This window comes from Macrotis lagotis, chromosome 5 (assembly GCF_037893015.1).
Source record: "Macrotis lagotis isolate mMagLag1 chromosome 5, bilby.v1.9.chrom.fasta, whole genome shotgun sequence".
Taxonomy (NCBI): Eukaryota; Metazoa; Chordata; class Mammalia; order Peramelemorphia; family Peramelidae; genus Macrotis; species Macrotis lagotis.
The window spans coordinates 267,763,039-268,051,396 of NC_133662.1; the positions used below are offsets into that span (position 1 = coordinate 267,763,039).

Sequence of the window (288,358 nt, forward strand, 5' to 3'; positions counted from 1 at the left end):
CTGATAAGTCTGCTGGGAGATTCTTGACCTTTGGATATGGTTTCATCTCCCTTATCAGGAAGGTACCTCTGTGCTCCTACACCAATAGGAAAAAGCACCAGGCTGTGATATAGCAAGGAAGGGGTACAGTTAAGAGTCCAACTCAGGATCTCTGACTTCAATGTGGCTGGTTTGCATGGAAGCCTTTCATTATATTTCCCTACAACCTTCAATGTAACAACTAATACAATTTTCTGGGTAACTTATTCCAAGACTTGGGAGAGGAACATTTAAAACGGGACAACAGGACTGTTCAACCTGAATTTCAAGGTATCTAAGATCAAAAGAATGTCAATAATAACATGAAAGGTCTGCTATAGGTCACTGATGTGTGACATCAAACAAGAGTCAAATGACTGGATTTGTAGAAATGGGGCAGTTTATGATGGGCATCAAGGACAAGACCATCACACTAAATGTTTAAATGGAATTTCCTTAAGGAGACCAGACTTAATAAATGATGTATATTATCAAATGGTTGAAATTGTGCAACAGATTCCTAAAGACCACACCCACCTAGACCCTTCCAAATCCCTAGGAAAACAAAATCTAGTGGTTAGAATTATACATCAGAAATTGGTGATTTTTGTGGAATATTAGTGGATAAATCCCCACACTATAAAGATTCCAAATGTCTGGGGACCTCCACTAGCAATTTGAAGTAGAACCAAGTCACCATTGCAGACCCAAATGTTACCCATAATCACTCAGAGAGAACACTGACTCTTTAAAAAAAAAAGAACATTTTCAATGGCTATTTCCCATCCCCAATGCTCAGCAACCTTATAGAATAAAAAATCTGAAAAACGCACTTACCTGATGAGATCAAAATGAGGTGGATGAAAGGTAAGGCTCAAGCTTCTCCACTGAAATGTCTTCACCTTGAGTCTCAAAGTTATTTTCAATAATTGGACAAAAGATAAGCTGTCATCCCAAAGCACTTTATTAATTGTCAAAAGTTGTCTCCTTATCCACCTGTGTGTGCCACTGTATAAGGAAAATGGAAAAAGAAAGGAATAATAGCAGTTTAATGAATTGTCCTAGGACTGTTTCTCTTTGAACTCCATTGGGAAAAAATGAGCAGAAAAAGATAATTGACACTGCAATAATAATGATCAACAATTATAGCTCACATTTCTAAAGCTCTTGCTACGTGACAGGCACTCTGCTGAGAACCTTCCGATTATTATCTCGTTTAACCCTCACAACAACCCTGAGAAGTTGGTGGTAGTCTCCATTTAACAGACAAGGAAATTGAGGCTCAAGAAGGTTGGATGATTTACCCTAGTTTCCACAGTATCTGAAAGCAAGAGTCCAAAACTCTCCAAAGATGACTTGTCATCTTTGTCGCCTTAGGTCTTAGAACTAGGAATTGAATCCTTCAGTAAATCTTATTGAGTTGAATTGAACTGAACCCAGGTCTTCCCAACTCCAAGTCTGGCATCACTCTAAAAGATGAGTTCTTCAAATCATACAATAATACAATAATACAAAAACTAACAACTTTGAAAGACTTCAGTATTCTGATCAATACAATGGAAGCCACCATAGGTCCATTAACGTCATGATGAACTATGAGACTCACCAGGAGATAGAGAGATGAAGGAGTTAGAACATGGGTTGGGGCAGATATATTTGTATTACATATATCCAATATTCTTCTGTACATGTATGTAATTTTATATGCCATGGATATACATGTATGGAAAACACAGCTATACACATATATACATGGCTGATGTAGGGATTTGTTTTACTTGCCTATGCCGACAAGGAACAGCATATGTTTTTCTTAATTCTCAATCTGTGGGGGAGGGGAAGAAAAGGAAGAATATTCAGAACTTAAAATAAAATTGAGTTAAAAAAATTAAAGTTTAATTCCTGAGACTTTTTTTAAGTCATTTATAGTTTAGCAAAAGTCCTTCTGTACTTTCTCCCATTTTTCCAGAGCATAAATCTAACAAAATGGTTTGCATCATTCTGAAGATAGTAAATATCACTTTTTGGTGATTCTGTGAACATACCCAAGCACAGATAAAAATCCTATTACAGAGAAGTCATCCCAGGGAAGGTTATGTCTAAGGAACCTAATTCTCTCTCCTGGCAGGTGGCAAAAGTCCAACACTGGATATGCAGGGGACAAAAATTGCAGCCTCTTCCCACCTCAAATGACCTATCTAAAAGGGGCATTGCACCCCATGGAGTGGAGTTTTCTGTCCTTGGGTATATAGACCTTAAGAAGTTCAAAATGGGTTCCCACCCGCACCCTCCCCTCCTCATGTCCTACCCTAGAATCTAACCTCTCCCTCCTGACTCTGATTCCAGTGGCCATTATTTTATTCATCTGGTAACAGAAAATGTTTGGCTAGGAATCAACCTGGATTTTAGTAATGTTGGGGCCTCGTCTGGGTGGTTGTCCCACTCTGCCACTAAAGCTCTGATTGACTTGCCAGCTGAGAAGGGGAAGAAGCTGGGACTTCTCTCATTCTAAGTTTCTTGTTACCCCAAATAGCAGAAACCCAATGGGAGCAACTGAGCAAGCGTGTCCCTTGCACTGTGTTAGACATTGGGGGGACGAAGATAAAAATTAGAACAGTTCCGTCCTCGGGGAGGGATTGGGCAGAGTCCCTACAATTCTTTCTTGTCTATGATTCTGAGTCTAAGAAAGAGAAAAGTTGGACAGAAAAAGCTGAGAGAGAGAACATAACCTTAAAAATTTAATCACACGTCTGGAATACAATCCAGGTCTTCCAGGCAGAACATAAGAGGGCTGCATTTTTTAAAGTCCTCTGCAGAAGGATATAAACACATCCTGGGGGGCTTGAGGCAAAGATGTTTGTTCTCAGCTGGGACAGCAAATACTTCCTGAATCCATTCCCTGTAACTAAACTGTGGTAAATATTTTCCACAGATTTTTTATTGTAACTTAAATGTCCAAACTGTGACTGGAATATGAAAAATATGAAGCAGTCACCATCAGAAAGTAAACCTCATCTAGACCTCTAGCAGGGGTCCCAAACCTTTCTGGAGAGACTGGGTTTCAACTTCTCTGCATGTGTGAGGCCAAGCAGGGCCCAGATTGCCTCTTTCAAATCCCTTTCTAAAGAGGGTTCATATGGTCCAATGGATTGGAGTCATCAACTGTGGAACCTTTATTCACCAGGTCTCCTGAACTCTAGGGAGAAAGGTATGTGGGCATTTTACATCTCTCTGAGAAACTAATCATAAGTCAGATTTGGGCAGTGAATCATCTCACCTCCAGCAAACTGGCCCCATTTCCTGGTGCAGTCTGGGGTCTGACCCAGTACCCAAGCCCCAGATGCCTTTCAAGGCTCCAGTGCCTAGTCCCAAGATAGGAGGTACCCCCCCCACACCACCACACACACAGAGACATGAACTCTTCTTTTAAAGCTAGTACTGGAATATACATCCTCCTGCCCAACTAGGAGAAAACTAGGTTGCCAAGCCTTTGGTTCCAAAAAGGTCCTGACAATGTACAGACAATGATCTGTGGATTGTAGGCAGTGGTGGGTGCCCAAAAGACAGAGGAGAAATGGGTGACTGGTGACAAAAATCATCAGTAAGATTATGAAAGGCCAGAAAAGATGATGGACCAGCTCAGGTGGCTTCATGATGAAATGAAAGCTCCCTGTATTTGGAAGGAAAGTTTGAGTTATCTCTCTACCACATAATAACCATACTACCTTGGTCAAGGAGCTTCTCTGCATCTCTATTTCCTCTGTGCAACAAGGAGTTGGACCTGTGATTCTTTAATCATATATATCAATCCTTCTAATTTTGACTAATAGAGTCAGTCCACTTGGGTCCCATCAATTCTCCTTCCATGCCTCAAGCCAGGGGCCAAAAGAGTTGTGAAAGTTGGCTTATGAGGGTCTGCAGTTTGTCCCCTCTTTCTCTGGTCTTTCTGTTCAGTGCCACATTTGCCCTTTTTAATTGTTAATGCTTTACTCATTGATATGTGGGACAGTTAAGCAGCAAGTGGATAGAGCACCAAGGCTGGAGTTAGGAAGACTCTTCTTCCTAAGTTCAAATCTGGGCTCAGATACTTTCTAGCTCCTGCCTGCACCCTGTTTGCTTCAGTTGCCTCATCTGTCAAATGAACTGGAGAAGGAAATGGCAGACCACCCCAATATCTAGAATCAGACATAATTCAAGCAACTGAACAACAAGACATACAATGGAAACCCCTTCAGCCCCGAGAAGGACCATGAATTGCATTTTGGTTTTGTACCCCAAGAATCTAGTACAGCACTGGATGTATAAAAGGGTCCTTAATAAATTATTTGGAATGCAAAGGAACTCAGTACTTGGATGGGAGCCCTTGGAATTCAGCATGCCTATTTCACCTCATGGGATCAGTGGAAGACTTTAGTGGGTTTACATGGTCATTGAACCCAAGAAAATGTTGCACTGAACAGGAAGGCCAAAGAAAGAGAGGACAAACAAACCAAAAGCCCCTCATAAGCCAACTTTCACAGCTATGTTGACCCCCTGACTTAAGGCTAGGAAGGAGAATTGATGAGACCCAAGTGGACTGACTCTATTAAGTCAGCTCTACCAAATTCAGGCTGCTTCCTGCTAGCCTTTCTTGTAGAACCCCCAGGGTTTCCATGTCCATGTGTTGAGGTTGCCTAATAGGTTTATTTTATCCCAAAGCCATACAGATGCATCTGTTTATTCCCCTTGGCCAGATCAAAAATCTTTAGAGCAAATGAGGAGGAGGGCCCAAAGAGTTCAGGTGGTTTTACCAGGAGCACCTGCCAAGGAGAGGAGGAGAGTGGGGGGGAGAGCTCCTGGTACCCTGCCTCTCTTCCTTCCTCTTTATCTCTCCTCCTCCTCCTCCTCCTCCTCCTCCTCTCTCTCTCTCTCTCTCTCTCTCTCTCTCTCTCTCTCTCTCTCTCTCTCTCTCCCTGCTCCCCTCAACCACTAATGGCTCTTTGTGGTAATGCTCACAGATGATCTTTTCAGAATTATTCCTTCCCGGCAGCTTCTCCCCTCCGATTTGGCAAGAGTCATGTGCTGCCGGACTTTTAATAACAGAATTACAGGATGTTGGCCAGGCCAAAGCAGTGGGGTGGGGGAAGCAGCCAGTGGACTGGATCACTGCAGGGACTCTGGGCCTTTCTTAGCAATGGATTGATGTCAACTGCTGCCAACTTCCGGCCACTTAAAGAGGAAGGAGATTGGTTAGAAGAAAAACATTTCCACCATGACTGACCTGCTGGGCTTTTTATATTATTTTTTAATGCTTCCTGCGAATAGCTAATAGTTCACCTTAGGTCATAAGTAGTGTTCTCTCTTTCTCATTAGGCCTGTCTTAGGTATTATATTGTAGATGGGATATTACAGAAATTTAATTTTATCTTAATATGTGAAAAATATTCAGTCTGGAGGCCTTATATCTTCAGACAAATTGAGGCCCTCAGCAGAACTGCAAACTGGAGGCATTCTCTAAAGGAGGAACAAAATTATCAATATGAGCTCCTGAAAGGCCTGTGGGGACTGAGATTGTTTGAGATTCAGATTTCTAAGACAGTGAGGAGATTTTGACAACTTTCTGGGCTTTGCCTCACTTAAATCCAGTTCACTTGCAAGTTGTCACCCTGGTGTTGAGAATGAAGAATAACAAAATTTTTCACAATGTGGGTCTAAGTTAACTTTTGTGGATTATCACATGTTACTTACTTCCCATCATTCTATGGTCTAGTCAAATGAGTTTTTTAGACCAAAATAGTAGTTTATTATTTTAGCATTCAGCAACCTCAACCATCAAAACTAAAACCCTATTATAGAAGGATGGAAGGAAGACTTCTCTATAGCATGGTTAGGTGGGCTGCATCCAGAGTCCCCATCCCCCAGGGCATCATAGCAGGAAAAGATAGTTCATTCAATCATTCATTTATTCAATAAATTAGGAAACACAAAATTCAGGGGGACAACTGCTCATTTCTGGATTGGCATAAGGTCATTGATGGAAGAGCACCTCCATCTCAGTGAGCCTCTTCACACCATCTGCCATCATCTGCAGCAGCACCACCTCTGAGAACCCAATTGGTCAGCACTGGACATGGAGGCATCTCACCCACAGCTTCTGCAACCTCAGCTTCTTCCACAACTCATGCTTGTCCAGGTGGGGAACCTGTGCCCAGGTTGCAGGGGCAGGTCAGGATGTAACCCAGGTGGGGGTTCCACATGAACTTGTAGTTCTTGGTCTTAAAAAGGATTTCATTCTGGATGTGCCTGGTGCAGAAGCATGTGAATATCTCCTTCATGTAAGCCCCTTCTACTTGGAGTAGACCCTCAGGTGATCATCTTCATTGATCCCCACCAGAAAGGTCTTGTCATTGTGCCAAATTCTCCTGCCATCAAGGCAGTCTTGGGCCATGACAGAAGTCAAGGGGAGTAGAATGAAAGGCTTGTTGAAGATGAAATGGTCATTAATAGTTGCTGCTGATCCTTTTTGGTCATGTTCCTCCCATTCAGGTCACCTTCTGCAGAGAGCTTCTCTATGGCACAGCACTGCCCCAGCTAAAATGTGGGGGCAGGCAGAATCCTCAGAACCTGAGGCCACTATAAGCACAAGAATTAAGATCTTAATTGGGAGCCAGGTCATCTCCACCCTGAAGATTTTCAGGCTTAAGATCAGTCTTAGGTTCAACTGAAGGTTTGTAGCCTCCATATTGATCCTTAATGAGTAGATCAAACATCACCTTGAACACATTATAGCTCTCTTCATCTTCAGGAACATAATCCACAGTCATGAAGACTGTCAACATCGGTCTGGTTGACACCACCCATGGTGAAGCTACTTGATGTAGCCTTATCCTGGAGTTTTTCATAGAGATCTGGCATCAGCACCTTAGCCATGCGGTTGTGGAGTGAGGAGAGGTCAGCTATTCCTCCTCAGTGAGGTATCTTGTGCCTATTGGAGAATGGTATGGTGGCAGGAGGCAAGGGGACTTCGGGAGTCTCAGAAGGCTAAAGATTGGGAAGATGTTGCTGCTGTTCCACTAAGATCCCAGACCACCCTAGCTCAAGTTCAGTTAAATGGAGTTTCTTGCTGCTACTCTCATATGAAGTTTTAGCTCCCTACTGCCAGTCTTTGTCCATGCTGGGCTCCATGTCTGGAATGCCTTCTTCTCTCCCCACATTCTCTTTCCCTTTCAAGGAGGTTCGGCTCAAGGACCACCTCTTACCCAAGACTTTTCATGATCCCCTAGCTTTGAGGGAGTCATCAAAAAATGACCTATAGGGGAAGCTAGGTAGTGCAGTAAATAGAGCACCAGCACTGGAATCAAGAGGACCTGAGTTCAAATCCAGACTCAGACACTTAACCCATTGCCTTCAAAAACCTGAGAGAAAGAGAGAAAGAGAGAGAGAGAGAGAGAGAAGCAACTTTCTATTTTGTATGTAATTGTCTGAGTACATGTTTTCTCCTCAGAGAAAAGATAAGTTCCCTAGGGGCAGGGAAGTTCAATTTTATCTTTTAGTTCTCAGCACCTAGCACACTGCCTAGGACATAGATGATGGTCCATAAATACTTGTTAATGAACTGAGTGATTGATTCTTGTGTCTAAGCCCAGGATTCTGTTCATTACACCAGGCTACCTCTTCAAATGTTATTTCTTGGAGGTGTGTGTGTGTGTGTGTGTGTGTGTGTGTGCGTGTTTGTGTATGTGTGTATGTCTGTGTGTGTGTGTGTGTTTGTGTTGTGGAGGGGGGATTCTGAAACTCATCCTCACTTCTTGAACAGATCAACAAGCTCATCTGAGAGGTAAGTCCAAATGAGAGACCACAGGTAGGCAACGTCCTTGATAATTCCTGACTCTCCACAAACCCCATGGTTGGCAACAAGGAAATGTAGATGGGGTAAAGGTAGGATTACAGAGGTCCTGCTGTCTCCTATTCATGGGATAGAGAGAAAGAACATATGGACCACAGTTCCTAATTACCCTGACTGCTTCCTCTTGTTGGTGATGCCAAGGGACTGTACTCCAGTCTCTCGGCCAAAAATTCCAGTAGCTTGGCCCACATGACTCACCTGCTTGGCCAAATCCTTTTCCAGACCCTTGGATCCACACCAGAAGTCATGTCTGTGGAGTCTGAGAGGCATAAACCATATCTAATGGGTCCATAATACATGAAAACTACTTTGATCCTGGTTTTCTTTTTTTATGCGTCATTTGAATGTGATATTATAACTCTACAGAGCGAATGGGACTTCTTAGATACAATCCTGCTCTCCTAAGGTCATTGACCTTAGTAAGAATAGCTCCCTGGTCATCTTCAGCTTACTTGCTTTGAGATTCTCTGGGATGATGCCCTAACTCTGGAATAGAGACCTCCATGGCCCTTGAACAGTCCTTGGATTTGTAGCATCATGGTGGACCACTTTATTTCATTACAATTGGTTTCTTTGTGATTCTTTGTATTTTTTGTATATATTTGGTTATTCACAGAAAGGATCTATCAGCTTCACTGGTCTACCCAAGGGGTCCACAAAGGATTCTAAGAAGGCTAAGAAGCCCTACTCTAGCTAGATAATGATTGGGTTGTAAGAAATGGAAAATAGAAATGCTGGGGGCTCTCCCCCATCTCCAAACTGCCTGATGTTATTAGAAATTGGTCCAAATCACAGAATCTCTGAGTTCAGCACCTGAACAAGGGACTGCTCTCTACACTGCCAATAAGTCATCATCCAGTTTTTGACTGAAGACCTCCAAAGATACAGGGCTACCCATTCCCATTTTCCTTTCCAATAACTGATCATTGGGATAATTTTACTTTACACAGTTCACCTCAATTACTTGTGTTTGGCTGCCATTCACTACCCGTAGTTCTGGCCTCTGGAGTATAACAGAACAAGACTAATTACTTCTATAATCAGACTATGGCATGTTCCCCTCCCCCCTTACCCACTCTGAGCTTTCTGTTTTCCAGGCCAAACAGTCCAGTTACTTTGGTTGATCCTCATATGATATGCATTCAAGGACCTTCCTTTTATCAAAATTATTTCTCAAATGTGATCCCCAGAACAGGATTGTGGCCCATCAGCTGGCTCTGTGTGGGTCAGAGTACAGGAGCACTATTCCCTACTTATTCCTGGATATGTGTCCCCTAATGGAGCCTAAGATCAGATTAGTTCTCTTGGCTCCATGCCCTACTGCCCACATGGTTTAGAAGTACTCACCCTCTAGACTTCATGCTCTCCAGGGTCCCAATAATAGTTTCTATCAAAACCTTCTCTTCTTTTGTGGAATGAGAGAATCACATGAACCTCAGGAGTCCTTTTTCCAGAAAAGTTTCTCTGACCTTGGAATCACCCACATTGCAGATTAATCCTGGGAATAGTCTAGCTCCCAACAATGGGAGGGATTCATTGCAACCCTTTCCCTTGAGTTATGTGGACAATCATTGCCACAAACCTTGAGTAGAGCTCACATCTCTGCGTTCCCTTAAAAGAGTCACTTCCATAAAAGGCATTCAATATACAAACAAGTTATCCATTATAGGAGAACTATTTATTTCCTTTGCACAAGAGAAATAGTTAAAACTCAAAAGACTTAGCCAGTATTAACAAATAATGAAAATATAAAACAATAATCTTTTGGATATATTGCAGTTTTCTGAGAGATGGACAGTGCACATTTAATTTTGGTCTTTACTGTGTGGAAAAACTCAGTGTTTTGGGATTTTTTGGCTAGCCAGGCATGACTCTTCTGCTCTTTCAAGATAATCATAGAGGCATCTAGGTGGTGCAATGGATAGAGCACTGGTCCTGGAGTCAGGAGGACCTGAGTTCAAATCTGGCCTTTAGACAATAATTGCCCATCTGTGTGACCTTGGGCAAGTTGCTTAATCCCATCGCCTTAAATAAATAAAATTAAAAAAAGAGATAACCCAAATGTAGCCATACTTGCCTTGGAAAAAATATTTTATTAGCAAGAGGTAACTCCTGTTGGGCAGCTGACTGCATTAAAAAAGAAGTATGAGATATTCCTTGGTAACCGAAGAAAAGGTAATGAGATAGTGGTTAGAGGGTTTTTCTTGGATTTAAGAACAGACCCAAGCCCTCCCTGTGACATAATGACTGTCACTTAATCTCTCAGTGTCCCCAGGTAATTCTCTAACACTAAACTCAAAGAGCAGGTGCAGATTTGAATTGGTGGATGGAATTTCAACACTAATCAAAATGCATAAAATCACAGGTCCACCTTTCTTCCACTCTCATCCCCACTTATTGGAATATAAGTTATTTAAGGGAAATGTTTTTCATCTTGGTCTATATTGGTTCATTTGTAACAGTAGGTGCTTTATAAATGTTTATTAGTTTGGATTGCTAGGTTGGCTTCCAGCCTCAGGAATGTGGTACTTGAGAGGAAGGGAGGGAAAATCAATAAGGCTGCATCATCAAGCCCTGAGCACAGGGCTAGGATCAGTCCAGATGTTGTGTGATGTGGAGAAGTGTGAGTCAAGAATTCCAGAACATAGCAAACCAATGAAATACCTCAGCTATGTAAGCAGTCCTCAGCTTCAGAGTGCTGGAGTCTCCTGGTCTGCCTTTGTCACATGCCATTTGGAGTATTGAGTTCAGTTTTGAGCACTGTGGCTTGGGAAAGAATCAGAGAAGAACTGACTGAGGGACATCTGGAATCAGATGGTAGCCAAGGCTGCCCATCCCACATTGGGTTGGTTCTAATGGTGAGAAAATTCTTGGCCTTGAGATCAAATCCACCTCCCTATAATTTCCAAACTAGAATTTTTGTGAGTAATGCAGATTGAGAAGGGCCCTTACCACCTGAGAATCAATTGAAGGAACTGGGGATGGAGAATCCTAAGGAAGACCATTTTTAGGAGAATGTGATAGCTCTCTTCAATCTTTTGAAGGTAAGGCAATAGACATTTATTAAATGCTGACCAAGTCTTCAAGGAGTCTACCTTTTAATGATAGAAGACAATACACAAAAGGGAGTTCAAAGGGAAAGAGATACTCATGCAGGAAAGTCCAATGGTCAGAACCTAGGCCAGAAGGGGAATGAATGCTATTCAGTCTGAGCTCCTCCTCAAAATGAAGGAACTCCCCAGTGGGATGCTCTGAACAGCTAGCGGACAGATATTCCGAGTGAGGAGGCTTTGGAGTGGACTGTAAGCTCCTAGAAGCAGGTACCAGAAGCTCCTTGTGTCCCCAGTGCAAGCACACAGTGTCTGCCATAGAATACCTTCTTAACAAATAAAGGCATGGCAACTGATTCTTTGCTGCCCCTTTAACAGATGATGGGCCATTCAATACATAACACACTCCACCAGTGGCATTGCTTGAATGCTTGACTACATGGGAGACAAGCCTCAAGCTGTGTTTTCCCAGAAGCATTTAAACAACAGTGAGAGAAGACAAAGAAGAGAACCAACTTGCTTAGCCTGGCTTAGTTTTTGCAGGATAAAGCAACTTGGCCCCGCCCAGACAAAAGGCATCAGGAAGACCTGGGACTGGAAATGATCATTAGACAGTCACAATAATAATTTTCATGTGTAGGTCACTGTGGTTTAGAGAGCAATTTCTTCACACGGCCTAAGCCATGGGTGGTAGCATTCCACTTGGCAGATGAGGAAATAGAGGCTCAGAGAACCGCAGTGACTTTTTTCAGGTCATTCAACTACTTAAGTGTCAGAGCAGGAATTTGAACTCAGGCCTCAGTCTCCACCCTTGTGGCCTCTGTTGCCTGAATGATTGTGATAACCTTGCTCTATACCTCCAGCCTCTCCCCTCTCTGTACCAGTCTCTAGAATGCTGCCAATAGAATCTTTTCCAAACCCAGGTCACTAAGGAACTCCTAACCCCCTGCCTCAGACTGCATTCCCTCCCGTGGTTCACATCAATCCTTTCCACTACTCTGTGGTCAGCCTAGGTTACTTATTACATCATGGGGCAGTTTCTCTCTGACCTCCACATGTTTGTAGGGCTGAAGGGCCTCCCCCACCTCGCCTCTGCCTCATAGAAGTCTTTATCTTCAGGGCTATCAGGAGCCATCCCAGATTTCCTTGAGAGTTAATGTTTCTCCCAACAAGGTTGTATATGGACATAAATGGAAGCCAAGGCACTGACAGAGTGTAAGATTTGGAATCAACAAGGGCAAGGTTTGAATTCCAGGGTGACCGCTTGGGAGTTGTGCAGTCTTGGCCAAGCCATTGTCTGTCGGAAGTTTAGGTTTCTCATCCAGTAGATGGGGAAACCGACAGAACCACTTTTGCAGGTGGGATAAGTCAAATGAGGTAAAGCAGAATCTTCCTTGTCCACTCTTCTGAGTATGCTGTTCTTGCTACAGTTCAATTCTTTCTACGAGAATGCATGCCCCTTGAAGGCAGGGACTGCTTTGCATTCTTTTGGCTTCATATTGCAGTGCCCAGTCCATAGACTTGGAGGTAGTAGGTACCCAATGAGACTTTCCAAAGACCCACTGATTTATTGCAGCTAGATTTTCCAGCTCTAGATCTGGCTCCTCCTTACTCAGAATTCATTCATTCTGCTGCCCCTTCTATGACTAGAAACTAGAAACTAGAGCCACAGGAAACAGCTAATTGAGCATTCCCTGACTGAGGACACTGCAGGAGGGTACTTCCTACTGGTCTTCCTTTGCCCCCCTATGTGTATCCATCTGGAAAACTTCCAGGTGGGTGCCGGTCAGCAGGTCTAGAGAGGGCCTTTCTTTGGACTGGACTGGCCACTTCTCCTCCCGCTGTGGCCTAAGGTCATCCCATTCAACACTTGAAATCCTCTGTTACAGACTAAGCCACAGAAGGATCTAGACAGAGTCATAGAAGGATCTTGGCTCTTCCAGGGATCCAATCTTGTCTCTCTGGGGATCATATTCCAGATATATCCTGACCCTCCCTCCCTTTCCCCCTACCCACTTCCACCACCATGATGGTATTTGTCTCAATTCAGCCACATGCTTTCTCTTGTCTGAGGGTGAATATCCACCTGCACTAAAGGTCCATCAATTTTAGCATTGTCAATCAAATCGGCTAGTTCTTATTAAGCCCCTACTGTGTGTTAGGGGCTGGGAATAAAAAGAAAGGCAAAAGACAGTCCCTGCCCTCAAGGAACCCTCCGTCCAGTGAAGGGGTGGGGCGACAACTTGCAGGCAAACATATACAAAGCAAACTACATGGAAACAAGGTATAGCTGGGTAGAGGATAAGGTAGCGAATAAATTAGGCATCATCTCAGAGCAAAGAATAACACAAATGGGCACTTGACCGTTCTGTCTATGGGATCCTTGACCTTAGATGCTGTCTAGCCCAGATTCCTCATTTTACTATGGAGCAAACTGAGGCATGTAGCAGTAAAGTGACTTTCCCATCATGCACAGAGAATCCTGGATGTGCAACTATTAGGGACCTTAGAGACCATCCAATTCAGTTCTTCATTTTAGAAATGAAGAAACAGAAAAATGAAAAGAAGCAGATGCAGAGTGGGAAAGTGACTTGCCTGTGTCACAGGAGGAGGCAGCAGCCTGGGATTTGGGTTGTATTCATCTGACCTAGATCAAGGAAAGACCTTCCCAACAGACCTACCATGGCCAAATTTGCTCAGCGCTTCTGGGGATGGATGGAATTGGACTGAATTCTGACTCCTAGACCAGTGGTCTCTCCACCTATCCAAGTTAGCCAAGGCCTTCTCGGGTCCTCATCTCCCTCCTTTTCTGACATGACTTCATCCACCTCCCAGTTCATGCCTTCCTAGCAGGGAGCGCTTGCATTAAGCTATGATGCTTGATTATTTTTGGAGATGGAAGAAGAAAGATCACATCTCAAACAGGAGCCGACAGATCTCTCTCCCCCCAAGGGCCACCCATTCGTTGGAGCCTGGTTCCCCTCCATCAAGCCTCTGACGACATTCCTATCAGCAGGCCTCTCAGGCGAGGTTAGCCATCTGTTTGACTATTTTCATACACATCCTAATGCGAGGGAAACAGAATAAAGTACAAGATGAATTCACATAGAAACAGTGAGAACCAGTGTTTATGAGGTGACCTGAGACATTTAAGGACTGGAAGTAACATGAGCCATTACCAAATGCTTTGGAGTGCCATGGCTTCTTGGTGCAATGATTTCCTATTTCTACAGGATTAGAGTGGCCAGAGTAACTCAGCATTGACCCCGTTGTCTTTGGCTGAGCAGCAGCTAAAGTTTTCCCATGAAAAAAAGAGCAGAACCTGGGCCCAAGTGACTGGTCCTGAACTTCTGATCACCTAAAATTGAACGGGCTACAAAATGGAATGCTTGAACTAGAGGCCAGTAAGGTGTAATGGAAAAGGCAATGTCTTTGGAGTCACAGGACTTGTGTTCAAATTCTAGCTGTGCTAACTTGGGGAAGAACCTCTCCAGTGGCGATCTGACCAGGATAGGAACAGACTCAGAAAATTAAGACTTTTAAGGGCACTGAGTTTCAAATAAATGGATCTTTTTGTGTCCCCCCTAAACAAGACACTGAGATTCTCTGAGCCTTGGTTTCCTTAGCTGTAAAATGAGAAGGTTGAACTTGATGACCTCTGATCTTGGATGATGGTTGAGGTACAATCAGACTCTAACATTTGATCAACCAAGCAGCACATAGTCACTAAGCATCTGCTCCCAGCCACTAGTACGCTGGGAATACAAATATGAAGAAGGAAGCAATTGTCACTCGGGAGAAGGCAACATTCTAAAAAGAGGAGATACATAGCAAACACAGACATGAAAGGAATGTGAAGAATCACAGAACATTTAAATGCAAGGTAGTTTTGAGTCTGTAAATAGTCTCAGTCATAGGTTTTGAGCTGGAAAGAACCTCATGTTACCTAATACAATACCCCTCATTTTGTAGACGCTAATGCTCAGAGACATTAAGCAACTTGCCTAAGCTCACAAAGCACACAATTTTCAGAGGAGGGATTTGACTTCGGGTCCTTGAATCCAATATTCTTAAAAGTCATTATGCTGGAAATCAAGTAAATGTCCATCAATTGGGGAATGGCTGAACAAACTGTGGTCTATGTATGTCATGGAACACTATTGTTCTATTAGAAACCAGGAGAGATGGGAATTCAGGGAAGCCTGGAGGGATTGGCATGAACTGATGCTGAGTGAGATGAGCAGAACCAGAAGAACACTGTACACCCTAACAGCAACATGGGGGGCGATGATCAACCCTGATGGACTTGCTTATTCCAGCAGTGCAACAATCAGAGACAATTTGGGGCTGTCTGTGATGGAGAATACCATCCGTATCCAGAGAAAGAACTGTGGAGTTTGAACAAAGACCAAAGACCATTACCTTCAATTTTTTTAAAAAAAAAAGTGTTTTGTGTATTACATAATTTTGCTATCTCTAATATTTTATTTTCTCCTTAAGGATATGATTTTTCTCTCGACACATTCAATTTCAATCAATGTATAGCACGGAAAACAATGTAAAGATTACCATACTGCCTTCTATGGGGGGGTGGAGATGGAGGGAGGGAAGGTTGGGTAAGGGGAAAAGTATAAAATTCAAAACCTTACCAAAGAATGATAGGTAGAAACTATTGTATATATAATTGGAAAACAAATCAAATATTTTTAAAAAGTCATTATTCTTGGGGGTCTATCCTCACTGCTGGTCAGATTGCCTCTGGAGTGTTGTGTTTGCTGCTGGGCCCCCCATTTTAAGATTTTTCTGGACAAATGGGAGTGTATCCAGAGGAAGCTGATAGCACAGTGACAGTTTAGAGAGAACAAAAGGAAAGAGGACCATTGGAAGAGGGAGGGACATGTGACACTCATCTCCTTCATCATGCCTATGATTCTCTCCCTTCTTTTGCTCCCTTCTTGTCTTTCTCAAGGCTCAAGGAAGTGTTACCTTCTCCTCAGGAGGGCTTTCACACTTTGGGAAGTATTCCTTTAATCAAAGACTCAACCAGTCAACACCTACGTACTTTTCATCAGTAGCAACCTCAAGGGAGATCTCAGGTCCAACCCTCTCTTTTTTACAGTTGAAGAAACTGAAGCCAGAGGTGACTCTCTGCCCCAAATCCAGGACTTTGCCCACTCTATCACACTGATATGTTCTCTATAGAATCCCAGGATCTTATCCATTCCGACCCACACCCAAGTCAGATTCTGCTTCACTCAATCCCCACTAAGTGATCCCACAGTATTTGCTGGAAGACCTCTCCCATCAGGAATGGCTCTCAGTAGGGGACCACTAATCTGGAGCAGCTTCAAGTGCACCATGCTTTTTTTTTTTTTTGCAATTGCCTAAAACCACCCCCAAAGCTCCACCTCCTGGGTGGATATGCTGGCCAGGAAGGATACAATGGGTTTGGGGTCTGAGGTTCTCAGGGTCACTTGCTGACCCATTAGACACCTTGAGAACAGGAACTGGCTTTATTTTTTGTTGGCATCTTAGTATTTACTCTGTATCTCCAGTCTTTACTCCTGGGCCTGGCATACAGAAGGTGAGAAATCAATGCTGATTGACTACCTGAGTGATCTGCTACACCCCATCCATATGACCTTGAGGAAAGTGGCTCATTCTCTAGGCACCAGTTTCCTCTTCTCTAATGGAAAATGGCATCAAAGGTGCAATCCAAGTCTGGGATCCCCATCTTAAGGCACTTTGCTTCTCTCTATCTCAGTTTCTTCATCTGGGTTGAACTTTGGAACATTATTTGAGGTTGGACTTTGGAACATTATTTGAGATCTTTGCCCTTCTACCAACACCGACTTTTCCAGGTGCTGTTTTCTGGCTCTAGGTCTTATCCCCAATTACTGAATCATTCCTTGTCCTTCCAGTCTCTTCCTGCTTAGTCTCATGATTCACCACAGAAATGAGATGCTCAGGGTGTAGTCACAGATGGAGAGTAACAAATGAGCCAAAAGGTTGCATTGGGGAGTCTGATCTGATTTTAGGCTATTCCATATCCATTTGACCACCACTGGTGCCATTCACCATCTGCCCCTATAGCCTGCCAACCATCTCTGAGTCCATGGACTCTGGGACCTTGGGAAATAGTTAATATACAAACAAGGATCAACAATCTGCAACCTTTGAGAAGTGATTGAGAAAGGAAAGGCTGGCATTTGCAGAGATAGAAACAAATAAAACGTGAATTTAAAATATTTAATAAGCTGACCTAAAAATGAAATTCAAATTGGGGGGTGATCTAAATGGTCCATTCTGGAGGTCTCTTCTAGCTCCAAGTCTTTAATCCTCTAAGCATCTCTAGCAAGGGGCTCAGCAAGGATGGGAAACATTCTCTTGGGAACTCTAGACCTGGCATCTTCTCTGGGGGCCTTCACAGCCCTGCCTGTGCTACCTAGCTTGGGCACTGGCATGGGCTCACTTGCTCCTTCTCCCTGCCCCCTGAGTGGCCACATGTGGCAAAGAAGAAAAGGTAGCAGGTTTTTCCATGATGCTGGCTGCTGCAGCACCATCACTCTCTGCATCCTGGTAAACAGACTGGTCCTACCCCTCCCTCCATAGGAGTCTGTGGCCAGAGCCTTCCTGCAGCGACACCAAGTGGCCATGGGGGGCTGAGCAGTGGCAAGATAAAGAGTTCTCTATTCTTGGTGAAAGATAGTGCTAGGAGGGGTCCAGATGGTCCAGAAAGGGAGACAGTAAAAAGGGGCCTTAGAGGTCATCAAGCCCAGTCCCCTCCTTTTAGATTTGATGAAATTGAGACCCAGAGTGGGGCAGTAACATCAAAAGATAAAGGGAAATTAATCATTTGAAGCTATTTTGCCCAACTATAAGCCAACAAGTCTGACAATAGAAATGAAATGGATAAGTATTTTTTTTTAGGTTTTTGCAAGGCAAATGGGGTTAAGTGGCTTGCCCAAGGCCACACAGCTAGGTAATTACTAAGTGTCTGAGACCAGATTTGAACCCAGGTGCTCCTGACTCCAAGGCCGGTGCTTTATCCACTACACCACCTAGCCGCCCCAATAAGTATTTTAAAAATTTAAACTGCCCATATTAACAGAAGAGAAAATAAAATACTTAATAATCTCATTTCAGAAATTAAAATTGAACAAGCCATCAATAAACTCCAAAGTCAGATGAATTCCTAAGTGAATTCTACCAAATATTTAAAGAACAATTAATTCCAATTTTATGTAAACGTTGAAAAAAATAAGCGGAGTTCTGAAAAATACCTTTTATGACACCAGTATGGTTCTAACACCTAAACCAGGAAGAGCCAAATAGACAAAGAAAATTATAGACCAATTTTCCTAATGAATATTGAGTCAAAAATTTTAAATAAAATTTTAGTAAAGAGATTACAGCAAGTTCTCACTAGGATAATATACCATGACCCGGTAGGATTTATACCAGGTAGGCAGGGATGGTTCAATATTAGGAAAACAATCAACATAACTGATCATATCAATAACCAAATTAACATAAATCAATAATCCTGGAAAAGTCTTTGACAAAATGCAGCAACTGTTCCTATTGAAAAAACTAGAGAGCATAAGAACTGAAATTTTTACAAATGATAAGTAGCATCTATCAAACCATCAGCAAGCATTATATGAAATGGGGGATAAATTAGAAGCATTCTCAGTAAGATTAGAGTGAAAAAGGATGCTCATCTCACACTATTATCCAATATTGTATTAGAAATGTTAGGTTAACAATAAGAAAAAAAAATGGAAGCAATTAGACTAGGTAAGAGGAAACTAAACCCTCATTCTTTGCAGACAATATGATGGCATACTTAGGGAACCCTAGAAAATTAAGTAAAAACCTAATTGAAACAACAAGCAACTTTAGCAAAGTAGCAGGACATAAAATAAATGCACACAAATCTATAAATTATCAAGAAAGTCCAACAGTAGAAGATAGAGTTACATTCAAAATAACTGAAAACAACATAAAATACTCAAGACTTTACCTCCCAAACTAAACCCAGAAACTATATGAGCAAATTATAAAACACTTTTCACACAAATCAAGTCAGATCTAAATAATTGGGAAAATGTCAAATGTTCACGGTTAGCTGAGCTGGTATAATAACAATGACCATTCTCCCTAAATTCAATTACCTATTCAGTGCCATATCAATCAAACTACAAAAAACATTTTTACAGAGCTAGAAAAAAATTACAAAATTAATCTGGTATAACAAAAGGTCAAGAATACCAAGGGAACAGATGAAAACAATGCCAAGAAAGGTAGTCTAGATCCACAGCAGATAAAGCAGCAGTCATCAAAACTTCCTGGTCTGGTTAAGAAACAGAGTAATGGACCAGTGGATTAGTGTAGGTACAAAAGAAATAAGAGCAAACGACTCTTGTAATCTACTATTTGACAAACCCAAAGATATTAGCCTCTGGGATAAGAACTCAGTACTTGACAAAGGGGGCAGCTAGGTGGTGCAGTGGATAGAACATCAACCCCGGAGTCAGGAAGACCTGAGTTCAAATCTGACCTGGCACTTAATAATTGCCTAGCTGTGTGACCTTGGGCAAGTCACTTAACCCCATTGCCCTAAATAAATCATTTTTTAAAAAATTTTTAAAAGGGGCAGCTAGGTATCTCAGTGGATAGAGCACCGACCCTGGATTCAGGAGGACCTGAGTTCAAATCCAGCCTCAGACACTTTCTGATTAACTAGCTGTGTGACCTTGGGAAAGTCACTTAATCCCATTACCTTGCAAAAAAAAACCAAGAAAAAAAATTTAAAAACTACTGGGACGGGGTGGCTGTGTGGCACAGTGGATAGAGCATTGGCCCTGGAGTCAGGAGTCCCTGAGTTCAAATCCGGCCTCAGACACTTAATAATGACCTAGCTGTGTGGCCTTGGGCAAGTCACTTAACCCCGTTGCCTTGCAAAAAAAAAACTGCTGGGAAAACTGGAAAATAATATGGCAAAAACTAGGCAGAGAGCCACACATACTATATCAAAATAGGTAAAGGATTTGGACATAAAGGGTGATATCATAGACCAATTGGAAGAACAAGAAATACTCTGTCAGATCTGTGGAAAGGGGAGAAATTTCTACCAAACAAGAAATAGAGTATATGGATGATTTTTGACAATATCAAATTTTTAAAAGTTGCACTGATGAAACTGATGCACTTAAGATTAGAAGGAAAATAGAAAGCTATGAAATAAATTTTTCACAGCTAGTGTTTCTAATAAAGGACTCATTTCTAAAATTATTTAGAGAACTGAATGAAATTTATATGATAAAAGTCATTCCCCAACTGATAAATCATCAGAGGATATGAACAGGCAGTTTTCAGATTAAAAAAAATACCATAAATCATTAGTGATTAGAGAAATGTGAATTAAAACAACTCTGAGGTACCACCACACATGTATCAGATTGCCTAAAATGACAAAAAAGAAAAATGATCAATGTTGAAGAGGATGTGGGAAAATTGGGAAAATAATGAAGTGTTGCTGGAGTTGTGAACTGATCTAGCCATTCTGGAGAGCAATCTGAAACTATGCCCAAAGAATAATAAAAATGATCATATTCTTTGATCCAGCAATACCTTTATCCAAAAGAAATCATAAAAACCCAGGAAAAATCCACATGTTAAAAAATGTTTCTAGCAGTTTCTTTTAGGGTGGCAAAGACATGGAAATGGAGGAGATTCCCCTCAATTGGGGAATGACTAAACAAGTTATGGTATATGAATGCTATGGAGCACTATTGTTCTATAAGAAATCATGAATAGTCAAGTTTTAGAAAAGCATGGAAAGAATTACATGAACTCATATTGAGTGAAAGGAGTAGAACCAAGAGAACATTGCACACATTTAACAACAGTGTGAGATGATCAGCTATGATGGATACCATTCCTCTCGGCAGTTCAGTAATCAAAAATTAATCTTGAAAGATCTGTTAAGAAAATATTCAGAGGGGGAAAGAACTATGGAGTCTGAATGCAGAACAAAGAATATTTAGTTCACCTTTTTAAACTTCTGTCATGCTTTTTCTTTCTTTCTCATGGTATTTCCTCCCTTATTTCTAATTCCTCTTTCACAACAAGACTAATATGGAAATATGTTAAACACAATTGTACAACCCATATCAGATCATTTGCTGCCATGGGGCAGGAGAGGGGAGGGAGGGTGGTAGAAAAACATGGAACTCAAAAGCTTGCAAAAGGATGAATACTGAAAACTGTCATTGTATGTAATTGGAAAAATTATATAAAATAAAATTTTTGAAAGTTTAAAAATAAAGAAAGATACAGAGTGACTCTATCACCTCTATGATCAGACACAAAGTTCTTTGGTCTTCAAAGCTTTTCACAACCTGCTCCCTCACCCCACTTTCTCTGCCTCTTCTCTCCCCACCCCAACATCTCTTTGATCCAGTGACATTGGTGTCCTGCTCTTTCATCAAACAAGAAGTGCCATCTCCCAACTCGTCTTTTCTCTGGATCCCCCAACGGTCACCATCACCCATGCCTGCAATGTTTCCCTCCCTCTTCCCCTCCTGGCTTCCTTCAAATCCCAGCTAAAATCCCATCTTCTACAGGAACGTAGAATTTTCCCCAATCCATCTTAATAATAGTGCCTTCTGTTTGATGATTTTTTATAATTTATTTTGTCTTGATCTTATTTGTGCATAATTATTTATGTGTTGTGTCTTCCATTAGATTGTAATATTCTTGGGGGCTGGGGCTGTTTCACCTCTGCATTTACCAGCTTTGTGACCTTGGGAAAATAATTTATTTGCCTCAGTTTGGGCAAAAAATGGGGGGGTTCCGGTTTCCTACTTTGTAAAATGTTGGGAATTGAAGAGAGGATCTTTGAAGTCTTTCTAGTTCTAGCTCAAGGATTCTATATGGCGTCTCTTCAAGAATCTCGAAATGGCAACCGCAGGCAGAGCCATACTTACTCTATAACTATGGTCTTTAGAGGGCAGCTATGTGGTGCAATGTATAGAGAGGTGAACCTAGAGTCAAAATGACAACGTCATGCGCTCAAACCTGACTGTGTAACCCTGAGCAAATCACTTAACACCATTTGCCTCAGTTTCCTCCTCTGTAAAATGCAAATGGCAAACATCTTCAGTATCTTTGCCAAGAAAACCTTACATGGGGTCGTGAAGAGTTAGACAGCACTCCACAGCACCAAGGTCTCTAGAACACAGAGCAGAACCTCCCGTGTTGCACAGTGATGGTCTCAAGAAGACTTACCTGAACATCGGGTCCGCCTCTGAGAAGCTGTAGCTCATCACTGAGAGGGAAAGAACATAGAGTAAGGGTATTCCGCATCGGTTGAGTTAACTAACACTTGCCTAGCAGGGAAACATTTCCTTGTAGCAAGCCCTATCGGCAGTCTTATTTTTGTGTTCCATTTTCTCCCAGAGAAGAGAAAACTGCTCAACTTCTATTATTGCAATTAATAAAAATAGTAATCTTTTGCATTTGGAAACTTCAAATGAACAAGTTATCTGAGGTGATTCCTAAGGATCATGGACTCACAGAAAAGTAGGGGAAATGTTAGCGGCTCTCTAGTCCAATTTCAGTCTTTTCAGTCATGTCTGTCTCTCTTGGATTCCATCCGGGATTTTGCTGACAAAGATGCTGTCATTTCCTTCTCTTATTTTACAGAGGAGGAAACTGAGGCAGACAGGGTTTTAGGACATGCCCAGGGTCACAGAGTAGTAAGTATCTGAGGATGGATTTGAACTCAAGAAGAAGAGTCTTTCTGACTCCGAGACTAGCTCTATCCACTGCTCTATAAAACTTCCTCCTATATGAAGAAACTGAGCCCTGAATGGGATGGGGGAATGATTTGCCCAATGTCCTAGACATAGAAGTAACAGAGCCCTGGTTTCCAAACCCGGTCCTCTTCCTCCAGCCCCTGAGAGTTTCCCTCTGCACCAGGGTTCTTTCCCAATATGCTGCTTTTGCATTTGCAGTTGGCCCAGAAGGATTCTCCAGCTCTTTTACTAGTGGTTTAAAATAAAGTTTATTTTGGGATACTCCCATTTTAAATGCTGGTAATGAGGAATGCACACTTCAGTGCATCATTTCATTTAGAGTCTTACAAAGTCTGTTCTTTCTTGTGCTGCAGCATTTCTCTCCTGGTCCTCAGTCTAGAATTTTCCCAGGAGTCCGGGAGGCAATAAGCCCTCAGACTATCTTTGAAATAGCAGACCTGGATCTCTCGCCCCTGGTGTTCCACAGCTTCTGAAACGCACAGTGAAAGGGCATTTGTGAGAATCTTGGACCCCTCAGTCTGGTGGGAAGAGTGCTACAGGGATGGACATTTTTCCAGAGTGTCTTTCTTGCCAAGCTCCCAGGAGTGCTCTGGTAACATCAAATGGGCCAGAGACTTGGCCTGGGAACAAGGGAGGTCTCTCATCAGTTTTGAAAGTGGCCCACTTCCTCTGGGGCTGAAAGGACTCAGTTGAGTCACACACTGGAGCAGTCCTGCGGGACAGTACAAGGGGGAAAGATGGGAAGAAAGTTTAGTTTGAATGTCCTAATGAAAGGAAGTTTGAGCCTTCCTCTGAGGTTCCAACCATGATCTCATCAGTTCCCACTGTTCCCAAGGGAATTAGGAAATTGAAGAAACACGAGTCCAATGCAGAAAGAGAACCGAAAATAGGAGGAAGACGAGGAACTGATCAGTGCTTAGCCATACAGGAAAACAAGTTTTTGAGCCAGGAGGGGATAATGGAGCTTCTCACAAATATTCCCAGGCTCATCCATCTGGAGCAGTTAGTCAGAAAGTCAGTCAACAATCATCTCAAGCTAAAGTTTTCCTTTTTATCTTTTAAATTCTCATCTTCAAAATGGAGGAGGAAGTATGCAGACGCATGGAGAGGAATGCTGAAAACTTTCTTAACTTGTTATTGGAAAAATTAAATATCAACTGGAAAGGTTTTTTAAAAAAATAACAAAACAAAGGAGAAAAGTAGGGAGCTATATGGGTTCGGTACCTGGTGCTCCTGGCTTCCTGGGAGGGCTCCAATTCTGTAGCAATTGCTGGACACAGAGACAGATGATGACATCCCAGGGCACCTCCATCCCAGAAGGTTCCTCCTGTTCTCCAAAGCCCCTGGTCTGCCAGCAGTGGTAAGTTTGGCTCAACAGCTGCTCTATCTGACAGTGGAGCAGTGGGTAGTTGGCATGAGATCCAAAAAGGTCATAGATGTACTGGAGGACAGAGGAGCATATACATTGCCAACCTGCAACAAAAGGAGAGCTTGGCCAAGAGCAGCTCGATGTCTGGGTCTCCATAAGCTAGGAAGGGCTGCTAAGTGGACCATCCCATAGAAGAGGTGAGGAGTCAGGCTGTGGGAACAGAACTAAAGAGAATGGAATACAGTCCTGTGTTTGCTGAGAAGCAGATGGCAGGGACTATCTAACTTCTGTTTGTTGTAGCCCAGGACCCAGCTCAGTGTTTAGTATACCAAGGATCCTTGTTAGATGCTTAAGGACTGACTGTGTGATGGAATCCTTCAGTTACTTAGTGCAGTGGGTAAAAACATTAACCTTGGAATCAGGGAGACCAGATTTCAAGTCTAGTCTTAGGTAATTTTAACTGTGTGACCGACCAATTCACTTAACCATTGTCTGCCTCAGTTTCCCATATGTAGAATGGGCATAACAATAGTACCTGGCTCCTATAGTTGTGAAGATAAAATGAGATTCTTTTTGGAAAGTGCTTTGAAAAACCTTAAAATACTCTATAAATGCCAACTAGGAATGTCAGAGGCTCTTTAGTGTGACGCAGCCAAGAAACTCCACTTTAACACACTCCATAATAATGGTAGTTATAATGATGACAATAGCCATAATACCCAGCAATTACAAAGCACCCAAAGGTTTCAAAGCCTTTTATATCTTTCCAACAATACCATGAAGTAGGTGCTATTATTATCCCCAGGATGAGGAAATCCAAGCTAACAAAAGTGAAATGACTTACCAATGGTCAGCTATGACATTCTATCCACCGAACCACCTCAAGGATACCCGTGGGACCCCAGTGACTCCCAAACCACACTTTGACAACTAGTGACCTAGATGATGATTCAATTAGATCAATTCAAAACTTGTTGAATTGCAGAACTCTAAGAATAATCAGTTATGGATCCCTGTCAGCAAGGCCAATCACAAATGGATTGTCCCTGGAATCTGTGCTTGGGCCTTTGCCGGTCAGTACTTTGATCAGTGATTTGGATAAAGACCTAGATGGCACGCTCATCCAACAAGCTTTTGCCTTATACAGAGTCAAAAATCCAAGAAGATACTGACAACTTCACTTATTGTTCTGGATTAAATTAGATAAAATATAACAGGAACAAATGCAAAGTCCTTCACTTTGTTCAAAAAGCCAAATTCAAAACTATAACATGGGGGAGGACCTATTTCCACAGCTCTCGAATAACATCTTGGTGTGTTGATGGTTGTAGTTTTCATATGCCTCAACAATGGCAGTCAAAACCAAAGAAACAAGCCAAGAAAACTATTGAGATTATGGGCTACATTTGGCAAAGAGGAGTTTTCCAAATGAAGGACCATATCTGAGGTATTGGGTACAATTTTTCATAATCTACTTTAGGAAGGATGTTGCTAAATTGGAGTGCTCATAAGAAAGAGACCAGTAGAATGATGATCTTGCCATATGGATATCAATGGAAGGAACTGGGGTCATGAGGGAAGAAGGTACACAATAACAGCAGTTTTATCATGTGAACGAAATTCAAATTAAGAACAAGAGGTAATGGGTAAAAATAGCAGAAGCATATTTTGTCTAATTAAGGAAAAAATCATCTCAACAATAAGATTTGTCCAAAAGCGGAATGGGCAATAAGAAATAATGATTTCTCTCTCATTGGGCTCTTCAAGCTAAGGCTAATTGGTCATATGCCAAGTATGTAGTGGACAGGTGAGAGAAGGGCTCTTCTTCAATTATTGGATGGATAAAATGGTTCCTGTTATTTCTTTCCTCTTTAGAAAGTCTATAATTCCATGATTGTGTAGTTCTTAAGGCAACCAATCCCATTGGGCTTTTGATCACCATATCTCACTATTGAGTCCTCTCTAAGTCCCTTGAAAGTCACAAATGTTATGGGGTTGATGATCAACCTTGATGGACTCGCTCATTCTATCAGTACAATAACCAGGGACAATTTTGGACTGTTTGCAATGGAGAATACCATCTGTATCCAGAGAAAGAATGGAGAAGATTGAACAAAGACCAAAGACCTTCAATTTAGAAAAAAATTATCTTATTATATAATTTTGCTATCTTTTATAGTTTATTTTTCTTCCTTAAGGATATGATTTCCCTCTCATCACATTCAACTGAGATCAGTTGTATAGCATGGAAACAATGTAAAGACTAACAGACTGCCTTCTGTGGGGTGGGGGGAGGGAAGCAAGAATGGGGGAAATTATAAATCTCAAAATAAATAAAATCTTTCTAAAAAAATAAAAAAGAAAATCACAAATGTTGAGCAGCTAGGTGGTATAGTGAATAGAACACTGGAGTCAGGAGGAGCTGAGAGCAAAGCTGACCTCAGACAATAATTGCCTAGCTGACCTTGGGAAAGTCACTTAATCCCATTGCCTTGCAAAAACAAAACAAAGAAAATCACAAATGTTTTTCCCTATGAAATCATTTCTACTTATGACTAGTCTCCAATTCTAATCTTCAAAAGGAACAATCAGAAACCATAATTTTTATCCCAATAGAGTCTAGATTTTGGTTCCAGAAGGTCCTTCTTTAGTCCTAAGTCTATTGCATATTTTGATGGAACCAAACTAGAAGGGTTTCAAAACTGTGGTGACTAAGTAAAAAGTCAATAAATCGGATCGAATATTATTATGTAAATTAATTATATTCTTCTGAGCTTAAAAAAAAGGAAATTGTAGTTGGTAAACAAAGGACTTTCCAGTAAATCACCAAGTTCCTACTGACTGTCTAAGCTAGATCTGGTTTTAGACTAGTTGTCCAAGGACGATGTTTCTGTCAAGTTCGAGGGGATATAGCCCATTCCCTGGGGAAGGGGAAGATTCATGGACATTAGCAATAGATCAAGGGTGCTGCATCATGGGGAGGAAGACAGGGAAAAGGAGAAAAAGGGAGGAACTCTCCTCAGCCATGGGGAGGAGATAGCATGGGAGACTAAGAAGAGCCCAGAAAATGTGGTCAGAGAATCTCTTGGCTCTGCTACATAAGTTATTTCATCATTCCAGACCTCAGGCTTTCAAACTATAAAATAAAGGAGTTAGATTAGTTGGTCACTTAAAACTCTAGATGTATGATCCTATAATGGCCTCCAATTTTAGCATATTATCCTGTCTAGTTAGTTGATGAGTTCTGCTTTTCTTGAACTTTCTAAGTTCTAAAAATGTAGTTATCACCCTCTAAATCCAGCACCCTAAGGCCAATGTCTGGTTATGCCAGCCTAGTTATTTCTGTTTCTTCAGACTCATTGTCAGTAGTTCCAGGTATTTTAGAATCGCAACAACCTAATATCTCACTAGTGACTACTAAGAAATGTGGGAAAACCCACTAAAAAGAAAAGGCAGGAAAAACAACTATCGATTAGCAGCCAATTTTCTCTTCCCAACATGGAAGTCTTTTAAATTTTGGTTCTAATTATAAATATGCTTGAAACTCAGGAATGACTTACTGGTCTTCTGGGGCAAGACAATTGGGGGGAGTTGGAGGGATAACGTGATGCTCCTGAGCCACTCCAAGTATTCGAAAATGCTCCCTTGGGGTTGAAGGCATCTTTGGTTATTTAGCCGGAAAAACTCTGGGGCCATGCCTGATGGACCACAGAGCTGTTTGGCAGACACGACCTCTGCCAGGAACTGAATCACACTGTTGTACAATTCCAAGATTACCCCGGCCTCCTGGGAGGGTAAACCAGAGAGCTGCCTGTCTTTGTAGTCCCTGGAAAGGCGCTCCCCAAATTCATAATTGATGCCCTTCTCCATGAAATGGGTGAAGCTTTCCCAGCAGAGCTCAGCAGTTGGAGGTGAATAGCAAATCAGCCATCTGACCGCCTCCTGTACCTAGGGAGGCAAACATCGAGTGAGGGTGAAAGGGTCTAGTTAGTCTGGAGACAGATGCAGTAGGAAGCTCCAAACCTGCCTCATATACTCAATCCCACTCCCTCTAAGGCAGCCCATTTTACTGTAGAACAGCTATCATTTTAGCAATTCCTGATACTCAGGCAACTGGATGGGGCAGTGGACAGAGAACTGGGTCTGGAGACAGTAGGCCCTGAGTTCAAATTCAGTCTCAGACAATATCTTGTTGTTCACTTCACCTGAGTTTGCTTTAGGTTTCTCTGTAAAATGAGGATAATGGGAGGACTGACCTTCCAAAGGCGTTAATATGATGATCAAATGAAACCATAATTATAAAGAACCTAGCAAAGTGCCTGTTCCAGAGGAGGAGGAGGAAAGAAAGAGGAAGAGGAGGAGGATGAGGAGAAGAAGGAGAGGGTTAAGGTGAAGAAGGAAGAGGGAGAAAAAGAAGAAGAAGAGGAGAAGGAGGATGAGGAGGATAATAGTGTTTGGGTTCTTAAAGCAACGCTACCTCTCTGCAACCCTCCTCCATAGCACCTAATTCTTTAGTCTGGAACTATGCAGAATCTAATCCCTCTTTCATATAGTAGTCTTTCAAATACTGGAAAACTTCATATCTTCCCCCTCCTTCTCTTGCTTATGAGGCTTCTCCCTCCACAGAATGGGGATTGTCATCTATATATATATATATATATATAGATAGATAGATAGATATAGATATAGATATAGATATAGATGATATAGATGATATAGATATAGATATAGATATAGATATAGATATAGATATAGATATAGATATAGATATAGGTATAGGTATAGGTATAGATATAGATATAGATATAGATATAGATATAGATATAGATATAGATATAGATATAGATATAGATATAGATATAGATATAGATATAGATATAGATATGGATATGGATATAGATATAGATATGGCTAGTCTCAAGACTCTTGGGTTGGGGTTATGAGAGATTTAAAAAATAGGAAAAGGTTCCCCAGGCTCCACATAATTTGCAAGGGTCGGATTTTTTTTGTTGTTGTTTCTTGTTTTCTTAGTGACCGTGAAGCAGACTCAGGTTTTCTAATTTTACCTGTTTGGACCCTTCCAAGTCTTGAATGTAGCATGGGATCTTGAGGATGGTAAAGTAGGGAATGAGATGGCTGGTAATCAAGTCTCTCAACCTCAGACCTTCAAGAGAAACATGCCAAGAGAAGCAGGCATTAGTGCCCCCGCTGCTCCTCACAGAGCCTCAACCAGAGGCTCAAGTTTACCAAAGTTCATGATGGCAGCGCCTCAAGGATCCATGATGGCATTGGTCAGGGATTTGCTTCCACCCAAAGTTGAAGACCACGACCCTCCCACTCCTTCATCCATAGTCTACAGTTCTGCAGAGCAGCATGGGGCTTGGAAGGGAAAGAGGAAGGGAAAGGACAGGAAAACGTTCTGCTTCATTTACTTAGCCCCACCTGCCTTGGCTTCTTCCTCTCCAAGGGCTTCACTGTCCGTAGGGACAAGGATCACCAGAGGTGCCAAGGGCTGGGGTGGTTTTGCCCGCAGCAGCTGAGACAATTGCAGGCGGGCCAGATGCCAATAACTTTCCTGGCAGACTCCTCTTCTCCTTGTTGGCAAGAGGAGGATGAGACCATTGAGGACAGAGAGACTGTCCTGAGTCTGAGTCTTGTGAAGCTGTTCCTTGGTACAGATTCCATGCAAACCCTGGAAAGAGCAAGGGATGCAAGGGAAGGTGAGATCTATTTTAAAGGCTGCAAGACTTTGCAGGTTAACAGGAAGCCACAGTAGGGTTGGTGTGGGCACCCCTTTCACCAGAGGAGAACAGGATCATCCACTTACCTATTTAATTTATCAAACATTTATTAGGTGCTCACTCTGAGCCTGCCCGCCCACAGACAACCTGGTGATTGGTTCTCAGAAGAGCCAGACACAGGCCATTACTGGGTTCCCACTCAAAGTTTCTCCAGCTAGTTAAAGATTATCAGAGCCTACACCCCACTGGCAGCAGCACAGAGAGCCCTGGAGCCCTGGTTCTGTAACACCAGAACCTTGGCTGGGTCACACAGTAACCACCCAGCCTAGCCCTGGTCTTGTCTACAACTCTAAGCTCAAAGGCTCCAAGCAATGCAGTCGAGGCTATTCCTCCTGGAGGACACTTGTCCATGGGGGTGAGGGAGGACTAGGTGAAGAGAGGGCACAAAGGGGTACTGGGAAAACTGCTATTGCTACACTAAAGGGTAGGATCTGTAGCACAAATCATTTCTCTGGAAGTATGTACATTTATACATACCTAAGTACATAGATAAACATATAAATATGTGTGTATGCATGTGCACACATGTATATTAACATAGAAACTACAAAAAAAGCCAAAGCAAATATAGATGCATGCTTTAATTGACTTTATAAGGTTATATTCTAATGACAATTTAAAAAAATCAAGCTTTTTAGGGACTTGAAAGTATTACTTGCTCTATATGGATCTCTGTCTCTCTGAGTCTTTGGTTCTCTGTCTCTCTCATTTTATGAAACTTGTTCTCTTTGTGTCCCTCTGTATGTCTTTTTTATCTCTTTGTCTCCATCTCTCTCTGTCCCTGTCTTTGTCTGTCTGTCTGTCTGTCTCTCTCTCTCTGTCTCTCTTAGTTATATGAAACCTGATCTCTCTGTGTCTCTGTGTCTTTATCTCTGTCTCCCTACCCCTCTATGTGTGTCTCTTTCTCAGTCTTTCTTTCTGTGTGTCTTGGTCTCTATGTTTTTGTTTCTATTTCTCTGTCTCTGTCTTTGTGTGTGTGTGTGTGTGTGTGTGTGTGTGTGTGTGTGAGTGTGTATCTTTCTCTGTTTCTCTGTCTCGACGTTTTTATTTCTGTCTGTCTCAGTTTGATGAAGCCTATTTCTGTCTCTCTTTTAGTTTTATGAAACCTGGTCTCTTGGGACCTCTTCAGTCTCTGATCCCCAGCGCTGGGAGACACTAACAAAATCAAAGAATGCTTTGGTATTTTCCCCAAGCTCTTTTAGTCTCCCTCCATTAATTTGAGAGCCAGAGTCTGTAACGTTGGCCTCGAGATCAGGAAGAGGAGCATTCAAGTCCTGCTTTGGACCCATTGGTGTCATATGGGTTGAGCATTAACCTCTCAACACCTGAGGCTGCTCTCTAAGATGGCAGAGAAGGTGCCTACCTGCCTTTGGCAGAGGGAGTTTCCTCACCTGGGAGTTATCTACAGAAATTAAATCAAATTTCCACTCAATATGCTCTATCCTTCTCTACTATCATCATGACATGGAGAGAATCTTAGGCTGGAGAAGGTCTCATTAGTGGAGCATAGGTCCTGACAGGTCCCAAGCCTGACAGAATTTGCACCCAGACCTGTGAGGGACAGTTCATTGTATAAGGACAGACTACTCCCCAGGTAGACCATGAAATGAAGACCTTTTTTTGGCTGACTCATCTAAATTGTAGTATGATTTACATGGAAGGCTACCAAAAGCAATGCTGATTTTTTTAGTCTCTTGATCCTTTCCCTTCATTAATGATCCTTCTCTTGAGCTAAATATTCCAGAGAAGAATCTCCAGTCTCAGAGCAGTAGTGCTAACTTCAGGGACTGACAAAACTGGCCAAGTCAAAAAATAGGTGCAGATCATAGTCCTTGACTGATCTCATTGAGAGTCTCAGACACATAGAATGTTGAAACTGAAAGAGACTTTAGAGATGAAAAGGTCCAAAGCATTCATTTTTTTGACTGGGTAGACTGAGGAACAAATGGGGAAAATACAGTGTTCAATTGAGAGTTTTAAGGTCCTTGAAGAAATCATCTCAACAAACTCTCATTTCACAAATGAGGAAACCAGGTGTTTGGTTTTCGCCCAAGTTATTCAGGAGCATATGGTAGTGATGGGTTTTGAAGCCAAGGCCAAGACTTTAGATACAGACCTCTCAAAATCACATGCCAAGTTGGGGGCAAGGGGGTGCTAGGCTATACACAATGTGGAGCAATGGCCACAGATTCAGATCACCTGATTTTAGTCACTCCAACTCTTATTCCCTGGGGAGCCTAGGACAGCTCTTCCTCCATGTTGGGTCTCAGGTTCTTCTCAAATGATGAGACTAGACCAGTGAACATTAAGATCTTTCTCAGTTCCTTCTGACTTTGGCATCTGAGTGCTTCAGATCATGCCACATTACTTCCTGGATCACCTGTTCCCTCAGTTGTGTTTTCACAGCTCTTTGGCCCCCAGCAAGGGGGGTAACTTACCTACCTTGATGCAGATGCTAATATCCACAGTCAGATTCCTTTTCTGCCTTTGAGATTTCAGAGTGCATAAGGTTTCTATTCTTTCATTAGACCAGCTTGTTCTATTCTGTGGTGAGACTTTGGTTCCCATGAATTTGGTTCTTAACCAGTCCATTAACACTCTATGGGGAAAAAATAACAGAAGGCATTAGTTTATTGGCAAAGGTCTTTGGTCAACTTTTAGAATTCTGCCCTTAGAATTACCAAAGGAAGTTCCTAGAAATATTGGACTGGAAACTTTGAATCTGAAAAGGAGAGATCAAGCCTTGAGTTTGGATTAGCCTCTGGTCACTTCTAGCCCTTACTATTCTGTGAATCTGGGGAACAGGCTTAGAGTTCCATATAGACCCAAAGAGGAACAGGGGTGCTATGTTAATTGAAGCACTGACCACTGACTAAATTCACATGATGAAAGTTACACTCTTTCCAAAGTTCCTAAAGACCTGCCCAGTCCCTTCCCTACAGCAACCCTGAGAAGTGACCAGAAAAAAGTAATTTCTCCAAGGTGATACAACTATAGAAAGTGTCAGAGTCAGGGTTAGAACCCAAGTCTCTCACTCAACAAGTGTTTCGATGAAGGGCTTACTACTGAAATCCAGGGCAAACTGAGGATAACAATATATCAGACAGGGCCTGCCCTCAAGGAGCTTCCATTCTATCACTTGTACTCCCAAGTCTGACACTGTTTGTACTACACCCACTGCCCATAAAACTGTACATACATGAAGGAAGGTAGCCTAGACCCTTGACTCCAGGCCTCCACTGGGGGTTTCTCTAAAGGGAAAGCTGCAAACAGTATTAAAGCTATTGGAATTCAGAAAATTTATGCTCCAGACCACAGTCAAATCTGGATTATCCTTGAGAGGTGAGCTCCAGTCCAACTCACCTCGTTGGACTACAAGCAAAGCAGGTATCGTAACCTGGCAGGATCAGTAGCACCTTCCAGAAGAGCTCCCGTCTGGGTACTAGGCTGTATTCAACCACCAAGGAGGGTAGATCCAAGGGGGCCCAAGCAGCCATACTGGTAAAAGACAAAACACAAGATATAGGGGAAGGTGAAATCCTTGTTTTTGAATTCCACTTCAATTATCACAACTTTTCCAACAACTTTCTAAGAAGCAGAACAATATTCCTCTTTCTAGAAAAATTTCCCAGGGTTGATGGGAAGCTAATGTTGGATTTATCATGTATTTTAAAAGGAAAAGAAAACTGGACATAATTGACATCTGCCACCTCATGTTCAATCTTCTTTTACTGTCACACGGTGTATATGCAAATGACTGTTTTGTATAGTGTTTAAATAAAGGTTTTAGAAAGAATAAAATCCCAGAATCATAGAAAGAACCTTAGACATTATTGATTCCATCTCCCTCGTTTTATAGAAGAGGGAACTGAGGTACAGAGAATCAGATGACTTACCTATGGTCACCCAGTCTGCAAGTATCTGGAACTGGATTTGAACCTACCTCTGAGCTCAGAACTCTACCCTCAATGCCACCTCAGGCATCCTTAGACAAATCTCTATTTACCTTATTGATTCTTGGAGTTCCCATGGCAGATTTTCTTTCCTTGACCTTGATAATCTGAAATACAGAAGAATTACTGAAGTATCAATTGTGCAGTGGCATCCCCTCCCTCCATGATGTTTGAATACTCCTTGCCTCCAGATTTTTGTAAAAGATACAAATTTCTGATACTGAGTATCATCGGATCAGATTTAGGACTGGAAGCAAGCATTACGGTCACTGAGTCAGGCTCCCAGACTTGTCTAAGGTCACTCTGGTATGCAAATAGAAAAGTAAAGATTTCATCCCAGATCTTTGAAATTCATTCCCACTGTGTTTTTCTGCCTCCTGTTAATTTCTTTAAAAGCAAAGTTTTTAAGAGTCATAGGCAATAATTCATTGACTATCTGGTGACTTACCTCATCCATCGTTGGTTTGCTTCCTTTTGGGCACCTTTATTGTTCAGAACATTCTCTGGACCTGCCGCAACTACAGGGGGTGGTTTCTCTGTTATTTTTGCCAGTTCACTGTAAGGCAGAGTCAATCACTGAATAACCCACCCACAGAAGGATATTATCATGGCATCAAGAATATACATCTCAATCAACCTTAATGGACTCACTCATTCCATCAGGGCAACCATCAGAGACAATTTTGGGACATCTAAAATTATGGACCCTGAATAAGGACCAAGGACAATTACCTTAAAATTAGAAAGACCCATTATCTTATTATGTAATTTTACTATCTCAAACTTTATTTTTCTTCCTTAAGGATATGATTTCTCTCTCATCACATTCAACTGAGATCAATGTATACCATGGAAACAATGGAAAGAGTAACAGACTGCCTTCTGTGGGGGGAGGGAAGAAAGAATGGGGGAAAATTGTAAAACTCAAACTAAAGCAAATCTTTCTAAAAAATTTTTCAGGAAAGAAAATGCTTAAATAAACTTGTGTGGGGGATAAAAGAATACACATCTCCAGGTGTGACTTTTTCACAATTCAGCAAAATAAAAAGACCCAATTAAAATGCCTCTTGAATTAGCTCAACACTACTTCCCCTACCCAATCCCACTCGATGAATGCTAGGTGGCATAGTAGGGAGAGCTCTGGACCTAGAGTCAAGAAAACTTTAATTTAAATCCTTTTTGAGACAAGCTAAGGGTCCGTGACCTGGAAAAAAATCATTTAATCTTGGTCATCCTTAGACTTTTCATCTGTAAAATGGGGTTAATGATCACCCCCATATCACAGACTTGCTATGCAAACCTCAAAGTGCTACATATGCACACATCTATTTAAGGTTTTGTACATGTAGACGTCAAAAGAGAGAAGGCCAAAGTCAAGGGAAGTTGAAAGATGATGTGAGGTTGACTCGAAGCTCCCAGCTCTACTCTCTGATACAAGGGGAGAATATATTATGAGGGATATTTTGACCAGTTTTTCCAATTCCCAGATTATTTCTTCTTGACCAGCATGGACTTCTAGTTTCTTCCTATTGTCATTCTTTTGATAATCTTCTTCCAATTTTCTATGTATTTTTTCTTTTCTTTCCCTCCATCTCTCATTTCCTGTTTGTTCTCGGTTATATTTCACAGTCAATAAACTTGCCCCTTGCTTCTCTATAGTGCTTTCTACTCTAAGCCTCCTCTTCCTTTCGTTTCTTCTGTCTCCTAGGTGTTTTAGGCTTTCTTTAAACCTTCTTCTCCAGACTTCTATTCCTAGTTTTCTTTTTCTCTCTCTTTGCATAGCAATTGTGGGGGGGGGGGGTTAAGTGACTTACCCAAGGTCACACAAATAGGTAATTATTAAGTGTCTGAGGTTGAATTTGAACTCAGGTCCTCCTGACTCCAGGGTCAGTGCTCTATCCACTGCACCACCTAGCAGCCCCTAGTTCTTTTCTGAATAAATAAGAGAGTTAAGACTGTTCAGTGCTCCAAGACTAGAATCTTCTTTTCTGTCTCTCTTTTCAACAATTTAATAACTAAAGACATTTGCCTCCTGGGAAATGATCATTGTTGTATTTATTTTTGCTTTGGGACACACCATTAACACCCTCAGCTAAAACAGCAAAAATATTCTCAGAAGGAAGATAGATATTAACTTTCATTTTTATCACTATCAACTATGGGCATGGGGATCTTGTGTCTGTTTTTACCATAAATGTGAAGCTGAAAGGAAATCTTCCTTGTTCTCACTTCCCCGGGCAGCAGGCTCCTTATTGCTTGGACTGTTACCCTCTTTTAGATCGTCTCCATTTCTGATTAATAGTTCCCAGGGATGCCTGGTGAGTCTTTCCTGCCCACCTTCTCTTTTCTGGGCTTCCTCATTCAATCCTTTCTGTCTTACTGTGTCCTCTTGTGTTTTTCCTCTTTGTCTTTTACTGATGTCTCCTGGCCATTTCTCTCCTTCCCAGGCTTGTGCTGCCATGCTTTTCCTCTTGTCTTGTTCTTGTGCTTGGGCAGTTCCATCTTCATTGACCCAATACTCTTGTTCTTCTCCAGAACTTTCCTGACTTTTTTGACTTCCCATTTGCCCTTGGATTTCATTTCTCCAGGTTACTCCTTCTTGATCAGCACTGACTTCTACAGTCTCCCCACGGCCATTCTTTTGATAATCTTTCAATTTCCTATATATTTCTTCTTTTCTTTCCCTCCATCTCTCATTTCCTATTGCTTCTTCTTTGCTGTATTTTATATTCAGTAAGCCTCCCCCCTGCTTCTCTATAGTGCCTCCCTGTTCTAAACCCCCTCCTCTCCTTTTCATTTGTTCTCTATATTCCTCTAGGTATTTTAGGCTTTCTTCAAACGCTCTTATGTAGACTTTTACGTCTAGCTCTTTTCTGTATAATTTTTTTCCTACTGGTTCTTCATTTGCACATGTCCTTTCATTCCTTTTTCTCCATTCTGTTTCCCAAACAAATTCTGTTGCATTTCTTGTGTCACTCATTCCCTTATCCACTTCTTCCATCTCAACCTGTTCTAAGTAGCCTTCTTTTGGGTTTATGGAATTTTCTCTTGCCTCACACCTTCCAAATTTCATTCTTTGATGCTCTCCCTTGCATTGTTCTTCCTGTCTTCCTTCACACTGCTTGCTCCCAGTTTCTCTTTTAACTTCTCCATTTTTTGCTTCCCATTTTGTTCTATTACATTCTCTGTTTCCTTTTCCTTGATTTCTTAGGTCCTGTTCAATTAGCTCTTGGTCATTTTGAGATGTTTCTCCAAAGGTTGTTTTCCATTGTCCTCCTGAGATTCCATTGATTCCCCTTCCCTGCTCTTTTTCTTTGAGCTCCAAAGAATTTTGCACTTCTTGAATCTGACTTTCCTCTTCTCTGGCACTTTCTAGGGATTTCCTTCTCCATCCTTTGTCACTAGACACATCATCTCTATTTCTTTGCACACCATGTGCATTCTCCCAGTCTTCCTCACTTATTGTATATCCATGATCCCTTCTCTGGTCATTTTTAAGTATCACTCCCCAGTTTTCTTTGTCCAATTTTTCTTGATCTCGAGTTCCCCACATCTCCCCATGTTTTCCTTTCCCTGCTCCTTTATGCTTTCCTTTATCTCTCTCTTGTTTTGGTTTTTGCTTATTTTTCCCCTGATCCACTGTAGCATTCTCTCTGCCTTCTGTTCTCTGAGATGTTCCCTTGCTTACTTCCTGGACACTTTTCACATCTTTTTTCATTGCTGATGCCTTGCCTTCATCATATTTCTCTTCCTCGTGGTGCTCTCTTCTGGCTTTCCTCATTGCCCTTTGTCCTTCCAATCTTCCTCTGCCTTCAGCTTTCACCTCTTCTTGATTTTCTCTCTGCCTTATATCTAAATATTTTAGTGGAATTCTTTTCAGTTCCAGGGGCTCTTTTGTCACACATTCACCTTCTTTCTCTGTTCCTGCCCAATCTTGTTTCTTTACTTTTTCTCTGTTACTTCTGTTGTAGTCTACTTTTATGTCTCTTCGGTATTTTCTTTCCCATTCATCTGGTATTAGTTTTCCTTCGCTCTCTGGATATTTCTTTCTGAATTTTTCTCCATCAAGATCCTCAACACGATATGATTTTTCATTTAATTCTTGATCACTTTTTCTTTCCTGTTTATTATAGTTTATTTCTCTGAGTGACTCGTCCCATTTTCTTATTTTATTGTCCTTGTCTTTCAGATATTCTCTTTCACATAATTTTTCATTGAAATCACTGCTCTGTCTTTCATCATGGTTTATATCCATGCTATCAGCCTCTAGTTCTCCATCTTCAGGGTCGCATTCTTTTCCATGGTTGCTTTCCCACACTTCTCTTTTCAGCCTTTTTGATTCTCTTTTCCCTTGTTCACGACTTCTCACGTATTTTACTTTTCTGTTTTTCCTTTCTGAAACCCACTTGTCTTCATCCAGTATTTTTGATTTTTCTTTTTCTAAAGTTGCTTCTTTTAATCGTTGAATATTCTCTTGTCTTTGCTGATAATATTGCTCCTGAGTTTTTCTTGGGAGATTTTGTCTCTCCCATTTTACCCTTTCTTCATTAAAATATCTCTTTTCTCTCCCTGAAATGTTCAGGTATTTATAGTTTTCTCTTTCCATTTTTATTTCTTCCTTTTCACATTCATTTTTGCCTTTTCTATTCCAGTACTTCTCCTGATTATCTTCTCTGTATTCTCCTGTAGAGTATCTCCCTTCCTTTTTTTCTCTAAAATTTAGTTTCCAGGTTTTTCTTTCTCTCTTTTCTCTACTTTTTTCTCCTTCACATTGCCTCTCCTCTCTCCCATCTTTTCTTTCTTGTTTTTCTCTATAGTCTCTTCCCCAGTTTTCATTTTTCTTCCCTTCTTCGTGTTTCTTTGTCATACACTGAATGTTCAAGCCTTCTTTTTTGTGACTATGCCCTTTCTCCTTCCCTTCTTTTCTTGTTTTGCTGCTTCCATGTCCTCTTTCCCAATTGACTTCTTTTTCTCCATACCTTTCTTTATATTTGTGCTCCCTTTCCCTGACACTTTTTCTTTTCTGGTCTAGTCTTTCCACTCTTTCTTTCTCCTCTTCTAAGTTCTTTTGTTTTCTTTTTCCTTTTTGCAGTTCTCTAGAATTCCATGGCCATTTTTCTACCTCTTCCTCGGCTGTCACTTTTCTTTCCCATATGCCGTCTCTAGATCCTCCTTCTTGCATTGCTCTATGTGTTCTGCCCTGTTCTCTTTGAGACTGTCTCTCACAACTATTTTCTTTTTCCTTTTCTTGTTTCAGTTGCTCATATTCTTGAGGGGTTTGTCTCCTTTCTTGATGTCTTAGAGTTTTCCTTCCCTGGTTTTGTGCTATAGTTTTTCTCTTATAAGCTACTTCCAATTCATCCTCATAGCTTCGTCCTCTCTTTCGTTCTCCTTTCATCTCCCTTATATGTCTTTTCAGGCATATTCTGTTTTCTGATGTGCAACATGGCATTTCCCATATTTTTTCATATTTGAATTCTCTGTTCCAAGTTCTTCCTTCTTTTTCCTTTCCTTGTTCTTGTTTCCTGTTTTCTTGGACATGGCCACTCCCATATTTCATTCTTCCACCTTGTTTATTATACTCATCTCTGTCTTCCTTTCTTTGATCTTTTCTTACTTCTCCATTTTGTCCTTCCTGGCTTTCACTATCTTCTCCTTCCCATTGTTGCATTTCAAGCCATCCTACATCATCATCTTCCTTCCTACTTTCAGCTTCTCCTGTCCAACCAAATTCCTTTTGACCTTGGTGTTCTGTTTTCCAATTCTCTTCATTTCTTAGAATTTTTTCCTTCATTTTTTCATTTTGTCCCTGTAATGAGTATTTGAGAGAAATGAGTGAGAATAAGGACTTAACATTAATTTAAGCAAAAATGTCCATCATGAAAAAGGTTTCATTTCAAATCAATCCCATACCATAGTCTTAGAATTGAATAGTGATGAGGAAAGGATTTATTTCATTGTGTAGTTATCATTTATGTACAAAGGGCAGCAGTTTAGGGAAACTATTGTGCTATAAAAATTGACAAGGAGATGGGATTTGCAAAAACCTGGGGAGATTTATATGAGTTTACATGCAATTTATGCATTGAACTTGGAGTGAGATTGAGATCAAATATAAATTCCCTTGCTAGCTTTACAAGTCCTTTATAACTTGTCCCCTTCTTATCTTAGGATTGTCATTAAACAATACTCCCCTCTGCATACCCTATGGTTTGGCCCAACTGGTCTTTACTCTTTGTCTCATACATATTTTTTCTCCATGCCTTTACATACTTGGACAAAATTCCTCTTTGCTAGTATTTCAAAAAAAATTCCTTTTCCTTTAAAATGTAGCTCCAGGGAATGGCTTATCAAACTGTGATATATATATATATATATATGTGTGTGTGTGTGTGTGTGTGTGTGTGTGATGGAATATTATTGTTCTCTTAGAGACCAGGAGGGATGGGAATTCAGAAAAGCCTGGAAGGATTTGCATGAACTGATGCTGAGTGAGATGAGCAGAACCAGGAACATATTGTACGCCCTAACAGCAACATGGGGACGATGATCCACCTTAATGGACTTGCTCATTCCATCAGTGTAACAATCAGGGACAATTTGGGGCTGTCTGCAATGGAGAATGCCATCTGTATCCAGAGAAAGAATTGTGGAGTTTGAACAAAGACCAAAGACTATCACCTTTAATTATTTTTTAAAAAAAAAACCCATTACCCTATTATGCAATTTTGCTATCTCTTATACTTTATGTTTCTTCCTTAAGGATATAATTTCTATCTCACTGCATTCAACTTAGATCCATGTCTACCATGGAAACAATGTCAAGACTAACAGACTGCCTTCAGGGGGTGGGGGAAGGGAAGCAAGATTAGGGGAAAATTGTAAAATTCAAAATAAAATCTTTCTTTAAAAAAATGTAGCTCAAGTCTCTCCTTCTACAGAAAACCAATCCTGATTCTCTTTAACTACCAGAGTCTTTCATAACTATCATTTTTTTATTTTGTTTTGATTTTGTGAGTATGTGTTCTGTATACAAACATGTCTGATTGAATGTAGTTCCACAAGAGTAGAAACTATTTCATTCTTCATATTTACTTTCTAGTCCCTATCATAGTACCCGTCATGGAAACATCTCTTAATAAATTCTAAGTGGTTTCTTGATCAGAGATTTCAAGCTATAAGGAACCTTCAGATCACAAATTTCATAATTTAACTCCTAATTTTCCCATTTGAAGTGCCTTTTAGCTTCCTTAAGTCAAGTAAGGGGAACATTTTTCCATACCCTACCACCTAGGGCTGCTATTTAAACCTTATCATGCCACAGAAAGATGTACCCCTCCCTGTTTTCTGTAAAAGAGCATGAAGATATAGTTTTTTCTAAATTAATGAACTACCTTTTAAAAAGGATTATTTTATTTTATCCCCAATTACATTTAATGGCCATTTTAAGATTCATTTTTTTAAATTCGGAGTTCCAAATTTTCTCCTCGTCCCTTCCTGAGACAAAAAGCAGTTTGATAAAGATTATACAATTTCGATCATACAAAATATATTACCACATTAGTCACGTTGTGAAAGACAGACCCAAAAAGAGGAAAAATGGGGGGGGAGGTGAAAATGGTATGCTTTGATGTACACTCAAATTCCATCAGTTCTTTCTGTGGAGGTAAGTAGCATTTTTTGTCATGAGTCTTTCGGAATTATCTTGAGCTACACTGCGGGGGGGCGGGGGGGGAGCTAAGTCATTCACAGTTGATTAGCATACAATATTATTGTTACTTTCTATAATGTTCTTCTGGTTCTGCTCACTTGACTTTGCATAAGTTTGTGTAAGTCTTTCCAAGTTTTCTGAAGCCATCCTGCTCATCATTTCTTATAGAGCAATTGTTTTTCATTATCACCGTATACTGCAACTTGCTCACCCATTCCCCAATCGATAAGCATCCCTTCAATTTCCAATTCTTTGCTACTACAAAAAGAGCTGTTAAAAACATTTTTGCAAAAGTAGGTCCTTCCCCTTCTCCACTTTAATCTCTTATGATACAAACCTAGTTAAGTCACGTATCAAAGAGTATGCACAATTTTATAAGCCTTTGGGTATAGTTCCAAATTGCTCTCCAGAACGATTGAGTCAGTTCATAACTTCATCACCAATGCATTAGTGGCCCAATTTCCACATGTCCCCTCCAACATCTATCAGTTTCCGTTTTTATCATATTAGCCAATCAGACAGATATGAGGTGCATATAAAAGAGCTGCCTTTGGTTGAGGCAAAGAATTAGAAATCAAGGGGATGGATGCCAAACAACTGGGCAATGGCTGCACAAGCTGTAGTATGTGATTGTGATGGCATTCTATTGTGCTGTAAGAAATGTCAAGTCGGAGGGATCTATAAAAGCCAGGAAAGACTTACATGAACTTATGCAAAGTGAAGCCAGCAGACACAAGAAAATATTGTTAACAGTAACAATATTGTAAGGATTATCAAATGGGAAAAATAGCCATTCTGATCAAAACAATAATCCAAGACATTTCCAAAGGACTCTCTTTGTCTCCCATGAGAGAAAGAGAGAAAGAATATATGCACTCTGAATAAAAAGTGAAACACATTTTATAAAATTGTGTTTGTGTTTTACAATAGAGTTAATATCAAAATATGTTTTTCCTGACTTCATATCCACAGTTAATATCAAATTGCTTTCCTTCTCAGGGAGAAGAAACATTAGGAAGGGAGGGTGTTTAAAATGCAAAAATTTTTTAAATGAATGTTAAAAAATTTTTATGTAATTGGAAAATGTATAATGAAAAATTTAGAAAAATTAAATGCCACAGCAAGGTCAATTGGTCGAACTCATAAATCTTGAACCATTGAAAAAACTTTATAAGGAACCTTCAGATCTTCCTGAACTCTGAATCCTTTCCTAAAGAGAGTTCCTCCTATTTGGAGTTAGCAAGGCACTAAAGGGATGACTTATTGAGTAGTCATATTTGGTTTTCCAAATCTGGTTTGAAATGAGAAAGGAGAGATCAGTCTAAGCCTAATCTTGCCTTCCCCTTTAATCCTATGAATCTCTCTCTCTCTCTCTCTCTCTCTCTCTCTCTCTCTCTCTCTCTCTCACACACACACACACACACACACACACACACACTAGGTCCTCAGATAAAGCAGTTAGCTCAAAAAAAATTCTGGAAAAGGGAAATGAGTTACATTCCAGTCTCAGAAATTTCCTTAACTTTATCATCTTAAACAAATTAACTTATCTCTATTGATCTCAAGTTTCTGATCTGTAAAGAGGGAAATAACGACACCCACTTCCCATGGTTATTGTGAAGACCAAATGACAGAGGATTGTGAAGTGCTCATCACACCATCTAGCATCTGATAAGCGCTAGATAAATAGTGCCTAGTATTATTAGTGGGCTACCCATTCCCCCACAAATAAAAAGTGAGAAATTGAAGGGATTAGGAGACCAGGTCATATTGAGAATTGAGTGAACCATGCTGACTCTATCTTGTGACTCAATTCTGGAACTAGCTGTTTCTATTCAATTATGGGCCTAGTCCAGTTTCTGTCTTGGGAGAAAACTATTCCTTTGTGGGATTTGGGAGAAAACTTGGTTGTATTGTTTGAGCCTAGCCCTGTATGACTGGAAAGCTAGACCCCCCCACACACACACTTATTGCTTAGAGATCTTAACTATAAGGCATAGATTATACTGAACCAAAATTTAGTCAGATTCAAAGACTAATGCCAGCATTTTTCTCATGATTGAGGTATGCCTCAAGCAACCCATATGCATTATTTAAAAACCAGCCCCTACTGTATAATTAGCTATTGTTTCCATGTTCCCTTGATTGTTTACAGATACTCAGGGAGGTGGGATATCTCTTTTTTCTAAATTCAGGAAATTGCACCTGTTCACTCTCCCTTTCCTAACTTAGAAAGTCCCTAATCTTTCCTCTAATCAGAAATGAATTAACTAATGGTGTGTAGTGTTTCTTTTTAATTCATTGGTCTTATTTGATTAATTATTTTTAACATATAAAATAGATCTCCCCTGTATTTGGGGTCTAGTCATAAACTAAGGAAGGGATCTAGCCCAATTTGTTAGATAATTGGTATACACTGCTTAATAAAACAATATATTCAGAAGATCGAATATTTGTTTCCTTAGTCATTTCATCTTTTACCCACCACATTATTGGTGTAATGGACAACTGGCCATGAAAAGTAGAAATTGAATTGGAGGGGAAGGATGGAAAATGATTCTCCCTCCCATGCAGAGAATGTGTGGGGTGTTCCTTATAGGACTCAATGGTATTGCATGTGGGTTTATAAGAGAATGTGATAAGCACTTGTACAAAAATATTCATAGCAGCCCTGTTTGTGGTGGCAACAAATTGGAAATCAAGTAAATGTCCTTCAATAGGGAAATGGCTTAGCAAACTGTGGTCTATGTATGTCATGGAACACTATTGTTCTATTAGAAACCAGGAGGGACGGGATTTCAGGGAAGCCTGGAGGGGTTTGCATGAACTGATGCTGAGTGAGATGAGCAGAACCAGAAAAACACTGTACACCCTAACAGTAACATGGGGACAATGATCAACCTTAATGGACTTGCTCATTCCATCAGGGCAACAATCAGGGATAATTTGGGACTGTCTGTGATGGAGAATTCCATCTGTATCCAGAGAAAGAACTGTGGAGTTTGAACAAAGACCAAAGACTATTACCTTTAATTTGAAAAAAAAACTGATATCTTATTGTCTGATCTTGCTATCTCTTATACTTTATGTTTTTCCTTAAGGATATGATTTCTCTCTCATCATATTCAATTTGAATCAATGTATACCATGGTAACAATGTAAAGACTGGCAAATTGCCTTCTGTGGGGGGGGGAGAGGGAAGTAAGATTAGGGGAAAAATTGTAAAACTCAAAATAAATAAAATCTTTAATAAAAAATGTGGCAAACCTCTCAAATAAAGATTAAAGAAATAAAAAGAGAGAATGTGATAAGAAAAGGGAGATCGGAGAAAAAAAGAGAAGGGCAGGAGAGCCATGGAAACTTTAGTTACCTCTGGAGTGAACTTTCTATTTTTGTCTGTTTAGGTGTTAGATGTCTCTTTATATGCATTAAACTCAGGACAAGCTCTACTCCCATTTTCCACCCTGTACTTCCCAAGATAATATATTTAGACATGAAAGAAAACCTAGAGGCCACCAATGTGCCTCTTTTTACAAAGGATGAATTGGGGGTCCAGAGAGCTCAGTCGGTGCCATGGAAAGGATAATGGATTTAAAGTGGGTTCAAATTCCAGTTTTCTAATTATCCCCTGTGTGATCTTAGGAAAATGATTTAACCTCTCCTTGTTTCCTCCTCTTTAAAATAAGGAGATATCATTTTTAGAAGTTGGACTAGGGGCGGCTAGGTGGCATAGTGGAGAAAGCACCAGCCTTGGAGTCAGGAGTACCTGGGTTCAAATCTGGTCTCAGACACTTAATAATGACCTAGCTGTGGGGCCTTGGGCAAGCCACTTAACCCCACTTGCCTTGCAAAAACGTAAAAAGAAGTTGGACTAATAGATGACCCTCATACTCCTTTCAACTCGGTCTCTAGAGGAGTGTCTTAGCCAAGGGCTCAGAGGTGAGCTCCAGATTCAACATGGAAGTCTCCCTAAATGACAGATAATAGACTGAGAAGAAGAATCTAGAAAATGGAGCTAAAGGAATTCTCTCCTCTGTGTTCCCTATGAGAAGCCAAGGTTCTCAAAATGGGGAGATTAATTACAAAGGAGACCAAAGATAATCTTTGAGAGATGCCCTGAATATGAGAAGGGAACTGTGGGTATGGCACATTACAGATCCTGTCAGGTTTGCTGACTATTAGTTAGAGACTTTTCTGCCCTCCTCTCCTTTTTTTAATTCTTTGTTCCAGAGAATATACTTCAGAGGAAGGAGAGAGGGATGGGAAATGGAAATCATCTAAAACCAAAGATCTTATTCCTTAAATTTTGTGAGAGAGAGAGAGAGAAAGAGAGAAAGTAGGGAGAGAGAGAGAAAGAGAGAAAGTAGGGAGAGAGAGAGAGAGAGGGAGACAGGGAGAAAGAGATACTAAAAAATTCCATCACCTTGAAGCTTTTCTGTGAAGTATTTAAAAGGGGAGCTCAGGGATCTTAGGAGGATACCATTAATGAGGCACAAAAATCTGGAAACTTTATTAGCTGAGAGTCTAGGCCAAGGAAGAATCATTTCCTTCTGTTCCCTCTGATTGAAAAGAGAATCAGAGGCTTTGAAATAAGTTGAAGCCATTTTGTCTATCCAGATGCTGGAAAATGAAAAGTGAGCCTGCTGATCCTTGGAGATGTTGGATGAGAAGGCAAGAGGGAGAAAGGGTTGGGGGATAAAGAAAAAAAATCGTCTTCTATTTAGACTCATTTCAAGAGGTTGGTGCCAGTTCTAGGGTGAGTCATTTTTTATTCTGAAAATTATCTTTATACTGAAGGGCCCAGTTGAATGGATTGGGGAATGGAATATGGTAGATTTGAAGGGGGGGAAAGGCAAATTATCCAGATAAATCTATCAGGTCTAATTGTCATTCCTGTTGAACAAACTTCCCGCTACTGAAGATCTTTTTACAAAGACTGGCTAATGCCTTCTCAAGGACGATTGTAGAGGGGATTCTAGCTCTGGTATTGACCATGTCAGGTGGAGCAACATGGAAGGGGCCAAGCAGGACAGTTCAGCTGAGCTAACCACCTTATTACACCTGATTTCTCTCCTTCCTTTGACTCTGCACCGGTGTCCCCCATTTTGGAATGCCTACTTCCTCATTTACATCTTTCAGAAACCCTCTCATGAGAAATCTCTCCAGATCTCTGCTCCAAGGCTACAAGTATCTCCCCCTCCACCATCATTATGAAGCTCTTGTGGTTATACCCATATATTTGTATATTATCTCCCCCAGTTAGACTACAACTTCTATGTGTTTTTGCTTTTGCATTCTCAGTACCTTGCGCCAAGAACAAATTACTTGCATTTACAATATATTTTATAAATATATTATATACATAAATACATGTATATAACTATATATGTGAGTGTATGTGTGTACATGCCCCCATCCTCACACAATCATTTGTGGTAAGAGCTTTCCAATAGGCTGCAGCCATTACAAACCTCTCTCATTATTTTTTTTTGTATGTTAGTATAGTCCAGGGATTCACAATCTCTTTGGGTAACAGCCACCGGAGTAAAAGTCAGTGAGGGACAATGATAAATAGAAAGAAAATGGGGAAATAACAGAAAAGAGAAGGTCAAAGAAGATCAAGAGATAAAGGCACAGAGAACAATAAAGAAAAAAATCAGACAGACAGAGACAGGCAAAGGGATAGGAGAAAAAAGGAGGAAAACTCAGAAGAAAGATGCAATGGAGGATGAATGGTAGGGTATCACCAGTGTCAGCCAAGGTACCAGACAGGGCTCTAGTGTCATGATTCGTTGAGGTCTCTCTTAAGCCTACAGAGCTGACATGCAAACGGCTCATGCTACTGAGGGTGGGACCACAAAGAGTCATGGGCAAATAGGGCCAGTGAAGGACTGCAATTATGTGAAATGCCTCTTCTAAAATGGTGCCCTAATCTGGGTGGGAGCCAGGTGCCCTCCTGCTCTGACCTTCATTGGTTCTGCCAACCCTCCTTCAGCAAGCAAAAAAAAAAAAAACCCAGAAAAAGCCTTTTCCCATTCTAACCATTCACCTTAGTGGAAATGTTTCCTTACCAGGCTTGGGAAAATATGCGTCCGCTTTATGATGGGAAGCTGCAGTTTCATAAAGGGAAGGAAGGAAGAGAAGGCTGCTGACTCAGACTCCTGGGGGTCCAGGAACCTCCTTTTTGTTCTTTGCCCAGATTGTGAAACTAAAAATAGAAGAAAAATTGCTGCCAGGTGGTTTTACCTTTGTGGAAGGGTTGGGAAAAGGTCAGAAGACAGGTTGAACAAGGACTTGAAATGCATCCCTGAATCTTAGAGTTGAGAGGATACTAATTGTAGACCTGGAAGGGATCATTCGGGTCACTCCCCTTATTTTGCAGAGGGGAAAACAGGGCTAAGAAGGAGAAATGATTTGGTCAAAGTCACTGAGGAAGTATTGAAGGCAGTATTTGAACCCAGGTCCTCAGACTCAAGAATCAATGCTCTTTTCATCACAAGGTCATCTGGATTGACCTATCCATGAAAAAAAATATTCCCTATTGCAGCAGCACTGACAGTTGCTCATTTACTTCAATAAAATGTTTTCCCATTTCAAGAATAAGAAAGGGTCTCGGAGATGGTCCAATGCCCTTTGGGGAGTTGTCCCAAAATAAATTAAACTTGCTACAGTTGACTCCTTAGGAAGAACCAAGAGCATTAAGGGAAAGTTTCAGGGAACCAGATTTTATCCCTGTAAGAATAATCTCCCTAGCAAGGAGAGCTATCCCAAATTGGAAGAGGCTGCCATCTCTGAGGTGCTAAGCTCCCTTTGCTGGAAAAATATTGTGCAAAAATAAAGAGCATGGTGACCTAAGGCTTCGGTGGCCATTACCAAGAGGGAGCTGTCCAAATTGTCGATTCATGCCATTACCTGCCATGGTACTTTTCCAGCATCTGGCAATGACCATCTCAGCTCTGTCTCCAATGTACTCCCCTTGAGGGCTGAAGCTGTTCTCAGGGACGTGCTGAGGCATAGCAGGTAGGGGGTCCCCATTCACTACCTGGCCCACTGATGTGGTCAACTTCTTCAAAATGAAGATGGATCTCTTGGGCCTGAAGGGTTGTTTTGGTTCCCTGAGAGCCTTCCGATTCAGTTCAATATAGCTAAGGACAGATGTAGGAAGATGGTTGTAAGTGGAATTCAGGGTCAAGATGCCAATCTAAATTAAGATTAAGATCAAGGATACAATACAATTTCATCATGTAAAATGTAAATAGCCATTTGGACAGATTTGTATTGTTGAAGTTTATTTTGTTTTGGACATTCTGCATCTCCCTCCAGCTCTTAGACCAGTATTAAACAAAAAAAAGGATTTTAATAAGCACAGTTATCTGGTATAGTGATACAACCCTGGGCCTAGAATGAGAAAGATTCTTTTCCAGAGTTCAAATCCAGCTGCAGTTACTTACTAGTTGTGTGACCCTGGGCAAGTCATTTAACCTTGTAGACTTCATTTGCCTCATCTGTAAAATGAACTAGAGAAGAAAAATGGCAAACCACTCTACTATCTGCCCAAAAAACCCCAAACCCAAACCTTAAATGGAGTCTCAACGAGTAAGAAATGACTGAAAAAATGACTAAATAATAAAGGACCCTGATAAGTACTTGCTGAATTAAATTAATATTTCTTGAATACACCGTTTCCTTTATCATTGCTTTATTACAGAAATTTGATTGCCCCCAAATCATAGAATCCACTAGTCGAAATATCCAAAGTGTAAAAACCAAGGGAATTAGAAATATCTATTGTGGGGGCAGCTAGGTGGCGCAGTTGATAAAGCACCAGCCTTGGAGCCAGGAGTACCTGGGTTCAAATCCGGTCTCAGACACTTAATAATTACCTAGCTGTGTGGCCTTGGGCAAGCCACTTAACCTCATTTGCCTTGCAAAAAAACCTTTAAAAAAGAAAAGAAAAGAAATATCTATTGTGTAACCACGAATGGGGAGCCATTTTTCTTCCATTGGCCTTTTGGATGGTTATAACTTCATTCACAGGCTAGACAAAGTTATTGCCTTAAAAATTAGTCTGCTATCTTTGATTAAACATTTAATTAGTTCACCTCTGAAAAGCTCCTAGATTTATTGAATTTTGAGTCCTGCCTGTGGTTGCCATGGCAATGCCAGGTCAAATGATTTCTTGGGCTTTATACAGCTGGTAGACTGGTTTGCCTTGAGGGTAGAAGAAAGGGGGCACAGCTTATTCAGTTAGTCCACCAGGGGATGTTTATTGTCTTTTGTTTTCAAAGAGGATCAACATCACTACCACAGACTGACTATAAACTGGGTTCAGAAGAGGAAAAAAATCAATTGGATCCCATTAATAAATTCCAGTGTTCATGACTTCAAATCTAACCCCAGATTCTTAATAGCTATATGACCCTGGGCAAGTCACTTAACCCTATTTATCTCAGTTTTCTAATCTATAAAATGAGCTGGAAAAAGGAAATGCCAAACTACTACTGTATCTCTGCTAAGAAAAGCCCAAATGGCGACCATGTCATCCTATCCAAGGTCACAGGACCCTGATCTGTAGGAGAAACTTTGGGTCATCTAGTCCAACCCTTCACTATATAGAAAAGGAAGTTTAAGAGCCAGAGAGGTTTAGTGATTTTTTTAAAAGTCAAACACATTGGGGAGGCTAGGTGGCATAGTGGATAGAGCACTGGCCCTGGAGTCAGGAGTACCTGAGTTCAAATCCGGCCTCAGACACTTAATAACCTAGCTGTGTGGCCTTGGGCAAGCCACTTACCATTGCCTTGCAAAAAAAAAAAAACCCTAAAAAAAAAGTCAAACAGAGTGAAAGGGGCAGATTTGCAACTTGAACTCAGATCTCATGATGCCTTAGTCTTCCTTCTGATATCCCAGGCTGCCTCTCTCTGTGAACCACAATCAGATTTTCACTGTCTTCCCCAAAAGGAAATTTAGTGAGATAGTATGAATGGTATCAATGCCTCAGTCCTGGACCTGGGATTCACTGACAGAGGGAGCTCCCAAAGGAAGGAATGACCTTTGCCGGGCTTAATGCCTCAGCAGAGTCAAAAGGCTGTTGGCACATATAAAGGTTGAGTCCTATCACCACAGTATGGCAAAAAGCACTTGGTAAGAAGTCTTCTTTCCTCTAGCTCCACTCTCTATCAATGAGGCACCCTGCTTCTCATTAGGCATTTGCATGCAGATGAAATGACTTACTAGAATATTGAATTTGGAGTTTAAAGACCTGGGTTTGAATCCTAGTTCTAATGCTTAGCATTTGACAGACTGGTCTGAAGTCAACTTGATTCTATTTTTCCTTTTTTTAAAAATTTGCTTTTCTGTGTCTATATCAATTTCTCTAATGATCTTCTTGAGGGCAGTTACCCTTTGGATTTTTCTAAATGTATCTTTATCACTTAACACAATGCTTGGTGAATAGGAGATGTATAATAAATAATTGACAAATGAATAAATATTAGTATTGATGATGATGATGATGATGATGATGGAAAAGCAGACTTGGCCCCAGCAAGATTGCCAGTTCCTAATTCCTCCATTTTCCCTTATACTTCTCTTTTATGAACTAAACCCTTGCCAGCTCTTGCCCTTGGGCTGAGTTGGTCAAGGCTGTGGGAACCCTGCCAATAGTCACTCCACATGGCGGCTAGAAAGGCCCCTTGCAGGGACAAGGTCTCACCTACCCCTCAGAGACCTGCAGGCCATAATGATGGATGAAGTTCACAGCCTCTCTGGAGTCATTGAACAGCAGCCACCCCACCACACGGTCCAAGGGAAAACCTGTTGTCTTCTGGGAACTCACAGTATGGGTGATGGTCACAGTCCTCAGGGCCTTCCCTCGAGCCTGAAGTTAGAGGGAAAAAAAGGAAGGCCAACCTCTGTGAACCACACTTCCATGGTAAGGGGGGAAATATGTCTGATACACGTGCTAAGCTACCAGCCTCACTTTCTCCTCCAGAGTCATCTAGGTCCAATGACTGGAGATGGCGCTGAATGTGAGGCAAAGCTAAGTAACTGGTCCAAGGTCATACATACACTGAGTTTGAGTCTGTTCCTGCTTAGAGAGGTTTACAATGCATTTTTGCATTGTATTATTATCTTTACTGTTAACATTATTACTATTAACATTACTGTTAGTTTGCTCAAATCATGGAAACTATATTTGTTGTAAAATGATGTTCATCAGAGAGCCATAGGTGGAAGCTCATTAGACCTAGAAGTTCTTAAATCCCAACACTGACACTCATCACCTATGAGACAAATCTCAAAAAAATGTCTCTGGGTCTCAGAGTCAGCTGGAAAATGATTTTTTAAAAAAGCACCTGCTATGGGCGGCTAGGTGGCGCAGTGGAAAAAGCACCAGCCCTGGAGTCAGGAGTACCTGGGTTCAAATCCAACCTCAGACACTTAATAATGACCTAGCTGTGTGGCCTTGGGCAAGCCACTTAACCCCATTTGCCTTGCAAAAACCTAAAAAAAAGCACCTGCTAGATAGTTCTTGTGTAGGTCAAAAGTGAAAGCATCTGGGGAGCGCCATTACTGTGAGCAGTGTGGGCTGACTTGGCTTCCCCCGCACCAGATGTTCCCATTGCCTTGGTCCTTACCTGGGCGAAGTAGCCGTGTAACAGGCAGGCGTTCAGGTAGGAAGCTGCATGGACCAGTTTGAAGAATCTCACATAGTTGTTGCTGTTTAAGGCTGTGAAGGCTTGAATGGCAAACTTGACCTCGGGGGACTTGCGGATATGGGGCTGGAGCTGCTGCACTTGTCTGCCAACAGAGCAAGATGACGGTTACACGCTGGCCTCAATTGGCCACCTTTGTTGAGCAGTGGCATGACCTGCTGGTAAGAGCACTGGCCTTGAGGTCAAGACACCCTGGATCCAATCCTGCCTCTGCCACTTACTAGATGAGTGACCCTAGATACACCATTTGCCCTTCTGGGGCCTCCATTTCCCCCACTCCATTAAAAAAAGAAAAAAAAATGTTGGATTAGATGAGCTCCAAAGCCTCTCCCACTCAGGGTCTAGGTCTGTAGAGGTTGGCTTTGGATTCCCAGTTCTAGAACTGGACAGAACCTTAGAGTTAATTTAATCCCTTCCCCTCATTAGATAGAGAAGGCAACTGAGGCATGGAGTTGCTGGGGGAGTGCCTTATCCAAGGTTACCTAGATAGTGAATGGTAAAGATGAGAGTCACATTCACACTCTATGATGGGAGTCACTCATCTTTTTGCTACGCACAAAGCTTAAGAATTAATCCTCAATCATTTGGCTTGAGAGGTTATGAGTAGGAAGGAAAATCAGTTATTTTGAGGACTCTTGTAGCTGGTCCTGGTAAAAACAAATGTGACTTTTAGGATGAAGGGAACTCCTGGTGTGGAATATTTCTTCCCCAAAGCAGCCCAATAGCTTGTCTATGACTGAGAATGGCTGGAGATAGGCTGAGTTCCCTGGGGATCCCTTAATTACAAGCCTCCTGTCAACTATACCATCTGACCTTTAGAAGGCATAATTACTCACATCTCCAAATCATTTTGAGTCATGAAAAGTGTTTTCCTCTCATTGATCCCACAATGTAGGTAGTGCAAGCATTATTATCTCTGTTTGACATGTGAAGAAACTGAAGCTGAGAGGAGTGACGTATCACACCCTGTTCACATAGTGACTGTCTGCCATAGGATTTGAACCCAGGTCCTCCCGTTTCTGCACTTGGCATATTTACTCTACTGCATAAGCTTTAAGCTCCTTATATGAGGACAATGATCTCTAATTAAAACTGGGTCCCTATTTAGTCTTCTCTGGATTTATTCTTTAACTCTGTTGTTAAATTAAAAATTATCTTTTATATTCAACAAATATAAATGAATGTAAGAACATGGGATGAATGCATAGTTCACATTTCTAGGACTTCCTGATCTTGCCAGTAATACCAAGGATAATTAAACCCAACATTCACAGAATGATTTTAATATTTATCATCTTGGGAGGGAGGGAGGAAGTCTAAATATTGGTAACCCCACTCAGAGGCAGAGTCAGGGCTTCTTGCCATGAGCCCCTCTGTCTGATGCAGGAGACCCGAGTTTGAGCCTGACCGATACCATATGTGATACTTTGAGCAAATTATCTCCCCCCTTCCGGGGGCTTCAATGTCTTCTCTACAAAGTGAGGGGGCTGCCTCTCCAAAGGTACTTGAGCTCATAAAAATAATTTTGCAGTACTCTGGTCAGAGAGGAGGCAACTTCACAGATCTGACAGGAAACTAGGTTCGCCTCTAATACATCCTAACCCTGCAGTCCTGGTCATGTCACCTAACCAGCACCCCACCCCAGGCAACATGTTGAGTTGCCCCAAAATTACTGCTCTAGCCTAATGGAAAGGACATTCCAGACTAAGAGTTCCAACAGTCATGAAATCATAAGCCTAGCCTGAAAACCCAAATTGAACCAAAAATGCAAAAAAAAATTTTTTCATCCCATCTGGTAGAATGGAAAGTGCTGTTTCTGAAGAAGACATCTGTGGCTCTGACACTTGTCCATGGGGCAAATCTTCCGAGTCTTGGTTTCTTCATCTGTGGAGTGTAAATAGTAATCTCCAGACTCCCTACCTCAGGTTCTGATTAGGTGGCAAGTGCTTTCACTTATCTTAAAGTTCACCTGAATTGGGAATTATCACTGTCTGTGGAACAGATCTAAAGAATGGCATCTCAAACCAAATTGTTACTCAGAATTCTTAGAAAGTAAATGGCAGGGGTGGCTGGGTGGTGCAGTGGATAGAACAATGGCCCCATAGTCAGGAGTACCTGGGTTCAAATGTGGCCTCAGACACTTCATAATTCCCTAGCTGTGTGGCCTTGGGCAAGTCACTTAACCCCATTGCCTTGCAAAAAAAACAAAAAAGAAGGAGAAAGTAAATGGCAGGGGGCATCTACAGTGGATAGAGAACTAGCCCTGGAGTCAGGAAAACCTGAGTTCAAATCCAGACTCAGACATTTAGCTGTGTGACCTTGGGCAAGTCAATTAACTCCATTGCCTTGCAAAAAAAAGAAGAAAAAAGTAAATAGCAATAGAAAAGTGGCATGACTCTAAGGAGGGACCCACTGGAAGCTAGCCTAAGCCATTTCTGCTTGGAGTTGGGTAGCTATTTTATGACATGATGACTTCACCTGAGAACATCTCCTTGGTTGAGGGCAAGCAAGATGGAGTATGCTTGGAACTCAGCTTCCCTGCTGCATGATGTGCCCTCACTGGCCAGATCCAAATACATCTCCTTCAGAGTAAAAAGGCATTTGGTTATTTGGTCCTTGTTGATGGGGGCATCAAAGGTGGAGATGGGCTTCTCACAGAGGTGATGGGCACAGTGAATATGGAAACGAGCACATTTTTCCATCAGAGATACTGTCTGTGGGTCGTGGAGGTGCTGGTGGATAATGTCCTAGAGAGATGGAAATGAAATGAAATGACATGAAAAAGCAAAGTTTCTTCTTCTTCATAAACAAAATCCCTTACAGTGAATTCCTTGAAGAAGCTATGTGTGATTCCCTTCATGAAATCTAAAAGGAGGAAGGTCTATAGCTACTATCTAGGCCAATCTATTGCCCCAACCCTGAACAATTTTTTGTATTCTATCAGAGACAGGGAGATAACAAGCCAACCTTGCTTTAGGGGACCTCCAAAGAGGGTGAGTCTACCAATGGTTTATCTCTAATCATTGGAAAGTTAGTTTGGGTTTGGCTTTTCCTCAGCATCAAGTCTAAACATTGTTTCTGGTTCTGCCTTCTAGGAAGAAGCAGAATGAGGCTAATCATTCCTCCATAAGAGAACTTTTCACACACTCAAGTGCAACACCACCAACTCGTTCATCCAGGCTTCAGAAGCATGAATTTAGGTCCCTTCTTCCTTGTAGTCCTCCCTGATCCCTCTGCAGATTATCAATGTCCTCCCTAACCTGTGTAGGCCAGAGCTGACCACAATGTTCAGACGAGGTCTGAGCAGGCCCTATACCATCTTTATTCCTAGAAGTAATGCCTCCCTTGATGCTGCCTTGGATTACAAGAAATACACACACACACACACACACACACACACACACACACACATTTTTTTTCTTTTTTGAAACAGTGCATTCAATTTTTGTTGATGTTATTTTGAAAACAGGGACGTTTTTGAATGTTCACAGAAGGATGAATTGGAGATTTCATCTGACTTAATACAAGTCAACAATACGATTTGGCTACTTTGAAAAAGTCAGATAATTTCTCTATGCCTCAGTTTCTTCATCTGTAAAATGAAGTTGGGCTCAATGGATGATTCCTTTTGGTTTTAAAAATAGGATCCTAAGAGAAAATAAAATATGCGTTCAAGACTTCCTAATAAGAGTGGGGAACCACAGGATTACTATTTACACTCCACAGATGACAAAACCCAGTTTCAGAGGAATTTGTCCTATGGACAAGTGTCACCTAATACAGGTAGGAAATTGGATATGGATTCTAATCTGGTTGATGTATTGGTTAGCTTCCCTTTGATTCTTTGTTTCAAGAGATGGCTCCCTAAGGAGAGAAGGGGCAAAGGGAATATCTGGTAATGAAAATGATCTAAAACTCAACAGATAGGAAGAAAAAGATTTTTTTAAAAAAAATTTCTTTCCCATAATAACAATCATAGCCAGAATTTGTGTAGCACAGTAAGGTTTACCAAATACTTTACATTATGCAAAATGTAATTCTACCTGTGAAGCAGAGGTAGAAGTTATTATCGCTCCCATTTTTCAGATGAAGTAATTGAGGCAAACAGAGGTTCAGTGATTATGTAGAGACACAAAGCTAATAAGTAACTGAGTTAGGATTTGAACTCAGATCCTCTTGATGTCAAGCTCAATATTCTATGTACTAAAACCCCACAAGGTGGATACCCCCAAAAAGGCAAAATTAAGGAGAATATACATGTGATGATAGGGTTTGACAAAAACAAAGATGAGGGCCAGTATAGTAGAATGAGATGAGACAAGAAGACAAAAGCAGAGGTGGGTGTTTGATCCCACTTTGCTCTCAGATCATCCCCGATACCAGCGACTGAGCACACCTTCCTTAGCCCGTGGGTCCTATTCCACACAAATCTGTACCAGTCCTGGTAATTCCTCTCTCCTTGGTCCATGATATGGGTGACAATATAATCCATGGTCATACTCAGTACAGCCAAGGGTCTGAGTTCATGGGGCAGAAGTTTGTCCAGGTCAGTGGAGGACCTGCTGTATTCTTTAATTGCTGCTCCATGGTCTACCTGCGGAAAAGAACATGGGTGTGAGCTCAGCTCCTGGCGAAGGGGTGGAGTGGTTCATGAATAGCCAATCGGAACTATGGGGTAGCCATAGAAGAGTGCAATTTGAGAGCTAAGGGGCTCAACATCTTTTGTTCAAAGATGCAAATAGAACCTGTCCACACCAGCCTCTGTGTAACTCTGGTTTATGACTTCCCACCAATCCACCAGGGAGAGTATGTGGTGTGCATGTTCCTAGATACATATAAATGCATACATGTATGTGTGTGTCCATATCTACAACCACAATAACATACATTCACACACATGCATGTGTGCATACACATATCCGGCCTCTGAAATCCAGGATCATATCCTATCATAATAAGGCAACAGGGAAGACTTCAGGGAGCAGACTATGTCCTAAAGGTCAGAAATAAGTCATTGGAGAAGCAAAAATTGTCACCTAAAAAAGAATTTCATAGATGAATTTATCATTTGGTTGAAATTTTCTCCCATGTTCATAAGTACAAGAATTGCCCATTCTATTCTTTGTGCCATAAGCATATGGACAGCAGTGCCCTTCCCCCCCCCATTGGAGGCAGCAGCACCTTGTCAGTTCCTGGAAGCATCTCGAAGGGACTGAGCTGGCTCTGGATCTCCCTCAGGTAGCGCTCCTTCTCGGGACACATATCTGGACACGTACCAGTAAGGGCTTCAGCTTTGTCCAGGGCCACTATCCTTTTTTGATCTAGAAAACCAAACCAACCAGAAGAAGGACTGGATTACTACAAACAAGGAGACTGTGTGTTGGAAGAGAATATCACTGGGACTAGACCAAGAGGATTTATGTTTCCATATTGGCTTGTCAACTTGGGAAAAACCCATCAAAACTTACTGAGCCTTGGTTTCCTTTTATGTATAAATGAAGTGAAGGTTTACTCTTAAGGAATTTTTGCCTTCTGACCCCAGAAAGCATTACAACAAAAATAGAGGAAGCATCTCTCTAACATAACTTTTGGTTAATTTGCTAATTTACTCTTGGGAAGTCTGTATTGGTACCTAGTGATCACTGCTTCCCCTTCTTGGGGCTGACCAACCAACCCTCTGTTGATACTGGATTGAATATAGGAATTGACATGAAACTCAATGCAACTTGCCTCCACTAATCTGAATTTTGCCTTCAGTGACAAACCTAGTTTCTCTTCTATCTAAGAGCTGTTCATATACTGGATAAACTGGAGATAAGCAAGCAAAGGAAAGCCTTAATAATGAGAAGTGGGAAAGGCTTCAGAGGAAATTTTGAAGGAAGCTGGTGAAGCCAGGAGATAAAGAAAAGGAGGGAGAACATTCCAGACAGAGGGCACAACTTGAGGCAATGTCCAGAGTCTGGAGATGGAGTGTCAGATGGAAAAACAGAAGGGAGGTCTGTGACACTGTATCAAAGAATACATTGGAGTTCAAATCCAAACATAAGATTTTATATTTGACCTCTGGGAACTAGGGAGCCCCTGGAGTTTCTTAAATGGAGCAGGGACATGATCAGAGCTACTCTTTAGGAAGAGCTATTGACAACTGACTAGAAGAACAAATGGAAGAGTTGAGAAAGCATTGTGACAGACAGACCCACCATCAAGCTATTTTAATAGTGTGAGTGATGAAGGCTTGGACTGGAATAATGGCAAAAGAGGAAGGAAACAATGGGGCAATATTAAGATCAGGTAACTGGTCAACTGAAATGATTCAATATTGGGGTGAGGAGTGAGGCATCAAGGATGACATCTAAGTTGCAAATCTGAGGAACTCGGAAGGGGGTGCCCTCAAGAATAATAGGAAAATTTGGAGGAGGGCCCATTTGGGAGACAGATGATGGGTTCATTTTTAGACCTGTTAACTTTTAACTTGACTACAGAACATTCAGTTTGAGGTGTCTACTGGGCAGTTAGAGGCATGAAAAATGGCAGTAGAGAGGTTAGAGTTGGATATTAAGATTTGAGAATCATCCACAAAGAGATGATAATTAAATCCATAGAAGCTGATGAGATCACCAAATGAAATAATATCAAGGGGGGAGACAAAAAGCTCAGGACAGAGCCCTGAGGCACAGGTACCTTTTTCAAGCAGGCATGACCAGGATGAAGATCAGCTGAGATTATGTTATGTATTATATCAACGTGAACTTTTGTGGCCACCATCAACAGTCTCCTGATTGTCACCACTTTCACTCAGTAGCATGGGAGGAGTAAGGGAAGAGGACCGTAGAGTTGAACCTGGCCACCCAGAAGGCTGGGCGGGGAGCAGAGAGATGGTCTGGGAAAGAACTGAAGACTTGAGGGATTGAAGGTCATCGTAAAGATGAAGAACAAGGTTGAGGTTATAAGTCAGCGAGCTAGATGGCATGCCAATGGATTGAGATCAGAGTGTATGATCTCAGAAGAGGCGTATTTGTGGGTGATGACGAGGTCCAGGGTAAAACTGTGTTGGGACCATGGAGGAGTGGATCATTGGAAATAAGATGGATCATGGATCAAATGAGATAACATAGTTCAAATGCTTTACAGACCTCAGAGCTCTAAATAAATGTTTGCTGTTGTTATTAGGTTCTTCCTTCTTGTACCAGCTTTCTGCTAAATCTGCCTTGTACCAGTTTTGTGATAAGACAGAAAAGTCCTTGTTTTCTAGTTAGCAGAAGAGAACCCATGATGACTACCACACAGAACCAGTCATGGCCCTTAGTAACAATGAGACCAATTGTTCCTTAAGATTTCTTTTTGCAACAGCCTGGAGATTTCCAATGGCCGAAAGACTGGAGATTCGATTTTGATGATTTCTGGTTCTTATTTCAACTGAAGCACTCCCAGTTCTTGGCTAAAGTTGGAAATTGTGGGGTTTGTGGTTTGTGGGGCAAATTCTTCAATGAAAGTATAAACTGAAAATTAAAGAGGCCACAATGGGGTAGAGTGGATTTGGAGTCTGAAAGGAAATGGTTTTGTCTTGGCTGGGATATTTTCTAGTTGGGTAACATGGGATAGGTCGGTTAACGTCCCTCTTTCCTCTTCTATAAAACAGGGTGAGTCTGTCTATAATCTCCCCCCAAGTTGTGGAGTCTTCGGCCACTTGAATCTCCTCTAAGTGCTACTTTATGCTTTTCCATTCAGTAACACTAACCTCCTTGCTCTTCCTCATACAAGTCTAGATTTCTTGTATTTTCATTGGTTCTATTCATGATTGAAACTCTCTCCTTCATCTCCACCTCTTGGCCTCCCTGGCATCAGTCCTAGCTAAAAACTCACTTTTTTTACAAAGAGACTTTCCTGACTCCCTTCCTATTCATATTTCCTCTCTGAGCATCCCCATCTTGTCCCTATCTTATTTGTACACAATTCATTGCATGTTGTCTTCCCCATTAAACTGTCATCCTTGTAAGCACACCTTCTTTTTTGTCTTTTTCGTGTATGTTCTAGCACAATGCCCGTGGTCCTAAACTCTGAAATTGCCTTCTTGGAGACAGGTGCTTAATCTATTCTAGTTAACATAATACTTCAGTGCAATAATGTGCATAAAGTGTTTTGTTTTAGGTTTTTGCAAGGCAAACAGGGTTAAGTGGCTTGCCCAAGGCCACACAGCTAGGTTAATTATTAAGCGTCTGAGGCTGGATTTGAACTCAGGTCCTCCTGACTCCAGGGCTGGTACTCTATATACTACACCACCTAGCCACCCCAATAAAATGTTTTATAAATTTTAAAGGACTGTAGAAATAGCAGATATTTTTGTTATTGTTATCATTGTTGAGCACTTCAACCAAACTGTGGACTCCAAATGTCAAAGGTTCGGCAGTCTAGGAGGAGTTACTCAACACGGTTCAGAAAGCTCATGGGACTGGGAAAGAGCAGAGGAGACAAGGCCCACCAAGAAGCCAAGTGGCTTGCAAGAACCTGGCTGTCTCCATGTGCTTCAAATATAGGTCAGACAGAGGGGCAGCTAGGTGGCACAGTGAATAGAGCACTGGCCCTGGAGTCAGGAGGACCTGAGTTCAAATCCGGCCTCAGATACTCAATAATAATTACCTAGCTTTGTGCCCTTGGGCAAGTCACGTAACCCCATTGCCTTGCAAAAAGCAAAACAAAAAAACAAAAAAAAAATAGAAATAGGTCAGATGGGCAGCTCACCTTCTCGAAGAAGTCGGTCCCTCTGCTCAAGGATGCAATATTTTTCTTCTGAGCTACCAAAGGAAGAGCTGCAAAGAGATAAGACCATGAGTTTCATCACTATTTCTTCCCTAGGGATGCTAGGCATTTCCATTTCAGCTTCCATGACTCCAGAGACTCAAACTGAAACTCCCCCCAAAAAACCTTCCTTTCCTGAAAGAAGCACTTACAAAAGCAGGGACCCACCCTCATTATAAAACTTTTCCAAGCAGTCTAATGGATCATATTTTATTCTTACAAACTCCCTTTGTGCAGAGCATCTTTGTAGCTTGTAAGACTCGATGTCCCCTTTCCTGACCACCCCTCCCTCTTATACATTGTCTCCATGTTAGAATGCAAGCCCCCTGAGGGCAGGGGGTACCTTTCCATTCTTGTATAAGGAACCCCAAGTTTGGACATGATGACTAACACATAATGAGTAATTTTTGCATAAGGAAATGGAGGTTCAGTGAAGCCTCCTTGGAGTTAGCCGTGTAACTTCCAGAAAGACAAGCTACTAGGAAATGCCAGAGGTGATACTTCTTGCCTCCAAGTGCCCCTAGAATCTGCCATTTTCATGAAGGGATATCCAATGGGTCCTCCCAACATGACTTACTCATTGGATAGCTTAAGGCTACTCCCTTTCATCACCAATGTTTCCTCTTCTCTACAATTTAAGAATGAGATCAACAATGTACAGCATGGAAACAATCTAAAAACTAAGACTGCCTTTTGTGGGGGGGGGGTGGAGAGGGAAGCGAAATTAGGGGAAAAACTGTAAAACTCAAATAAAATCTTTTAAAAAAAGAAAGGAAAAGGAAGGGAAAAAAAGAAAGGAAAAAAGAATGAGATCAATTCTGGGATTCTTAACTTGGAGTCTGAGAACTTGTTTCTGAAAAATATTCTGATAACTGTCTTAATATAATCAATTTCCTCTGTGTTCCAATGGCATTTTATTCACTTAAAAGCAGGAATCCAAGAATCAGGGTGGGAGGTAGGTTCTGGCTTCACCAGAGCATTACTGAGAAACTCTAGGCCTGACCACAAGATCCAGAAGCAACCCTGGACCGGGTGACTGCTCACATCACTTCAAGTTCTCAATCTGATGACCATAGGTAGGACAGAGTGGGACAGTGAAAAGGCTCTGGATTTTGTAGCAGGAAGGCCTGGGTTCAGATCTAGCTTTCATTTAGGGCATGTTTCTCACTTAGCAAGCCTAAGCTCCAGTTTCCCCATAATTGGGGTGATATCTCAGACATCTTTCAGAATTGTTGAGAGGATCTAACAGGATCAAATGTGCAGTATTTTCAAAGATTAAAGGACAATGGAAATGTGGAAATAAGCTTTTTCTCATCCTTTCAATGAGCATTGAAGTAATCATTACAATATCATCTGAAAATAATTGTACAATATCATTTGCTTTCATATAGTGCAAAGGCCAGCTTTGACTGGAGCAGAATTCCCCATAGGAACATCCCCATCCCTCCCTATCCCCAGCCTGAGAATGCTCATAACTGACTTAATTAAACCACACTGTTACTATTATATCCACACAAAACTATTTAATCACAAATATAAGCTATACCCAGACTCTTGATTAGTGAATCAACTTAAGCTCATCTCTCACTGAGATATAGTCCTCTGAAGACAACCCAAAGCAGAGAAATGGAAGGAAAGGATGGAAAAAGAGGAGTGAAAAAGAAAAGGGTGGAGGGGCAGCTAGGTGGCACAGTGGATAGGGCACTGGCCCTGGAGTCAGGAGGATCTGAGTTCAAATCCGACCTCAGACACTCAATAATAATTACCTAGTTGTGTGACCTTGGGCAAGTCACTTAATCCCATTGCCTTGCAAAAACTAAATAAAAAGTGGGGTAGGGAGAATCTGAGAAAGAGAAGAAATATAAACAAGTCACAGAAAAGGCAGGAGTGGATTTAGGAGGGCCAGTGAGAGCCAGTGGAGAGATATTGAATCAGAGTATCACAGAATTAAAGCCAGAAGGGATGTCAGAGGCACCTAGTCTAACAATTTTACAGATTTAGAAACTGAGTTACAGTGAGGTTAAGATTAAATGAGGTGTCCAAGGCCATTGAGGCACTAAGTGACAGCAGTAAGATTTGAATCTAAGTCCCTGATCCTAAATATAACACTCCTTCTACTCCTCTTAGAGGACCTGGATTCAAATCCTAGCTGACATTTCCTACCTGTGTGACCTTTGGCAATGGTCTTAACTTCTCCGAACCTTTTACTTCCTCTTCTAGTTCCCAGTTAGTTTAGTTGTAGGGAAAGGACCACGTCTGGGAAGGGGCTGAACCTCAGCTGGGACCTAGGACCCCTTAAACACAACAAGCCCTTGAAAGAAACTCCCCACCTCCCCTCTGACCAGGTTCTGGTGGCCCAGGCATCTCTCCAATCTTTATGGAAGGTCTCCCTTTAAAAGCACTCCACATCTCTCCCATTCTCCTAGTGGCTCCTACAATGTCTCTGTTGCATTGTAAGGTGCCTCCCACCATAATGACAAAAGAGAAAGATTTCCCAGTTCCTGTCCTTCCCTCTTGTGGTTGGGTCATGGATTGAATGGCCCTATGGCCACCAACAGCTGAGATATTACTGTCCCTCCCCTTTCTGGGATTCTCTTACCTCCTTTGAGATACTCGGGAAGCTGAAGAAAGCAGCTGATCCATGGGAATGAAGGCAGTCAGGATGGTCCTCCTCGGGCTATTGCCCAGGCCAGGACTAAGCAGGGTCTGCCTCCCCAGCATGGAGAACAAAGTCCTGGTTTGAGGCTATTTAAATGTCAGTAATGATGAATATGACAAATGATGGAAATCGCATAGGGTGAAGTCACCAGGATCAACAGTCCCTGAGATTATCTATAGGCAGCAATAATAACAACCATTTCAGATAATAGGAGGAAAGTGATCACGAACCAATGACATTGTTGACTAGCCTATGTTAAAGGATATGTCTTCTTCCCACTAACAGGCTCTCCTTTACTGCCACCGGGTCCCAGGGAAGCCGAGACCTTGCAGCCCTACAGCCTAGGGAGCCTTCAGTTCTAGGGTATTTGACTAGAAAGGGAGGACTGCTAGGTGAGCAGAGCAGAGACCAAGCCCAGGCATCTCCCTGGTCCTCCTGCTCCAGAACGTTGGCATTCAAAGGAAAACACAGGAAGTCGTGGCCCCTGGAATATTCCAACTAAGTCGAGCCCTGGGGGGAGAGCAGGACAGTCTAAGAGAAGGAAGGTCAAATGGACTATGGCCTAGAAGAAGGGAGAGAAAGAGCCTGGAAAAACAGGAAGAATTTTCTTCTGTTTTTTTTTCAGGGAAGAAAAGTCAGCAATTTTTATACAACATAATGCTCTAAGAGGAGGCCAAGTGTTGGGATACAGACCTGATAAAATCACCTCCTTCCCGGTGTATTGTCAACCCCAAGGTGTCAACTGTTCCTTGAGAGCAAATGTTCTAGGGGGCAGTTTGAGGAGCCTGTGGTTTTTAAGGCCTGTATATGTTTGTAGTGGTTGGTACAGTCCAACTCTGGCCTCCAGAACATGGCAGGCCTCCAGCCGGAGGATGGAGGGGGCCGAGGAAATGAATTCTTCCATGATCAATACGCAAGTGAACACTTTCTTTACTCTATTGCAGGGGTGGGGGATATCCAGTCCATGAGCTGTATAAGGTCAGGGAAATCATTTGGTCGTGTGTTGCCAAGGCGACCACAGGTAGGACTCAAAATTCAATAAATCTAGGAGCTTGAGAAGAGTGAATTAATTAAATGCTTGACCAAATATGGCAGGCTAATTTTTAAGTTAATAATTTTGTATTAATATTCACATGGCCCTTAACAGAAGAAAGGTTCCCCATCCCTGCTCTAGTGACTGACCTTTGCAGTAGGAGTAGTAATGAATTTCACAATGAAAACATAGGGTGGGCCCAAAGGAGTTGAGACTCTTGAGCCCTCTCCTTCCTCACTATAGGGCCATTGGCTCTGGACCCAGGTAATAACCCACTGGATTCAGTCCTGAGGGAAACAGATTGCCTCAAAGAAGGGCCAGGAATTTCCCCTCACATTCCTTGGTCCTCTAAACTCCATCTCTAAAGTCTGAGAGAAAAATGAAAGTGTAAGGTATGGGCTAGCTGAAAAGATTCACCTTTTAAGCACTAAGTGCTCATTGTTGAGGATACAGAGAAAGATAAAAACATGGCCTGGCCTCAGAAAGCTCCAAATCTAATGCTGTAGACAATCTACAAACAACTCTGCGCATCCAAGTGTTAAATGGGGATAATCTCAGAGGAAAGGTGCAAGTCATTGGGAAAGATGCATGTAGAAGCCCTAACGTGATGAGGGAGGACATTCTCAACATTGAAGGACAATCAGGGAAAAGACACTGCAGTTTGGAGATGAGCTGAGAAGAGCTGCAAAAAGACTTCTCACCAAAAAAGAAAAAGAGGAGAGGATGCTGGGGACAATGTAAGCCAGGGTTGGAACCTGTCTTTATTTCCTCCTCACAAAAGAAATGATTGACACAATCAAGATCCACAGGCTCAGGAGGACAGAAACCTTCAGTAATAATCAGTAACTTCATATTTCTGTTAGACTGTCCTGGTTGAGACTTCAGCCACAGCAGTCTGCTGGTTAACCAAATGGTGGTTTTTCAACTTATTCTGGGCTATTCAAATGCTCCAGGCTCTGTCCAGTCCAAGGTTTTTTACTAGCTCGGCCATGGCTTCAGCTCACCTTTTCGTTGATCATGTTCTTTTTTTAAGTTTTTGCAAGGCAATGGGGCTAAGTGACTTGCCCAAGGCCACACAGCTAGGTCATTATGAAATGCCTGAGGCTGGATTTGAACTCAGGTCCTCCTGACTCCAGGGCCGGTGCTCTATCCACTGCACCACCTAGCCGCCCCTGTTGATCAGTTTCTTAAAGAAATCCTATAGGGAATGTGTGGCTGTCATCTTCTACAAGAGATCACCCAGGGTTTTCTGTGTCATCCCAAGCACCAGTCCGTTTGATGTTTTATCTATCATCTGCTTATTTGTTTATTTGCATATTTGTTTATTGTAACATCTGTTTACCTCTCCCTCCCACTCTCCTCTCAACTGACAAATAAAAAAATAAAACCCTCATCATATAGATGCATAGACTAGCAAAACAAATTCTCACAATAGTCATGACCACAAATTTGTGGCCCATTCTGTGTTTTAAGTCCATTGCCACTCCAGGAAGAGCAGGTGTGTGGTTTATCTCCGGTCCTCTAGACTCATCAATCCATTGTTTGTGGATTTGGGTGGGTCCCTGGATGGTGCCAGAGAAGCTTAGTACATGCTTAATGGGACAGTGCCATAGGCTCCTTTCCCACACATACTTGAAAAGGTGCCACTTCTAGAGGCTATTGATGCCCAAAAAACTGCTTTTCTCCATCGGCTGGTGGAGCTGCCATTTTCTTTTCTGGGAGAAGGTAGAATGTTCTTCTTCTCAGTCATACAGCATTACTTGAGCAGGATTACTGTTTGGTCCACAGAGATACTTCTGCCCATAATAAATGACGCAAGCAAGGAATTCAGGGAAACACAGGAAGATCTGAGTTCACCTTACACTGGGAAATGAATATAACCTGGAGAATCTTAGCTATAATACAACAGTGAAGATGAAAAAGATTACTGAATGAATGCTAGGCGTGGAATAATTGGAGAATGAAATAGGCTTGCTTCTCCTGCTAGGACAGGATTAATCTCCCTACATACCAATCTGTGAGCATCCAAAGACAAAAATGAAATAGTCCCTGTCCTCATGAAGTTTTTATGCAACAGGAGAGACAAGATGTGCACATATGTATGTGTGCAGCCTTTTATATCTTAGATAAAAAATGAACATAGGGTACTTCTTGTGAGGATGGGTTCCAGTAACTGGAGGGAATGGGGGTAGGAGGCAGAAAAGATTTTCTATAGAAGCTGGTGGTTGATTTGAATCAGGAGCTCCAAGAGGCTGAGGTGAGGAGGGAAAGGATTGCAAGCTCTGAAGGACCAGGGAGAGATAAGAGAATATTAGCTAGCAAGACAAAAATAGAGATATATAGGCCCATATATTTGTTATTAATTATAGATATATCAAATGTAACACCAATCCATAATTGCTTGATATATAATTTATATTATAGACCATACCATATGTTAAATGTATATATATAATTATGTCTATGCACATACATAGAAAGATTTATACATATATACATTGCCAGATCATCACCATATCTGACATTTTTATTAACGGTTTTTCTTTGGAACCATTCTGAGGGGGAGGGGAAAGAAGAAAGGTTCTATTTCCATCAATGACTATGATGTAAAAACCAAAAAGCATCAGTTTTTTTAATGTTCTGCAACACAGTTGAGATGTAATTTGCTTCTTCCTTTTTCCCAATGCTGTCCTCAGCTCAGAATAGATTAAAACATGTTTTAAAGTGTGGAAGGGACCCTAGAATGGACCTCGTGCCTTTACAAAGAAGGAAGCTGAAGCCCATAAGTGAGAAGTTATTTCCCCAAGATTATATAGGTAATCAGTAGCAAAGGCCAAAATCCCAACTCCGCCAGTCAGCTATCCTGTCCATGTGCCCTAAGGGCTAGCAGACCTATCATCTTATTGATTCAGAGCTGGAAGAGACCTTAGAAGCCATCAAATCCATTTATATGATTTTACATATAAGGAAACTGAGACCAAGAGAGAAGAAATGATTTGTCCACTATTATAAATATCTGAGGTACAATTTGAATAGTATTATTTCTGGACTTCAAGTACATTTTTCTACAGTTTATCATTCAATCACCTCTTTTCATCTCAAAATAGGAGGGGCCTAGAGTCTCCTATATGTCGTGTTGTATTCTTGTTTCATTCAATTATGTCTTTATGACACCATGGAGTTTCCTTCGAAAAGATACTAGAGGGGCGGCTAGGTAGCGCAGTGGATAGAGCACCGGCTCTGGAGTCAGGAGGACCTGAGTTCAAATCCAGCCTCAGACACTTAATAATGACCTAGCTGTGTGGCCTTGGGCAAGTCACTTAACCCCATTTACCTTGCAAAAAAAAACTAAAAAAAAAGAGACTGGAGTGGTTTGCCATTTCCTCCTTCAATGGATTAAGGCAAATAGGTTCAATAACTTGCCCAGGGTCACCAGCTAATGCGTGTCTGCAGTTGGATTTGAACTCATGTCTTTTTTTAGGTTTTTGCAAGGCAAATGGGGTTAAGTGGCTTGCCCAAGGCCACACAGCTAGGTCATTATTAAGTGTCTGAGACTGGATTTGAACTCAGGTCCTCCTGCCTCCAGGATGCTTTATCCACTATGCCACCTAGCCACCCCTGAACTCATGTCTTCTTGACTCCGGGGCCATTGCTTTATCCATTGCCCCTATCTCCCTGGGTTAGAGCGTGAACACCCTGAAGAGAGGAACTAGCCTGCTATTTTTGTCCCTAGGATTTGATATATTGTGTTTTTCCATTCTAGTCTTTGTCCCTATTCCAGGAGGAAAAGAAAAGCATAGCGTAAAAGACATGCAAAATACATGGAAAGCAGAGAGGAAGGAGAGTTATTTCAGCACCACAGCCCTTCAGAACAGCGCCCAGATCTTAGAGCTGCCCACCCGTGGCCCCACTGTCCTTTGGCCGGAAAATTGTGATATTTGGCCTTTTGTTCCCGGTAAATGTCTCTGGCTTAGGAGTGGCTGGGAACCAAGCCAATGAATCTCAAAACCATCCAAATTCAGACCTCTCCTTTTTTCCCTTTTTTTTTTTTTTGCCCAGAGAGGACATGGTGATGTCATTCTGTTATCCACCAGGGGGCAGGGCAGGATAAGGGAAAATACTGGCATATGGGAACCAGTCAGAAAACCACATTGGAAAGAGTGAAACAGCCCAGCAGAGTTTAAGTTGGATTTATGCTGTGAGAAGATAAGCTACAAAGAAGGGCCAGCTTCCAGGGAAGAACCTGAGTCATCTAAGAGCCCGGGCTGATAACGCTGTGAAAACCAGCAGAGCCAAGAGGAGGTTAGAAGCATCATGGTGAAGCTGGTGGCCCAAGGACCTTGGGAAGCGTTTTAGATGCCAGTTTGTGTGGAAACTGGAGGTGATGGAGAGTCACGGAAGCTTCTTGCGATGCAGAATGACATGGCCAGACGTGCCCTTCAGTTTGGCACCTGAATAGAGGATAAACTGCAGAAGGCAGAAACCATGGCAGGAAAGCCATTTAGGAGGCTCCTGAGGTAGTCTAGGTGAGAGGTGCTAAAGCAAGACTTTTCTTAAGGTTATTGAAGGGGAGAAGCAACATAGGGCAATAGAGAGTCCACCAAAGGTGCTTCGTAAACCCGAAAAGGTATCGCATCGTTATTAGCTATTATTGCTGAGAGGAAGGTTTGTCCACTGGGCACTGTTAGACATGGAATCAAGAGATAAATGGGCTTAAAATCTATTTTGGATGACTACTAGTTTTGTCATCAGGAGGAAATTACTTCACCTCTTTGCCTCAGTTCTCCCATATTTAAAATGGAGGTAACAGTCTGACATAACCATTTCTCAGGATTATTAATAAGATAATGTAGGTAAAACATCTTGAGGACTTTCAAGTTCTATGTAAATGACAATTATGATTATATGCCTAAGTATCAAAAGATCATAGGCTGCCAGGAGATGACTTAGACCTGTCAAACAGGGAAAGAAATAAGGTCAGGGTGATTCAGTGAGAGAAGAAACCTTCAAAAGCTGTCCTCACACCACTTATAAGAATCTTCTGCTTTCTCCCACTCCTGCCTTCAGATAAAAATCCTCAAAGATATTCTTAGCCTACATAATCAAAGGTTTTAAAAATCCCTCTCTTGGTTAAAGGTTGATTTGGCCTCCTGTCTGAATTAGGGAAATGCCCAGTCAGAGAACACTTCCAAGAAGGGTCTTCTTATAGCTCTTCAACAGGAGGATTCTGTACATTACTCTCTACTCCAGAAAAACTGGTCCATTTACTGTTCTTAGTATATGACCTGTCAGATCCTCAAACCTTGGCCCCTTTAGTCCCCTATGACTGCAACGCAGATCTCTTCACAGCTGGGTTGCACAACCCCTTGATCTCCACTTTCAGGCTGCCCTACTTTGTCCCCATTTCTTGCTACTGCTTCTTCTACCTTTGCCATCCATCTGGTAGCCATGGAGGATGATCATACCTAAATAGCAAAAACCACAGGCCCTGGAGAATACTGTCGGTGACTGCTGTCAGCTGCATCTGGAGCATCATGGCTGCGGGTTTCAGCCACCCCACACCAATGTTGCATTACAGCAGAGAGCATGGGAAGCTTTTCTTCCACACAGTCTTCAAGGCCTTGGGACCTCAGCAATGAACACTTTGTACTCTTCCTAATGATGTTTTTTCCATCATGCTCAAAGATCATGATGTCAGGGAGGTGATGCCATAACAAGCACACGGGCTGGATTTGAGTGAGGGAGATGCTGTGCTAAGCCACCAGCCTCACCTCTGCCAGAGTCATCTGGGTCCAGTGGCCAGATATGAATCAGTATGACTACAGATCACCCTGCATGCAAGGCAATCAGGGTTAAGTGACTTGCCCAAGGTTACAAACCTAGTAAGTGGCAAACATCTGAGGCAGGATTAGAACTCATTCCTCCTGACTCCAAGGTCAGTGTTTTATCAGTTGAAATTAAAGATTAGCTCCATTTTAGACAGCCATTTAATACCAAAATAAACCTCTAGAGACATGGTTGCCTGGGTCAGGGGGATTGGGGCATCTTAAGGGATGGTCTACTAAAAATACTTCAGTGAAGTCGACTACATTTCCATTGCAAGCTGGGTGATAGGGAACCATGCAAAGGTTCTGTGTGGGAGACCACGGCCTTTCAGGAATCCACACGTTGAATAACATGGTTGCCCCTCTGCAGCACCAGGTAGAAGTTTACAGAAACATGTTAAAACCTTCAGATGGGATGCAAATATGGTAGATGGATACAATGCGGAGGAACTCGGAAAGGCCTTTGTCCACTTAAGCATCTGCCTGTGGTTGTCATTGCAAAGGTATTCAAAGGCAGAAGAATCACAGGTACAGATGATAAGGAATCCTAGCATGGGAAGCCTCTTTCCAAAATCATGGGAAGCACAAATCAGCAAGGATACTTCTAGCCAGATCCCAAACAAGAAGAAGATTCTATTAGACATCCCCAGAGGATGATACTGTGGTTATCATCATTATTCACATACTATCTCCCACACATTACAAATCTTGAGATATGGGGGTCATCCACAAAAGCTAAGTCTTGATACTGGCCAAATTGGGGAATACCAGTGACCGTGTGATTACACAGAATGGGGTCACCAAGAATTTGACCTTTTTGGAACTATTTAAGACCCTCAGGACCACTTCACTGAGTATTCCTAGACAGAACAAAACATGATGAACATCACTGTGGGATGCACCATGTAGGACAGGGCCAGAACTTTCCAAAGTCCATTTGCTGCCCTCTATAAAATTTCTTAGAGTAATATCTACCTCTGAAGCTCATATTGTGAAGTGTTCATTGGTAAAGTTGGTCCTTCTCATATGATCCTCAAATATCCCTCTTCATTCTGGAACATTCCCAGAGTGTTTACTTTCACCCAAGTAAAACTGTGGGGTTAGCGGTCAACATGAAGGCATGTGTTTCATAAGGATCAGTCACCAGAGAATAAAGTCATTTATAATAACATCGAAGATTTCCAGGTTGGCCAGGCTAAGGTGGTCTTAAAGGGCAAGGGTATAACAATATGACTGTGATTGGTGCTGGAATGATGCTCCATGAACCCCCTGAAGTCAAAGAGCAGTTGAAGAAAGAAAAGATCAACATCAGGGTGATTGATCCCTTTATGATCAAGCTTTTGGCTAAGAAAATCATCCTCACTAGTGTCTACACAACCAGCGGCTGAATTCTGCCTGTAGAAGAGCATTGCTGTGAGGGTGGTTTAGGAGAGGCTGAGGCTACCATCACAGCAGGTGAACTGAGCATCACCATCACCCTAGGGGGCAGGAAGCCAGAGGAGCTACTGATGATTTTCAGGATCACCAGAATGCCATTGTGCAGACCTGAGCCCTGGCCTAGGTCTGAGATACCTTCCAGCCATGCCAAACCAAAGCAAGGGTAGGGAAGAGAGAGAAATGTACTTTAAATACCCCTTTGCTACTAAGAGGATTGATGAAAAAAATAATGTTTTGAAGAAAAAAGATTACTTCTTCCAAATTCAGCCTAAGTGTGACTCCTTTAAGAAGTTTATTCATGGGGTAGCTAGGTAGTGCAGTGAGTAGAGCACCAGCCCTGGAGTCAGGAGGACCTGAGTTCAAATGCAGTCTCAGACACTTCATAAGTACCTAACTGTGTGACCCTGGGCAAGTCACTTAACCGCATTGCCTTGCCAAAACAAAGAAGCCTGTTCAATTTTCCTCATCTTTTCCTTGCTATTGTCTTTTCCCAAGGACTTATTTTATATATATTAAATTTCTCTACTTGATTTCTCTATATTCCCTCAATAGAACATAAGCTCAGGGAAGCTAGGTGGTGCAGTGGATAAAGCACTGGCCCTGGGATCAGGAGTACCTAAGTTCAAATACAGCCTCAGACACTTCATAATTGCCTAGCTGTGTGACCCTGGGCAAGTCACTTAACCCCACTGCCTTAAATTTAAAAAAATAGAACATAAGCTCCCTGAAAGCAGGCACTCATTATTTTTGTCTGGCAAACAGTTAGCACTTAATAAATGACTGAATAACATGACTCAAAGAAAAGTCATTCAGAACAACATTCAAAGATTAGCGTTTCAGAAATAGCACTAATTTTAAAATGTTTCTTGAATAACATTTGCATAGTGGGTTTATAGGTTTTTTTTTAATGTTTCCAATTCATCCCCTCAATTGCCTTCTCCTAATGTGAAGATGATCCTGGGTTCTCAGAGGTCAGAACTGGCAGAGTTCATGCTCTGGAATTTCCCAACAGCAGGATAGCTTTAGAGAATGAGCCTGGTGGTGGAAATCTCTGTTGCTTAAGGATGAGTTGAGATTAACCCAGAAGAGGAACTTTTCACTAGAACAGCTCTCAAAGAGCTTTCCCAAATGGCAGGATAGAATATAAACTCCCTGATGGCAGGGGCAAATTTCTCGAACAATGCCTGCCTCTGAAGAATATTTGCTATGTCCTAATTAACTGACAAGAGACAAAGAAAACGTTATGAACCTTTTCTATGTCACATCATGGTCTCTATCTGCATAAGCAAGTGAAGGGAAAGGTACCCACAAGGGGACAAGGGAGCTAGTGAGAAGGTGAAGAGGAAGTTCAGAAAGAGACTCATGAAACAGTGAGCCTGGCCAGAGAATTTCTAGGGGCTTCCAGGCAGAGATGACTCCTGAGGAGGTGAAGAAGTAGTCTGGAGAATGGGGGAGGCAAGAATGAAGAGGACTGGGGGGCCTCTCTTGAAATAACCACCTATGTGAAGGCATCATCCTGAGGTGATTGATCGATGGGTCAGGTGGAGGAAACCTACAGATAAAGTCTCAGATCTTTAAAGTATTCAAATAATTTGAGAAATGATTTTGCTGGATTTTAACAGCAAGCAACCAACAGGCATTTCTAAAACTCTTGCATAGAGCATTCTCGCAACGGGGATGTTGTGGTCATTGTTGTTAGTGCTGTTCTAGGTTCTGTGTCGCTGTTCAGCCACGTCTGATGCTCCACGACTCCATTTGGCGTTTTCTTGGCAAAGACAGTGCAGCAGCTTGCCATTTCCTTTTCCAGTTCACTTTCTAAATGAAGAAACGGAGACAAACAAGGTGAAATGACTTACCCAGAGTCAGTCAGCTAGTGTCTGAGGTCAGATTTGAAGGGAGGATGATTTTTGTTTTGACTTCAGAAAAAGCATTTACTGGGGATTCAAAGAAGTAAGAGAAGGAGGAAGAGGAGGGGGAGGAGGGGAAGGAGGAAAGGAAGGAAGGAAGGAAGGAAGGAAGGAAGGAAGGAAGGAAGGAAGGAAGGAAGGAAGGAAAGAAGGAAGGAAGGAAGGAAGGAAGGAAGGAAGGAGGGAGGGAGGGAGGGAGGGAGGGAGGGAGGGAGGGAGGAAGGAAGGAAGGAAGGAAGGAAGGAAGGAAGGAAGGAAGGAAGGAAGGAAGGAAGACACCAATCCTAATCCCTGTCCTTAAGGAACTGATTGCTTGAATGTATTCTTTTTTTTTTTTTAAAGAAACACATTTTATTTATTTGTTTGTTTGTTTGTTTATGCAAAGCATTGGGGTTAAGTGGCTTGCCCAAGGCCACACAGCTAAGTAATTATTAAGTGTCTGAGGTTGGATTTGAACTCAGGTCCTCCTGACTCCAGGGCTGGTGCTCTATCCACTGCAACACCTAGCCATCCCCAGGTGCTTACATTCTAATGGGGAAGATCACATGTAAACATAATCACACGTAAGATAAATACAGAGTAGATGGACGGTGTCCTTAGAGAAGATGACACTGGAAGCCCCAAGAGCAAAGGAAAGGCAAAATGAAGGCAGGAGAAGGTGGCTCCTTGAAGAGCAAAGTGTGCCCATGAACTTATTATGTGATGTTAGCTGTCACCTAACTTTTCTAGACATTCCACTCTGTGGGATTTGAATCAAACACCTTCTATGTTTCCTAAGCAAGAGAGCAAGTTTCCTAACTCTTTTTTTTCAGGTTTTTTTTTTTAAAGGCAAACGGGGTTAAGTGGCTTGCCCAAGGCCACACAGCTAGGTCATTATTAAGTGTCTGAGACTGAATTTGAACCCAGGTACTCCTGACTCCAAGGCCGGTGCTTTATCCACTACGCCACCTAGCCACCCCGAGTTTCCTAACTCTTAAAACCTCTGACTCTCCCAGGACTCTGTGGGTGTTTGATGCAGAGTTCTCTTTCAATACAAGCTGTTCAGAATTGCTTTGCCACACATGTCATGAGACATTCAGCAACTTCCAGAGGACACAAAAATATCCTTAGTTTTCTATTCATCCCCATCAAATCCTGAGTACCCAGGCTGACTTGGAACCCTTGGAACTGCCTTCTACTAAAGAACGAGGAAAATGACCCAAATTAGTGAGATTGACTGGATAGTAAATTCCAGAGCATTTAACTAGTTACCTCCTTTGCAAGAAAAATGTCAGCTGTGAAGGAACCAAACTATCATTTAACAATGTAATGTTTCTATTGAGTTTGAAAATCCTCACCAATGGAAGTGACATCAGAAAATCATAGACCGAGAATGACATGCCTTTGTGGTTGCAAGGAGCCTTTGGGTGTTGTTTCAACCATCTTCTGTATTTTCGGGGGGGGGCATAAAAAGAAATAAAATAGAAAGACATAGATAGATAGATAGATCAGTAGATCGATCAGTAGAAAAGTAGGTAGATAGGTAGGAAGATAGATGAGAGAGAGAGAGAGAGATAGATAGAGAGAGAGAGAGAGAGAGAGAGAGAGAGAGAGAGAGAAGAGAGGGAAGAGAATGAGTGAGTTCTTTAGGGATATTTACTTTACAGATATACCAAGAAAAAAGTACAAATAAATTTCCCAGCATCTGGAGAGAGTGGATTTAGACTCAACACCATTACTTTGCAAAACCAGTCTTTGATCCCAAGGAGCTCACACTCTAATGGGCTGAGGGAGATAGCATGTTGAGCATGATTAACATGTAAATAACTGTGCACATGAAAGAAATCCCTGGTATACATGGTCTGTGAGGGAGGGGAGGACTGTGAGTAGTGGGACTGGGGTGGGAAGTGGCATTCTAGAGGAAAGGCTTCCTGTGGAAGGTAGGAAACAACCAGGGAAAGCACATTTTGTTGGGCATTGGAGGAGTCTGCGCAATGAATAGAGAGAAAGTTTGTGAATATTATTGATTCATAGATTACCCAGAGGGGAGGGATTTAGCGAGCAGCTGAGAGAAGGCCGAGCTGCTCAATTAATTTTGCTTGTGGCCGTTGCTACACATGCTGGTGGCACGTCCTTCTATCACTTACAGAAAGGCTGGTTGTCCTTTCATGCCTTATTTCACTGAAGTAGAGGGTGTAGTCTACATTTCGGTCACCAGAGGGAGAGAGGCTCAAGCCACCATCCAATGGTTTCCTCAGAGATGAGCTTCTTTAGGAGTAGTGCTTATCCAGATGACTTAGTTATCTCCACTGGTCACCAGTGAGTGCTCATGGGTATTTTTTTCCCATGGCCAAAATAAATTCAAAGTAATTTAGAGGAAGCACACTGATTGGTGTAATCAGAAAAGTCCACTTGTAGAAGAAAGCATTTGAACTAAAGGTCCAAAGGGTGTTAGGTGAGAAAGGAAAGCATCCCAAGGTGGGGTGACAGAATAGATAAAGATATGGCTGAGGAAGACAGAAATTAGAGCATGACAAATATCAAACAGGATGGAAAGAAAAGTCCTGAGGAGGAAAAAATCTGTCTGGCCAGGGAGACCAGAGCCAAACTGAGACGAGCTTTCCCTAAATGCCAAAGCAAAAAGCAGATGCTTTGGTCTGGAAGTCATAGCAAGCACCTGAATCTGGGTCACCTGGGACCATTCAGTTGGATAACTTCTTTCCTTTTTCCCTCAAACCATGTGCTCCATGTGGGTGAAAGTCATTGTGGGATTTTATCCTCTTCAATGACCAGTGACTTCTTCTTCAAGAGAATAGTTTTGGGGCAGCTAGGTGGAACAACAGATACAACACCAGCCCTGGAGTCAGGAGAACCCGAGTAAAAATCTGATCTCAGACACATAATAATTGCCTAGCTGTGTGACCTTGGGCAAGTCACTTAACTCAATTGCCTTAAATAATTTTTTTTTAAAAAGAGAATAACTTTCTTCTGAGGACTGACTTGGAAGCATCATTCCAGAAAGTGACTTTCAACATGTACAACATTAAAGAAAGTCTTCTCTTGGTTGATTGCTTTTTTCCCTTCATTATTAACCAAGATCAAAATGACATTACTTTGTTAGAGATAAATTACAAGTGTGTCCTAATGTGGTTGATCAGACCAATAGGAGCTCAGAATGCTCTACCACAACTTGGGCACAGATAGTCCATGTGAACACCTGAGGTGGGCACTCTAAATTTATGGACATCATGTTTCCTTTGAATTGCTTCAACTTATGGAGTACAGCCCACTCAGTGATGAGGGCACGCCATGCTGGGCGGGCCTCAGTCATTGTCTCTCATGCTGTACAATCGATTCTAAAACTCTTCAGTGAGACCTTCAGGGTGTCTCGGTGTCACTTCTTCTAACCCCCTTGTGAGTGCTTGCCCTGGGTGAGTTCTCCATAAAATAGGTTTTTTGGTAAGCATATGTCTGGCATTCTAACAACATGTCCAGCCCATCATAGTTATTCTCTCTGTAGTAATGCTGGAATGCTAGGCAATTTAGCTCAAAAAAGGCCCTCAGTGTCTGGTATCTTCTCCCACCAGGTGATCTTCAGAATCTTCCTAAGACAATTTAAATGGAAGTGATTCCATTCCCTACCATGGCACTGGTAGACTGTCCAGATTTCACAAGCATACAGCAATGAGGTCAGCAGGACAGCTCTGTGGACCTTCAGTTTGGTGGTCAGTCTAATACCTCTTCTCACCTGTACTTTCTGAGTTTCCCAAATACTGAGCTAGCTCTGGCAATGCAAGTGTCAACCCCATTGTCAGTGTGAACCTCCTTGGAAAGGACCCTGCCAAGGGGAGTGAGCTTGCCCACAGTCCTCCAAACCTCTCCATTTGCTGTAATTAATAGTTCCATAAATGGATGCTGTGGTTCTGACTGATGGAGCACCTGGGTTTTCTTGGTGTTCATTGTTAGATCAAAATGAGCCTAAGCAGCATCTCAATTTCAAAGGTTGCATTGAGTGGACTATCATCTGCAAACAGAAGATCCTGCACCAATACTCCTTCCACTTTAGTCTTGGCTTGTAGTCTTTTCAAGTTGAAAATTTTGCCATCAGTGCAATACATGACCTAGAGGTCATGTTCATCCTCAGTGAAGGCATTTGATAACATGGCTGAAAATGACCTGCTAAAAAGTATGGGAGCCAGGACACAACCTTCATTTACTCCATTGGTGACTGGAAAATCTCAAGAGCATTATCCACTCTCCAGAACCTGAGCATGCTTACCGTCATAAATCTGACGTGCAATACTGATGAACTTCTCCAGGCAACCAAATTTTGACATAATTTTCTATAAATCCTCATGACTGATGGTATCAAAGGCCTTGGTCAGATCTACAAATGTTATATAAAGAACTCTGTTCTGTCCTGGCATTTTTCCTGAAGTGGTCAGACAGAAAACACCATATTGACTGTTCCTCTACCCTCTCTGGCGCCACACTGGTTCTGAGAGAGACCATCTTCTAGGTGAATGATCAGCCTATTGAGAAAGACTCTGGCAAAAATCTTACCAGCAATGACTAAAAGAGAAATACCCCCGTTCTGTTAACACTACTCTATAGATGTTAAGTTTTCATCATATAGATTGGAGAAGGCCAGAGAAAGATTCTGGAAGGGGACATTTCTAAAGGGGACAGACAGGAGGTTCTCTATTTAATTTGTAGAAGATTGGACAAAAGTCACCCAGGGTGGGGCAGCATGGATAGATTGCAATCTATATTATTGGATGGAATAGTAGAGTTGATAAATCAAAGAACCAGAGGAGCTTTAGAATAATTCAACATCTTTGATAACATTTTCTTTAGACCACAGAGCTCTCTTTGGCAAAATTAGAGAAGAGAGATTTCCTTTCAACTTTCTGAACTTCTCTCAGTTTTCTTGTCTATTAAATTTTAAAAAGAAAAAAATTGAAACTCCTTATTAACAATTTTGTGCAACATCTCACAATGGGACATATTGCACAGAGAGACAGATCTCAGAGACAGAAAGCCCCTGGGTTCAAGACCCACCTTTGGCACCATCTGTCTGTGGGACTCAACACAAGTCATTTTACTAATTAGGGCTCTAGGAAACTCTCTAAGGCTACATAAGGCTAAAGCTCTAAGTTGCAGAAAAGATGGAAGCTAACATGTTTCCTCATTCTGAGCTTAACTCTTTCCAGGAATTCACAAATTCAATCCCTATCTTTTTTCTAAGGTTTAATTTCTTGACAAACAATAGGGATATTTACCAAATTTCTTGAGCAAATTAAGGCAAAGTCCCAGAACTCTATTGAGTAAGTAGAGAAAATTTGAGATATTTGTTAAGAGATATTGTGTATTTCAATTATGTTGGTGGCCCTGTGGCAGTATGAACGCATATTGGACTTGAGGTCCACTAAAAACCCTAGCTCTTCTTCACTGGAGCAGCTGTCTAGGCATATCTCTAACAATCCTGCACTTGGGCAGTTGATTTTTAAGACTCAAGAAATCAGAGGAGAGATAATAGAGAAATCTCCATAAAATTCCTTTAAATAGTCTTGCCTCATTCCTGAGGCAAAAAGTAAATCAATCAATCAATCAAAGTTTATTCTAAGTGCCCTTTGGGGGTGGCTAGGTGGTGCAGTGGATAGAGCACTGGCCCTGGAGTCAGGAGTGCCTGAGTTCAAATCTGACCTCAGACACTTAATAATTACCTAGCTGTGTGGCCTTGGGCAAGTCACTTAACCCCATCGCCTTGCAAAAACTAAAAAACAAACAACAACAACAAAAAACAAACAAAAAATATGACCTTTGGTTTAGGAAATTGAAATCTAGAAAGGAAATGTTGTCCAGGGGGAAAGGTGGTTGCTTGGGAGTCAGAAGATCGAAGCTCAAATCTCATTTTAACAGTCAGGTTGAGTCATTTGACTTTTTCTAGGTGAGTCATTTAACTTTTTCATTTATAAAAATGAAAGCTTTGGGGGCAGCTGGGTGGCGCAATGGATAGAACACGGACCCTGGAGTCAGATTCGGTCTCAAACACTTAATAATTGCCTAGCTGTGTAACCTTGGGCAAGTCACTTAACTCCACTGCCCCTTAAATAAAAATTCTAAAAAAAAGAAAAAAAGAAAGCTTTTGAGGTCATTTCTGGATCTACATAAGTGTGCCTGTGTGGGTGGGGAAGGGTCTGTTTGGTTTTTGTTTGGTTTTTGGTTCTTGGAGTAGAGTTGAGAAGTAGCTAATGAATCTTAAAGAAAGATGAAATAAAGCTAACACTCCAGCAGATGGTGCTGTATCCCCAAATGAAGGATCGATGCTTCATTATTTATTTGGGCAAAATACATCTCCCAGAAATGCTCATAAGTCATATGAACCTGAGAAAATATTCATAGTAGCGTAAGTGAGCTAGGAGGGTGGACAATAATCCTATGATTATTACCTGGAGAAGGAAAAGGACAGGGTTCAAAACCTAACTTTGCTAACTATGTGACTTTGGATAAGTTACTGGGACCCTCTAGGCCTCAGTTTCTACATCTGTTATAAGAAAGATTTCTTTCTGTTCTAAATAACTTGGGATGCCAACAGTGATAATGATCATGAAGATGTGAATAATGACCCAATATGATGAGATCCATAGTAATGAGCCTTTTACGGGAAAAGAGAATCTTGGCAGAGGAGTGGGGGAACGAAGGGAGAGAGATCTTGTCTAAGTGAAAGTCAATACCAGCATCCTCAAGTGGAGAATATGACCTGGAACAAGTCATCGAAACTTTCAGTACCTCCGGGACTTTGTCTAAAATGGCAAAAGCCATAACTCGTTCCTGGAATGCTTTGGATGGGATCCAGTCATCAGTTGATATGATCTGTCAAGGTCACTCCTACCGCCAAGGTCTATGATTCCAAGTTACTCATAAACCATTCCCTTGCTTTAGTCATCGCTCTCACATTCCTTTTAGTGGTAGTAAAACATAAAGGGAAAGGTAGGTTACTCTAGGGAGTTAGACTCAAAGGCAAAAAGACTTGGATTCAAGTGCTCTGGCTGTGTGATCCTGGACAAGTCACTGGACTTCTCAGTGGCCTAGGCAAGTAAGCCTAGGACTTGCAGAGAAGGTGCCTGTCTGAATTGGCACCATTAAAACCACAGTTCAGTCTTTATCCTCTAAGGAACCCAGTGAAGGGATTCCTCCCCAATAGCAGGCAGATCTGCATTGTAAAGTCTAAGGAGTCAGCCACCCACAGACCAACCTGTGACCTGTGCTAAGGAGCCATTCCCTAGACAGAAGTCACACACCTTTATCAGATCACAAAATTCACAATTTAAGGTCTTTCTTTTTAGGTTTGTTTGTTTGTTTGTTTGTTTTAAGATTTTTGCAAGGCAATGGGGCTAAGTGACTTGCCCAAGGCCACACGGCTAGGTAATTATTAAGTGTCTGAGGCCGGATTTGAACTCAGGTCCTCCTGACTCCAGGGCTGGTGCTCTATCTACTGCACCACCTAACCACCCCAATTTAATGTTTTTCTTAAAAAAAGATGGAGACAGAACAATATGGTGGCAAGTTCTTTCACTTAGACTATAATCTGTTGAGTTGGAATTCCAGTTTTGTCACTTACTGACTTTCTGTTTAACTGTGGACAAATCACTTTCTCTGGGTCTCAGTTTTCTCGTCTGGAAAATGGAGATAATAACCTTAGCTCTGAGGGTTACTTTCAGGATCCGGTGAAGTTAGGTATATAAAGCATTTTGTAGAACCTAAAACGTTATATACGAGCTTCTTATTTCATAAATTTCAGCTTACCACCTTTCTGGACCTCAGTTTCCTCCTGTGTAAAAGGCAACAGGTTGGGCTACATGACCTTTAAAATCCTTTCCAGCTCTAAATTGTATGCTCCTAGGATTTCAGTCTCTTTAAAATCATGCCCTATTTGGGATAAAACCTGTGATTGGCAGAAACAGGTTAATTGGCCAATAATTACACCTGGCTGTTTGCCAGGACCTGGCAGATATCATCCCAGCAACCCTGGAGAGAGAGATCCCTAGGGCAGCTGTTCCCTCTTATCCTAAAGGTTCTTCAGCCTCGAATCCTGATTTTTCCAACAAGGAGTGGGTAGGACCCTTTTCATCCAAACTCCTTGCCTTAAATAGTCTGACTTATCAGCTAAGGGGGATGATGGGTGTCTGTTGGTTGCCTTCCTACATTGTCATCTATGACTAAGGTCCCAGCAGCAGATGACTTGGTCATCCTTGTTTGGGGGCTTATTTTTTAAAGGGACTTGAAACTATCTGATTTATGCTCTCGTTTATCAATTCAGTGGCAAGACCTTCACCCCTCACCTCAAATTCTCCCTCACAGGAGGCCACTGTAAACTTTCTTCCCATTGAGATCAAATGGCCAGACCACACATGACCAAATGAAACATTAGGTATTTTTTAAATAAGTTTTTATTGATATCTTTTACTTTTACCAACATAGAGATTTCCTTTTGAATCCTTTCCTCTTTCCTTTCTCAGAGAGCCAAGCAGCAATTAGTTTTTTATATATGGGTATCATGGGATGTGGGTTCTTCAGGAATGAAGGTGCAACCTTAATTTTTCTATTGTTATTGCAGTCATCATTGTTGTTGGGGGTAAGGGGTGGTCTTGAATTCAAATGCCCAAAGACAGAAATCTATTCCTCACAACTCCTTAGTGAACCAACTAGGCCCCCATCCCTGTCCCTGCCTTTTGGAAAATGAGCTCCATCCCTCTGATTTCTCTAGATTTCTTTTGATATCTCTCTCATCCGGGGAGCTGGCAGTTGAGAAAGCTTTCAGACTCCTAGCTAGAAGCAATAGTCTGGAACACCTTCCTCTCCCTTCCTGGAGTGGACTCCAAGACCTGCTAGGATAACAAGCCGAGGCTTGCCTTGGAGAGCAAGAAGGCCCAGGGCTCCAGTCCTTCACCTTTTAACTGTTCCTGGCTTCCACAGCTTGTTTGGTGTCTGCTTTGCTTTTTGTTCTAATTGCTAGCTTGATTTCTGCCAGGGCCTTGTGGTCTAAACTGTGGCTCTTTAGACCAGAAAAACTGGAGGCCAGAAAACTCTAGACTTCTTTTTTTCCCATAATGGTTGGAAAGGTCTTTTGAGTTCTAAGTCCTGTGGCCTGCTCCTGTTATTCTCTGATCTTGGGCTCCGGTGATCTGGTGATCCTGTGATCTGGTTTGGTTGTGGGCAATGGAGAAACGCTGAAAGGGTGAGTTGAATTCAAGGGTGTAGCCAGCATCCTCAGCCCCTGCCTCCAATCCAGACATGGTGAATCCAGTGCTCTCCCCACCACCCCAAGGTAGTCAGAAATTTAGGATTGGAAGGTCCCCTCAGAGGTCCTGGAGTCCCAGGTTTTTCACCTTACTGATATGGAAGCAGTCTGGGTTGTTTCAGCGACTTGTCCAAAGTCACACAGTCAGCACCAAAACGGGGGTCAGAATCTAGGGCTTCTAGTATGACTTGATGATGCTTTGGAAGATGCGAATATTAATACACAAATATTAAACACTGACTAGTAATGTATACTAGAAATACAAAGGCAAAAACAAGGGACCTGCCCTCAAGGACCTTATATTCTAGTGAAGTGGGGTAAATGTGTACAAGATAAATAAATAAAAATGTGATTGGGGCCACCAACAACTGAAGGAGTAAAGGAGAAAGACAGCACTGTGCTGGAGCCAGTTTGGGACAAAGAGTTGATTGTTAAATTTTCAGGGTGAGTATGATGTTGGGGGAAAATGTAGCCAGCTAAATGTTCGGGCAGACCATGAAAGAATTCATGTAAAAGCCCAAAGCTTGCCCAAAAGAAATTTTAGGAACAAAAAGGTTTATTTAAGTATTGCTGAGTGCTGTATAGCAAAAGCTGCTTACCTGGGAGATCACACTCCCCAAGAACAGACTAGCTTCACTGGAGTAGAGGGTCAGCTTTTTAGGAGGTTATAGGTTGGAGGGGTAGTTCAGATAGCAGAGCTAGGATAATAAGAAAGAAACTGGTGAGGGTCTGTAGCTCTGAGACTTTATCTTCACAGGTTAGGGCAGGGACCATTGTTTTGCTGATAGAGGTTTATCTTTGCTTGGGAGGGCAAAGTACTTTACTAAAATTTCATTGACCTTATCTCAAACGTTTGAACAAAGGGATGGGGTAGGCACAGATATAGTCTTCAGCAATGTTAAATATAAGATGCATGATCAATGCAGAGGAAAAATTACAATAATAACATCAAACATATTTCTCTGTCTAATATTTCATCTACTTTAAGCACTTACACCTCAGAAATCAACAAATGCTATAAATCATGGCTCGAGCTATTGTTTTCTTAATTGTCTGGACTTAAAGAAATAATGGGCAGCTAGGTGGCGCAGTCGATAGAACACCAGCCATAGAGTCAGGAGTCCCTGAGTTCAAATCCAGCCTCAGACACTTAATAATGACCTAGCTGTGTGACCTTGGGCAAGCCACTTAACCCCATTGCCTTGCAAAAACAAAACCCTAAAAAAAAAAAAAGAAATAATGGAGAAAATATTCACATTCAGCTTGAAAGTGTGTATTGTATTTTTGGAGAGCTGGTGAATAAACACTTCCCAGCACAGCCCTGGATGCAGAGAACAAGAAGGAGAATGTTATTCCTGACACATGAATGGGTCTGGAATGATTGGTCAGAGATAGACTGGGAAGGTCCTCAATTAAATGGGGAGGTTGGAGTGGTAGTCTGCAGTTCATCATCAAAGGAGGAAGGGAGTGACATCAGCATACTTATGCTTTAAGGCTATCAGTGTGACAGCTAGGTGGAGGATCTATCAAAGACAATGAGGACAATATAAGAAGACCACTTGAGAGGTTCCTGAAAGTCATAGCCTGGTTGAGGTTAAGAAAGAAGGATTTGGAAAATTTTAGAGGAATTTTCTTTAATAATAAATAAAAATGTATAACTATCAGCTGAACATTGAACTAATCACTGAGGATACAAAAAGAAGCCCTGCCATGCCCTCAAGGAGCTTATACTCTAATAAGAAGATATGTGTCAATTATAATAAACAACTTTCAAATAACAGTGACTTTGAAGGGGAAATCCACAAGTGGTAGAACAGATTTATCAAGCCGCTGTCTGACTGTGCCTTCAATAGCCTACAGAAAGTGAGCTTAAATTTCAACACTTTGACTCTATTGCAAAAAAGAAATTATTTTATCCACCTGTATGAGATGAATGTTAAATATCCCAGAATAAAAGAAGACTTGTCCTGGGACCATCTTTATCTGAATTCCTTATGAAAAATAGAAAGAACTGGAATAATAATCACCATAGTCATCAAGCATTTCTTCGGTACCTACTGTGCTAAGGGCTAGGATTGCAAAAGGAGGCAAAAGAAAACCAAGTCAGTAGCTGCCCTCAAGGAACTCATAGTCTAATGTAAGAGACAGGACAACTATGTATAAACAAGGATGATGATAATGATGATACCTAGGTATAGAGTGAATTAAAATTTGCCCATCACTTATAATTGACTTTTCTCAAAGTCATATCATTGCTTGTTTTTTTTTTGTCTCATTGTTAGGATTTTTTGGAGCTTGAACTGAGATTTTCACCCGCCCCCCTGTCTTCCTAGAATCTCTTGTCCCAGGCCTGCACGGTTTTCTAACCTCAGCTGTGACCTTTGTTTCAGCTAGTTGGTAACCAGCATTCCCTTTGGGCTTCACAAAGCTCCCTCCCTCTCTTTGAACCTGGATCTCTGGAATGCTGGGTCCTCACCAGTAATGCCTCATGCCTTTGGAATGCAGCTCTTTTGACAATAGGCCAGATTCCTCAGTTTCTGAAAAACTCACCATTGGGGGAATTCAAAGCCCTTTTCTGGAATCCCTCCCACCCTTACTTGAACTTCTCTGCTCTCTGCTATCAGTAAACTATAAAAAGCTAAGCCCCTCCCCTCTCCTTCTCATTTTTTAACTACTGAATGGGCAAAGGGGGAAACTGAGTTCAGATCAGAAAAGTGTGTGAAAAAGAGATCTTTCTCTGCTCTGGATTTTAAAACTCCTCCTGATTAAAGAAGCCTAACATTTATTTATCCCAGGCGACTCACATCAAGGACAAACTCCCTCACTGGGGATTGAAAAAATAAATCCCAACTGAGGAAGCAGATGGGTGGGTTGATCTCTCTATTTATTTACGGTGTGACCTGGGAGATATTGTTTTTAACTTAGTTTCTGGAAGAGGGGGAAACCCTCAAAGGGATTTTAATATGAGAGTGAAAGGGGAAGGGGAAAAAAAAAATCTGCTTTCCTGTCCCTGGTGGTTTCAAGATTTACTCTCCTGTTTGTGAAGTTGGTCTGGCCGGTCTGCTGAGTTTGCCCTCCCTCTTTCACCACCTCCCACCCCAGCCCAACAAGTTCCTGCTAGCTGACCTTGAACTGATGTCATAGTTCTAAATTTGTCAGAGCTAGCTTCCTAAACAACAGACTGAAGTCATAACTTGGGGCTCCAGCCTGAGCTTGTCCCATCAGCTCAAACAAAGAAAAGAGATGCAACAAGGACCCAGAAGTATTTGCCATTTTTAAAGAAAAAAAAAACAGGGGAAAGAGGGAGAGGATTTTTGCCATAATGATATCTAACAAATGCCTTAGATTCACTGGCCCACTATGTTCAGATAAAGAAAACATTGGGTTGCCAAGATAGTACGCAGCCCTTAAAACCATACCCTTTGGAATACTTTGAGAAAGTCTGATTATCAGAGTGTTGAGGATTGATTTATATTAAAGTAAGAGATTTAGATCTGGGGAAAAGATGAAATATCAGAGCATCATAAGACTCAAGATTCAGAGTTGTACTTGAGAGGACATCTGGAAGCAGTTGGTGGCACACTAAGAGTTTTACACCTGGAGTCAGGAAAACCTGAATTGAAATTCAGCAACACAGCGTATAGCTATGTGACCCTGGACAATCTCTCTCATCTGTAAAATGAGGATAATAATAGTATATACCTCCCCAGGTTGTTGTGAGGATCAGATGATATATGTGTAAATTACTTTGTAAACCTTTTAAGTCCCATATAAAAGTCTGAATGTGCCTTTCTACAACTTCCACTAACACTCCCATTTCTGCCCTACAGGGTCAAGCAGAACCAGTCTTTTCATCCACATGAACACCCTGAAAGAGCTCTTTAGTAACACTGGAAGGTACAGATTATAGTTATCATCATCCCCATTTAACAAATGAGGAATTTGACACTCAAATGGTTTATGATTGCATAGCTACCAATTGTCTGAAACAGGATGAGAACCCAGTTCAAATATCCTTTCTTTACTCTTCCAATTTGTTTCATTTTTAGGGGCAGCTAAGGTGGCACAGTGGATAGAGCACCGGCCCTGGAGTCAGGAGGACCTGAGTTCAAATCCGGTCTCAGACACTTAATAATTACTTAGCTGTGTGGCCTTGGACAAGCCACTTTACCCCACTGCCTTGCAAAAACCTTAAAAAAAAATTCCTATTTCAAATTTGTTTCAATTTTGTCTTTGTGGGACCAGAACCAGAGCCTGGACTGTAGGCATATGATAAATGTTTGTTGATTGATTTGAGATAAATAGAAACAGTCAATTTTATGTGAACTTCCTCACTGAATTATTGAAGTCAGCTCTTTGGAAGAGGTAAGTTATGGTCATGGCGGGCAGCAAGGGAATCACTGAGCCCAGTAAGTGATTTCTCCAAATCTGTCTAGGATATCAGTGCTAGCAGGGTGTCCTCATTCTATTTAGTCCTATACCTTGCTCTTTGATCATTGGGTGCTGCTGTCCAAGGTACCTATTATTGATCAACTCACTCTTCATTGAGGTTTTTTTATGGCAAAGATAATGGAGTATTTTGCCATTTCCTTCTCCAACTCAATTGACAGATGAGGAACTGAGGCAGATAGGATTGAATAACTTGCAGGGTCACAAAGCTAAGTGTCTGAGAACTGATTTAAACTCATGAAGACAGATTTTCTGACTCCAGGCCCAGTACTCTCTACCTTTGCCACCTAGCTACCCTGATAAGCTAATTAGACAGGCTATATATTTCATAGATTGGCAATAGGTACTATTCATCACTTGGGTTTCCTAAGTGGTTGGTTTTGCCTTGCTGAGAATGTCAAGGAAATAATAATATTTGCATTTAAATTCATAAAAGAGAATCTCACTGAATTAAAAAAAAGACATGGATAGAAGCTTTTTATGTCCCTTTTTGGTTTGGGGAAAATCTAACAGAAAGAAACAAAAAGGAAAATATAGAACTGAACGAATTATTGGAGCAACCAGAGCTATAAGAGTCATGACATCTTCTAAATGGAACTGCTAAAGAATATATGCATTTGTCATCACCTCATGGAAATTGTACAGAAACCGACCCATATATTGTGACATAGAGATATTGAAAATAAATATAAAAGGCAGAAATAGTTGCAGAAAAGACTTTTGACAAAATCAATGATCATTTATGTCAAAAATCTACAAAACATGGTTATAGAAAGATTTTTAAACATCATTAAATTATCTAAGAACCTAAAATAAGCTTCATATTCATTAGGGATACATTGGATGCATTCTCAATAAATATGCAAGTGAGGCAAGAATGTCCTCTCTCCCTTAAATTATTTTATATAGTCCTAAAAATGCTAGCAATAGCAATAATACAAAAGGAAGAAATTAAAAGTATAAAGAAAGGCAAGGAGATAAAACTAAATCTATTTGCTGATGACTTGCTTTAAAAAATTCTAAGGAATCAGCAAAGATAGTGATTGAAATAATAGATCCAGAAAAGTTGCAGGTTACAGAACAATGAAAATCAATCCTTTTTTACATATAATAATAATAACATCTAAGAGATTGAAATATTAAGAGAAGTTCCATAAAATATACAAAAATAAATAAAACATTTAGGGACCAATTAAAGCACAAAAATAATTGTATAAATTCAATAACTAAGTAATATTTAAATAAGTAACAATTTAAGTTATTGAAGGACTGCTCCATGACCATGGTTGAGTCATGCCAATATAATAAAAATGACAGTACTAACAAAGTTAAGTAATAGTTTAATATTTACCTGTCAAATTTTTGAAAGGATACTTTATTGAACCCAACAGAACAATAGCTAAATTCATTTGGAGAAAAATGTTCTAGAATATCAAGGGAAATAATGGAAAAAAGTAGATATGAAGAAGGAAACGGCACTTCTAGATTTCAATAAAGTGGTCCACCAAGACTCTGGAACAGGTTTAAAAGCAGATAGATCAATGGAATAGTCAAGACCAGGAAGAATCAGAAATAATAGAACTCAAGGACGCAATGGACGCAATGTTCATTAAACTCAATAACATAAATTACTTAGGAAAAAATTTTATTTTATAAAAGCTGCCAGGAAACTGGCAATGTCTGGCAAGTATTCAATCAGTATCTTACACCATATTCCTCAATAAATTCACAATGGATATGAGAATTTTTTTTTTAGGTTTTTGCAAGGCAATGGGGTTAAGTGACTTGCCCAAGGTCACACAGCTAGGTAATTATTAAGTGTCTGAGGCTGGATTTGAACTCAGGGACTTCTGACTCCAGGGCCCGTGCTCTATACGCTGTGCCACCTAGCCACCCCTGGATACATGATTTTAATATTAAATTTATGATATATTTATCATTCATATTTGTAATATAAATATATATTTATAATATATTAGAAATATATTATAAAGATCAAATCTTTAAAAATTGAAAGGGTTAATCATATATCTTTCTTTTTATGTATTTTTTTGCAGGGCAATGGGGTTAAGTGGCTTGCCCAAGGTCACACAGCTAGGTAAACATATATCGTTCACAACTATATTTTGGAGATATAATCAACCAAAGGTTCCCTGCAATCCTACAAATTAAACAGATAACTTTGCTTACCTAAAACTGAAAAGCTTCTAGTCAGACAAAATCAATGCACCTAGGATAACAAGGGAAAATGATCAAATGGGGGAAGATTATTTTATGAAATTTCTCTGATAAGGACTTCACACCTAAGCTATACAAACATCAATCTATCTTTCTATCTTCACAAGTATGTCCATACACACATACATAAACATGAGTTTATTCTCGTATATATAAAAAAGACCAAGCCATTTTCATTTTCCAATTTAGAATGTCAAAGGCCATGAACAAATATTTCCACTAACAATCCTATGACAGAATGCACCAAATCATTAATAATAAAAGAAATTCTAATCAAATGAAACCTCAAGTATTATCTCACGTCCTGCAAATTGGCAAAAATAACAAAAGATGAGAATAGTCAGTGTTGAAGGGATTGTGGGGACATAGAAATACTATGCATTGTTAAGAGATTATGCCCCAGGGGAATAATCAATAGGAAGGCGCTCTCCATCTATACCAAAATATTTGTCACAGTCATTTTTGTGACAGTAAAAAAAATAAGAGGAAGTGCTCATTGATTGGGGAGCAACTAATCCAATTGTGGTATACAAAGATAATGGAATATCACTGTGCTATAAGAAATATATTTGATTAATACATAAAAGCATGGAAAGATATACAGCATCTGATACAGAATAGAGTCAAGAAAATGGCATATACAGTGAGTTTATTGATAGAAATGGAAAGATCCACCTCTCCCCACCAAAAAGAAAAAGTAGATGTTCCAAAACTAAAAAGAGTAAATATAGCCACCAAGCAAAAGATATGAGAGGGGTGGTTAGGTGGCACAGTGGATAGAGCACCGGCCCTGGAGTCAGGAGGACCTGAGTTCAAATCCAGACTCAGACACTTAATAACTACCTAGCTGTGTAGCCTTGGGCAAGTCACTTAACCCCATTTGACTTGCAAAAAAAAAAGATATGAGAAGACCTCCCCCAAATACATATATATATATATATATATATATACACACAGAGATGTGGAATTCATAAATGTGATATACTGCATGCATTTTCAGATCTTTTTCAATATGTTGAGTAATTTTGCATATTTGACTTTTCTTCCTCTTTTCCATAATTTTTTTTTAATTTTTGCAAGGCAAACGGGGTTAAGTGGCTTGCCCAGGCCACACAGCTAGGTCATTAGTAAGTGTCTGACTCTGGATTTGAACTCAGGTCCTCCTGATTCCAGGGCCGGTGCTCTATCCACTGTACCACCTAGCCACCCCCATAATTCTTTAAAATACAGTTTGTTATATGAGATGACTCCTTTGGAAAGAGAGAGTTAGAGAAACTAAGGAAATTTCTGGTGATGCAAAAAATAAAGATTACAATAAAATTGTATTTTGAAAATTATTTAGAAGATGATTGTTACAAAATTACAAAGAATACACATGCTTTAAAGAAGTGAGAGGGTGTACCCCACTGCACTGCTTGCAGTAGCAGATGGTCCATGGACGTATGAGACACTGAATATATTTTCAAATTTTTTTGATATATTGATAAGGTTTTGCTGATTTTTTAAAATTCTTCCTCTTTTTTTTTAGGTTTTTGCAAGGCAATGGGATTAAGTGGCTTGCCCAAGACCACACAGCTAGGTAATTATTAAGTGTCTGAAGTCAAATTTGAACTCAGGTCCTCCTGACGCCAGGGCTGGTGCTCTATCCACTGCGCCACCTAGCTGCCCCTCTTCCTCTTTTTCTTAAAAAATATTTGTTATAAAGGTTGGTTCACAAAGTGAGAGGAGGAATACTTGAAAAATTCTGGTGATGTGAAAAATAAAACATAGCAATAAAACCTATTTTAAAATGTCTTATTATGGAAAATTAAATCATAGAAAAGGCAGCATATCCCTGTGGATAGAATGCTGGACTAAGTATCAGAAGACCTACATTCAAACCCTACCTTTGCCACTCTCTGTTCCACCTTGGGCAGGTCACTACCCTCCCTGGGTCTCAGTTTCCTTCTTTGTAAAATGAGGGGGCTGCTCTAAATCAAGGATTTTATGATTCTGTAAGCGATTCATCACATTTTCTCATAAATTATAGTCCTCAAGGACTATAGGTGCCTCAAGGGCACCTGCTTTCAATACTCTCTCTCTACCCCAGCAAGATGGTAGCTAAAGATCCTAACATGTTTTGTCGGTTTGCCTAAGGTCATGGCTCAAAACAAGTAACTAAAATCATTGAGGGCATAAGGAACGAGGAAGCTAACAGTTCTGAATCTCACTCTGACGTGGGAAAGAATTAAGGACCTTCTTGCGTCCTGGCTAGTTTTCTCTTTTTTGTGTATGCTGTTGTTTTTATTTTGCAAGCCAATGGGATTAAGTGACTTGCCCAAGGCCACACCGCTAGGTAATTATTAAGTGTCTGAAGCCGGATTTGAACTCAGGTCCTCCTGACGCCAGGACTGGTGCTCTATCCACTACACCACCTAGGGATTATGGGATTACATGACTTACTCAAGGTCACACAGCTAGTAAGTATCAAGTGTTTGAGGTTAGATTTGAACTCAGGACCTCCTGACTCTAGTGCAGGTGTGCTATCCACTTCGCCGCCTAGCTGCCCCTGTATCCTAGCTTGTTAACAAATACTTTATATCTGGTTCTGGCCTCTGATGTCATCAGACTGGGGTGTTTCCCCTCCATTAATGAAGACTGGCAATTCATCTATAATTTGGCATTATAGCATCACAAATTTTAGACCTGAAAAGGGACGTCAGGACTGCCTCAAGCCATTTTACAGATGAGGAAACTGAGGTCCAGAGAGGTTGAGTGACTTCCCCAGTGACCCACAGTTAATATGACTTTCTGATTTTAGTCTTAGAGACTTCCTCCCACCCCCTTATCCAATATAAACAATGATACTAGACATTTAGGCAAGTCAGGAATCCTTTCTTTGATGTCTGTTCCTTGATTTTCATTGGGGCCCATCTGGCTTCCTTCCACTGATGAGCCAACAGGTCGATGCTTATTCCTTCAATGTAATTTAATTCAGTACAATACTGAGAGCATTTAGTAATCTCCTATAGTTTGCTAGACACCATGCTTGGCACTAGAGATGCAAAATGAAAGATTGTCCACCCTCAATCTTTTGGAAAACAGAGTCAATGGACCCAGAAAAATAAATACAAAACACATCAAAATAACTTTTTGAAAGAGGGAGGAAAAAAACCAACTGTCTGAGTCAGGAAAGGTTCAGTCTAGAATTCACATGGATGGAGAACCTGGAGACAAATACAGAGAGACAAAGGCAAAAACAGAGGGCAAGGGTGGGATGGGGGGGGCAAGCATGCAAGGGCAGGTCATGTGCAGGGAACAGCCAACTCTTTGTAGCAGCATCATTATCTGCCTGGGCTTTAACCTTTCTGAAAGCTCTCCTATTTTGGCATGCCATGGTCTGACCAAACTCTTCCTCACAAACATTTTATTTCCTACCTCCATAACTTTGCCCCATCTGCCCCCTTCTTGGAACACCATTGTTCCTCACCTTTCCTTTGTTTCCTTCCAAATTCAGCTTAGCTCCCTTCCTCTTCAGTTTCTGCCTGTTTCCCCAAGTGGGACCACCTTCCCACCCTAACCCCCAATTACTGTGAATGTATTTGTGTGTGTGTGTGTGTGTGTGTGTGTGTGTATCTCCCATAGAATGCAAGCACTTTGAGGGCAGGGATGGCTTGATTTTTATCTTCATATCCCCCTAGCATAGTCCCTGGCAAATGATAAGCACTTTGATGTGTTTTCCTTGAGTGCCAGTAACAAAATTAGGAAGCTTCCTGAAGACATCTTTGGTCACATCTTGACCTCTCAGTCTAAGCTCTCTCCTCAAAGACAGTAGAAAATAAACTCCTTGAGGACAGGGATTATTTTGACTTTGTCTTTTCTATTCCCAGCTATGGGTGTCTAAAACAGAGCAAAGGATTCATAAATGCTTGTGGCTTGACCCCATCATGCATTCCTGATTGTACTCACGGGTTTCCTGTCTTGGTCTTCCTGGGAAAGCTGCCATGTGCCCCATTTTGACCTTTGCTCAAAAAATCAAATACACAGAGTCTATTGGTTCCGTAAACCAGACCCAAGTAACCTGATCCTGGCCCCTCCATCAGACCATGATTTGCTGCCAGGAAGAAAGAGCTTTACAGGTTTTTCAGTAGTTGTGGCATCCTGGGCTAAAGCAGGGAAAGTCCCCTATATTGCAATACCTCCCGATGCCAGATAATTTTGAAGATGAGGGGAAAGGGGGAGGGAAAGATTAGTTGGTTAATTCAGAAAAAAGATTGATGCTGGTTTGAAATGATCCTATTAACCCAATTCTCCTGAGCAAAGGGATCTCACCATGATGGAATATTCTATAATCCCCAACTTATCAAACAGACACTTATAAGGACCTACCATTTGCTGGGCACTTTATCTAAATTCATAACTGAGACAGTCCCTGACCTCACAGAGTTCACATTATAACCAGGGATTCTCCATCAGGAAAGAGGAACCACTTCTGTCCAGCTATTCCAAGGGATGCCCATTTCCCCTCACTTTTCCTGTGTCCTTGAGATGCGATGTAGAATTCTGCAGGGGGAAGAGTGTTAAATCCAGACTCAGATGGCCTGTCTCTGAAGCCTTGTACTGTGGGACCTCTGAGAAGAAAATTTATCATGCCTCCGAACCTCAGTTTCCTCCTCTGTAAAATAAGGGGGGAGGGGAATGAGACAAGATGATTCTATGCTTTCTCTGCAAGTTTCTGGTGGGATCCTATCCATTATGGGCAAGTCACTCCATCTCCCCAAGCTTCAGGGCCCCTCCACTGTAAAATAGCTCAGTAGACATGATTCCATGGCCGCCTCCAGTGCTAAGTCTCTGATCTCATGTGACTTACTATTTTTCTTTCTTGACTGTAAAAGGAGAGTTAGGACTCAATGGTCTCTAAGGTCCCTCCTCCAACTCTACCTCTATCATCCAGTTTGAGGTTTGTTTTTAGTCTATCATCCAATTTTACTATGGGCTTTGCTCTTTGACAACTATGTGGCACAGTAGAAAGAATTCAGGGCCTGGAGAAAGGAGATCCTGAATTCAAATCTAGCCTTAGACACCTACTAGCTGTGTGACCCTGGGCAAGTCACTTTACCCTGTTTCCCTCAATGACTTCAGCTGTAAAATAAGCTGGAGAAGGAAATGGCAAACCATTATAGTATCTGGTCAAGAAAACCCCAAATGGGCTCATAGAGAGTCAGACACGATTGAAAAATGACTGAATGACAACAAAAATGTCTCTTTACCTTTCTGACACCTCAGTTTCTTCATCTGAGAAATGGGGATGCAATTCTCTTCAACCAGCATTTATTCCAAGCCTACCTATAATATCTATCTCCTCCCAGGGTGTTGGGAAGCTCAAATGAGATCATGTATTTAAAAGAAGCTGCAAAGACTCGAGGGCCCTGGAAATGTCTGTTCTCATTATTTTGCTGCAATTCTGAGATAAAGCTGCCTGACCCCAAAGATAATAGATACTGAAAGGCCTCAGCCAATTTTCCCTCCTCCCTTCATCCCCTTAAGAAAAACTAATGCAAAGATGCCAGAGGGGGAAAAATGACGTCTTTTGAAAGCAATAATAAAAACCAATAAGAACAAAATAAGCCTTCCTTTTGAAAAGTTTGATCCAAATTAAAATAGTGGCCGGATATTAAAATGCAAGAAATAGCTCTCACTAATAGAAAGATGCTTCCAAAAGGGGACACTGACATCTCTGATCAAAGGACCTGAAAGGATATCAGGCCTTTGTGAATCATCCTTGGAAGATGTTAATCACCAGATAGCTAGAGAATAGGGCCGGACTCACAGAATCATAAATTGATAGGGAAAGATGAGTCAGGATGCAGGGATCGGCTATAAGACATAACTCAAAGATAAGCTTCCTTTAAGAAAAGCAAATAAATAAACAAATGTTAAAGGGACAGAAAATCATCTCCTCTCACAGCTAATGGGAAAGGGGAGTAGTGGGGAGAGAGCATTCATATAGCATTACCCCATCAGAGAAATGTAGAAATAAGCAATTTGATTCTGGTCATTTCGATGGAACCAACTGGGCCTGGCAGGGAAACAGGAGAGGTATGATTGATGAGAGGCAGGGACCTGGATGAGGGACTGCTCTATAGTGTGAGTTAGGGAAAGAGGGTGCCATTTTTCAAATCCTCTCCTTTCCCTTACATACACTGAGCTAATTTGTCATCTCCCTCTTCTCTGGGGAACAAGGCCACAGTCTGATTGATGAACATTTACAAACACTCATGCCAGTCTCTGACAGCTCCAATAGAGATGGGGAGGAGAGGGAACCCACAGCAATGTTGCTAAATCTTTCATATCCTCAAATGTGATGCAGGAAATTGAGGGCATTTTGGATGTTTTGCTAAAAACTCCTCTTGACTAGAAAGTGAGTGACTCAGCAGTCAGGTGCTTGGGGTTGTTTGTTTGTTTTTTGAAAGGTCTGTGAACATTTCAGAATCATTAAGAAAACTGACTTTACGGGGACCAGATTGGAATTATCACGGTGGACTGCCAATGGAACCACATATTCTGGTTAATTTGAAATCCACTTTTTTTCCTCATTTAAAGGTAAGAAGAATAAAATTGGAGAGTACTGTGAATTCAGATATTCCCTGCTCATGTTAGTAGCCAGGCTGAAATTCAGTATTTCCCTGGAAACCATGGACAAGATGACAAAACACCTCCAGTTCCAACCAGTCCCTGCTGTTGCTCTCTTGTGATGTTATCCTGGGTTACTGAGGAAACATGCAGCCCCCATTCTGGCCAGGAGTTGGGGGAGGAGTGTAGGGGGGGAAACTGGTGGGGAATGGACAATGCTAGACTTGTCTGGAAAGAGCAGAAGATGGGAGATGACATTCCCCATGTGAGAATTCCTCTGAGATCTTGGGCTAGTGAACACAAGTTGCTTTGATTTTATCAGTTGGACCAAAGTGTGGGTTGCCATCCTGCTGAAGAATTTTGGAGCATCCTAGAGATAAAATGCCTGGTCCTGGATCACACAGCTATTGTCTTTATACCTCCCAGTGTCATCAAGTCATCCACACACTGTGTTGCCTCTCCATGAATATTTTAGACATGTAGAAAATCTAACTCAGGAAGGACTCATTGAAGTCAGCTCCTACTGCTATCGAAGCAGCCAGAATTTGAGAAGTATTGACATTTTTACTGTAATTTCTCAATCTAACCATGAAAAAAAGCAAACTGGGGTCAGAGGAAAGGAGCTGACCCAGAAGAATGAGAGATCTGGGTTCAAGTCTTACCTCACACAACCATTCTTAGGGCTCCTTCTGGTATCCCAAAAGTCATTCTCTAGATTTTTGTTTTCTGTTATTGATCCAGTAAAACTCTAACTACTCTACCTCATTTTAAAAAATGGGGGTGTTGGAGAGTTAAGCTTTAGACTGACAATTAAACCTATTAAGGTGAGATTTAATGAGGATAAATGCTAAGTTTTGCATGTGGTCCCAAAAGATCAGTATAGATTAGAGAGTCTCAGAATTGAGAGCAGTTCACTTGCAAAAATACCTTAGTATTTCAACTATTTGCCAAGTGAGTTACCATGTGATGCACCAATCTGTTTGACCAAGAAACACCAGGAGAAGCTGAGTGATCAGAATGATGAAGGTGACAGTCCTACTGTGCTGTTCTCTTTCCTCGTTAGGAAGAATCTAAAATATAGAGTGTGAGAATGGATGTCACAAGTAAGGAAAGACAATGTCCAAAACATGAATGCATCCAAAGGGGGACAACCAGAAAGGTACAAGGACTTCTAGTCTATGCACTTGAGAACTCCTTGAAGGAAGGAGGGGCAGATTTTTAGACTGAAGAAGAGAAGGCTTGGGGTTGGGGAAAAGGCAGGATCTGCCTTCTGCTATCTCAAGGATTATTATGTAGAGAGAAGACAGAGGGCAGGACTGGGATTAGTGTCTGAGAAGTTATAGAGAAGAAAACTTGGGCTTGCGGTCAGGAAAAAATTTATGAGAGCCATTCGTACTTAGAATGGATGGGGGGCAGCTAGATGACGCAGTGGATAGAGCACCGGCCTGGGAGTCAGGAGGACCTGAGTTCAAGTCCAGCCTCAGACGCTTAATAATTACCTAGCTGTGTGGCCTTGGGCAAACCACATAACCCCATTGCCTTGCAAAAAACTAAAAGTAAGGTATGATTCATATAAAAACCCTAAAGCCCATTTGCACAAATAGAATAGACTGACTGAGGAAGTGGTAAGATTTTCAAATTGAGCTTGGGACATTGTAGTGGGGATTTCTGTTTAGTAATGAGCCAGATTAAATAGCTTGTCACGTACCTATAAACACTGAAATTCTATGAACACATTGAAGCTTTCTTTAGACATGTGTTTTCTCATCTGTAAACTGAGAATGCTGAGTTAGATGAATCCATTTAGTCCCTTCCAGTTCAAATTCCTACAATTCTGTGATCCACCCTTGGGTCCTGGATTTTGAGATGACAAAACACTGAAAGAAAACCAAAACTTTTAAGGAAGAGAACCAAATAAAAAGATCCTCTAAAGGAAGAGAAAATATTTTTTTCAATAATAAGAAAAGTGAAATGTACTGTGTCCAAAGTAATAGCAGTATTGTAAAATGATCAGTTGTGAATGACCTCACTATTCTCAGCAATACAACGATCCAAGACAACTCTGTGCTATCCATTCCCAGAAGAAAAAACCTGGCAGTGTCTGAATACAGATTGGAATATACTTTTTATGTGTGACTTTTTTTTCCTGAGGATTCGGATTTTTTGTTTATATTTTTTCCCAACATGATTATTAAGGAAATGTTTTACATGACTACACATATATAATCTATATTGAATTGTTTGTCTTCTCAATCTGGGGGAGGAGGAGGTGAGAAGGGAGAATGAGAGAATTTTGAAATAAAGGTTTTAAAATTGAATGCTAAAATGTTTTTACATTTAACTGGAGAAGAATGAAATACTAAAAAATGTCCAAATTAAAAAAAAAGTGAATTGCTGCACTTAACCATTAAAAAACAGTAACAAGAAAATGAGTCAAAGATATTTTCATTCATTTAGCAAGATCTACATAAAGACAATTTCAAACCGATTTCATTAGAAATCAAGAATGATTAGGGCCGCCAGAAGAAGGGTGCCCCAGTTCATATTGTGTTTTGTTTTTCAATTCCATAACTATGATTTATTTGGTGTAGGAAGTTCCCTGGGAAGAAACTGCCTCTACTAATGCAAGTTGGCACCACCTCAGCTGTCCCAGAGACTTGCCTGGGGTATGGCAAGATGAATTTACTAGCACAGGATCTCACAGTCAGGATGGTTGTGTGAGGTAAGACTTGAACCCAGATCTTTCAGTCTTCTGGGTCAACTCCTTTCCTCTGACCCAATTTGCTTTTTTCATGGTTAGATTGAGAATTTACAGTAATCATCACTTCTCAAGCTTATTTAAAGAGTTAATTCAGTATTCAAATACTGATGAATTATATGGTAGAATTTGATGTCCATGATTACCCTTATGTGGAAAAATAGGCAGGAATAATTGTGACAAAGAAGACCAGAGGAAGAGGACGATGGGGGTCAGCTGTCAAAATATACTATAAAGCATGGCTCATAAAAACAACCCTGATGCCAGAAAAGAAAATCAAATAAAGAAACCGATCGATGGAATACAATAGAGGACCCAGCAACAGAATCCAATACTCCCCCGAAGCTCAATGTTTGAGAAACCCACACACCAGAAACACTGGATGTGGGGATCGCTAGTCAATAAAAACTGCTGAGAAAATTGGGTAGTTGAAAGGCAAAAGAAAAAACAAGAACACCTCTATACCTCATACTATGTCACTGCAATAAACCTTTACCCAGTCCATGGGGTGGAAATGAAAAAGAATTAAAAATGAAAGAAGGACTAACATTTATCTCAGCTGTAGAAAGACCTGTTTGTCAATAAAACAAATGGAAGAAACAATTGGAGACCATCTATGAGTTGGAAGATAAAAGGATTCTGTAGAGCTCAAGGCTATTCCCCTGCATGAGGGAGAATACTTGTGATCTGACTTCAGATTCTCACTCTGCCCTTCATTCATTGTCTGGAGTGCAGGTGAAGCCAGTGCAGTGCAGTGGAAAGGGGGCTGGAATTGGAGACTGAGGCAGCAGCTCAGGTCCCCACTCCCTCATCCTGTCTGGGGTGATCTTGGCCAAAAAGTTATCATTCAGAAGAGGATTTTCTTTGTTTTGCTTGGGGAGGGAGATAGGAACAAGGAGCTCTGGAAGTGGTGGTGGGAATGGGGTTGTGGAGAGGTGGGTAAAGGAGCAGGTAGGTGACCCTGTGGATAGAGCAGCTGGGTCTGCAGTCCAAAAGATTCAACTTTCTGAGTTCAAATCCAGCATCAGACACTTATTAGCAGTGTGACCCTGGGCAAGTCACTTAACCCTCATTTGCCTCAGTTTCCTCATCTATAAAATGAGCTGGAGAAGAAAATGGCAAAGCACTCCAGGACCTCTGACCCTAAATGGAATCACAAAGAAGTGGTCACTTCTGTTGGAGACATGGCAATGGGGCTTCTTGGTCAGCTGTGGACTGAACCCAACACTTGTGGGGTTTTGTCATGTTCTGCAGGTCTGTGGTTCTATGATATGTACCAAATATGACTAGTCACCCCAAGTCATTTCTAATTATATTTCCAGTTAAAGCTGCCTGGGAGATACCCCAGGCTGTCCTTCAGGTTTTGTGGGTCATTGCCTCATCAATCAGTCATCTGGGCTCAAATTCTACTCCAATGCTCATAGCGGCTTCTTGGGCAAGTCAGGGTACCTCCCTGGGTCTCAGTTTCCTCCTCTGTAAAATGGCAGGATTGGGCCAGAAGACCTCTGAGGTCCTTACCAGAGTGAGCTACCCTCAGAGGCCGGCATCTGGGTGACCAGAAATAAACTGAAGTTTTCTTAGCATCTCCCTAAGGAGGATCACCAGATCACAGAGATGAGAACAGTAACCTTGCCCAAGGTTATACAGACCTATAGACCCAGCCCTATCTCCTGAGTCACAATCCAGTGCTCTTTGCCCTCAGCACAGATGCTGAATAACGAGCTTTGGATGGGTCTCAGTGGACTCCGAGTGCTTCCTCTTGGGACAAGGAGAGGAAAAACACAATAGCAATGCTCCTCTCTCTGACCAGGAGCTGAGCTGAGTGCGAGGGGCTCAGAACAGAAGCTACTGAGATCCGAACTAAGGACCAAGCAATGCCAGGCTAGTCATGCAAGGTCTTCTTGCAGAAGCAAGCTGAGAAGGTCAGGAAAGCAAGATCCCAGCAGGAAACCGGAGAATGAAAAGGTGGCAGGAAGGGGGAAGCACATCCAACTGGTACTCACCTGGGGCAGCTTTCTCCTGTGGGCAGTGCCCAGTTCCATCCAGTTACCATCCTCTTCATCATCTCCACCTCAGCAAGTCCAAGGTGTTCTTTGTTAAGACTCAGTTTCTTTGTTTGAATAATGAATATAATATTATATTGGTCCAAACATAGGTTGCCTCTGAAGAGAAAATACCTCCCCCTAAAATGTGTACAATGTCTGGAACATTTTTTAATGTTTAAGGAATGTCTGTCAGTTAAAATCTATTTGAAAGGAAAAATCAGATACAAGTAGGCCTTAAATCAAACAAACCACCCAACAACTATGCATTACTGAGTGCCTTGGGTCTCACACATCCTGATCCCCCCATCTAGGCCACTAGGGTAAAACTCAGACTCTGTATTTCAGAGGGATTGCCCAGAAAGAGGCTTGTAAAGGAAAAGTTACATTTTAAAAGGTGGGTTGATGTTCATTAGAGACAGACTAGTGTAGTGATCAGAGTACTAGAAATGAAGCCTGGAAAATCTGGGTTCAAACTCTCTTGGACATTCATTAGCTGCATGCTCCAGCCTCAGCCTGCTCATCTGTGAGATGGGGATGCAGCAGCTAGCTCACAGGATAATTGTAAGGAGAAAAGGAGAAGAATACTTTACTGTCCACAAGCCTATTGGGTTGCTGTTGCTGCTTCCCTTGTCACTGTTACTAGTGAGAGATGGTGTAGAGTCGTGGAAAGCAAGTTAATTAACCTCCACACCTGACAGATTCTCAGTGGCCCTGGGCAAGTCACACTCCTGAGTATCCCCAGACAACTCTAAGATCCAAAGTCCCAGAGACAGCATCAGCTTGCATCAGTAAAGGGAGTCTCTTCTTCTAGGAGTCCACTATCCCAAACCAATCTCCATGTTTCTTAGTTCTGTGCTCTTATAAGTTATCTTTGATTGTAATTATGTCTTATTCTCTTGTTGGAGTTGTAAGGTGGAAGAAAGGATTAAGAGGGGACTAAAAGTGGAATCCCTTTCCTTAACTGGTTGAAAGATGGCCAGTGAGCAGAGCACCTCAGTTACAGGCACCACATTATTATGATACTTGGTCACAAGGGACCCTCCAGGGAGCTGGAAAGTTTACAGAGCATCCCACCCCCCACTCCCCAACAACATTGTGGTTTAGGTGGGAAAAGTATTATCTCTGTTTTTAAAATTGAGAGAAAGGTTCAATAATTAGGTAGTAATCGCACACCAGCAATAAGACTATCTCCAGAAGTAGAGGGATCCCTCCTCCTTCTCTGGCTCTGTTTCTGTCTCATTTCATAATCTTTCTAGCCCTCCCCTTTACCTCCTCTGTCCCTGGTACAGGGAGAGGAATTAGGAGGTTTGTTTACAAACTACCAAATTCCCATAAGTTGAGATCATAAGAGTGAAAGGTTCCTTATGATCCCAGTGATACATCGGTGTGCCATTGACAAAAGAACAGATTTTTGACAGATTTTGATGAAAATATTGATGCTACAAAATGGGCGCAGTTTGAATGGGAAAACACTTATTTTGGGCCCTTTTTGACCCAGGTACTAATACAAGTCCAATAGGAAATTTCCAGCATTACTTGGCCTCAAAATATTGAATAAGACCTGTAGTTTTGGATGGGTCAGTGGGGGGTTCTTTCTTGTTTGCTTGTGGGTCTTTGTTATGTAAAGAGTCCCACACATAATAAAGAGGGCCTCATGGATAGAGAGGGCTGTTGAGGCTTGGCTCAAGAGGAAGTAGAGATGATATAACATCTTCTTCTTCCCCTATCCCCCTCCATTCTTGCAAAGGCAAAAAGTGGAATATGGGACCACTTTGTTCAGAGAGAGGGTGTACAGGCAAGAATGCTATCTAGCTGTTGTTCCCTTCGGTTTTCTTAATCTAGGGGATATGGCCAACTTCAAGCTAACTGTTGATCCCTTCATCATTGTTGAGGAGAAGCAGGACTTCATGTTTTATAGTTAAGGTTTCAGTCCTTTCTGACCAAATACTGGTTCCCAATGAATACACACAGCAAAGAAAGAAAAAAGAAAACGATGCAAAATGGAAAAAAATAGAAGTTATACGTTGGGAGATATATACCAGACAATACAGAGCAAAGGAGCTCTCCTACCAGAAGCAACTGAGAGAGAGAGAGAGAGAGAGAGACAGAGAGAGAGAGACAGAGACAGAGACAGAGATAGAGACAGATGGAGACAGAGAGACAGAGAGACAGAGATCTCACTCAAAGGAAGACTCAAAGTCTCTAGTGTAACAAGCTGGGAAGAGAAACATGGTAAAGATTGCCAGCTCTTCTCCTGTCTTCCCAGACTCTAGTCCTTCAAAAACCTGAACTGGAGTTGGTCTCTTCCATCTTTCCTCTGGAAGCCTGAAACAACCAAAATAATTCAATCACTGAATTCTGAAGAGGACTCATGAAGGCTAGAAGTCTCCTACCCTTGCCAACTCTGCCCTACTTTTCTGCAGGGCATTCAGCTCTACCAAGGAGGAGAGAGTCTCTTCCCAATAGGCTTTGGGAGGAGAGGTACAGTTATATACTTTTGTTAATTAAAAAAAATTAAAATTAAAAATGAATGAATGACTTTATTAAGTGCCTACTATTTACCTAACATTAAATGCTGACAGCTGGAGATAGCAGTAGAAGCAATCAAGCCCTGCCAGAAAGAAATTGATAATTGAATAGAGAAGATAATGACTGGAAAGATTCAAATTCAAAATTTGAATCTTTCTAACAAAGAGTTAAAAGTGGCCCATGAGCCTGAAAGTTTGAAATGCTTGGAAAGTGTGTGGTGGCCCAGTTGGGGGGTTTGCCTGCTAGGACCCAGGTGATCTCCAGGGCAGGGCCCAGCTTTTGACAGAAGTGAACCAGAAAAAGACAGGGGGAAGAGAACATCTGGATTAGCAATGGTTGGGGAAATGCTTTGAAAAGTTTGAATCTCTATTTTCAAGGTCAGATAGTGTTACTAGAAGGACCAAATAAAGGGACAGAATGTCTGTTGGCATCTATAGTGACTTCCTTTCCGAGGAGATCCAAGAGGGTCACAGGAATGACCTCTCTGGCCCTGATAACTCTTCAGGGACAGGTCTTCCATCATGGCCATTTTACCGATGAGGAAACAGGTTAAGGCAGGTTGCCCCTGTCCTAATGCCACTTTGAATATAGCAGCGTGCATCAGAGACTGAAGAGATTCGAGCTCTCTGAGAAAACATCCAGGATTCAGAAGAGACAGCTAACATTCGCTGAAGAGCTTCTTGCCTTTGGCCTGAGAAAATATTGATTTTGACTTTAATGGCTGAGGCAGAAATCTGATTTTATTCTAATGTGCTGCCATGTGACCCATGATAAGAAAAATTGCAGCTCCCCTCACTTACACTGGGACTCAAAGGAGAAAATCAGCACAAAGTATTTTGGAAATCCTAAAGCATCCTCCTCTCATTATCATCATCACCATTCCCATTTTTTATTGTCCTTATTTGACCAGAAAGCCTATCTGAAAATCTTAGAACTTAAAACAACTTACCTTTTATGCTACTGCCCTGTAAAGTTCCTTTGGAGAGAGAAATCACTGACAAAAGGACGTCTCGGGTGAATTGGACTCAGGTTGATGGTTGCAGAACCGTTTAAAGGGACTGAGAAAGCCAGTCAGTGATGGATAAGAAGGTCTAGGGAACATTTCTGGAGTGGGACTTTTCTTGGGTGAAGGCAGAGTCTGGTTCATTTGTTAAAGCATTTTTCATGGATATTAGAAACTCTGAAAGAAAATAAAATTTAATAGGAATAAATGTCAAAGCTTATGTTTGAATTCAAAAAATCCATCTTCCAAATATATGGTGAGGAAATCCGGCCTAGGAAGCCGCTTGTGTGGAAAAGAAAAAAGAGACAATTATAGTGAGCTACAAGCTCATTATTAGCCAAGACTTCTATGATAACAAAGAAATACAAGAGAGACTCAAGCTTACTTAAAAGACAGGTTGTCCCTCCGTCTTCTGCCCTGAATAGAGACCATCTGGAGCATTCTGTTCTTCTCTGAGGACCCTTTTTGGGAGGGATCTGAAAAACTAGAGAACCCCCAGATGTCAGAAAGCAACACAGTAAATTGCCTTGAATTCATGCCATAATATTGAAGGAATGGTTGAAGGAAATGGGGAGGCTTTTCCTTAAAAAAAAAAAAAAGAAAAGAAAAGCTCCAAAAGATGTTTAGTTCTTCTGCTGCGTGACCTCTCCGAGCCTCAGTTTCCTTCTCTCTAAGATGAGTGTCTAAGGACTGATTCCCTTTCAGCTCTCAGTCTATGATGTCTTCCTCATAAGCCATGGGGAGACCCTGTCTGCCATAGTCATTGAAGACATGTCTTGTTTAGACAAGACATGATGTATCAGTTAATAGAGTGCTGGCCTGGAAGCTTCCTTTCTGAATTCTAATCTCACCATAGACACCTTAGACACTTAAGAGCTGTGTGACTTTGGGCAAGTCATTTAATCCTATTTGCCTGTTTTTCCATCTGAAAAAATGAGCTGGAAAAGGAAATGGCCAGGGGCAGCTAGGTGGTACAGTACATAGAAATCTGGCCCTGTAGTCAGGAGGACCTGAGTTCAAATATGACCTCAGACACTTAACAATTACCTAGCTGTGTGACCCTGGGCAAGTCACATAACCCCACTGCCTTAAATAAATTTTTTAAAATTTAAAAAAAAAGGAAATGGCCAACCACTCTAGTACCTTTGCTAAGAAAATCCCAAATGGGATCATGAAAAATTGGACACAACTGAACAATAATTATCAACATTTAGGAGCTAGCTATACCCTGAGTGTTACTTGTAGTGAGAAGAATCTACCATACTGCACAGAGCACTTGAGTTGGAGTCTGAAAGACTCAGGGTCAAATCCTCCCTCAGACATTTACTAGGTGTATGATCTTAAGCCAATCACCACCTCTCTGGGCCCACATTTCTTCATCTGTAAAATGAAGATGATAATAGTACCCCCATCGTTGGGTTTCAGTGGCTTCGGAGGTCCCTTCTAGCTCTCGATCCACGTTCTACTGAAAAACGAAGATGCTCAGTTCCCAAACAAAGACAGTCACTGCAGCTGGAGCCTGTAGATGCTGGCAATGACAGAAGGCCCAGAGTCCTGGGCAGCAATAGGTTGTTCCATGTAGCATCCCCCAATGGATAAGCTGAGGGGATGGGCAGTGTTGGGGGATCAATGAGACATCAGAGGGCAGAGGTGGAAGGCAATTCTCCAGGCCTTCCTCTCTCCAACACTCACAGATACACACACACACACACACACACACACACGCACACACGCACACAAGTCACACACAATCACATATAATCACACACAATACACATATACACACATGCGTACACACACGTGCATGCACTCACATTCATACATACACACTTACACACACACAGTCACACACACATGAGTTCTGATCATGGAACAGTTCCATGAAATCCAACTCCAGTTTGGCCAAAGGGATTTGACTCCTAAATGGGATCCTCAACACAACAGAGGGAAGGAGCAGATGCATCACTGGGCAGGGGGGCTGGGCAGGCGGAGCTGGTCAAAGAAGTCACCCCAGACTGAAGGGCTTCATTCACCTCTCCAAAGCCTTCCCTGTCTGGGTCTCCTACCGGCTTGCTGCCAGGGCCCCATTCAAAGTCACTCAAAGGAGAGAGCGTCCACAAAACACTCAGACAAATACTCTCTCCATTGGTAGCTTTCTACCATCATCAGGGTGCCTTCCTTCCCTGCCACCCACATCCCACCTATAACTGTGCCCCGCAGGGAAAAACGTCTCTCCCTGTGGTCTTTTCCCATCACAACCAGTGTGTTCCAGCATTCCCTAGAGGACTGGGCTACCACTCAAATGCAAGTGGATTCTTTTAAAACATGCATAGAATTCCCCTTTCCCTCCAAGGATTCCAGGCAACACCAAAATTAGGGGAAGTCAGAAATACTAGTGGCATTCCTCATAATTACCAAGAAGGCTTACCAACCTGAAGGTTGAATCTCTGGGGGAGGAGGTGGAGGGGCAAGGAATGCCAAAATTCTCATGTGAACCAAACATTGTCATTTGTATCTTTCTTCAGCTCCTACAAAACAGGAAATGCCTGGTGACGCAGCGGACTACACAAATAAGCACCCTAGCACGGCGGCTGGGAGTCAGGAAGCCCCGGGTTCAAATTTTAGTTGTGGTGCACATTAGCTGCATGCCCATGAAGAAATCATAATTTCTCTTAGACACAGTTCCCTCATCCATAAATGGGGATAACAATACCCTCAGCATTGACCTAAAGGGATTGTCTGTAAAATATTTATCAAACTGAGGCAGACTTTCCTAAGTGGGAAAGTCTTGATAAGGGACAGCCCGCCTTCCACCACTCGTCCACTTCCCCAAACCCCAATTAACGTCTTCTCTGCTAATTGTCCTGTTCTCCAACTAACAGTCGTTGACCTCTCAGTTCTGAGTCCTCAGCAGCTAGGCTAACAACATAACTGGACCCTGGGGTGGTTGCTAATTTAAGCCTTCAAATTGGTTTAGTGGTTTTATCTCATATATTGCTTGCTTATTTGCAGTCAGCTCTCAATGGCCCCTTCTTCATGGATCAGATAGAATTGGGAGCAGGGAGTAGAAGCCACAGAGGCAGATTCAGACTTAAAATGAGGGGAATTTTTTTTTTTAAACTTGGTAACAACCCTCCAGAAATTTAACAAGGAATCGGGGAATTCTCCAATCAATCAAGTATTCAATAGGTGATTAATTTGTGCTGAGACCTCTGGGTGTAAAGAAAGACAAAACTAGCCTCTGCTCTCAAGGAGCTTGCATTCTAAATGGGAAAATAATACGCAGATAAGCAGACACATGGAAGATGTGAAGAGAGAATGTGCAAAGTGACCTTTGAGGGGACAAAGCGCTGCATGGCCACGCAGATTCATGGGTCAAGTCACTTTTCACTCGCCATCTCTTTTACTCATCTGTAAAAGAAGACCTTAGAATTGACCTTCTCTAAGTTTTCTTCCAAGTAGAATCCATACTCCCCTCTACCTCCTCCTTCTATGCCTCCCCAACTCTTCTTCCCCCACCAACTTCTTGTATTGCAACATATAGAACCAAAGGATGCCAGAGGACATCTAGTAAACCACCATCCCTTACAAAAGGGTGTCCAGTGGTGCCTAAAGACTGTCAGTGATGTAGACTCGGACCTCAGAAGCATCCAGTCTCACCCAGCACCAGAAAAACCCCCCCAATAAAACCCTCACAAATTTAAAAAAGTGAAAATAGAATATGCTTTGGTCTGCATTGAGTCTCCATGGTTCTTTCTCTGAATTTGAATTTCCCATTGCAAGTCTTTTGAAATTGTTTTTGATCACTGTATTGTTGAGAAGAGCTAAGTTCATCATGGCTGATAACCATAATTGCTGAGTACAATATTCGATGAGTGGGATTTAAAAATGATAGGGCAACCCCTTCATTCTCCTTCTCTAATTGTGGTTCTCATTTATCTCCTGATGTGGGGAGGCGAAATGAGATCCTCATCAGTTCAGGTTAGTTTAAATTTAGCTGAGATTAATGTGGTTGGAACACGGCTTCTTGGGCATTTTTCCACTCCCATTTCCCTGGCCCTCTAAGGCTTAGGAAGGTGTGAGGTAGGCAAAGCAAGTAACCAGCAGACATAAAGAATGGGTCAATCACCCCACAGGATGTCATTCTGGGACTCAAAAAGGAGCCAGATTCTCTCAAGTGATCCTCCTAGCAGACAGGAATCCAGATGGTCATATTGGAGAAAAGTTAGCACAGAAGGATTAGAAAATTTAGGGCCATCTGCTCCGAGGAAGGAGACCTTTCTTATCCGTGTAAACAGAAAAAAAAGCTTTGAGTTTGGGATGAGAAGACCTGGGTTTGATTTCTATCTATTACTTGCTACCTGTGTGACCTTGGACAAATCCCTCACTCTTCCTGGGCCTCAGTTTCCTCATCAGAACTGTCTCAGCTTTAAATCATAAAACTATGAAATGTTTTAATTCCCTTGCCTTATGGATTATTTATGAATTTTTACAATTTCTATTTTCCTCGGTATGTAACTTAGAAGGCAGATTTTTGTGCTCTATAGTAAAGGAAGGGATTAAAAAGAGCAACTGAAAGTAGCAGCAAAAGAGAAGACCCAAGCGAGGAAAGACCACATAGGGGTCTCGGCTCAGCTGCCTCAGTTCATCAATCATAAAGAATCTACTCCGTTGCTGGGTGGAATACCACGGGCTAGGCAGCTAGGGCCCAAAGCTCACTAGGCAGTACCCTAAGGAGTTTACACATTCTCAAGGAACCACATCCAAGGTCATTTGGAAAGAGGGAAGGAAGGATCAGAACAAGTCTCAAAGGAAATTCTGACTCTGGAGCTGAGCTCTGAAAAAAATTCAGAAAGTCCTAAACCTGGAATGAGGAAGAACTGAGTTACAATCCAGTCTCACACAATCCCCAGTTGTGCAGCCCTGGGCAAGTCACGTAACCTCTGTCTCCTTTAATCTACTGGAGAAGGAAAGGATCAAGCATTCCGTTATCTTTGTCAAGAAAACCCAGTACGGGACCCAGGAAGAGTTGAACTGAACAATAACCAAAAGAGGTTGGGAGATGAGCATCATGGAGCAAGATGATTTAGAAGTGAAAAGGATAAGATATGGCAGCCAAAAGCAGGTTGTCAAGATGAAACACTTTAGCTTATGAATTTAATCTCAGGAGACACACATGTTTCAGGATCCAGAGGGCTATATCAATACGCAATGTATTGCTATGGGGAGCTCCCTCGGAATGGAGGTGGGCACCTTTTCTGAAATTTGTAGTTGACTAAAAGCACTAAGATGTCCAGGATCACTAAAGCAATATATATCAGAAATGGGAAACAAAATTTTCATGGGTCTGAGGTTGGTTTTCTAACCACTATTCCATGTCGTCTCTCAAGTTCAAAAGCCAAAGAAGAGAAAGGAGGATTATATGTGAATCTGTGAACTTCTGCTAGGGAGTTTGCTTATTTTAGAAGTCTGTGCTCCATTTAAACAGGAGTCATACAATTGCTCTCTATTTGTGACTCGTTCTGAGTGTCTAAATCTGTTGTTAATAGAGGGGCTGATGGCCTGAGAAAATCCTGAGAATTTGACCAGGACTTGATCCAGGTAACATTCACACATTCTGCGGACTAGGATCCTAGTGGACCAAGAGAGGCATGGGTTAATCACCCCCCCCAATCCTGCCCCCCCACATACCCCAAAGACCACTCAGCATTGTTGAAGTCAAGAAAGGTAGGGGGAAGAACCAAGGCAGTTGAGGCTAATTTTGTACCTGGGTGGATTGATCCAACTGTGGTGCATAGGACCCAACTGTGTTGGGTCAAAAAAAAAAAGTTTAAGGGGCGGTTAGGTGGTGCAGTGGATAGAGCACGGGTCCTAGAGTCTGGAGTATCTGAGTTCAGATGTGACCTCAGACACTTAATAATGACCTAGCTGTGTGGCCTTGGGCAAGCCACTCAACCCCATTTGCCTTGCAAAAAACCTTAAGAAAAAAGTTTAAAAGTGATGGTTTTTAGGACCTTAGTAGACCACTTTTAACCTTAGGGCCTGCAACTTTTATTGTCTTTTATCTTCCTGAAATGCTTTATAGAATGGCTTTGCTTCTACCTGGACCTTTTGGAATGTTACTTGTAAAATAACGGTTTAAATCCCCAGGCTCTCTGCACTAGCTGGTAGCTGGTATGACATGGAGACAGTGACAAAGACAGGAAAGTCACAGATTACCTGGCATCCTAGCCCAACAATTTTATTGCCAGGAATACACTGCTCTAAGTCACCACATCCCTATATGTATTGTTTCCCCCTTAGAATGCAAGCTTCCGTTCGCAACAAGATGGAGGGATAGCCATTTCCTCATAAGCTTTCAACAAATTCTCCACCATAGGAAATATGCACGAGATAAAGCTGCCTCCACCTCCAAAAATCCTAATAACGTAAAAATCCAATGAGCAGAGAAGGCTAATCCCTAAACCCTAATGTGCTCACTCAGCACCCCATCTCCTGCTCCCTCAGCACCCCATCCCCTGCTCCCTCCCCATGACTAGGTATGGCTGCCCCATCCAATCCAGAGACTTGCAACTCCCCGCTCCCCACCATCTCCTTGCCCCAGTGGAGGAAAACCAAAAGGCAGAAGCCTGCTCTGCTGAGACAGCAGTTTATTGTTATACTGTGCTAAAACAGAATTTAGACAGCTAAGGAAAAGAGGAAAATGGGACAAGACACATGTGTAGCTGTGTGCTCAAGGGATGGAGCCCAGCATCCAGCTAGAACCAGTTCTGTCTTCCTGAAGTCACTTGGGCAGACACTTGGCCAGTCCGATGTGATTTGTCCAGCACGGGGAAGAGCTGAAAGCACTGGAAGTCCAACTCCTTCTAGCAAAGTACCCCAAAGAGAAGGAGTCAAAAGTGAGCAATCTGGGGAGAGAGAAGGGAAGACGGCTGAGATTAGTTTAAAGGGTCTAGAGATCTATGAACATGTGGCTCAAGACAACAAGGAAAATAAATCACCTGATGAGGATCCTGTGGCTTCTCAAAAGATCATAAAACCACAGAAGGCTATTCTCCAATGATTTAGAAGAGAAATAAATATTGTGAAAGCAGAATGTATGGTCCATGCTGCAGAAAAAAATGGCAGAAGAGAAAATCTTGAATTCACCAAGTCTCACCAAAGAAACAAAAGAAAGGATAATTGATTGGGAATACATATATGAAAGTGAAGTACAATTCAGAAGAGTAGCAAAAAGCAATTACATTTAGGGTTTGGTTTTTTTTGGCAAGGCAATGGGGTTAAGTGGCTTGCCCAAGGCAAGTGTCTGAGGTTGGATTTGAACTCAGGTACTGCTGCTGACTCCAGGGCCGGTGCTCTATCCACTATGCCACCTAGCCACCCCCAAAAAGCAATTACATTTTTTAAAAAAAGTATGCTTGTCATAAAAGCAAAACTTATTGATCATAAAGGCAGGATGCATGAGAGATAAACTCTGGAAAACAAGAGGTTCCCAGAAAAACCAAGGCAATTGAGATTAATTTTGTCCCCAGATGGATTGATCTGGAACCCAGTTGAATATATCCTTTGGTCAAGAAAGTTTAAAAGTGATGTTTTTTAAAGCTTTAGTAGACTGCCACAGTACAACAATAATATAAGAAACCTCAGAATTTCTGAACACAAAAAACAAAGTCCCATCCAAAGAATCAAAAGATTATCTAATCAAGTCAAATTTTAACCATAATTTAGAAAAATAAAGCAAATCCAAACCAAAACAAAAAAAAGTAATCTATGCTTAGACAGCACAAATGTCAAACAAGTTGTACAAGTACCAGGAAAAAGACATTTAAGTGTAAAGATTCAAATCACTCAAGACTATTCTCTCCTCACAAGCAACTACAGAAAAGTAGAATGGATTTGGAATTGGAAAGGACCTCAAGGTGCAACTAAATGGGACGTACTCTCCAAACCTGAGTCTAATAATTAATGAAAAAGATGGATATTCAGTCGGAAACAGGTATTTGAAAAATTCCTATAAAGAAAACAGGCCCAAAGAGTTTCTTTGCTTTTCAAACACTTCAGATAACAGCTATTTAAGAATATGGTAATCAAGTATAAAAACAAAATGAACAAGAGAAAGACAAGAGATTTATTTCTTAAAGAAAAGTACACAAGGAACCAAGGAAAAAAACAAAACATTACCCCATGGAGTAAATCTCTTATCCACCTCCAGGAATACCAGTTACTTTGTAGGACTAATGAAAGGATGGGAGAGTAAATAAAAGAGGGGAAGAGAGGAACAAGATAGAGGAAAATATAGGGTGGATCTAACCAAGTTAAAGTTTAACAATAATAAAGATCAAACTATAACAAAGTTTAACAAAGGAATAAAACCCTTGTATTCTATCAGGGAAGGAGGTTGAGTCAAAGAGAGACAGTGGGACACAAATAAGTTAGAGTAGCAAGTATACTAAAACATGCAAAAATAAATATTCCCACAATAGCAATTATACTGAATATTACCTGAAGGGGCAGGTAGGTGGTACAGTGGATAGGGCACTGGTTCTGAGGTCTTGGGTTCAAATCCAGCCTCAGGCACTTGATACTTTTTAGCTGTATGACCTCGGGCAAGCCACTTAATCCTGACTGCCTCACATCCAGGGTCATCTCTGGTCATCCTGATCCATATCTGGCCACTGGACCCAGAGGGCTCTGGAGGAGAAAGTGAGGCTGGGGACATTGCACAACACTTCCTCACTCAAATCCAAATCACATGCCTGTCATGGCAACACTTCCCTGATGTCACGGTCTTCTTCAAAAATGAAGGACAAAAAATTCCCCAAAACAATATTATACTGAAAGGAACCACACACCAAAAGACTAAATGGCCCTCCACATGTCTTCCAGATACCTTTGCATCTAAATTCATAAAGGAAAAATTAGGTGAACTACAAAAAAATACACAGAGAAAACAATATTAGCAGGAGATTTCAATATTTGCCTCTCAGTTTTGTATGAATCTAAAAGAAATATAAACAAAAGAAAAATAGTGAGAATAAAGAGGAAATGACATTGCTAAAGAATATATTTAATTCTTAGCACCATATGGAACTTTTATAGAAACTGACCCTAGATTAAGACAAAGAGAGATCACGAAGAAATGCTAAAAGGCAGAAACAGTAAACATATCCTCTAAAGACCATAACTCATTAAAAAGTATAATCCTTTCAGGAAGCATAAGCAAAAAGATAGACCCAAATGGAGATTTAACACCAAATCCTAAATAATGAAGGCATCAAAGAAAAAATCATATTTTCTGGAAGAAAATTATGATAAAACAACAAAGAAAAAGTTCTAGGATGCTGCTAAAGCAGTTCTCAGGGGGAAAGTATATCCCTACAAATATAAATTAACAAAATAAAAAAAGAGAGAGAGGCGTAAGGAGCTGAATATTCAAATAATAAACAAACCTAAAACAATTACAGGTTGTTAAAATGAAAGAATAATAAACTCTAACCCAAAATTATAGAAATGATAAATAAAACAAAAAAAAGATTATTCAATCTACTTCCAAACTTCTTTAAAAAGCAGAAAATGAAATCAATAAAATGAAAAAAATTAATAGAATCTACTCTGCAGTTTTATTCAAACAAGCACCAAAAAAAAAAAGAGAGAAAGAAATAGGGTGCTTTCAAAAACTTAAAATATCCAAACTAAATTTAAACTGAACAAATTATAAATAACTAATCTTAGAAATGGAAATAGAAGTTGATTTAAAGGGGGGAAAAGAACAAAACCAAATCCTGAACCTGATGGTTTGTGGGAGAATTCTATCATATTTTTAAAGAACAATTAGTGCCCACCTTATGTGAATTATTTTCAAAAAATGGGGAAAGAAAGCACACTGCCAGAACCCTTCCTTTTATTTTTATTTTGTTGAGAGGGACAGACATGGTTCTAATACCTAAAGCAGGAAAGGTTAAAACACACAATTACAGACCAATAACACTAGTAAATATTGATTCAAAAACATCTTTTTAAAAATCCTGAGAGGCTAAGTAATTCATTCAAGAATTCATTCATTATAATTTACAGTTAGATTGACCCCTGGGATGCAAAGATGGTGCAGCATTAGGAAAATAGTCACATTAAGAACAAAAACACCAGAGTCATAAAATTATCTCATTAGTTGTAGAGTACAATCATGTATGCCCCAAATCCTACAGAGTATAGGAACATTTTTTTAAATATTAAAGTTATCTATCTAAAGCCAAAAAAGAATCATTCTGTGCAATGGGAATAACACTAGTGCTTTCTCAAGAAATACAGGAATAAAGCAAGGATGCCCACTCTCCTTGGTATTATTTTATATAGTAACCCACTCAGTACCAAGCCACTAGATCTGAATGCAAAGACAGTCTCAGGCATTTAGTAGTTGCTTGGTACTGAGTGAATCACTTAACCTTTATCTACTTTAGCTTTCTCATCTGTAAAATGGGGACAATGCAAACACCTACCACCCAGGCTTGTTGTGGAGATAAAGGAGATAATATTTGTAATGGATTTTGTGAATTTTAATACTATTTAAATTTAGTTATTATAATATGCATATTTCATATTATATACAACTAACCAATGTAATTAAAAAATTCCAATTAGAAGTAAATGAGAGAATTTTTTGAATGATTATTCCCTGTTTTGGTTTTAATTGGGAAGAGCAAAAGGTTACTTGCTTTTCATAGGCTAAGAAAATGAACTCAGAACTACACATAAAATTCTGATTCTATTGAGTAGTGATAGTGAAGCTGTTGCCTCCATTATCCAGAGTCATATGCATCCTTTAAGTCTGATATTCAAGAGGACTTTTTTGTTAGTTTCTAATGTGCTGGCCAACCTTTAAAGCCTCCAGATCTTTTATCATCATAACTCTTTGCTGATTTTGCCTCACCTTCCCTATTCCCCTATTGTGCAGTTGACATTTTAGACCTAAAGGAGGAATTTGCATTTGTCTCTATTACATTTTAATAGATTAGATTCATTTTCAAGATGATTCAAGATTTTCACTCTTTCACTGAAAATATTAGCTGTTCCTCCTGGGCATATATGCTCATTAGCACTGTCTTTATCCGAACAACTGATATACACATTAAAGAATACAGATCCAAGGACTAATCATGACATCTCCTAGTACTGTCTTCCCTGTTGATGTTGATCCATCAGCCAGCACTTTCTGGATCTAGTCATTCAACTACTTATGATCCTACTGAACTATATTGTCTCTCATCCAGTCAATATTCCTCTAGAAAATGGTTTTGGCTTTAGAGAGTAGATCCATTGAGATGGTCATTGGAATCATTTGCTTGGGGTGTTCAGTTTTCAAGTCTGCTCAGCCACCTTTGGCCTTGATCTATCCAACTCTCAACTGGTTCTAAGAATCTAAGAAATGGAATTCAGTTATCAAAAACATGAGGTTAGGACTGAACCTGTGAGTAGAGTTGAGAGCACCACCACCATCCCCATCTTCCCGGCTCAAGAAGTGCGGTGGCTCCCCAGAGACTCCAGGGTCAACTCCCTTGCAAATACCCCAGGAAAAACAATCTCAGTGATGAGCTACACAAGGTTGATGGTGACTTACAGATCTCAGATCCACTGGTGAGTTTGGGGAATGTCTATCCCAAGAATGTGAAGACTTCTCCCAGCAATGGACCAATGAGAACAGTTTGAGGACTGTGGAGTGCTTTGCTCTTGGTCAACATCAAAGACACCATGGTCATCCACTACATTCCAAGTCATTGCCAGGATTCTTAACTTTTATCTTGCCTTTAGAAAAGAGTGAGGCTGACGACTTTGTGCAATTCTGCTTCACTTAAATTCAATTCATAAGCCAAGTCATCACCCTATGATATTATTGATCCTCTTCTAAAGGAAGGACAAAAATCAATTCATTTCTTTATTTAATTATATTAATTTACAATCACATTAAGAGGAGAAAGTGAATAGGGAATGAGGAAAAACAAAAGCTGATGGGGTCTTTGAATGACTAAAAAAGAATATGATATTTTTAAGTTAAAATTCTCTATGTGGAAGTCATAATTTAAAATATTTAATTGGTTATGCTGATGTCCAAATCAAAATGTATAATAAAAATATCTAATTTGTTAAAATAATCATCCTTGAAAAATCACAGCACAGTAAAGCTGGAAGGAAGCTCAGAGATAGGCGAACCCTTTTTTCCCCCTCAACTTTGGAAACTGAGACTCAGAGCAGTTGAATAACTTGTCCAAGATCACACGGCCAGTGTCAGAACAATTATAACCTGGCTCTCCTAGTCTAAGAGAGACTTCTTTTCACTCCCTAGAACTAGACAAGTGAAAGAAAGAGACAGAAGGCCTCCAGTAAAAAATTAGACACTACTAACAGGGTGCAGCCACTGAATAATGGATATCATTGAAACACAGAAGATGCATCCTTCCATCTGCATGGGGCTCATTTTTGGTTCAGTGACACAGGCATCAAGAGCCCCTCACTGCAGAAGGAGAAGCCTGGGGATGGGCTCCGGTTACAGAAGCAGCCTCTGTTGCCAGGCAACCAGCCCCAGTTCATTTATGGCTCCCATCTGGGGAGCAGAACCAGTCCCAGGGCTTTCCTAGGGAGCAGACTTCCCAAAAGCTATCTCCTGAAGCTTTAATTAAGGTTCAGTGGGGGGTGGCCAAAAATGGGGCCAAATACGTGGGCAGGAAACAGAGAAGAATGAAGTTCTTAATTGAATCATTTTCTCTTGTGGCCACAAAAAATATAAAAATGGACCTAAGGTGTCTGGGAACCTGAGTTCAAATATGGTCTCTCCCAGAAGCTCTGAGTTCGGGGGGACTCCCTCAAATCTCTACTGAGTTAGAGCTGGGTTGCAATCTGTTCAGTAGAGGGATGGCCCACACTGAACTACAGATTCCTTTCAATAATAAAAAAAAATGTCCCTAACTCCTAGTTTGTATTCTACAGAGGACTGTTGTGGGCCCTGAGGATACAGAGACAAAGAATCAGATCTTGTCTCCAAGAAATGTTCATTCAACTAGAGAAAGTCAATACTCCTCTATGTGTGATAGACAAAAGCCATGAGGAAGGACTGAGTTCTCCAGAGGGAGGGGAGTGGGGCAAGATCAGGAGGTGCCCCCTAAGCTGAGCCTCTAGGGGAGCAGAGGTTCTAAAAGGGGCAGGGGAGGGCCTGTGAGGCCCCTTGGGCAGCCTGGGAAGAGGCAGAAGTAGGAGATGGAAGGTCGGTACATTTGGCTCAAAGAAAAAGAATGACGTGAAATAAGACTAGATAGGTAGACAGCAGGCAGGTTGGAGAGGGATCTAAATGCTGGCTGAGAAGTAGATGCCAGGGTCAGCAGGGAGTCAGTGATGGGAGGGAGGATGACATGCTTATACTTCGGCTTTAGCAATATCAATTTGGCAGTCCAGTGGAGGATGGGCTGGGGAGGCAGGAGACTAATTAGGCTATTAAGAAAGTCCAGGTGAGCCAAGGTGGTGGGTGTGGACAAAAGGAGATAGAAGTGAGATGTTGGGGAGGTTGACTGTGGGGTCAGAGAGAGGAGACTATGCAACATAGAGATTGCAAACTTGAGTGGAAGGATGATGGGGCCCTCCCCAGGAAAAGGAAGCTTGCAGGAGAAATGGAATTCAGTTATCAAAAACATGAGATTAGAACTGAACCTGTGAGTAGAGTTGAGAGCACCGCCATCCCCATCTTCCTGGCTCAAGAAGTGCGGTGGCTCCCAGGGACTCCAGGGTCAACCCCAAACTCCATTTGGTCCTTCACGTCCTTCACCAGGTACCAGGTGTCCAAGTCCCCTGACAGGCTTGGAGCTCACCAGTCTCCAATCGCCCTGCTTTGTGTCCCCTGGTCATATTTCATAGGCTGCCTCCTTGCCAGTCCCCAGCACATCTACTGGAGTGTGATAGACAAAGCTTGCCATTCTGAATGCGACTAGTGGAGGCTCTGCATCTGACCTTATGGGAAAGACTTCCCTAGGGACTTCCATTAAGAGCAGGAGGAAAAGTCAGTATCTTGGCATTACCGTCCTTCGTATTTCCAAATACACAGAGATATTTCAACAAACCCAAATCACGTCAGAAAGTTCTGGTAGGTGACTGTCTTACAGCTTGCAGATGGGACCTGGCCCAGCCCATGAGAAGAAAAGGAAGTTTCCCTTCTCAGAGGGAAAGTCTGGTCTAGAATTCCTTGAGCACAGGGTTGGAGAGAAGGGACTGGACTGGAGAGAGCAGAGATAGAGACAGAGTCAGAAAGAAACTGGTCTAAGATGAAGGGCAATTCCTTAAGAAACTTGGGGCTGCTCTATGACCCTGGGCAAGTTACTTCATGCCTGTTTGCTCAGTTTCCTCAATGGATAATGAAGATAATAAGGACACCCACTTTCCAGAACTGTTATAAAGATCAAATGAAATAATTGCTCACTACTTCTACTTCCTTGCTAGGAGTAATAAATCTTAATAATCATATTAGCCTTAAAGTTTGAAAAATGTTTTATATAAGTTATTTCACTGGAATCTCATTATAAACCTGGGTAGGTGCTATTATCCGTCCTTATTTTGTTCATCAGAAACTGGAGACAGAGAAAGGTTCAGTGCCTTGCCCAGGGCCACACATCTAGTAGCTGAAGCTGGATTTGAACTTGGGTCCTCCAGATTTCAGATCCATTTAACCTCCACTAGAGGAATCACTGGGCAATGGTAAGGCATCAAGGACCCTACTTCATGCCAGTCAAAGGATTCTGAAGTTTTTGCTTACTGATTGGGGCCTCCTTAGAAGAAGGGATGGATAAACTGGAAGGTCCAAGCTGGAGTTACTGGGACTACAGTCTCAGAGAGGACTTAGGTAGGAAAGGCTGTCATTTGGAGAAAGGAGCAGACTCAGAGAAGAAAGCCAAAGATTTAGATTTTACCTCAAAACAAGAAAAACATTAAGAATTTCAATTATCTTAACTTAGAATGGATTACCTACTGGAGGTCTGTAAGCAGCGTCTGGATGGATACCCACTTATTAGGGATGCTACAGAGATGCTTGGCCAGCCTTAGGTCAGACTAGATGACCTCAAGGCCCACTCAATGTCCATCCAACAGAATGTTCACCAATCTGCTGGTAGGTAGACACTGGCAAGGTCCAGATGGAAAAGGGAGGAAGTCACTTCAAAGGCAGAATGAGGAAACCAGACCGCAATGGACCTAGTAAGAAGCCAGCCATCTGGGAAGTTCTAATGAAACCTCTGGCCTTCTCTTCCCTGTCTGAGGGCTGGCCCACAGGATGGCCGGGGAGAAGCAAAGCATGAAAGATCTGTGGAGTTGTCAGCTCTCTGAAGAGCCAGGCAATTCAAGTCATCTCAAAAGGCCCATGCTTCTCTGCAAGCAGCTTGCCCAGTCCATCAGATGCTGACTAGATATTATGGAAATACCCCCCAGAATTGAAGTCTGACTTTTCAATTTTATTATGAAGGCAGATGAGATTTTTTTAAAACCGGCGAAAAAATAAATTGGATTTAAAGGAAAACTTCTGCCAAGGGTAATCCTGTCTCAGGATTAGGAACCCTAGTAGGGGAAGATCCCAAGAATGGGTCAACAACATCCTCATTCTCTAGATCCCTCACCTGTAGGCCAGGGCAGTATCCATTCTCCTCTCCACTCTCAACCTCTCCCAGGTGACAAGGTAGCCAGGGAAATGGGGCTAATGTGGCTTCTTTGCTGTGCAGTTTTAGAAATCCAAGTGGACCCTTGGAGACCATCTTGTTCAATGGCCTCTTTTTACAAAGGAAGAAACTGAGGCTCAGAGAGAGCAAATATTCTGGAGATGGAAAGGACCTCTAAGTCCCAACCACTCAATATACAGAGGGGGAAATTCAGCCTTTAAACAAAAAACAAGTTCACACAGGCAGGATCCCAGATAGACTTGGAGCTGAAGCGGCCAGATAATTAAATTCCTTTGGAAACTGAGGCCTAGAGAACCTACTTGCCCAAGTTCACATGGCAAGAATGGCCCAGTCAGGATTCAAACCCCAAATCCCCCATTCCAAGTCCAACCCCCTCTCCATTCCACATCCACAGCTCGCTGGCATACACTAAGAATGTGACAACTGTCTGGAAAAGTGACTTTCTGGCCTGGCTTTTCCTCCTTCCTCTCCCCAGCCCTGACAGCACCTCCCCCTTCCCTTTTTCAGACACAAAATCACAACTGATTCATCTGAATTTTTTATTTAGATTTTGGTTTGGTGCAGGGAAAAAAAACACTCAACAGGTTATAACATTCAAAGAAAAGCTTCTGCACCTTGGTGAATTTTGGTTGTGCTACAAGATAAGCTGCATAGGAAACTACTCAAAGCCCCTGAGGCAAAGATGTGAGTTTAAGGTGCAAACGGCCATTTTTGTTGTCTTTGGGGAGAAGATGAAGTCCAAGATCCCCAAGGTGGGGAATGGGATGGGTGGGAGGCTCTTCTGGGAGAATCAGAGACATTGCTCTCATTTTGATTTGGGAAACTAAGCCCATCAGAGAGCTGGCTCTAGGGAGTGCAGACTGTTGGGGCAACTCTGCCCAACCATGCTATCGACTGCTCTGGATTCCCCCTGGTGACCAGCAGAAAACCAAGCCAACGTGGGCAAGACAGAGATTAAGGGGGGGGGAGTGTCCTTTGCCATGAGAAGGATCAATCTCCTGGGATCTGAAAGTGGCTCCTCAGCATCCACCGGGTCAGCCCTCAGCCCCCCTTCTCCCTTCCAAGGCCCAGCCACTGTTTGCCAAAATACAGAGTCCAGTCACTAACCTGCACACACATTCTCATCCCAGTGTGCTTCACAATTCACAAAAGTATTCTTTTGTTGAATTTTTTAAACCTTAGTTTCGATCAAGGCCTTGATTTTTACTCTGAGGGCTACCATTTTCCCTTCTAGGAAAAAAAAATTCTCACTCCAAATTCCATCTCCTTATTGTGCTAAATACTTTTCCTGTCCATTATGTCCAGAGGGAGAACAAAGAAGAAGAGAATCGATGTGATTCCCAAGGGAGCCATGGTCTGTGTTGTTGATTTGGCAAATGGTGCTCCCAAAGAGCCCCAGGATTTACCATCAGATGGTCCTCATGATTTGGCTGCCTATGAGGGGAGTGATATTAGTGGTGAAGAAGTCACCAGATGCTGCATCTGGAAACAAGCCAGAGTCTGGAGGGATGTTTTTCTCCCCAACCATATTCACTGATTATGTGACCAGTTTTTGAAGGACCAGTTTGCCTGCCTATTCTAGGGAAGAAAGATTCCAGAACCTTCTCATTGGCTGCTGGGTAATCCATTGGGAGGGTATTGTCTTTGGAGTTGCCAGCTACACCAAATAGAGGACAGGAGTTCCGAGTTCAGTTAGACAATCCCTCCACTGGGTAAGAGGTGGACGTTCATTCTTGATAGCTAGTAATAGCACCTCTTCTAGAACTATGCAGGATGATGGGGTCAGCTCCAATTCTTCCAGCTAAAGCTCACAGGTGCAATGGTTGAGATGCATTGCCAGAAATTCCAATGATACAGAACCCCACAGAACAGAGCCTGGGGCTCTCTCTAATGAATGTAAACCAGTCTTTTGGTAAAAGACTTTTGGGAATCCATAACTTCCCTCTAGAAGCTGGAATCCACTCCCATCAGCCTAATCATACTGGATGAACAGTCCTCACAGAGCTGAAATACAAAAGCAGGGAGAGGAGTCAAGAGGAGAGAGTGGCCTGCTGTACTCTTTTTTTTTTAAATATATATTTACAGGATCAAAGGAAAACAAAGTATACCATAATTTAAAAAAAAGTCTTTATACATCAGGAAAAATGTCCACAACTTCCCCACCTCATCGGTGATTTGTGTTTTCTTTGTCTTAAAAAATTAGATATTCTGTATGTTTTTCTCCAAATAGCTATAAAAAACATGACTTTTCATTGTATACTTTACAAGTAGAAAGTTTGTTTGATTGGCAACAATATACAATAGAAAATCTCTTCAGGATGCTCCTGGGTTGGGAGAACAGCAAGGAAGGGGCAGGAGTGGGATGGGAAAGAATTTAGTGATGCTTAGTCCTTGGCCATGGTACCAGTCTGGAGCAGAGCATTCTGGTCCAGAAGGACTGCCTGCTCCTCAGCTTCAGTCCCAGCCTGGGCTCAAGGCCATTCATCACAAAGAGGAAGCGGGAGCAATCTGGAAGGCCCTCATGTCAGATGGCAAAGTCTTCATGGTCCATGGGGCTGAAGGCGGCTGCCCGTAGAATATCCAAGGAGTTCACGAGGATCAGGGTCCCCGTGAGATGTTTCCAGCGCTTGGTAATGGGATTCTTCATCTTGTCCAACCCCAGATGAAGCTCCTGAATGACATCCCGGTAGCTGTCCCCAATCTGATTGCTCCAGGTCAATAAGAAGTCATATGCCGGCTTCCACATGGCCTAGAACATTAGTCCAAGACAAAAGGTAAGAGGCACAAGGTTAAGAGGTCTGAGAACCACTATTTCATCTGTCACTTTTTTTTTTGGCAAAGCAATGGGGTTGAGTGACTTGCTCAAGGTCACACAGCTAGACCATTATTAAGTATTTGGATCTGAACTCAGGTCTTCCTAACTTCAGGGCCGGGGCTTTATCTGCTGCGCCACCTAACTGCCCAAGAAGAAACTATTTCAACAAAGTAATGGCGATTTGATCAGAATCACTTGAGTGGGTAACTTGAACCCAGGTCCTCGGTTTTAAGTCCTCACTCATCTATATCAAGACTTCTTTAATCCTGGGCTGATTTCCTTTAGAATTGAGGGTCAGGTCCACATACAAAAAAATCAGAAGCAAAGCAATGATGGATCTAAGAAAAGAGACTTTGCCACTACAATTCAACACAAGGGATTTCTATGGGGATTCTACAGCCGTCCTTTATTTCAATGTTATATTTCTACAGCAAGGCCCACATATGGGACTCAAATCTACCTCAGAAGCCCAAAACCCTAATCTAAAGATGGAATGAAAAGTAAGATAGGTCATTCTTATAATGAGTGACTAAGAGGAAAGAGTCATCTTTGAATCCAAAGAATAAACCTATAAAATACCCACCCCCCATTAGTGACAGCTAAGCTCTAGAGAATACCATGCCATCCCTGAAAAAGTAGCTATATCCGTAGGAGCCCCATGAAAATGCCAGAGCCCCTCCTCACCTCACTGTCGACCACCCCATTCCTGTCCTTGTGTGGAGATTCGTAAGCATCCATCTGCTGCTTAGAGACTTTGGCGAGCTTTTCAGCCAGCTCCCTCCATCGTTGGGCCACCTCAACCGCAGTGGTCAGAAGCACGAAGTCCTGGATGAGCCGGACCACGAGACCCTGACAATCCATCTTCAACAAAGCCTAGAGAAACAAGAATAGAGTGATGAGGCTTTGGGAACCTACCAGACAACATCCAGCCAGCAGATTTAGGACCCCAGCTAGCCTTACCAGCAGATCAAGGTAGAAATGACATTGCTCCCAGAACACATGGCCAGAGGGTTTTGGAGTTAGGAGGCATAAACCTTGAGAATCAGAAGGACCCAGTTTAAATCTGGTCTTGGACATTTTCTATCTGATTCGCCCTGGGCAAGTCACTAACCTCTCTCAGCCTCAGTTTCCTCATCCCTGTAAAATGAAGCTAATAAATTACTACTGCCAAGATAGTTATGAACCAATATTTTAGCATTCTGCAAATGACAAAGTGCTGCCTAAATGCTAGTTATTGCGATTATTATTACCACTGGACTTCAGATACAAACATCTTAAAAGCAGCACAAATCTGAAAGGATAATACCCTCTCAAAACAACCTACAAATAAGGAGTTGTCCACCCTTACCATATATGTTCCTTACCCTCTGGTATTATTGAAATAAATTCTGGTTCTAATATGCTCTCTCTTAATTGAACTTGGGCAAGTCACATCACCACAACCATCATTACCATCATCATCATTCCTATCTCAACCACCAAGATCATAACTGCATCACCATCATCACAACCATAACTATCAAGATCACCACCATCACCATCTCAACCATTCATGATTTCATCACCACCATCACTATCATCACCTTCATCATCATTCCCCTCTCAACTATCACAATCATAACTACCATCACCATCATTACCCTCACCATAACCACACTATCATCACCTCTATCACCATCATCAGTGGGAGTTGACATTTGTGTGGCACTTTCATTTTGCAAACCCTTTACATCACTTTTTTTCCTCTACAAGTAAAATGAGGAACTAGACTAGAGACTGGCTAAGATTTTTTTTCTGGTTCTAAATTTATGATCTCTTAATGTGAACTCAGCACAGTTCACATGTTCCCTACCAATGTACCAATCAGTCCAGTGACTCTCTTGTCCATTCTGGTTCATGGTCTCCCAAGAATTCCAATAGAAGGAGGTACTAGGGATCATACCCTCAAGCTGCTGGTACCCTCTTTCCCCAAATTACAGTGTAATTATTTTTTTTTTAGTTTTTGCAAGGCAATGGGGTTAAGTGGCTTGCCCAAGGCCACACAGCTAGGTAATTATTAAGTGTCTGAGGCTGGATTTGAACTAAGGTTCTCCTGACTCCAGGGCTGGTGCTCTATCCACTGCACCACCTAGCCACCCCCCTAGTGTAATTATTTTGTATAGAGTTGAATATGTTTATCTTTCTGCAAAAAGATGTAATAAGCCCCTCAAGGTCCAGGTCAGTTTTATTGGTCTTTGGATCCCAGCTTATCACTAATAAATGCTTATTTGATCACAGAGTGGAAATTTCTATAACAGAAGCAAAAAAAAAAAAACAACACCCCCAATTACCTAGAAACGGTGCCCAGCTCCAAGTCACTGGTGCTCTGCTACCTCTAGATGCATCAGGAGATCTATAAACGGGAGATGGGTGGTGGGTATTCCCAACCTCCATTGTCTTAAAGGTAACACAATTTCTTTCTTCCTCCGAATTAAACAAAACCACTAAAGTCTTTAACAAGTGTGCAGTAAAAGGTCATAAAATTTTAGTGAATAAAGGAAGCAAACAGCCCCTGAGCAACCTGCCCAAGGCCCAGGTCTGCCCATACTTCTTCCAAACATGGAGCCACAATGTCATCTCCATTCTCATATTTTGGAGGAGTCTTTCTTGGGGGACAGTGACCATGGTTAGGGTTAGGGAGCTGGAAGGTAACCTAGGCAGAGCTGAGGATCAAAGAATGACCTGACCAATGTTATACAGGTGAGAAGCAGCCGAGCAGGTCTTTGAACCCCTGCCCTGAAAACACCCAAGAAATAAGGAGACCCCCAAAGTCAATATTCTCTCCACTGCCTCACAGAGCTCCCATCATCAGCCAGCACTGATTAAATGTTTAGCCACATACAGTGCCAAGCAGTGGGCATCCCTAAACAAATGTCAGCCAGTCCTCCTGAGCTGGATGAGTAGAGGTGATCTCAGGACCTTAGGAAAGCAAGCTGTCTTTGCCCAGGTTACTGGATGGCTGGGAGATCAAGGTAGGAGCTGGCAAGATTCTTCTTCCACCCTCCTCCGTAACTCCTGAAGGGATCAAGAAAATTCTTTCCCTTCCTGACTCCCGCCTCAACAATCTAGCCTCAGAATTAATCATTTGGATGCATTATGAAGAAAGAGGGTGGAGAGTAGATGGGCTTCTGTTTACCTATCGTATCAGAGCTAGACTGACCAGAAGTAATTGTTTCTCTTTGGACAATAAACCAAAACACCACACCATCAAGAAGAAGAAGAAAAAAGGAATGTTTAAATACATACCCAAAAGACTGAACAAAAATGAAAAAGAAACCACCACTGTGGGAAGGTAAGGTACCATTGGTATGGAATGGTGATTACCCTGTCAGCAGCAGGCACTCCATTAGTTGATTTTGCTTAACTGGCTTTCTAGGACAAGAGGAAGTCTCATTGGGCAAACAGGGGAAGAAGGGAAATAAGTCTAGAAAGCAATGAAAGAAAAAGAGTAGATACAGAATCAACCTTAGGGGATTGTTTAACATAAACTGCCATGATATAAGAGAAATCCATTCCAGATTTTCTATATTTCTCTTCATTTATTTCTATATAATTTTGTTACCTTACCTTTACCTTTGCAGGAGACTCTATAAAATCCTTTTCTTACCCTGGCAAGGCTCTATTTTTATCTTGATTTGAGGTTGAGAATCATCATACTCCAAACTATGATGCATCTTTCTCACTGTATCTTCCCTTTATGAAACCTTTTGCAAAAGTGAGAAATTTATTTCATCCTTATGAGCTTCTTGATTTTGTTTTTGCACAGAGCTCAAAAATAATTTGGAGAGCTTTACATCCATATTACTCCTTCACGGCATGCAAGGAAGGGGCTAATATCCCTATTTTATAGGGAGCAAAGTTCGGGTCTGAAGAAAATGAATAAGTTATAGATTGCAATAAGGTCACATAGTGACTTCATGACAGATCTTGGTCGAGATCAAGGATTAGAACACCCAGTCCTGGCTTTTTAAGCTACTCTTACAGTGCTGGTAAGAAAGTTGGGTAGGGAGGTTGGAATTTGGAAGTATCCTTCTCTAATAAAACAGGGATCCAATTCATCCTAGGTACAATACAGTGATCCACATTTTACCAAGGGGGTGCTGTTGGCACTCACTTTTGAGTTATCATTAGATTTTCAAGTCAAAGAGCACTTATTTGTATGTTTCTGAGGGGATTTGGGGATTAAAGGGGAGAGGTAAGGAGGATAGTTTTTTTTTATGGGCTCATCGCATGTAACACGAAACTCGGAGGTTCCAAGAAATGCCAGCTGCCCTGGTAACCACTGACTGCCCACACCATCTGGCAGGGGTCCAGGAGCTGCGGCAAGCAAGGCCAGGTTCTCACTTCAATGGAGGATGGGATGAATGGACAGCCCTGTGCCGGAAAGAAGCCACCTTTCATTGGGCAAATCTGGCTCAGCCTTCCACCCCACAGCACTAAGGAGGGCAGCTTAGCACCCAAAGCCCTCAGCAGGAGCCCTGAGAGCAAAGTGGCAGATGGTGGTGTTTACCCCCTTTCAAGTCCATCAGGGGACATTCTTCCCACAAGCCCTTCATGTAATTTTCTATCAGAATGTCTGTTTACCTGAGTGTGCAACATCAGCTGAATCATTGCTTTTATTATTCCATTCCCTCCCTTCAAGCCCTGAGCAATAAATAACAACTCATTCTTTGTACCCGTCGCTGGATTTCTTATTGCCAATAGGATCAAATCCAATCCTTCCAGCCTGGCCTTGAAGTTCTGGCATTTCCCAGAAGGTCAACAACCACCTCCTCCCTCCCTTTCTCAAATACCAGTTGTATCTAGGGCCCCGTACAGCCTGGAACGCATCTCCTCCCTAGCCCCCCTTCCGGATTCTTCCGACCTTCATCCCAGGACCACTTCTTCCTTTGATCATTGGCTGCCCTTTCTCAGCTCAGCAGAGTAAGGAGGGGGTGGGGTGGGGAACCCTTCACTGGTCTCCTGCTTCATCAGATACCCCCAAACTTTCTCCTCTAAAGACACTGCTAAATCACAGGCCTCGACTTTGGGGAGTCAACAACCCACAAGCCAGCTGGTTTTTCCCCAACCCCTCTATTCCAGCTCACTACTTGTCCACCCACCTCTCCTATTATCTGCTCACTTATTACGTCCAGCAAATGAGCCAGACAGGGTTTGGGAAGCCATGCATCAATGATGATGCCCTCTGCTGCACAAACTGGCTTCTCCAGTTCCAAGATTAACTGCATGATGGGAAGCATTAGGAATCATAGTTCGTGGTTTAAAGAACCACAGACTGTAGGTGCATGGGTCAAGGTCATCCAGCCTAGTGCTCTTTTTTATAAAGAAGGAAACCACCGTTCAGAGTAGTCCCAAAATCTGTGAGCTGGAAGGGACCTTGGCACCCATCACTCCAACCTACTGCCAATCAAACGGCATCATGGATAGAGCTCTGGTCGTGGAATCAGGAAGACTTGAGTCCAAATCTTAGTAGAGATGCTTATTAGGTGTGGCACTTTGGGCAAGTCATTTAACCTCCAGTCTCAGTTTCCTCATCTGTAAAGTGGAGGCTGGAAAAATGCCTGCCCCATGGCACTGTGATGAGGATCAAATGAGATCTGCAAACCTTAAAGCATCCCACACATCTTTATTATTATGTAGGAAAGACCTAAGAGTTCGGGTCAACAGTGCATTGGTCCAACTGTTCGGGAATGAAGTCGGAACCATGCCCCGAGTCACCAATTGTGAATGCACAGAAAAAAAGAAGGTCCTATGCACCAAAAATAGATAGTAGTCCTTTGTGTTTGTAGGAGCAAAGAACTGAACACTCAGGGCTGGGGATGGGGTGTGCAAATGATAGAATGGTAGAACAAATTCAGGACGACTAGAATGGAATACTGTGCCAAAAGCCATGGCACAAGGGATGTTTTCAGAGAAATGGGAAAGACGTCTGTGAACCGATACAGAGTAAAGGAACAGAAGTGGAGAACAATGTGGACAATGACAGTAAGATTGCAAAGACAAAACTCTGAAAACCTCAAGCATTCAGATCTCTGTAAGGACCAACCACAACTTCCAGAGGGTCCATGGTAGGCATGCTACCCGCCTCCTAACAGGAGGAAAGGAGCTCAGGGCAACTGGACGAAACTGTTTTGTTTGACTCTGCCTCTTTGTAAACAAATGTTTCTTTTTGTTTGTTTTGTTTTCCAGTGGTGGTTGGGGAGAAGGGATAGGCAGGAGGGAGAAATAATAGACCTTCATTCATAGAAAAAATAATCAGAATAAATAGTTTTAAAATATTTGCGAGTAAGAAATTCCCCCGGTCACCTGCTTGATAGAGGTCATCTAGCTTTTACTCAAACAGCCCCAAGCAGAGGGAGCCCAAGCTCAGTGATTTTCCTAAGAGCACAGATAAATGCGAGGTGGAAACCTTGGATTTCTAAAACCCTGATCTCCATGAAGCCCTTCTTTTATCAGTGGTAAACTGTGACCCATCTCGCAATAAATGGAGATGAGAATGGGTCACTCCCCCCATTCCCTACCAGTTCACATCATAGATCTTGTTTAATTCTCTAAAAACACAGTGAAAACAAGTAATGGGCACCTGTCCAAATACTCCAAAACAAACATAGAGGCAGGTGGGTTCCTGGGCAGGTGTTGCTTTGAGAACCAGAGGGATCAGCTACAAACATGAGGCATTGTCATGGATACACAAATTGGCCCTCTCCTCTGAGGACCCACCACTTTGTTAGACAAGATTTGAGTCCGTGCCAGCTACCTCTTCTATCTGCCACCTGGATGAAGGGAAGCTGTGCTTTGTGCTATCACTGTCATGACTTATTAAAAGCTAAGATTAAACCCTTCAAGATCCAGACCCAGTACCATGATTCCTTCCAAGGAAGAGGAGAGGAAGAACACTGCCAACCACAGGGCGGAGAGATGATGGGCTAACGCAGAATGAGACCCACATTGGTGGGCAGGGTCAATGGAGCAATCTGCTTTGCTTGCCTATAATTCTATGACACAATGCGTCTTTCCTTTCTTCTTTCCTTCCCTTCCTCCTCCCTTCTTTTTTGGTTCTTCCTCCCTTTTTTTTCTCCTGTGAATAAGAGAAGGTGGGTAGAAGAAAAAAATAAATGTCTGATAATTGAAACACACACACACACACACACACACACACACACACACACACACACACACAAATAAAACCCCGTGGATCAGGAATCAGCCAAGATTGGAGTTCAATTTTTAGGGCCCACATAGCCTGGCAAAGAGGGCTCCCAATCTGCCATAACGAACAAATAATCAATCTGTTTGGCGAGTCACTAGCCAAGCTCAATCTCCGTAATCTCATCTCCATCTTTCAGCCTGAGTGAAATCTAATTATTGGTGTGAAATTGTGCAAGCGCTCGTCACAAAGGTTCACAAAGCATTACACTTTCAATTCTGTTGTGCATGGGGCTGGTGCTAAGAGGGCTGGGGCCAAAAGTCGGTCGATACTTTATTTAGTCGCATCACCTCTCCCTCATTTCTCATCTGAAACAGGAGAAATGAAATCCTGGCAATGGCTAGATAATGTCCCTCCCTTCCATTGGCAGAAAATTAACTCCAGGAGATTTTCACACCAATCAGCAACAATATGGTGACCTTTCATCACTACTTTATTCTGGCTTAAAATGGGTTCTGGGGTAGGACTGGTGGGGACCAAAAGCCTCCAGTAAAGCAAAGGGGAAGACAGAGACCAGGGAAGACTTTCTGAAAAGAGGCAGCATTGCTCAAAAAGATGGGAAGAAGTCCAAGGACAAAAAAGCAAAGGAAGAACATTTCAGTTCCAAGGAAAAGCATGAATCGAGATCAGAGAGGACAGAAAGGAATGATTATTGGGAGAATTTTTCCCGTGTTATATTGTCTATGATATTTCTGTGTTACAGAGAGACATTTTAGAGCATGCAATCTGAAATAAGGTTGCTAATTTGATTAGCCCTGAATGCCAAAGGAAAAAGAGTGCATCCTTTGATATCTTAGGCAATTGGGAACCCAGACACAATTTTGAGGAGTGGGGAAAATTGACACAACTATGATATCTAAGAATTGAGGGAACCAAGAGGAAGAATGGGGGCTCCTGGTCCAGTCCAGATGAAGTCCAATGAGGACTTCAATAAGAGGGACAAGAGCATGAGGTAATGGAAGAACTCTTCAAAAGTCAGGAACCCTGAGGCTCCTCGATTTCTGCTTCTCTCTATGATCCAGGCCAACCTGCTTCTTCAGGCTTGGGATGGGGAGATGGGGTTATACGAAGGGTTAAGGAGCAAGCTGAGGGCATGGCAGAGGGAGGGAAGACTGAAGTGGAAGGGGCACCGATGATCAGAGAAGATAAAATGGACAATTTCAATAACATAAAATACCAAGTTGTTTTTTTTTACATGAGCAAAATCAATGCTAGCCTGCATGATGAGCATTGAATATTGTGTCCTTTTGCCTTAATGACTTTTGTTTGGCTTTTAGGTTCTTCATTAGCAGGAGTGGAGAAAAGACTCTATCAGAAATTGTAGTGATGGAAAACAGGTGGTATGAGTAAAATATAAATTTGAACCAAATCAATGCAAGTAAAACCAAAAAAGAGACTTTTTTCTTGGTGAGGCAATCAGGGTTAAGTGACTAGCCCAGGGTCACACAGTTAATAAGTGTCAAGTGTTTGAGGCCAGTTTCACAATCTTCCAGACTCCATGGCCGGTGCTCCATCCACTCAGCTGCCCCAGAAAGGAGGCCCTGACCTGAGAATTCTGAGCATGTTTCTCTGACAGATATTCAATACAGGGAACAGACAGAATGTAAGAAAGAGGCATTGCCCAACAGATGATTAATCCAAGGTTATGGAGAGGAAATTTTCAATAGGAGAGGCAAGTCATCAGCAAGAATCAAAGCATTCCAAAACATCAAGAACCAAAGAAATGCACCTACCATGTGTGACTCCTACCAACCAAAAGTTACAGAAAACTGAGTTGGAGAAAGATTCACAGACCTATATGTTACAAATACAAGTTATCCAACCTCAACTGGACCCTCACCACAGTAAATCAATCCCTTATCTTCCCCAAAGAAATTACTCTGAATTGTTTCTTCTTTCCTGGATCCCCCACAGCTCACCCATCCCTCTGACACAGTCAAATCCCTTGTCTCTAATTTTATGGAGAAAATTGAGGCCATTCAATATGAACTCCCTTTCCTCTCTTCTCTTCACCTTAAAATCCCTGGACATCATCTGGCACTTTTTCCTTCTTTTCTTAGTCTCTGACACAGAAAGCCAATCCTTCTTCATTACTTAAATCTCATTTTCCGCAGTAGACTGCAACCTCACTTGCCCTCTCCTCTGATCTGCAGCCTTCCCTGCTAGTAGCTCCTTCCTTGATGCCTTAAAATATACCTAGCCTGCTCCCCTCAAACAAACAGATCCACTGGACCCTACAGCCAATTCAAACTCCTTGAAAAGGTGGGACATGCACGTGTCCTCCCTTTATTCTCACTCATTCCTAAATCCTTTCCAATCTGACTGCAAACCTCATCACTCAACTGAAATTATCCTCTCCAAATTTCTTACTACTCTCTCAGGTCTTATCTGAGGGAGGGCCTTTTCTCAGTCCTTAGCTTTCTGGACTGATCTATATCTGATACTGGTAACCAAGTTAGTCGATGAGCATATTGAAATACCTAGTGGCTACCCAAGGAATATGCTAAGGTCTCAGGATAGAAAGGCAAAAGAATCCTGAAAATACAAGTCACCCAATTGGTAAATGGTCAAAGGAAATGAACAGGCAGTTTTCAGGAAAAAAAAATAATCTATATCTATCTGTATCTATACATATATAGTCATCTAGAAATGCTCTATATCACTGTTAACTGACAATCAAAGGGATGTCCATCAATTGGGGAATGGCTAAACAAGCTGTGGTATAAGATCATAATGGAATACCACTGTACTGTAAGAAAAGGATGAGCAGAAAAACCTGGAAAGTTTTACATGAACTGATGCAAAGATAAGTAAACAGAACCAGGAGAACATTTATATTGGACTGACTTAGCTCTTCTCTTCCATACAATGATACAATTCCAAAAGCATCATGACAGCAAATGCTATCTCCATCCAGAGAAAGAGTTGGAGGCTGAATGCAGAGTGCAACATACTTTTTTTTTAATTTTATTTTTCTTGGAGTTTTTTTGGGGGGAGGGGCAGTTCCTGTTTTCATTCCTAACATAACTAATATAGAAATGTATTTTGCATGTTTGCGCATGAATAACCTATATCAAATTGTTTGCTGTCTTGGGAAGGGGAGGGAGGAAGAGAGAATTTGGAACTCAAAACAAAAACAAAAAAAAAGTTTAAAATGTTTCTTTTACATGTAAATGAGAAAAAAGTAAGAAAAAAAGAAAAAAAGCCAATTCCTCCTCCAAAAGGGCCTCCTCCTTGGACAATCACATCTTCCAATTCCAAAGCCCCCTTTCTTCCCAAGGGTTGGTAATAACAGTTTAGTCTCTATGAATGCAAATACTGAACCTTGTGAAGAGGTCTCATGTATTCAAATTTGCACCATTCCAAGTACTAATTATATAAAATACTGTTATTTCTTCCAGCTCAATGGAAATATACAGTGTAAATTCAAAGGACTTTCCTGAATTCATTCTTTATACCCAACAGAACATAGCTATAGAGAGACTCCTTCTCTCTGAATTTTTTCCAACATCTCATGGATCTCCCTCTTGTGGGGGTGTAAATGTGAATACATGGCCATGTGCCCACACTTGCATCTACACACACACCTGCAGTGCACGGATGTATATATGCATCTGTTTCCCCATGTGTCTATCTACACAAAAACATCCACAGACACACATACAGGTCCAGAAGTCTCAGTGGGCTGCAAGCTTATGGTGGACCACCCAAGAAATCAAGTTCACCTTGGGCCTGAGAGGTACAAAGTCACACTTTCCCCATTCAGTCCTATGGCAGATCCTCAGCAGCTCTGATCATGGCTTGGGGAGGGAAAGAAGCAGTGGTCAGATGCCAAGCTCATAATGTTGTTGGCACAAGGGACTTCCAATGAGAAAACTCTCTCTACCAGAGCAAACTGGCCACTGAGCTGAAACTTTAGAGTCTGGTCTGAAGAGGTGAAGCAACTCTGCCAGGGTCACAGAGTCAAGATATCTCAGAGAACGAGCATGAACCTGCCCCTCGACTCCGAGCCTCGTTCTATTCCCTTGACCACACCTGACTTGGGAGTGCTGTTTAATGATACATTTTTATTAACATTTTGTTTTTCTATCACCCACATTTCCTAATGGAGCCTTCTCTGGCAAAGAATAACATGAAAAATAGAAATAGTTGAGCAAAGTGAATCAACCTATCCAAAAGATCTAGATTTTCTTCTCAGGCTTCTGCAGTCGCAGAGAAGGGGAAGAGCCATGGTTCTGGAGGAGCAAGAAAAAAGACCTGGCATGGATTCCATGTGACCATGGAAAAGGTGCTCAGCCTCTCGAGCCCTCAGTTTCCTGGAGGAGGTATTTGGATGGTCTCTGGGGTCCCTTCCAGATTGGGTGCTACAATGTCAAGGTGGATGATCCCACCTTCTCCTTCCTGATCTCTGCCAGCTTTCAAAGATATAATAATGGGTGGGTTTGATCCATCACCCAGGATCCAAGGGGACCTCGAGTCTCGCAAGAACATCCCTCCCCATCTCTGAACAAGGAAACAGCACCCCAGAATTTAAAGAAGTCACACTGACAAGGGAGGAGAGACCCTGCCTGAAGGGAGACAATGTGTTCTGTCTGTCCTGAAGGCCTGTGGCTTTCCAGAGAGCTCCTGGAGCCAAGCCATTTAGCAGCTCAGGAAAGCAGATTCTGTCATCTTTGGAGATGGGTCCTCTTTAATCCGAGGTCAAGGCTTGGACCAATGACTGCAGGCAGTGTTGGGCTGGCATTTCAGGACAGGTGACTTCTTCTCAAATCAGGGGGCATCATCTTACAAGAGAAGTTTCATTTCTGCCCACCAGTATATTCCAGGAAAGGAGAAAAGGCCACGTCATACAATTACATCATCTAACTCCAAAAGGAACTCTGGGGATCATCAACACCTTCCCTTGAGACCCAGAAAGGAAAAGGATACACAGAGAAGTAAGGATGGCTCTAGTTTTTACAGGAACTGGCAATGAGTCCGTGAACAATCATTAAATATCCATTAAGTCAATAAAGGCTGACCATCCAAGTAGAGGCAAAAGAGACAGCCCCACCTCTGCCCCCTCACCCCATCCCCACCCTGCCTCAAAGAGCACACATCTAATGTCACAACAGGTAGTTTAAAAGTGTTTGTGACTGAGGAGAGTTTCATATCTGAGAGTTAAAACAACCCAGCTTCATTTTCAGATGAGAAAGGGAGAGTCCAGAGAATAAGTTGTCTACCATGATACATCAAGTGAGCAGTAGAGCCAGGCCTAGCATGTGATTCTCCCCACACTTGCCCCCCAACAATATCCATCCTCTTCCCACTCTAGGCTGCTATCAAAGACCTCATAAATATTTATTATGATATTTCTTCCTTTATAGAGAAACCTATTCTGAACCCCAAGAATAGCATTTTGCAGGGATTTAACAGCCAAACCAAGGCTTTTGCTCTTGTTTTTGACCTGTTTTGGTACTTTCCTACCTAAAAGAAACACATTCCATAAAGTCATAGGATCAAGAGTTCAGCACAGACACCATGTCCAACCCACACCAGAACCAAAGCCTGTAGACTCTCCACAATACGCTCCTCCGTCAACACTCTTTTCACTCTTGTGCTCCAGGACAGAAACAGTTCCCATTCCTTTCCTCGGTCTTCATTATTAAAACATAAACAACATGTCACAACAGATAATTGGCCAGAGCTGCATTTGAGGAGCTTTTTTTTTTTTATTCTAAATCACCATGAAGAGATTCAGAACAAAGACTCCCAACAAGATCTGGCTCTGTATTGCCTTTGAAGCACATTCTGCCTTGCTTTCAGAGACAGAAATTGGGAACCATTTTAAGATTTAGGATGAAAACCAACAGCCATTCAAAAGTATGGCTTCATCAACAGCAGCTGCTACACCCCCTCATTGTGCATCCATCACTGACATTTCCATTTTAATAAGCATGTTAAGTAAGTGATTTTTGGTGTGCCCAAGAGCTGTCAGAATGCCCACAGATGCCCAGTGATGGATCAAACACTACCCTGGAAATCTCCATGAAATGGGCATTATTATCATAATTGACCATGCTTTCCTAGGATCTGGTTAAAATAAGACAAGCCTTTCAGAGCATGGAGGGAGCCGGCTCAATCTCAAATGCTTGCTGACGTTTTCCAAGTATACCCAGGGGAACAGGATCGATCAAGAACTTACCATCATTAACTCCTTCTGGAATGATTTCCTGTCCTTATTCTCAGTGTTGTTACAGTCTTCCTTCAACTTTTCAAGGACGGAGGCCACCCGTTCAGGCTCACTGTCCAATTCTGCCCGACAAAAGAACGTGAGAGGCAGATTCACGTAGCCCAAGGCATCTGCGAAGGACCTCCAGCTACTGATGTTCTCCATTAGCAAGGTCCTTACAGAGGCATAAATATAAGTCAGAAACTTGCAGGGCCTCAGAATCTGCTCCAGAAGCACACTGGTACTGAGGTCAGGACCAGAAAAATAGCAAGGTCTGATTTTCCCAACAACTAATACATTCTTGGTGTGCACAAGTCCAATCTTACCCTGATAATACCCAATATACCATTCCTTTGTCCATAGCTGGCCTTTCAATTTGATCTTCTCCTCACTAAGCAGGGCGATGACATCTCCTTTCTTGTATTCCAGCAAATAATGATTTTTATTCTGTCTCACGACTGTCTTGAGCAATTTTCCAAACTTGAGACTGGCCACTGGACGCTCCTGAAAAGTTGGGTACTTGGTGGTCACAGCCAGAGGAGACAGGATTATCTTCCCAATCTCATTCTTCTTGAGGAATCTCCTGGGTCCGGAAGGCTTGATGGCACTCTTGGGTGGGGGCTGAGGGGTCTGGACACAGAACTGGGTGAGAATGGCCTCCTGGTCATCCTTCACCTGGATCCTCAGGGTGAAGTCTGAGAGGTCGTTGGGGTCATGGGACGTGATGGGAAAGATCAGGCGGCTCACCTTGCCCAGTTTCATCTGGAACCCCCTGACGACTTTGGCTTGCTCACTGGCTCTGACTTCATAATTGGTCATATTGGAGAACATGCAGAGTTTGAGGTCCTGGGGCCTGGACAAAATGAACTGGTGTTTCCCCCAAAGCTGCAGAGCCACTGGAGAAGTACCATGGACCTGCCGCATGACCTCACTTACCAGTAGGGTCTTGGGAGCACACTCGTGCCCAAAGATGGTGACCACTGTCTTGAAAGAAGGATGGATGTGCTTAGGGCCATATACTCCCACTGTGATTTTTTTATTGATGAAGTCCCAGACAGTGGAAGGGTAGAGGATGTTCTGTCCATGGGCCACAATTGCTATGTACATACAAGGTTCCAGGTTTTCCAGGTGAACTTGGATCGTGTCTCCATAGTTGTACATTAGCGGCACTGGGACATACGGCCCTTCCTTCATGTCACTGCGCAAACACTGCAAGGCCACAGTGCTTTTACTGACAATGTCCTGTCTTACCTCGGCCGAAACTTTCATTTCCAGAATGATGAACGATTTCACCTCCATGTTGCTGAGTTTCACCTCCAAGACTGGGCTGATGGTACTAGACTTGTCACTGTTGAGCTCCAGGGGAGGGTCGAGGAGGGCTTTCATGGAGATCTGCTGCATTTCCCCAGGAGCCACATGGCCCTCCGGGACGTGGATGGTAATGTTTGTGTCTGGGAGTTGGACAGCTCCACCTGACGTATCCAGCTTGCAGACGATATTGGTCTCCACTGGTTGAGTCTGACCCCAGCCAGGATTTTGGCCAAGCAGATCTAAATCATGACAGGAGCGGGCCAGCTTCCTGTGGTTTAACCAGGCAGTTCTAAAGTCCTCTCGGCTCTGAAATTGTTCAGGGGTTGGAGATTTTAACCCCGTGAAAAAGTTGGATGATGATGGGGCTTCTGACTTGGCCTGGAGGACAGATAACTCAGATAAACTGTATGAACGTTTGCTTCTAAAAAAGGGGTTATCTCTCTTGACAGGTTGCTCACCATTGGAGAGTCTATTGGTGGATGGCAGTTCATCAAAAATATTGCCAATGCTGTTGGTCGTCACAGAACTGGCTGTGGTAAAAGAGGGAGGTGCCTCCGTGTCAAAGAGCAGCAAATCCACGGCTGTGTTGGGAGCCACTTCCTCGAGGCTAGGCATGATGGGCACGTTTCCATTTAGAAATGGGTTTGTTTGCGCCCCGTTCCAGAAAGGATTATTATTGTGGGCTTTATTCGAACCTTTCTTCTCATCTGTCCACCCTCCTCCCAACAGTTCCAATTCCTTTGCTATTTCATCGGGGCTGTCCAGAAGATTGTCAATCATGCCACTGTCACTCAGTGTTGAGTTGCGATAGTTGACAGGCTGCACGTAGGAGGAAGGGATATAGCCCATCTCTGTGGTGTTGTGTGCGTACCACCACTCTCCGCCAGATGTATCCAATACATATAAGTGGTCCCCTTTGGAAAACTTCAGCGTGGTAAAGTTGGTGGGGCAGTAGTCCTTGATTGCTATCACTTCTTTCGCGTTCCCAAAAGGTGTGGGATTGTCCACAAGCAAGGCACTAGGGGAAGGCACTGAAAAAGAGAAAAAGGAGTTTGTGAGTCATCTACTTCTCAACAAATAGGAAACATGATGTCAAGTCAAAAGGGAAACATTACTAAGGAGAAGGACTCAAATGTAGACAGGTGGAAAGAGATGCCATTGGAGCATGTTGAGTGCCATTGGAGCACACTGAGGGTCATTGGAGCACGTTGAGGGCCACTGGAGTATGTTGAGGGCCACTGGAACACATTGAGTGCCTTTCCCCAACAGAGATCTCAGCAAGGAGGAATAGCAATGCACCGCCCTATCCATGAGGCAGAGAATGGGCACAAGGCTCAGCGGAGTCCTTTCTATTTATCCCCACCTGCCCCGCCATGTGTGGGTAGAGTTCAGGTGCAAGAAGGAATATTGGATTGGGAGGTTGGGGACTTCTGACTCTCAAGATTGTCATTCATTACTGACTGGACTTTAGAAAGTTAATCCAACTTGCTTTGACTCTAAAATGAAGGGATTAGCCTAGATTAGAGGTTTCCAAGGTTCGTTTCAGGTCCAAATCTATGAGCCTTAAGGACACAGGTTCTTTACCTGGAGTTCAAGAACTTAAAAAAAAATCCCACTGCATTCCTTTGCAATTCTCTCTTGTTTTAGGTATTTTAAAGCCTTATTCTGAGATGGGTCCATAGGTTTCAGACTGCCAAAGGACCACATAGCATAGGAAATAAGAGCTCTTGTCTTATTGTTGTCTTTCTTTTTTCTTTTCTTTGGACATCTAAACATTACAATTATGAAGAAAGACAGGGCAACTATCAAATTAGATGTCTTTTTCCTAACTGTGATGTGATGGCAAAACTCATGAAATTTCTGAGGCCCTTAGGCCCTGCAGAGCAACCTGACCAGGAAGCAGCCCAGTCACATGCATGACTAGTGGTTATGAAATGCTTACCATCATGAGAAGCTCCTTAGCTGCCAGGACTCTCCATCTACCTCTGGATGGGCCCCCTTCTTATCAAGATTCCATCTGCCTTGGGACAACGCTAGCCTCTAGCCTGGGTGAGGACCTCTGGCACCAAGCAGAATCCAATCAAGCCCTTCATTTGAGATGTTACCTATCACCACCTCCTACGTTTTTCTTTTTTTTTTTTTAAAAAAATCTTTTATTTTATTCTTTTCATTTTTCTATTTTTCATTTTAAACATGGTCATATCCTTCTAGTGAGCTTGATGAGACAGAATATCAATGTCCGTCTCCATTTGTGTCACCCTCTCCATGGCTACTCTACGACTCAGCTGCCATGGCCTACATTTCTCAAATATCTTGCTATCTTTGTAAGTTAGCAAGCACATCTAAACTGATCTTCCCCCCTACTCCACCCCCATCCCCCCCAAGGTTATCTGGCCCACTTACAAAGATCTGTTTTCTGTTTTTTAAACCAATGAATTTGGAGTTCACAAAATGAGCTACACTTCCCTCCCTGAATTCCTGAAGAGGGTCCAATTGCTTGAGGTCAGTACTAATAGCAACCATTGTTATGAAAATAAAATCATCTAAGGGTGCAGGTGTTATGGGACTTTAATCTTTTGGCTTTTCTGCTCATGTGTGAGCAATGCTATTGTGAGCTAAGAGTGAAGGTTTCTGCCCAAGAAGGGAGACAGGCCAAGGGCCTGAAGGTATATTAGATGTGGTTCATACAAAAGAAACCTTAGCTGTAGTGTTCCACTCCCATTCCATTTTTCAAATGAAGAAACCAAGGTGCTGAGATGGTGAAAAGGTATTTAATTTTTTTTTTTTTTTAGTGATTTGATGGGGCAACTAGGTGGCACAGTGGACAGAGTGCCAGACTAGGAGTCCTGAGTTCAAATTTGACCTCAGATACTTACTAGCTGTGTGACCCTGGGCAATCCTGTTTACCTCAGTTTCCTTATCTGTAAAATGAGCTGGAGAAGAAAATGGCAAACCACTCCAGTTGCTTTGTCAAGAAAATCCCCACTAGCCACAAGGAGGCAAACATGTCTGAAAACAATGGAACAACAATTTGATACTTTTCCTTTTCCCTCACACTTTCTCCCTTAGTTTCCTGAAAGTATTTAAAAGAATCTAGAACCTTAAACCCACATAAACCTCTTTTGAACTAGAAGGGGCTTCCTTCAAGGATGTCTCATTCGATCTCCTCCTTTTACAAATGAGGGTATTGAGGTCCATTAAAAAGTGACTTGCATAGAGCACCTAGGGTGAGCTTTGATTTGAATTCAGGTGCTCAACATGAAAGGAGACAATCCATAGTGGAACTCTCCTAGGCAGATGCAAGTCCAAATGGTTAAGACAGAGAAGCAAGGTGGAACATCAGGAAACCCCAGGTTCAAATCCCTCCTCAGACCCCTGCTAGCAAGTGTAACTCTGGGACAGGCCTGTAACTTTTGGGCTTCAATTTCTCTCAAGCTAAAATGGGGCTCCTACCACTGCCCCTCACAGGGGCTGGGAAGATCAAGGGACTTAATTCATGAACATATGTGCAAATGGCAACTGCATGAAAGGGCAAGTGGGCCAGTTCACAGGATGCCTTGAAGTCTCCTGGATGGAAGTCTACTAGCAAAATGCCCTCATTTTATAGATGAGGAAATTGAGGCTCAGAAAGGGTCAGGTGATCTGAACAGGCTGCTGTGGGCATGGCAGGGAGGGTGGGCCACCAGATTGCCCATATAGAGAAGCCAACTGGCTCAGGAAATGGATCCAATCAGGACTGGGATCAAGCCCAAGGGGTAAGTCTTATACTTCCAGTCTGGGGAATCATAGGGAGATCAGTGTATTTAAAAGCAATAAACAGATTTGATCATGTTCCTTTTTTTTCCAAAGAAATAAATGGCAAAATGCAGAGAGTCAGAAAAAAATGAAAAGGAAAGAAGGAAGTTACAGTAAAATGAAACAAAAACACATTTGAAACTTGGGGGAGTCTTACCACCCTGGATTCTTATTGAGTGGATGGACAGAGAATGGATCCCTGGACTCAGAGACTAGAAGACCTGAGACTGGTGCCTCATACACCACCTGCTCAATCTCTGCCCACCTCAGTTTTTTCATCTGTAAAATCAGGAATTGGAAAATAGCCTCTAAGGTCCCTTCCAGCTCCTAGTCAAGGCTCCTGCATTTTTTTCTGGAGGCAGGGTAGTACAATGGAGAGGGTGGTGAACTCAGCTAGCATCACCCCATCCACCACAAAGAGGAAATGGAATGAAAGAAACTCTAGGGGCAGCCAAGGCAATTTTACATCCTTTTGTCAAAGACTTGAGTCACCTCTTGGATCTACAAGCTTGGATCCCATAGACTTTCTCACTAGATCTTCTGGCTTGAGCACCATTTAAATGACCACCTGCTATCTCTCAACCAGGAACAGTGACCCATCCTTTCCCTCCATTGGAAAGCCTCGTTAGGTTTCTCCAAGTTAGAGCCTATGGCCCACATCAACATGAGCCCTGAGATGATCAGGTGGACAGTCACCAAGTTATGCCTAGGCACTGTCCTAAGCCCTAAGGTGAAAACAATTCCCTTGCTCTCCCAGTAGCTCGCGGTCTAATTGGGGAGAGTACAAATAAGTAACCAAGTACATACAAGGTGCCCCAGAAGGAAGACACTCCATATCTAGCAGCTCTTTCCAGGAGCAGCTAGGTGGCACAGTGAACCAGCCCTGGAATCGGGGGACTTGAGTTCAAATCCAACCTCAGACACTTGATGCTTACTAGAGTGTGACCTTGGGCAAGTCACTTAAACCCACTCTTTCAAAAAAAAACCCCAATAATAATGATAAAAACATGCTCTTTTTTTGTACTGAGGAACCCTAAGAAGCAACATGGGGTCCCATTCTCCCATGAGCTCACCTTTGACATCATTAAAGCTTGTCTCTGAGAAGCCCTCACTCAAATCGATCAGAGTTCCCTCAGACTTGCAGCGTGGGAGCCCGTTGGAGTTGGCTGCGCGGATTCGCTGAGCTGCCATCTTGAAAGCCTTTCCTTCGGAGGGGCTAGTGCTTCATGTTTCCTCCCCAGGTTCTGCAGTGGTTGCTATGACATCCGTCCTGGGCACTCCTGGCCTCCCCGGGTGTGTTTTTACAGTGGGCTTCTGTCAGAAAAGGGAAACAAGAGAACAGTCAGGGTGGATCCCTTTGGCAAGGCACTCAAGTCACACATGGATACAATGGTCATTTAAACATGGAAAAAAATACTCCCATTCCCCCTTGGAAGATGCTCCATGGTGGACAAGTCCTCTTTTTTCTGGGAAGGGCAATGTGAATGGACACCAGCCGAGAACCAACAGCCCATGCCAACTTTCTGTTCTTTGACTTTGCCATCACATCCAACCCAAGCAGTTTCCTTTGGCCTGGTATTCATGCCCTTTTTCCTGGTGGGGCCCCAGCATAGCCCACAATGTCTTTCCCGGGCCACCTGGCCTGCACATTCATCTCAGTCAATGAAGAAGATAAAACATTATTTGTTCTAAAGACCCAGCTGGTTGTGTGGGTCGAGGGTGATTGGAGGAGATGTCTGTGTAGCCAACAATACAATCATTGTTTTTTCATGAATGCTCAATACGGCCTCCCATCCCCCACCCACACCCCATGGTAGCGGCCCAGAGCCTTCCGCAGCATTAGTGGGTACCACAAACTTGGCTGATGAAACAACCAGTCAGAGAAATGGGAGAAATAATTTGCACAGCTATCTTCTCCCTGTGTGAGCATGCAGTGATCCTCCAATTCCCAACAAGAAACAGTTATGGGCCTGACTCTGGGGGTCTGGGGGTACAAAGACACAAGCTATTTGCCTCCCTTTATGAAGTGCCACCCCACAGGGCTCTGGCTTGGTGTCACTTGGCTAGTGACAGGGACAAAAATGATTTCCATCAGGACACCATGGTGGCTAATATAAAGTAACATATATCTAGTAATTGGGGACAACTGATATCAGAAAAGGGGTCCCACAAAAAAAGCTGCAATTGGAAATGAACCTCTCAGGGAGTCAGGATTTCCAGGAGATGCAGGTGAGGAAAGATCTTTTCAGGCATGATGGGGGATGCATCACCAAGCAAAACTAATTCCCGCATTGGCCTTGTTGAAAAAAAAAGATATGTCTCATTTTTTTCCTGGCTTATATCTTTCATGGAAGAACATAAAGCAACTGTCCTGTTCCCTGGCAGTGGAGGTAATCCATTGATGGGTGACAGAACAGCCTGCCCAAAGAACATGGGTTGGGAAAAGATAGGTCTGGAGCTTTTATTTTGTGCTGCATAAAGCTTCCCCATACTCTGTATGCCACCCACAAACACTGGCACTGTTAACCAGCCCAGAGGGCCAGCGGGAAGGTTCCTACTTTTCCTCCCAGCCTGCACCAAATCTATCAACTGAGTCTGTGTTCAATAGTGGGCGGAGGTGGGGGCAACCATTGCATTTAATGGGTCTTTTATTTCTCACTTAAGATAATCATACAAGAATTGGCTTAAATATTTGGAAGGAAGCCCCAAATATCTGTGAGTGGACATTTGTACACAAGATTTATTCCTTATAGCTGGAACATAACTCCTTCTTCATCCTCACCCTGAGGATTGCCTGACTGTCTCCAAGGATACATCTAAGGTGCCATCTTCCTCGCCTGAGGTCCTCCTCTACCTCTGCTCCCATATACCCAACAGTGTCCCAGTCCTTCTGAAACCAGTTCCCTTACAGATCAACAGAATGAGGATGTCCCTTTAAATAAAGACAATAACGTAAAGAGAAATAAGTTTGAAAAGAATAAATTCAATGAACACAATGGTCAACTAATTCTCAAGAGGAGCAATGGTGAACCCAACCTCCGGACAGAGGGATGATGGATCCAAGATGCAAACTGAGACAAATATTTGTGAATATGGCCAGTATGGGAATCTGTTTGTCTTGACTATGTATAGCTTTGTTCTATTTCTTTTACTAGAGAGGGTTGGAGTGGGAGAGACAGAGAGCTAAGGATAAAGTTTCCTTCCCAGCCCTCCGATGATGATGTTTGTCCTTCATTCCTGACGAAGACCACAACATCAGGGAAGTGAGGCTGTGACAAGCACATAAATTGGATTTGAGTGAAGGGGGCTATACTCTAGAGCCATATGGGTCCAGAGGCCAGACATGAATCAGAATGACTGGAGATGGCTCTGGATGCAAGGCAATCAGGATTAAGTGACTTGCCTAAGGTCACACAACAAGTGAGAACCAAGTGTCTGAGGCTGGATTTGAACTCCCGTCCTCCTGACTCCAAGACCAATGATCTACGAAAAGAGAAAGGAAATAAAGTCCAATAGAATTGTGGATAAGCAGGACAGCTTACTGTTTTTTCTTTTTTTAGACTTTTGCAAGGCAAATGGGGTTAAGTGACTTGCCCAAGGGTACACATTTAGGTAATTATTAAATGTCTGAGGCCGCATTTGAACTCAGGTACTCCTGACTTCAGGGTTGGTGCTCTATGCTCTGTACTACCTAGCCACCCCTTATTAATTGTTTTAAAGTGATTGCCACTTCATGTGTAATTCCCTCTTTTGGTCACACAACATAGATCAGAATGCAATTGATTTGGTTTTCCTTAAGATTAGCTAAAAAAAAAAAAGCAAAATGTGGGGGCAGTTAGGTGTTGCAGTGTATATAGCACTAACCAAAGAGTCAAGAGGACCTGAGTTCAAATCCATTCTCAGACATTTAATAATTACCTAGCTATGTGACCTTGGGCAAATCACTTAACCCTACTGCCTTGCAAAAACCAAAAAAATAAAAAAAATTGAAAAAAAAAGGCAAAAATCAATGCTTGGCTTACTTGTGTGACTTTGGATCACTTCATTTCCTTGGGTTCTAGCTTTTTCAATGCAACGAAAGGGATGGACTTGTTGACCTCCTTGGTCACTAGCCTTAGGACTAAAATGATACAGAGCAGGAACTATTTTGTTTTTGCCAATGGTTTTTAATTAAATTCAATTTAGTCTTTCCTTTCTCATACTAAAGTACTATTTCAATGGAAAAAGAATTGTCTTACCTAGTTTATGATTTCCACTGATGATAAGACCTTCTCAGGAAAAACTTTCTCTCTTCCCAATGTTATAGGGACAAGTCAGGTTCAGAAAGGTCATTGATATAAGTCAAGAGTTTTTATTGAGTTTAAGAAATCCAAAGATGAGTTCTGTGTGGGAGCTAGTAAAAGAATTTGTAGTGAGTCAGAAAGCTGAAACGCTCAAACGGGATCCCTGTCTTTAGACCAGTGACCTTGATCTTTATATTGATTTCCTTGCCCTTTGGTCCTCTAAGGAGATCACAAAGCTGAATTTGGAGCATTCCCACCAGATGCCACCTTTGGGTCATTTCATATCCTGTGGAAATAACAGTGTAAACAATCAGAGCCCCTTAGGAATGGCAATAGTGCACATGTATGTTCATGTCTCTGTGGATACATCTATGGATAATTTCCTAACAAAACTACCCCAAAGGGGAACAAGTGATCCCCAAAGACAGTGTTGAGAAATCAACTGATTGAAGTTCTATCACCTTATCCTTTATTATAGAATGTGCTCAGGAGAGCAGATGGCTTCAAATCTCTGCTCAGTGACTTACTACTCATGTGACCTTGGTTTTGGACAAGTGGATTCATGCTCCTCATCTAGAAAATAAAGGGGTTGGGTCTAATGGTTCCTCCAGCTCCAGGACTATGACCCTGACACCCTCTAACCCATATCCCACCTCAAGAAAGGTCCTTGAGTGTCAGCAGAAAGAACAGACCTCACTCATGGAAATGAAGCTGCCCAATACCACTACTGGGTCTATACCCTGAAGAGATCATGAAAAAAGGGTAAAAACATCACTTGAACAAAAATATTCCTAGCAGCCCTGTTTGTGGTGGCAAAGAATTGGAAATCAAGTGAATGTCCTTCAATTGGGGAATGGCTTAGCAAACTGTGGTCTATGTATGTCATGGAACACTATTGTTCTATTGGAAACCAGGAGGGACAGGAATTCAAGGAAGCCTGGAGGGATTTGCATGAACTGATGCTGAGTGAGATGAGTAGAACCAGAAAAACACTGTACACCGTAACAGCAACATGGGGGTGATGATCAACCTTGATGGACTTGCTCATTCCATCAGGGCCAACAATCAGGGACAATTTTATGGTATCTGTGATGGAGAATTCCATCTGTATCCAGAGAAAGAATTATGGAGCTTGAACAAAGACCACAAACTATTACCTTTAATTTTTTAGAAAAAAAACCCTTATTTTATTATGTAATCTTGCTCTTATACTTTATTTTTCTTTCTTAAAGATCTGATTTCTCTCACATCACATGCAACTGAGATCAATGTATACCATGGAAACAATAAAGACCAATAGACTACCTTCTTTGAGGGTGGGGGGAGGGAAGCAAGATTAGGGGAAAAAATTGTAAAATTCAAAATTAATTAATTAATTAATTAATTAATTAAAGAAAAAGAAATGGAGCTGCCTCCCACACCATGACCAGCTAGCCAATGACCAAGCAGAGCCAAATCCCTGAAGGACTGGAGGCTGCTGCTAGCAAGAATAGAAGGACTCCTTTGATTCAATGCAGACCAGTCTTCCTTCCCACAGGACCAGCACCAAGGCCCCAAGCCAAGGAGCCTCCTGTGTGATGTGGTGGAGTACAGACAGAAATCTCCATCTCCAGACTCAGCAATGCCACCTGGAAATGGGGCAGCTCTCACATGATTCACCAGGAGCTCATTTCCATTCCCTTTCTCTCAAATATCCCATTAAAAAACCAAAACCAAAACCAATTCTTTAAGGCGGCTATGAAGCTGTCAAATTCCTAGCAGAAAATCCATCAAGGCAGAAGAATGAGAGAATATTGATCAGATCAGCACCAACAGGGTTTGGTCTCTGAATTTGAACTGCTTTTCCATAGGCTCCAAGACTGACTAAACCACAGAACCCTCTATTCTGAGCTTATCTTGCCCCCACTGGACCTATCCCAATACAGTATATTTATTCTTTTAATAAACTGGGATAGTCTCTGCTTTTGCAGATGATCTGAGTAGCTTCCCTGAATAATTTAAGAATAGCTCATATTCATCTGCTTCTAAGGCTTCGAATGTGCTTTTTAGGAAAGAGTACCAACTTAGTCAAAAGGTTCAGAGTTCAAATTCCATTTCTGACTCTAGCTTCCTACATGTCCTTAGTTTGATGACTTTACCAATCTGGACCATGGGCAGCCAGACAGCTCAGTAAACAGTGTTGGACTTGGAATCAGCATACTAATAGTTATGTGACCCTGGGCAGATCATTGACTTCAACCTGCCTCAGTTTTGTCCTCTGTAAAATAAGGATAACACCAATAGACCCAGGTGCTTGTAGGGATCACATGAGATGATAATGTAAAGCACGAGGCAGGAGTGCAAGTCACCAAACTGAGCCCTATGTGGTTGTTGGTGATGATGCAGTGCATAATGGGTCCGATCAAGAGAACAATTTCTATGACAGCAATAAAAATTCTACAGACAGAGAGACTTAGTCTGTGCAGTGACCAGCCAGGGAACAAACAACGCCAAGGGTCACCAGGTAAGCACTGTCCCTCAAACAGAGGCTCACTGACCACCTGTATAGGAGGATGTACAAAAGATTCTCTTTCCCCACAATGTCCATGTTTTCCCATATCTTCAAAGCCTGCCACATACCTCCCCTTCCTCCTTATCTCTGCTTCTTAAAATTCCAGATTCCTTCAAGACTCACTCTGATGCCACATCCTTCATGATTTCTTTCCTGATCTCCCCATTCTGCCTGCTGGTGGCATCATGAAAAGAATGGTGGATCTGGAGTCAGGAAAAACTGATTCCAAATCTGGCTCCAGCTAGGACTAGCTGTATGACTCTGTGCAAATCATTTTAGCTGGGTCTGACTCAGTTTCCTCAACTTCACAATGAGGACAAAAGTACCTATTCCTGTAATTATCAGCAGAGAGGTTTCTGTTTCTAAAGGAGGGACAGCCCTGGATTATTCCCAACAAATCTAGAATAGTGAATAAATGAGTTAGATGACTTGGTACCCCAAGTCATGGTGAAATGAGGAACACTAGGCTGCCATGAAGTTAGTTTTAAGAGGATCTATTAAGTCCTTAAAAACACAAAGACAGACAGCACTAGGGGTGCCAACAACTGGATAGATGAACCACCAACTGGATAACCCCAAAAGCGTTGGCCACAGCACCTAAAATGAGGGTGAAATAACATTTCTAAAGTGTTATTCTTTTAAAGGGCCCAAACAGCTACTACTTCATCCTGAACATCCCTGTCTTCAAAAATCCCTTGTTCCTTTCACTGGAGGGCCTGAATAAATTACCTTTCTAAACATGTTTTGTCCTTGGGTCAGCACTATTCACCCATTCACAATTGCCAACCTTTTCAATGAGAGGACTATAAATCAGCCTATTTCTTACCCAGCCAGGCTGGTTGAATGTTGAGAATAGGCCTGGGAGAGAGGGACCAGAGTTGCCTCTTTCCTAAGATGGAACTAAAAATGGGTTTTCTTTTCTCAATGAAAATTGTAATAAGAGTTTTCAGATGCCATTCACCATCAAAGGGAGAAGGGCTCTTTCCAAGGCTGGGGGAAATGCCTGGGAATGCCAAGAAGCACGGTGGCAGTTTACAAACGAGAGCTTAAGGTCCATCTGGGATCCACTGAAGGACAGACTGGGAAGGGGCCTCACTGATGTCACCAACAGTAACACTGTCCTAACATCCCTGACAAGTGTGGCTGCCACACTCTGCCCGAAGGTCTCCAGAAAGGGGGGGACCACCACCTCCCCAAAGGGGGTCGGCTGGATACAACGGAAAGGAATGAACAACAACAAATGGCAGGGAGTGAGGCAGCAGAGCTTACTGGTGCTTATTTTGTTTTCAAAGGCAGCGTGTCTTTAGATTCAGATTTTGAAACTAAAGGCCTGGTGTTCATGCAGGAACTCTGGAAGTAATGATATCATGAACATCTGGGTCATTTTCATTCACTTTCTGGATGCAGAGATAAGCTGTGGATCTCCTGCCATTTACCTCCAGAAAAGTATGATCTTATTCTCTTTTCTCAGAGGTCACCCAGTTGCAACATTGGACCCAAATGCAGCCTCCCTTGAGATGTCAGATACGTAGGCCTAGACTTTAAAGTAAGGTCAGCTATTCACTTCTAAGTCATATTTATAAGAAAAATGGAGGGAGAGAATTTTTGTGACTATGGACAATTCATTTCTCATCTTTGGGGTTCCTATTCCCTCACCTCCATTAAGGAAATGGACCAGACCCCCAAAGTGCCCTTCAGTTCTTTTCTATCCTGAACTAAAATAGGTAAGTCCCCCCTTTAGGAGGGCTTGAGGACAGCCAAGTCATTAGGCTATATTAATAGAAATACATAGCCCTCAATTAGGAACCATATTTGAAACCCCTTGCCAGGGGCCCAACTATCCAGACACTAGGCTGATGGACTTGTAATAACAACATGGTCCATAGAGCTGAGGCATAAATAGACACATTGAGGTGGTTTCTAAAAGGCAGCCAGTGGATAGAGCATCAGACCTGAAGTCAGGAGGACCTGAGTTCAAATTTGACCTCAATCGCTTAATAATTACCTAGCTGTGTGACCTTGGGCAAGTCACTTAACCCCACTGCTTTGCAAAAAACAACATCCAAATAAACAAAAAAGGTGGCTTCTATAAGGAAAAACCTTGCAGTTTAAAGAAGTTGATGAAATTTCCTAAATCTTAAGAGCCAGAAAGGACTTTGGAGGCATCCAGTGCAAATTGTGCATGCAAAAAGATTGCTTCCATCATCCACCTTTTGGCATTCTAGGACTGCCTTTGGTGGCGGTCTGGTGAAGTCTAAGAATATCTCTCTTTACAATCATGTTTTAATGCATGTTTTTAATGTTTTTTAAATGCATAAAACAAAATATAGGAGGACAAAGAAACAAATATTGAAATAATGAGCGAAATATTTTTGATATTTCACACACCCACAAGTTCATGGAAGCCAGTTGAGGAAGTCTGGATGTCTAACCCAACTCAAATTTGAACAAGAATTCTATACCTTAGGCTTCAGCTTCATCTATGGAATGAGGAATTTGGATGGGATAACCTTGATGGATCTCTGCCAAGAGGATGATCAAAGCTCTGGTGGGTCCTACCAAGCAGGGAGCTTAGGCCTGGTCCTGTCTCAAGAGTCAGTCTAGATAATGTCTGAAAGGTTCCCCAGGTACTGGAGAGGAATCTGTTGGCCACAGTAAAGTGTGAGAATGTTGGCTTGGGAGGAATCCTCAGCCCTAGGGGAAAAAAAAATCAAACCTTCAGACTCAAGTAGCTGAGAAAGACTGAGAATAAAAGAGGAGAAGGAAACTTATTGAGATGGACAGATTCTTAAACATCTCTGCTTTTCTTAAGGAGATGGGGGCTGCAAGTTCTAAACAGGATGGGGTAACTTCTATATCTATTGTGGTAGAGATAACTCCTTTCCTTAAAAAATAAATCTTGGGGCAGCTAGGTGGCGTAGTGGATAAAGCACCGGCCCTGGAGTTAGGAGTACCTGGGTTCAAATACAGTCTCAGACACTTAATAATTACCTAGCCGTGTGGCCTTGGGCAAGCCACTTAACCCTGTTTGCCTTGCAAAAACCTAATAACTAACTAACTAAATAAATAAATAAATCTTGTAAGGGATTCAGCAAGTTACAAATCCTGTTGGTCAAAGCAGTTGTAATTACCTCAACTTCACTCTGAGGGTTAGAGCATATGAGGATATGTTTCACAATATACACAGCTGAAATGCCATACTCAACCTCTTTCCTACTTATAAAGGCAGACTCAGAAACCTCTTCTAAATGATGGGTAAAGTTGCCATCCTTCTCCTTCCCCACTTAAGCCCATGAAGTCAAATTCCATTTATCTCAATCCCCTACCTCCCCCAGTCCAAACAGTTGCCAAATCTACTTCCAAATTCTGCCTCTATAAAATCTCCACTCCATCGCCTGCTCTCAATCTAAGGCCACCATGAAGTTTGAGGCCTTCTTCACTTCTGCCTAGATTACAGCCCAGAAACACTTCCTCTAACTGATCTGCCAGACTCCAACCTCTCCCCTCCCCAAACTCTTCTCCACTCAAGATGCCATGGCTCACCAGGTCATCAATATCCCCTTTACTGAGCCTAAAATCACTTGCCAATTTTTTTTATTCCATTAAAATAGTATCATAATATGCATCTCAATAGTGACCTATATGTATGTGTACATACACAAATATACAAACATACATACACACACACACATGATTTGTAAATAAGCAAATACAGGGTTTCCAAAAAATGTTAATTCATGGCTGAGCTGTTTAAGCTATTAATGCTTTAATGTGCACTACGACCTCTGGGACACAGTAAACACCTCAGAGGGACATGCTAGGAAAGTGCTCCTGTTGGATTATCTGCAATTCACCAACAAAAGGAAATTCTGTTTAAGACTTTTCCTGAACCATGGGTCTTTGTTTTCCTTCTTAGGCTGGTGAACTGCCCCCTGGGAGCTTCTCCTCCTTCAGCACCATGGTCAGCTACCCGTAGCCTCAGTGATTCCCCACTCTTAATCACCATGGAGAATCAATTAATCATCAAGCATTTTTTTAATTTCTTGCCAACAAAGACTGCACTGTGGTAGGTACTGGGACCCAAATCTAATAAATAGGCAGATTTCCACCTGGGACCTCATAACTACAGAAGCTTTTTTTCCCCTGAGGACTCTTCTGTCACACCCTAATGTGAGCCCTTGACAGAATTCCAAGAAATCTTTCTGACATACTTGTCTCATCCATCCTTGTATCCACGGGAAGCTAAATTCTCCCAGACGAGGGAGCACTCCATGCTTTGTATTTTTATCCCCAGCTCAGAGAAGACATAGTGCAATAAATGTTTGTAGATTGACTAATCTTATTGCAATTCTAGAGTCAGGTATGAAATAGATTGTTGGCTCTGGAACCAAAAGACCTGGGTTCAAATCCACCTTCTGACACTGACTGCTTGTATGGCCTTAGGTAAACTCATTAGTTTCCTTGAGCCCCAGTTTCCACATCTGCCAATGAGGTTAGTTGAACTAGCTGGCCCCTAAAGTCCCTTCCAGTCTGACTAGAATCTTTACACTCCAATAAAACTGATCTGAGTCAATGTGAGGGCAGGAAACTCACCCATTATTATCTATCTATTAAGGATCTACATCTGGCTTTGAATTCATCTCGGTCCATGTATATTAAAATTATTTGTATTTGCAAGAGAAGTATGGAAGTATGGTCCCTATCACACTCTCTCAGTCACCCCAACCACAAAGGTTCTGAAGCAGATGTTTTTCTGTGTGATCTGCCCAGGGCAGACGTGGCAGCCTACAAGGTGGCTTCCACCGGCTACTGGGGCCAAATCTACCTCCCTGCCCCTCCCGCCCTGACATGAATCAAAGATGACTGTGTTGTGGTTTCGCTAGCTAGCCTCCAAGTGGCCCATCTTTCCTTGTGCTATTGGATGAAAAATTTGTCTTCTACAATTGAGCTCAAACAATGCCACTGATGAGGAATTTCACAGGGGGAGGTGGTGTGGTAAGGGCCGGATGACCAGGGTTCCGTTCTAGTCCTACCTTTAAAAATTCCAATGTTCTAATCATTGCTTCCAGTCTCTGAGACAGAAAACTGAGATCATCAATGAACCATTAAGCTTCCCTTCTAAAGAGACTTGGTAACAGAGTATGATGAATACATTTGAGAACCATGAAAAAAGACACAGGAAATTTGGAAAAGCAATCCATGAACCACAGATAAAGGAGAAATAGCTTTTCAAAGTAGAATCCTACTGGACAAAACTCAACTCTGTTGAAACCACTTGTGACACCCCTGTTCCATAGTAGATCTTATATAAGAAACCACATTCTTCTCAGACGGGACTCAACTTTGGAATTCATGGCCTACAAATGACCTTTTGCCCAAAGACAGCTCTCATAGAAAGTTTATCCCTGACATGACTCAGTTGACTTTTCTACAACTTCAAATTGCACCTAATTCTGTCCCCTGGTCAAGTAGAAAAAAATTAATTCCTCCTTCAACAGACAAAATTTCAAACAAATACTTTTTTAAGACAGTTAAATCAGCCAGATCTCAATATTTCACATGCTTAACTTGTGTGACTTCAAGCATTTACATGATTTTATTTGTAATCCTTATTTTCACTTTTGTGTTGACAATTGCACATTTTTGTGGTTCACTGCAGTAGAGAGAAAAATGAGAGATGTGACATGTGCAACTGGGGGAGTGACTGGTATCATACGGGGCTCTTCCCTGGTCTTGTTTACCCCATGATCGTAAAGGAAAACTGCATGTGCAAATGTTGTATATTTTCATTGCCTTGAAAACTCAAGCTCTGTGTTGTCATTTTGACCCCAAAGCGTAGAGAAGTCTCTTTGGGCTCTAAGATGATGAAGACCTCACTATCCTTGGAATTTCGGATAGCAGAAATTAATGACCCAGAAGTCTCTCCTTTGGTTTTCAGAGGGTGGCCAAGACAAGAGAGATTAATATATACAGGACGATGCCATTACACTGCCATCTGACACAGTGGAAGCTAAGATTCAAGTTAAAAAAGGTTTTAATTTTAAGAATTGTATTTGTTGTACAGGATTTATAGTACTGTAGATTTCACATGTAATGAAAAATGAATATTGTCTAAAATGGATGGGTTTTTTGGTTGAGATGTTAGCACAAAAGGTCACAGAAGTCTAGAGAATTACTAGCAGGAAAAAATGTTTTTCATGTTATCAATTTTATATCATGTACTGCCTTTTATAGGTTATTTCATGGTCACTGTGTTAAGAAAAGTACATATTATCAGAATTAATGTTTTGTTATAAAGAATTGTATACAGGAAAGTGAATTTTTATCAGCCTCCAATGAAAGATTACAGTGATTGTAGGAGCCTAACCTCCTATTTCCCATAGGTTTAATTTCTCAATATATGTGTTTTTGACTTTAATGCTATTTTCTAGGAACATGAGGACCAACTCTGTTTCCCTACCTTCAATCTTCTCAGTGGGTGTTATGTTTTGTGTTTGGGTGTTATTCCTAGCTTTTAAAAATAAATTTGTTCTATCTTTTAAAAAGAGAAAAAAATGCAGTCCATCAAAACTAGCCAGCATTAACCATAATGTTCCATATTCACAGTCCCTCACCCAGGCAATGAATGGAAGGGCATTCTTTCTCATATCTTGTTTGAAACCAAGTCATTTTCATTTCACAGTCCCCAGTTTCAATTGTTTTGTCATTTTCCTCTATATTGTTATAATTTTTAGATAGGATGCCTAAAAGCATGGCCAGGCCATTCCATCCCGAGTAGGAAGAGACTCCAGAGGCACTTTTGCTCAAATGAGGAAAAGGAGGCTTAGGGAGGCTACTTAAGTCACACAAGAAGTAGACATCAGCCACATTACCTTGGGCTGCCATACTGCATGGCTGACTCACACTGAACACAAACAAGACACTCCATGTCTTATCTCTTGGAACTTTCTTAGGCTGGAACCTCCTTTCTTCCTTTAAATTTCAACTAAAATCCAATCATCTCCTGGAAGCCTGTCCTAATCCCTCTTAATTCTTGGGCTTTCCATCTGTTAATGATACCCTATTTATCATATATACACTCATATACAGATAGATATTCATATAGACAGAGGTGTGTGTGTTTGAGGGCTACCGAAACCCCCACCAATTTTCCCCCCAGACTAAGTGTTGTCCATCCCACATCCCTCCATCTCATTCTTGCTGTCTGAGTTTCTGAACCCAAGAATTAGACTTTACACTCATCTCAATCCCATTTCATCAACTCCCCAGTTGATTGTCAAGACATCCAGAACTGAATAAAAACCTCTAGATGTGGCCTGTCCAAGGCATGAATCTTCAACTGAGTCAGTTCCAAAGGAGACTTAAGGAAGGAACAACAGTCCCACAAAAGACCCTTCCTTCAAGCCCCTAGAGTTACAAAAGGCCAGCCTTCCCTTGGTGAGGACCATCCAACTTGGCAAGCGGTCTCCAAGGTACATTCCTGAGTGAGGTTCCTTCCCTTGGCTCAGCAGATTGTATAACAGTAGAACAGCAAAGCTGGGGGGAGGTTTATGGATGAACTGCATTTTTAAATTACTTGCATACTACTTAAAGTTTTGGTCCACACAATCTTTCCCACTAGGTCTAACTGAAAACTTAAAATAATAATAATGATAATGATAATATAACTTGGTCAGGGAAAACTAATTTCCTGGATTCTCAGGCAGGAAGAGTTGGGACAGCAAAGCGAACAAGGCCTCGAGGGATCAGGGAACTGTCCTTTTCTCTAAAACCCAAGTCATTTGTCCAACTCCTAATTCAGGAAGGTCAGCTGACGAGTCCTGGACACTGGTCTTCTGTGTGTTGGCAGGAGCTCTTGGGTAATCAGATGCTTGCTTTGGCTTTTCGGGGGGACAGCCTCTGCTTCCCCCTTCCTGGATCCCAAGGGCTCCTGTGAAAAGAGCCTTGTTCAGGTGAGCCGTGAGGTCCAAGGAGAGCCCGTTCAGAGCAGCTAGCCTCTGTGGAGGCCCCAGTGGCTGGAGTTAGAGCCTGGAAATCTCCCCTTAGACCCTCGCTAGCTAGGGAACCATATAGTAATTTCGTCATCGCACACTTGGCCATTTCTAAGAATGCTCCCATTTCTAAAGCCATGAGGCTAGGAGTCCATGAAACCATTAAAAAAAAAAAAAAGGCTTGTGTCCGAGTCTAAGTTCTGTCCTGGAGTTTTGAGAAATATCAGTCTGTTGTTACAGGCACAGGGGTGCCCTGGAGTTGGCTCAGGATGAACATCATTAGGAGACTGGACAGCGGAGAATCAAATTCCTCCCGAAACCTTTACAAGGGTAGAAACTGGATTTTCAGATCCCTTCAGCTGGCATCTGTGACTCTGCTTGGTTTCAACACCACAGAAAATACCCTGGGGGGGGGGGGGCTGGGTATCCCATAGTGTCCAGCTCCTTCCCACTCTCCTTTTTCTGTCTCCTTGTTAAACAGGGGTTACAGCTTTCTCTTTAGGATAGTGTCTGGCTTAATAAATGTTGACTGGATTGGACTAAAGAAGAGTCCCCCAACAGGGGCCTAGGAGATGGCAGGCCAGGATACCAATCTCTTCCCCGAACACCAGCCAGTTATTTAACAACCTCAAGGAGGGCTTTGTTTTCCTTATCGGTAAAATGGACATAACAATGCAAGAAGAGTTAGCTTCCCAGGGTGTTAGGACATCCAACTGACATACCTGCTGAAAGCATTTTACAAACCTAGAAATGCAACAGATACATCAACTCGGGCTTTTATTGAGGATAAACAGCTTGCAAATGCTAATGGGAGTGATTATCTTCAATGGGCTCAGTACCTCCAGCTAAGATGAGCTCATGGGCCACCCAGTCAGGAGGAAGGCTTGATTCTGGGGGAAGGGAAGGAGATAGAATGAGCTCATTCCAGCTTCAGTTCCCACAGCTGGAGCCTAAAAGAGGTTCCTCAGGAAGTATAGGAACAAGAATAAGAGGTCCCAAGTTCTAATTCAATTATTTGGTTTGTGACCTCAGGCAAGTCACTTTTCCACCCATAAACAAAGTCTGGACTTCATCTCTAATGTCCCTTCTAGTTCTGACTTCCTAAAATCCAAATCCAAATCAATAAATAGGATTCAAATAAATAAATACTGAGAATACCTCAGATTGTCAGAGACAATCCCGTCCCACCGGGAGCTCAGGGGAGATATGGGGAGAAGAATAATGTGCCATGTACAATGAGACCAAAGAAAGGCTTTAGTTATAAAAGCCAAGCTTTTCCAGTTCATCCTGAGTCATCTTCAGGCCATCTGATCTCTGTCTGACCCCGGCACCAGAAGGCTCCAGAGGAGGCTGGTGACTATGCACAGCTCCCCTTCATTTCAATGCAAGTCAGGTCCTTTCACTGAGAATGAAGGGCAACTCTGGGCTGGGCACCTTTGATAGTAACCAATGAAAGAAAGAAATATCAAATCAATTCAAGAGCCTCCCAAGGATCACTTTGGTGAATGGAGGGTTCTGATCAATGGCACCCTAAGATCTCAAAAGAAGAGGTCCCGGGCCAGAGAGGGAAGCCTTCCAGGGAGGAGGCAGGATAAGGAATGAATGAATGCTCAGTCTGGACATAGGCAGCAAGGAATTCTATGGGAAGGGGAAACAAGAACTACCAGGAGCCTTCTGGAGCTATGCAGTTTGGCTCTAAGAGAAAGATTAGACAAAGGAGGAGCTAGAAACAGGGACAGGGATTATGGACTCAAGGTTACAGACTGGACACATCATCAACAAAAACACAGGCCCAATACAAAGTAAAGACAGAAGATGTACAGAGGAAAACAAAATATTCCCTGCCTTCCAGGGGTTTCCACTCTTTTAGGAGTGGGAGTGTGCTCTTACCAACTACCAAAAACAAATAAAGGTCTTGTGGAGTCAAAGATTGGACTGGGAAGACCTAAGTTCTTGGGGTCAGGAGAACCTGGGTTCAAATTTGACCTCAAATACATTTTTGATTTAGTATTTGACTCCTCATAACCCATTTGGGGCTTTCTTGGTAGAAATATGGGGCTGATTTGCCTTTTCCTTTTCCAGTTTATTTAGCCTATGAGGAAACTGAGGCAAACAAAGTAAAGAGACTTACTTTCACACAAATGATAATTTTTTGAGGCCAGATTTGAATTTTAAAAAATGATTCATACTTTATTTTTCTTGTTTGTGTGTGGGGGAGTTTCTTTTATAACATGGTGAATATGGAAATATTTGTTTGACTTCACATATATAATATATATCATATTGCTTGCATTCTCAGGAGTGGGGAAGTAGCAGGAGGAAGAGAATTGGGAATTCAAAATTTTTTTAAAAAGGAATGTTATCCTTTTACATGTACTTAGAAAATACTTAACAAAATAAATGAGAAAATATTCATCGAAAAAGAATCCATGCTGACATCCATATCCCTGACAAATGGTCCTCCAGACTCTGCTCAGAGTCTCCAGAGACACAACCCTAGGTCGTCTCCTCACTCTTGCCCCCATCACCCCTCCCCACACACACATCTAGGCAGCTCCAGGCCCTTTGAGGACATCTCTCATTGTGAGGAAGTTTTTCTTTACATTATTAGGGTATTGTAGCTTCCAGTCATTGTTCCTCTAGGAAGCTTTGAATTGGACAGAAATATTCAAGTCAGATCCTTGTCATTGTGGGCACCTGAGAAATGCCAAGTCCAGGAGAATGGCAAAGGAGGGGGGCTTCCTTTCTTTTCCTTAACACAGGTTTGCAATTCATAGGGAATAGATGCAGATAGATGGGAACAGATGCAGATAGACTGTAAGACTTTAAAGGCCATTTCATCCTCCCTCCTTTTTTGAAGGAGCCTCTATTTCCCTGGATTGTAGAGTCTGCATGATGGCCTCTGTAATGCAGCAGAGAGTGCAAGAGAACATTTTAGAAGAGAAGATTCAAAAGTCAGATTGGGGTTCAGAGGAAGAGGGTCTTGGGTGCCCAGACAAAGGACTCTGAGTCATGTGGAAGGCTCCACATTCAAATGATGGCATGGAGGCAGGTACCAGAGACCCACATCCAGTAGCTAGACTGGGGAAGGGATGGTACACACACATCAACCGCACACATTACAGTAGGAATGGTGTCTGGGGTCATATGTTCTCAAAGCCTGGGAAGTGGAATGACTCCAGGCCATCGTGCTTTGGAAGCTGTCACGGGAAAAGACCAAGATTCTCATGATGTACAGGAGGAAGCTGCAAAAGGCTGGGGGGGAAGGGGGTGACAGGCCCTCTGGGTCTTGTGATAAGCCAGAGAAAGAAAACATTTCCATCCACCACCAGCTCCAGACTGAGGACAGAAGCTCTGTGTCTCTAAAGGGTACCCTATTCTAACACTGGGGGGTCTTGGGTACAGGTCAGGGTACTAGGGCTCACTTTTTTTCTCCTGTTACTTTGAAAGGCTAGGATCAGATTCTAAGACACCATACACACATTTAAGTAAACCTGATTTTTTAAGAAAATTTTTTTCTTTGTAAAAAGCAGGCATTGGTTGGGGTGTGTGAGACCAAGTCTGCGGTTAGTCTGGGACAAACCCAAAGCCAAGGGGAACCTTCAGTTACAAAATTATCATGGGTCTAAATCCCAGTTCCAAGGAATGAGCCACAGCTGGTCTGAGAAATCTAAATCTAGTGGGATAGACAGGAGAAGCAGCACTGGCTTTGGGGTCAGAAGACTCTCCCCCCACCACCCCCCCGTTCAAATCCCAACCCTTGCATGTCCTGTGGGACCTTGAACAAGTCATTAGCTTCTCTGGGCCTCAGGTTCTCCTCTGTCAAATGACTGGGTGCAACCCTGAGATCCCTTACAGAGGTAAGTCTGAAACCAAGGCCTCTCTGAGAAAGGACCTTAGTCACAGATACTAAGAAAATATGGAGAATGGACTGGAAGCCTGTATCAACACCCATAAGCAAACGACGGGTAGGTCTATAACCTGTGGAAGCTTGTCAAGGGACTGAAGAAAGATGAGGGAGGGAGCTATACTGTCTTACCCACCCCTCTCCAAAGAAATTCTGACAATCTTCATCATCTACCACCTGCCTCACTGGGTCCAAGAATTACTAAGAGCGATGCCTGACTCCATGGCCACCACAGTGAGGGTTTCCCACCCTTCATTCACTGGGCCGGGGAGGAGAACAAACCAATTCTATCTTCCTCCATACTTCCAGACTTTCTGGCAGGCATACTCCTGTTTGGGACTGAAAATGTATCTTCTGTCAAGAACAGAAACAATAAATGGGCAACCTGCAAAATAGCCGACGCTCATATAGCCAAGTAAGGAGCCTCCCAGGCACCGGGGAGCCACGTCCTATTATTATCACCCCCACTTCATAGACTAATTACTGTTTGGACCTTGGAGATGGAAGGGATCTCAGAAGCCAGCTGGTCCAATTCTCCCATTTTACAGAGTAGGAAACTGAAGCCCAGGGATGTGAAGAGATCGGATCAAGACACAATGGAAATACTGAAGCCAAGGGAGGAGCCCAGGTCAATGCGCACTCCTCTGCACCACCAGCCCTTTCACTTGACAGATGAGGAAACAAGGCAAGAGGGTGTCGATCACAGGAGGCCGACTGCAAAGCCAGATTCTGTCCATGTTCTTTTCACTGATTTTCCTTTCAGGGTTGAGTCCTTCCCAGAAGTTGGGTGGTGGATAAGCATGTCCTGGATCAGCCTTTCCAGCCATGTGGCCAAGAAGAATCCCTATGCTGACCTAAACCCTTATTTTCTCCATCTAAAAAAATGGGGGAAAAACTTGTTGGCACCTACACCTCACAGGCTATTGAGAGGTTCAAATGAGGTTATATAAAAAGCTCAACAGCCTTATTAAAGAACTCTAGGAATTTCAACCATAGTTATTGGCCAATATCTCTCTAACCCCCTCTATACAGATTGCCATCTCTATCTGTGGGACCTTGGGCAAAAGACCACAGGCTTAAAATGCCATCCATTCCACAGATATATACAATGTCCTGGAGGCTAGTGCCTCTCCTTCCTCTCGGAGATAGTCTCCAATTTACTCTGTATGAGTCTTGCTTCTATAGTCATTGACATGTTGTCTAACTCCATTATACTGGGAGCTCCTTGAAGGCAGAAATGAATTTTTGCCTTTTCTAGCATCCCTATCCTTGTCACAGTATCTGGCAAACAGTGCGGTTAAAAGAATGTTTGTTGATTATAAAATGAGGCGGCTGGAGGTCAGATGCGAGGTGTCTTCCAGAGCTAAAATCTTCTCATAACCATCTGAAAATTTATCATTGGATCATCCCATCTACTTGATAGTCTTGTACATAGGGGAACAGGAGGCTTCAGTGGAACAAATTCAGTGGAGGCACCAGTAGAAATTTTGATTTAGAGTTGGAGGTCCTGAATTCTAATCCTGGCCCTGCCACTGACTTCCCCTGTGACCTTGGGCAAATCACTTCCCATCTAAGTCTAGGGTTCCTTCTTTTCAGAAATGAAGGAGTCCAGTTCCATGGCTTTTAAATTCTCTTCTGGCTCTAAATGTAGGAGGTCCTATCCTTTCTGCTCTTCTCCTAATCACTTCGTGTCATTCTTATGAATATAAGAAGATCTCCATTTTTATACATGGACTTGATTTCCTAGGGACAGTCTGGATAGACAGCCAGCCGGCATGTATAATATATATGTGCCATCAATGTACAGTCATCTGTTAAGCACCTACTGTATGTTACTGTACTTAGGAGACCAAAAAAGGATCAAAGACAGTTCCTGTCCTCAAAGAGCTACTCCCCAATAGGAAAAAACAATATGCAAACAAATGTATGCAAAGAGTTGGAGTTGTACTGGAACGGCTTGCCATTTCCTCTCCAGTTCATCTGATGAAGAAACTGAGGCAAACAGCAAAGTGACTTGTTTGGGGTCACACAACTAATAAGTGTTTGAGGTTGGATTTGAATTCAGAGAGGTAGTCTCACTGATTCTAATCCCAATGCTCTATCATTGGGCCTGGGGAAAGACTCCAGGAAAAGATGCTATTTTAGTTGAGATCTAAAGGAAGCCAGATGAAAACTGAGGAGGGAGAGGCTTCCAGGACAATGAAAGGCCCTCTCCTCCAGAAGTTCACTTACCACTCACCAGGGAGAAAGAACAATCCTTTACATACTGACGCCCAAATTAGGATTCAGGTCACAAAGAGCCAGGATTTCATTGGCCCGGAGAATTCTCAGGTGAAACAATTTATTCTGGCAATGTAGCCCAGGGGTATGGAGAGGATTTCTGACCAGCTCTGAATTCCAGTCCCCCCATCCCCATGAGATACAGAGGTGGGACTTGAACTCAGGTCTTCTGGATTCAAAGCACACCAGGCAGTTTTGCTACCATATTACCATATGATATACAAAGTAAAGTCCAGGTGGGTTTGGTTTTTGGTGTGGGGAGGCAGAGAAAAGCAGATGAAAGAAAGAGAGGAGATCACAATCTAGAGGAGACAAGGCCCCTGCCCTCAGGGAACTTAAGAGTCCAGTGGGAGAATGGGAGGAGGATCTGAAAGCATTTCTAGTTCAGTTCAGAGCTGTCAGACAAGTGATCTCATCCAGTCCATTCCTGGAATCCTCTGGCTGGGATGATCACTATTCATGAGGATAGTCTGCTCCAGCCTGGGAGGGCTCCGACTGCTTCTTTGACATGGCCCCTGTTTCATGGAGCTTAGCAACCAATGGGAAAAGGGAGGCTGGGATAAGTTCTTCCTTAGCTAATCTGTGTCCTGACATTTGGTGACCGCTTCTCCTCTCTCAGAAGAAAAAGGAAGGGGGTGCAGGTGCTGTCCACCAGCTCACGGACTGGCACATAAGTCATACCATCAGATCATACAGGATGTGGTCTTTGCATCTTGGTTGGCAAAACATTCAGCGGGTTCCCCTTTCCTGAGGGTTCTGAAGACGGCTTTTCAAACCTAGCCATGGGCTAAGGGATAGAGTTGCTGTCCTGCTTTTTCTTTAGAAGGAAATAAAAAGTAACATTGCGTAGGGACTGGCCCCATTATCCATGTGCTGAACTGGGAGCTCAGGTCCGCCACTCACGATGTAAGACCCTGGCTATGCCTCATGCCTGGTGTGCCTTCCCTTCTGAAGTCTTGAAACAGACTCACCTGTTTCAACGGAGGTGGGGAATCATCACCATTTTCACTAAGGAAATAAAACAAAATGCCAACTGTACCCTTACCTGGGGATGGGTGAGTACTGAGGGGATCTTTTCATCAAGTCTCATTGTAAAGAAATATGTTGCCCCTAACCCCAATGGATCCTGCAAATTCAGTCTCTTTCCATGGCTTTTCCTAGTCAGCCAAGACTGAAAAAACTTTCCTTTTTATAACTGAGTTCAACTCTTCATCTCCCACCTCCATGCCTTGGTTCAGCCTGTGACTCAGGGCCTGAAATGATCTTTCCGGCTATCTTCCAGAGGCTTAGATATTCCATTCAGGTACCAATGAGGATCAGAGATCTAGAGCTTTCCAGAAGGGTTTTCCAAGTCATCTACTGCAACCCTCTTAACCCTTAACCTCACCTAGATGCTTACTTTCTCTTGTTCATCTGTGTTTGAAAAATTATGATCCATGTATTTTATACTAATTCATATATACATTGTTATCCCCAATAGAAAGTAATCTCCTTGAGGGTTTTCTCAAAATAGCTTCAGGCCTGGATTGTCTCATTAACTGAAAAACTCCGTTCCCATAACCCAAATTTCTCCCGGAAAATAAAATAAAAAGTATATGAAAATTCACAAAATTTTACCCACTTATGCATTACTTGTGAATAAGCTTTCCTGATGAAAGACAATTCTGGAGTATACCAAACATCATCCCTGACCAAGAGGTTCCCAGAAGGCACAGGGTGGCAAGAGGGTCTTCCTAGTGTCTAAGGTGGGAGAAGAAGGGCAAGTCAAAAGCCCATAAACTCTTGTGGAAGAAAAAAATCTCCACTGCCATTTGACACAATATTCACCAGTAATGTGCACTTCTTCTGACATCCACAAGGAATGATAGTCACCCCTCCTCTATCTACAGATTTCCAAAGAAGGGGACCCAACCCCTCTGAAGTAGCCCATCCTTCTTTAGACCATCTCTGATAGTTAGTCAGGTTTTCCAGGCATCAAGCCTAGCTTGAGGCTGATAGATGACACAGAGATAGAGCACTGGGCCTGGAAGTCTTGAGAAGACTGGCTTTAGACATTTACTATCTGTGTGACCTTGGACAAGTCACTTGACCTCAGTTTAAAACTATAAAAGGTATAACAACAGTACCTGCCTCACAAGGTTGTTGAGAGGATTATATGAGGTGATATTTATAAATGCATGTATCACAAAAACCTGCGCAGTCAGTCCTCAATAAATGCTTACTGATCTCTCCACTCTCTCCCGCTCTCTGCCACCTCTCCCAGCTCCCACTCTAAATTGCTTCTATCAGTTGTTTCTGATCTTGAACTCAAGGTTCAATTTTCAGACATACTCCTGATTAAACAAGCATTTTGAAATTTAAAAGATAGCCATTTTCTTTTTTATTCCTTTCTGTCCAACCACAAGATGATTCAGGCAGGGTGGTGCAGTGGAGAGTGCTGGATATGGAATCAAAGGTCAAAGTTCACATCTCTGCCCATTGTAATTTTGGACAAGTCACTTAATTTCCCTATGCCCCAATTTAAATGAACTAGAAGGTCTCCAAGGTCCTTTTCAGCTCAAACCCTGTGACATCATGGTTCCATTTTAGAATCTTAGCTCCATCAATTGGCTGAGGTACAATCTTGCTTCCTCTCTTGAGATTTCCTCCACAAAGTTAAAACTGGTTGAAGCGATATTATTTGGCTTCTTACTTTCATGGGAAACAATTCACTCCTGGAAAATTCTCCTATTTCCCATCTCTATTCTGCATCTGGAAAGAGCATGTCATCTACTCCAACGTGTCCATTCATCCCTTTCCTGGGAGCTTTGTCAGATGATGTTTCTACTTTCAGTGTCATCAGAGACACTGTTGAGGAGAGGGAGGTCTGAATATGGTCTCCATGGAGCTTAACTGTTTGTTTGCTGCAGGTTCCCCCAACATAGGGGAGGAACGTGAATGCCAAGGATGGAAGGAGTGCAGGGAATGTTTGTAATTAATTCTATTGTCCTACTGAAATCCTCTGTTTCTCATTTGCATAGGATGATATAGTGGCTAAGAGAGCCAGTTTAGTACTCCCAGGAACACATCCTGGGGCTGGGACCCTCAGTAAATCCCTTCTAAAGAGGGTGTAGACCTCAACTGGGGAAGGCAGTTTTCTCACTTGCAAATTCACTATACCAATGAAATCAGGTCTATTCCTTATCCCATTTTTACATGCAAATGTGGATAGTAAGTCTAGACTTGCTTTTCACACTGAATATGGGGTTCAGGAAAGTCTCCTGAATGAAAGCCAATGAATGTAGAGACCACAAATAGTTGGGAACTGTTCAAACAGGAAGAACTGAGTCGTCAGCTTTGGCAACATCTGGACTCCAATTCTGCTTTGGCTTTTGGTAGCTAAGAATCATCTATCAGTGGAATAGGTCCTGACAAGATCAAGATCAATCAATGTGCTAATGAATTGGAAATGGGGGCAACTGAGTAAATTCTAGTATAAGAATGTGATAGAATACCACTCTATGTTAAGAAATGATGGAAGAGAGAGATGCTGTGAAGTCTGGGAAGACTTGCATGAACTGAAGCAGAGGGGAGGAGGCAGAACCAGGGAATCATTTCCAGAGGAACAACATAAAGACTAACCACTTCCAAATGACTATGCTTGAGTTACAGAGAAGGTTATTTAGACTGGATTTCAGCAGACTTCTGAACCATCACAAATGTCCAGAAGGGGAATTGGCTGCTCTGGGAGGCATATCATTAGTCATGTTCAAACCAAAGCTAGGTGACTAAACTCTCCCGTTCTCTGTAGAATGGATTTTTGTCCACAGGTGGATTAAATTGAATGGATTGCTTCCAAGGTCTGCCACAATTCTTCATATCTGCAGTCTACACTTTAAGGAGATTTTTGCCATGGTCTAGTGTCTGTGTCCCCCTAAGACAAGTAACTTCAGAGTGTTGGCATCAGCTCCCTCCCCAGGGAACCTGGGCCCCTCTGAGATAAGGCCTGGGAAATGCTCTATCTAGCTCCTCACCTAATGTTGAACACACTTGAATTTTCTCCTCTTTCTAAATACAGCTTCTTTCTCATTAGAAAAGTTTGGGCTTGAAAAAGTTTCAGTTAGAAAAAAATCACACTTAACCCATCTAACACCACCATACCTCACCCAATGTGTGAACAAAGGTGTTTTAAGGATTGTTTTTGTATGTTAAAGTAAAACTGAAGGTGTGCTTCTCCCCTAAAAAGGGTATATACTAAGACAGCTGAGAAAAAAAATGACCCAAAAAAGGGGAGGCAGAATAATAATTATAATAGTAACCAGAGCTAGTATTTACATTGCATGCTATGGTTTACAAAGTACAATACATATGGCAGCCCAACTGATCTTCCCAGCAACTCTGTGAGTACCATGATTGTGTCTATTTTAGAGAAAAGGAAACTGAGGTCTAGAGAGAGGTTATGTGACTGCCCAGAGTCACACAGCTAAAGTATCTGAGGCAGGAATCCTTCACTTCAAGTCATTCTATCTATTCAATAAATGGAAGTTTCCTCCACACACACAGCCCACCCAAACCAAGCAAGTCAATGGGTCAATATCATCCCAAATACATAATGGTCGCTTTAGTGGCTACGTGAACCAGATCAAGTCACTTAATCTCTCTGCTTCAGTTTCCTCATCTATAAAATGAGGAGGTTGGAGCTGATGGCCCTTAAGGATCTTTGCAACTCTCCAGTTATTATCCTATCACCTAAAGTAGTCATCCAAACACCCAATGAATTATTACCCAGAATGATAAAATTAGGATAAAATGTAGAAGAAAAAGCAAAGTCGATACAATGTAAATGGTAACTATTACTAATATTTAAAAATAATAGAATAATATTAATACAAGAAAGAGGTTCTTGCATGGCTAAATCTTCTCCCCTGTCTTCGTAACTGATTGAGAAGTATGTCAACTCCAAGCCTATCACTCCCTGAGTTATTCTCTGATGAAGCTTCTCCAGTTGAACAGCTTTCCTAAAGTCACATCAGAAACCATTATTAGAATACAAAAATCTGGTGGTGAATTAAAATAGGAAAAAACCAACCTTAATACAATGTACAAATGTTAGCAAATATTATTAGATCACTACAACAGAATAGAAAACCCAGGGCAGAGCACTGATATTATTCCCTTTCATTCACTTCAGTCTAGTCAAACTAGCCCAGTGCCAAAGCAAAATCTCAAAATTTTAGAAAGACTATTTGTCCAATATTTTGACACTTAAACATTTTCTTCTTCCAATCATTCAGAAGGCAAATATCTCATGTTTTCCAATAACTCTTGTCCATGACCCACTATTATTGCTCCAGGGGGATTCTATCCAACATGTCTTTTTAATCTCTGGACATTCCACGAGGAAGACCACTATGCATGGGTTGTATTGATCATTCCTTGATCCTGAAACACGATTGGTCTCATGTCTCTTGTCGTCGTACATCCATTTATCTTGTCTACACCCCTTCTTGCACGCACACAATTTGACAATGGTATATTGCATCTATTTCTACATGCACCGTGTCATTCCGCCACCCTTTGAGTAACAGGATGCCTAATTTTTATTCAGTAAAACTTATTGGCAAAATTGGAAAACAACTGAGTATGGCTAAGAAGAAAGCGCTGAGAATTCACACCAGAAGCAATAATAAATTCCAAAGAAGTCAATCATCTAGATATGAGGGTAATAAGAGCTCAAGTATTCCAAAATATGTCTCCCAGGGCAGACTTAATTCTGACTCCATTTGAATCACACAGCTTTATGGTTTCTTCCATCTGCTGGGCACTTTTATGAATCAATGTGGGTTCACTGTCTGGTCTAGCTAGACTTCTCTTAAGTTTAGCCGTCCTAGTGAAGGCAGGTTGAGGACCTGATGACAGGCTGAGGGAAGTAGAAGTTGACTGGCAAATTTCCTATCTTAATTGTGCTTGTAGCAATACTTCCTATTATCATTTTTACAATCCATGTCAAGCGGGAATTGGCAGTAGGTGAAAGAAAGTTATGAGCTAAGGGTTGCTATGGGTTTTAAATAAAATTATTTCCTTGGACAGAAAGAAAAAAAAGAGAAGTTTCATTTTGAAAATACTGAGTACTATATCCATAGAGAACATCCCCTTGGAGATATCTACCAGTCAGTGCCAGAGGCCTGGAGTTCAGGAGACCAAGGCTGCTCATAATGGTGCAGACACGGTAAGCAAAGCTGAATCCATGAAACGTAAAAAAGATCTCCAAAAAGTGGAAATGGAGTGAGGGAGATAAAACTCAGCCTTTCCTGACTCCAAATCAAGTCTTCTGGTCACAAACCCAAGTCTCCTGGTGCCTCCCATTTAGAGGCGAGGACCCGAGGCCCAGAGAAGGCGGCTGTCCACGGCCACCCACCGGGACATGAGCCCTCCTCTCGGCCCCCTTTCCACCCCTGGCACTGTCCTTCGCTATTGCAGCGGCTCTCAGCGCCTCTGGCTCTGGCCAGTGGCTTTCCTCCTTGCTACAATGTTACCACATCCTCCCCGAGTTGCTACAGTTGCTCTGTGCCAGCCTCGAGCCGCTCTGGCCCAAGCTCCAGTGCCCCCCCCCACTGTCCATGGGGGGGGGAGAAAGAAATGAACCCGAGTAAAACTGGGGGGAGCCGTCACGTGACCGCTGGATCTGGACCATCTCCAGACCATCCCCAAGCCCAGCACCTTCCAGATGTGACTACTGCTGCCCCACCCGTTCCTCACGCCCAGGTCGCTTATGGGCTCTGGTTCGGCCCAGGCAGGGAGCTCTGACGAGGCCTGTTGGGTCCCAGAACCAAAGTGCTGAGTCCAGAGGAAGGGGGATCCTCCTGGAAAGCAGAGCTGTGCTTAAGTTCCCTCTAGTCAGCCTCCAAGCTGCTAGTTTTCTGCCACAGCACAATTATGAAACAAATGTACCATCTGTCCAGGCTCGGGGGCAGGGTTACATAACGCTCTGGCCACTCATCAAAGTCAAGTCCTGACCCCAAGTCACCTTCGCCAGGTCCCTCTCCATTCACTTTAATCCTCCCTAGGCTATCCACCCCCCCCCCCCAGAAAACAAGAACAGCCCCTGGGAGAGGGGGGAGGTACTAAATACATCAGGCAAATCACTGAAGTCCTGATGACTTGAGAAGAAAGAATGACCATCCCCACCAGGGATGCCCCTGAGCAAGGTCTTCAAGGAAGTAAATGGATTCCAAGACACGGTAAGAAGGGAAGACATTCCAGCCATGGTGTGCCACCCCAAACAGCCTCTATAAGACAGATGGGGGGGACAAAATTGGAGGAGGGGCGAGGGGATGGAGTGGGATAGTTTGCCTAGACTGAAGTGAATGAAAGGGAATAATATCAAGTCTAGATTCAGGATGAACAGCGCTCTCAATTTCAAACTCTATCTATGAGGGAAGAGGGTGCCACTGCCGACTTCTGAGACGGGGAATGAGGGGCTCAGACTTGATCTTGATTCATTTTGTTAAAATATGTCTTCTTGACATTAGATTCTTTCCCATCCTTGGATGGTAGCCATAAAACACAACAAAACAAAAACAAAAACAAAAAAAAGGTCACCACTTTGCAGTAAAGTGACTAGCCTAGGCTGATCTATCAGCACGGATCTGAGGCAGGATTTGAACCCAGGCTGTCCTGAGCCTCTAGGTATCTAGCCATTCATCCCTTTTATATTCATCCCAGACAAGTGGTCACCCTGGCTCTACTGAATAATGTCAGAATGGGGAGGCCCGGGACCTCTTAGCACCAGGGTCTCACAGGGAGCCAAGCACAAATTTCCTATCTTAATTGTGCTTGTAGCAATACTTCCTATTATCATTTTTACAATCCATGTCAAGTGATCAGAAAGACTGAAGGAAGTGGCTCAATGATTCTGGGTCAGGACAGGAAAAAGGCAGCCCCTGGAGGGTTAGGCCAGTCAACATCAAGTATCTTACACTGGACCCTCCTTCTGAGGACCCTCCTCCCTGGAGTCTCCCTGACTCTGCCAGACCTTTAGGTTGGCTTCAGTGAGACTTGACTACAAAAGAAAACACCCATCAAAACACCCATCCACCAAAAGGAAGCTTACAACAACCGAAATAGGCCAAGGATATGACAAGGAGCTGGGAGACCAAGCCAGATGAGGAATTCTGAGTCACAGGACCCTAATCACCTGTGGGATACAAAGCAGAAAACCCTGTAAATAAAAAGAAGCTTGAGATAAAGCAGCAGAGGGTCCTGGCTACACAGAAAATGAACAGAACTCAGAGACACGGGAGGCTTATCCATGACCCAAATACAGCAATGCATGATTGGTCAGCTTAGATCCAAGAGGAAACCCTCCCCTCTCCAATTCCACTGATCGATGGGTAAACTGAGATCCGCCTTGATGATGTGGACTTAATCTTAGACCTAAAAGGACTTGGAAGGGAGCCTAGAAGTAACAAGTGGTTTGGAGTTCATCTAAAATTCAGATCAGGAAAAGAGTTGACTGATGGTCTGGATAAAAACTTCTGTGGTGGTATGCCTTGGACTTCATGGACAATGAGGCTGGAAAAGTCATAGACTTTATGGAGAAACAGGTTTTTAAATGTAACTAATAAAATACAAAGAATTATAAAGGAAATGATGGGCTGTCATTTAGCTGCCGTTTCTTCTAAACAACTTCATTGAAGAAGTCAGGTGAAGAACCTCTCCTTTGGAATCAAGTTAGAACCTTTAAACCTGAGCCTCCCTTGCCCTTAACTAGAAAAGGAAGGCATCAGCCTCTGATTAGCCAAGTTTCTTTTTTTAGAATCAACACTGGAGGCTTAGACTGGTAGAGACCTTAAAGATACAGTTTCTGCCACCACCAGCTGTGCCACCGGGGGTAAATCACTCCCTCTCTGGGTCCGTTTCCTCAGCCATAGCAGCCAGAAGGGCGTGGGACAGGATGATGAGTGAGGTCCTTTTCCAGCTCTGAATTCTTTGATGATACAGATTGGTGCTTTTTCTTTGTTCACACATATTTTTGATTCATTTTTTTCCACAAATTCGGCCAAACAAGAGGGAAGATGACTTTCAGTTTCCAGAAGTACAGAAGAGGTTTTGGTTAAACTATGCCAATAGATCCCCAAACCAAATAATCCAACCTTTATGGCCAGTGTGGGGTATGGGGAAATCAGAGGACTTTGTTTTGAAGGAGAGGACAAAGCAATTATATTTTTCAGAACCAAAAACCTGCCCTTACAGAACCAGAGGTTTAAAAAGGAGAACCTTTCAAAGCCCTTTTTCCTTGAAACCCACCCCTCCTCCAAAATTCTGGGCACCTGGTACCCATTGGCACAGGTTCACTCCCACATCAGCAGCTGAGGTTCCTTCAGATGAGGAGACGGAGAGATTTCACGTGGGATATACTAGAATCAGCAGGGATGATCTCCAGAACCCACTAAGCACCTAACTTCAAGGGGCTAAATATAGACCCCATATCTCTCCCTTGCCCTGCCAGCTGAGGACAATGGTGGTGACAATGATGATAATAATTAAAAAATATATAAATCTGATATTTTCATGATGCAGGGAGCTCTCTGGGTGAAAATCCTTCCACCAATAAAAATGTTGTTCAGTTGCTTCAGTCATATCCAATTTTTTATGACCCTATTTGGGGTTCAGAGATACTGGAGTGATTAGCCATTTCCTTCTTCTGCTTATTTTACAGATGAGGCCAACAGGGTTAAGTGACTGGGCCAGGGTCACATGGCTAGTGAGTATCTGAGATGGATTTGAACTCAGATCCTCTTAACTCCAGGCCTGATACTCTGTCCATTGCCCCTCCTAGATGACCTATCAATGACAATATTTTACAATTCACAGTTGTCTGGCATTTGAAGACTTTCAAAGCTCTTATTTAACATTTATTCTCTTTTTATGGTCCCACAGCCACCCTATTGGACAGATGGGAGGAGTGGGGTTCAGATCAGGTGCCTTGCCCTGAATCACTCAGTTAATAAACATCAAAGCAGAGGATCTGACCTCAAGTTTTTCTGCTTCCCAAGTCCACCTACCTTTCCACCTTCTTTTAATCGTACTATGAGTACCAACAGATGGAAGTGAAGATGTTAAAGAGAAGGTCAAAGAAAGTGACCAAAAAGAGAGCAAATTTATGAAGTATTTATTTGAATTTAAAATACATTAAATCTTTAAGTAAATTACATACAATACAAATTTAGTAAATAAATTTGTCTCTTATTTTTCTCTAAAGGACAATGTGGCATAGTAGAAAATCAACAGACGTGGACACCAGAAAATCCTGGGTTTAGATGTTCCCTCACACAGGCCTATTGTGGTTCTCTGAGCTGACTCTAAAACTACATAGACAGAAGTTCCTAGCCCACTGAAATAAAAATCCAAGGCCCCACAGCCATGCAGGCTGCCCAATTCCCACCTGAGCGGCTCACTAACCTTTCACTCACATAACCCATCCAAAGCCAGATCCTTCTCATTTCTACCAAGGTCTACTTCACCTCCTGCTTTTATGTGGCACCACTGGGGGTGGGACTTGGAGCCACTTTTGATTTTCCCCTCTTGCCTCTCATCCAGTGATCTCCTATGTCCTCTTTTATTCACCTTCCCAAGGTCTCTGGCATCTCTTGACTCACCTCTATTCCTAGGGTCAAGACACTAATCGAAGACTTATTAAACCAAAGCCTACACTACCATAAAAGCCTGGATCATCTTACCTTTGACATCCATTCCCCGGTAAGAGACCGCCCTTGATGGGGCAGCTAGGTAACACAGTAATAAAGCATTGGAGTCAGCAGGACCTGAGTTCAAATCTCATCTCAGACTTAATAATTACCTAGTTTTGTAACCTTGGGCAAGTTACTTTGCCCCATTGCCTTACGAGAGAGAGAGAGAGAGAGAGAGAGAGAGAGAGAGAGAGAGAGAGAGAGAGAGAGAGACCGACCATCCTTGGTATAGCAGAAGTATCCCTTCTGAGGTTATCTTGGGGAAGAGTGTCCTATAAAGAAAATAGTTTGAATTTGGAATCAGAGAACAGAATCCTTGGAATCCTTGCCCAAAAGCTGTCTCAGTTTCCTTATCAGTAAAATGAAGGCTTAGACTAACTATCCTTGTAAACTACCACCTTTCAAGTCAAGATCTAGAATCTTTGGTTGAAAGTTCATTGATGGTCCCTTATAGCTTCTCAAACTCAAATACCCTTTGGACAAAGAGCTAGTTTGCCTGGCATTCAAATCTTCCCACAATCTGTATCTACTTTTCTGGATCTTTCATGTTATTCTCTTTTCCATACACTCCAATGTTAGCTAAAATTTTCTGCCTTAGAAAACAAAAAAAAGCCTACTTTCTGCTTACAGTTTTAGTCATATTCTCCCCAAGATACTCCTTCTTGTGCCTAATGAATGTGTTTAAAGTCCAACTCAGAGACCATGAATAATTATGGTTCCCCCTGGTCATTACAGACCTCTCCTGTCCCCTTTCCACAGTGGCAAGCCCAGTCCTTAATCTGGTGGTGATTTCTTTCCATCTTCACAAGAGCCTGGTGAGGAAGACACTCCCAGGACGGTCATATCCACTTTACAAATGGGGAAATAGAGTTTCAGAAAAAATCACAAGATTTGCTGACAACTGAACAAAATGGTAAGTGCTGCCTCCCACCTCGGGTCTTCCTAATTGCAATCCTAGAGCAGGAAGCCCAGGGAGATGTGGTCTCACAGCAGTTTGGTTTATATTTAGCTAATGGATGTTTGCTTTCGTCTGTTCCTGTATGCATGGCCTAAGCCCCTAGCCCATAAATTTCAGGAGGGAGAAGACAGATTCAGAACCAAGGACTTGGACCTTGAAACTTGGCCATTCTACCCAAGACAGGGCAAAAAGAAATCCCCAGCTAGGATATATTCAAGTGTTCCTCTAGTCTCTAAAGATGGAGGGGGACTCACTTTATCTTATCTATGTACACCCCCCTCATACACATCAGAACTTAGTATGTGTACCATTAAAGATAGGCCCTGTCAGAACAGTCTTACTCCAACCTTCAGGCCTCAAAGATAAGGCTGAGGCCTTATCTCACAATAGTGAGAGGCAATATGAAGCTGACAAAACCCTTTGAGGACATTACCCCCCTCCCCCTACCTTTTTTCTTTTTTAAATCAGGTACTTTTCTCACTTGGTTCTGATACCTTACTCTGGCTTGGTGGGGGAATGTATTTAGGGTCAGAGGGTCCCCTGCTAACATTCCTAATTCACTTCTGTGGGAATGAATTCCTTCCTTCCTGTCTCCCAGAATATCCTGCAGGGATATTTAGTTTACCTATCTGTCCTTCCAGGCTCATCTGAAACATGAAAGCCTCAAGCTCTTTCCTCCTCCAGGCCACCATCTTCTATTTGTCATGGACCTGGACAGCCCCTGGGATCACAAGCTCTCTTTCACTTCATTTGCCTGGGTATACATGCGCACCTAAAATAAAACCTCGAACCCTTGCAGTAGTGTGACCAGGGAGAAGCCACTTCACTTTGGTGAGGTGGAACTTGGGTTTCCATAAGTATCACAGAGATAACCCTACCCATCACTTCCCTGGGGGTGGGGTGCAGCCTCCAATGAGATAAGGAATTTGGGAAGCCATGGAGTATACTGTTAGGTGGAACATCCCCTTGCCAGCTGATCATATCCTCCCTGAGGGCAGGGGTCACAGATATCTTGTTTTTGTTGAGTCCTTTTTCATTTATGCCTGATTCTTCATGGTCCCTTTTGGGGTTTTCTTGGTGCTGGAGTGGATTGCAATCGCCTTTTCTAGCTCATTTTACAGATGAGATGTCTGAGGCCAACAGGGTTAAGTGACTTGTCCAGGGTTATACAGCTAATACATGTCTGAGGCTGATTTGAACTCAAGAAGACTAGTGTTACTGGCTCCAGGCTTGGTAATTATCCATTGTGCCACCTTCAATTGGTGAGGGAGGGAGGAATCATGGGCTAATCCCAGCAGATGCACCCTCACAGATCTTCCAGGATGGCATCAGATAACATCAAATAGACCCTGGAAGAAAAGAAGCAATATGGAGTAATGGAAAATTCACAGGGACTGGCAGTCAGAGACTTGGGTTCCAATCCTGCCTCAGATAATGATTGGTGATACAATCCTGAGCAAGTCCGTTCACTGTGCTCAGCTCAGTTTCCCCAGGCATAGAATGAGGGGGTTTTCCTTCATACTATCCAAGGCCCCCTTTTAGCTCCAGAGAATGAAATGGGAACCATTTCCTGGGAGCAGACAATTCTTACTCACTAGCACCAGCTTGGCCCTGGAGAGGAGGAGAAGACTGGTCTTTTTCCGCAGTAGCTCATGAGTACACTATTAGATGTCACATTTCTTCTTAACCTTTCTTTCTAAGCAAATTTCCCATGGGTCTATAGTCCAGGGGTTTCCCTAGAGCATCTGGGGACCTCAAGAAGTCCCTGAGACTCTTTCAGGGAGTCAATGAGGTCAAAACAATTATTCCATTTTAATACCAAGATATTTAATTATTCATAAGAATATAAGACATCTTAACATCTAATACTCCATCTTTAAGACTGTATAAGGGGTGGCTAGGTTGCGCAGTGGATAGAGCACCAGCCATGGAGTCAGGAGTATCTGAGTTCAAATCCGGCCTCAGATACTTAATAATTACCTAGCTGTGTGACCTTGGGCAAGTCACTTATCCCATTGCCTTACAAAAAAACAACCTAAAATAAAGAACATATAGGGGTCCTGAGACCACAATGTTTGAGAATCACTGCAATAGCCTTGACCCATTTCTCTTGAACCTCCTTGCTTTGTTGTCCCTGACCTGTTTGATTACTTCCCCAATTTTCTCTTCCTCTCTCTGGGAGTCCTGCTCATCTATGCTCCATTTAAGTATTTCTCTTGATCTGTTCCTCCTCCCCTAGCCTTAGGATTCCCTCACTCCTCATCTGTCCTTCTTGGGAGTCCCAGGTTCCTTCAAGGCTCAGATCAGTGGCGACATCCCAGAAAGGACCTTTAGTGATCTTTAGATTCTCCAGTGGCACCCATCCTACCAAAAAAAAAAAAAGATCAGATTTACCCACAAAAGCTCTATCTCCCCAAGCAAGTGGAAACTAAGAAAGCAAAGAATTATCTATCTCACTTTTGTCTTCCTACTCCAAGATCAAAGATCACCATAATTAAATCAAATTAACCTATACTTGGCTTCACTGAAAAGTTAGAAAAAAAGGGAAGACAAATGAGAACTATACTCTAGAACAGGTCAGAATAAGAAATTAGGTGACCCCACAGCATCCTGCAGCTTGGCAAGCTTTTCAACCTTAATGGGCCTTAGTTTCCTTTTCTGTAAAAGGAGAGGGTTGGACCCTAACAACTCTGAAGTCTTTTTTAGCCTTCAATCTATCATCCTATGAACAATCCAGGAAGAAGACTGAACTGGACAAGTCCCAAGGTTGGGAAGTCTCTCTGAACCCCATTAGATCACAACAGGAGAATAGAGACAGGCTTAGAAAGAAGAGATGGGTGTCTTGGGTGATGTTCCCTCCTCCCAAATATTTCCAATCAAATCCATTCTAAAGGGACAAGGAATCTAGGTTCCCCTCCCCGTCTCAGAAACTCTGGGCATGGGGAAGAAGATGGGGGAGAAAACCTAAGCAGAGATTTTTTCCTCTTTCAAACACTATCACACTTCCTTTTGTGACAACTGATAAAAATCACACCTCCAAATCCAAGAGGGAAAAGGTCCTTGGGGAATAAGATTTGATTTGGCAGAATTGTTCTCAGTTTCAGGCCTTGGTGACAAAACAGGGAAAGATAAATACTTATATGGAGCATAGATGAGCAGGACTTGTAGAGAAAGAGGAAGAGAAAATTGGGGAAGTAATCAAACATCTCCCAAGAAGCCACTGGTGAGGACGTGAAGTCAGATACATGGCAGGCAGAGTCAGATTGTCTCTACTGGAGGGGTCCTCCAAAACCACAGAGGGATGTGGCATCCAGGAACCATTAGGACTCCCTTTGAAGGGTGGGAATAAAATAATCAATGAAATCTCCAAGTTCCCTTGTTTTGTCCTACAAGGTTGTGGGGGGCAAACAGGACCAGTTGGGAGGGGCAGCACCTCTTTCTTTCATAGAAACCACTTTCCTATAGCAGGTTTTATCACAATCAAGGTCTAGAAGGGACCTCTAAAGCCTCTCATCATATAAGGGGAGGAAACAGAAGCCTAGAGAAGGGAAGGGATGTATCTACGATCACACAGCCATGACAGGACAGAACTGGGATTCAAGTCAAGCGGCCTTTGGACTCCAAAGGCAGGATTCTTTCTCTCCCTCCTCCTCTGTATCTCTCACACATACACACATCCAGTCTCTAGAGTTAGCTGCTCAGTGTCTGAAAAGTATTGGTTGTCATAGTTCTTTCAACCACAAGCAAGATTTAATGCATTCATCTATTGCTCCTAGGAGCCTCAAGCTTTCTGGGCATGTTCTGAGACAGAGCAAATCAAATCTTGTCCTATAGAAAGCCCAGATAAGTTTTTTTTTTTTTTTGCCATGGTTTGTCACTGAGGTATTTTTACCCTCTGACTAAAAGAACGGTAAAGAATGATGATCTGGGGGCAGCCAGGTGACACAGTGGATAGAGCACTGGCCCTGGAGTCAGGAGTCCCTGAGTTCAAATCCGACCTTAGACACTTAATAATGACCTAGCTGTGTGGCTTTGGGCAAGCCACTTAACTACATTGCCTTGCAAAAACCTAAAAAACAAAAAAGATGATCTAATATAAACCCTCCCTTTTATAGATGAGGAAACTGAGGCCAGGCACAATAAACATGATCTCATGTACTTATTTAACTAAGTAGGCCAAGAAACGAGAGAAGTCATCACTGGAAGACTTGGATATTAAGGAATGGTATGGGAAAATGCTATATTTGGAGACAGAAACCCTGAGTTTGAATTCAAACCCTGCTCCTTTCTACTGGGTCACTCACTTTCTCCTCTTATTAGCTAGTGATGGCCTTCAGGGCCCCATTCAGGTCTGAAACTATGTTCTTCAGACTTTTGTGACTTGGCCATGTCACTTCCCTCTCTGGATGTTTCCTCACTAGAAAATAAGGCTTGGCCTAGAAGGTCTCTGATCCCTTTTAGCTCAGAACCTCTCATGTCACAGCCAAATAACCATGGATCCAAGAGTCCAGTCCACCCACTGTGAGATCACTTCGACTAGACTGGTTCAAGGCCCTGCTACTACAGAAAAGACCCCGTGAGAAAGGAGAGATAACCTTTTCTAAAGGCCACCTAGGCCATGGGGCAGTTAGGTGGTGCAGGAGATAAAGCCCTGGACTTTCATTTAGAAAGATGTGAGTTCAATTCTATCCTCAAACACTTCACAGCTATATCACTAGGGGCAAGTCATATAACCAGTCTGCCTCAGTTTTGTCACCTGCAACATGGGGATAACCACAGGATCTACCTTGCAGAGTTGTAGTGAGAAGCAAATGAGACCGAATCTGTAAAGCATTGCCTACTGTCTGGAACATATTAGATGCCTAATGAATGTTTATTTAAAAAGAAATGGCAGGCCCAGACCAGGGCACCGTCTTGTCTAACGTCCTGTGCCAAGATTTTCATCCATTCTGGACAAAGCCTCAAGAACTCCCCAACTGTTTCCTTTTCTAATTCACATGGAAAGACCAGCAACAAGATATTCCAGCTTGTCCTTATCTCAAAATCTAGTTCTTTCTTCAGGTCTCAGCTTTCCTGCTACAAGTGATCTTCCTTGATTTCCCCAATTTAAACCGATCCCTTTGGCTCCTCAGTAAAATGAAGGGCTTCAACTAAAGTCCGTCCAGTTCTAGATCAATGTTTAAACCTCAGGAAGTCTTCAAGCTGGAAATGGATGACTGTCCTCCAAGGTCATTTCCAACCAGAAGGATCACTGGTTTGAAAGGCTTCCCTGTCCCAGCAGGTCCAAGGGCTTCCCCATGCTGAACAGCCACCAGGGATGTTCTCTATATTCTGATGAACCATCCGGGATCCCCGCTCAGTCTGAATGGAACCTAACAGGGCGATGCAAGCATGCAAACAGCAGAAGAGGCAGCAGAGACAAGACCCTGCTGTAGGATGACACTAATGCTGGGGCCTGAGTAACTGTAGCTATTTCTAGCCTGCCTGGTTGGGCAGGTTCAAACAGAAAAACCATTAGCCCAGCTGGGAAACGGGCCAAACCCCAAAGGCATAAGTATGACTTGGGAGTGAAAGAAAATGGTTGAAGACCAAAGCTGATTCTTTCATTAAAGGAGACCATACATGTGCATGCAGTGCAGTCAGATGTGTCTGTGTGTGTGTGTGTGTGTGTGTGTGGAAAGACAGAAATACAGATATACCTCACTTTATCCAAGAGGGCTGGGGATGAAGGGCCTTCAATAAATTAATTAACCTAGAGATTCAGACTTAAGAGGAGTGAAATCAAGAGGACCAGACCTTATACATCACAAGATCACCTACATTTTAAGGGTCAAGCAAGAGAGACCCAGGAAGTAGAGGGTCCGCAGTTTTTTTACCTGGATTCAAACTCCAGTCTTTTGGGGGTTATATAAATTCACTTGCAGACATCTCATTTGATATATTCCATGGGGCATTAGGATAGCATGATTGATAAGGAGTTGGTTCTGGAATCAGGAAGATAGGTGATCCAAAACAACCTTAGATACTTAGTAGCTGCGTGGACAAATCACTGAGCCAGTTTGCCTCAGGTTCCTTAACTGTGTTGTTGTTTAGCCAGTGTCTGACTTCTTACACTCCACTGGCTTTTCTTGGCGAAGATAATGGAGTGGCGTGCCATTTTGTTCTCCAGCTTATTTTACAGATGAGGAAACTGAGGCAAATAGAGCCCCGGTCCTTCTGACTCCAGGCCCAGCACGTTATCCACTTTTACCACTTAGATGCCCCTTCCTTGAACTATAAAACAGGAATAATAATACATTACAGGATTATTATGAGAATTAAATGAGATAATAGTTGTAAATCAGAGTGTATGACGCAAGGTGCTATACAGATGAAGTTTTCCTATGCCATGCTTCCTATCTTACAAGAAATTTGGGGTTTGGATGGGAGAAGGGATACACCCATGGTCATAGCTATGAAGTATCAGAGGCAGGATTCAAACATACTTTGTCCTGAGTTCAAGTACAACATTATCCATTATCCCACACTGCCTTCCCCTATGGAATTTATATCCAATTTCACTACAGCTCAACAGAAATCTCTGCTTCTCCATTAGTGCTCTGGGTTGGCAGAATGATGCCCTCACGGCCTGCTGGGATGGGCATGATTATCTCCCTTTACAAAGCTTGTGTTCCATTAGTCTCCTTCCTCCATGATAGATTTGGGGAAGGGGGAAATTGGCATTCAGCGATGAATCTCCTTCAAGCTACCTTCCTGCCCCTGCTCCTTCTAATCTGCTGCCACTCCCTCAGATGGTAACACCAATCTCCTTGGCTCACTCCCAAATTTTACATGTGATTTTATATATGATCTTAAATCCCATCCAATACTTCACTGGGGTCTTCAATGGGTTCCCAAAGGTGCTAGAGGTGGGAGCAAATTCTATCAGATCCTAACAAACTCGGTGGGCTTGGAGCATGGGCCCAGTGATGGCCAGTGGCAGCTAGGCTGAACCTCATTAAAGGTGAGAGGACTGTGTTCTTTAGCAAAATGATCTCTCAGGTCATCTACTCAGCTACAGAGTAGCTGGGTTCTAGGCTGGGTCAGGATGAAGAATTAAATGAACCTGCAGGATTCCTGGAATAATTCAAATCTATTCGACATGAGAGTATATATATGTATATGTATATGCATGTATATGTTCATAGATGTGTGTTCATATAAGCCCAAATAGACCCAGACACACATCCATGCACACACTACAACATCAACAGAATCAAATGATTTAGCAGAATTCATTTTCCTTATTTCTGGATCTTGCAGAAGAGCTAACTAGGTTCTTGGGGGTGTCAGTACATGAGTGTCCCAAATGCTTTTCTGCTATTGTGATTTGTTTGGAATAAAGGTGTAAGTTCCCAAGAGGAATGTTTGAAAGGACATATAGCAGTCACCTTCAAGAAAAAAAGCCCCAAAATGAAAAAAATAGCAAAAAGGGGAGAGAAGGAAGATTGGTCTTGTATTAAAGCTGAGTATCTCTCTTTATATTATGAGTCAAATACAGTTAAGAGCTTTATATAACTTACTAAGTATGTTGGTCATATTCACCTCTGCGCCATTATAAAGGAGAGGGAAAGGGGGATGGGAGAAGATCTCCTAAAGGCCTGACGCATTTTTAATTTCCTCATCATTTAAAATAGCCCAATTATTGTTGTTGTTGTTGCAAGGCAATGAGGTTAAGTGACTTGCCCAAAGTCACACAGCTATTAATTATTAAATATCTGAGGTCTGATTGGAACTCAGATTCTCCTGACTCTAGGGCCAGTGCTCTTCCAACTGTACCACCTGGCTGTTCCATAAAATAGCCCAAATTATTAAATATTTGCATAATGGATTAAGAACAATTATGACTTCTCTTCTTCTGGTTATGGGTCATAAGATGTAGCTTAGTGCCTCCTCCCCCCCAAAACCCCCACTAACAGATTTGGAATTTGACACAACCTGGGTTCAAATGTAGGCTCTGCTACCTGTGATCTGAGTCACCTAGAAGGAATCATTTTCTTCCTTATGTCAGTCTTCTTATCTAAAATAATGGGAGAGGGAAGTTTGGACCCTCAGAGGATCCATAAAGCTGCCAGTCCGGGAAGTCATAAATCTATCCACCAGCTGAGAGAAGTTTTGATTTTGACATAGAGCTGATTCTGCTAGTTCAATATGTAGGTTCTCAACATTAAGTGGTTAAATAAAAGGATTTCCATTTTTTTCTGTTCCATCCCTGACTATCTACACTTAAGGATATTTAAGGATTTTATGGAGACCCTCTACAGCAATGGGATAGATAACACATCTGAGGGTTGTGACAACCCATAGGACCAAGGGGGTCAAGACCCAGTTTTGGCCAGTCGTCTCTTCCCTTCTGCATATTCAAATGGCCAATGGAAGTCACTAATCAACACAAGAAGCCTTCTTTTCCTCCAGTTCTCCTCCATTTTGGAGTATAGAAAGGAAGACAAGGAAGAACCCACGTCAGGAGGATGCAGATGCCTTTCTCTCTCACCTCCTGCCTGAACTATGACAATAGCCTCCAACTTTGTCTCCTGGTCTTAAGACTCATCCCCTATCCCAGTTTTTCCCCCTCGGTCACCAAAATGATTTTTTCCTCAATTCCAGGTCAACCAAATTCCATTGGTTCTTCTCCTCTACCTCCAAGGTCAAATATCAGCCCCTCTGTGGTATTTGACGTCCTTAACCACTTAGCCCCTTCTTACCTTTACTGCCTTCCAGAAGCAAAGTCATTTCCTCAACTGCAAAAGGAATGGATCGGACCCTATGACCTCTAAGATCTGCTTCTTCCAGTTCTAAATCACCAGTTCTAAATCACCACTCTGATTCTCAGAGGCTGGACTTGAACTCAGGTCCCCCAGGTCTACATGCAATGACCTGGCCAGGACACCTCCCTGCCTCCATGTGCCCCACCTGTGACAAGTATCAGCTGAGCTCACCAGAAACCCAAAGTGGTTCACTTCTGCCAGCACTGAGGGTTAAGTAATAATCTACAAAAACACAAACATCAGGCACCTGGTCTTGATCTGCTCTAGCAAGTCATAAATTAGCATCCTGGATGTGAATCATCGCATGTTTTTCACTAACTTCTCTGTGGCAGATGTAGCAGGTGTATCAGAAATGGGAAGGGGAACTCGTTTGGCCTTTGAAATCAGTTTGTGATGGGGGAATTACTTCCAATTCACTCCCAGTGTGTGCTGACCCCACACTGGCAAAACCTGTGTACCCATGCCGCTTCTGCTATGTAGGTGTAGCCTGGAGTCCAAGGGCACAATAGTACTATTTCACCCCATCTGGCTTAGAAAAGGCTTCCCATAAACCACCAGACATCGAAGAATACAGGTGGGGGTTGGCCTGAGATGCCAAAAAGAAAATGAAAAACAAACCAACTCACTATGACCTAAGCCAATAAGAAGCACAAAGCATGAATCTCGAGCCATAATCGGATCAAGCTCAACCAAGTACAATGGACAGAGCTCTGACGTGATCCCAGGATTCTTAGGGGGTCTAAGTCTGGCAATGAGCAGCCTAGAAAGAGCCAGATCTGGAGTCAGGATCACTGGCCTCAGACTTCTTATGAGTTGTTTGACCCTGGGCAAGTCTCTTCACCCTGTCTGCCTCAGTTTCCTCTCGGCAAAATGAGCTGGAGAAGGAAATGGTAAATCACTCCAATCTTTGCCAAGAAAACTCCAAATGGAGTGACCAAGAGTTGGATGTGACTCAATAACAATAATTTAGTCTGCAGATACATTTCTTCCTACCTGTGTGCCCAGGCACTATTCTAGGCTCTGGAGCTAAGACTATAAAAACAAAAGTGTCTCTGCCTTAAAACAGCTCAGATTTTGTTGGGGGAGAAATCAGAGAATTCAAGTGGACCTGCATTTATTAAGTACCTATGGCATGCTAAGGATAAGAAGACAAAATTCAGGTGTTCCTGTCTTCAAGAGGTTTACGGTCTACTGGGGTAGGGAAAAAAGGGAGCTAGATCATCAACTAAACTCCACTGACAAGCTGTTACTCATAGCCAGAGATAGTGCTAGGGATAGAGACCCCCAGCCCCCCTCCACTCCCAAGTCATAATAATCCTTCCACTCTGGGAGCTTGTAACAAATCTTTCCATGTTCCACTTTCTATATTCCTTCCCTTGGAATAAGGAGATTAGCCTGGATGACTTCTGAAGACTTCCACCACAGTCTTGGCCTCACCTGGGAGGAAGCACCTGAGCTAAGATGTAGCAAATGAGCAGAACAAGGCAAGCCAAGGCCTTTCTCTTTCCTTAAAAACCATACCTGCAGAGAGCCAGGAAGAAATAAGAATGGAGACAAATCTACACTCTGTCTGTGCCCATCTGCTTGGACGGAACATAAACTCCCTGAGGGTGAGCTGTCTGGGGTCTGTTTTGGTGTCTCCCATGCTCAGCACAAAGCAAGGGCCTACTATATCTCACTGATCACTTCCTTAATGATCTCTCTAGGGGTCAGAGTATCACTTTCTAAAATAATCATCTTAAAATAGCTTAAAATTCCCTTAAAACAATTTCTCCGACAGATAAAGTTGTGTTTCCACCCATTGTCTTTGCCCAACCCAGAGTAATCCTGTAGCTGAGAACCCAATTCCTGTTCTTTTACATGTTCTAAAAAGTCTATTTGACAATGAAACCTTTCTGGTGAAGATATGGTTCATGGCTAAGTGTACTGGGGTCCATAATCTTAGGGGATAGAATAATGGCTGCAGAACTCGCTAGCTTTCAGGAACTCACCTTGTAAAGTGAGACAGAGATGCCTGAAGTGACATCCCAAAACTCAGATCAATTTTCCATGGCTACCAGTTGTTCTAGGGTCAAGTGGAATTGCTCTTTTTACCCAACAATCCTCAATCCTCATCCATGAACACACCTCCAAGGCCTTTCTCTTCCTTCCATGGACCAAGTACTGTCTAGGTTAAATATGCTAATATGTTCAGTCCTCCTTCTGCCAAGACTTGTGGATGCTGTTCTCCTGCCCCCTTCTTTTTTACTGGCTCAAAGGCCTTTGCTTTCTGGGTGTTCCTCCTTAGTTGGTCCTCTGTCCATCCTTCAACATCCTTCAACTCAGTCTAGCCTCTAAGGCCTCAATTCCGTTTCTCTTATCAAAAGCCTACCCTTCCTCCTCCATCACTCAACCCTGCATGAAAGTCTTCACCTTTCATCAACAAGTTCTGGAAATAGAATGTGAACCTTATCTTTCCAGGAAGATTGTGAGCTCCTAGAGGTTCGAGACACATTCATGGAGGTGTGCCTAGGACGAGCTCTGAAAATATTTCTTCAATGACCCTTTCCTCCATGGACCCAAGGTCTCATCAGAACTGTCCTCTTTCATTGAATTCTTCTCATCCTTTCAAGATCATTCATCTTTTTTTTCACTGGACCTTCAATCCAGAGCTCAAAGGAAGCATCCCTCCCCCCACCACACACACACACACACACACAAACACACACACTGTCCCAGAACAGTAGAGTAGGAATCATTCTTGATGAGCTATGGAGGCTAACCGTAGGACCCTCCCCAAATAGAATCTTTGATCTAATGCCACTGGCACCCTTGCTGTTCCTTGCCCAAGATTCTGGGCATTTTTCCTGGCTACCGCCCCAAACTGGAATACACTCTCTCTCCTCATCTCCACCTCCTGACTTCCCTGGCTTCTTTCAAGTCCCTGCTAACATCTCATCTTCCACTAGAAGCCTTTTTCAGTCCCCCTCCAAGATAGCGTTCCCTGTGATTATCTTCAAATGGTTTTGCATGCAACTTGTTAGTCCATTCTTGTTTCATGCCTTCTTCCCCCTTTTAGACTGTGAGTTCTTTCAGAACAGCCACTCACTTGTGAGTTTGTTTTATTCCTGTATCTAGCCCATGGTGGGTCCTTAATAAATGGTTACAGCTTTCAAAAATTGGTTCTCCACAAGCTTATCTAGAGACAGCCTGCTATGGTGGAGAGAACTGTGAGTCTGAAGCCAAAGGCTCCAAGATAGAAACCCTACTCACTGCCCCCCTCCGCCAGCTGTTAAGTGAGGTGGTTTGGCAAGATAACCTCAAGTGCCTCGACGACAGCAATAACAACTAAGTCTCAGGTCTCAGTCCTTTGGACATTTGAAATGGAGATGTCTCTTGAGAGTGCATCTTACAGGTTTTGGGTGTTACTGTAATTTTGCTTTTCCCAGAAGAACATAAGTCTTTTTTGATGCAGGGAGGTCGCCATTGATCGTATGCATTCATTTTTCTCCTTAAAGATGCCTCTATGGAATAGTTTGGACTGAAAGGGACCCTCGGGGATTGTCTAGTTTAATCTATTGCTAAACTAGAATTCTGCACCAATCAATGTTGTGTTTGGCAGGAGAGGGGTGGCACTAAGGGATTCCTTTTCTATGTATTTGCAATTATTAGGAATTTACTTCTCTCTAATTTCTATCCATCTCTCTGGGAAGCTAGGTAGTGAAGTAGATGGAGAGATGGACCTGGACTCAGGAAGACTCATCTTCAGGAGTTCTTCCACTGACCCAGTTACTTAACCTTGGTTGCCTTAATTTATTCATTTTTAAATGATCTGGAGAAAAAATTGTCAAACTACTCCAACATCTCTACTAAGAAAATCCCAAATGGGGTCATCAAGAGTTGGACAAAATAGCCAAACAACAACACATCTCTCTTAGCTCAGCATTCAGGGGGCAATGGCAAACCACAAACTTCTTGAAGGTAGGGACTCTTGTGAAATCTTCCCAGTGTCTACACTAGTGCATGGTGCCTCCATAAGTTGGGTCGAATTCAATTATTTCTATCTCCATGGTGCTCACAAAACAAAGAAAAAGCAAATTCAGCTCCCAACCAATAGCATTTTCGAAGGGAGTTAACAAGAGCCCAAGCCCAGATGTACCAGATGGTGACGATAGACTAAGTCCCCAGACTGTGAAATATCCCAAATGGGAGTCAAGCCTGGCTGCCAGGAGCCATCATTTGGAATGGCCTCACCTCTAGTTCAAAGTCTTTCATTCACATCCTATCTTTACCCGAGTTATGGAAGCTCAATTTAAGATTTAGCAAAGAGAAATAAACACAAGTATCATGAGACATTCCAAACACCGGACTCCATCAAAAGAATCAGCTTTAGTGCAAACAACCAAAACATTCCATTTGGTCCCTGGAGCCGAACAGAGTTGATGGTATCATTTACAGCAGGAAAAGATTTTTGTTCAGTCCCTTCCACTGGAACCTCGTTGTCACACTTCACAAGAGTTCATTGTCTTGGATCCTGTCCAGTGGAGTTTAATGACTAGACTATCAATAAAAAAAAAACTTCATTTTTCAAGTGGTTTCACCTAAAAGATAGTCTCACAATGAAGTGCCAAGGACAGGATTCTACAGAGGCTGGCGTCTCATTAATTTCCTCCATTCCCATCTGGTAACTACAACCACTCCCAAATGTTTATACCATGTTTGTTCATGAGAGAAAAATTCGGCAAAACCATCACCATCCGTGAACTCTAATATGCAGGAAACTTTCAAACCTCAAATTTGGAATCAAACCAAGGAGTCCCTACCTTAATCTGATTCAAGACTCCTTTCTAAGAAGAAATTCAATGGAGCCAGACCAATTCTCATATATGAAAAATCAGTGGAATTGCCCACATAATGCAGAGTTTGGGTTATTTTTCATTTCTCTGTGTTTGGTGGACTAAACCTGTCAATTTCGAAGAGATACCCCATCGACCAATTATATCAACTTCCCAGCTCAGCGCAAAGACCTTACGGAGAGTCCCAGAGGAGGGAACTACTAGCCAAGGTGTGAGGGATGTAACCCCAGGTCCTTTGACCTCAAATCTGAGCTATTCTGTCAATTTTAGGCAACCCTAGTTATAAAATGTTTCCTATGGAACCAAAATTTTTCACACTGAAACTTCCTTCCTCTGCCTCTGATATTACCAACCACAGTAAAATAAAAAATGTCTTGCACTCCCCCCCTCTAAGTTACAGTCCTTCAAAAGGGCAAGGACAGCTAAAAAGTCATTATTTTTTTAAATCCAGATTAAACAGACCTAATTTGATCAATCATTTGCCATAAAGGATGGTTTCTAGACACCTACCCACATTTCTCTGAATACAATAGAATCTCTAACTTCTAACAACCAGAATATAAATACAGTTCTCCATTGCTTTCTCACCAAATCTATCTACTCTGGGACTATTGATTTGTGAAGGAGGGACACTCAAATCCCATTAGCTCAACACAGGATTATGGGAAATATTTTAGTCTCCATTTCAGACCCCTGGCACAAAGCAAGCTTGTGGTTATGGCAAGCTCTGGGAGTTTTACTTGAAAAGCTGTCTAGCCAGATTTTCCACATCCTGTATTTGTGAAGTTGAAAAGGAAAAAAAAAAACCCCAAACATAGCACTTTTACTTATCATTCCTGTTAAAATGCATCTACTATGCCTGTCAGTGGGGAATGGCTAACAAATTATGGCACATGAATGCACTGGAGTATCACTGGGCTGTAAGAAAGGATCATTAAGAGACAAGGGATTGTTGCAGAGCAAAGTGAGTACAGAACAATTTTTACAATGACAACTATAAAGAAAAACAGCTCCAAATTAGTCAAGAATTCTAATGGTGGCAACAACCAGTTAAGTTAATGACAAATTTGCGGTCTTTTGTCAGAGAAGAGGCAGACTCTATGGGAAGACTACAAAGAATTCTTGGACAAAGTCAGCGGGGGCATTTTTCTGTTTAACTAGGTAGATCCATTACAAGGACTTTCCTTTCTTTCTTTCGTTTTTTTTTTTTGTTGTTGTTGTTGTTTTGTTTTTGCTCCTAATGGTGGAGAGGATTCAAGGAGATATGGAAGAAACAAAAGAAAGGAAAAAAGGTCATTGAGATATCTTTTAAAAGGCAGAGAAGGGAAGGAAGTTTATATCCATTTTATCTGGCATTTGTCAGAATATACATTCATATAATAACATTTGTCCTTCATTCTTGAAGAAGACCCCGAAAGCAGGGAGGTGATGCCATGGATTTGAATGGGGAGCTGCTGAGCTAGGTCACCAGTCTCACTTTCTCCTCTAGAGACATCTGGGTGCAGTGACCAGATAGGAATCAGGATGACTGGAGATGGTCCTGGATGTGAGGCAATCAGGGTTAAGTGACTTGCCCAAGGCCACACAACTAGGTAATTATTAAGTATCTGAGGTTGGATTTGAACTCTGGTCCTCCTGACTCCAAGGCCAGTGCTCTATCCACTGCACCACCTAGCTGCCATATACATACATTTACTTGTATATTTAAATAGTAAAGGAAAGCATTAGAAAGCTTTTATGAACTGATCCATAGTAAAGAGAGAAGAACCAGAAAGACAACATGCACAGTGATTACACTATAAATGAAGAGACAGCAATATCCCCAAAATCAAAACTAAATTCTTTCTAATAATGAATAAATTTGACCCTAAATAAAGTTGGGAAAACATGCCTCCCTGCATTGGGGAGGGCAGAACCCCACCTTATACAACAGAAGCAAAGGTCCATTAACTAAGAATTAGCATTTGGATAATTAAACAATGTACCATATAAATGTGGGAAAATTATAAAATTATATATATATATAAATCAAAAATTATAAAATTAAAATTACATTTAAATCATTAACTATCAAGCACCTAATCTGGCTGGGCATCACAGGTCCAAGGAAGAAACCCCATTCACAGCAAGACACAGGATTCTAAATCTAGATCAGGCAAGAACCTTTGAGGTCACTGAGTACATCCTCTTATTGTACAGATGAGGGAAACTGAGGCTCAGAGAGTGCCAACTTTGGTCATATTATTAAGTGCTTGAGGGTGGACTTTAACTCAGCTCTTACTGACCCCAAATTCGAGAACCTCCACACTATGACAATGTCTCCCAATAGTTTTTATGGAACAATTATTTCACAGGTTTAGCTGCAGAGATGTCACACAGGTAGGTAATAAGTGGCAGGGTTGGGATTTCATCTATCTCCCATGCTCCATCACCCTTTTCAGATTGGGTTATAGAGGCAGGTCCAAGTCTTCAGTCCAGAACCTGGAGGGTAAGGTAACAACTTTTTTTCTCTGATCTGTTTCATCCAAAGTTTTGAAGCTGGAGACATGCTACAGAATTTGAGAAAGAAACTTGAAAAAATATCAAGGTGCTTCCATTCTGGACACCATGCTTTGGGAGGGCATGGATAAGTATAGGGCAGCTAGGATGGGGAAAGGTCCCAAGAACATGCTCTGCCCAGTCCAAGAATCCGGGAGGATAAAATGGCAATCCCTCAGCTTGGTGTTATAGACTGCCAGCCCCAGTACTTTTAGAGTCATCTTAAGCTTCCCTGGTTTTTTATGTTACATCTACATTGTGGCCAACCTGGCCTCTTTTCTCCCAGTTCCTCTGGATCCAGGGGTCCAGCTCCTACCTCCCAGCTCTGCCTGGCCCTGCCCCTCTTGGGAGTGTTCTCGATTTCCAACTCCCCCTCCCCTAGGGCCAGTACTCTCACCCAGCTCAAATTTCCTTCCTTTTCTTTGTCTGAGTTGTATCCTCTTGGCCCCACCCCCAGCCCCAATAGAGTGTACCGTCTTTGAAAGGGGGGGGGGGCTGTTATTTTTATCTTGGCATCATTTCTAGGGCCTTGCACACAAGTAGGCAAGTAATTAATACTTGTTGGAGTGAATTCAATCAAAGGTCTGTGAGAGATCTCTATTCCTGCCCCAGCCTGGAAGCAGAAGTCCCTTCTTTCCCCTACCTGGGGGTGATACCCACCACCCATCTAACATCAGTGGGCTTTCTCAGGCTGTGCTGAATAATAATGTCAAATAATGATAATAATGATAGCTTTGGCAGCACACTTTAAAGTTTACAAAGCGTTTTCCATAGTATCTCAACTGATCCTCAAAAGAAGGAGTAAGTATGATTATTATCCCCAGTTTACAGACGAGAAAACCAAGGCTGAGAGGTAAGTGACTTGCCCAAGGTCACACAGTGAGTAAGTGATGAATCTAGCTGGAATAGTAGCTTCCACCTTTGCCTTTCCCTCCCCAGCACCTGGTCCAGGTAGCTCACTGCAGGTGAGTGGCAAATAGGCACACTTTGTGGGCTCACACCTTATGTAGGGCTGAGACTTCATACATGTCCAATGAATAACTGCTTCAGATCAAAAAACAATCAAAGGACTGTTTGAGGACAGGTTTCTTTTCTTTTCCCACAGCCTCAGTCTCCCCAGCCCAACCCCAAACAGCTCCTGGACTTCAGGTGCTTCTTGAAGATCCTTTACGACAATCCATATCTCACAGATGAGGAAACAGAGGCCCTGGGATGGAATGAGATCTTTGAGGGAATTAACCAAGACAAGACCTTGGGTTCCAGAGACTCTGCCCAGACTCTACCACTGGCCTCCAGGAGAAAGGCTCCCTCTTAAGCATTCCTGGTTTTTAATGTTACATCTATATTATGGCCAAGCTGGCCTGAAGGCAACTTCACTTCAACAGGAATGAGGCTGCAAAACCACTTGACCGACACAGCTCACCTGAGATTCACAAAGACTAAAGGTGTGGTTGGCCACATTGTCCAGATGAGGATGTCCAACTCTCTGCTCATCACTTTGGTGAACCTGGGCAGTTAAATCCTTTCTCTGGGTTCCAGTCCCCACCTGTAAAATGAGGGACTTGCCCCGTGACCCCAGGAGCTCAGACAGTGAGAAATTAGTGAAGGGGAGGGGAGGCTTTGATCCCCAAAGCTGGGTTTTATCCCAAATGATAGCATCAAAATTAGGCTGTAAGCTCCTTGGAGGCAGGAACTGTTTTTGTTTCGATGTGTGTTGTATCCCTATGACTTAGAACATTAATAGGCGCTTAATAAATGCTTATGGATTGAAATGCCCATCAACTCTAACAGATTAAAATACTTAGAAAAGCCAAATGGACACAAGTGACCGGGTGAAAAGCCAATTTTGACAGGTCTGTATTAATGTATGGCCTCCAGCTCCGCCAGCCACAAGTGGGAGAGCAGGGAAGGTTTCAGATCAGGTCTGAATGACTCTGAGTCTCTGAGTTTGAGACTGCAGTCATTCAGAAGGCATCTGGAAAGTTCTCCGATGCCCCTACTTCAGTGGGGCCAGGGGGAGGATGGCAACAGATCCAAATCCCGGGCTTAACCAAGCTGAAGTCCACTGACTTCTGCTCCCCTCCAATTCCTTGGGCCTCCCTCCTGGGGTCGATGACCTCAGTCAAATGACATTCTAGTTCTGTATGGATCTGAGATTCTCCATTTAATGTCCAGCTTTGCCATGACGTTGGCAGAGCTTCTCATCAAGTTTGCAGTGGCTCGAGGACCCAGCCTGAGCGAGGCAGCAGACCTGCTCCTCGGAGCCACCGCCAAGTTCCCAAAGAGTCAATAAGGAATGGGAGCAGGCCCTGTTCCGCCTACTTGGCATAACTATCAGACAGCCTTCCTTCATCAACCCTAAAACAGGAAAAAAAACACAGCACTAAGTAGCCTCTCCTTTGTCTCCATGCAGCTGATTCCACCTTTCACTTTCCTCTGGGAGGTACAAGCTTTTTTTTGGTTCTGGCAAGGCAGTAGGGTTGAGTAACTTGCCCAAGGTCACTCAGCTAGCTATTAAGAGGCCACATTTGAACTCGGGTCCTCCTGATTCCTGGACCGATGCTCTATTCACTGCTTCACCTAGGTGCCCCAAGCAATGAAATTCAATGAGCATTTATTAAATACCAACTGTGAACAAGGCCCTGCTTGGACACCAAAGATACTGAGACAGATGAAGCAATCCCTTCTCAAAAGTTTTCTTTCTCTTGGGAGAGAGTAAGTCACTAAACCATACAAAGGACAAACCAAAAGTCTTGATGCATCTCTAAGAATCGTAAATCCTACCCTCACAAGAAGACATTTTAAAGTTTGGCAACGTAAAGGAGTAAAATATCGATCTGGTTCTTATTTCAGTTAACACAGCCAGCTGCTTAGTCTGGAACTTTGTGAAACCCTCGCCAGCTGGGGCTCAGTGCTGAGCCACTGGGTTCTAGTTGTCCTTTTACCTTTGACATGATATCTGGGTGACTCTTCCACTGTGACTTCACAAGATCAGATCACCAAGCAAGGACTTCCCCCACTGACCCAGAGATCTCAGATATGGCATCCAGAAACTGCCGTCCGAGCATTGTCTAATATTAGGATTTCCCAGTTTCTAAAAATGGAAAAGCTATTATTTGAAATTTTCAACAAACAACTAAATGAATTTAAATAAGCTTCCAAGTGAGACCTTTTCTAAGTTTGCAGCAGTAATACTTGGGATGTTTTTGAAGCTTAAAGCAGGACCAAGATTTGGAGACTCTGGAGTCACCAGTAATCGGGGAGGGGGTCCCCTAATTCAACCAACAGTGGCACCTGGTGTCAGACCCTGGGGCCACAGAGAAGCAAAAGAAGGAAGAGGCACATGAGGAACAGGATGTACAATGACTGCATCATAGCCAAGAGAGCTCGGGGGCACTGGCTGCAACGGGAGGGAGGGCCAAGAGCAGGGAGCAAAGTCTGGATGGAGACCAATCCCCTAGAAGGACAGATGCCCCTTGAGGGCAGGGACTGGGTCAGCAGAGTACACAGCAAGCACGTGATAAAGATGGGGGGGGGGCCTTCCACTGTTGAACTAAACAGCGTTGAAAGGTCCCACTGACCTCTGACAATAGAGGGCAGCCCAAAAGGACACCATGCTTGGAGAGGCAGAAGTGATCCTAATCCCAGTCCAATTCTATGGACCCCCTTGTCTCCCTCTTCCCCATCCCACCCCCCAAAAAGCAAGCTCCCCACCCCACAGAGAGCCAGGGTGCAAGGAGAACAACAAAGTCAGGGCATCTTAGCAAGGAGAGGGTCCTCTCCATCCTCAACACAAACCGAGCAAGCCGGCAAGTCTTGTCCTAGTCTCGGATGCTGGAGCCTTTGGGGGATAACCATGGTCTGGTCAATCAGCCAAAGAGCTTTCACCTGGCACCTAGGTGAAAGCCAAATAGACTTGAGAGAAAAAGTGACCTAAAAAAAATCTCCTTTTTAACAGTGTTTAGAAATGATTCTGGGAAAGAAAAGCTCAGAGTCACTGCACCTGGCTTCCACTGTACATCCTCTTCCTCATGTGCCTCTTCCTTCTTTTGCTTCTCTGTGGCCCCAGGGTCTGAGGCACCTGGCAGTCTGGCTTCCCCACAACCAAGTCAGACCACAGCCGGGAGGTCAAGGGCCCAGGATTCAACTTCTGTTGAATGGGCAACACCATATCTCCATGGCTTTGGGAGTTTACTCTTGAACCTTCTGGGGACGTTCTTTAGGAAAAGCCAGAGGGGAGGGGACTGAGAAGAGCACAGGGACTGGAGTCAGGGATCCTGGGTTCAACTACTGACTTGGTATGTAAAGCTCACTTTCCTACCCTTTAAAAATGGCCTCTAAAATCCATTCTAATTCTTTCTTTATTTATTTTTGGCAAGGCAGCGGGGTTAAGTGACTTGCTCAGTGTGTCTGAGATCACATTTGAACTCAGGTCCTCCCGACTCCAGGGCCAGTGCTCTATCCGCTGTGCCACCTAGCTGCCCCCAATCTAATTTTTTTTAAAGTTTTTGCAAGGCAAATGGGATTAAGTGGCTTGCCTAAGGCCATACAGCTAGGTAGTAATTATTAAGCATCTGAGGGTAGATTTGAACTCAGATACTGCTGACTCCAGGGCCTGTGCTCTATCCACTGGGTCACCCAGCTACCCCCCCAATCTAATTCTTAAAAAAATAAAGTATGACCCTATAACCCTTCTATCTCTTTGCACATGACTACTATAATCAGCTTATTCAAATTTCAATCATTGACATAATGGTAGCAAATTTACAGTGTGACCCTGGATAAGTCAGTAACTTACTGAGACTCAGTTTCCTTTTTTTGTGGGTCATTTTTTTTTTTAAAAATGAGGAAAATAATTGTCAGCACCTTTCTCAAGAGGTTATAAGGATGAAATGAGAATGAAGGTAAAGCATATTACATAGTTTAATGCATGGCCTCAGAGACCCTGGCCATCTCCACGTCCCACGAAGGCCCAAGATCCAAAGATATCCTCTCAGATATCTTTCCATCCCTAGCTCACCACACTCTAGCCAACCTGGTTTGTATCGAATAAATGCTTATTCATTGATTAGGAAGTATATAAATTATTCTTCTCTTTCTATATTTTACTAACACACACATACACACCCAGGAACCAGGGCAATTAGCCCTCCGAGTACCCAGCCTGGGCTTCGAAGCCAAGGAGGCTGAGGCCGACCTCCATCTCTGGCTCTGAACACTCACTGTCAACAACGCGGTCCTTTGCCCATAGTGAACCTTTGATAATTATTCACCAAATAAGACTTGAGAGAAAAAGTGACCTAAAAAAAAAATCTCCTTTTTGACAATGCTTAGAAATAATTCTGGGAAAGAAAAGCTCAGAGGCACTGCACCTGGCTTCCGGGCAATGGGGAGCATGGATTCTTCACAATCTCAGGCTCATGGGCCCACTTTGTTGTCTGCTGGAGCCTGGGAACCCCATCCCAGTATCTTGTTGTTAAATGCAAAATAAAATAAAATCTGTAGGAATGGAAACCCAATTACTGAAACTTTTTTTGAAGAGGAAGAAAATAATGTTTGTGGACCCCCAAGTTTGGAACAGCTGAGATAGACAGATATCAATACAATTATTTCAACTTGGGCTGAAAACCCTTGACTTTACAAGAGGCCCTCCCAGAGAGGGAGATTCCCCAAGGTCAATCAAGTCTAGGTGAAGTTGGTGCAGCTAGGTGGCCCAGTGGGGTAGAGCATTGGTCCTAGAGTCGAGAGGACCGGAGTTCCAATCCAGCCTCAAACACTTAATAATTACCTAGCTGTGTTTTGCCTTGCATAAAAAAAAAAGACCAGGTGACGATACCAGGCAGGAGGTAGGAGGTCCTCTATGATGTGCCAGCAGGGCCAGGGTGGCTCAGAAGAGAAAGTCTCCTCTAACGGTGACCAGCAGAGCAGAAACAGCATCTGACCTAAAGTCTAAAACTGGGGAGGATTTCTATAGGTAAAAATAAGGAGACAGGAAAGAGAAGATGGTCTGGACATGAGCCACCCCCCCCAATTAGACAATAAGGGTAGGGGTTTACTTGGGGAAATGGTGACTCTTCCGGCATGGAGAAGGTGTAGGAGACTGAGGTGGGTTGGGGTCATATCACCAAGGTCAGGATCATAAATGGAATTACAGAAGTCAAGAAGAGCAGATTTGGGGAGGACGAGAACCTTGACTTAGTGCATGGTAGACATGGAGGGAAGAGAGATGCCACTGTAGAATGCCCGAGGTCAGGGATGGATAGATAGAGACTTGGGAGGGGAGTCATCAGCTTTGTGGAAGCAAAGGAAATAATGTTTGCCAGCTCATGGAAAAAGAAAGGCAGAAGCAAAATCTCAGGCTTCAATGCCTATCAATCTCAATAAAGGGTTGGAGAGATGGACATGAATAAATCCCAGAAGGGACAGTCTGAGAAGGAAGACCAGGATAATACTCTGTCGGGGACATCAAAGAAAGATGGAGGAGTCGATGGCTACAGAGAGAAAGGAAAATGAAGGCTGGGCTGGGGACGAATGTAAGGAGAAACTAAACACAGGAGCCCTTCCAATGGAAGCCAACTTATCCTGCCTTAGAGGTCAAAGATTTGGAAAGCCCAGAGCGAAGCTCACCGAATAGATTCCAATTTGTGAGTTGTTCCTTTTTTATCTTTATGATGAACCTAACTACCCACAAACACTCTATTTCTGTTCCTTTGCCATATTGGAAAGCCTCTCTCCAGGCTCCTAAGCCATGGCTTGTCCCACTGCTGTCACCAGCGAGGACCACTAGAACACTCAAGTGTGGCAAGGTTAGGAGCAAGCAAGGCCTTTGTCTTGGTTGAGCTTAAAGATGAAGACCCAAAAGTGACCTGAGGTGGGGGGGGGGGGGACAACAGAAAGAGGCTCATCTGGAGTCCAACTTTGTAGCCCTCTGGGGCTCCTTCCAAGCTCCTCTCTGGGACAACCTTCAAGACCTTTTCCTGATCGTTGCCACTCTCCCTGTTCCTCTTGAACTTACTTGGTAGTTTTATTTATTTCCTTACCTCTCCCTGGTCTTCTTTTTATGGACTCCAGGCCCTGACACACTGTACTGTATTTATTTATAGTAGATGGTGAATGCTGAATTGAAGGCAGAAAAATCCCTATGCTCTCAGGAAGCTTGCATTCTATCTTCTTCCCCAGATAATCAGGAGACCAACCAAGTGAGCGCAGCAAAGGAGAGATCCAGGTAGGCAAAAATATCCCGTTTACCCATGTAGCTAGTCCTTCTAATGTTCAACTCTTACACTGTCTTGGAAGCTGGGATAACAAAACTGAGATATCCTAAACCAAAGAGTCTGTCACCAGCACAATGGGCCAGCATGGCCTCGGACACCCTGGGCCATGTCCAATGTCCCACTGAGGCACAAGATCCAAGCTTCGGGGCAGTTTCCGTAATAGAAAGCTCACCATTTCCCAGAAGTCTTCCTAGGAGCTCCGCTGTGGAGCCGGACAGGCTACTATAACTCTCCCACCCCCAATCTGGTTCTTGCCGCATTGTTTTCAAAACTTCTGAACACCCACAGTACAAGAATAAGGTCTTTGTCTTGGAACAAAAGACTCGGCCATTTCCACCTGCTGTCAACACAGAGAGAAGTCTCCTGTGTCCTTTCTGGGGATCTCAAGAACAACCCTCTTGGTGGGAATTGGAAAGCACGGCCTCCAAGGTAAACAAATAGGAAGGCTTTTGGTCTGGGAACCACAGGAGCCAGCTCTCCCTGCCCACACTGCGCACTCAACTTCTTAGTGTGTCTGCAGATCAGACGCTAAGACAAGGATTCTGAGATTAGCAACCTGGCCAGGCCCCATCACCTGTCCTCCAGAGGAGCAACGGAATCCAGGAACCATCCCTCAGGCCCGGCGTCACGCCTCAGCGCCACTTCTGCCCTCTCCACTTGTCCACAGCTGACCCTCCCTGGGCTCTGGCCAGTGGATTACTCTGCAATTTTCAGGCAGCTTGCCAAAAGCCAAGAACCCAGTTCAACCCAATAGTGTTCGCTTCTCTTACCTGAATGGGTGGGTCACTTCCCTCTGATGTCAGAGAAGAACGGGGCCATTTCTGCCTTGCATCCAGAAACTACAAAAAAAGGAAACATTACCATGAAAAATGCTCATCCTGCTTAACTGCTATAAAGACTTTTCAGTTTTCAGAAATGACCTTTATTTCCTGCTGCTGTTTTTTTTTCTGTTCTATGACCATAGAACACCGTGGTTGTGGTTGCTGTTGAAGAAGTCCATGACATCAGGGAGGTGATGCCCTGATATGCACATGGAGTGGATTTGAGTGTCTGCACCAGAGACCCATCAGTCCAGACCCTGGTCTTTCTAGGGGTCTCAGTCCCCAGAGCAAGTCAGGGGGAGATTGTGGGGTATGAAGTCAAGAAGTCTTGAGTTCAAATCTAGCTTCAGGGACTTACTAGCTATTAAGTGACCCTGGGTAAGTCACTTAACCTCCTTTTCCCCCATCTGTAAAATAGGGTTCTGAGTTTCTTATGGCCACAAAATGTAGTCTTCTAAGGCCCTTGACAAATCTCCTGCAGATATACTAGGAGTTATTGTTGTTAGTGTTCTAAGTTCTCTCATTTCTACTCTTCCCTCCGTTTCTCCCCAAGGAGAACTGGGTCGGCCTAAGTCATCCTTGTCTTCCCTTCCTTTCCTCTCCTTCTTACCCCTCCCAAAGCTGCTCACAAGATCCCTGATCTTTATGGATCTCCAGGACAAATTCCCAAAGAAGGTACATTCAAAAAAAAAAAAGAATCAACCAGCTCCAGTGTCCAGGAATCTCTAGGACTGGGGAAGGATGGGGTGAGTGACCTGATACTAACATTTTACTTTCTGAAGACAAATCTTGAATATTTGCTTAAAAAAACAGAAACAAAAATGAGAGGCCATGGGGAGGCCGAGTCCACAGTCTGACCTCAACTCCCAAGGTTGCCTTGGAATCAATCACAGACACACAACCCCACATCACAAAGCTGAAGACTTTTGGCTTCGGTTCTCCTTGGACACAGAATGGACAAGGGAAGCCTTATTCTCTGGGATGGATTTCCTCTGGGTTCCCAATCCTGCCTGGGGGATGGTTTTCAGATCCACTGCAAGGAGGGTGGCAGGCCGCCTCTCAGCAGGGTCCCCCATGGGCTAAGTAAGAGCCCAGGAATTTTGCAAGGCTCCCTGGTCCCTCCCAAACTTCTCCAGAATTCTGGTTTATTACAGAAAAAAGCACTGGATTTTATCATCAGAGGATCCTCAAGGAGAAATGGTGGACTCAAGGTCAGAAACCTGGGTTCAAATTCTAGCTGATGCTTTCTATGTGTCACTGGGCACTCCTCTATAAACTGGTGGCCTAGATGGCCTCTAAAGACCTATGATCTCAGACCCAGAGTCAAAGAGCATCAAATGAAAGCCTCAATGTGTTCCTCCTGGGTAATGAATAAAGATGTGGGCTGGTCTGCTCAACCGTAGTTTGACATCAGCTTAGAAGGAGGTGTCTAGCAAAGTCCTGGGGGCCAGTGCTTGGGTGGTCCCATTCCACCTGGACAAAGGAAGGGTTGGTATGCTTATGAAACTTGTTCATGATAAAATTGGAGGAGACAGGGACACAACTCAAAGACTTCAAAGGTCAACACACTGAGATAAGCCAAGAAGGAAGAATTCCCCAGGGATAAATGTAAAGGCCAACCAAAGTCAACTTCCCAAGAACAAGAATGAGGAGGCAGAATTCTGAAAAAGTTGTCTGAGGATCTTGGAGGATAGGAGGCAGCCACTAGCGACGGGTGGAAACAACAGACTGTAATCTGGGGGTTAGAGGCAGAGCTTCCAGTCATGGGGACAAAGAGCAAGTGTGTGCTCAGGTCAGACGTCATCTGGGGGACATTGGACACCACAGGTGAAGAAGAGCCCAACCAGGAATGAGCTCAGGTTAAAGTGATCTTGTAGGATCCTGCAAGATTCCAAGGATGGAGAAGTCCAGGGGTGCAGGCAGGAGCCAGAAACAAGAAAGCAGGGCTGCCTGGGGGAGGGGACCCTTGTTCAAGGGGCTCTTAGGCATATCAGGCATCCATTCTAGCAGAGGTTTGCCCGGCTCAGGATAAGAGGACATTCTAAGACCACTTACACTGTTGTCACAGCATATCTGGAATCATCTCTCTTCATTCCCACCCTTCTCTGCCTCCTTCAAGACCCACCTCAAATCCTCGCTTTACAAGAAGCCTTTTGTGGCACCTATTGCTGGTGTCTTAATGAATGATCTCCTCATTATCTTGTCTATAGTTTGCATTGATGCTCTTCCTCCTCTTTAGGATGTGAGGGGGTTGCCTGTTCTCAGGCTATTGGGCTCACACGGAACAGTGAGAATGGCTTCTTTGCCCCATGCCCCTTCGCTTGAATCAATCTAAGTCATAACCTCACTTTCCTGGCATGATCTTCTTCCTTAGTGAAGGTCATCCTCTATCACTATCCCAAGCAGTGAGCAAAGTGACTCAGACCTAGTAGGTGCTTTAAAATGTTGGTTGACTTGCCTCCAAGGCCTCAGAGACTTTCACCTCCAGATAACACACTAGCATGGCAGATGGAGCCAAAGGGCTCTGATGGCTCATCTATTTCATTAATGTGGCTGGAACCTCCCACATTGTAATTAGCTCATGGAAAGAAATGCCCAAGAACCATCATAATTTATAGGACAAGACACTAATCCCCTAATAGTTTGTTCACCTGAACAACTTCATGACTGGAAGGATCTTTGATTAGGGGCCCATGGGGACCATGACTCAATTCATCTGAACTTCTCTGAACTCTAATGCCAACACCACTTGAACTTGAGTTCAAATCCAGCCTTAAACACTTACAAGCTATGGGGATCCCTGGGCAAGCCACTTGACTCCATTTGCCTCAGATCCCTTAGCTCTAAAATGAATTGGAAAAGGAAATGGCAAACTACTCCAGTATCTTTGCCAAGAAAACCCCCAGTGAGGTCACAGAGTCAGATATAATGGAAAAATGACTGAATGACTCAACTCACCTGGCCCTGATTTAACTTTCCAGGTTGTTACCCAATTTCTACATTCCCTCCCTTCTCCCCCATCCTTGTGTCTCACACACAATTCTCCAGTCCCCTGCTTCGGGTCTAGATGCTGCTGCCCCAAGCCTGGAATGGCTTTCCTTCCTCTTCAACTCAAGACTTTTGGAACCTGTGGCTTCTTGGAGCACCAGCTCTAGGTCTGAGGGATCACAAGATTCAGAGTGTGAAGGATCTGAAGGAATCTGGGGGTCACGAATCCCCATGTGACTCCCTCTATCTGGCCACCCTTCCCTTATATGGGTCTCTTCCACTTGTTTCATGTTTGTGGTGCTGGTCATCTCTATTTCCTCCCCACTGACCCCCTCAAGTTGGACTCTGCCCCTTTTGACTCCTGCTTATCTTGCCAGAACCAGGCCACCTTTACAGCATCAACCACCCCCCACCCATCCACCCTCAATCTCGTCCTGACCACAAGAGCAGAATTCTATCTACTGTACCACGTGGACAAATGGCTACACAAGAGTTTTCTGCTTTGAAGTCATTATGAATGGGGTTCAAATCCCAACCCTACTAGTTTCACTATAGATACCTTAAACAAGTTCCTTTACCCACCTCAGCCTCAGTTCCCTTATCTACAAAAATGAAGGGATTGAACTAGATGAGCTCTGTTCCTAAAATCCTTCTCTGGCCCTCAGGCTCTTTAAGAGACAGGGAGATTTGCCTTGAGGGGGACATGAAGATCATATTTAAGTATTTCAAAGGCTGGCATGAGCAAAAGGGAGAGTAAAGCAGATTTTTATCTGCTTGGTCCAGAGGCAGAGGAGGTAAAAGATGGTGAAAGATGCCCAGAGGTCAGTGTGGGCTTGTTCTCTGGAAAATAATGTCCTAACAATGAGAGCTGTTCCACATTGGAACAGGTTACATCTAGAAAGGTGAAGGTCAGCACCTCCATCTTGCCTTCACCAGGTCTTCAAGTAGAGGGTCACACCCAAAGGTTGGGTTGTTGAAGGAGCTTCAGGGTGATGGGGGGAGACCCTAATGTCTCTTTGCGGTTCTGCAATGGCATGCCCCAACACTCTACAGTCTTCAACAAAATCTAATCTTTTAGATGATGATCTAACCACCCCATTGTTCTGAAGGGAAGACACCTTCTGAGTAGCTTTTTCTAGGGATCTCCATGAAATTCTTTCAATTTATGCCCTCTCCCCCCATGCCACAAGAAGAGTCATGCTGTCTGGGTCCCTAAATCCCAGTCAAGACACATTATGGCTTCATGAGAAATATTGCCTGTGGACAAATGGCTGTGGGTCAACAGGCCTCATGGTGCCTGGGTCTCATCTCAATGATAGCCTTCCTTCTCACTTCCTCTGTAGTGGGCTACAAATCACCCAGTAATGACAGCTGCAGATAGGTATGTTTATTTTTGTCTTCTAAATGAGTAACTATCAATTAGACATGAAAGGTCAAGAAACCAAAGTTTACATACTCCTGGAGGCTGGCATTTTGTTTCCCAATGCATCAAAACTCAAAGATATACAGAACAGAGCAGGGCACTTCCCTTCCTTGAACATCTTCCCTCTGCTGCCAAGAGCCTGGCAAGCTTGACAGAAATTCTTCTGTCCTCTGAAAAACTGAGTCAAACAAAAAAATCATATCAATCAGCTTTTTCACTGATGAGCCAGAATACATGGGAGTTGATAAGGGAGCACATCCTTATTTTGTGAAATTCAACATTCTAGGCTATTCTGTATAGTCATAACACCCTATAATATTGAACCATATGAAATGTGTCACTCAACAAAATCTTTGGGAAATATGACAGACAGATGGCTATGACTCAGGAAGGGGTGTGAAAAGGAATCTAATTTCCCACTTGGAATTGTTCGTTTTTAATTCCTCCCCACAGACAGTTAACGTGGCCACCCACCTCTAAGATATCTGCCATTCTAGGGCTCCCAAGGCAGTGGACAGATTAATGCCATGGCCCACATGTTCCCTCTTCAAAGGAAATTTCCCCTTGGAGCACACCTCCTGTCTTTCCCTATTCCTTCCCCCAAAAAAACAAGGCCTCTTGAACTTGAAATCTAGGCCTGTCTTCTTGGTAGTCATATAGCTATTGAAACCCAGAAAGTAGAGATCCAAGGGCAAAGGCCTTGGCATGGTCAGATGGTTCAGGATCATAAATGAACAACTGAAGCAGATGAATCTTTGCTCTGCTACAACCAAAAGACCAGTGGTCCTTTCCATCTGCCCTCTCCCTATAACTATCTCTCCAGACTAGGTTACTACTCTCAAATAGTAAATGGCTTGATTTTCTACGTCTTTCCATTCCCAGGGCTTAGAATAGTGCTTTGACCGTGTTTAATAAATATTCATTTACTAATTCATTGTGTTATTTAAGAGGACTTCCCAGATTCCCCGAGTGTTCACACCTACCCTAAGTTTTCTCTCTTATTTTCTTATTTGTGGGCATGTTCTACCATCTGATAGAGATTAAGGTCTCAAAGGCAGGCTGGAATGGGTAGCACATAGTAGGGGCTTGAAAATGCTAGGAGCTAGGCATGTGAATATAGCCAATGTGTCTCAGGTTCCTCCTTTGTCATGGAAGGGGGGGGTGTCACAGAATCTAAAGCCAAGTGTGCTGGAATTCACTTGACCTTTCTTTGCCTTTGTGCAAGTAGCCGGGTCAGTTGAAGAAGCACGTGTCCCCACAGAGAGAAGACCCAGAACTGGAGGCGTATGGGAGGAGGGCTGACTTCCCAGTTAATCCACCTCTGTCCCAAACTCCCAAGGAGCACAGTCTTTCTTTACAATTAACGAACACGCACTCCCCCAGGGTTTGGCATGACTTGGGACCTCAAGCTGGCAGAGGCCGGATGCCCGAACTTCACCTGGGGTTCAACACAACATGACCAAACCAGAAACAGAACTGGGGTGTGGTCGGGGCGGAACCTTCCACAAACACAAACCAACTCAAATTGAATGGCAGGAAATGGAGCCGCCTGGTTCTAATATGGGGTTTCTCCAGCAATTGGCTCACACTTGATGAGTTCAGTTTTGCCCTGGGGCCTGGAGGGAACTGGAATTTTAGGACAGATGGACTGATATGCAACTGTCCAGGAGTCCACCAATAAACAGCTAGTTGAAGGAACTGGGGATCCAGGCGGAAGGCTGCAAACCGGCTTCATGCTTTCATTTAACACAGTGATAAACTGTAAGTATTTAATAAGTAGCTTATTGACTGGGGTTTAGGGGGTATTCAGGGAGGATGAGCACCACTGGTGTGAGGGCTGCTCACCCAACTTCAATGTCCACCTGTTTCACCCAACTCACCTATGGCTCCAGTGGCCACACCCCAGTAAAAACGTCTGGGCAGATGGATTAAACCAGGTGGAGGGTAACCAAGAGGACTCAATCCTGTCAGTGAGTTGGGGGATATTTATATGAAGACTTTGCTCAGTGGAAAGGACAGATGAAAACAATTAGTTTTGAGGAGAAAAACAGCATTGATTAAATAATATTGATTGAAGTAAAGAAAACTTCCCAACAATGAAGACTGTCCCAAAGTGGCAGTGGCTGGTAACTTCTCCCTCCCTTTAGATCTTTAAGCAAAGGATTGGAAGGCCATTTGTTGGAGATCATTTGGGTTGGACTGTATGTCTCCTGGGCACTTCCAAGTTGAAGATTATGGCATTCTTCATTACTGAGGTACTAAGAGGGTTCCAAAGTTTAGTTAAGATGAGGACAGCAGAAGAACATTGTCCACCCTAAGAGCAACACGGGGGTGATGATCGACCTTGATGGACTTGCTCATTCCATCAGTGGAACAATCAGGGATAATTTGGGGCTGTCTGTGATGGAAAATACCATCTGTATCCAGAGAAAGAGCCATGGAGTTTGAACAAAGACCAAGGACTGTTACCTCTTATTTAGGGGAAAAACTGATTATCTTATTATATAATTTTGCTATCTCTTATACTTCCTGTTTCTTCCTTAAGGATATGATTTCTCTCTCATCAATGGAACAATGTACAATATGGAAACAAAGTAAAAACCAACAGATTGCCTTCTGGGGGGGGGAAGCAAGATTGGAGGAAAATTGTAAAACTTGAAATAAATAAAATATTTAGAAGAAAAAAAGATAATGAAGAGGAAACTCTGGGGAAGCTCTACAAAGAGAAAGATTATTTTGACAAGATATGAGAGATGAATTGGAGGAAGGAAGAGATTTGAGTTGAGATACTTTCAGTTCCAGATCATTAAGAGGGTCATGGTCTATACTGGCTATAACAAGGAATCGATCTAAAATGGGAAAAGTGGAAACCATGGGGGGGGGGGGGGTCAAGGATGTTTCAGACGTAGAATTAAAAAGGAGGCAAGAAAGGGATGTGGTATACAGGATGAGGAAAAGGGAAGCATGTGGGTTAGGGCTACCAACTGAGAACCAAATGGGAAATCTTTGAGACACCAACCAGTAATAAGAAATAAATAACAGCATAGAACTGTTCTTGCTGTCCTTTTATCCCAGCACTTAGCACAGTCGTTAAAACACAGATGATTAATAAATGCTTAATGTTGACCCCTCTGGGGTCTCAAGTCCTATCAGGGTTGTTTTTATGGATTAATCCCTTCCAGAGGAAACCCATCCAAGATGGGATGATCATGACCACATCTACTGGAGGCCAATGAGTTGTAAGAGGATAACGGTCTACAGGGGGTTTGAGACAGACAGACCTTCAGAAAAACTTTCGTCTACTCCAAGTTCAGTTTTCCAAGCTGGGACCCCCACCAACTCCTCACAATCAGCTGTCAACTCAGGTCGCCAGGTTAACTGAGTTCTCTGGCATGGCTCTGGAGTCTGAGGCTCTGCGTTTGAGAACTGCCCATCTCTGCCACGTACGTCACTTTGCCCCTTGGAGCCTCAGTCTCATCACTGGGGAGAATTACTTGCATTGGCAGATTCATACCTCACAGGTGGATCCATACCTTCTCTGTAATTATCTGGGCTCAAAGTTAACTGGTTAAATGATTTGTCCAGGGTCACACAGTCAGCTTGTGTCAGAGATGGTAGATAAGTGAGTTTTCATAATCCCGAGTCCATTTTTCTATTTTTAACTGTCTTTAACTTGGAATGAGACTTGGAATGGCCCCCCTGTAGGGGAGCTCAGATAAAGGCATCTGTATCACCTCTGCCCACTTCAAAGCTCTTTGTCAATATTGGGTATTGGTAGGATTAGCCATCCCTGGGGATGGGGACCTGGCCTCTCACTGCCTCTACTCTCACACAAACCCATCATGGCATTCGTGGCCTTCTCTGGCAGACGGCTACACGGTCTCTTCCAAGTTACCTTCTCTCTGGTGAGGTTCAGAAGCAAAGACTAAGGACACACAATTCTCCTCAACAACAATCTTTAGCAAAACCACCAGACATGAGCCTTGGAGTCCTATGAAGAAAGAGAATCTGGAAGACTGCCCGGACTTCAACCTCTTCTTCCTCCTCTGTTCCCCTCCCCTCCCTGGTAAGGAGAATTAGCAAGGACAAAGTCACGGAACAGCCTCACACCACATTCGGTTTGGCAGAATCCAAAGGTGCCCATGGTAACAATCACCTGGCTTTATCCCATTTCAGTGCAGAGGATTTCTTGGGCACCTACTCAGAATGTGGCTCCATTAGGGATGTCAAAGGTGACCTGGCAGTTCATGGCATCAGAAAGAGATGTTTCTGGCAACAAGCTGGGAAACAATGGCACTTAGACTCACGTGGCTGAGTGACCAAGTGGGGACACCACCGACAGCAGCTCTCCCAGGGTTAGAGGTCTCAGCTGAGAATCTACTAGGTTAAGGGAGGGTTTTTCAATTTTTAAGGCCTCTCTAATTGGGATTGGGGGTCACTATGCTGAGAGCTCCACCCTCGAGGTCCATTTCAAGGCTGTACAGTCAGTCATCTCTTCAAGCCTCAGACTTTCCCATCATGCTCTTTCCTTGGCCACCATCCTTACTTCTTTCCCCAATTTAGTTTCGGGGGGGGGGGTTCTTCCTCCATTTGATAGTGAGGCAGGACTCTTTCATATTCCTATTGTAGCATGATGCCTAGCACACAAACTCACAGGAAAGCTGCCTTCACTAGCACCAGAGAAATGGGCTCACTTGGACAGTCTGAGGAGCCCACGGCCCCAGGAACAACAGTCAAGTCAGCTCTCGGGGCAAAAGGGGCCCCCCAGCCATGTGTAAGAGAATCCACCTTCCAAGAAAGGACTGAGACAGAGAGACAAGAAAGGAGGAGGGGAGTGGGGGGAAAAGGAGAGAAGAAGGAAAGGGAAGGAGAGATGCAGAGGGAAACTGCATTAAGGCTGATTGTAGCTTCCACCTAAATTTGAAGGGGTTGGAAGCTGGCTGGAAAACTGAAGCCCCCTGCAATGCCATTCCAGCTCTGCAGAGCCAGACACTGCCCACTAACCTACCAAAGATGGGAGAAGGGGAAAATGGACTCATTTTTGGAGTCCTGCATATCTAAGGAATTTGGGGGGGGGGCATTCAGGATTCACTGAGTGAGACTAGTGGGGGCCATTCAGGTTTGTTTTGGAAGATTTCTCTCCTCTCCCTTCTGCTGGCAAAGGAAGACAGAGCTAAATCACCCACTTCGGACTGGGTGGTGCCCCATGTGGGCACAAACAAACCAGTCCAAGGAGGAGCAGAACATTTTGTAACCAAGCCTGGAGCAAAACAGCTGGGCCAGCTGAGCTTAGAAAAGGCCCATGGAGGCTTTCTCCAGATCTCTAGTCTCAGGTACAAGTGATGGATGGAGCCCAGTCTAAGCTCTTCAGAAAGGAGACTCTCTAGAGGAACTCAGTGCAAATCCCAACTGTGTGACTCTGGGCAAGTCACTTATCCGTGTCTGCCTCAGTTCCCTCACTTTTAAAATGAACTGCAGAATGAAATGGCAACCATTCCAGTATCCTTGCCAAGAAAGTCCTCTCCCAAAGAGTCAAGTGGCAGAACCTGAATTCAAACCTGGATCAGACCTCTGACTCCAAAGCCACAAATCTTTCTCCTCCCCCCACTTCCTCCGCCTGGGTCCAGCCCTTCTTCATCAAACTCAGCAGCTAGGAGCCCTCCAATGGCATGCCAGACTGGCACTGAGGGGTGATTACTTCTTGGCGGTTGGACAGCAGCCTGCCAGATCAACCCAATCCTATTCTCATTCTACAATGAAAAATGAAGTGTAGGAGCAGCAAGGTGGTGCAGTGGAGTACCTGAGTTCAAATCCAGCCTCAGACACTTCATGATTGCCTAACTGTGTGACCTTGGGCAAGTCACTTAACCCCACTGCCTTGCAAAAACCAAAAAGAAAAAGTTAAAAAAAAAGGAAATGTATATCCCCCCCCCCTCCCCAACTAGACTCCAGTAGAGGGACCCAGGGACCCTTTCGCACTAGGAAGGACAGAGCTGGAACTCAATAAATGGATGTCTATGGAAGCCTTCTAAAGTCATCCGAACTCTTAGGTTCAATAAGAAGAGCTCAATAAACCAAGTGGCTAAATAAGAATGTTCTTTAATCTACTCCCCTCCGGGGATGGGAGGCTATGGCCATGGAGGGCTGCATGGGCAGATGTCTTGATGGATTAACTTCTTCTGCCCTTTCTTTGCTCCCAGTGGAGGGGATGGGGGGGATGTGATCTGAAACGAAAGGCAGGGAAAAGCCATTTATTCCTAGCAGTACTAGGCAAGACCCTGGGTTTGACCCCAAGAGGCAACAAGGCTCATTCCCAGCTCTGGTCACATTTGTACTCTGCTACCTGAGCCACGGCTCCATTCCCAGTGGAGCCTCCCGGGGAGCCCACTTCTTCCCACTTGGAAGCCGAGCCATGAATGCAACCATTGTGTCCCTGGGCCCTGCACTCTCCACTTCCGGGCTGGCAGAAGGGTCCCCAGTGTTTGCTCTGAGAAACTAGCTCAGCAACCTCCTACAGCTTCCAAATATTCAGCCCAAGGAGCAACAGGCTGTTGAGTTCCAAGAATTAGCAGGAACCACAGCCACCCATAGCACAGCAGCCCAACATAACTCATAATTGGTCCAAATGCCAAGAAAAGAGCTCACAAAGAGCTCTAAATCAACTCTGTAAGGACATTTGGAGAATTTCCCAGCCTCTTGGTGGGCCTTTGATGGGGTTCAATCCATCTGGGGAGCCAGGTGGATCTGGGCAACAACAGGCACCAGCCTGTTCATTACCATGATGGTCCCATTACCAATCTATCTCAGGGGAATTAAAATCAGAAAGGAGTAACATGATCCAAAATTCTCAGTTCAATCCTTTGTGGTTATAGCAAAAAACTAGGGGAGAAAGGGAGGTGCCCAATGATAATGGATAAACAGAGGCAGAATGAAATATGCAAATCACAAAATCACAAAATAACTACAACAATGTCTGGGAAAACATTCAGAAAGGCAGTCAAACTCTGAGCAGTGACTGAGTAGCTCTTCTTTGGAACCAAAAAAGAGAAAATGTACCCTATTCCCCACCCCACCCCGCATACCTCCCTCTTGCAAGTTGAGGCACTAGGGCCATGAAATACTGAATGATGATGCCACTTGAATGAACTGTTGCTTTCCCCCCTCTCTTATTCTGTTACCTAGCAAGACTCTAAGTCCAAAAGGGCTGCTATATAACTGGAAAGAAAGTGAAGATAAAAGCAACAAAAAAAATCCCTTTTTTCTTTCAAACAAAGGGGGATCCTGACCATCAACACTTCTGAAACTTGGAACTGTACCAGTGTTCCAGTCGCTATTCAGACATGCCCATTTTGCAGGAAAGTGACCCTAGTTCCTTCTTGTCTTCTGAGGAAAACTTTTGCTTTCTCAGAAAAAAAGCCCAGTTCTAAAAGAGAAAGCAAGTTCATTCTCATAAATGATAGCCTCTGATAAGGAAAATATTCATTTCCATTAAAAAAGTACCGCCTTCCTTCCCAAATACATTCTATTCTCTAAAATAAATAATAAATCAGACAAGGGGAGAGAGAAAAACCAATAATGTTAGGGAAAACAATGGAATAGCTCACCTTGCAGACAAAGGTGGGGCCTTCAAGGGCTAAATGCTTCATCCACTGACAGATCTCATCTTGCCCACTTTTAAGTCATTTTTTCATTATTGTTACAGGGGAGGGTTCGATGCCCAGAAGTGACTGAAGCAACTAACAGATGGCTACAATAAGCCAAACAAACAAAATGCCTACTGGGCAGCTTTTGCTGAGAGGGAAGCGAACCCTTCCCTTGGATGCCCCTTCCTTAGTTCAGGCCTAAGCCAGTCTGGGACCCTTTCCCTCACAGCTCCTGCTCTTGCCCTACCACCTCCCTCTGAGCAGACTATAACCCTTGCAAAGGTCTTTAAACTCTTCCATCTCATCTTCCTCACCCACAAAATCTGAGTAAATCCCGGCAGACCCTTGGATGGTGCAAAGTACCAGGCGTTGGAACGACGGCGGTCACTACACCAGGAGATGCCCCTCCTTGTCCAAGCGTGGCTATGACCAAAGGAACATTATTCTAGTGGCTGGGGCCCTGAAGGAGAGACAGAAAATGTGTGTGGCCTTTATCTCAAATGATACAAGACAAGTTACAGGACTGTTGTAGTCACTAGCACTGCTCACCAGCCATATGCGCCATGGAAGGAGACCTCGGAAAGGAATTTCTGGCCAACAGAGAAATCGAGGGAGGTGAAATGACTGGGGACCGGCCAACCTGTGGCCCAGGGACACGATGGAAGGGTCAGGTCACTGAGGTGTCAGGCCGGACAAATCAGCATCTCCAAGAATGAGGGGAGACTTGAGGAAGCAGGACCAGGAAAAGAACTACAAGTTCCAGGGCAACTAAAGAAAACAAATGTGTTTTATCTTTCTTTGTAACCCCATTATTCAAGCCCAGTGGCTGGCACCAAAAGGTCCTTCCAAAGTGTGTGCTGACTTCTTAGCAATCAGCTTCAGAGAAGAGAAGAGGAAAAGGACCTCCCTCCTTTGGGTAAGAGAGGTGGGGGCCCATGGATACAAAGTGCTTCATTCATATCATTTGCAGTTGCAATATAGTTTTCCTGCGTTAATAAAGGAAGGCTCGTTGTGGGGGATACAGGCTTTAAAAAGTAGGTGGGGATGGGGGGGAGTGTAAAATGAGATGGCGCCAGAGCCCACGAGAACAAAGACAGGGTGTTAAGGCTGACTACGGCGGTAGCGGCAAAGTCCAAAGGAACCGCTAAATTTTTCCGGTGCTTGACTAAGGGGGCTGCCGCCGGCTGCCATGTCCTGGGCATTCCTGGGCCAACAGCTGCCTGGCACATTGGTCATTTGAGCCCCAGCCAGAGCTCTGGACATTCCAATGAAGAATGAGGGAGACGAGTCTATAAATGGGATTGCCACCGAGGCAATCCGAGTCCTTCCAGAACAGAACGTCCTGGCTGTCCCAAAGCCCAAGGACCAGAGCCGACCTCTACTCTGCTGATGCCTCTGCTCTCATCCACCGGTGCTCTGAAGCAGATCCCAGGAACAACCCTTTTCACTTCTGGGGTTTTCTCCAAGGTGGACTTGTCCAGAAGACTATGTTTCTTACTTCCATACTTTGCATCTCCTCAAAGCTTCACAACCATGACTTTCTGGGGCCCTTGTCCCCATTTCAAAGATGAGAAAAATAAAGCGGGAAGGGCTGAAGTCACTTTTCCATGGTGATAAACGACTATCAGCCCAGGAAGGGCTTGTTCCCAAGCATTCCTGAGTCTGCCCCCAGTGCCATTCCTCACACCAGGTCACCTACAGCTGAAATGAGCCTACCCAGTTTGCCCTTTTTTTTCCTAGCAGAGAGTCCATCCCAACAAGTTCCATTTGACTCTCAAGTCACACCTATCAACTTCTCCCTGAAGCATCTTCTCTTCATTTATAAATAACTGCAAGAGGACTAGGTTAAATATTTAGACTATAACAAGAAGGTTTAGCCTTTCAAAGAGAGCTTATCAGTAAGAACACCCCTTAGCTGCCAGGTTGCATTCTGTTGGAACAAATAATTCAGAAGATTCCCCCTCATTAGGAAATGAGAAAATTCCAAAGGGGTTATTGCTGAGTGGTCCAAGGAGACCACAACCACCAAGTAGAGCAGGCAGGATTAGAATCCATATCCCTTAACTCTAGAGGTAGCACCCATTGACTCTAGCTTGTGGTCTCCTTCCTTCTCCATACCAGGGCAGCACTTGTGGACGCAATGCTTTTTTAGGCAAACTCCCGACTATTTGATTTCTTCAGTAAAAGGAATGATCTTCAGAGTGGGGAGGAGAAAAGAACAGATGTTAATGGGGAATGGAATAATAATAATAATTCCCTAATAAGTAGAAAAACTTCCAAGGGAGACCCCAATGAACTACACATCCAGGATAACGAATGGATGGAGGTTGTAAACATTTAATTGCTGGGGGGACTCCAAGTGGAGGTAAAGGGCCTAACTGAGGTCAGGGAACAAAGGAATCCAGGTCTAATTTTGAGAAAGGAAAAGATAGTGGGTGCTTCAAACAGCAGATCCAGGATGAGCTTAATGTTAAGTCCCTAAAAAATTTCATGGATGAGTCTCAAAGAGGATCCTAGACTTAGAATTGTAAAGGATCTCAGAGGCCTTCTGGTGCCATCCCCAATTTACAGAGGGGGAAACTGAGGCCCAGAGAATCAAAATGATTTGCCCAAGGTCAAACAGGTAGGATACAGAGCAGGGAAGATGTGAACCCATTCCCTTCTGATGCCAGATCTCTAGCTCTCCTTCTACCATAAGCAGGGACGTTCAGGTACCCTTCTTCTAAGAAGGGGGCTGCCAAGTTGTGACCAGATACTTATGAAGGTGACATTAAGCTATTCTTACAATCCTCTTACTAAATGCACATGTCAAATAGACAAATGTCTTCCTCCCCACAGTCCTTTGATTTGGGCAGTGGAAAAGTTATGACCATCAACCCCACTCCCACACTTCCACCAATTTTACAAATCAGAAAACTGAGGTTTGGAGGGGAAAGTCGCTAGACCAGGGTCACCCACAATGAAGGAAGGGATTTAGAATGCCACTTTCCTCTGACTTGAAATTCAGTTTCTCTGGTTGAGGAACCATTGATATTTGAAACCCTACTACATTTTCCACATGGCTTTTTTCTCTTAGGAAGAATAAGCAGCTTGTTTCCCCAACATCTTCAGTGACACAATATGAAAGTAAAGAACAAAAAACCTGTTCAGCCTGCCTCTCTCACTCTCTGTCTGTCTCTCTCTCTCTCTCTCTCCCCTTCCCCCCTTTCTGTCACCAAAACACAAAAGCCACCTTCCCTCAAATGCGGCTTCTCAAGTTACACATTCCTTGTCCATCTTACTAGTCAAAGTGGGAACCACTTCTATGGTCTTCCCTTTCCTGTTCCCAAGCTGCCCTGGTGCCTTTGTTTCTGTAATAACCAAGTCACAGAAGCACAAACTCCTAGGAAAAGACCTCAGAGGCATCCAGTCCAATCCACCTGGGCAGCCCAGTCTAGTCACCTGAACCTTGGTTAGAAGCCTGGGGCAAGCCAACTTGTCAACTGTTCTCCATCTGTCTATTGCTGCTAGTTCTCTTCACCAGTGCCAAGGCGAGCAGAACAAATCTCAGAGACAATCACCAAACACTTGGACAGCTCTTAAGCATGTTCCCCACTAACTCTTTAATATTCTCCTCCCTCTCTGGCAAAAAAATAAAAATAAAAAACAAATGGGAAAAAAATTATCTTCTTCCAGTTACTCTGCTCACAGCAAGAGATACCAAGTTAAAGGTCTCCAATCCCCCTGCCTCTTTGGTTACTAATTTCTTTGAGTATTGGGGAATAGAGTCTACTACAATAATGCACATTTTAATGTTTTCTATAGTTTTGCCTCAGCTATGTCTTCACTCTTTTTCTAGAGATTAATAATCTACCTGAGAGGCCAGAAAATCTCTCCATTTCTCTCTCTGTGGCCCTGAAGTCATCAAACCTCTAATCCTAAACAGCAGCAATGGGAGTAAGGGGCAGGTGATGGTGGAGGGAGGGTGAGACAAGTGAGGATTATGGTGAAGAGGTGGCCCAGAAGTGAGCGTTATCTATTTATGAGATGAGTGGAAGAGATAATCAGGATGGAGGAAAGAGACAGATAACGATGGTGGGGAATGAGGGAAAAGGAGTTCAATGGGAAGTTTATAGGAGTCAATAAAAGTTTAGGGATTGAATCAGGATGGGATGGTGGTGACTTACTTACAGCGGGTGAGTGGAAATCAGAATCAGTTGGACTAGGGAGGAGTTTCTGCAGCATCCATGGTAAACCCCAGAGCAAAAGTGGAGAAACCAGATGAAAAACTTTTCTTTGGATTAATCATTAGCAGATTGGAACAAAAGGTCAAGGGGAAAGGAAGGGATTCTAGGGAAGTGGTAGTGAATCATGGAGAAGTGGAGGTGGGAGTAGGAGAAATTCTGCTAAAAATAAGTAAGAAACAATGATTTCAGTAAAACAGGATATAAAACAAAACCATCAAAATCATCAGCCCTTCTAAATATTAACTAGAAAAAAACAGCAAGAAAATACATATCTAGAGGTGTGGTTACTAATACCTACGTGGCAGCTATGAGAATAAAATATCAAACACTATATAGAAATAAAGACAGAATTATGTAATAGAAGGCATATTTAAAGCTCATGGTTAGATTGTGTCAACCCAGTAAAAATGAGAATACCCAAATCAACATGCAGATTAAGGATCAGATCAATCCACCAAAGGGTTACTTTAGAGAACTAAAATAAAATTAATCAGGAAAAGTAAAAGAATCTTAAGGGGAATAATGAAAAAAGTGGGAATACAAAGGGTCTAGTCAGTAACCTGTGTACATCATCTGATCCAGTGATACAACTATTAGGCTTTTTTATCCCATAGAGATCAAAGATGGAGGGAAAGGATAAAAAAATATTTATAAAATACTTTGTTTTTGCAAAGAACTGGAAACCAAATGGATGCCTGCAAACTGGAAAATAAAAATAAAACTGAACATTATGGTTCAGGAGCCTAAATGATGAAAGGGAAGGATTCAGAGAAATCCAGAAAAGAAACTCTGTAATTCTCCTTGAGGGCAGGAAGGTTTTATTCTAATTGGGAGGGCAATAAATATGCATAAATATTTGCAAACTACGTATGAAAGGAATACAAGTTTGGGAAGAGAGGGCCAAGGAAGCTGGGTGGGAGAAGAGTGGAATCAGGAAAGGCTTCTTAGAGAAAATGGTGCTTCAGTCAGTCTTGAAACAAACCAGCGATCCCAAGAAAGAGAGGTATGAGGTGTGCATGATACAGTAAATGCCTCCCAGAGTACCGGGGATAATTTATAAGGAGGCTGGATGGTGGGAAGGAGCTAGGTTGTAAAGGGTCTTTAATGTTAAATAGGGAATTTTAAATGTGATTCCAGAAGTAAATAGGGAATGGCTGGAGTTTCTTGAGTAGGGGAGTGGCACAGTCAAATCTGTGCTTTAGGAAAATCCCTTTGGCAGCTGCAAATGATATCAGGAGGGGTTTGAGGCAGAGAAACCAATTTGGAAGTTGTTTCTTGAATCTTGGCCAGAGAGATGAGTGACTGTCCCAGGGTATAACTGTGTAAATGAAAGAGATGCCGGGGAAAAAGCAATGACAATGGATTGGATATGAAGGGAGAACGAGAGTGGTCAAGAGAGATGCCAAGGCTGGGAGACCGACCGGGAAAAGTGGTGCCCTGGACATCTCTGCGCTCTGAGCATTCCCTTCAGCTTTCCCCAGTTCCTTGAACACTTTTTCTCCTCCAATCCGCTCACCACCGAGTCCCCTGGCTTCCTTTAAGCAACAACTAAAATCTCACCCTCCACAGGAAGCCTTCTCCAGCCCCTCTTAATTCCATGGCCTTCCTCTGTTCCTCGATTTCTATTTAGCTGTAGAGAGTTCCATTGTTTATGTTTGTTTGCATGTTGTCTCAGAATGGAAGCTCTTTGAGGGCAGGGACAACCTTTTGTCTCTTTTTGTATCCTCAACACTTAGACTGGCACACAGTGCTGATTAATTGATTTCATCCCTGCTGAACTGGAGATGCCTCCAGGACAGCTAATAGTCTGTTAAAAATTTAGGATTGTCATCCAAGAGAGGGACCTGGATATATGCATCTGGGACTTATCAGTAAAGAATCATAATCCATGGCCCTGAAGGGGCCCCCAAGTACCAAGGAGAGAGAAGCTGGTCCAGGACTGAGCTTTGAGGGACCATCACTGAGAATGGCATGGAGGAAGATTCAGCAAAGGATGATGATTAGGAATGGCCAAAGAGGTAGGAGAACCAAGAAAACCCCTCAAGAAGGAAAAGAGATGTCAATCCCACCAGCAGTATCTCTGCAGAGAAAGATGAAGACTGAGTGTGTGCTCTCTTTCTCTCTGCCCGTCCCTTCCCACTGCCTCTCATTCATTCATTTAATGTTTGTGGAATCAAATGGATGAACCATGCCTACAATGATGTCAATGGCATGGATGCACAAGACCCGATTGTTACCCTACAAAGAAGTTAGGGATCACTTCTCTGCCCCAGAGCAAGCCCCTGACAACAGCCAGAAAGGGTCTGCAAGCCAACAAGCCTCCTGTGTTTTTTCCACATGGCCATGTCTGACAAATCTACACAAGCAGGATCTGACAGAAGGAAAGCTTGGCAAGGTCTGGAGAAACAGTCCCTTTGTCTCTGACTGTGGCAGGGCTCTGGTGAAGGTGACACATTGGTTCCTCGTGGGACCCCCCACCCCCAGCCCTAGGGTATTACTAATCTGGTTCTGCTTTGGCTAAATGATTCCCAGTCAGGATGCAATCAAGGGGGGAGGGAGAGGAGAAAGGAAATGCCAAGTATCTGAGACAACTTTTGGCAAGAGTAGCCTAGGTTTATTTTTTCCTCTTGGGTTAGAGTTGCTGGTTTTGAAACACATTCATCTCTAACCAGGATCCCCTTAATTTGGTGGGATGCTTGCTTCATCACCTTCATATGCTTCTTTGTGTGAAGGGATAAGATCCAGTTTACTCCTGGTCTTTCCCTCTCCCAACAATCTTAGAGGGCTGCCCACTTCCCCTCCCTTCCAGAGTCTTAGTATTGGGACTGTTTAACTAGAGAAGAGTAGGCTGAGGAAGGAGAGGAGAGCTGGCTTGGGAAATGGGGGGGAAGGATTGGTACTGGAGTCACAAAGTCTGGGTCCAAGTCTCACCTCTGACATGCCAGGTAAATTTAACTCCTCCAATAACTAATCCTGAGAGGCAGCAGAGAAGATCAGCGCTGGACCCTGCCCCAGAGATCAACTGGTCAATCTCCTTAATTAGCAGTTGGGCATTAGGAGGTTCAAGAAGGAAGGTGATGTGTCCAAGGTCACCCAGCGGCTGCAAGTTAGCACCTGAGACCGGGCACCTCCTTCCTCAATAGGACTAAAGCTCTAAAAAAGTGGGCAGTCTTGAGGTAGGATGGAAGGAGGGAGAAGAGGCCACTGGCAAGACCCAGGATTTCTTAGACTCCACTAGGCAGACCAGGCTTGTTAGCACAGAGATGACATAAACATAGATGGGAACTAGATTCTCATGGGCTTTAAACACCAAGCAAAAGGATTAAGACTTCATCTCACAGGCAATGAAGCAATGAGGACTTTTAATAAAAGCAAGGGAGGCGTCCCCCAAATTCCTCTGCATCAGAAATGGAACCGGAGGGTCACCAGGTCCAAGATCAAATACCAAGGTGAGTAGCAGAGCCAGATTAGAACCCAAGGCATCTGACTCTGGAGGCCCAGGCTTCTTCTGGCCTGACTCTGCATTGCAGTGACCAGTGCTGTATTGAGGGGGATTAACCTGGGGCCAAAGGAGGGAGACTGAACAGTTAGATTATTCTTTGCCTTCTTAAGGAGTGAAGGAGGACTGGGAAGGAGGAAGAGAATTTGAAACTCTAAATTCTCAAAAATGAATGTTAAATTTTTTTTACTTGCAATTGAGAAATATTAAAGAAATACAAATATATTTTAAAAGATTATTGTACGATCCATCCCGGTTCTGGAGGTTCAGTAATGGCACACCTCCTCACAGGGTGGGGATAGATTCAAGATGCAGAATGAGTCACTTATTTTTTGTGGTGGTCACTATGGAAATCTGTTTTGCTTCACTTTGTATATTTGTTGGGAACATTTTGCTTGGTTTTTCCCCCAGTGGGGAAGGTAGGAGAGAAAGAAATGAAATGCTTGTTAATTGGGGAAAAAACTACAGCACATTGTTTTTAAATAAAAAAAAAGGTTTTCAAAAAACATTGCAGAGAGCTATAACGAGGACCTCCCCCAGCCCAATTTAGGGACAAAGGGAGTGAATGAATTTTGAGGAGTTTGGAGAATGGTTGGAGAGAACAAATATATACTGCATTGGACCAAATCTAGGCCATATTTTCCCTGCCAGATGTGTCCTGGAGAACAACAAACTCTGATATTTACTGCTTTAAGATTACAAATGACTTTCGTGACCATGATTCAGGAAGAGAGAGGAAGAAAAATCACAAATCATGAGGTGAAAGGGCCTTCTAAGGGTCATCTAGTCTGACACCCCCCTTTCCTCTGATGATGATGGTCTGGGTTGGTACCAGATGTTATGGCCCTAGGTCATGGTCTGCCTCTCTTTTAAAACTAGGCAGCACTGAAAAAAACCAGGAATTTCAGGATTTCAGAGAACACCTGAGCTTCTTCCTAAACATCTCTGAGGCCAGAAATGGTTTCAATGTTGTCTCTGCATCTCCAATATCTAGCAGGGTTGGTGCACAGGAAGCCCTGAAGAAATGCTTTATCATTCATTTATTTCTTCCTTCCTTCCCATAAGGCGAACACATATGCAACTCTTTGGACTGGTGGCATTAGTGGCCCAGTGATATTCTTTCAGAGAAGAGTCTAGAACATGTGTCTTGGACCCCCTGGGTAGGCAGTCCAAAGAAGCCTAGGAACCACTTCTAAGAATCCTGTTTTTAAAAGCATAGAATAAATATGGTACATCATGAGAGGAACCAATTATACTGAAATATAGTGACGCAAGCATTTGTAAACACTATGTTCCCAGATTCAGAACCACTGGAGTAAAGCTAATTCAGTCCAGACTGTGAAGTGGGGGGTAAGCATATCCCCCCAAAAAGTTGGGGAGCAAAGCATCAATCAAAGTCATTCTCAGCAGTTAGGGGTTTATGCCCAAGGTACAGAACAGCAGTGGTGGCAAATGTGACTGGGACCTGGGCATACCCATTCAGGGAGGCCCCAGGGGAGTTTGTAGCACTGGGCAGGACCCAAGGGGCCTGGGCTTTGAATCCCACCTCTGGATGTGGGTGAGCCCAGACAAATCACTTCACAAGTCACCTGACTGGCCCTGCCTCCCAAGGTCCTGTGGCCACTCCATCTTCACTGCCATCTGCCCCATTTAGGAAACCTCAGAATCTCAGGGCCACAGCACCCTGACGATTTCCAGCTACCCCATGGTTAAACAGTTAGAGTGAACTGAGACCAAGACTTATCCTACTTTCTGGTCATTTCCTCAAGTTTAGGGGGTGATAATACATTATCATCATCATCATTATTATTATTATTATTATTATTATTATTATTAATGACCTCTCTGATCTTCATTTACAATTATCTTCAAAGTGGGAATAATACCACCTGTCCTCTCTACTTGATGGAGACAATGGTCAGTGTTTCCCTAGTCTTCCAGGGTTACAGTCAGATCCATTGTAGGAACAGTTTGTTGGGCAGAGAAAGCCCCTCCCCCCCAAACCCCAAGGCGCGTAGTCATGACAACAGATGTCCATTATTAGTTATCACTGGTACCTTCCAACAAGGCTGATCCTTGATATGACCATTTTTAAGATCTGGAAGCAACAAGGCACGAAATTAACCAAATTAACCAAAAGCTCTTTATTTGAATTGGGAAAAGAAAAGAAAGACTCCCCGCCAGGTTTGTTAAGAAGAGAAGACTTTGCCTGTGTGTACACTGCATATTTCTTTTGACAGATCTCCCTTTTAGGTCTGTGACTCCTCCTGACCTGGGATCTATATTGGGGCCAATACCATCCATTCATTTTCTAAGCAAATGAATGGCTCTAAAAGGTTATGTTTGTTTAAAGGCCCCATGGTGGATCCAAAGTCCCTCTTGGTTTAGTTGGATATACACTTTGAATACCTGAATCATAATATTTGAGAATTAGAAGCAAGGTCAGTAGCTGCATCTGGTCCACAACCTATCTGAAAAGGAGGCCCCAGGGTAATCAGTATACTCAAAGAAGTGTCATCCAGCCACTGCCTAAAGACCTCCAAGATGAGACCTCCATCCTATGAAGTGCTCCTGACTCAAGCCTCAACTATTCTCTCGGCAACTCTCACCCACACTGCCCTGGTTACACCCTCTGGGGTCCAATAGAACCCAGCTGATGACTCTGCCACTAGGCAGCCCCTTCAAGTACTTGAACAGAGCCCTTAAAATCACAAGTGTTGCATGACCTTGGGAAAGTCCTTTCCCATCCCTGAGCCTCGTTGCTCCCATCTGTAGAGGAGGAATCGGATCAGAAACCCTCTAAGGTCATTCTGTGATTAGACAAGGAACCCATTCAAGTCCCTGCCGACATGAGACATTTTCTAGGATTAGAAAAAGGTCATTAGGGACCGGACAATGGTTGGGCAGAGGAAGAAGCCAGCTTGAGCTAGGACACATTCTTTCCTGGAGATGCTCCAGCTTTTCCCCCTCTTCCCACCACAATCCCTCCATGCTATACAGTGAATAGACTGAGAAAGAGGCCAAGAAGACCAGAGAAGTCATAAGAATTCTTCAGGTTTGGTACCAATAAACAGTGTGTGTCTATGGGGGTGAACTCTGGAGATATAGGGATAAAAGCACCCCAGTCCTTCCCTCCTGGAGAAACTCTACCAAAGGCTTTACCTTTTTTAAGGTAACATAGTGATGTCATTTGGGTCTTCTTCAATAATGAAGAACAAGGACCAACCAACTAAGTCCTGGACTGGAGTTCAAATTCTGCTGTGCGAGCCCTTAGCAAATTTAAGTGAAACTCTTGAGGTCTCAAGATGAAAGGATTTGGACAAGATTCCAAGGTCCCTTCCAACTCTAGACTAATGCTTCTAAAGACAAGAATAAGTAAGCATGAAGTGAACCAAGAGGGAAGAGGAAGGAACGGGGAGGAAGGAAGAGAGGGGGAGAGAAAGGAGTGAGAGAGTGACAGGGAGAAAGGGGAGGCTTCACAAAGGGGTCCCTGGATCTCATGAGGGATTCTGGGGAACCAACCAGGTGAGGAAGGCAGATGTCTACCTGTGGGGACAGCCTGTTCAAAGGTACAAAGATAGAGATCCCAAATAGTCATTCCCAGAAGGAGGGTTTCTAGTATTTCACCACAGAGTGGGGACCCCATCAATTAGCAAATGGGGAGGGGAAGATGGGTACAAGCTGTTATTATGTATCTACCATGTACCAAGAAGTATCCTCAGCACTTTACAAATATTTTATCATCTGATCCTCATAACTATTCTGTAAAGTTTGTGCTGCAAATTCTCCTCATTTTAAAGTTGAGGAAAATAGGCACAAAAAGAGGCTAAGCCCTTGTCTCAGACAATCCAGAGAGAAAAGAGGGCTTGGCAGGGCAACCCAGGGATGGTAGCCCTGATGTAGGGACCAAAGCTCCCACCACACTTCTATCTGAGAGTCAGAGCACTTGACGTGCCATAGGCACACTGCAGAAGTGACTCCCATGCCCAACTCGCTACCCACCCATTCTTATCTGATCTCAAAGCTGGCATCTCCTTCTATCTTAGAGATAACAGAACTGAGGCTCAGAGAGGCTTTGTCCACTCAGTCTTTCACTCTTTATCATCTTCCTCCTCCTCCTCCTCACCACCACCACCAGACAAGGGTTAAGCAGGCCAAACTTTCCCAACAAGGGACAGATAAAGACCAAGTCCACTATTAGATGGTCAACATTTCTCCTGGCCTGTTCCACAAAAAGCCAAACAGCCAAGACCTTGGCAGGTCTGAGAGGCACTCAGCCAGATGGCAGAGATTACAGCCCAACTGAAAATAATCTGGAGCAGGAATCTACAGAGAAACGGGAACGCTTCCAAGGGGAGATGACCGTCCAACCTGAAAATTCGGTAGCCGAGCCCGACCTCTCCCCCAATTCCCTCACGTGCAGGCAGAGGAAGCAGATCAATTTGGCCCCTCGGCCGTCCTTCAGGGGCAGCCTTGGCAAGGTTGGTCAGGACTTGGTTTATCAAGGCTTCCCACTCCGGCAGCTGCAGGTCTGTTCTTACCACAAATTCTTTGGATTTCCACATGCAGAGATCTGGCTCTAGTAAGGGAGCACCAGAGAAATCTCTTCCCTCAGATAGTGAGCCTGGCTTTTCACGTTTAAGGAGAAAATTCATGAATGGCTCTCCTTGCTGCCTGGCTAGAATTCCCGATCACTGCCAAGAAGTCTGGCCCCGGATGAACCCTTCCTTCTCCCTCCCCGAAATGGCCAACCAGAAAAGGATCACATTGAAATGCCCTCTACATGTACAGAGCTCTTGACATTGCTTAGGAAAATAGTCCTGAGAGAGGAGTCCAATGAGGATAATTAATTCTATTTTACAGATGAGGAAACTGAGGCCTGCAGAGGAGATAGAAAGGAGCCAAGACCAGGAAGGTGGGATTTGAACTCAGGCCTCTCCAGACTGCCCCGGCTCTCCACTCCACCGCCTGCTACCATCTAACAGAGGCATGTGATAGCTTTACTGCTCCAGGGAAGCCCAGAGCTAAGAGTTGGAAGCACAAAGGAAAAATAACTCAGGAAGGAGTGAGAAAATGGTTCCTAAACCCTCCGGGCCGCCTAAACCAATCGGCGTAAACATAACTATAAAAACTGCAATAACAATAAGCTAACATTCACGTCATACTTTGCACATGGTGATTTTATCCACGTAATGACCCTCGGAGGAGATGGGTGCGAGCGTTATTCTCATTTTACAGTGGAGAATGTTGAAGCCACCAGAGTTCCACAGCCGGTGTCAGAGGCAGGATTCAAACTCAGGTCTTCCTGACCCCAGGTCCAGGACTTGATCCACCCTGCCATTTAGCTACCTCATAATAAATGTGTAGTCACAACAATCTCAAAGCAAAGAGAGATTGGTCTAGAAAATAATTCCTTTAGAAACACAAAGAAGGGCGGCTAGGTGGTGCAATGAATAGAGCACCGGCCTTGGAGTCAGGAGTACCTGGGTTCAAATACAGTCTCAGACACTTAATAATTACCTAGCCGTGTGGCCTTGGGCAAGCCACTTAACCCCATTGCCTTGAAAAATCAAAAAAAAAGAAAGAAAGAAACACAAAGAAGAAATCATTTTCAGCAGGCTTTGGGAGAATGTTTCTGTAGTTTGACACAAATAATTCAGAAAATTTTTAAATTTTTTCAAAAATAGATGTTGGGAAGTGGAGAGGAAAAGGTTGAGACTACCTGATTTTGTTGAGAGTCATCTATAGGGGAAAATTCATTTTTTAGTAGGCCTCAAGCAGGATCACAATCCCCTAAAACATACAAAGACATGGAGCTGTTCAAAGGGACCAGATGAGGAAATACGCCGGCCTCTCCCCTCTCCCCCCCGCAAAGCCATATGCCAACCACCCCAATCTCTACAACCTCATTTACTACTCAGCAGTCAGACATCGAGCATTTGATCCATGTCTGGCAGCCCAGGGCGGTCGGATCAAACCCAAGTTGGCCAAGGGGCAGAGTTGGTCTGAAAAAGTAGAGTCAATTCCCAAAACCACCACCCTGCTACGGGTTCTACAAGCCGCTCTACAAGCCAAGATGGATGCCTGAAAAAATCGGGGATGTTTAATCGAGCAAGAAAAAGATTAAGAGAAGCTACAAAGCTGTTTTTAAGAATTGGAACGAGAGATACTTTGGTTCCACTGGAAACCAGTAAGAAGAATTTCACCCCACAACCATGAGAATATAATTACCACAGCTAAGTAATAAAGGAAGTGAGCAAAGCCATTAAGAATTATTATTAATTAATCATTGAGAAACTGTATTAGTGAGGACTCACCAAACGGCCAGCACCAGTATTAGGAATGTAAAGCAAACCCTGGTTCTGATGAGGAAGACAAGAGGAAAAGTTGTTTCCCCAGGGGTTGAGGGAAGCCCTTTGGTCCAAAAAGGTTAGGGGGTGGGGCAGCGAGGTAGCAGAGCACCGGGCCTGGAGTCAGGGGGACCGGACTTAAATCTGGCCTCAGATACTTAATAATTACCTAGCTGTGTGACCTTGAGTAAATCACCTAACCCCATTGCCTTAAATAAATAAAAAATAAATTAAAAAAAGATTATGGGGGTACTGGGGGTCCTAAAGTTAGCAGACTGATGCCGCCAATCCCAGAACGATGGCAGAGTGAGCATGGATGGGCCAGGTAAGTTCAGATGGCAGCTCTGACTTTCAGGATTAGAGGTCTAGAAGGGTCACTGTCCCCTGTCAGGGGAGTGGGACCCCCAAGATGGCTATCCAGGAGGGCATGGCTAGAATAAGAGCAAACTCAAGCAGGGTATGGATGATGGGAGTGTCTTGTCAGAGCTAATGGAGGGGTTTGGCCTTTCCCTTCTCCAGCTCACTTTACAAACAAGGAGACTGAAGAAAAGAGGGAGCAGCGACTTGCCCAGGGTCACAGGGCTGGGAAACGGCCCCCTCTCTACTGGGCCACCTGGCTGCCCTTCCTCTCCATTTTACAGCGGAGGAAACTGAGGCTCAGAAAGGAGAAGGGACTTTACCCAAGGTGGCGCAGCTAGAATGGAGCCTCCACTACTGGCCCTTCAAAAATCCATTATCAATATGCAATAACTGGGCCGCAGGGAAAGCTCTCCCATAGAAGGATGCAATTGGATTCTTTGCAATTCCTCAGTCAGCAAGCACATCTTTAATAGAATTGTTGGATAAGGAGCTCCAGGTAAGAGATTCTGGAGGTTTTGCCCTCAAGAAATTCTCAACCTCTTAAGTTAGAATCCCAGTAACTTTTAGAGCATGAAATGGATTGAGGGTGGGAGCGAAGGGGAAAAGAAATTGGAATGAATAAATTTGAATTTATTTAGTGTGTTTTCAATATCTTATCCCACCAGGACCAGTCCCAGCCAAAACTGTGATCCAGCTCTTCACTCACTCACTCTCCTCCTCCTCCTCCTTCCAAAGGAGGCCAAGCCTTTCCCCTCAAGTGACCCTCTTTCTCCACTGCCCCCCCCACCCTTGGAGGGCAAGAGTAGGGACCTGATTATTAAAGCACCGACAACAGGAATCATTAAAATCCAAAAGGCTTCCCCATATTGAATAAGAGACCCATGGGCTGGATAATGATTAACCCAGGAATAGAATTCTGCTAGTCCATTTTAATGGACCAGGGCAGCAGGGTGAAGTTTTCTTGTCTATAAATCAGGATGACCACCCAGCAAGGCAAGACTACCATTCCTGGTAACTAAGAGGAATTGATGACTGATGGGACAAGCTCAACATTTTAGCCTGCTGTCGATGATTTCTGCTCTTCTGTTATCTGGAAACTGTCTGGTGGATGCCAACCCCGGCAGGGTATTTACCAGGCTAGAGACCCAGTGGGCAAGGTGACCATGCAACTTCTCAGTGGTCATACCCATTTCTTCCACAAGAGCAACACAACAGATCCTGATGACCGACATGGGAACCATCTAACCCCCTGAGTATCAGAGCAAGAATTCCTTCTCCAGTATCCCCAAGAAGCAGCCATCCCACCTCTGATCAAACAATCCCCAAAGTTGGGGAGTCCTTCCCTATCCAAACAGCCCCTCTCCATTATGGGGGCCTGAAATTGTGAGGACATTTAGCCTTCTGTGGGGATGACAGCCATCACCCCAGAGCCGAGCAAATGTAGAGTGACCACGGACTAGACAGAGAGCCCCCACTGAAGACCTTCCACTTCCCTTCTGGACAGTTCTCATCTACTCAAGGTAACAGAGATGGAATGGGCATCAATATGCTCTGATGGTCATCTGAGAGACTCAGATCAGAAACCAGCAGAACTTCTCAGGCCTTAAGGCCCATAAATACTTCTCTGCCTCTAAGGCTCTTAATCTCTTAAGGGACTGAGGTGCCCAGGAAGACTCAAGTAAGACACCCAACAAATGTATACAGTCATCCAGGGTGTCAGTCTCTGAGAATGGCTAAGCAAATGAAGAGAGATGACCCATTGAGAAGGACCCCAGAATGGTCCGAGTCTTGGGGAGGCTCAATCCAGTTTGAAGAACCCAAATGGGCTGCTCCTCAGGGATGTTTCTATAAACAAGAAAGTCTTTACTCCTCCAACCGAAATAGTTTCAGTTTCCAGAAAAAAAAAAAGTGCTACACTTCCCATAAGAGGTGCTTCTTGGAAATCCAGTGGATTTATGGCCTACAGTCCCAGTTGTTTTGAGTCTCCACAGGTGTCTGCACCAGTGAAAGCATGGGACTTCCCTAGAGACAGTCCCTCTACCAAACTGGACTGGTACCTGGCCTTCAACTTACCCTCTTGGTGAACTGGCTGGCACATTGAACCCAGAGTCACACACCCTCTAAGTGTCAGAGGAAGGACTTGAACCCAGATCTTTCCTGACAGAGGCAGCTCGCTACCCGTGTATCACGGCTACCTCTTATGGCTCTTCCCTAGTTGAAGAAAATCTCTGAGAGTCAGGGAACATCGGTTGTGGGGAAAGAATCCACTCCAAGTATAAGCAACCCAATAAATAATTCTTAAATGCTAACTAGGTGCTAGGGAACATATATACATGTAAACATCCAGATATACATATTCATATCACATTCTGACTTTCAGGACAGTGGAGAAAGATTTGGGGACAGGTTCTAGGTGCGAATCCTGACCCTCTCTCATTAACCCTGGGTGATATCCTCTCTGACTTGTTTTCCTTTTCCCTGAATAAGGAGGAAGCCTCCAGGGTCTTTGCCTATTTGAATCTATAACTTCCCCTTGCTGGACCTGGCTTTGGCCCCTCCCCTGCAGGTACCTCTTGGGGCTCATTTTCCAGTCTGCATCAATTCCTAGCCATGTATCCTGACATGTTTTTCAGTGAGTATGAAGAAAAACTTGATTAGTACAAAGGCATGATGAATGACTCCATGCAGCTTCCTGGAATCAGGTCACCCTGATTTATAATGGGCCCCTAATTTTGGGATGTCACCTATTAGATCACCGTCAAAGTATTAGAAAAACATAGGTACACTGTCAAAAAACAAACTCTGTATTTAAAGAGCAAAACAAAAATTTTTAAAGGCTGTTTATTTCTCAAAGATTCATAGATTGATTTAAGATATATATATGTAGCTGTAGCTATATAGTCTATATCAGATTACTCACTGCCTTGGGGGAGGGGGAATGTGGGGAGGGAAGGGAGGGAGGCAGAAAAATGTGAAACTCTTACCAAAAAAATTGAATGTAGAAAACTATCTTTGCATGTAATTGGAAAAAAATAAAATTAAATTAAAAAGTTAGAATTCAATATATACCTAGAAATCCCTGCAGAAGAGCTAACATCATTCCTGGCTTCAAAGGAAAGAATCCCAAGGCTTTGGGAGTCCTGAACCCAGGAGTCCAGTTCTGGCTGGGATGGAACCATTCATCCTTGCCCTTTTGAAGAACTGATCAAAAGGCCTCATTTCCATTAGAGGACTCTTCAGATTCCCTTAGGGCTTCCATGGAAATTACAGGCTAAGGGGGTGGGGGTGGGCTGGCCCAGTCCTTTCATTGATCCTGGGAATTCCCTCATACAGTCTCAGCAAGCTGCCCAGACCACTGAAGGGTTAAGTCAGCTGTCTAGGATCACACAGCCCAAAAGTGATCAGCGCTCTTCCCAAAGGGCAGGGCTGCCCATGTTACCCCCCATCCCTTCAGTCAGCTTCAGGGGCTCCTATCACCTCCAAGATGAAAGAACAAATCCTCTCCTTGGCTTTTGGACCTTTCCTTCCTCCCTTTCTAGGCTACTTACGCCTTCCTCTACCTCCCCAGAGGGGAGAAAGTCAAATCCCTGGTGACCTGGCCTCTTTGTTTCATAGGAGGCCGCCAGCCCACCCCTGGACTCCTTCCCTCTTCTCTCCCTTTCCTGGTTTCTCTCAAATCTCCACTCCAATCCCTCTTTCTACCCAAACCATTCCCTCAGAGAAGACCCCAGTTTACCTGGGGAAGATCTGCTTTTTCCATCCCTCTTTGCATGGTGCTTCCCCTCCTAAAATGGGAGCTCCCAGAGAGCAAGGCTTGGCACAAGACTGGGAGGTCTCAAAGGTTTGCTGGCTAGGGCTTGAACCCTGGCCTCAATGGCTTTCTAGCCTCATGGCAAGTGGTGTCTCAGGAAATGATGGGAGGGAAGATGAAGCCTGGCATTCAGATATCTGAAAAGATGGGGTCAGAGTTGGAACTGGCGGGACTCTGGACCTTAAAAGGCAAATCCAAAAAAAAAAAAATGGTTTTGGAGAATCGTTATCCTAAAAGGCCGAAGCTGAAAGAAAGGAGCTCCTAAGCAGCTGTGACAGGGAGCTCATTACCACTATAGGCAGTCCATCCCACTTCTAAATGATCTGCCCTCCAGCGGCTCCCAGGGAGCAGAAGCCCACACTTGGGGGTGACTGATCCTGCCTCTTCCCACCACTGGGCCCAGAAATCAAAAGGTGACCAACCAGCTCCCAGGTTTCTTTTCTGTTCTCCAGTTTACTTTTTGGGTGGGGACAAACTAATAATGTTCCATTAAGGAAGGGCTTGTGGCTCCCCACCCTCCCCAATCTTTGATAACTGCTCTGCTGTGGTGGTTGCAGGTCCTTCATTCTGCAAAGGAACCAATGACATCGGGAAGGTGATGTCTTGATTTATCAGCATTGAGATTGCCTGGATCCCTGAGATGTTTGTTAAGGCAGTTCCCCCTCCCATCCTCAGTCCCCCAAGGTCCTGGAGCCAACATAGTCAGAGAAAGGATTTGAACCCAGGTCTCATGGGGGTTCCCTGTCCACTCTATTAGGATGCTTACTCCGCCACATTCAGCAGCCCCGATTGCCTTCCTTCTCCACTCCCAACCATTTCCATGGTTGGAAGTCAATCCCTCTTCTGTAACAGAAGCTGATCCTGTGATTGATGCTTGTATCAGGTGAGTCCCTAATTGCCATCACAAAGCCCAGTTTAAATGACATTGATTTAGCCCAACTGCTACAGAAACCCAGCCCACAAGTAGGTAGAATGGGAGGGGGGACCTTGGGATCCCCAAGCCCCTTATCTTACACATAGCAAGAGAGCCCAGAGTTGAGGTCCTTGAGCTCACAGCTTGAGATAAAACTCAGGGATCTCCCCATTACATACATCAAACAAAAATATCAAACTTTCCAAGACTCAAGTTGGCCATGCCCGAGTACAAGATAACAGGTCCAAAGTCCAGCTGGGCCAGCAGGAGCTGTTGGGATCCCAGGGGGGCCGGACCACAGAGAGAACACTTCCCTGCTCTCAGGATCTGCTCCATTCTTTCCTCAGAGAGAAGAGCCACCCCTTCCAGGGTCATATGGAGGCAAAGTCTCCCTGGGAGCCTCCTAAGCTTCCCATAGTGGGCCTGGTACAGGCAGCTCTCTCTCCTCCCCTCTACCTGAGGGTCTTCAGGTGCCTTGTTCAGCCACCAGCCCTTACCTTGAAATCACTTGGCAGATATTCTGTATTTATCTGCTGGGAACGGGTGACCAGAATCCCAGGAGACTAAAGTTGTGAAGATGGGGGCTAGTTGACGTATTTTCTAAATGCCAGCAGCGCCGCATCGGTTTGGAGGGAGGCCCCAGAGTGGTCGTTTCATTACTCTAGGGAAGTCCTGACCTTGCTAGAATCACTTCCTTCCCCAGATTCACGTTTCCCTATTCAACAGGAGAACATTAGGGTCATTTCTATAAGAAGAGTGTCTCCGGGTCCCTGTGGTTATCCCGGCCCCAGTCCCTGATGGTCAGTGAGCAGGCCAGATACTACTTCCCAATGCTTTCTGCGAATTACTTCTGAAAGCCACCGGCATCCAGGACTTAGCTACCTTGATTATCCAAGTCAACCCAAGAGGAAGAAATCTTAACTCCAAGTAAAAATTGGAACTCATAGATATGGACATTTATTAGATGACTCATAACTGGAATACAGCAATAAAAGGGTGTATCTACTGATCGAGTGGGTCTTAGAAAAGTTGTAAGACCAGGAAGCAGCACAGCACCCCCAGATTCATCCCAGCTCATGAACTGGAGCGTGGTGTGGGGTGTTCATGTGATAATCAATGACAAAGGGAAGTCCAAAGGCGCCACTATTGTAGGGTCACGTCTGGTCCAAAAGAAGAAAGGGCAGGGTTGTGGGAAGGTGAAAAGGACACTAGATTTGGTCTCAGAAAATCACGATCAGGTGGCGCAGTGGCTAAAGCACTGGCCCTGGAGTCAGGAGGACCTGAGTTCAAATCAGACCTCAGACACTTAATAATGACCTAGCTGTGTGGCCTTGGGCAAGCCACTTAACTCCATTGACTAGCAAAAACTAAAAAAAAAAAGAAAAGAAAAAAAAAGAAAATCACAATTCCAGACCTCCCACTTTCCACTTCTCTAACCCTGAACAAGACACCATAATCTTTCTGGGTCTCTGTTTCTCCCTGTGCAGGTGAGTGGTATAAGTCAGGAAACAATGGGTGTAATCCTCAGACCTGTCCTAGAGGTGTGAAAATCAGTTGTCAGTTTATAGACTCAGTTTCCCCATCTGTAAAATGAGGGGGACAGTAGTACCTACTCCCCAAGTTTGGTCTGAGAACTGAATGAGATAACAGGGTCTACAAGACTTTGAAAACCTGAAAGAATTCAGTTAAGTGCTAGCTAAAATCTAGGGTTCCCTCCAGCTCTAAATCTGTGACAGTGGGAGGCCAACCATCTGTGTAACCCCGGGAGGCAGTGTCCAAAATCCCCTGGATTGTTGGTTTACGGAAGGAGGACAAGAATCACACGGGAGGTTAAGGCATGGAAGTGTCAAATCTACACTGGAGAGACAAGAGTCCGGTCACAAGGTCAGCAGAGTCTCCAAGCCCCTTCCCCCCTCTTGAACACATCTGCCAGCGGGAAACCTTCTCATTTCACTGTTCCTCAGTTCTGTCCAAGTCTTCGTGACCCCCTTTCCCAGGGCCATGGGGTTTTCTTGGCAAAGATTCTGGAGCCTTCCCCATTTCCTAATTCAGCTCATTTTATCAATGAGGAAACAGGGGCAAACAGGGTGAAATGACTTGCCCAGGATCACACAGCTAATAACTGTCTGAGGTTGGATGTGAACTCATGAAGCTTTGCTTGCTATCTTCAGGTTGGGAACTCCATCCCCTGGGCCACTTAAATGAGATCTTTTCTGCTTTCCCTCCCTTTATTCTCAAAATGAAAAGAAACAGGGCTGATAGGTGGTGTAGTGGACGGAGCACCGGCCCTTAGTTCAGAACCAGCCTCAGACACTTAATGATTACTGAGCTGTGTGGCCTTGGGCAAGTCACTTAACCCCATTGCCTTGCAAAATCCAAAAAATAAAAATAACAAAATAACAAAAGGATGAAAAGGACCAAGGATGACCACAACAACAAACCCCAAGGGGCCAAGTTCAATAGTCATTCCACAAACCATCATGGCACACCATTAACTATATACCCAATGCTTTCATTCCTGCTCTCATCTTTTTCCTTTGACCCGACTGAGTTTGTCTTTAGAAACTAACTGGATATGCTTCTCTGCAGGATTTAGCAAAAATCCTAGAGCCCCCCTTCTCCTTCATGATTCTTTTCTTTTGTCCTTCAATCTCACCATTAAGATCTAATCCAGTAAGTATTTCTCAAGTGCCTACTATGGGCCAAGCATTGGGCAAGATGCTGCTAATACAAAGACCATTACAAAAAAAAATCACCAGCTGTTGGAAACTACTTTTACAAGTGAATGGAATGATAAATTTAAATTTAAAAAAAAATGGTCACCAGCCCCTGCCCTCATCAAACACTCAGTATTAGAAGGAAGCAGGTACCATCAACTTCCCCACCTTGGAGAAAGTGAAACCAAGGCTTCAAGCACTGAAGTAAGTCACCCCGATATTAGGTTGTGGACTTAGGGTTGGTGCCTATTTACTTTGCCAGAATTTTATAACTATATCAGAGGAAGCAAAAACAAGGGAGTATAATGGAGAGGCTACGGGCTGGAAGAGTGAGGAAAGCCTGGGCTTCAATCAGGTCCCTGACCTACTGGCCACGTTGTTCAGACGGCCACAAGTCAGCTGGCCCTGGCCCCTGTGACCAAGTTCAGCAGTCAGAGGTGAGCTGCGTTGGGGCTGCACCCCTCCAAAGATACACATCACCTCAATTCTCCCATTCTCTCATTTCTATCTTCTATAAATGAGTCCATTTTAACTCTCAGAGAATTAGAAACAACTCCGGAATTGGACCTCACATCCAGATGGTCCAGAAGAGGAAAACAAAGATAAGTTATCCTTTCCTCCTCGTGGGGCTGCAGCCCTAAAAAGGAACAGCTTCCCTCAATTCTCCCCTTCTCTTGTCTAGTCTCTGAAGATGATCCCATTTAAACTCTCAGAGAACTAGAAACTGCTCTGCAATCGGACCTCCCGTCCAGACTGGCCCAAAGACAAAAACAACAGTAATCCTTTCTTCCTTGAGAAGGGGGTTGGGGCTGCGGTGCCTCCGTGATCTGGAAAATTCACGTCAAAGTTCTGAGCTTATCTTCAGCCCACAGAAGTCCGCCTTTTAGGAAGTGTTTAGAACATCTTCTTGGAATATCTGGGATGAGTGTTTGGTCGTAACTGCATGAAGGTCAATGTTAAAGAAAAATGCCATTTAAAAAGAAACAAAAATATTACCAGTAATTTCCTTTGCTGACCCACTCTGTATGGAACCTAGGATGGGCCAAGTGGCAAGGTGGAGAGGGTAACTGTAGAATCTGGGGAGCAGGAGCTAACTAGGGAAGTCGGGCCCAGTGAACTGCTCCAAGCAGTCTACAAAGCAATCTGGAATCATCTTATTATAATAATAACGATACTCTAACAACAGCGAATTTTGTGACAGAGCTTTGAGATTTGCAAAGTGTTCTACTGATATCTCATTGGATCCTCACAACCACTCTGGGAGGTTGTTGCTATGCTGATCCCCATTTTCCAGGTGCGACAACTGTGGCTGAAGGGATTCAGTGACTTGTCCAAGGTCACCCGGCTCACTGCAATCCCGACTCCAGAGCCAGGCTCCCTGCACTGCAGCATGACCTAGCTCCGAGAGAAAAGGCTGTTCGATTTACACAGAGGATAAAGAGTCTGGAGCTCCAGGGTTCCTCCTCCCACTGACACAGAAGCTGTCTGATTAACTTTCACCGCCTCCAAGGACTCCCCCAAAAGGTAAACGGGAGGTCTAACCACAGAAAGGATTTCCAACACCCGAAGTTCCCTTTGCTAATGAAATCGGTGTGCCTGGTTGGGAATCAGGAAGACTCACCTCCCCCAGTTTATCTCAGGTCCCTATCCAAGAAGTCACTTAATCCTCATGCCTCAGTTTCCTCATCTGACAAAAATGAGCTGGAAAGGGAAATGGCAACAAGACCACTATCTTTACCAACAAAACCCCAAAGATGGACCCAAGCATCAGAAACAACTAAACAATACACTGTAAATATCATAAACGCAGACCTAATAAACTTGTATTTCCACTAAAATAAAAATCTTTCTTAAAAAATGGGATAGATGGAATAGCCAGGAACCTCTCTAGACTGTCCTTGCTCTTGGACCTGTTAATGAACAGGTGGCCACCAAGGAAGTCAAAGACCAAAGGAAACTGGCACACGGGCAAAAACCATTTAGAGCAGTTACACCGTAGAAACAGAGATCTGAAAGCCAGTCTATGCCCATCCACAGGGGCAGGGCTGGACATGTATGTGAACATGTGTGTGTGTGTGTGTGTGTGTGATATGGGAGTGTGTCTGAAGATGCCTGAATGAATGTCACTGCGCCACAAGAAATGACCAAGTGGATGGTTTAGGAGAAACTTGGGAAGGATTTGCCTGAGAATCCAGATCCCAAGCTAAAGAAAGGACTTTTCTTCACCACTACAGGACCTGAGCCCCATCATGCCTTCTGGGAGCTGATGGGAAAAGAGGTCTCATCTCAGAGCCCAGAGGAATGGGTCCTAGAGCCACATTTTCACAGGCACTCCAGCTGGGAGGCATCAATCCAAAATATACTGTTTCCCTGATTCAGACTAGTGTGTACACGACTACTTAGGAAGTTAGTCAACATGAAGGCTGAATTAGAGGAGATTTGATCAAAACAATGAGTTGTGTTCGATGCTAGCTGGACTAAAGTTGATTTAATAAACAGAAATGCTCAGAACCCAGCTTATAATACTATTAATTTTTAACAATACAGACGAGGCCTTGTTTTCCAAACCCATCTCAACTGATCTCAGCCTCTGGAAGTGGGAGATCCCATCCTTCACACATAAGTCTCCAACATTTCTGCCCATGGCCCATCAGAAAGCGCGGAAAGCCCATTTCACCCTGGGACATCTGTTAGGATGCTTTTTTGTCATCATGTCCCAATCAGAATCCCAGAGAAGGACGCTGGACCCCATATGTGCAGAGGTCCGAGGCAGCTCACGCCGGAATCTACGGGCCTCGGAGCCAGCGGCCACTCCTGCTGCCCGGGTGAACCTCCCAGCCATTACTGCAGCTTCTCAATTCTCTCCAGGTCTAAAGCCATGACCTGAATGCTTCGGCGCCACAGCCTACATGGATGCCAGCCCTAATGAGTGGTGGCAGCGACAGAGGGAAGCTTCCAACAAGGAAGTTCCCTTTAGGCCTCAGGGAACTGGGTTCATTGTTCCCACAAATCTTTTCAGCCCTTTCCAACAGGCCAAGTAACTACTTAGTAAAGGGGGAGGTGAGTACCCTCAAAGGCTTCTCTGCCCTAGAGAAGCAAAGAAGAAAATCAAACACAGGATATCTTTCTCTATTATCCAACGGGTGGAGTCAAAGGATGGAAGAATGTTTGGAACTGGAAGGAAGAAGCCCAGTGAGGAGCCAGTGACCACCTCCAGAGTTGGCCCATTCCACTTCTGGGCAGCATTTCCAGATGTGTGGGCTAGTTGCTTAGTTAATGGTTTGGTGATTATGGTGCCTGGTCTGGAGTCATGAAAACTCGAGTTCAAATTTAGCCTCAGACACCAGCTGTGGGTCCCTGGGCACATCACGCCACTGTTTGCCTCAGTTTCCTCATCTGTTAAATCAGCTGGAGAAGGAAATGGCCTACCATTCCAGTATCTGCCAATGATATCCCAAATTGGGTCCCCAAAATTGAACGCAACAGACTAAATTTAAATTTAGGAATAGTTCCTGCCTGCTTCTCCTAGCATGGAAGGAATTTCCACTTTCCAGATAACCAAAGCTTAACCATTCAAGTGCCAGAAAGCTTTTAAGTTTTTTGAATGTAAATCTTTCTGGTCACAAGAGCTCAAGAATGAGGGTAAGAACTATCTAAGGTTGAGGAAGGTGGCAGGTTTGGGGTCAATGTGGCATCTCCCCTGTGCCCCAGGTCAGAGCCTTAATCTCCTCTGACCCTCAGCTTCTTGCCTAGATAAGGGGTGTTTAGGACAGGATGAAAACTAAGGGCCTGTGGTATATAGAGATGATGACAATATTATCTGGAGGGAATACTGCAGTAATAATTAATGGAGTCAGGAAAAGCTTCCTCTAGGAGATGAAAGACATGGAATGCCACTTCTGCCAAGTGGACAAGACCCATCGCCTGCTCCCTGCCGGGCTCGATGGCCTCTGATCTAAATCCATGGCCATACCCAGACACACACGCACACGTAAAATATGTGTGTATGCATGTTTATATATGTTATAATACATATATGATATATGAAGGGGGTAACATGGAAAGAGCAGTGTATCTAAAATCACAGGCCTGGCTTCAGGTCCTGTCTCTGACACAGACTCCAGTATTCCTGGTTTCAGTTTCCACCTCTCTGAGCTGCCCCTCTATCTCCTTTGATCCCATTCTAGGCCTGGGGGCAGCCTAAGGGCCCACCTACCACACTGAGTTTAAGGCATCATTGGGAGTTGGGAGGCCAGAAACCTGGTCTGGAAGAGACTGAAAGCAGCCCAAGCAATGAGGAGGGAGCCTCTCTCCAGGAAACTCCCAGAAAGCCAAGATGTTAGGACTTCAACACAATAGATGCTTCTGTTGGCTGGGATGCCAGCCTGGCAGGAGGGGGACCTTGGGGCCTCCAAGAGTTATTCATCCACTTGGGGAAGCAGCTCCTGTCTCCAAAAGTCCAGGGGATCTAGGCCACTGACTCCCCCCACCCCGGCCTGCCCCAGCCCCTAACCAGGGATTGGGTCTTCCTTTGTGGGAGCTGATTTTTAAACAAATGAAATTTTCTCTGACAGAAAATCAGAGGGCAGGGTTGGGCTTTACATTCTGGTCTGTCACTTAGCACCTGTGGGATCCTGGACTGACCTCTCTTGGCCTCAGTTTCCTCAAATGTAAAATGTAGGAGTTGGTGAGGTGACCTAGATGTTCCCTTCCAGGATCCAAGCACTTATTAAGAGCCTACTGGGTGCTAGACTCAGTGCTCGACATTGATTGATTGATTGATTGATTGGGAAAGGCAGTGACAAAGAAGCTGAAACCTCCCCTTACTCCCCCAGAGCCGGCCAACATTCTCCAGGCCTTTGAAAGGACCAGGCAGTGTTTTGAAATAGGTTTTCTAGAAGGTTCCAAAAAACACCTCCTTTGTACCATGTCACAGACTAACCAGTAACTTTGACTCTGCAAACTGGAAATGACAGCAAAAGGAAGTTGGCCCCTTGGACCAGTCTTTCATAAAGACACACACACACACACACACACACACACACACACACGGAAACATACTCTGTCTGTGTGTCTCTGTCTCTGTGTCTCTCTCTTTCCCTCTTTCTGCCTCACTCGCTAGAAGATTCCAGGACTTAGGAACCTCAGGCTGGGGGCAGCTTCCCAGTCTGGGCCCCCGGGCCCCGGGCCCCCGGGGCCTCAGGGATCTCCATTGTTCGTTTTGTAAACAAGGCAGCCAGAAGGCAAAGCCCTAGGAAGCCCGGCTTGGGCAGTCTGGGAGCCAGGCTGGAGCGGAGGACTAATTGTTCTCACATTCCTCCCCTCGGGAGGCACCGCGGCCCTCCAGGGCAGGGTCTGTGTTTACATATTGGGACCACTTCTCCACCCCTCCCCCACCCCAGCCAGCTTGCTTCCTGGGCAGGAGGGGGCTGATAAACCGGGCATCTGCCCATCGTGGTCTCCCCTCCCTCCACAAAACGAAGGGTCCTTTATTCGCTGGAAAGCTTTGACTTTGCCCCCCCAATAATGAACCTTTTGGCCTGGCCCTGCCGCCACCCAAGCCCGGGTCACCGGTCCTTTGCTCCCGTGGAGCTGTGTCTGTCTATGCCAACCCCAGATCCAGAGTGGCACTGAGGCGGTGGCTCCCAATGCTTTCCCAACCAGGAGCCTTGGGGAAGCCTCCTGACCGCTCAGAGTGCGGGAGCAGGCCTGGCCCTCACCAGGAGGTCCAGGAGGCCCCCAAAGGGAGACCGAGGCCCTGGGCAGGACGCTGTGCTCCCTGCCTTCTCCCCCTTCCGTGGGCCAACAAGACCTCGGGCACCCCCGGTTCATGAGCCGGAGAAGTCACCCAGAAGCTGGGGGAGCCGCTCGTTCTGGGTCCCGGGGCCCCAAATCCTCTAAGCCGCGGCAGCATGGTCCGCTGGGGGCCAGCACTGCCACCTGTGGGAGCCTGATGGGGGGGCGCTTCCAGGAGAGCCAGGCGGGCTCCCGGGGCATCCGGGCCAGTCCCGGCCGCCCCCTCCCCGCCCTGGCCCAGGCCCCTGGGCAGAGCTCGAGCGCCCCCCCAGATGCTAAGTCAAGGAAAGGCTGGGGGGGCTGTGTCAGAGGTCACACACCGGGAAAGAACCCCCGCCCCCCGCAGAAATCCGCTCACACCGCCAGCAGAGGGATGTCCACGCGGGGCGCGCGCCCCGTCACCCACGCCGCCCACCCAGGGAGAGCCGCGCTGCAAGAGGTACTCGCACCCGAGGAACCCCCAGAAGCACGCCCACACCCCCAGACCCCCACAAACACACACACACACACACCCAGACCCCCACTCACAGACCCCCACAAACACACACACACACACGCACACCCAGACCCCCACTCACAGACACACACACACACAGAAATCCACGGAGAGACAGATGCGGACAACCCCCCTCACGCGCCAGCCCCGCGCCCGCCCGCTGTCCCCCTGGCAGGCCAGGGCCGGCCCCGGGGCTCGGTCCGGCGCGCACTGGCCGGGGGGCGCCGCGCTTCCAGCCCCGGGGAAGGAGCGGGCGCGGGGCCGGGAAAGTTCCCGGGGAGCCGCGGGGCCCGGGCACGAGCGCCCCCCGCGCCCAGGCCGAGCGGGGCGCCCCCGGGACCCGCGGGGCAGCCCGAGCGCCCAGAGGCTGGGCCACGCCGGGAGGTCGCCCGCCTGGGGGGGGCGAGGGCACGGACCCGCCCCGGCCGGAGCCGGAGCCCCCCGCGCCGCGGCCGGTGCCCAGCCCGGGCTTCCCCTCGGGGCCACCCTCGCCGCCGCCGCCGAGGCTCCCGCCCTCCAGCCCGTGGCCCGCACCCGCAAAAGTCGGGGCGCCCGGGGAGCCGCGCGGAGCGGGGCGGGGCGCGTGGGAGAGTGAGCGGGACCGGGGCGGGGTGTCGGGGCGGGGGCCTACCTGCTCGCCATGGTCCGCGCGGGGCCGGGGCCGGCGGGGCTGGCGGGGCCGGGGCTGGCGGGGCCGGGGCTGGCGGGGCCGGGGCTGCCGGGGCCGGGGCCGGCGGGGCCGGGGCCGGGGCTGGCGGGGCCGGGGCTGGCGGGGCCGGGTCTCGGGCCGGCTCTGGGCTCGCGGCTCCTCGGGCCGGCTTGGCCCCGGCTGGGCGGGGCGGGGCGGGGGCGGGGCCGGGCGGAGAATGGCCCCGGAGGGGCGGGGGCGGGGCGGCGGGGCTCCCACGTGACGCGGCCCCGCCCCCGCCCGGCCCGGCCTCCCCGGGAGGATTCGAAACAATGTTTCCCTTCCTGGGGGGCGGGGGGGGGGCGGGGGCGGGGAGCCTCGTGGCTGTCCTGCCCGGCCCGGACCCGCCGCCTTTGTCCGGGGCCTGGGGAGTGGGCCCCGGGGGGGAGGCCCTGGGGGGCTAAGGGGTCCCCCCGGCTCCCGGGGTGATCTTGGCCTCGGTGAGCCGCCAAGCCTCTCGTCGCTCTCCCTTCCCCGGTACCCCACTCCGAGCCCCTGCCCCCCCAAGGACCCGATGAGGCTTTAGGGCTGCCAGGGCGGCCCAAGCACCCTGGGGTGCAGCTTGCAGTTGGGGATGCTCTCCTGGGCTGGCTGCTGAGCAGCCCCGCCTCCCTCCTCACCCCCTTGGCTTCAGCCCCCAAAGATCTTCCAGGCCTCTCCCCCACGACGGAGTGCAACAAATTCCAAACAGATTTTGTGAGGGAGGGGACCGACTGAGAACCATCTCTCCTGGAAGTCCTCCCTGTAGAATCATGGGATGACTCTTAGGGGGTGCGGGGTGGAATAATGGGGGCCCCTGCCAAGCCCTGTGACTTCTGATTCGTCCATAAACAGTTAATAAATGTCTCCCCCTGTGCTAGGGAGGAGGTGAGGACGGAAGGACCAAAAAGACCCCCACTCTCAAGGCCTCTACAATCTAACATTGCATTTCCTTTTCTGGACCTCAGTTTACCCCTCTAAAGAAGGAGAGATCCCAGGGGTGACTTGCAGCTCCAGTCTGGTGTGTGTTCTCCTGTGTCCTGGCGGGTCCTCTCCACATTGCTCCAGTCTGGCCCTGCCCTCAGTGCTTAGGTCCAAATAAGCTGCAGGGGCAGTCCCAGCCCATTCCTTCTTGGGACCCCCTGGGGCAGCCGGCGAGAGCCTTCCTGCAGGAGAGACGTTTCTTTCTCACTGTCCTTACTTAACAGATGGGGTTGGCAAAGAGAAAAGACCAAGACCAGATAGACAACAATCTAGAATTCAGGTCTCAGCTCCTCTTTTCTGCTCAGGTCCTCACCAAAAGCCAATAAAAAAACGATGCCACAGAGATACCAGGGAGGGGAGTTGGTGAGCTGCAACTGCCTGGCTCGTGTTCCCAAAGAAATCTCCGGTTAGAAAACACGATGAAAACCATTGGAATACACGATAATAGCATGATAGTTATCTATCAAATATATTACACGAAGAAAACCAAAATGAAATGAGATAAGAACTGCTCTCACGGTCTCCTTGTAGCAAGCCTGGATTCAAGGACATTTGTTGCTTACTATAAAAACAGCCACCAAGAAAGCATGCCTCCCAATAAGTGGAATAAAGGGCCAGCCTGCTATCTGTTTCAGAAGGAAGTTATAAAAAACAGAAACAAAAGAGTTCTTAGAGAAGGCACATATAGAAAGCATCCTGGTGGGCAGGCAGACTTGGAGGAGGCTGTGGGGTCTCTTCCAGAGCAATCTATCCTCATGGAGAATGCATTCACTCTTAGCCTGGGGGGAATTTCTAATATAATAAACCTGATTCTTCACCAGTCTTCTGACAAGTCTGATCATTTGGGGCCCAGGAGATCCACCTGGCCTTTTGTAAGTGATTGCTAGCTTTTTTTTTTTTCCATTGGGAAATAATGGGGGAATAGAACAAAATGGAACTGGGTTAAGAGCGTTGTTCTGACTTTATTTTCTCCCCTGGACTAAGGCCACAGTGTTTCATGGCATTCATTGCACAAACCTCAACTCTTCAAGAAAATGTGATTCTCTGCCCACCCAGGGCTTCCAGTCTAATAAATATCAGTGTGGCAGGAAAATAAATCATCATAATCCTAAACAGAATGGAAAATACTGTGTGGGCCTTTCTGCCTCAGAGAACAGGAATCAGATCCACAATTTCCATTGCTGCCACCTGGTTTCAATAACTTTCCCTCTCTGCCCATCACTCCGCTTTGGGTCAGCCAGTCAGACGACCCGTGTTTCAGAGGTGCCTGTTGTGTGAAGTCTCACTGTGTGTGAGGACCCAAAGGAAGAGATAGCTCCTGCCCTCAGGAGCTTGCATTCTGGTGGGGAAGGTAACATTTCATCGAATAGGTGCATCCAAGATAGAGAAGCAGGAAATGGGCATTCACCTTTTTTGAATTAGGATCTCTAACTCTTTGCATGGGACTTGAGATATTAAGAATTAAGAAGTGTTTTTCATTCATTCATTTGTTCGTTGATTCTAGAAAGGTGCAGACCAAGAGCCAGGGGTTGAGGAGGGAAAAGGACTCTCCCTGTTGTGAGCAGTAAGATGGAGTTCCTGAATGTGCAAAGGAACAATTGCTTATGAAGTGTTTACTTTGGACACTGGGGAAATCAGAATGAAGGAGCTTTTGTCCTCCAAGAGCTTCCAGCTACTGGAAGAGTGTGTTATCTACCAAGATAAATAAATTGAAAGAAATGTTTCTCCCTGGAATTTGTAAGCTCCTTGGGAGCAAGATTTCTTGACGTGGTCTTTGTTATAACCAGCTCCTAGCCCATAGTAGGGGCTTTAACAGCTGTTCATCGATTGAATGAAATGAAAGGCCATGGTGGGTGAGGAACACCAACAATCAGGGAAGCTGGAAGGTCAGAAAAAGCCTCATGGAGGAGACAGTTCTGGAGATGAGCCTGAAAGACAGCTAGGAGCTTCAGTAAGCAGAATTCAGACTGGAAGCTGTGCCAGGGGGTTATCAAGAAAATGTCATTGTCTGCCCTCCTGGGACTTGCAGTCTAATAAATGTCAGTGCAGCAGATAGAGGAATCAGTAGGATCCTAAACAGAATGGAAAATACTAAATGGGGCTTTCTTTCTCAGAGACCAGGAATCAGATTAACAACTTTGACCACTACAATCTAGGTCTCAATGACTTCCCCTCTCTGCCCCTCATTCCCCTTTGGGACAGCCAGTGATGGAAGAGTCAGGGATAGAATAGCCAGGCAAGAGAAGAGCAAGATGGCCCATTTGGCTTGTCTATAGAGTGGGGTCAGAGGGAATATGTTCTATCAGGTAGGGAAGAAAGGAGAATTAGAATATAGGATCATGGGGTTGAGAGCCAGGACTCAGATCATCGTACAGATGAGCTTCTCCAGCCAAGGGAGGTGAAGGAATTCATCCCACATCACCCAGGGTCACAACGAATGGTTAGGAAGATCCAAACCTTGGTGTCTGTCACCAACCTCAGCATTCTTCCCCATTTCACTAAGCTCCCTCCCTACCTCTTGGATGGGTAGAGGACTTGAGTGCCCAAATGACACGTTGCAGCTATCCTAGAGGTAATAGGGAGCCACAAACACATCCTGAGCAGAAGAATGATATGGTCAGACCCAGGCTTTTGGAATGATCAGTCTGGCAACCTTATGGAGACTGGGCTAATCGTGAAGTGTTCGGAGCCTATCAGTAAAATGGAGTGATGAGCTCCCCAGCTCAGGAAATGTTGTCAGTCACTAAGGGTTTCCATGGCAGAGGCAGCTTCACATCAGAAAAGCCCTTGGGCATAAGAGCAGAAGGCAATCCTGCCAAGGAGCCACTTTCGGTTGCCAGGATGTGGAGCAGGAAGGCATCTTAGAAATGACCTAACCTCCAACCCTCTTCCCAACCAATCTCCTACCCAGAAATGGGCTTCCTTTTTCTTATCATTAGCTCCTGGAATCCATAGCTCCCTTCAAGACTTAACATTTCCTCTCCCAAGACTTTCCCTGTGTCCATGGTGTTTTCCCCAGGTTGAAAGGAGCAACTTGAGGACCAGGTCTGTACAGTTATAAGGGAATGAGAAGCAAGTATGGAGTCTTCCAATGGGATTATTTTTGAGGGTGGCTTAAAAGGTGATGGAATGAGACAAATACTGGAAATGTATCTACAGTACAGAGGATATGGTTCAGTTAGCCTTTTAACATTTGAAAGGAATCTCCTCCTTTCTAATATATTTGTGTTCATCCACATTTATTTGCCCAGTTTTGTCTATTAAATAAATACAACCTCCTTTTTGCCTTGTCCTTCTAGGTAGGAAGAAGGGAAGTTTCCAGGTCTTCATGATAGAAGACTTTCCAGAAGAAATAGACTTCTATTCTTTTTGGGATTTAAATCTCTGCGTGTAAACACACACACATATGAATGTATAAACATTGATATATTATCTATATCTATCTATCTATCATTGCCTCCTAAACCAGAAAGGTTTTATTTTGCACTACTTGGTTCTGTGCCATAGTAGGCAATCCTTTTTTTAAAGAATGCCACTTGAGGTTGGCAGACAAAACATGGCCATTCTTGAACAGGGCAAATAATTCATGATTAGAATGAAGCAGTCTTCTATCTGCTTAAAAATTAATAGGCCCGACAAACTTTTTGTCATTTTCTCAGGTTGCCTACAGTTGGCTACTGAGTAAATCTTTCTTCCTGCCCTCTGAAAATATTGGGACCCAGTGGCTGATTTTTCCCTAGTCCTGAGAACATTTTATTTTGAAGTCTTATCTGTGGGTACTGACAAAGTGGTGGAACAAAGCCCTACCCTTCTTAATCAATTCAAGGTGTGGGTTCCCAGCCACCCCTCTTCTAAAATGTGAATAACCAGCCCCAGGAGCCCTGGGTTCTATTTGTAACAGCTAGAGTGACTCTCTTAGCCACCTTCTTTTCCTCAAATCATCCTCCTTGATGAGTAGTAAAATTCTGCAAATGAGAAGATGGGAAAATACTAGTTTGGGGAAGTAGAGTGTGGTCATTCACCCACTTGTAGCCCCTTTTACTCCCTAATCCCTGCAAACGAAAAACTTTCCTTAAAAATGGCACCAAGACTGGAGGTGTGGAAGCCTGCAGAGGAACACAACCACCTGGGTTTTCCTTTAGTACTTTTAGGTCTCCCACCACCACCATCCCCTCAACCCCACATTGTCTAAACTAAGGGGCCTCCTGCTTTTCCTTGGTTTCCTGTCCCAAACCAATCCTCCTTCCCCAAAGGAGATAGTGCTAAAAGTTCGAGTTTAGGGAACTGAGGACATGAATCCATCCGCACTTCACAAAGTTCTGGTTATGTTGGAAGTAGTCAATTGACCTGGGTGAGGAGGGGGTTGCTGTTGCTCTTTGTCCTTTGTTCTCCAACAGGACCAGGGTATCCGGGAGTTGATGCCACTATATGCAAGTGAATTACATTTATGTGCAGGAGGGCTGTCTATAGTCCCCAGTCTCCCTTTATCCTTTGGGGCCATCAGGGTACAGTGGTAGATATGAATCAGAATGAGTGTAGATGTTTCTGGATGCAGAGGGAGATTGGCTTTTTTTTTTATGCTAAGGTCTTTAACTTTTTAAGCTAAAGTCTTTAACTCTTTAAGCTAAGGTCTCAGTTTGACTGAGACAATACCCATTCAGTCATTTAGGCTAGATAAGAAAGAAATGAGATAGAGTTAGCCTCTTTAACCTAGTGAAAACAAATCAATATGGAAGGGGAAGACCCTGAGGGTTTCTGGCAAAAACTGAAACTATTGCTATTTACATTCAATCTGAGAAGTCAGAACCCAAACAATGGCCTAGTGAGGCTTGGCCTGGGATCTATTGTTGGACTATCTAGGAGACCAAGAGTGATTTGATGCCTGTTAACCCTTAGATAGTGGGTCTGATTTCAGTGATTAAAATTTACATTTCTTTGGACAGAGCACTGGAAGGTGTGATACCCTCTGTGGACAGAAAGAAGGGGAAGAAGATGGAAGGGAGGGAGGGGAGAGTGCCAGGTAAATGACATTGAGTATAGGAACACCTCAAACCTTACTCACCCCAACACTCCCAGCCATTTTCCTACTGACAAAGCTGAGAACTTTAGATTTAGAATTGTGACAACCTTAGAAGTAATTTAAGTCAGCCCCTTCACTTTATTAATGAGGAAAACAAAGTCCAGAGAGATGCTAAAATGACTTACCAAAAATCATAGCTGTACTGTAGTGAGGGTAGTAGTGGTAGTAGTAATAGCAGTGATGATGGGGATGATATTTATACAGTATTCACTATGTATCAGTGTACTGTGTACTATGTTAAATGCTTATCCATTATTGCCTCATTTGACGATAAGAGTCTGAGGCAAGATCTGAAATGAGAAGCTCCAGATTCCATACTCACTATTATATCCACCATGCCACATAGCATCAGGGGAAAAGTAGAAGGAAAGAAACCTGAATTGTGGGGCCTTCGTGTGCCTTTGTGAGTGTGTGTATGTTTCTGGGTATGAGAAAATAATATCTGATTTTAAAATTTTAAAATTTTAAATTTTAAAACATGGTTTTTAAAATATTTAAAATATCCCTTGAGGGATATGCAAGTGGAATGCAAACTGACACATTTTGTCATCAATCAATAAACATGTATTGAGCACCTTTTATGGGCTAGGTATACTTCTGTGGCATCTGTTTACCCAGGCTCTTCGGGAGAGACTACAGATAGTGTTTCTGCATCTTTAAGAGACAATTGGAATGTTGAAAAATAAACTAGGGGCGGCTAGGTGTCGTAGTGGATGAAGTAATGGCCTTGGAGTCAGGAGTACCTGGGTTCAAATCCGGTCTCAGACACTTAATAATGACCTAGGTGTGTGGCCTTGGGCAAGCCACTTAACCCCATTTGCCTTGCAAAAAAAAAAAAAAAAAAAAAAAAAAAGAAAAGAAAAGAAAAGAAAACTGTTCACCAGCTGATCTAGAAAGACTTGAGCCTTATTCCAGTGACAGATAGAGTCTGCTTTCTCAGTGCCAGGCTAGCTAAAGTCTAAAGAGAATTAGACTGAGTATTTCAGGATGAATTCTTTGATTTTGTCAATCCAGAAAACAAATGGCAAAATGACCTCCAGTGCTGGGCAGACCCCTTCTGCTCTTTCAGGTGCCAGAGGGTGCTGCTATAGTGGAAGGTACAATGACTCTGGAGTCAAAGGATAGGGTTCAAATATCATTCAGATTCCACTTGGGTTTGTTTCAACCTCTCTGAACCTCAGTTTCCTCCTTTGTAAAAGGAGGGGGGGTTGAACCAGATGGACATTGGGGTTTCTTCTAGCTCCCGTTCCCAAGATCCACACAACATTTCTGGGTCTCAATTTCCTCATCTGTAAAATTAAATTGTAAGCTTCTTGAGACACAGACTGTCTTCTACCTGTTTTACATCCCCAACCCTTACAACAATGCTTAATATTTATTGACGATAATGAGACAGTTACCCTAGATAGCATCTGATGAGTCTAGTCCATATCTATAACCCCAACAATCCCACATTCTTTAGATAATCAATAAACATCAATTCTGCTGTCAGTCACCTAAGGGTGAGATTTCCCAGCCAATAGTCTATGAATAGACAAGTTACTTGAGGAACTGAGTTCAAGAACCCTTCATCTTTCTCACTGGGAACAACAAAAAGAACTGATACCATTTTAAATATTGCATAGGTGTATGTGCATCAAACATTTATTTAATACCTATGTGCCAGGCATTGAGCTGGGGATATGTGTGTGCTTTTTATGGGGTGGTTCAGTGGATAGAGCACTAGACTTTGGAATCAGGAAGATTCATTTTCCTGAGTTCAAATCTGGCCTCAGAAACTTCCTTGCTTCATGACCCTGAACAAGTCGTTTAACTGTTTGCCTCAGTCTCCTCATCTATCAAATGAGTTGGAGAAGGAAATGGCAAAACTCCCCCAAAACCCCAAATGGGATCATAAAGTATCAGACAGGACTGAAGTAGATAAAATTGACTAGCTGGTCACTTCCAACAGACTACTGACCTGCTTTACTCATTCATCATGAGTTGGCCACGGAGACCTTAGATTCTTCCATTTAGGGAATCTCTGTGAATTTCTCTTGAGAAATTGTCCAAGGTCTTGTTCTGTTTTCTAATTTCAAACAGAATTGTTATTTTTGATTTGGGGGTCCAATTCTATTAATGTAAACATGTTTTGTTTATGCCTTTTATTTTTTATATCACTGCTATTTCTAGCAATGGGATGCCTCTACCCAGAGCTTTCTGGGTCCTCACTGGGGTTTTCCAGTAATGCAGAAAGAAACTGGTAAGGGTAAAGCAAGTGGGGCTAAATCTGAGTCAGAAATTCTGTACATTTTACTTATTTTTTATTTAAGGCAATGGGATCAAGTGACTTGCCCAAGGTTACACAGCTAGGCAATTATTAAGTGTGGGGCTGGACTTGAACTCAGGTCCTCCTGACTCCAGGACTATCTAGCTACCCCTGAGTCAGCTATTCTGATGGTTGTGGATTTCTTCTGTCTTCCCCCAAACACCAGCATTAACTTCCTGGGTACAACTATGCCCAGTTCTGTCTAGGGCAGTATCCAAGCTGAGACCAACCTTCTGGGCCAGGCAGAGTCAAAATGAGCAGACTGTCCCAAACAATTAGGAAATGTCCCTAGGAAAGTGTTGAGGGGTTTTCTCCTCCTGAGCTTTCCCACAGCCCACAAGATGAGAGGACCCCAACTCCCTCACTGAACAGAGATCACACAATATTTCTGTATAAACTTTCCAATTTACAAAATTCTCCAAGGACATTTCCTTTCATTCTAATACCTCTAGAAGGCACATCCAGCTCTAAACCTGTAGTTTTTTTTTTTTTTACTTGTGAGGAAATTAAACTTGAGGGGTTCAGAAAGTAACCCATGAGGGGTTACTTCGGCAGGACCTGAACCCAGGTCTTCAGATTTCAAACATAGTGAATCCCACTTCCTCTTCTATATAGCTTGTACTCAGGCATCATTTGGGCAAAGGTCCCTCATCTTTGGGTTAGCAAGGTGGCAGAATGGATAGAGTACTGGTCTGGAGGCAGGAAAACCTGAGTTCAAATCCAGACACAGGCACTTTTTAGCAGGATGATCCGGAATAAGCCACTAAACTTCTTCCTGCTTCAGTTTCCTCTTCTGTAAAATTAGCTGGAGAAGGAAATGGTAAACCCCCAATGGTCACAAAGAATAAGACAAGGCAACAACACTCACCAACAGCCATCCTCCTCTTTCCTTAGTTTTCTCCCTCTGCTATTTCTGTCTTCAAGACAGAACTCCCTTCCTTATCCCAACAGCTGCAGTTTAGCCATGTTGCTTTGGAAGCTCAAGTCCAGGACCCAGAACCACAGAATTCTAGACATTGAAAGGACCCAGCCCTTGCTCGTTGAACCTCTATCTGAAGAAGAATTTTCTTGTCATCTCACCAAGCCACCATGGGCTTTGCTTGATATCCTCCAAGGAGACCTAGATGCCCTCCCTCCCTCTGAAAACCCTCTTGGATAGCTCATTGTCTGAAAGTTTAGGGTTTGATTTGGATTTTCAGCCAGCCAGCCTCAGTCTACCCTGTCAGTAGCTTCCTATTGCTCCTAGAGGAGTTTGATCTCTGGAGAGGCTCAAAGCAGGCAGCTCCTGCCAAATCAACCATGAATTGGATGCGTCACTTTGGGCTCTTCGGTTCACCTTGCTAGGGTTCAGTGTCTTCACCCATAAAACTATTGAACTCTATGAGACCTTGAAAAACCCAATCTCCCTTCCCCCTCAAACATGTTCAGTGTCTCCCTAGTTTCCCATTCTAAAGCAAAGAAAACCCAAAGCAAAGAGAGCCTCTTCACTAGGCCTGGTACCTGACCAGCTAGTGTCCACTTTTTCTTTCCTTTCCCTGCCAGACTTCAAACATGCAAGCTCCCTAATGCTTCCACTTCTTTAAGGGGAAAAATGGACATCTTTTATTCTTATGTTACCCTTTACAATACTCACAAATGCAGACACGCATATAAAATCCATGTCCATATCTATATAACATGGTAAATGTAGGGATATAGAACTGTTATTGTTCAGACTCTGTGACACGGTGAACCATGGCACATCAATTCTATGTACGGAGTTTTCTTGGCCAGGATACCAGAGGGATTTGCCATTTCCCTCTTTAGTGGATTAAAGCAAACAGGTCAAGTGACTTGCCCAGGGTCACACAACTACAGCCTGAGGCCAGATTGGAGCTGAGATTTTCCCAACTCTATTTGCTGAGCCACCTGCCTGCCTCACACACATGCCCTACAGCTTCACATATGTGCATAGATACACATAAGTGCATATTCATGCCCATACACATCAACATACATGACCATATACATGTGGATGGTATGTTATATGTGTATGTATAGAATGTCTGTGTGTGGAGAGGCACTGACATCTTTTAGGGTTTTTCTCAGTGAGACATCTTTATAAATTAAATTTGACTTTATAAATTAAAATCCACCAAGTGAGTCTGCCAGTGTTTTTGCTCTCCCCCTCTTGTGATCCCCCTCCCACCCCCCTGCAAAGAAGAGAGAAGCATTTCTGCTTCCTCCCCTGGCTGCCCTGCTTCTCCTTAACTCCTTGTCTCCTAAGGTCCTTGTGTCTGGCACCAGCAATAGTTTCTCCCCTGTCTCTTTCTCTATGACCTCTGTAACCTCTCACAGCATCCCCCATTGTCCCCTTGGAGAAGATTCTCCTTCCTTTGAATTGCATAGCATTGTTCTCTCTCCCTTGGTCTCTCTTTTCTGAAAGCCCCTTCGGGGGGGCCCCCTCTTTCACCTCCCTCCGCTTAAAAGAGGCCATGCCCAAGGGATTTCAGTCCAGAATGCTCTATCTGGCTCAGAGGACCTGACCATTACCTCAGGCCGCTCACTTCAACTCTATTGACCTCAGTTTCCCTCTCTCTGTAGAATGACAGGGTTGGACCAACTGACCCCTCAGATCCCTTCTCACTCTAAAGCGATGATCCTACATACAGTCTCTCTGGAGTTCAGTTTCTCCATCTGTAGCATGATGGAGATGGACCAGTTAGTCCCTAAAGGTCACTGCTGGCTCCAGATCTGCCCAATTCTACAATGACTTTGCCTTTCTGGGGCATCTCTTCTGGCATCCTCTGTCTTTTCTCTGTAAATATGACCCGGTCCTAAAATGTGGGGCTAAAACTAATGAAAGAAGACTTTCTTGGGTTCCCCTTCTTTACCTTTATGTACCATACACTCTAAACCCTGTTTCTCTAACCTTGGCAGCTTTCCCAATCACTTCCAATAGGTTTGGAGGCATTTCTTACCTGGATTGTTGCCATGACCTCATATTCAGTCTCTAAAGCTGAGCTCATCATCTTCCTTTCTTCCTCCTTCCTTGCAAAAATGAAAACTAACCTTTCACTTCCCCAACCCCCCCCCCCCAAAACCCAATTCAGTTCTGCCTCCTTACTTCTCAGAAAGGCAATGTGGTTAAGCGGATAAGATGTAGGAGGTGATGTCAGGAAGACATGAATTCAAATCCTGCCTTAGTAATTTATCTCTCTGTGCCACAGTTTCCTTATCTGTAAAAAAGTAAATGTCAGTGTCTAATGCCCTCCTCCTGATTCCAAGGCCAGTGCTCTATCCACTTCACCTACCTACCTGCTGTGTGACCTTGGACAAGTCACTTTACCCTGATTGCCTCGCATCTGGAGCCATAGAGTCATCCTGATTCCTATCTGGCCACTGGATTCAGATGACTCTGGAGGAGAAAGTGAGGCTGGTGATTTAGCACAGCCCCCCTCACTCAAATCTAATCCTCGTACATAACATGATATCACCTCTCTGATATCATGGTTCTCTTTGAGAATGAAAGACAAGCATCATCATCTGTAAAAATGAGCGAGTTGAGCTCCATGGTCTCTCAGGTCCCCTGCAATTCTAAATTTACAGTCATCTTTTCTCTCCCCTATTTCTCCAGTCCTCCTGATTATCCCATCTGGGTTCCAAATAGCTGAGTCATTCTCTTTTTCCTTTCTTTTGACTCACCCTTAGAACCTTCTTTCTGCCTGGACTGTTGAGATGATCTTATGGCTCATCTGCCATCTCTTTCTCCTGCAGTCTCATTCTGAATCTGCCCAACCTTTTCATTTTACTCAATGCCAGCTGGATCTGAATGACTAACTGTTGAGATTCTTGATTGCCTTCATAGATCTCCTCCTTCTGTCCTTAGATCCAGTTTGATCTTCTCTCTTTTCCTTATGTGGGGTCCTCTAGAAAAGCCTCATGAGGGACTCTGAGCAGACTTTAGATTCCAAATGATATGGGGGTGGGAGAGGGGGAGAAGGATAAGAACCAGAATACTGATAACTGTCTTAAATTCTGTTTCATTGATTTAAAAATTATTGTTTCTACATGTACTGCTTTTAAAATATTGATTCATTTTTTAAAATCTTGAGTTTCAAATTCTCTCCCTTCCCACCCATTAAGAAGGCAAGCAATGACATGAAGTCATACAAGACAAATTTCCATCTTAGCCACCTACGTGTATTTCTTTCTTGTTTTGTTGTTTTTTTAAATTTTACTATTTTCCCCCCAACCTTGCTTCCCTCCCCACCCCCCACAGAACGCAATCTGATAGTCTTTACATTTCTTCCATGCTATCCATTGAGCAAAATTGAATGTTTTGAAAAACTAAAATGTTAGAGATAGCAAAATTACATAATAAGATACCTTTTTTTAGGTTTTTGCTAGTCAATGGGGTTAAGTGGCTTGCCCAGGGCCACACAGCTGGGTAATTATTAAGTGTCTGAGACTGGATTTGAACCAGGTACTCCTGACTCCAGGGCCGGTGCTCTATCCACTGTGCCACCTAGTCACCCCTATAAGATACCTTTTTAAAAATGTATTAAAGGTAATAATCTTTGGTCTTTGTTTAAGGTCCATAATTCTTTCTCTGCATACAGATGGTATTCTCCATCGCAGACAGCCCCAAATTGTCCCTGATTATTGCATTGACGGAATGAGCAAGTCCATCAGGGTTGATCATCACCCCTATGTTGCTGTTAGGGTGGACAATGTTCTTCTGGTGCTGCTCATCTCATTCAGCATCAGTTCATGCAAATCCCTCCAGGCTTCCCTGAATTCCCATCCCTCCTGGTTTCTAATAGCATAATAGTGTTCCATGACATACATAGACCACAGTTTGTTCAGCCATTCCTCAATTGATGTACAATCCCTCAGTTTCTCATTCTTTGCCACCACAAACAGAGCTGCTATGAATATATGTGTATATATAAAATTAAGTGTCTGAGGATGGATTTGAACTCAGGTGCTCCTGACTCCAGGGCTGGTGCTCTATCCACTGTGCTACCTAGCCACCCCATACTATGAATATTTTTGTACAAGTGATGTTTTTATCCTTATTCATGATCTCTTTAGGGTCACGTACATGTATTTCTTAAGTGATCACCATATGTGAGACAATGTCAAATAGGGTGAGCACTTTAGAAAATAAAGATTTCTGCCTGTATGAATTACATTAGAATTATTATAACACACACACACACACACACACACACACACACACACACACACACACGGTGAGTACAGTACAAGGTAGCCATGACGGCGGTCAAGGGAAAATCAAGGCAAAGAGCTCAGGAATGCTGGGGAAAAGAGAGACTATTTTCAACTAGAAGACATCAGAGGAGTCTTCAAGGAAGAAGTGGCAGCTGAGGAAAGTCTTTGAATGAAAGGACTTCCTTGCTTGTTTATAGATTGCATCCTCCCAAGAGAATAGAAACTCCTTGAAGGCAGAGCCTGTTTATGGGATGAATCGACTGCACTGAAGCAACCTAATCCAACCTTCTCATTCCACAGAAACTGAGACCAATCGAGATAAAAGTGACTTAGGGCCACAAAATCAAAGATTCTGAGCTGGTAGGTACTTCCAGACCACTTCCTCCAGTCTACAGAGCCACCCATTGAGGAAGGTACTGGCCCAAGTCCCCCCAGTTGGTAAGAATTAAAAGGATAATTGGTCCCAGCAGGTCCATGACTCCAGAGTTATCCCTCTCACTCCCAGCTCTCCGATTCAATTCCCACCTACCCTGCAAGGCAGGGAATCAGAGGATTTTGGGGATAGGGCAGGTAGCAGCATCAAGGGTCCACCAGGGCAAACCCTGCCTCTAGCACAAAGACCAAGCCCACCCCATGGGCTTCCTCATGCCCCTGGAATCTCCTAGGATGAACTGATGGGGTTTCTGGGGGGGGGGGCATTTTTCATATTTTTTCTCCAACTAAACTATCCTATCTCAGAGGGTAGATGTTTGCAACCTAGGACAAAGCAGTCAGGAAAGGCTTTCTTCATGTAGGCAGCCCAGGACTTACTGAAGTGGACATTTCCTCTAGTAATACTGACCTCAGTCTCCCTATGACTCATTCTTCAGAAGTCCCAGCTGGCAGATTCCTCCCCCATGGACAAGCTTGGATGCCTCTCTGCCAGTGTATAGAGCGAGGCTGGAACTTGGGAAACAATTCCCAAACTCACAACAGTGAACAGGCAAGCACCGACTATGTATTGGGTCTCAGGCAGCAGACCGGGGAGACAAGAATCACCCCGAGACAGCCCCTACCTTTGGGAACCTTTTATCCAATTACTCTCCAGTCCAGGGCTTTGGAACGGTGGGACCTGCCAATGCAAGTCATATGCTAGCCAGTCTTGGAGAGCTGGAGGGCCTCCAGGTCATGAGGATCACGGGATGTCACCACCCTAGATGTGGGGCTGCGAAGACACTCTGGGGGGTCTCCTCCATCTTGTATATGAGAGCTTGACACCAGAGGGGTAAGAGGCTATCCCCAAGGTCACACAGTCGATTAATAAACGTTTATTAGGCAGCTACTCTGAGTCAGAGTGAGTCAGGATTTGAAACCAAGTCCTCCAAATCCAACATCCTTCTCACTGGTGGAAAATAATTTCAAAATCCTCATTAATCTACCAACCCAAGCTCAGTCTGTTTCTTGGCTAGTGTTTGAAGTTTTTCCCATTAGAGACCAAATCATCTACTCCCTTTCTATCTTTCCTTCTTTCTCATCACTCTCTGCCTCACACAGAGTAGACACTCAATAAACCCCCCACTTCCCAGTGGTTGATGTGGGGTGATGCATGGTGGATGGGTGGGTGGAGGGGCATATTTCTTGATGACTTCCAGAAGGAAGGAAGAGGGGCAGCAGTTCATCAGCCAAGGACAACTCTCGATCTGGGCAGCCGCTACCTTGGCGCCTTGCCATCCTGTGTTGGACATCATCACTGAGAAGGAAAATGCAAGGTCAGTGAGGGAGCCCAGACAGCCATAGCTCAAGACTGGGCCAGGCCAGCTTCCAGAGACGATCACAGCATGGGCAGTGGGCAGTGTCAGATGTCATATCAACATCAAGCTTGCTTCTGCCACTCACCGCCTACCTGTCTGCATGGCAAGCATGTTCCTCTCTGGCCATGAGTTTTTCCTTCTCAAAGGAGGGAGTTGAATTAGATCACCCCAAAGGTCCATTGCTGCTTGATATCTATTATCCTAAGAGGTTTGCTTTCTCAGTCTCTAAAAGCGGTTCTGAGAAGGGGCAGACTCCCACACTCCCTATCAGAGATTTTATTTGAATTTCCTTACATATCAAATTCAGTCATGTGAAACTGAAGGATAGTCTCATTTGGATATCATTTGCATAGTTTCCCTATTATTATTGCAGACCAAAGCAGAATAGATAATTCATTCTAAACCAACTTTCAAATCCAGAATTTATCATCACTTGGAAACTCCCTTTTTCTTGCTTATTTCCCCTGTGCTATCAATATCTGTGATTTATCCTTGAATTCACATATGACTTTCATATCCCTTATCTCCTTTGGGGAGGGCGTACAAGGAGCTCCTGATGACCAAATGAGCCTGAGCATAGGAAACAGGTTGGAAGCACTGGATCCCAATATCTGAAATAACTAGATACCCATTTTACAGATAAGAAAATGATGATTAAGAGACGAGATCAGAGATCTGAGGATCAGCTGAGGTCATAGGAACTGTGTTCATACCCTACAGAAGAAACTCATGATCTGGGCAAGCTTGGGTAACTCTGGATTTCAATTTCCTATTATGTAAAACAAGGGGATTGAATTCACCTCCCTTGGTCCAGATGAACTACATTTTAGGGGTCATATGAGAACAGACAGCTGGGATGCCTAAGTCACTGTCAATGTCTTTGAAAGCTCATGGACAATGGCAGGGGCCCCACAAGTTCAGAGATGGACAAAGGTTATCTTGATTTTCCAAAAAATAAAAATAAAAGAGAGAAAAGCCTACAAATTATAGATAAGTGAACTAGACTTCAATTTCTGGGAAAATTGTGGACCAGATTATTTAAGAAGATGGTTGGAGGGCAGCTAGGCAGTTCAGTGGGTAGATACCCATCCTGGAGTCAGAAGGAACTGAATTCAAATCCAGTCACAGACACTTAATAATTGCCTAGCTGTATGACCTTGGGCAAGTCACTGTGCTCTTGTAGGGCCAGGTCCTAAAGGCTCAGTTAGCATCCACTGATCTGTGTCAGAGGGGATGAGAACCCAGGCCCCATTCTCATTTTCTTCCTTTGGGGACAGGCCCTGGATCCTTGCTGATTACATCAAGAAAGGGAGATAGTGATTAGAGAGAGCGACCCTGGCTTTTTTTTTTTCAGGAAAAAACCATGTCAACCTTGCCTCATTACTATTGACTGTATCACTAAACCAGGAGAAGATGAGGGGAGTGATGTGGAAAGAGCTGATCTGACTTTTCTCAGGGCCTTGGATCAAGGGCTCTGTGTGAACGTTTGCTGGAGAGATGGGGAGATTTGGGTTAGATATAATCCCAGCAGCTGGAGTTGGACCTGGTCTCTGGCTGGCCAGACTACTTGCCAATGGTTCAATATCTACAATATGCTGATGGTTCAGGGTCCCCAGGATATGGACTTGATCCTTTTTAACATACTAATCAGTGACTTAGAGATAACATGCTTATCCCATGGACAGAGGTCACTGAGGGTTAGCTGCCATTCTGACTGACAAGGGTCTTGCCAGGCTAGAGCACTCAGATCTCCTGACATGAAATCTGGGCAAGATAGATGCAAAGGCTTTTATTGGGGTACCACAACTCAATTTCACAAGGATAAGATAGAGGAAGAAAAGATAGACAGCAGGTATTCAGGAAAGGATCTGATGGGGGTAGGGAGGGATTAGTGCCTTGCAAGCTCCATAGGAGTCCACCGTGAGATAAGGTGGCCAGAGGGGCAGTAGATTCCAAGGACTGTGTTCAGTGCTGGTCATCACAATTGGAAAAACAGGCAGATAGCTGGAGGAAGGCAGTCAGTGTTAATTGGAAGGCTCGGGGAATTTGAAGATCATTTGAAAGAATTGGGGATATTTGGCCCAGGGAAGAGAAGACTGTGGAACAAGGACTGTCATATGGAAGGCCCCAAAGAACAGGCGTCATGGGGGATTATAAGGAGACCAGTTTAGGCCGGGTCAGGAAAAGCTACCCAACAAGGAGGGCTGTTCCCAAGGGGAACTGACCCCGAGACACCCTAGGAGGCTGGGTGACTTCTTTCTCCCAGGAGATCTTCCTGCCAGGACTGGATGGCCATTTACTGGTAGGAGGGTGACAGAGGGCTTCTTGGTCAGAAGGCTGGGCTGCGTGCTTCCTCAGCATCCTGGGTGGGTTCTGTCATTCCCTTACAGTCACTCAGGAACCCAGGGCAAATAGTTCTATCTCTGTTTGATAGATGAGGAAAAAGCCTCCAGAGAGGATGGGAGAGGGGTGCTTCCAGTTTCCCCCAGTTTGGATCCTGAGTAGAATCCCACATCTTTTTCTAATTTCAAATCTAGGATCCAAGGCCTGTCCCCAAAAGGAGAAAATGAGAATGGGGCCTGGGTTCTCATCCCTTCTGACATGGATCAAGGGATGCTAACAGAGCCTTTAGGACCTGGCCCTGGGGTGGCTAGGTGACCCAGTGGATAGAGCACCAGCCCTGGAGTCAAGAGTACCTGAGTTCAAATCCAGCCTCCTCCTGGGGGCCACTCCTTTGGGGTCTTTTTCACTCTTCTTTAGTTCTGATTTGAAACATTATTCTGTTATGGGAATGTTTATTTTATTCCATAAATTAAAAATTTAATAAATAAAAATTTAATTTTTTAAAAAAGTTCCTGCTCTCTCTCTCTCTCTCTCTCTCTCTCTCTCTCTCTCTCTCTCTCTCTCTCTCTCTCACACACACACACACACACACACACACACACAAACCACTTTGATTTTCAAGCATTAGTCATTTTTTTCTGTCTTGAACTTCATCCTTGTTATGAAATGTTAATAATAAGCCTAATTTTAGAGAGGGGGAAATCCCCCTCTCTAAATTATTCAGGCTTAAAGAATAATCTGGAAAGATTGCTAGGTCCCTGATTAATGAAATCTACCACCAGAGAAAGGACACCACTTTCCCTGGCATGCCAAAGAAATGACTCACTGGGTGGAGAGAGATAGAGCATCAGTGATTTTCATCAGAAAGGTAATTTCTAAGTTAATATTCTCCAGGCCCCTGGAGCTATCCGGGTCACCTCTAGCGGCTCCTATGCCAGGGTGGCATAGCTTTGATCCTTAGGCACCAATGGGAACCTAGAGTTCTTTACCTTTCTTGGGTCAAGGATGGAGCTCCTTGGCAGGCCTGGAAATGAGCTGAGCCCTCCTCAGTCATGTGTTCCAACAAACAAACCAAAAGGCAGTGGGTGGCATGGGAAATCAATTATATTGAACTCCAGTTTTTGAAATGTTAAACAAAACACAAAACCATAATTAAATCCGTGACCCCAAGTTTAGAATTCTGATGCCTACCCACCCCCCACCAGTTTCTCCCATGTTCACAGCTGAAGGTCTAGTCTTCAGGTGTGTACCTGAATACCTCTCCTTGTTACCTCCCTCTGTCATTTGGAGATTCTAGCTCCCTTCAAATCTCAGTTTCTTGATTCCAGAATTTGGATCCTGCCTAAAATTCTTACAAGCTGTTAGCCTCTCTCAGTCTCAGTTTCCTCATCTGTCAAATGGGGATAATACCTCATAGAGTAGCAAATGAAATGACAAGTAAAGTGTTTTATGAACCTTGAAGGTTTTTATAAATATTAGCAATTATTAGTATTCCTTCAAGTTAGTTTTCCCCTACCAACTTTAATCCAAATGTTGTATCTATTTCTCTACAAATATGCTGCCCCCCCCAGCAGAAAGCAAGGTCCCTGAAGACAAGATTGGTTTTATTCTTGTCTTTGTACAAATACCAGCAGCACTTCAGAACTTGACCTAAGCCATCTCATCTGAGGTCCAAGCCTAGCATAGTGCCTGGCCTATAAAGTCACTTCCTGCTAATCTAATTGGATTGGATGGAATTGAATTGAAGTGACCTCATTCAGCAGCAAGGAACCACTCAGCCCTGGCTGGTGGCTAGCTCATCTTAGAATGTTTACATAAAAATAGGTAATTTTGAATATTTAAAATGTAAAAGGCTTTGAGTAAACAAAGTCAATGCAACCAAAATTAAAAGGGAAGCAGAAAATTGGGGGAAACATTTTGCTACAGTTATTTCTAATAAAGCCCTCATTTTCAAAAAAAATAAATTTATATTTATATTTTTCTGAAATATAAGTCATTCCCCAATTGATAAATAGCCAAAAATTTCAACAGGCAATTTTCAGACAAATCAAAGCTATCTAGTCATATAAAAATTCTAATACAATATTGATTAAAGAAATATTAAGGGGGTGGCTAGGTGGGGCAGTGGATAGAGCACTGGTCCTGAAGTCAGGAGTACCTGGGTTCAAATCCAGCCTCAAACACTTAATAATCACCTAGCTATGTGGCCTTGGGCAAGCCACTTAACCCCATTTGCCTTGCAAAAAAATAAATAAAATTAAAAAAGAAATATTAAAACAACTCTGAGGTATCACCTTATAATTATCAAAGTGGTTAATATGGTAAAAAAAGGAAAATGTTGATTGTTGGAGGGGACGTAGGAAAACTTGGACTCTAATGATCCAACCATTCTGGAGAGCAATTTGGACCGATGCCCAAAGGGCTATAATACTGTCCTCACCTTTTGATCCAGCAAGACCATTGCTAGGTCTGAATCCCCAAGACAATCTCCCCCAAAGGGGAAAAAAGTACTTGTAAAAAAACCCAGCTTTTGTTATAACTTATGACAGCTTTTTAATGTGGTGCTAAGAATTATAAATTAACATGATGCCCATCAATTGGACAATGACTAAAGAAGCTGATGTATATCATTTTAATAGAATATCATTGTGTTATGAAAATGACAAGCTGTCAAATTTCAGAAAAACCCTGGAAAAACTTACATGAACTGATGCAAAATGAAGAGAACAGAACCAAGAGAAAGTACACAGTAACAGCAATATTGTTCAATAAGGAATTGTGAATGACTTAGCTGTTCTCAGTAATACAATGACCCAAGAAAATCCCAAAGGACTAATGATGAAGCTACTATCAACCTTCAGAGACCGAAACATGGTATTTTTCACTTTTATTTTTTCTTTTATTCCAATCTTCTTGTACAAATTGACTAAGAAGGAAATGTTTTACATAATTGCAAAAAAAAAGAACAGAAATGTTTATACAGTAATTTAAAAAATATTTATTAATGGACAATGTCTTATCAGCAAATGTCCTCTCTAAACATTTATTCCTCAAGAGTCTGCTGGCAAATGGAACGCATCCTTGTGCCAGAAGAGAAAGTGAAGACATTAAGACTTCATTATCTTTTCCCCTTAGCCTGACCCCTCCTACTTTCCCTGTTACTATAAAGGACACCTCCAGTCTGAGGTCCTCCCAGGCCCTCAGGATCACCTTGGAGTTGTCCTGGACTCTTTGCTATCTCTCACCCCCAATATCCAATAAGGTGCTAATTTTACCTCTGCACCCCCTTCTCTCCGCTGACCCTGCCCCAACCTTGGTGAAGACCCTCATCACCTCACTCCTGGAAGAGGGGAACAGTTGTTGGGGGGCTGGGAGTGGTCTGCTTGACTCAAGCCTCTCCAGTTCCTCTTCCTTCCGGTCTCTAAACTGACTGTCCTAAAGTGTCCTTATCACCTCCAGGATCAAATACAAACTGTTCTCCTTCAGGTTCAAAGCCCTTCCCAATCTGGCCCCTCCCTCTCTTCCATCTTACACCTTCTAGCCCTACTCTTACTCTCCAGCCCAAGCAGTTCCCTGGCCTCCTGGCTTCTCACCAGACCCTCCACCCCTGGGCTCTGGGTGCTCTCTTTGCCCTCTATGCCTAGAAACTTCCTCCTCTGCTCTGACCACCCACCTCCTCTGCCTTCCTTAAGTCCCAGCTAAATGATTTAATTGGATTAGATTGAATTGAATTGAAGTAAACTCATTCAGCCTCAAGAAGACTTCTCCAAGAAGACTTCCCTAGGTCCTCCTAAGTCCAGGATCTTTCCTCTGGTCATGATTTCCTATTTATCTTATAGGAAGCTTGCTTTGTTCATATGTGTTTCCCCGTTAGAGTTGTAAGTCCTCGGAAGGCAAGGATTGTCTTCTGGCTCTTTCTATGTCCCCAGCACTTAGCACTTCATAGATGTTTATTAATTGATTAATGACCTCAAAGGACAGAAAATCAGCTTGATATTAATTTTAATCATGATTAATTCAATTTGTTTCAATTTTGAAAGTTTTTTCCAGAAGAAGCTGCTCTGGGCCCCCACTGGGAAAGCAGAGTCAAAACAAGAAGGTTGCCTGTCCTCAAGGAGATTACATTCTCCTGGAAGGGTTCCGTCTGTCCTCTGGGAGAGTCCAAGGCCTTTGGGAGGTCAGACCTTTGCTAGAAGAGTAGACTAGCGAGTGGGGAGCCGGGAGAGGTTCCCCAGAGGCTGGTGATGGAACTGAGGCTCTTTTAAGGGCCGACTTACTATATATCAAACAGGATGTCCCTGTTGTCAAGGAATCCACAGTCTGATAGGGAAGACGACAATGCAAAACAACCCCACCCAGTTAAAGACAACCTAGGGAGGAAAGGCACCAAGCTTAAGGAGGATGGGGAAAGGATTCTCCTAAAAGATGGGACATTCCCTGAAAGGGGAGCAAATTAGAAGAGAAAACTCCTGCAGGCAATAGGGTAGGAAGGAAGTCCATTGCCGGCTGGGCCAGATTCTGGGCTTCCACTGGGAGGAATGGCTAGGAGGCCAGTTTGAGGCTTGAATGCAGGAGAAGTAAAGATTTGCAATGCAAAGTAAGGCTGCCCCAAAGGCTGGAGCTGAATTGTGGAAGGAGCAATTATTGGTCTGTTTGTGTAATTCATTTATTGGCTTATTCATTTATGGAGCTCTCCATCCATCCCTTCATTTGTTTGTCTATTAATCAATTAATTTATCTGTTTATTTATTTGTTAATTCATTCATGCAGTGGTCCTCTCAGTCCTTAGTCTGTTTGTTTTGTTTGTATGTTTTGTTTGTTTAAAAGCCTGGAGGTGACAGGGAACTGGAGAAAGTTTAGACCTGTGCCTTAGATGTTTATTTGCCATCTGCCTGGAGGGGACGAGTTAGGGAGGAGAGAGGTGGGAGGTAGAGAGATTAGTGGGGAGTCCAGAGTCTGGGGACCAGGGAGTTCCCTGTTGCCCCAGAGAGCAGAAGGAAGAGAAGGTGCTAAGCTCTCTCAAGGCAGACGGTGGGCTTTGATGTCTGTTAATGCTGCTGAGTGATCCCAAAGTGGCCTGGGCAGCTGCCTCCTAAGGTGGAAGGTTCCCCCGTTAGAAGCTTCATGAAGGGGCTGCATGTGCACTTGTAGGCAATGTGGCCAAACAGATCCTCATCAATCGCTCATTGGAACGTGGGGACTCGACTGCACCCAGCGCTTACCTGGTCAAAGCTCCTTGGAGCCTCCTCAGTCTTTAAGAAGATGCTGTTATCTCTACCTTACAGACGACGAAACTGAGGCTCAGGGAGGGTACGGGAGTTGACCAGGGTCACACAGCTGGTAAGTAGCAGAAGTGGGCCCAGGGCTCTGCCTGCCGGGCTGAATTGCCTCTTTTCAATCAACAAACATTTATTCAACACCTTGTAGACACTGCTTATCTGGATAGAAGGATTCTGAAGGCTTTCCCCATTTTTTTTTTCTGATTTACTAGAGTTAGAGAGAAAGGGGGAGGTTCCAGAGCTGTGCAGCTCACACTGACAGGGTGGAGCGCCTAATGGGATCTAGGGACTGAGGGAGGGGAGGCTCAAGGGTGGTTTCAGGGCTGTGAAACCGGACCCCCGAGGGCTCAGAATAGCCGTATTTCTGGAGTGCTTTATGGTCCCCCCAATGATGGTATTCTCTCTCTCGGGGCAGCTAGGTGGAACAGTGGCCAGAGTGACTGGATCCATTCAGAAACACCTGATTCAAATCCAGCCTCACACACTGACTGGACACAGGACCCCGGACACGCCACTTAACCTCGTCTGCCTCAGGTTCCTTATTTGTAAACTGAGCTAAAAACCAAAATGGCAAATCACACAAGAAAACTTCAAGTGCCCTCACGTTCTTAGAAAGATTTGCCCATGCTGCAAAATCACTGCACCACAACAATCCCGTTTCCCTCAGTATCTCGTGGTTCAGAGCACAGGAGCAACAGGCGAGCTCTTCACAAACCCCCCTGAAGTGGATGCTGTTATGACCCCCCGGATACCAGCAGAACCAGACGAGTTTGAAGAGGGAAAGGGTTTGAAGGGGAGGCGAGTTCTGGTTTGGCCAAGGTGAGTCTGAGACGGGTGGAGGAGAGCTCCGCTAGAGAAGTTTTTCCAAGAAGCAGGTGGTGAGACAGAAATAGAGCCCAGGAGGGAGATGGAAGCCAGGTACACAGGTATGGGGGCCATCTGCAGAGGAATGAAACTCCAGGTTCTTGACTGATTTGGGGCACATTCTGGGTGGTGTTGCTATTTGGGAAGAAATGCTCCCAAGTATAGTCATGTAGGAACAAATAGAAGAAAGGATGGGGTGTGTGTGTGTGTGTGTGTGTGTGTGTGTGTGTGTCTTCCCCACTCCCAATGATGGAAGTAAAACCTGGGCATGAAGGGTGTCCACCGCCTTCTCTAGGTCCCTGCAAATTGTGTCATGCCGGCCTTCTCCCCACCTGAGCCATGTCCCTGCTCTCCCCCTCCTCTTCCCAGCTGTCTCTCCCCTCCTCCTGGCTTCTCCAGCGCCTGGCCCCAGTGGCCAGCTCCTCCCTGCTCCCCCCAGCCCCCATCCTCCTGGTGGACTTCACTGGAGCCATTGCCTGGAGGGCCAGCCTCAGGATTTATTTAGAAAGCTAGCATACAAAATAAGGACCTCGAGCTGGCCTCACTAAGTGGATGTGGCAGTCCCTGACACGCTCGGAACGCTTCTGTCCTCACTCTGGTCTCTCCATGCATGGGGCGGGGGCTCCTGATGGGCTTTTGGCTTGCCTGGTTGGGTGATGGCAGCCCTTCCTTCTGCAAAGGGACCGGGAGGGGCTTGTCATGGGAGAAATTCAAAGCAGAGCATTTTAAAGGGGGTCCTCACATAGCTACTATAACTGCTGCCGTGGAAGAGTTGTGGCATAAGACCCGAGTTCAGATTCAGTGGCTGTATCATTCTGGGCAAGTGACTCAGTCTATCTTAGTTTCCTCAAATGTAAAATGGAGACAACAGTGCAGACTTCCCAGGATCAAATGACATGATATTTGAAAGTATTTAGTAACTTCCTTTCCCCTTCCCATGTACTGGAAGTCTATGGGAGTCCCAAAGAGTCCCAAAGAGTCCCAAAGGCCTGCTCAACAGAGGCAGAAGCTTCTTCTTTAGGTGAATCGGATCCTTCAAAATTCCATGAAGCAGGGCCACAAGAAGAAGCCAATGGGACTGAGACCTGGATTCCAGAAGGCATTGCAACCTTCAGGCTCCACCACTGTGGACTCTCAGCATCCCCGCTGACATCAGTACCTGAAAGTCCTGCCTTCTCCTGATCCAGCAGGATTTGCCAACCTGGTAAGGAGTTGAAACTGGCTCCCTGTTCCCTGTTCAGACCCGTTTGGCATTCTGGCTACAGTTCCAAGATCAAATCAGGATAGCATCCAGAGAGGCAATAACTCTGTGTTCTCAGTCATCCTAGAAAACAGATTTTCTGAACCATGGAAAAGCTGCAGGCCAGGGCTTGGAGGCCATGACTCAGGGTTCTCCCAGAGCAAGGTCATTTCCCCTCAGGAACTTCTTAAATGCAAAGGAGGTTGTAGGATCCCCAGAGGAGGGGCTGAGCTCAGGATCCCTGTCAGACCAATCCAATCATAGGCTCACCCGTGATTTAGAGTTGGAAGATACAGTGGAGCCCCCAAGCCCTTCATTTTCCAGATGAGGGAACTTTTGTCCCTAAATGTTAAGTGACTTGTCCAAGGGGAGACGAACAGTAGAGATGACATGGGAACTCAGTAAATCCGACCCCACCGTCAGTGCTCATACCACTGCTGCCAGCTGTCTCTCATGAAATGGATAATGTCTGCAGAGTGCTTTGTGAGTCTATTTTATTCAAGGCCATGGAGTTAGGTGACTTGCCCAAGGTCTCACAACTGGGCAATTATTGAGTGTCTGAGGCCAGATTTGACCTCAGGTCCTCCTGACTCCAGGGCCGGTGCCCTTTCTACTGGGCCACCTAACTGCCTCTGGATGGGTAGCAAGGTGGAGTTCCAGCCTCACTTTTACATCTTCCTCACTGGGCAGCCTTGGAAAGTCACCTCTCTCCCCTCAAGGCCAGGGCTTGACCAAAAGGATGGAGCTTCAAACCAGTGACCCGGACCCTCCCTGGCCTGTGGCTGCTTGCCTGGGCTGAAGAAGGGGGAGGGGATGATGAGACAAGAGAAGGCTGCAATTTGAGGTGGAAACAAGTGCACACAAGCCCGGGTCCTGGAAGACAGTGAACACAGTGGGTTAATCCAGCTTCCAGGAGGGAATGTGTTTGGGTCAGAGGGGATGGCCGGGGCTGCTCTCCTCCCCAGTCGAGCTTCAAGGAATAAAATGAGAGCCCCTAATGAAGAGCAGTCTGAGCAAATGAGACATTATAGGCTCACCGGGCAGGCAGGGGAGATGCGAGCAGACTTGATTAATCCTGGGGTTCAGATGGAACTACCTGCACAGTAATTAACATTTCCAAATTGGTTTGCTGCTTGGAACATGGGAACTAGAGAGAGAAAACCAGCCAGCGAGCCCTAACCTGCCAAGGAGCATCTTGGCCAGGGAAGGAAAGCTCCCGGAAAGCTCCCTCATCGAGTCGAGGGGAGGCTGCACCATGGGAGCAGGGGGGCCTCCTATTCACCCCACATTAGCTCTGATCTCCTTACTGATAAAAATACCTGAGATGGGCAGCACTGGGAGGTTTGTGAAGGATTTTCAATATTCACTAGGTCTTTGGGCTTTACAGCAACCCCAAGAGATAGGGCCCAGAACCTTTCAGTTTTACAGATGAGGAAACTGAGGCTTAGAAAAATTAATCTGCTAAGGGTCACACAGCTCTGAGAGGCTTAGGTAGGATTTGAGCCTAGTGGTACCCTACAGCAGAAAGGTGCTGCCTCTGCAGTCATGGGTTCTGGTTTCAAATCCTCCCTCCACCTAGGCAGCTTCAGCAACTGGTTTATTTTCCCGAAGCTATTCTCTTCAGATGTCAAATGAAGGGATGTCCTGGATATCTGCTCATGTCCCTTTTAATGCTAAATCTATGTTCCTGTATTTCCAGGAATAATATTGTATTTACCGTCATTCCTCCCTCCCTCTCTCCCTTCCTTTCTTCCTTCCCTCCCTGAAATAATCACAGTCATTTTTCAAAACAACACAAAAACATACCATTATATTCATAGATCCTGGATTGTTTAGCTTTTTTTTTTTTTAGGTTTTTGCAAGGCAAATGGGGTTAAGTGTCTTGCCCAAGTCCACACAGCTAGATAATTATCAAGTGTTTGAGACAGGATTTGAACCCAGGTCCTCGACTCCAGGGCCGGTGCTCTATCCACTGCACCACCTAGCCACTCCTATTGTTTAGCTTTGACACCAGACAACCAGGTGGTGCAGTGTTATAGAGCCCAGAACTTAGATTCAGGAAGACTCATTTTCCTGAGTTCAAATCTGGCTTCAGACACTTAAGAGCTGTGTGACCCTGACAAGTCACTTCACCCAATTTGCCTCAATGTTCTCTTATATAAAATGTGCTGGAGAAGGAAATGGCAAACCCTTTCAGGATCTCTGCCAAGAAAACTCCAAAAAGTGGTCATGGAGAGCCGGACAGGTCAAACAACTGAACAACAACAAAGGCAATGGACACCAACTTTGTCTCCAATATTTTTCTGATAAAATAGGGGTTTGGGATTCTCGTGGCTAATGTCCGCAATTGTGAGTTACCCTCTTGAATTCCTTTCCATGCCAGAAAGTAGCTGCCACTTTGGCACCCATTGGTAGCCTTTGGGCATGTGTTTTCATCACAAAAATGCTGCTGTCAAGGCAGAGGCCTTGGGGATGAAGCCACAGTTTTGTCTCCTGATGGGGAGGAACTAATGTGGAGGCAGACAAATCCCCTCTGCTGTACAGCCATCACTTTTTCTGTGGTCGTGCAGATACCTGGGTGACCTGTTTTCTGTCCCTGGCTCTTCATCTCTCCCTTCTCAGTCCGGCTTTCTTCAATGTTGGTGGCTGAATGATGTTAGCATTGTATAAGCACTAGAGAATGGCTTGGACCAACTTTGCATGCTGGGCCGGAGTCCAGGAGGAGATGAGGATATCATTGAAATAAATTGCCACCCCCTGATCCAGCAGGTCTTGGAAGAAAAAAGCTGAGTCTTAAAAACTGCAGAGGACTGAACCACCCTGCTGGAGCAGCCTGGCAGTCACTGAAGCCGGGCCAGGGCTCTGGAGTCCCTCAGCATTTCAGGTCACTCAATAAACATTCATTAAATGCTTCCTATGAGTGTGGCCCTGTTTGGCTCCCCTTTGCATCCATGCCAGATATTGGGCCTTCTAGATATCCATCTGGGCAGGGGGAGGATTTCTGCCCCTTTGAACTGGTCCATTACAAACTGTAAAGCAGGAGATAGAGTGAAGCACTTGGTGTCAGGAAGGCCTGGATTTGTTTTGTTTGGTTTTGCTTGATTTTGGTTTTTGCAAGGCAATGGGGTAAAGTGACTTGCCCAAGGCCACACAGCTAGGTAATTATTAAGTGTTTTAGGCTAGATTTGAACTCAGGTCCCCCCTGACTCCAGGGCTGGTGCTCTATCCACTGCTCAAAGGCCTGGATTTGAACCCTATCTTTGACACGTAGCACTCAGTGACCCTGGGTAAGTCGTTTAACTTCTCTGGGACTCAGTTTCTCCTCAACTGTAAAATGAAGATTTTGGAATTGGTAACCTCAAAAGTCCCACGTTTAAATCCATGATCCTACAATATTAGGAATTCTCTAGACTGGATTGTTCTTTCTTTAATAGTTGGGACATCACTTTGACTCTTTCTTATACTGCACATGGGTCGTTTTGTTGGTGGCGTTTAAGCCTAGCGTTTCATCACGCATGGGATTTCCACTGAGGAAATTCCTTCCAATAAGGTAGATCAGTACATGTTCTGTAACTTGTAGCTTCCACAAAGACACCTGGGGTATTCCAAAGTTTACCAATCTAGGGATGTCTCCCTATAGCCTAGGCTAAGTTGCCAGTTTCTCTTTGAACTCATTAAAATAAAAAGGCCAGGGTCTTCTGCATCTGGGGCCATCTTCACCCATGTCTTACCATTGGTCTCTGAGGACTCTGGAGGAGAGCCCTGCCTCACTTCAATACAATTCATTTGCAAGTCAAGACTTTCCCCTCCTGATGCCATTGGTCCTCTTAGAACGAAGGACAAACAACCTCAATTCTTCTTTCTCTATTTCTCTCCCCTGTCTCTCCCCATAGCATTGAAACTCTTTGAGGTTTGGAACTCTTTTGGTTTTGTCTTTGTGTGCTCAGGACTTAGCAAATTCATAATAAATGCTTAGGCCTTGCTGACCGAGCCTCAGAGAGTTTCAGGTCACACAGCTAGGAAGCATCAGAAGGAGTGGTTAGAACTTAGGTCTTTCTGACTTCTGTTCCACCCCACTCACTGTCCCTCATCATCTTGCTCTTTGTTGTCAGGCATGCCCAGCAGACACATTAGGAAGCTTCCCATTCTTCTGAGGACACTGACCATTGATCAAGGGACACAATTTCCCCTAAATACTGGAAAATGAAGACAGAATCACCAGAAACAGGACACTGTTATTGAAAGTGAGGAAGGAAACCTGAGGCCAGAGGCAGGCTGGAACTGAACTGTAGCTTGATGAGCAATATCAAACTTCCCTCTAAGTGATAGTTCCTGAATTAGAAAAACAAACAAACAAAAAAAAAACAAAACCCATTGATGGGTCAAAGGGAAAACGAGCTGTGTCAGAGGAGAGAGAACATGAATTCCATTTTTGCCATCATTCAGTGAAACCACTTCCTCATTGCAGTTACAAGTCTGTCTGCCCTACCTTCAGCAACCCATTGGTTTTTGTTATTTCAAAGAAAACATCTTCCCAGGTAACAAGGCAGAGGATTGTATCAGCCCTAAGGTCATGGGGATCAGTGGTTAGAGAGTCAACTGAAAGCACCTCCTAACAACAGAATCTCACAAAACATGACCTTTAAGAGAATAAAATGAGTGTCCCATAGTGAATAGGCTAGCAAAGATGACTTTTTATAACTGGGAAAGGAGGAAATCGAATTACCTTCTTGACTCTGGAAGCAAAAGAAGAGCAAGACAAATAAATGAAGTTTCTTATTGGAAATACAGAACATGACCTAGATTGACTCTCCAGGAGATCCTGCTTCAACCCCAATTGTTTCCTGTCCACTGTGATTGCACATCTGACACTCTCTAGGCACATTTTCCAGAAGGTGATGAAAAAAATGAATAGGAGAATATTGAATTCCTGTAGGTGGGTCAAGGTCTCCTCAAGGATACCAAAGCTCCAAAGGAGAAGCAATTAGAATCTGATGAATGAGCTAAAGCTGCTCATTCATTCACCCTCTTTGTTTAGCTCTTACAACATTTTGGATGTCATAAGAACAAACAAGGTGGTCCCAGTGGAACACCTGCACCTCCCTCCTTTTTATTTTTTTATTTTTTTTATTAAATTACAGCATTTCAGAGGAGTTTGTGAAATCCACAGAAGCTCTTTCCTCGGCTGAACTGATAATCTCACTCTTTCTACACTGGCAAACACCTGGAACAATTCTGTCAACTACACACAGAACAGCTGGCAATGTATGTTGGAACGTTGCCCACCTTTTCTAGGTTTTTGTCCATACATTAAGCTTAATATAGGCAGCTTCTGCCTATGATGAATGTCTGTAATCCCTGCCTCAGGATTGCCAGGATGCTCAAATGAGACAAGGGTTATAAAGCAATTTTTTTTATAAAGCAGTTTTTAAAACCGAAAGCACTTTTTGTAAAAGTAAACACTCAGATATTCCTGTGGGTCTGTGATCTCCTCAATAAGGGCACTCTTTCCAAGATAATTGGAGGCCATCCACTCGGGCTATCCTTCACCTCTCTTGCCCTTGTCAATGGAAGGGCAAGGAAGGTATAGTCCAAGATCCCACAGCAAGGGTTCAAGCTAGAGAAAAGAGCACAGTCTTCTGACATTACTTGGGGACTTTGGGCAAATTTCCCAAATCTCAGGTTCCTTTCCTGAAAAATGAACATATCGACTAAACGCTCCTTCTGGTTCAAAGTCTATGATCATATGATACTTCAGATGATGTTGGGTTAACCTGTATTTGCCTTAATCCACCATTAAAGGAAATGGCAAACTATTCCAGTATCTTTGCCAAAAAACTCCCTGTGAACAGTGTTAGTGTGCAGTGGTCTAAGGGGTCAGGAAGAGTTCTACAGAATTGAACAGCTATGTTGGTAAGGCACTTTATCTATTTTGACCTTAGTTTCCTCCTCTGTAAAATAAAGTGGTTGGACTAAGATGTGCTCTGAGGTCTCTTCTAGCTTGGAAAGTCTTCTCTAATCCTCCCAGAAATTCCCCAACCAACATTCTAGGTTCTTTACTTGATTTCCCTCAACATTAAGGTTTCTAATGGCTTCTATCCAATGGATAGTTTACCCAGATCATGGGTTCTGTGCACACATGAAGCAGCTAGATCCAGAAGAAGCCATTGTTTCAATCATCTGTCTGTGTGGAGGGATGTCAACCAATCAATTGATCAAAGGAGATTTCAACTCTGAGGGAAGGAAACAATGATGAGATCTCACCTGACCATCTTTAAACAAGGGAAGACTGTCTGGTCTTCACTTGTACCATGTGATCAGCTGATCTTTCTCAGGTTCACCTTGCTGATATCTTTTCCTTTGATTCTCTTCCCTATTCTTATTCAGGCATTTTTCTGACTGCCATCATTTGCCCCTCTCTTGCTTCCTGGTTGGTTCTCCCGTTTAATTCTTCAGAGACTTAGTGTTCTATGACTTAAAGAAATACAAATAATATAAGAAATTGAAATAGAATTGTATAGTCCACCTGCCTTTTAATGTGCTGATCCCATAAAAGAAAATCAGCCTGTGTGTTCTTAACTCAAAGTGATTTTGCCTGGGTCATAGGGCCTTTTTTTTTTTGCAATGCAATGGGGTTAAGTGACTTGCCCAAGGTCTCACAGCTAAGTAATTGTTAAGTAATTCAGATTTGAACTCAGGTCCTCCTGACTCTAGAGCTGGTCCTCTATCCACTTCATCACTTAGCTGCCCTAGTCATAGGGTCTTACAACTTAAAACTGGAAGGAAATATAGAAACTTTCAAGTCCATGTCTTTCTTTTGACAGATGGGTAAACTTGTCCAAAATCCCATAGTAAGGGTTCAAGCTAGGGTTCACATCAAGGCTGCCAAATACAAATCTCTACCTCTCTCCATTAAAGGGACCTGCAGTTTGTTTCATGGTGAGTGAAGGATCTAGCTAGATCAAGTGAAGGTTCTGGTCAACATCTTGTGGCCACCCAAAAGGAGCCTCAGATCCCTCTGAAGGCTCTCCCCTGTTCCCTTCTCTTTGTATTTTCTGCTTCTCAACAAGAAAGCAAATCTGGGGGAGATTCCATCAGCTCTGAGGACCTAATTCTAATGCTTCATTTCAGAGCTACTGGGGGTGTTTAAGGTAGCTGAGATTCCCCCCCAACCCTCCCAGTTTACAGGTAAGGAAGCTCAGTCAGAAGAAATAAGGTATTTAGATTAAGGTCAGTAGAACCCACATTCTGCTGACTTTCAACTCCGGGCTCTTTCAACCACCCCATGATCTCTCCAGGTGGCTTCCTGCTCTCTGAATACAATCATTGTGTGTGGATGCAGTTCCTATTTGTTCCTGTTTGTCCAGATCATGGGCTCTATGTGGACAGACAGGAAGCAGCCAGATCCAGAAGGAGCTGTTGTTTCAATCATCTGTCTGTATAGAGGGATGTCAACCAGCCAGTTGATCAAAGAAGATTTCAGATCTGAGGGAAGGGAAAGGTGATGAGATCCATTGGTCTATAATTAGAGGAGCTCTCATGTGACCAGCTTCAACAAACAAAAGAAAGTGGGTCGTTTTTCCTTTCAATTGTATCTAACTCTTCATTGGCCCTATTTGGGCTTTTCTTGCTAAAGACAGTGGAATGATTTACCACTTCTTCTCCAGCTCATTGGACAAATGAGTAAACTGAGGCAAACAAGGTTGAATGATTTGCCCAGATTCACGCAAGTAGTATCTGAGGCTGGAAATGAGCTCAGGAAGATTGGTTTTCCTGACTTTTTAACATCCTAATTCCAGGCCGGCACTCTATCCACTCTACCACATGCTGGTCCTTGCCTAAACAAGCAACTTAAATAGCAAAATCATGAAAACTAGGAGTGGTGGTGGAGAGTAAAAATATTGCTTCTATCACCATCGCTTAGAAATGCTCAACAAAAAAAGCAGCTATCATCGTCATCATCATCATCATCATCATCATCATCATCAGTTCTTTGAAACAAAGAGTCACAGCTGTTTAGGGAAACCCTGGTTTGGAGAAAAGATAATTTTTAAAAAATCACAAAGGAGAAGCATATAAAATGAGAAACTAACACTTCACAAAATAGTTGAGGAGAAAATGAGTCTACAGAAAGTTGGGATGAATTTCCACTAAGTAAAAGCATCTAGAGGGAATTTGGCTGGTGTAGTGGACAGCACACCATGCTTGGAGTAAGGAAGAGTTGAGTTCAAATCCAGATTCAGGCACTTGCTGGCTGTGTGACATTTAAATGTTTGCCTGAGCTTCCTCATCTGTAAAATGAGCTGGAGAAGGAAATGGCAAACTACACAGTATTTCTGCCAAGACACCCCTCAAAGGGGTCACAGTGTCAGACAAGATTGAAACAGCTGACCAACAGGATCATCCAGAGTGAATTTGTAGCTTAAACTGGGAGATGGACAACAGACACATATGAAATGAAACAGATCTATTTGTTTCTCAAGGGGAAGTTTCTTTCCACTGAGCTCTTCCAATCTTTATTTTTTAGGTTTTTGCAAGGCAAATGGGGTTAAGTGATTTGCCCAAGGCCACACAGCTAGGTAATTACTAAGTGTCTGAGGTCAGATTTGAACCCAGGTATTCCTGACTCCAGAGCCAGTGCTTTATCCACTGCACCACCTAGCTGCCCCATCCCCCAATCATTCTTGATAGTAAAATGGTTCACAAATTTGACTTTTACTACCTTGATCCCTGACATCATATGCAAGAAATCAATTGGTAATTGTATTTAATGAATAAAAAAACACTAATTACTTACATACAAAGCATGGTCCTATGTGCGGGAGATAAAAATAGGAAAAAAATAGATCAGTTCTTCTCTCCTGTTTTCCTGGTTCTACTTACTTCACTTTGAATCCATTCATATCTGTCTTTTCAGATTTTTTTTTCTGAAATCATCCTGCTTGTCATTTCTTATAGCCCAATAACATTCCATTATAATCATTACCACAACTTGTCTAGTCATTTTTCTATTGATAGGCATTCTCTCAATTTCCAATTCTTAGAGTTACCAAAAATATTTTTGTTCAAATAGACCCCCCCCCCCCCCCACACACACCTTTTGGGAGAGAGATTTAGTAATGGTAATTTTGGAACAAAGGGTATGCACAATTTTATAACCCTTTGAGCATAGTTCCAAATTGTTTTCCAGAACAGTTGGATCAGTTCACACCTCTACCAACAATACATCAGTGCCCTAATATTCTCATATTCCCTCCAACATCTATCATTTTCTATGTTCTTTTTTTTTCTTAGGTTTTTGCAAGGCAAATGGGGTTGTCACTTGCCCAAGGACACACAGCTAGGTAATTATTAAGTGTCTGAGGCCGGATTTGAACCCAGGTACTCCTGACTCCAGGGCCAGTGCTTTATTCACTGCACCACCTAGCCACCCCTACATCTATCATTTTCCTGTTTTTTTTTTGTCACACTAATGAATTAGTTAAGTATGGGATGGTACCTCAGAGTTGTTTTAGTTTGCAATTCTCTAATCAAGAGGGATTTACAGTGTTTTTCACATGACTGTAGATAGCTTTGATTTCTTTGTCTGAAAACTGCCAGTTCATAGCCTTTGACCTTTTGAAATTGGGGAATGATTTGTACTATTATAAATTTGGCTCATTTCTCTATCTATTTAGAAAATGAAACCTTTATCAGAGATACTTGCTATAAACTCTCTGGGTCCAGTTTTCTGCTTTCCTTCTAATTATGGTTGAATTGGTTTTATTTGTGCAAAAACTTTTAAAATCTTATATAAACAAAATTATCCATGTTACATTTGGAAATGTTCTCTGTACCTCATCTAAATGCTTCTCTTAGTCACAGGAATGACATAAAATTATTCCATGTTCTCCTATTTTGCTTTGGTATTATTATCCTTTATGTATAAATCATGTACCTATTTGACTTCATCTTGGTATAGGGTGAAAGATGTTGGTCTGAAGCTAGTTTCTGTCATACTATTTTTTCACTTTTCCCAGCAGTTTTTGTCAAATAATGAGTTTTTTGTTCCAAAAACTTGGATCTTTGAGTTTATCAAATACTAGGTTACTATGGCTTTTTTTAAACTGTTGTATTGTTGGGTATTTAATTTATTTTACTGGATCAACCACTCGATTTCTTAACCAGTTCCAAACTGTGATAATTACCTCTTTATAATATAGTTTGAGATCTGGTAGATATGTCACTGGTATGCATATGTATATATATGCATACATATGTATATGTTTTTGCAAGGCAATGGGGTTAAGTGACTTGACCAAGGTCACACAGCAGAGTAATTTTTAAGTGTCTGAGGCCAAATTTGAACTCTGGTCCTCCTGACTCCAGGGCCAGTACTCTATCACTGGACCACCTAGCTATCCTTCTTTTATATTTTCTTGGCATATTTAATCTTTTACTCTTTTAGATGAATTCTGTTTCCTCTAGCACTATAAGATTTTTTTAGTAGCTTGATAGATATTGCACTGAATAAATAAATTAATCTAGGGAGAACTGTCATTTTTAGTATATTGGCTCAACCCCATGAGCAATGAATATTTTTCCAGTTATTTATATCTGATTGTAAAAAGTATTTTGTAATTGTGTTCATATAGTCCCCGGGTTTGCCTCAGCAGGTAGATTCCCAAGTATTTTATGTTGTCTACAGTTATTTTAAATGAAATTTCACTTTTGATTTCTTGTTGCTGAACTTTGTTGATACTACATGGAAATATTGTTGATTTATGTGAGCTTATTTTGTATCCTGCAACTTTGCGAAAGTTGTTAATTATTTCCATTAGTTTTTAGTTGATGCTTTAGAATTCTATAAGGACACCATTAAATGATCTGCAAAAAGTAATGGTTTTGTTTCCTCATTGCCTATTCTAATTCCTTCAGTTTCTTTTTCTTCTCTTATTGCTAAAGTCAACATTTATAGTTCAATATTCAAAAAAGAGTGGTGGTAATAGGCATCCTTGTTTCACTCCTAATTTTATTGAGAAGGCTTCTAGCTTGTCCCCATTATAGGTAATGTTTGTTGATTGTTTTAGAGAAATAATACTTATTATTTTAGAGTAAACTCTATTAGCTCTTATGCTCTCTGGTGTTTTTAATAAGAATGGGTGCTGTATTTTTTCAAAGACTTTTTCTGCATATATGGAAATATTGATTTTCTTTTCAAAAATATTTTTATTTCATTATTTCCCAATTACATTTAAAAGTTTTTTTTTATCATTTATCTTAAAACATATTGAGGGATGGCTTAGGTGGTACAGGGGATAAAGCACCGGTCCTGGAGTCAGGAGTACCTGGGTTCAAATCTGGTCTCAGACACTCAATAATTACCTAGCTGTGTGGCCTTGGGCAAGCCCCTTAACCCCATTTGCCTTGAAAAAACCTAAACAACCCCCCAACCCCCCCCAAAAAAACCGTATTGAGCTCCAAATTTTTATCTCTCCACTACCTTCTGAAAAAGCAAGTGATATGATTTCACTTATACATGTAAAGTCACACAAACAATATTTTTCATCTTTCATTTTAAAATGTTTATTTCCCAAATATATTGAACATTTTTTAAACCTTCATTTAAAGCACTTTTAAGTCCCAAATTCTCTCCTTCACTCCCTCAAGAAGGTAAGCACTATCTTAAAGGTCATCTTTTTTTAGAAAGATTTTATTTATTTTGAGTTTTACAACCCCCCCCCTCCATTCTTGCTTCCCTCCCCCACCCCCACAGAAGTCAGTCTGTTAGTCTTTACATCGTTTTGATGCAAGAAGGTAATCTTAAAGCAAAATTTTAGAGAAGGTGAACAATCAACTGATAATTGATATAAATTATACCTATAATCATGCTAATCACATTTTTCTTTCACTTTAAACATATATTTTATTTATTTCATTAACTATTTCTCATTTACATTTAAAAAATTAACATTCATTAGGAATTGATTTTCCACAAGGTAAATGGCAGAGGAAGAGTCTGGTTGACCAGGGCCTCTCCACAAAATGGTGGCTCAAGGAGGAACTCATCAAGAGAGGAGGAATGTCACCTGGCAGAGGTGAGAATGACCACAAGAGTGATACAGTGGTCCAGAGTGAGGAGGCCCCAGGGCCAATAGGAAGTTCCAGGATGCGCAGGTGAGGGAGTCATGAAGCATTTCCAATGGACCAGAGTAGTTGTTGGGATCATCAAATTGGTGATACTTATGATGATGAGCAGAGACAACAGATTGAACTGGAAAAATGTGGGAGTTTGGCTGTTATTTATTCCCATCAGGAAAGAGAGCTCTATCCAAGGAGTGAAAGGCAGGTCCTTCAGGAGAGCTAAAAGAGGGCATCCTTTTTTTGGGCTCATTGGAGAAATGCTGTGAACATGACTTGTTTTATTCTTCAGGGGAGTCTTTCTGATACACAGTCAGCAAATTGATGGGACGAACTGAGCAGGAAGTCATTGCAGGAATGCCTTCCAATCTAATCTAGGTCCTCAGGAAGTCTTAGAGAAGAAGCACATTGAAGCCCCCAATGGCTAGGTGATAACCATCAGTCATAGAAATACCTATTTGCAGAAGTATTCTTTTGCCTGTATCTTTTTTCCTCTGGCACCTTCCCCAAGAGGCTTTCAAAATCTACAAAATTGCACCTAACATCACATTCTTCAGTATAGAATCCTTATAATGAGAGGACATCTGGGAAGCATTTTGTAGATGTTTGATAAGAGTGTTTCCCCATTTCTTTCCCTTAGAGGCCATATTTGACAACAAAGTCCCCAATAAAGACTAAAGATATCTCTATTTGGGAGGGGGCCTTCCTTTTCTGTCTAGTGCTTTCTCCCATACAAAACCAATTTGGGAAGGTAGGGACACAGTGAGTGGGACACAGATTGAATTCATTGAGAAAAGCCTCCAAAGTCAGATTCAAAAGTGGGCTTCTGATGTTCTTGTGTTAGAAGACAGAGTGGCCTCCTGGAATCACTCTCTAAAGACAGCCTGGGAGTGAGTATGAGTGCAAATTTGTGCAAGTGGCAGGACTGGGACATGGCAAAACTCAACTCAACTACTCTCTCCTACAGGAGATCTTTCTTGATCCCCACAGATGCTAGTTACCCCCACCCCCATACCTTATTGACTTCAATAGTTTTTCCTGTTACTGTACTTTAAGAAGCCATATAGTCTTGGACAGTTAAAGTAATGCTGTTCTCTATAGGAGCCTGGCACATAACATATACATGTATATAGCTAATATAATACATATATATTCACATTTCTATCATATCTATATGTGTTTTCCTTCAAAGAGTTTATGTTCTTTGAGAACAGGGAATGTCATGTCTCTTTGGGTCCCAAGTGCTAAACAAAGTGTCAGACAAATAGTAGGAACTTAACAAATGATTGAACTTTTTTTTTTTTTAATGTGTTTGTATTTTTGTTTTTAGTTTCAAATTCTCTTTCTCTTTCTGTACCTTTCCTCACATTGGGGAGGCAAGAAATATAATACCTATTATATATTCAAAGTCATGTGAAACACATTTGCACATTAGCCATGTTGTTGGGGGGAGTAAGAAAAATAAAGAGAAAAAATTGCTTAAATCTTCACTCTGAATCCATTAGCTCTCTGTCTTGAGGTAGTTAACATTCTTTTTCCTGAGTCCTTTGGACCTGCAGAGGATCCTTGTCTTCCTCAGAGTAGCCTAGTGTTTCACCATTTGATAGCATTATGTTCCTATATACAATGTTCTCTTTGTTCTACTCACTTTACTTTGCATTAGCTTAAAGATCTTCCTTGATTTTTTGGAAACCATTTCTTTTGGGTTTTTTTTTTTTTTAGGTTTTTGCAAGGCAAATGGAGTTAAGTGGCTTGCCCAAGGCCACACAGCTAGGTCATTATTAAGTGTCTGAGACCGGATTTGAACCCAGGTACCCCTGACTCCAGGGCCGGTGCTTTATCCACTGCGCCACCTAGCTGCCCCTGGAAACCATTTCTTCATCATGTCTTACAACATAATAGTATTTCATCACAATTATGTGTCATGACTTTTAACAGATTATTGTGGATTAGTTGATAGTTTTTTCTAAGAAAACAAACAAAAATAAAAATGGTGACTAGGTTGATACCAACAACTCTGAGTTTACATGTCTTCTTTCTCTTCCCTGTATACTTTTTCTGAGACTAATAAAAGAAATTTGTGGGTGAGTCTTTGTACATGATGAAAAGTCAAGGCTCCTTGGAAAAGATAGGGATGTTAGGAAAGATTAAAGGCAAAGGAAGGGGAATGGCTGAGCATGAGAAGAATAGTGTCATGGAAGCAAAGAACATGAGCTTGGATGAATATCAGGAGATAGTGGAGGAGAGAAGGACTTGGTGTGTTGTAGTCCATAGAGTCACACAACTGATTGAACCACAACATACTTTGAATGTGTTGAGCCTGCTTTCTCCATGGCTCTGCCAATGAAGGACAATTTCTGGTGGTCCTATTGTGAGGAATTTGGGGTTGTATGGGTTCCAAAAGAATGTGAAGGGAGAATTGCTAGTTTACATGACAAAGACTGGGGTCTGCCTGTATTGTTGCCTATGGGCAGGTAGTCTCAATCTGATCAAAAACTGAGATTAGGCCAATTCTGCCCTGCCTACTTCTAAATTAACCTAGGGTCCTCAGCCCTCTCAAGGAGGCAGCTATTCTTGCTCATTAGTATAATGAGCAGGGAGAGGAAAATGTATGGGGGCCAATGTATCAATCAGATTGTGACCCCAGCCAATGATTGGCATGAGGGGCAGGAACAAACTTTCAAACTGCATAAAAGACCTAACATTTCTGGGATTCCTGGCCCCTCCCTCACCTTCAGAGAGGTGTGCCATTAAGATGTCTTAATTAAAAACCATTTTAATCACTCTGGACTAAGTATTCAGGAGCCATTTATAACACTATCAAGCTAGAAATGCTTCACATCTAGGTCCCATGACTGACCTGTTTTCCAAAGACCATTCCAGCTGTCTTTATAAGGCTTAGCCTAATTTATCTGTATGGTGCAGAAGTGTTTATCTAGAGAAAGTCTCAGACCCTGTCTTCTACACCCCCTGTGATAAGAAGTCTATTCTTCAGCATTCTCTCACTAGAGGTGACTTTCATGATTCCTCTTAGAGACCGCTCACAGAGATCCTGGGGAGGAGGAGGTGCTGTTTGTTTTACATTTGAGGAACCCTACCAGTCTTAGGTACAAATGAGTGATAGATAGAAACAACTAAAGAGATAGTCAGAGATCTCTTTAGTTTCTTCAAAGAATTGCTCACTGGGCCCTAACAAATTCTATTCCACATTATTGAAAGAACTGGTCCATTTGAAGCAACTTGTTGGCAAACAGGAGACTCGGTAGGGGTCTGATGACTGGCTTCTCTGTCTAAAAGTGAGATCCGCATTGTTCTTCTAGGCACCAATGGAAAAAAAATTAAGATTAGAGGGTGGAAAGTACCGGGAGGCAGATTTTGGTTTAATGTAAACTGCCCAACAATTAGCTCTTGAAAGGGAGAAATGACTGTACATTTAGGGAATGAACTAGCTATCCCTGGAATTCTGCTAGGGGAGAATGGTTCCTCACCTGCCAGTGTGCTGACTTCTGTATGGGCTAGGTGGCCTCTGAGGTCTCTTCAGACTCATAGATTCTATGATAGCATGGATATAAAGTGCTCCTCCCTCCAAAATAAATAGAAATGAGGAGGTTGGAAGAAAGATAGAAAAGCAGGGAAATAGAATAGCTTCTTTGATCACTGAGGCAAATAATGTTTTATTTTCAAGTCTGAAACTTGAATGGTTTCAATTTAGTTAAATCTAGGACAGGGAATTAGTTGTTTAGTAATATAGGAAGAACATAGTTGCTTGAATTCATTGCTGGTGATGAGAAATGCACTACTTACTCTCAAAGTTCCTTCTACTTTTTTTGTCTCTATTCCTCCCCGCCTCTAAAATGTGGGGGTTGGACTGGATGCCTCCCAAGAGGCTTCCTAGCTCTGGCCTGCCAAGATCCTAGGACCCCATAATAAGTTCACCTGGTGTATTGTGAGATTCCCAAGATTCTGCTATGGGGTTAGTGGCAGGCATCCTGTCCTGTGATGCTATTTCCTTTTACACAACAGATTGGAAAGTTCCTTGCTAAACAGGAAGGTACTTGGTGAAACTAATGGCTAATAAAAATGACTAATTATTCCAGGCATTCCACTATTTGTCTTGAAGTTCTAATTGAGTGGGTTATGATCAATTTGAAACATTAACTTTAGGGAGCCAAGTTTTGTAGACTGAAAAGACCTCTCTATTTTCAGGGATGACCTTTCTGGCGACAGGCTGCCTCTGATCTAGACAGACCTCTTCTCTGGCTCAGTACTAAAGCCTTTTCCTAGACTGTATTGGGTGGAGACTCTCTCCTCATCAGGAATGAAGTTGGGAGACATTAAGAACCTTTAGTTTCCTAGCTGATTGATGCTTCCCTCCCTGTGACATATAGATAGGGGGCCATCTAGAAACACCTCCATGAGACTTTATAGGACACATCTTTCTGGTGTCCTGAAGCTTCCCTTGGCTGTCCAAATACAGGAAGGATGGCAGATCTAGGTGACCTATCCATCAAATTGGTAAGATCCTTGGGGTAATGAGGTAGTCACATCAACTGGAAAACCTTCCTAGACTTCCTTTCCTGCCACGGCCTGATGACTCTCATGAAATCCTTCATCCAGTCCCTATCCTTTCCCCATCCAGCTTGGAGACTTTAGTTTTATTTCTAATAGAGTGTGTGTTTGTATGTGTGTGTGTGTGGGGGGGTAGGTCAGGTTGCTGCTCCCATTTGAGCAGTGTTGAGAGCTGCCCTGCTTCTTGTGATGGGGGATTCATTCAAGGAGTTGGGGCCATTTGGCATGGCCGAGGTTTGGGTCATGGAGCAGGGCATGAGGTACTGGAGAGGATGAGAAAGCAGGTCACATCCGAGTTATGTTCCCTTGGTGCTCTCCTTCCCAGAAGGTAGAGCCAGGAGCAAAGGAAGGAACTTGTAAACAAGGGAGTTCAGATCGGAGCTTAGGAGGAGCATCCTACCCTTTGGAGCAGTCCCTGACACCCCTCCAGGCTGCCTGGGAGGGAGGGATTTGCCCTTATTGGACTTCTTTAAGCAGAGGATGGAGAGTCACTTCACAGAGTTCCAGAGAAGAGCCTGTTACTCATGTGGTTTGGGAAAGGACTAAAACTCTGCTTCTGAGGCAGTGCCATGGGTTTCAAAATCAAAATTGATCTTTTATTTTTGTACAACTCTTTCTCCTGTCTGCCTCCACCCTCTTAAAAGCTAGCCCTTGTTGCATTATGTCTGACTTTTCATGACCCCATTTGAGATTTTCTTGGCAAAAGTACCAGAGCGGTTTGCATTTCCTTCTCTAGCTCATATGACAGATGAGGAAACTGAGCTAAACAGGGTGAAGTGACTTGTCCAGGGTCACACAACAAGTGAGTGTTTGAGGCCAGATTTGGACTCAGAAGATGAGTCTTCTTGGTTCCCAAGCTTGATGTCAGTGCTCTCTCCACTGGTCCATCTTGCTGTTTTCATAGAAAAGAATTAAAGAAGGAGGGAAAAGAACCAATACAACTGAGTCTGATAGTATAATTGATGTTCCACATCCACAGTTCTCTTGTTTTTTGCTTTTGTTTTTGCCACTTTTTTTTTTTGTCTTTTGAAAAAGACCAGGATCTCAGGAAGGTGATGCCATATCAAGCGTGTGAATTGAATTTGTTTTTTGTTTTTGTTTTTTTTTTTTTGCAAGGGAAATGGGGTTAAGTGGCTTGCCCAAGGCCACACAGCTAGGTAATTATTAAGTGTCTGAGGCCAGATTTGAACTCAGGTACTCCTGACTCCAAGGCTGGTGCTCTGTCCACTGTGCCACCTAGCTGCCCTGTGTGAATTGAATTTGAGTGAGGGAGTACTGGGCTGTCACCAGCCTCACTTTCTCCTCCAGAGCCATCTGGGTCCAGTGGCCACATGGGAATCAGGATGACTAGAGATGGTCATGGATGTGAGGCGATCTAACTTGCTCAAGGTTACCTAGTGTTGTGTTTGAGGCTGGATTCCAATCCCCATCTTCCTGACTCCAGGGCTGATGTACTGACCCTGGATTCAGGAGGACCTGAATTCAGATCCAATCTCAGACACTTAATAATTCCTAGCTGTGTGACCTTGGGCAAGTCACTTCATCCCTACAACAGCAAGAAAGCAAGGGAGGGAACCACTCCCTCTCCCTCCTCCTCACTCCATCCCAGGATATAAAAGGATGAAATTCTTACCCGAAGCCAAAATACCACAAGAAACCTACTGGGAAGTCCTGGGACTGCAGAAGGTAGAGGCTGACAACCTGCAGGCTGTGCTCATTGGCAGAGTCCTGAGAGTGAACACACTTTATTTACCCAGTCTCTAATGGAGCCAAATCCTCCTGACCTTCTGGAGGCACCCACACCATTTGAGGAGCAATATCAATCTATATATCCTTGGCTTTGGCCATAAGAAGGGGGGGCAGTAGAGAACAAACTAGAATCAGGACGAAGGGAGACGTCAGCCAGCTGCCTCCTTCCTCCTTCTAAATAGATCTGAATTGTGCAAATGGCTTCTGGTGGGGGTGGATGGCAGCTCACTGTTGATTCAATAAGGGCCAGGAACCCTTGGAGGACTCCTAAGGAAATCCTTTGGCATTAGCGGCCTGCCCTCATTGCTTGCTTCAGGACATAGGATGAAGGACCCTGGGACTCTCTTGGATATTGCTCTTGAGTATCCATCTTGTCATGTTCCTTGGGAGAAGGGAGGAGGTTCTGTCTGGCTTCCAGTTTTCCAGCAGAGCAGAGGTGCCACTCACCAAGGGCTTTGGCATCCCAAGTCTTTCCAAGATGATGTTCTGAGTTCTCCCCATTCAATGACTCTGCAGTAGCTTCCTTCCCTGCAGATCCTTTCGCAGCTGGGGCCAGAGGGGAGGGCTTCTAGGACCACCCTTGGTCCATGGTTTTCTAGGCGCTTCTTTAGGGAGTCCGGGCCCCATCCCTGAGAACAAAGATTTCAGGAAAAACAAATCCACATTCAATCCTGCACAATCACTGGGTTATTCTCCAATAATACCAGGAAACAGGAATGTAAATGTTTGAGTCTCAAAATAGCCCAGCTCGGTGTGTGTGTGTGTGTGTGTGTGTGTGTGTGTGTGTGTGTGTGGCCATTCTTGCGTCTGTCTACACTGCTGCAGTTATGGGGAGCACCTGAGTCTGCATGGCTCTCCCTCCTAACAGACTGGCTGTATTGGGGGACGTTGCTTTGTGACATTACTCTGGTTGTCAGCTCAGCTATGGAATTTGGATGTAAATAGATGGATTTTATTAACAAAACATTTAAACCCCTTATAAGACCATGTTTATGCATAGACACAAGCTTATTTGAAAGGAGAATAAAAGAGTCTCGTTTGAAAACATCCACTTGAATCTGGACAAACACAACTGCTTCAAAATAGACTGAATGGTGGCCCAAATGGGGATTTAAGTTTTTTATTTCTCAAGTGAGCTTATGGGCTACAAGCTTGGATAAAATAACAGAGCCTAGACCCCAGAACTCAGAGTTACAAGATTCCTACGTTAGCTATCTCCCAAGATGATTAGGATAAAAGAATGGACTGAACTGAAGGAAATTTAATGGAGAAAAATGTAAAGAATGTTACCAGATCAAAAAGGTTCACAGCAGGACTACAGGATGGGCTTAGCTAACAAAGCAATGAGGAATACAATCAAGAGCGTTTAGGGAACATACGTCATCATTGACATGGAGCAAGGAATCCATTACCATTTATTAAGTGCCTGCTGTTGCCAGTCACTGCCCTAGCGATTGGTGATAAGAAAACAAAAAGGAGTCACACCTGCCTGGAGGGGCCTACATTTTAATGGAGGGAGGGGATTATATAAAATAATATAATAGAATCAGTAAATATAAAAATGACCTCAGGGATGTGTCAGGAAAGACCTCAGGTAGGTTGGACACCTGTAAAATGAAGTCATTAGAGATGATTCCTAAGGTGCCTAGCTTTAGGGATGGTTGGATAAAATCTACCACCTTGGAAATAGTGAAAATTGCAAGGAATGGCAAGACTAAATCTGGTGATTGTCTTGATTTTCCAGATAGAAAGTTGAAGGATAAGACTTGGAGTCAGAAGACCTTAGACACTTAGACGCTGTGTGTAAGATGAGAGGGGTGGAGAGGAAACCTGCTGACATGTTTCTTCCTCCTCCTCCATCTTTTCTCCTCCTATCTGCTCCCACTAGCTCACCCCTACCTCTGTGGTGTCCTGGCCAACAGTGAACAGTCAGGTCCCTGGGGGGAAATGTACCCAGGACATGCTTTTAAGTGGAATCTGCACGATCGATATTTTCTCTTTCATCTTCTGGTCTAGACAGTCAACAAAACAATAAATCAAGCTTTGATTTGTAGGACTTTTTGAATTCCAAAGTATAAATGATCATCACAAAGAGCTAATTATTGGCTCTTGCCAGATGGTTGAGGCTGCCTGCGGTATGTTTCTGCCTGCCCCTCACAGAATCCTTCCCCCCTTTCCTCCATAACACATAGCTCCTATCAAGCAAAGCATCCCAACATGGTGACTTCCTCCGGGAACCCAAGTCTCACCTTGAACTTGCCCATCACCACCCTGCCCAGAGGTCAGACCTCTTCTCTCACCTCTAAGTGGCCTAGGCACTGATTAGGCTCTCTATACCAACGATTTTCTTGCTTCTATATTTTCCCCTTCTGCAACAGTTCATACAAGTGTCATGTTTCTTTGACTTCCTCACAACTGTCATTTTTTCCATGGCCAATGTCTGACTCTGGAGTCACCCCCAGATCAAAACGGGGCACAGTGATGGTGGTGAACTAGAGTGGTGAGGGTGCTCTATTTATTTTAAAAACCACACACCCAACTCCCTCGCCTTCCTCCCTCCTCAGCCTCCTCCTCCCTCCACCATCCTCAGACTCTTCCTCCCTCCTCCCTCTCTTCCCCTCACCACTTGCAGAGTGTTTGGAAATCAAGTTTGGTTCTGATGATTTCTGAAGCAATTAGTGATTAGCGATTAGCTTTCCATCTCAGCTATAAATTGCTTCCCAGAGACATGAAAGCTGAGCTCTTCCCTGAAAGGTACATTGAGCAGCCCCTAATTAGTTCACACAATCTTGCAAACGATCTGGAAGAATCTCTCCAACTCCGCACATCTTTTGTAAAAACTAATGACTTGTCGGCAGTGATTTATGATGGCCCCCTTAATGGGAGCAGAGCTTTGGCATTGACTGCTGTATGGTTTACACTTTGCAGAACCCATTTTCCTTCCTCACCCTTCTAATTGGGCACCCATCTAGAGGAACTCTCTTGGCCCTTCCAGAGGTAAATCCTTGCCTTCGCAAGGATTGAGTTTGATTCTTGAGTTTGATTCTCATTTCCTAATCTCTCTAACTCAGGGGGTTTTAACTTGGGATCCATGGACCACAAAGGGGGGTTTGGGCTGATGTTAGGAGGTAAATGAGCTAGGATGGAGGAAAAAAACAAACCACAATTTCATCTTTCCCCCTAAAATGTGGTAGAAATTTAATATTTCTTCCAATGGTTTAACATGATTCTGAGTTGAGGTCCAGTCTACACCAGACTACCCAAGATGTTTATGATACAGGTAGAGACCCCATTCCCACATCTAAGGTAAAGAGGGACACTGAAGCCCCATTTTTGCCTGGCTTGGGGAAACTGGAAGAGCAGAAGAAGGTAGGGGAGGTTCTGAACTCTTGTAGGCCTGGGTGGATGCTGATCTTGAGTGTTGTCTGGAGTACTTTCAATAATCTGGCCAGGTTCCCACAACCCATATACAGCAGAGACAAGATTTGAACCCAAATCTTCGTGTCTTTGAGGTCAGCTCTCTTTCCACTAGACTCACTCTGCTTCTTGTGTTGTAGTTTCCGGGTGATGGAAGCTGCAAAAAGTGGAGGATGTAGTCCAAATCATCATGAAGAGAATTGTAGCTTGGCTCTGACTTGGAGTGAAGAGTATTCCAACTCCTCATTTTTAATTTTTTTTTTTTTTGCATAGAAATGGTGAATTGTTCTCCAATACTGGGAAGTGAATAATTCTCTCCACAGGGACTAGATTGAATAACTGATTTTGTTTTCTCTTTAAATCAATCAACATCTGGGCTCAGGCTGCCTTCAGAGAGAGAGGGCCAGGTAGTTTTCTTGGTCTTGTTTTCTTAGATGATTTGGACAGCTGTCTTTCATCCAGTAGAATAGTTTGACTGCAGACCTCAGAAACAATCCATTCACACATCTATTCACTTATCCATCCATCCATCCATCCATCCATCCATCCATCCATCCATCCATCCATCCATCCATCCCTACCTTCTTCATTAACTTGTTCTGAAAGGTGAAATCTTTGGATATAACTTTAGGGAGACTTAGGCTTCTTTGCAAAATTGGTTATCCATTTAAAAGGACTAATTATTCATTACCCAAAGTGCCAAGAGGGTGAATGGAGCATGGCCTATATAGGAGTCTAATTATGAGCATCTCCGAAATGTCCACACAAATCTTCCATGTTTTGTGGCAACATTTGTCCATCTCTGCAGACTCAGAGAGTGCAGAGTAACGTACTTAGCCAAGCCAGCAGAAGGAAGGGAAGAATATTCTGTTGCTTCTTCCCTCTTCCTCCAACAGTTGTCACAATGCCTCTGAGGTTCTTCCATGGCCCATCATGCTGACCTACTCTACCCTCTAGTCTGGGCTGGGTAGGAAGGGTGGGGCAGTGGGTAGGAAGGGCACTGGCTTTTGGGGGGGGTCAGGCTGGATGGCCTGTGAGCTCCCTTCTGGCTCCTGGCCTGTGGACTTTATGGTGGGCAATAGAGACCAGGTCTCTTTTCTGCCAGCATAAATTGGAGCACCTTTCCCTCAGAGGAGTTAGGTTGACTTATCTACGGTCATGAAGTCCATAGTACTGGTCACTGCGCAGTAATGGTAACTGCTGTCATTTACTCAGTACTTTGAGGATTTTGAAGCAAAATAAACACATAGCACTAGATCTGCCTACCAGTCCTAGCCAGAGACACCATTCTTATCCCCATTTTACAGAGAAGGAAATTGGAAATTGAGGCTGTTAAGGAGAAGGACTGGTGTCACCCACTCAGAGTCTGAGGCAGGATTCAAACCCAGATCTCTGTGACTCTGATGTAATACTACATCCACCTGCCTCATTTTATGGTGTGATGGCTCTTCCCTCTTCTGGGCTTGGAAAGACATATCTCAGACACATGGATGCCAAGGGAAGAGTGGATTCTCTTCTGCCAGAATCTCATCTCTTTTTATTTTTTAGTTTTTT

At 43.3% G+C, this 288,358-nt stretch overlaps 2 protein-coding genes and 1 long non-coding RNA gene across 10 annotated transcripts; 1 reads left to right on the plus strand and 2 right to left on the minus strand.

Annotated features, from left to right (window-relative positions):
- Positions 1–23,014: 23,014 nt before the first annotated feature.
- LOC141489120 (uncharacterized) lies at positions 23,015–64,589 on the minus strand. Of its 5 annotated transcripts, XM_074189816.1 has the most exons (20): positions 64,476–64,589; positions 63,723–63,955; positions 61,067–61,134; positions 57,509–57,648; positions 56,724–56,921; positions 54,806–55,074; positions 52,250–52,412; positions 51,329–51,489; positions 48,525–48,757; positions 47,684–47,820; positions 36,091–39,710; positions 34,350–34,457; positions 33,955–34,008; positions 33,312–33,446; positions 32,391–32,547; positions 29,590–29,839; positions 29,214–29,311; positions 27,708–28,095; positions 24,003–24,251; positions 23,257–23,490 (listed from the first exon to the last, which is right to left on the minus strand). In XM_074189816.1, exons 2-20 carry the CDS (start codon positions 63,842–63,844, stop codon positions 23,312–23,314), a joined length of 6,729 nt encoding a protein of 2,242 aa, XP_074045917.1. In that variant the 5' UTR covers positions 63,845–63,955; positions 64,476–64,589; the 3' UTR covers positions 23,257–23,311. The 5 variants fall into 5 exon arrangements, with proteins under 5 accessions (XP_074045919.1, XP_074045918.1, XP_074045917.1 ...); XM_074189818.1 differs by lacking the exons at positions 23,257–23,490; positions 64,476–64,589 and adding an exon at positions 23,015–23,244 and having other exon boundaries at positions 63,723–64,216; XM_074189817.1 differs by lacking the exons at positions 23,257–23,490; positions 64,476–64,589 and adding an exon at positions 23,015–23,247 and having other exon boundaries at positions 63,723–64,216.
- LOC141489121 (uncharacterized) lies at positions 64,534–91,553 on the plus strand. The gene is made up of 3 exons (XR_012468903.1): positions 64,534–64,695; positions 87,098–87,164; positions 91,483–91,553. It is a non-coding gene; the product is annotated as an uncharacterized LOC141489121 (long non-coding RNA).
- A 27,871-nt stretch (positions 91,554–119,424) lies between these two features.
- On the minus strand, positions 119,425–239,894 carry SH3BP4 (SH3 domain binding protein 4). Of its 4 annotated transcripts, none has more exons than XM_074189823.1 (7): positions 239,809–239,894; positions 198,905–198,973; positions 151,277–151,508; positions 143,054–143,294; positions 136,848–139,216; positions 124,102–124,290; positions 119,425–123,351 (listed from the first exon to the last, which is right to left on the minus strand). In XM_074189823.1, the coding sequence occupies exons 4-7, from the start codon at positions 143,169–143,171 to the stop codon at positions 123,127–123,129; spliced, it is 2,901 nt and encodes a 966-aa protein (XP_074045924.1). In that variant the 5' UTR covers positions 143,172–143,294; positions 151,277–151,508; positions 198,905–198,973; positions 239,809–239,894; the 3' UTR covers positions 119,425–123,126. The 4 variants fall into 4 exon arrangements, with proteins under 4 accessions (XP_074045924.1, XP_074045923.1, XP_074045922.1 ...); XM_074189822.1 differs by having other exon boundaries at positions 151,277–194,167; positions 194,942–198,973; XM_074189821.1 differs by lacking the exon at positions 151,277–151,508.
- Between the last annotated feature and the right edge of the window lie 48,464 nt (positions 239,895–288,358).

Excerpts from the sequence above, each read along its gene's own strand:
- SH3BP4 (XM_074189821.1), bottom strand. The coding sequence starts at position 143,171 with ATGGCAGCTCAGCGAATCCGCGCAGCCAACTCCAACGGGCTCCCACGC. Across the intron at positions 139,217-143,053 it reads AAGCTTTAATGATGTCAAAG|TGCCTTCCCCTAGTGCCTTG; the intron begins GTGAGCTCATGG and ends TCTCTTTTTCAG. Across the intron at positions 123,352-124,101 it reads ATGGGGTGGTCGACAGTGAG|GCCATGTGGAAGCCGGCATA; the intron begins GTGAGGAGGGGC and ends CTAATGTTCTAG.
- LOC141489120 (XM_074189816.1), bottom strand. The coding sequence starts at position 63,844 with ATGCTGGGGAGGCAGACCCTGCTTAGTCCTGGCCTGGGCAATAGCCCG. Across the intron at positions 56,922-57,508 it reads TGCTTCCAGGAACTGACAAG|GTAGACCATGGAGCAGCAAT; the intron begins GTGCTGCTGCCT and ends TCTTTTCCGCAG. Across the intron at positions 47,821-48,524 it reads CTGGAAAAGTACCATGGCAG|TTTCACAATCTGGGCAAAGA; the intron begins GTAATGGCATGA and ends TTCTATTTTTAG.